This window comes from Leguminivora glycinivorella, chromosome 26 (genome assembly GCF_023078275.1).
Source record: "Leguminivora glycinivorella isolate SPB_JAAS2020 chromosome 26, LegGlyc_1.1, whole genome shotgun sequence".
Classification (NCBI taxonomy): domain Eukaryota; kingdom Metazoa; phylum Arthropoda; class Insecta; order Lepidoptera; family Tortricidae; genus Leguminivora; species Leguminivora glycinivorella.
Genome location: NC_062996.1, coordinates 903,331 through 1,186,712, shown reverse-complemented (window position 1 = coordinate 1,186,712; position 283,382 = coordinate 903,331). Strand labels below are relative to the sequence as shown.

General features: G+C 38.2%; 5 protein-coding genes across 13 annotated transcripts; 3 read left to right on the top strand and 2 right to left on the bottom strand.

Moving 5' to 3' along the window:
* The first annotated feature begins 26,907 nt into the window (after positions 1–26,907).
* LOC125240008 lies at positions 26,908–47,613 on the top strand. Of its 2 annotated transcripts, XM_048147804.1 has the most exons (9): positions 26,908–27,054; positions 37,027–37,160; positions 38,105–38,169; positions 38,387–38,533; positions 41,906–41,990; positions 43,538–43,614; positions 44,857–44,949; positions 45,976–46,078; positions 47,138–47,613. In XM_048147804.1, exons 7-9 carry the CDS (start codon positions 44,914–44,916, stop codon positions 47,317–47,319), a joined length of 321 nt encoding a protein of 106 aa, XP_048003761.1. In that variant the 5' UTR covers positions 26,908–27,054; positions 37,027–37,160; positions 38,105–38,169; positions 38,387–38,533; positions 41,906–41,990; positions 43,538–43,614; positions 44,857–44,913; the 3' UTR covers positions 47,320–47,613. The 2 variants fall into 2 exon arrangements, with proteins under 2 accessions (XP_048003761.1, XP_048003762.1); XM_048147805.1 differs by lacking the exons at positions 26,908–27,054; positions 37,027–37,160; positions 38,105–38,169; positions 38,387–38,533 and adding an exon at positions 39,759–39,853.
* Positions 47,614–61,912: 14,299 nt separating this feature from the next.
* On the bottom strand, positions 61,913–63,444 carry LOC125239920 (U4/U6.U5 small nuclear ribonucleoprotein 27 kDa protein). The gene is made up of 2 exons (XM_048147693.1): positions 63,360–63,444; positions 61,913–63,277 (listed from the first exon to the last, which is right to left on the bottom strand). Exon 2 carries the CDS (start codon positions 63,269–63,271, stop codon positions 62,810–62,812), a length of 462 nt encoding a protein of 153 aa, XP_048003650.1. The 5' UTR covers positions 63,272–63,277; positions 63,360–63,444; the 3' UTR covers positions 61,913–62,809.
* A 4,993-nt stretch (positions 63,445–68,437) lies between these two features.
* On the top strand, positions 68,438–201,356 carry LOC125240053 (protein hu-li tai shao). 7 transcript variants are annotated; one of them, XM_048147887.1, is made up of 21 exons: positions 68,438–68,720; positions 96,240–96,296; positions 161,938–162,034; positions 164,134–164,307; positions 165,405–165,537; positions 166,540–166,710; positions 167,560–167,727; positions 168,639–168,859; positions 171,019–171,156; positions 173,270–173,364; positions 173,605–173,725; positions 177,603–177,626; positions 180,815–180,925; positions 181,928–182,059; positions 182,315–182,474; positions 183,079–183,171; positions 184,786–184,857; positions 186,356–186,409; positions 187,377–187,520; positions 200,400–200,467; positions 201,223–201,356. In XM_048147887.1, the coding sequence occupies exons 3-21, from the start codon at positions 161,942–161,944 to the stop codon at positions 201,352–201,354; spliced, it is 2,304 nt and encodes a 767-aa protein (XP_048003844.1). In that variant the 5' UTR covers positions 68,438–68,720; positions 96,240–96,296; positions 161,938–161,941; the 3' UTR covers positions 201,355–201,356. The 7 variants fall into 7 exon arrangements, with proteins under 7 accessions (XP_048003844.1, XP_048003842.1, XP_048003845.1 ...); XM_048147885.1 differs by having other exon boundaries at positions 187,362–187,520; XM_048147888.1 differs by lacking the exon at positions 177,603–177,626 and having other exon boundaries at positions 187,362–187,520.
* A 6,371-nt stretch (positions 201,357–207,727) lies between these two features.
* LOC125239625 (U4/U6 small nuclear ribonucleoprotein Prp3) lies at positions 207,728–263,885 on the bottom strand. Of its 2 annotated transcripts, XM_048147244.1 has the most exons (15): positions 263,733–263,883; positions 263,537–263,666; positions 260,790–261,141; positions 258,718–258,898; positions 256,530–256,616; positions 254,679–254,800; positions 252,553–252,744; positions 245,397–245,524; positions 241,717–241,895; positions 221,715–221,862; positions 219,215–219,368; positions 217,914–217,969; positions 213,006–213,155; positions 212,053–212,185; positions 207,728–208,602 (listed from the first exon to the last, which is right to left on the bottom strand). In XM_048147244.1, exons 2-15 carry the CDS (start codon positions 263,662–263,664, stop codon positions 208,489–208,491), a joined length of 2,124 nt encoding a protein of 707 aa, XP_048003201.1. In that variant the 5' UTR covers positions 263,665–263,666; positions 263,733–263,883; the 3' UTR covers positions 207,728–208,488. The 2 variants fall into 2 exon arrangements, with proteins under 2 accessions (XP_048003201.1, XP_048003200.1); XM_048147243.1 differs by having other exon boundaries at positions 263,537–263,885.
* A 372-nt stretch (positions 263,886–264,257) lies between these two features.
* LOC125240054 (zinc finger protein 189-like) lies at positions 264,258–276,828 on the top strand. The gene is made up of 4 exons (XM_048147893.1): positions 264,258–264,462; positions 271,139–271,280; positions 273,953–274,018; positions 275,021–276,828. The coding sequence occupies exons 1-4, from the start codon at positions 264,334–264,336 to the stop codon at positions 275,878–275,880; spliced, it is 1,197 nt and encodes a 398-aa protein (XP_048003850.1). The 5' UTR covers positions 264,258–264,333; the 3' UTR covers positions 275,881–276,828.
* The last annotated feature ends 6,554 nt before the right edge of the window (positions 276,829–283,382 follow it).

The following is a 283,382-nucleotide window of genomic DNA, read 5'->3' as shown; positions in this document are numbered from 1 at the left end:
TTAATCGCATATAACATTAGCATTATCCTACTGATTTATTTATTTAATCTTTACTGCAAAAAGAAATACAATTGCACACAAGGCAGACAATGCTAGACATTCTCTGCCAGTCAACCTTCGGGCAAAACAGAGAAATTGGTGTACTGATCATGATTTCTTTATTCATCAATGTCTCTAAGACGCCAGTGTTTTATCTCGCACTGTTATCGAGTTAATTATATGTATACAGAGTGGGGCCTGTAACAAAGGCGAATAATTGAACTCTAGGCTATTCTCCTTATACTGATCAACATTTGTTCGGCGACTTTTAAAAATAACTTGTATTTTGATTTTTATCACCCTTGAAAGTTTTTTCTAAGAGGTAATGTATTGCGAATTCTGTTAAGTCTAAAGTGTGACAGACAACGTCAATGACAACAATAATGGCGTACATTGAAGCTAATATTTATTTTGTATGAAAAAATAAAAATTTAAAGACTTCATAATTTTTAAAAGTCACTGAACGAATGTTGATCAGTATAAGGAGAATAGCCTACAGTTCAATTCTTCGCCTTTGTTACAGGCCCCACTCTGTATAAAAAAACTTTATTTTCTAATGTAACTAGAAGCTATAATACCGTTGATCTATTCCTGTTAAAAAATGTTCCATTATGTTTTTTTTCACACTGAAATTAAGTGTTGAAAGGAAATTACCGTACTGATGTTTTCTAATTCTTAACTCAAAATTGCCCAGGCTTAAGTTTCTTATACACCGTGATTTTTCTGTTTTCCGTTGAATTCGACACTTAGCTAGGTTCATTATCAGGAACCACCCTGTATACCACTTTTAGTTAAATTGCAAAAAAAAAAAATTATTTTCATACAGAGACCCTTAAGAATAGCATTCAAGTTAGTTTCAAGTGATTGACGGCACATGTCAAAACAAATAACATTAGGAAGGGGTAAAGGCTGTCACACACGTATTCAGTAATTATCTTTATTTTTTTAATAAATCGATAACCGTAAGAGTTAAGACGCTAGTTTCTTAGAGAAATTCTAAAGAACCTTCCCTTAAAGTTAACGGAATTCAATAATAACAGGGTGTATATAACTCCTTTACAATGAATTCGCTGACATTGATCTTTATTAAACCTTATTACAATTACGTACAAAACAATATAAATAAAACATATAAAAAACCAGTTGTAATTTTTATAATTTATAAGATTAAAAATATTAAACTCAAGTTCAATCGCACTTAATCTGTAATACCGACATAATATGCAACAATTGCAAGTAACAAGTATCAATCATTGTTCGTCGTCCTATACAGCAGGTCAATATTGTGTCTATGCCAACGCTGCACGTCCCTAAATACAACACACATGTTGTTTTCCAACAAGGGACACGGTGTATACTGTGTCGTTCGTACCAGCACACATCTAACTTTTACATAGAAAAAATATTATACAAAAAGTGATTTAAGTTTATAAAATTAATCGGAACGGAATAATTTATAAATTAATTTTATAAAAAATATTAGAAAATGTATAAAAAATAAAATATAAAAACACGGTGTCTAAAATTGTTGAATTTCGAACGACGCGTAAGTCAAATGCAAACTTAGTTTTACCGTCCGCTCCATTACCTTTAACCCTTATACTAACAATTACAAGGGTGATATTAGATTGTTTTTGAGTTGAAAGATGGCATGTGTATGTTGGCAAGATGGAACACATTCAAATTTTTTATGTGTGCGTGCCGTGTATAAGCTGGAATGTCTTCCATTTTGTTTGTTGGTTTAGTATGGATGCGGTCCTGAAGATCTCGTATTGGCAGTAATCGATACAACAAAAATAAATTATGTAGGTATAATAGTAAGGATTGTTTGATTTCGTTCTCTACTTAAACATACATACATACATACATACAATCACGCCTGTATCCCGTAAAGGGTTAGGCAGAGCACATGAAACTACTAAAGCTTCAGTGCCACTCTTGGCAAAATAAGGGGTTGAAAGAAAACGAAACTGTGGCATTGCAGTGACAGGTTGCCAGTCTCTCGCCTACGCCACAATTTAACCCAAATCCCATAGTCGCCTTCTACGACACCCACGGGAAGAAAGGGGGTGGTGAAATTCTTAACCCGTCAACACACACGCAACGTCTACGTAAACGAATAAATAATTTAGATTTTTTTGAATTTGAATATTTTGGTTCTTTCTCGTTCCTTCAATGATATCTAATATCTAATATTGATAAGGATCGCGACCAGCGACCACAAGGGAATTAGAATATAAAGTCTGACCAGAAATGTATGACTACGCGCCATGTTGCGGAATTTTGTTACAACTATTTTCGTCATATACTATGTATGAAAATGTTTGACAATAGCCATATATTATATTTCTGGCCAGGCTTTACCTTAGTAATATTTGATTTGTGTATGTGTATTTTTGTTGTGTGTATATTTGATGTTTTGATAAAACGGGAGAAATAAAATATTGTAATGCATTTTGCTTTTCAAATTAAAAAGGTTGAGTCCAGATTTGTACTTTAAATCTATTTGCAATAGAATAGTTACAATGAAATGACATTAAAGTAATATTCATAATCCTACGGACTAAATTGACAAATGACTGACAGGTAAAATGATACCAGGAACAGCAAAATTAAAATAGGGAAGGGTATATGTCGATAACAATATATCGACAAGTTGTAAAGTACATACAACAGACAAGTTTACATCAAGAATAAGTATATGAGTTTCAAATAAGAGGTACACATTTTGGTTTGTTCTATGTATCTTCGAGGTAGTGGATGAATACCATGCATTTTTACCCACTAGTTTTAAAACATAAAAAGGTTTCCGAGCCTGTAGGTAAAAAATAAAATACCATGTCCGACGATAATAAATTATCTGTCACGCTATGGCAAGTATATCATAAATATCTATATAATTTTCGAATAATATTATTGCTGCTTCGAAATAAAAAAAATATCTCTAATTAGCGGTCTACAGACCTTTTGATCTGTCGAAATCACAGAAAAAGTTGGTATATTGATTAGCCGATCAAATTGCCAATTTCATTGTCCCGTCTGGGTGCACCTTAAATCTACGATGTAATAATAATTTTAATATCGATAAGAACGACACTGGCCAAACTGTGGCAACATTCCTTCACACTTACTTGTCAATTTGGTCCGTAGGTTTATGGATTTTACTTTAGTTCACACAACTCCGTAAATAAATGATATTAAAAATATACTAAGCATGCCGCCATGCACCTCGCGAAAATAAATGTACCTAAATAATATTAATAAGTTTATAAATTGTATTTATTAACGCTTTACTGATACATTTGTCTTTTTAATAATAAATGAGTAAGTAGTTATTTAATAGCAATTTCTGTTTTCAGTTATTTCTAGAAAATGTTTAAAATGTGCTTATAAACAAAATTTAAAGAGGTAATAATAATAATAACGGCGTATCCATTAAAACTAGCATACAGCACACACACACTTATACAACGTGTGCATGTGTGCGCATAAATGATGGTTGGTCGACGCGGGCTTAGGAAGTGACAGAGATGTTGATTATTAATTGCTGTAAAATAGGTTTTTGCGAAGTTTTAATTATTTATAGATTATTCTAATTAATTTAGCGTAAGAATTTTTAATAGTAGAACTGTAGATGTCGCGAAAACTTAAATGTTTAAGTAAATAATTTTGCATGTCATCTGGTTAAATGACCATATTGTAATGTAGTGCGTCTTAGCAAATAAAAGTTTAAAATTTTTGTTTTATTGTTTTATGAACAATCACTTCAATATATATGACACATTTTTAAATAATTTAATACTTAAGAGAACCTAATTATTAATTAAACACTCGGACCGTGGGGTAAAGGAGCGCGTGGGCTTCTCAGGGAGTTGGGGAAGCGGTTAAGGGAGGCAACAGGTGACCCTCGCGCCGGCAGCTTTCTCGCGCAAAGAATTGCTATTGCAATACAGCGCGGGAATGCTGCCTGCGTGATGGGCACCTTGCCGAGAAGCCAGGGCTTAGACTTTTAGGTATTTTTATTTTTTAGATAGGTTTTGTATATTTAATTATATTTAATAAGAAAACTGTATAAAAGAGACTGAAACGACTCCACAGTCAAACTAATTGTAGTTTTGTGGAGCATTGTATTTAAGTTATGTTTTGTAATTCTGAGTATAATTAATTAAATATCTCAATAATTTTTATTCAAAATAAGTTCATTTTACCAATCGTTTCATATTTTTTAGTTCTATTTTGTGTCAATAGAAATACCCAGAATAAATAAAAATTATACAGTTTTTTTTCTATTATTTGGGTCCAGGCCCCGTAGCCGAATGGCATTTCTCCGACGCCAAACGAAAACGAAACGCTGCGAAAGTTAGTCTGGCTCTGTCGCGCCAATACCTAAGAGCGATAGAGATAGATATCTACTAGCGTTTCGTTTCGTGAGCGTTTCATGAGCGTTTGTGCCATTCGGCTACGCACCCAGATTTATTTTTCTGCTTCAATGAATATGGTCAATTGGTTATTTCTTATTTGCTTCAAGCAAATGAATATTAATATTATTTTGTGTTTTCGTGTCTGTCGGTTCGTTCGTCTGTTGGAGCGCACCGAATGTTAAAAACATGATAATTCACGGCGCAAACACTAAACTGACGATTTTACTGCGCACTCTTATACGAATGCCGGCCGCATGCACTGGGAAATGGATTTTGACAGATTTGTATTATTACTTACCAGCTTTGGCTAATCTGTGGCCAAGAGTAATTCTGTGGAAAGAGACAAAAAGTAGCCTATGTCACTCTCCATCCCTTCAACTATCTCCACTTAAAAAATCACGTTAATTAGTCGCTCCGTTTTGCCGTGAAAGACGGACAAACAAACAGGCACACACACTTTCCCATTTATAATATTAGTATTGATGGTTGAAGAATAAAATACACATATTTAACTTTTTTATCTATTTAATCTTTAAATATTGCACAAAAAAATGTTACATCACAAAAAGCTTTTTTTAAAGCATTCTCTACCAAAAAACCTCGAGGCTAAGCAGAGAGACAAGCAGAAACGTCTACAATCCGTTAATCTTCGAATAAATTTGAAAAATAATATTACTGCCTTTAGTAAGACTTGAACTCACGGTCTGTGGATCAATACTTCAGCCAAGCCATTTTAAATAAATATCGGGGGACACCTTACACATTGAAGACAGTAATTTTCCACAATTAAATTTAAAATACACATATTTTGAAATTTTGCTTTAATAACCTAACCACAACATTAAAAAAAAAAAAACAAAGTAGTGGATCGATTTTCATGAAACATGAGGCTAAGAACACCCGACTAATTCAGCTTTCAGACAGAAAAAAAGTAAATCTAAATCGGTTCATCCGTTCGGGAGCTACGATGCCACAGACAGACACACACACAGACAGACACGTCAAACTTATAACACCCCGTCGTTTTTGTGTCGGGGGTTAAAAATATCATTTATTTCCTTATTTTACTAATTTTTTTAATAACCTCTTCTTTTAAAGTCGGTAAATAACGAACAACGATGCACCTTGGCCACATTCCAATAACTGTCTCTGATAATATGCCAAGTTTAGAAAACAGTATAATATAATATTGTTCTAGTTCGTGGGAAATTAAAATTTTTCATCATTAAATAAATTAACATTGGAAATTATTGTATAGTTGATGGCCTTTGACAGCATTCTAACCTAGTTGAGAGATATTACTGCGAAGTATAAAGCATAAACTAAGTAAAAAAAAAATTGATAAAATTAATAAATAAATTTCACTTTCTTCTTAACTGTCACATTTTTTTGTAAGACGATTAAACATGGCAACAACATTGCAGTAAAAAAATAGTTTTTTTATCTTTTTTTATTTTTTATTTTTCTTTATTTAGGTACATGAGCATATTTACATAATTATATAAGAAACTAAGACTAAACTTAAAAGCTATCTAATATCTAAAATAGGCCTTGAGGCATTGTACCAAGGATACTGGCGACATTTCCTCGCTGTAAAAATAGTTAGGTCCTTTTTTTTCATTTTCCAGAATTTTATTTCTTAATAATACAGACCTGAAAGTCCTAGTTTCAAATCCTGGTAAAAGAAGACAAAATTTGTTGTACTCCCCAAATCATTTGTTTTATTTTTTATTACATATGTCAAAAATGAACAGCTAAAGATTTCATTAAAATCTAAAGTAAAATTACAAGTTCTCACGTATAAATCTAGTAGGTATAATACGAGGTTGACTGGTAGAGACCAGGACTGCTTTAAGTCCGCCTTTTTGTATTGTAAGATTTTTCGTTTATGTAAAGATTAAATAAATATAAATAATGTCCTATAAATAGTTATTTATACAGACATTTGTTCCTGAGTCATGGATGTTATCTATGTATATAAGTATGTATTTATCTATATAAGTATGTATATCGTTGCCTAACACCAATAGAACAAGCTTTGCTTAGTTTAGGGCTAGGTAGGTCTGTGTATTTTTTTTATTATTTATATTTTTATTTATTCAATAATAAACTTGTCCTATTCCTGTCCGTTATCGCTGTATGAAGTGCAGATGAAACAGTTGACAGAATGACAGAAGCACACAGAAGCCTTGGCGTCGGCCTCGGCTCGCGTTTTTTACCTATTAGTATTACTAATTAGTATACAACGTGTACACGTTTTTATAGGAAACCATGGATTAGCTTATAATCTTAGTTTCATTTTTAGTCGTAGCTTCTTGATCTCTGAGTAAGAATGTCTTATAATATTTATTTAATTAGTTTAAAAAAGTTTGTATTAAATATATGAATACTTACATAAAATAATCAAACGATAATATGGTTTGTCTGATCAGTGATCATTACAACAAATGTCTGAGCCATATCATAGATTATAATTATTGTAATAAAATACTGAATAGACTATGAACATTTAATTTTATTAAATTATGTCTACAGATTTTAAGATACTAATGTAAAATATTAATTAATGTATTGAGTTGAGAATTCATTTTGTTTTAGGGTTAATAAAATTAAAATATGTATAAACAAAAAATACTTCGGAAAACTCTTTCTGCTTAGCTTCAAAGTTGACTGATAGAGAATGCATTAAAGCATTAAGACCGCATTCCGTAATGTAAGATTTTTTTGTGCAAGATTAAACAGATATTTTTATAAAATAAAATGATACGCAAGTTCTTATAATACCTTACATATTTAAATGAAAATAACTGAAACTAGAAACTGGAACTAGCAACATAAAGAATTATGTAAACCAAACATATATCTAATTAAAAACAGACTATACGCACAACTTGACATGCTATCATATAAAATCTCAAAAATGATAAAAGGACATAACTCATAGATTAACCATTTGAAAATAAATATTAATAAAATAAAAATAAGGTTGAAAGTTGAATATATTTGCATTGTAAGGTAAATGTGCGCTGTGCCGTTACCTCCGTTCGCCCTTGACTTACGATACGAAAAAACTGGTCCAAAAAAACACGTTTAAACCAGAAATTTGAGAATCCAGATGATTACTTCTGTCGCTTAATTGAATTGACATATTTTTTTTATATTTCATAAGGAAAGAGAAAATTACGAGTGTAAAATAGTACCCAATACTATAAATTTAAATAGATATCATACACGAAAAAAAAAAGCGCGGGTAGTGGTGAGGACGTTAGCCGCGTAAGCTGAAGACCCGGGTTCGATTCCCGGCTCGGCCGCCAGTGGGCCCTGTCGTTTTTTCTTTCGTGTATGATATCTATTTAAATTTATAATTTATATATAGTAGTGTGACTACTTGAAAAAAGAACAAATCGAAAAATATTCAATAAAATAATTTGATTTGTTCCCTAGTTGTAGTACCCAAATACCCAATACGTTAATACTACTGTCAGCACAAGGTTTTAAATAAATTAGTAAACAAAATATTTCAAAACAAAAAGAAAGTAAAAAGGGTAAGTAATTACAAAGTGTTAGAATAGTACAATACGATACAAGTGCGAAAAAAAGGGAGCGACACGAGTGACGAATTTCCTCCCCCCCCCCCCTCATTTTTAGTAAAGTGGGGTGTCAGAAAGAAATACTAGCCTCACTCTCTATCACTTCAACTATCTCGTCTCTAATCGCTCCGGTTTGCAGTGAAAGACGGACAAACAGACACACACTTTCCTATTTATAAAATTAGTATGAATTTATATCATGACATTAATATTTATTATAATCAACAGTAATAATTTCACATTATTAAGTGCTATTTTGTCATTGATAATTTTTTTATCTTAAACAGTAATTAATTAATTATACAAAGACATTATTTTATTACAAAAGGCTAAGATTCTAGCTCAAGTATATTTCTTTTTATTTATACAATTTAAAAACTACAATTAATTACAGCTATAGCACGAAAGAAACTTCTGAGTCTATATTTAACTACCTTTATTTTATAAACTGAAATAGGTACTATACACTAAAGAAAAAGCGATCAAGCCCTCTGGTGGCGAAGCCGGGAATCGAACCCGGGTCTCCACTCTCCAGCTAACGCGGCTGACGTGATAAACCGCTACACCACCGCGACCGCCCTACTACTAGTGTTACTACTTAAAAAAAAAAAAACAAATTAAAAAATATTTAATAAAATAATTTGATTTGTGGGATATACCTTTATTTTGTTTGATTTTATATTTGACGACTGGTCTAGCCTAACACAGGTAGTAATAGTGACCCTGACTGCTAAGCCGCAGTCCTGGGTTCGTATCCCGGTAAGGGCATTTATTTGTGTGATGAACACAGTTATTTCTTCCTGAGTCATGGAAGTTTTTATGTATTATATGTACAGACAACCAATTGGAACCCTAGGCCACTCTACCATAGAGTATATTGAATAGTATGGTATAGAGTTATCAGTCAAGATTTTCGAATGCAGCGCCATCTATTATTAAGTTACCACAACTTTTCATGTGACTTTCCATGCCTAAAGGTTACTTTTAGAACATAAAGCATGTAGACCCTTTAAACCTGGAACGCCACATTATTATGACGGGAATTCTAATTAGGTCATTCATCAATCAGTCACATTAATACATTTTTGAACGCAACCTTTTTGCCAAAAAAGAGGACAATAATAATATTTACAATTTAATACATATAATTAGCCATAGAATGCGGTTCGCTAGTTTGCGGGTGGTACAGCGACATCTAGCGAAAATTTTGGACATCAAAAAATACTTATACATTTTACGAAAACAAGTCATTACCCAGTTTGCGGGCGTAACAGTGACATCTAGCGAACAACTTGCACTACGGCATATAATTGATTTTCACGCCCTCTATCGTTAATTTTCCTAAACATATCGAAAGTACATGGGATTTACTATTTCCTTTGACTGAAAACACCGTGCACTCTACAACCATGTCAAAATGATAAGCAGTAACTACAACCACGTCAAAATGATAAGCAGTAAGAGATTTCTTATAATCTGATTTATAACGTCACTATGACATAAAGTGGCCGTCAATGGAACTTCCAAACAATGTAAACAAACGGCATCACATTGTTTTATCACTGTTTCTCCTTGAATTTTCACACTACCTCATCAAACACCACTGAAACCATACATTACTGAAACGATCCTATTATCGTAATATGCAAAACCTTATATTAATAACTTAATCTGGAGATTTCATTAAAATCATTACAATTACATTGTTTGGAAGTTCCATTGACGGCCACTTTAGTTCTACACTGGCCTAGGTTCCAATTGGTTGACTGTACAGATTGACCAAAAAGAGAAAAAGTAGCAACATTTTAGTGGCATCCCTTTCAAATCAATATACGACACTACGATGTTGTCACTTTTTAATTTTTACTATTTTTAGTCAGACTAAAGTAACACTCATGGAGTGTAAAATTCTTATGAAATGTTGCGTTTTGTTTTTACGAAAATTAAGTAATTTGTTTTTTGCATGATGTTTTAATTCTTAGTCATATAGTTTACATACTTTGTTAGAACCAGGTTTGAAAATGAGTATTTCGATTTCGCATAACCGTATAAGTATCAATGCAGGGTGGAAAAGCCTTCTGACAGCGATTTAGGTATTTTTTTTATTCGTAGGTATTTAGTTTTAAGTAGATTTATTTATTTATTTAAACTTTATTGTACAGTTACAAAAGGCGGACTTAATGCTATATGGTGTTCTCTACCAGTCATCCTTTACGCCAAACAGAGAAACCAAAAAAGGTAATTTATTATTTTCTTTATTCACTTTCTTGTTGATAATGTTGATATTAAACAAAAATAAAAAAAATCTATTAAAAATAAATATTGCTGATATATTGAGCGAGCGCAGTGTGCGCCGAGCCTTACTCTGCTAATAATAATACGAGGTACATACCTCGTGCGCGACTCTGCTACGGCTAGGGATTGACGACTGTCGATAAACTTGTCGATGATTTGTTCAACGTGTTTTTAAACATTTTTAAGGTTTAAATTCCTTTATTTATATGAACATATATATGATAGGACGTTCTTACATATATTGACTGAATCCCACGGTAAGATGTAGGAGACTTGCGTTGTGGGTACTCAGACGACCAGCAAGTGGGCTTTTATTAAAGGAGCGTGATCTAACATAGTGAGAAGATAAACATAATTTTGACATGTAGCAAATTTATAGTGTAATTTTTATCATGAAATAAAGAAATCTAATCTAATCTAATCATACAATTTTAAAAACTTTGTTACTGGATCATATTTTAAAATATTTGTTTCATCGATACTTTTACTTACCCTCGATATTTCTTACCTGATAGAATTGATCTAATGATTGAGAGAATGACAGAAATATTTTTACAAAAGATTATACCTCTAATACTACAAACGACTTTACACATTAATACAAATATCTGGGCGACCGAGCTTCGCTCGGTTCTGTTTCGTATCCTTGACATGTGTCGCCATCTAGTTCAAAAATGAATAGTACCTACATCGAGCGAAAGAATTCTCAGCCTTTACAACACAACTACTCCACACGAGATGGCGCGCATTTCGCCACAAAAACTCAAATAGTGTATTTTTCTATTCGTTTTAGCCTTGACTTGTGTCGCCATCTAGTGTTTGCAATAAATAGTACTTACATCGACCGAAAGAATTCTGTCTTAACAGTACAACTACTGCACACGAGATGGCGCCGGAAGAAAAACGCATGAAAACTCGAAAATTCGCGTTTTCCGGGACCTAAGGATAAGTTAGACCGATTTTTCACCCCCAAAAACCCCCACATAACAAATTTCAGCGAAATCGTTAGAGCGGTTTCCGAGATCGTCAGTGTAAATAAATATATAAATAAATAAATAAATAAATATACAAGAATTGCTCGTTTAAAAGTATAAGATATATTCATATTAGTAAAGTACCTACTAAGTACTATATTTAATTTGAATTTAATTCGAGTATTTAATTTTGTTTTAATTGTAGTTTTGATTTTAAATTAATTATTTAATTTTATAGCTTTAATTTTTAAAAAAGTGTAATTTGTAAATTTTTAAATAATGTAACGTAATGTAACAATATGGATTGTTTGTCTGAAATAAACGAATACAATACAATACAATATATATTAGAAAATATGAACAGCCTTAGTATAATAGTAAAGATAATTTAAATATTTACATGTAAACACTTTTATGTGGTTTAATTAAAGTTTTAATATTGTTATAATATCAACTATATTATTTGAAATTAACGAAACCTACCTCAATCAACACTTACAATGAAATAAATATAAACCAAAATACATTTGTCTTTCTCAAATCGAAATACAATAAATTTATATCTGGAAAACCTAAGATAATTGAGAACAAAGGAATGATCTATCGATAAGTTTATGAACCCTGTCTCCTCCCTAGCTACCGTATCCATTTAGTTTGACAAGCATTCGGTTTCATATATCCGTCACGGCAGAGTGTGCTGTGTGTATACGTGTGTATGTGTGCGTCAGGGCTGTCGATGGGTAAATGTTTTGGTGATATTTTATTAAAATTATTGATTTTTAGTATGTACGTTACTTGTTTACTGACATTGATGTAATTAATAAAGAGTTTAGTACCATTTGATTGATAATTCAAAGAAATGGAGTGTTTGAAAGTAAAAATGAGGTGATTTATTTTATTTATTGATCTTTATTGCACAAAATATATACAATAACATAGAAATGGCGGATTTCAAGAGACATTCTCTACCAGTTAACTTAAGGCGAAGCAGAGATACCTAAAATTCACAAGTTATTATAAAAAAATATGATTTGTGACTAATATTTTTTTTTTAATCTTATTTATTTTATAAGCCATACATCTAGTTTGATTAAGTCGGCTATTTGTGATTAATATTGATGCTTTCAGTTTCCGTTAAAACTAATTTTGAGAAAACTTTACTTGAAGGACCATGTCTTAAAATTTGGAAATGATATTTCAAGAAAAATATATTTTCTGTGATCTAAATGTCAAACAAAAAGTACCTCGACAATCATCATCAATTATTTGAAAAGCAAATGAGGTAAGTATCACCACAAAGTGAAATAAAATAAAAGTGAAATATATGCCTATATTGCCTATAAAGAACACTACACAGCTCTCAATAAACCAGGTAGGCAATACGCCAGATTATTTCATATACCTACACAGATATTTTACTCCATATTCATGTAATATGCTTCTAGATTGCTTAGTAAGTTGTTATGAAAAATGAAAATGAAAATGAAATATTTATTTTTCAAGTAGGCATATTACAATGCGCATATGAACGTCAAATAAAGCTAAAGTTCCCTATAACACGCTTATTAGCGATAAGCAAATGCCCTATATTAAGAAATTTGTATCTGCTAGTGCATCGTAATTTTTACTTTACAATATCGGCAACCGATACTCGAATTACTTATAAATTTCGAATATTCTGTTACAAAGAAAGAGATATATTATTTGCGATGACGGAATTCAATTTTAATCATCATTAAGCATTACTTATTTTTCTCCAATCGGTTAGACACGTGTCAATAGGTACATCACCATATTATGGTAATGTATTATCACGTGTCCTTCCGAAATATTATTTCGTGAAGAGCCACCCCTGAGTGTTTTCAGATCAACTGTGCATGTGTGTGTGCAGACCGCAACGCACACATACGTAGCGGTAATACGATAATTTTTATGAGTAGACAAACTAGTATAGGCGCGCGGCTTTGCTTGCTAAATCTTTGAAATTGAAGTTTTAAGCCTAATAAGTGGTAAATACTTTTGTTTTATTTAATATACAATACATACAATCAAAAACTAAGACTTATTAGGCCGAGCCATATCAAAAGAAAAAAAAAAGTTTTGCCGCTGAATTTTAATTTATAGCTTGTAATTTAAGTACGGGAGCAGAGAATACAGTTTATTTTGTTTGAAATTTGAATGAAACAAAACAAATACAGCTCTGTTGCAATGTACCTAGTGAGTTCAAGTCAAGCCCAAGCCAGATATTTTCCGCTTTTAAATTTATTGAACACTTTTATATGTACAAAACATTAGAAGTGTGTGCCTACTTATACACAGTTAGGTTATAGTTTAGGACATAAGATACTAATATTATATACCCATATGTATTACTAGTTCTTTCCCTCGGCTTCGCCCGCGTACTAATCTAATCTTGGTTTTCCCATACAAACTTTAGACCCCCATTTCATCCCCTTAGGGGGTGAATTTAGAAAAATCCTTTCTTAGTGCTCCTTTACACCTTATAAGGAACCTACGCACCAAATTTGGAATCTCTAGGACCAACAGTTTCGGATGTGCATTGATATGTCAGTCAGTCAGTCAGTTTCTCCTTTTATATCAGTAGATGCTAAACAGTGTATTATCGACTTGGTGTTAAATACAAAGTACCACTGGTTGCAATACATGTTCTTATTTATTTATTTATTTATTTAAACTTTATTGCACATAAAATTAAAAAAAAATGTACAAATGGCGGACTTAATGCCTAATGGCATTCTCTACCAGTCAACCATCAGTCAGTCTTATATTAAGTACCTAATATGTTTATCGACATATTTAACAGTATGCATATAAGCACTGTATAAATAGATACATATGTCGATAGACAATCTTGTCAAAAAAAAAACTACCTATTTTGTTTAATCTCTCGTGCTTTGAAACCCTGGGAACGCTCAAGATATTTTTTTTTTAAGTACTCGCAACGCTCGTGTGAATTTTAGAATATTTCGCTAATTCGATTGTGTACGTCCAAATACGTCCATTAAATATTAAAAGATTTGACTAAAAACCATCTCCCCTTTTCTTTTCATCTTTTTATCTTACATGATTTTTTAGGTTTTTTCCAGACCAGTTTCCTACTAAGTAGTCAAATCAGCTTCTTTTTAAGAACTGTCAATACGATTTGCTAATAGGGAATTACTATAAAATACTGAGGAGTGACGTCACGGTCAATTAATTTACTTCGTATTAGAGATGTACCGACTATTGATTTGGCCGACTAGGCCGACTACCGACTAGTCGGCTCTGGGGTGGCCGATTAGTCGGCCGACTAGTCGGTTAGTCGGCCAAGATAGTTTTTTCGACTAAATTCACATTTTGAATATCATTTCTGGTCCTTCGTTCGCTCTTTTCATGATTTTTTATAGGTCTATGAGATTATTTATATACATTTTCCATTTTTAACCACCAACCAGTTTGGCATAGTAGGTAGTGAATTGATCCTGCCTATGAAATTGATAGTCCTAAGTAAGACATTTATTTCTGTGATGACTGATATTTGTTGTTTTGACTAAGAAAGGCATACCAAATAGTTTTTTAAATAATACAACCACATCAGCTGTTGATTTATTTTTCTAATATCTTTCTATCACTTATGAAGTGCCGACTATTCGGCCGTTTTTGCCGACTAGTCGCCGACTAATCACCGACTACAAAAGTGGCCGGATAGTCGGCTTTCCCGACTAGTCGGCGACTAGTCGGTACATCCCTACTTCGTATCTTTCTCTTTGACTTATTAAATAGAAAATATGTTTAAATATAACTACTGTCCATATATTTCTTCTAATTTTGTGGTGCTTTATTTCGTGCACTGCATAAAATATTTTATTTTAAGTATAGGAAACTAGCCTATTGCCTTTGTTCAAAATGGCAGTTAATAATACTAGAAACGAATGTACCTATCCCTAAAATCAATAATATCTGGGTCGGTTAAGAATGCTTTAGGCACTTGACATAACTCAACAGCTGTTTTTTGTGGAAGATAAAATTCTACGATTACTTATCAGCACAGAGCGATAACTTGTCAAACCGTTCATTTATATATAGAAAAATATATTCGTCTGTGTGTTTGAGTTGAGACGGACTCAGTAAGTGCGTTTTCACACTATCCGATTCCGATTCGATATCGGATGTCGGAAGGATTTCAAAGGTAAAAATCCAAGATGGCGGCTTAAATGTACACGTGTTTTGTCCTTTAATACCAGCGGGTAAAAACGCATTTTATCCACTAGTGGGTAAAGTAATTTGACCTTCAATAACGTCAAACTAACTGCTTTAAAATTGATAAAAGTAGGTTAATCTAGTAATAAAGATGATTTACCACATGTGGAACTAATGGAAGCATTGATAAACGCATTTTTTGCGTTGTAGTTTCCTCGCTATAGTGAGGGGAAAAGTTTTGTGTTATGCAAATGTATTTTACTTCTCGTGTGTTAAAAAACTCGCAAGTTCAGGATTCTATTCTTGACTATATAATCCTTTCACTTGCTCGTTTTTCAATTCCACACTCGGCGTTAAAATACAACTTTGCCCCCTTGTATAACAAATAACTATTAATACTAGCGGGTAAATATGAAATAACACGACCAAAATAAGAAGGTTTAAAACAGGTTTTTTATTTTATTTGGTTAGTTAAACTACCAATGTAATTAGCCGAAAATGTACACATTATTTGTTTGCATTCTTTTAAATAACTAAAATTATGAGTATAGTACAAGTATTCTACAACTTAAATTCGAATGTTGAACACTCGGAGGTATAAAAAAACATAAACGTTCCAAATTCAAAATAAAAAAATTTGATTGATTCTTACGGAGTGATTTCGTTTAAGTTTTTTTTTCAAAATGGCGGAGACTTAGCCCTCCTAAGAGTATTCTAAGTAACATATATCATGATTTTTTCTATGATGTCATGGTGATAACATGCGCGTTGCCTTAAGCTATGTGTTGTGGCCGTGGTGACCGGAACATGAACAATGAGCGAGGAAGCGGGTAAAAATATACGGCCTGGGAGAAAGGGGGTAAGTACGAAATTTACATTTTTAGATATAAAAAAAGATTGTTCCGTAAAAAAAGCATGCGACTGACACTGACTTCAGTTTATTGCAATTAACTGTACAGTATTTTATCCTCTTAGGGTGGGGCAGATTATTCTTAGTAGGTATAGCCTATACCGTATAGGCATATAAATTAAAACATTGCACGATATTTAGTTAGTAGGTAAGTATTAAATAACTAAACTTTAATTTAGTTATTTTATTTTGTTAGTTTAAAATATACTTTAATTAAGATTCGTTTTAATTTATTAATTAACTTGTTTATCGTTATTAAGATATTGTAATAAATTAACCATTATGCAACTCTAATTTGTGGTTTTTGATCTTGATCTTTACTTTAATGGTACACGGATTATTTATTTAAAAGTTACTTGATTACAAGGTAATTGAAGATAAAACAAAAACCCGTTATCATTATATATAAAAAAAACCCTAAAAACAAATACTCAAAAATTACAAAACGTGACATACTACACTGTACCGTGTCGCCGCCTAGAGACTACCCTAATTCGTTACCTGCGCGCGTGTGCGTGAACTGTATGTGTGTGAGTGCTGATAAACGTTAGGGTTGCCACCACCTTCAATATAATATAAATATTATTAAATATGAAATAATAATTTTCCCTGAATATTTATTATGTATTTAGTATTTATTTTTATTTATTTTCAACAGTTTAATTAATTTTCAATATCCGTATCGATTCTCAGAACTCACTAAACGTAAAGCTAAGTGAGGCCCATTTAGCACACATTTGTTTAAGAAGAATTTCTATGTTCTGCCTATATTGTTCTAATAAAGAATTGCCTATCTATCTATCTATTAATTACACAATTCAATCCAATTAATAAGTCTATACCTACTTTCATACAAAAAAGACCGTAAAATATAAAATAATGATTATTAATATACCAATAACAATAGTATCATACTTTCATACAAAAAAAGAAAATAAAATAATAATAATTGTCGAGTGGCAGCCCTGGCCGTTTAGTTTGCATTCCGTTCGCCGGCGCGCCACAATCAAGTGCTACGATAGGACTAATAAGATATGCCCGAAAATGTATTAAAATACCTCCTTTCAAAAAATTTCTAAAGAAAGAAAACTATCGTATTAACAAGCAATAGGGAACTTGCCTGTCCTTAAAATAAAATACTGTATGTTAAAATAATAAGAAAAGCATAGACAGTAAGTAGGTAGTTATAAGTTTATAACTTATAAAACAATAATTCAATTTCTATTTCATCTTCTTGCGCTATGACATGGGGTTCTTCAAGAAGCAGGTATTTAGGGTTCTTAAAGGTCGGCAACGCATAGGTGACTCCCCTGATGTTGCTTATGTCCATGGGCGGCGATGACTGCTTTTCATCAGGCCGCTCGTCTGCTCGTTTGCTGCCTATTTCATTAAAAAAAAAGTCGGAAAATTATGTACAGTAAATAAGTTTGAGGTTCGAATTAGCGTAATACCGATCAAATTCTTTTTTGACATTTCAAATCTCAAAGTCTGATAAGTACTAGATATCAGCAAACACATCAGAAAAATGACCGAGAATTTACTTTCATATAAAACCTAACCACAAAATTAAAATTTTGAAAGAACCCCCGACCACGACATAGTCGACCGATTTTCATGAAACATGGCTAAGAACACTCCCGACTAACTCAGCTTTCAGACAAAAAAAACTAAATCAAAGTCGGTTCATCCCTTCGGGAGTTAAGTAAGACGCCACAGAAAGACACAGACAGACAGACAGACACCCGTCAAACTTATAACATTTTTAACCCCCGTCGTTTTTGCGTAGAGGGTTAAAAATCATGATTTCCAATTTTCTTTTATATTCACTCATTAAAATACATGTTTACAGTTATCAATTTATAAATAGACAAAATTTAAATAAAATCAATAACAAAACAACCTTATCCATACTATTCTCTCTTACACACACATCTCAGTTCCATTATGTAAGCACACACACACACAGAGGCGAGTTTTTAATTTTAAAATCGTACCAACATTAAGTAGCGAGTGATTAGAGCAGTGTTTACCGACTTCAGATAGTAGGGTGTGGTTTTTTAGAATTTGGAAGATTTTGTGTCACAAGGGAGCAAAATAGTACATTACGATACTATGTACTTACATGTATGATTAGATGAGGCAAATCATTTCTTGAAATGAACATATTTGCATAATTATATGTATAAGAATTTAAGAAAGTAAGACTAGCTGTCTAAAATAGGCCCTTGAGGCGCTGTACCAAGGATACTGGCGACATTTCCTCGCTGTGCGAAGACAAATTATTTTTATTCAGAACGGACATATGAACTGCATTATACATATACATATGTGTATGTTTGTTCATATATGTACAATTAAAGTAGTTCGGGTTGTATGTGATGTCTTCGTTGTAGATAGTTCAGGAATATAGGCAGTTGTGAAATGGCTAGAGAGGTAGAGAATAATTCTTTTAAGTTAAAATTATTGTGTTCTACAAGTATTGACGGATCAAATAAAAGAAAGCGGCTGAAAAATGTAGGTCTCATCGACCAATAGGCTAGTTTCCTATACCTAAAATAATAGTACATTTCGTTATAAGTGCGAGAAGTATGTCATTACTTTACGAGTCCCGAGACATTTTGCCACGAGCGGCACGCGAGTGGCAAATCTCGGGACGAGTGAAGAATGACATTCTCGCACGTGTGACGAACGACGTTTTTTAATACAGTTGCGAAAAAACACTACTACTTACTTACAACGAAATAAAACAATACGAACTATGAATTTTCCCATGGACATTGACGGATTATTTGACAATTCAAAGGCGTATTTTTGAAGCTTTTAAACTTGCGTGCATATTTTCGAGTTTGCTATTCATCTAACATAATTTATTTCATTGGGTGCCATAAAAACATAAACATTTACGATTTGGGACGATTGTTTAATGTACAACTACATTTTAATTTAATCGATCCATTTATGCCCCGACGTATTGCAAATAACGTAAAATAATTATGACAAATCGCGTAACATATTGAGGTTTTTTGAACGTGCATTAAGTTAAAACATGGTAGACGCCTCTACTTTGACAGTAGCACGGAAGTATAACTAAAGCATGGAAGCCATGCTAAAATAAGAGCTCGGTAACATGTATCTTACTCACACCACACTATTACCTTTTTTATATGAGCGAATGAGACAATATTCCACAACTTCTTTCGTTTTCTCGAAGGTTGTCCCTAAATGCTGATGTCAAAACGGACCTGGGGTCCATTTATTATACGGCAAAATTAAATATACGTTTGTCATTTCACACTCGGTCTCCATCTTTGACAACTGTACATAGTCGTATTATATTGGTTCGAGTTTTTAGCGCGACTTCAATGGTCGTCTTGACGATATTTATTTATTTTGTGAGGATTTCTGATAGATCGTGGAAAAAGCTCAGTAGCTCAGTGTATATTTGTGATAGTTTCAAGTTTCATTTCTGACTATGGCTTGTGTGATCAAGTGTTGCAAATCACATTCAGGAAGAAAAGAAAACACGCAAGAGGTTATATCATTTCATCGGTAAGTTTCTTGAGTTTTTGATAATATTTATTGATACGACCTGGCAGAAATATAAATGTACATATTAGTAGTTTATACAATTCAAATCTTATTCAATTCTGTATAGATTTTTGCATATTTTTTGGAAGTTTTCTCAAACTCGGAAAGGTTATGTTTTTTAGCATAGTGATGTGATGTGTTTTATCGACCTTGCAATAATAACCTATCAATATTCATACCTTAAAAACGCCATCAATGATTATTGTTCTTTGTTATGATTCTCTTGTTATTTAGCTATTTTACAAATTCAACTTTATATATTTCTTAGATTTCCGAAGAAGAAGACCGGAAACACGAAGTTCAAGGTGCGATGCTCGCGGTTCCTTTACTCCCAAGACTCCACCAAAAAGAAGGCCAAGAAGCTGAAATGGAGCAGGCCCCCAGATGTCTCCCCAGGTGTCTACCTTTGACAATTGTACATAATCATATTATATTAGATCAAATATCTCGGCGGTCGTCTGGCCGATTTTTAATTTAATTGTGTTTATTCCTGATAGATAGTTGATGATCACAGAACTTAATTTAGATAGAAGAAACAAATTCATATATTTGTATAGGGGCCGAGCGTGTCAAATTTTGTACTGAAGTTGATTCTTGCCTGTAATTTTAAATATGTCTCAGGCTCTTGATTGTTCATAATTTTTGTGTTGTTGCAATTGAATATCACGTAACGAGGCATTTTTTATGTTTTGGTTCACTTCAACTTACAAAAATTGACGCCCGAAAGCTGCAAGCTGCGAGTAAAAACGGACAACTCAGTGGATTTCACTGAGTTCATTTGACACGCTAAGTAGATACGTTTGCTTGATCTATGGTATATATGACATCTGTGTTGATGATCCTGCTAAATTCTTATTTGTGATGTGTTCAAGTTCCTTGTGTGATTATGGCTTGTGTGATTAAGGACTGTAATTCACGTACATGGAGAAAAGAAAACTCCCAAGAACCTGTTGTGTTTCATTAGTGAATTTCGGTCAGTTATTGATACTATTATTTGTAGGATCTAAACAAAGCATAAAATACGATCTTTTCATAGTTTAAATAATAACTACTACCATGTTAAATTCTGTTCTGAAGTTTCTCCAAACTGTTTTTAGGTTATGTTTTTGTAGTAGTGATGTGTCATTTTTATCGACGTCCCGACATTAACTCTATTGACATTCTTGCATTGAAAAGGACATAAAAATGATTAATGATGATCAGGTATCACAGACTGGGTAAATGGTAATGTAACATTTCTAGTGAATTAAACTTATAGTATTTTTTAGTTTTCCAGAAATTCTCAAACATTATTAAAAAGAAACTAAAAATAGGTGAAACTATTGAAATAATAAATTTTGGTACCTACACTGCCGTTTTGTTTTATTTTCTATTTGATAGAGAAAATATTATTGAGGTAAGTAAGTATAAGTAGATTTTTGAGTGGTGGACTAGAAATTAATAGAGGGATGCTACACGAATTAAATTACTTAGGTCTTTGCATAAGGAGAAGAGAAAAATGTATTTATTTGTTTTATACTCGTATCTCCCATCTTCTATTTTTTACAAACTATTTAGGCCGATATTACACTATCATAGAAATATAGTCATAGACAACATGCCGTCCTTTTTATTCACGTTACAGAAAAAGGGAGGCATACAGACCTATGATCAGAGATATAGGTATGATAATGTAATATTAGGACTTGGTAAGAGAAGAGAAGTGACCGTTTATGTAGGTAAGTACATAAACAAACCATTTATTTGCAATCAGTAGGTACGGTTAGCCAAGAAGGCAAGAATGTATGAATATATGACTTTCATAGCCAAAAAGCCACATAATAATCCAAATGAAATGTTTATATCAATATTGTATGTTTTCGTTACTTTTATATATATAACGTTTATATTATTTTTAAGGTGAGAACGTAAGTAAGTGCATATTTTATCGATAATTGAATCGACAAAGTAACATCCCTAGCTAACACAAAACCAGGGACCACCTACCAAAAAGAGCAATAACTAGCATATATCCATCCTTTTTCAATACATTATCTAAGTCATAAGGAAGTCAAGGATGAGTATATGCATTTTACACGAATTTTTATTAGGGGGGCTTGGACAGTAGAAGACGCGTTTCGTTCCAATCATGTTCTGTTTACACGACTCATTATGACCGATTTTTCAAAGTATAAACCATTTTATAAATTATGTTTAGTATGACTAAAAGTAAACAATTACATATGAAATATTAACGTTTTAAATATTAATCACTTAATAGTATGTTTATAGTTTTATTCTGTCTTAGTAAACTAGACTAATATGAAAACAGCTCGGTAAGTAGTCGTAAAATGGAACGTATATACTTTTTACGCACTAGTTCGTAAAATACAACTTCTCGCACGCTAAACAGCCAAAAAACGGGCACTTTTTGAGCAACTGTATTAAAAAATATTTTATGCAGTGCACGAAATAAAGCACCACATAATTAAAAGAAAAATATGGACTGTAGTTATGTTTAAACATAACTTCTGTTTAATAAGTCAAAGAGAAAGATATAAAGTAAATGAACTGACCGTGACGTCACTCCTCAGTATTTCATAGTAATTCCATATTAGCAAATCGTTTTGACAGTTCTAAAAAAGAAGCTGATTTGACTAGTAGAAAACTAGCCCATTGGTTGATCGTCTTTAGTTTAGGGATTTTTGTACATTCGTATAAAAAAATATAAAATCTTCAACAAATACCTTTTACTAATCAGAATCTCTTGAGTCTTGACCATTTCTGACTTCTTACGCATAGACACATTAATCATTATTTTTAGTAAGGTTCAGAAAGGTAGGAAGTGTAGGAATCCCGAGTTTATCTTTGACGAATTGGGAATACTAGAGTATGAAACACCTCACTTTTTGCATAGAAGGGTCAAAAAAATAGACAAAGGACTTTAGTCGTTTCTTAAAAAGTCTGAAACGCGGGAAGTGGCTGCGACGGTACGTAATATCCAACAATGAGTACGTAGCTACGAGTAGCTACGTAGATATGCGGGTAGCTACGGAACCGGATTGACCGCGGCTTACATGGCAACGTAGTATTATTATTATTTATTATTTTTCCCTCACTAGCTCGGAAACACGTGTTTTGTCCTTTAATACCAGCGGGTAAAAATGCATTTTATCCACTAGTGGGTAAAGTAATTTGACCTTGAATAAAGTCAAATTAACTGCTTTGAAATTGATAAAAATATGTGAATCTAGTAATAAAGATGATTTACCACCTGTGGAACTACTGGAAGCAGTGATAAACGCATTTTTACAGTCTGTAAAAATTCCTAATCTTAAAAAAAGTTTTGTGTTAAACTCAGGTGCAATAGTGACATTACATCAGAGGACTGACAAGTGGGTATAGGGATTGAACTGTCAATTTGCCAAGTTTTTTTTAAGATTATAGTGCTTTTCTCAAACATACAATGAAATGAAAAAAGACAGTCTAAAACAATATTTTATCTCAAAAAAAAATTGTATGCCTAGGCCTGAAAAATTACAAATCCACTTTACAGATCTCTCGAGTTGTTTGCATAAAGCATTTTTTTAAGAACGTAAAGAATTTTTCATTGCATGTTTGAGATAAACGTATTTTTTCTCGTTGTAGTTTCCTCGCAAGTTCAGGATTCCATTCTCGGGTTCAACTATAGAATCCTTTCACTTGCTCGTTTTTCAATTCCACACTCGGCGTTAAAATACAACTTTGCCCCCTTGTATAACAAATAACTATAACGTAATATTCTGTTTACAATATTAAATATATAATTATCATCCCTTCTTCTTACTGTTAGAAAAATATAGACGGTCAAGCAAATCTTGGCATTAAAAAAAGGAGCGAAATTCAAATTTTCTATCAGAATTTAACCCTCGACCTACATTTTCTTTCAATTTTTAGGGTTCCGTAGTCAACTAGGAACCCTTATAGTTTCGCCATGTCTGTCTGTCCGTCCGTCCGTCCGTCCGCGGATAATCTCAGTAACCGTAAGCACTAGAAAGCTGAAATTTGGTACCAATATGTATATCAATCACGCCAACAAAATGCAAAAATAAAAAATAGAAAAAAATGTTTTATTAGGGTACCCCCCCCCCTACATGTAAAGTTGGGGGCTGATATTTTTTTTCATTCCAACCCCAACGTGTGATATATTGTTGGATAGGTATTTAAAAATGAATAAGGGTTTACTAAGATCGTTTTTTTATAATATTAATATTTTCGGAAATAATCGCTCCTAAAGGAAAAAAAAGTGCGTCCCCCCCCTCTAACTTTTGAACCATATGTTTAAAATATATATATATATATTTATTTATTTCATAAAGATAACATTGATCTCATTCTCATAAAAAATAAGAAAAAAATCACAAAAGTAGAACTTTATAAAAACTTTCTAGGAAAATTATTTTGAACTTGATAGGTTCAGTAGTTTTTGAGAAAACTACGGAACCCTACACTGAGCGTGGCCCGACACGCTCTTGGCCGGTTTTAAGTGTTATTATGGCTCGTCGATGATTCAACGTCAAGTTTAGGAATCCACGGGTTTTATTGAAGACAATTGGCCACTGAGTGCGCTGAGCCATTTTTAACCCCCGGCGCAAAAACGAAGGGGTGTTATAAGTTTGACGTGTCTGTCTGTGTGTATGTCTGTCTGTCTGTCTGTCTGTCTGTCTGTCTGTCTGTCTGTGTGTCTGTCTGTCTGTCTGTCTGTCTGTGTGTCTGTCTGTCTGTTTGTCTGTCTGTGTGTGTGTCTGTCTGTCGCGGTCTTTTTTCAAAATTTTAATTTTGTGGTTAGGTTATTCTTTTAGCAAGACTTGGTTAGCCGTCCATATACTCAATTTTCGATTTTGAAGTGTCTATCAGGGGCGGCTCACTCCGCGATTCTATCGCCGCGCTACAAGTACATGCCGGGGGCCGCGAGTTCGCGGCCCATTCAGCGGCGCAATAGAATTCAATGTCGGCTGCTCGCGCTCGGTCCGTTTGTTTCTGTAGGTAAGAATTTAGAATGGCGGCATTTTGTGAATATCAAAGGAGTGAGCCTTCTGTACTTGTACTATTATATATTCTGTGGTCTATGTTATTCCTACTCAGAATAATTATGAATAGTAGGTATACTTTTTCAGTCCCAAAAGGAGAAACATCTGTCTCAACGAATGGCATTCCATGATGTTACACAACGTCTATAGTACGAGTACCTATGTAGGTATAAAATAAATATAACTTCTAATAAATTGATGCACCCCCAGGGGGCGCGCCCTACAGTTTGAAAAACACTGACAGTTTTTGGTAATATTTAGGAGCATTTTTTTCAAAATTTGTAAGACTTTGTGCTTTTGAGTGGGATTAATGAAATGAAAATTTAGCAAGGGATAAAATATTGCCGTGTAGTGTAAGCATTGTACTTACTTGGCTGCCCCTAGTAACGGCGCCATGTGGTAGCCCTCTCGGAACGAGCCAATACGCAGTTTGTCAAACATTTGAAACGATCTGCTTCCTCGAATTTGGATCAAATCGATAAACAACTACGCTCTGTCGCGTGGCTTCACTTGCTTTTTATAACAATCAGGTATTTGCTTAAAAATCAAGGAAATGTGACCTAATTCCGGTTCTTTCAGATATTTTGTAGACATTTAAGCTTAATTGAGCTATAAAATTAAGTTACCTGATTCTAGACGAAAACGCGTATTTTCCAAACCAAGGATCAGCGCGAACTACTATCGCCATCTATGGACATAATTGAAAAACTATTTAAAAATAGCACAAAATCAAAGACCTTTACAGGGGACAGCTCAATCACATTTTTTGCCATACGAAATTAAACCTTATTACTGAAACAGAAAGTCGATCGTATCAGACTAGCGAAAACGGTCCACATGAGAGGACATTGTTTGGGCTGGTGTCCCTCTCGCACGTGTTGCCAGTGTTAATGAGGTTCCCATATTAGTAGTATTTCTATCTGTATATTACCTGACTTTATAACTTCTTATTTTATTTTAATGTTATATTCAAACCAGGGTTTCGATATATTTCAAAAAATTTGAAAATAATTATAATGTAATTATTTTGATGCCAGTAAATCAAAGATTTGTATAATTAAAAAATACTTTCAATTGGGTGTTAGTAGATTTAGTAGTAACTTTGAAAATTGACTGGTATCCCCAATTTATGACAGTGATGACGTCACTGAATAATGTTGACATTGTCAGTAAGTGCGAGAGGGACACCAGCCCAAACAATTACCTCTCATGTGGACACACTTTTTGACCTTACTAAACAATCTAGTTTAATAATTCTAAATCTATGCTTAAAATCAAGGAAATGTGACATAATTCCGGTTCTTTCAGATATTTTGTAGACGTTTAAGCTTAATTGAGCTATAAAATTAAGCTACCTGATTCTAGACGAAAACGCGTATTTTCCAAACCAAGGATCAGCGCGAACTACTATCGCCATCTATGGACATAATTGAAAAACTATTTAAAAATAGCACAAAATACTTGAAAGCGACATCTATTGTAATACGTACGTATTACTAAAACTAAAAGTAAACTCGTAAAACGTCGACACCTGTGGGCTTTTGTCCGAACTACTAGTATAGACTAGAGCACAACATTGCATCTTAGCTAAGTGAGGGACCAAGTAGGTTTGCATTTTTTAGTAGAGGTCGCTGTAAATCACCCATGTATTATACAATTAAATAGAAAAGTTGTCAAATTACATAAAAATGCGTTTTTGTAACCGGTTTTAGAATTAGGCGGTTAATACTGCATGACAATGTTGCCAGAAATGATAATTATAATCGGCTTATATCACACCGGAATCACCGGATATTCCTGAACGCATCCAGCAGTTTACATTTTCACCGGCCTGACGTTTTATGCCCAAAAATTTGACAATATTGCGAATTTCCACATAAGGATTATTGTTTACATAATAATTGTAGTGTTTTATTAACAAATAGTTAGTTTCATAGTTTTTCAACAGTGTTTCGATTTATTTATTCACCGTGGATCCCGAAGCGTGCGGTAAGTACTTATTTGTTTATTTCACCTCCGTATTGGTACGCAGAATCGGTTTAGGTCCAAATTTAGTGTCCTATATTTATTTTCGTGCCGAAAAATCAATAGATATCGTGTCATTTATTTATAAGTAGCATTTCGAATAGATATTTTATCATGCGGTGTTTATTTTTTTCTAAATACATGCCAATTATGAATCAAAAATATGTTTGCATGTTTTGTAAATTTATATAATTTCTATAAGATTTTTCGAGTTCTAATAATTGAAGTTTCGTTCGCTCGTTTATATTTAGATGTTATTTGCACTTCTCTTTAAAATATTTATGTTGTTCCCAATACCTACTCTGCAAAACATCAATGACAGTTAATCATGTAAAGCTGAGTTTAGACCAGCAAGTTATCACTCTCTATCTGCAATTCTGCATCTCTTTCTTACATATACTTCTATCTCAAAACTTGCAAGTCTAAACTCAGCTTTATGAAAAATATTTTGAATTTTATTACTCATTTAATTTAATTTAATTTTACTATTATGTATTTGTAATTTTTTTTAAATATTTTTTATTACATAGATAGCGTACCTAATACTCATACCAAACTAAGTTGACAATTATTATAACAGCCCCTGGGGTGCAAATGTTATTAATTATCTGTGTAAAATGTCCTATAATATTTATTTTTTTTTTTTTTTTTTTATTATTAAAAATGTCAAACTTTTATAATATTATGACATTTACTCAACCAGTGCGCAGGTGGGACATAAAATAATTTTCACCGCATCGACTGCTAAAGGCTCTCTTGATTCTTCAAAAATGTACAAGAGAATTGCATTTTAATCTGTAAGATTAAAAGTAATTTCATACAAATTTTAACTTGATTTTTGAAGCTGGCTCGCTATGCTTGCGGTTTAGTGTTGTAATCTTTGGTTTCCTCTGGTCCAGAAGTTCTGGTCAAGAATCCAGGTGTTGTGGTTCAGAAACCTATATTAGTAAATCTACATAGACTTGGAATTGTTTGGTGAGCTTGACTAGTTTCTTTATCTCAAAATAAAAGAAATTGTGACTGTTCGAGTGTTTTCATAGTATCCAATCCAATATCAGATGTAAGTTGGAAGGATATCAATTATATCAAAGTAAGTAAGTAAGTAAGTAAGTAAGTAAGTTTATTTGCGAAGAATAAGTAGGTACATTAGTGTCTTAGTTGGTAGGTGACATTTGGTTGCTTATTCTGCTATTTGTACTATACAGGTTGTACTAGCATGCAAAAATCTTAAATTAACTACTATTCTATCTGTATATCTTCAAAGAGGAAATCTTTTACACTGTAATAGCTCTTTTTAGTCAGCAACTGCATCAACTTATTTCTAAATCTATGTACAGGTAGCTCTCTTAAAGATTTTGGTAACTTATTAAAAACTTTCATACCGAAGGACCGAATCAAAGGACCGATATCTGATTGGATGATGTGATAAAACTCTTATTATCTAGTTTAAAGTGATTTATAATAAACGTAAGAATGTTTAAAATATTTTTTTATACAATTGACCAATTTTTTTGAAATACCACTTTGGTGGCAAACGGGCATACGGTCCGCCTGATGGTAAGCGGTCGCCGTAATCTATGGACGTCTGCAACTCAAAGGGTGACACATGCGCGTTGCTGACCCATTAGAAACTTGTACTCTCCTTTCTTGAAGGACCCCATACTGAGAACCTAAACGCCTGGTGGCGTATAGCGATATCTACCTATAATAATGTATCTTAATAGGCACTGGAGTCTCAATTTACATTAAAATTCGCCAATAACAATGTGCTAACCCATATTAAACTTATTTTTCAGTACAGATGGTCGTTTTTTTACGCACTAGTTCGAGAAGTGGTTCATTATAAGCCAGGTCGAAACTTCGGAGGCTCATCTGTACTGAAAAACGTCGTACGATACACGTGCGAAAAGGAAATTCGTAACTCGTGTCGATTTAAAACACTCCCTTAGGTCGTGTTTTAATTTATCGCCACTCGTTCCGAACTGCCTTTTTTACGCACTTGTATCGTAATGTACTATTTTTTAACCCCCGACGCAAAAACGACGGGGTGTTATAAGTTTGACGTGTCTGTCTGTCTGTCTGTCTGTCTGTTTGTCTGTCTGTCTGTCTGTCTGTCTGTCTGTTTGTCTGTGTGTGTGTCTGTCTGTGGCATCGTAGCTCTCGAACGGATGAACCGATTTTGATTTAGTTTTTTTTGTTTGAAAGCTGAATTAGTCGGGAGTGTTCTTAGCCATGTTTGATGGTAATCGGTCCACTATGTCGGAGGTTTTTCAAAATTTTAATTAGTTTTTTTTTAATAAAAAAAATTACAATGGTATGTGGCTGATTCTTAGCGGCCCGAAATGTATTACAAAAACACCTAAATACTATTTTTTTCAGCCTTCTAGCTCAAAAAATAAAGATTTTACATGCGGGTTAGATTTTTTTGAAAAAAAAATTATCCAAATCGGTCCAAAAAAATGTCTATATATACGAAAATATAAAATTCGTGTGGCACAATTGTGCCACCGAAAGCCCAAATCTGAAGTCCATTTTGGTCTATCTCTTATCGTTTCCGAGATATAACGTCTTGAAAGTACGAAATGTACTAAACTTCTACTATTTGTTTGTGAAATCGTTGCTATCACATTCCATCAGGCGCTCATGACTAAATTGTATGGAAGAGTCGAAATTAGAGTTTGCATTATCCGACGGATTTTTAATATTCGAATAATTCGGATAATACAATTTTTATTATTCGAATATTCGAATAATTCGGATAATTTCGGATAATTTATTAAAGGGAACAAAATTAATGTTACAGGTGCGTATAAGCGTGGAATTGATAACGGCTGAGATAGATGAGCGCCATAATGCGAAATTTACCTACATTTTTATTTATTTTTTGCGTAAATCAGCAAACTGTAGAAATTAAAACACGCCTAGCTCTCTATCTTTAGTTCTATGACTAGAATCTTGCAATCAGATAGTGAGCTGTTGATATAAGACAGTTAGTAGTAGTGATTAGTTAGGTGTTAGGTATAACGAGAAGTTTTTCTGACAACACTTTTACCTTGGAAATGGATGGTAGAGAGGATGGCTTCTGTAGAGTGGAACGTGAGACAACATCATTGGATATGATGATGGTTATAGGGTTGTCATATTATCCGATCCGATATCGGATATAGGAAGGATGTCAAAAGGCAAAAATCAAAGATGGCGCCTTGAATAATTTCGAGAATGTATACGTATAGGAGTCGGTCCTTCGCTCGATCGGATCGGATACTCATCTTATCTTAAATCTGCGGGGGCCCTTCCGGATACACTTCGACCCATCGGGATCTTTTGTGCAATTACCCCCTTCGATCTTAAGATCCTTCAGCTATTCAGGACCTTCTCGAGCATCTCCACGTATCGGATGATGAGGCTCATGGGTAGTTGTCTTTTGCCTAGCTTTCCTAGCTTTTTGCTGCATCCAGATTCTACCCTCCGCATAAAGAGCTTTGAATGCTTCAGACCTACCAGGGCATCCCACTCTTTTTGGTGATTAGCCTTTGTATGGTCTTTCATAGCCGTTTTAATGGTTCCTTGTGACGTTGTCTTCAGACCTGGCCTTGGCAAGTTCATCAGCATTTTCATTGCCAATGAAGCCTTCGTGCCCCGGTATCCATACCAGTTGCACCTTGTTTTGCCTTCCAAGCTTGTTAAGAGCTTGGATGCCGTTTAATATCAGTCTAGAGTCAACTCTGGGCGATGTGAAGGCTTTCTGAAGGCTTTAAGAAGACTGTCGCTGAGTATATAGATATTCTTTTCTTGGGTTTGTCGATATTCTTATGTACACAGGTAATTATTGCGTATGTCTCGGCTTGAAAGACAGTGGCATAATTGCCCATGCTGATACTACCACTGTAGTCACTAGTCATTTGCATAAATGCCTACGCCCGTACCAGATGCCATCTTGGACCGGATCGGATACTTAATATAAAAAGTTGAAAACTCTTTTCGTAGGCTCTAAACAAAAGCGTCCTAGTTAGGGTCTTAGAACAGGAATGAGGAAAGATATAGGTACTCGTTCAAAACAGAATAACCAAAAAAAGAGAAGACCAATTAGTCGAAGACACTTCCTATCCAGGTGTGGATCATTTTAGACCTTAGTTGCACAGTGGCTGGTACCAAAGTACTAATGGAAGGGGAGAGGTGATAAATAAGTAAGTAAGTAAATTCTTTATTGTACCACCAACATAAAATATACAAGACATAAAATTTAAAAGAATGAAGAAGGAGGAGGTACAAAGGCGAACTTATTTAAATATTCAAATCCAAAACGCCTCAAATTGCTCGGCAGCGATTTTATGGGTTTTAGTTTCCAAGCTGATCAGTAGATCGACTAAGATTTCAAAGTATAAGTAGTAATTAGACCGATTTTTGTGTATTCATGTAACTAAGGACTTAAAAGAAAAATGCCTTATATTTATTAGTGAAGTGGAGGGAATTCTGGCGTACTAAATTGCCATGGAACTGATAACAGCTAAATTCGGAGTGAGGCGCTAAATTTCAATTTCAAAAAACAAGGGACCAGGAAATCTAGGTATAAATCTCTTATTAAGTACGGTTTTACAGATAACTTCACGTTAGCTATTAGCAGTAATGAAAGTAGGTTGGGGTAACGTTTTCATATTAAAAAATAATACTTGAACGTTTTTCTGTTTTTTTTAATCATCCAATTAATCGAATATTTGATAAGAACTGAGTGCGTGGGGTGAGGCATTCTGCTTACTTCTTGTCCACGAATGCTTTCTTTGTTTTGTAAATATTAGTTTGATTTTGAAGATAAATAGGTGTTAACTTGTTAGCAATAACATTGTCCGTATTAAGAATTGATCAAAATTGGTTTCAGTAACGTCTATCTATTAAATATATTACTTATAAATAAAAAATAATGTTTATAGAAATTATCCGTTTATCCGGATAATTTCACTTGGATTATTCGAATATTTTCGGATAAAAATATTGGCGGATATTCGAATAATTCGGATATTCGAATATCCGGATTGCAAACCCTAGTCGAAATCCGACTCGCACTTGACCAATTATCGTAGAAAGTTGTGTTTCGACGTAAAACGATGAGGTGTTATAAGTTTGACGTGTCTATCTGTCTCTGTGTGTGTGTGTGTGTGTGTGTGTGTGTGTGTGTGTATGTGTGTGTCTGTCTGTGGCATCGCATCGTGTCGTAGCTCCTGAACGGATCTACCGATTTTGATTTATTTTTTTGTTTATAAAAGGTGAATTAGTCGAGTGTTTTTATTTATATTAGCTGTAGGTGAGGGCCTTTCTTCCCGTGGGAGAAGGCGACTGTGGGATGTGGGTTAAATTGTGGCGTAGGCGAGAGGCTGGCAACCTGTCACTGCAATGTCACAGTTTCGTTTTCTTTCAACCCCTTATTTGCCAACAGTGGCACTGAAACCTGAGTAGTTTCATGTGCTCTGCCTACCCCTTCATGGGACACAGGCGTGATTGTATGTATATGTAGCTGTAGGTGATGGCCGCTGGTCCAAGATGGTCGCCGCCACAAAAAAAAATATTTATTTATTATGGATTACAGAGGCAAGCATGATCGCGCGATAAATGATAAAACCAGCAGGGTTAGCACATGATTGCCGCGAGAGTATGTCACCGCGAGATAGACTACCGGTTCTTATGTCATTAATACAATTACGACAAAGACGTGTCATCTCATCTATCTCGCGGCGACATACTCTCGCGGCAATCATGTGCTAGGCCTAAAGGGGCGGCTCATTCTGCGATTCTATCGCCGCGCTACATGTACATGGCGGCGGCCGCGAGTTTCGCGGCCCGTTTACTGGTGACGACCTTCACGCGGCGCAATAGAATTCTATGTCGGCTGCTCGCGTGCGGTCTGTTTGTTAATGTAGGTAAGAATTTAGAATGGCGGCATTTTATGAACATCAAAGGAGTGAGCCTTCAATATTTGTACTGTTATATTCTGTGATATTCGTACTATTAGTAAGTGCGAAAAGGACGGCCTGGCGCGACCATGCTATCGGTGCTGATTTATAACCGCCGCCTCAAATCTCAAAGGAAGGGGTTCTCAATTCGTCTGTATTTTATTTTTTATGTTTGTTCCTCGATATCTCCGTCGCTACTGGACCGATTTTGAATTTTTTTTTTGATAGTATATGAATACAGATTGGTCCCATTTTTCTCAGAACCCAGTTCTGGGTGGCTAGCCGAATGGCACAATCGCTCACGAAACGCTCACGAAACGAAGCGCTAGTAGATATCTATCTCTATCGCGCTTGCGTATTGGCGCGACAGAGCCAGCGGCGTATCGCTTTCGTTTGGCGTCGGAGAAATGCCATTTGGCTACGGGGCCTGATGATGGGATCCTGGAGAAATCGAGAGAACTCCTCAAATCTGAAAGGCATACATATGGTGATTTTTGTGTTTTTAAAGGAATGGCATGCATTTACTTACGGAACAGTGACATTTGGTGCAGTGGAACTGCTGATGATGGTCAGAACGGAACTCCTCAAATCTGAACGGCACGCTTATAGTGACTTTAGTATTTTTATAAAAACAGCATGCACTTACCTCTAGAATATCTTGAACGTAAAAAATGTAGGTAAGTACTTAACATACAATTCGGTACTTGAATTCCAAACCACAAGAAATATGACAAAAGAAAGAGCCCCCTACAAAAAGAAAGAAATAAAAACCTTAAATTATAAATTTAAAAAACCCCGACACAAAAAAAAGGTGAATTAAATTAAAAATTAAATAAAAAAAGGGTGAAAAAAACTAAAAGTGCGAGCTTTCAAAAAGTAATAAAATAACTAAATAAGTAGCTCTAGGAATACCTACCTTCCTTCTTACGAAATACCTACCTTCTTCTTCTTAGGAATATCTACCTACCTTCTACCTTCTTACGAAATACGTAAGATGAAAACCTAACTACGAAATTCTTGAACGTAAAAATTTTGGTACTTAAACATAAAATTACTTGAATTCTTAAACACAAGAAATATGACAAAATAAATTATTAATTATTATTCTCTTTATTGATTTCCATTATTAATTAATGGTAAAGTGTTGTCGCGTCGGGGGACCGCTCTTTGCCTGTCTAACTTGAAACTTAAAAACTAAATATTTACACAGCTAAACTAACTTAATAAATGTTTAACAAAAAATTCACTAGGTACATACATTAAACTAACTACCTGAACATGAACAATGTAACTATACAACCAAAATGTCAAAGGAAGTATTAGAATTACAAGTAACGTATATGTTTACAACCAAACAAACTAGATAAGTGCTGAGCAAAAATTTCAACACCCAATCTTAAAATAAGACTCTAAAGACTGCATCGGAAACACAACCGTCAACGACGTCTGCCCTCGCGCTAATATTGAGAGCGGTCCCCCGACGCGACAACACTTTACCATTAATTAATAATGGAAATCAATAAAGAGAATAATAATTAATAATTTATTTTGTCATATTTTTCAGTACAGATGGATTCGAAACGAGTGGCGATAAATTAAAATACGACCGAAGGGAGTGTTTTAAATCGACACGAGTTACGAATTTCCTTTTCACACGTGTATCGTACGACGTTTTTCAGTACAGATGGCCATCCGAAGTTTCGACCAGTCATATAATGAACTATTTCTCGCACTAGTGCGTAAAAAAACACCATCTCTACTGAAATTGTTATTTGTCATACAAGGGGGCAAAGTTGTATTTTAACGCCGAGTGTGGAATTGAAAAACGAGCAAGTGAAAGGGTTCTATGGTTTAAGTTCTTTATTCAACGTCAAATTGCTTTACCCACTAGTAGATAAAATGCGTTTTTACCCGCTGGTATTAAAGGACAAAACACGTGTTTCCGAGCTAGTGAGGGGAAAAATAAGTTAAGACGCGCGTGTGAATGTAATCAGCTTTATAGTGTTTATAGTTGTGTCAGAATTCTATAGTTATTCTAGTTTTTAGCGGCAGCTCACACAATGCCAGCAAATAACCTATTTCTAGTTATTTTTAAACAAAGCCTGTATTTGGGACAGTGCGGCGCTGACCTCCATTCTTATTGTGTACAAAGTAGGGTGCAGCCAGAAGGTCTTTATTAAAGCTAGTATTCGAAACAATATCTGGGCGACCGAGCTTCGCTCGGTTCTATTTTAATATATCACGTCTTTAGATAAAAAAAAAACTCTTATAAATACAAAAACAAAAAAAAAAGACAAAAAACAAAAACTTAATTTCTGACCGGGATTCGAAACCCTGACACCTACGATCTATCTGCGTACATTAGACCGACCTCGTGCGACTGAGCTAAGCGGAATCGATGCGCGCGCGGCGAAATTAAGGACCATATTTTACGTTTACAAATGCGAAAGAAAAACTCATGAAAACTCGAAAATTCGCGTTTTCCGGGATCTAAGGCTACGCTAGATCGATTTTTCACCCCCGAAAACCCCCACAAAACAAATTTCAGCGAAATCGTTAGAGCGGTTTCCGAGATCGTCGGTATATATAAATAAATAAATAAATAAATAAATAAATAAATAAATATACAAGAATTGCTCGTTTAATAGTATAAGATACAGAGGTATTCGTAAACATATATGACTTTAGTAGAATTTAGTAGTGTGGTGACGGGGATTTCACCACCCCCTTTCTTCCCGTGGGTGTAGAAGTCGACTGGGATATGGGTCAAATTTATGTTAATTTTAATGTTTTTAATGTTAATTTTAGGTTTTTTATTATTTTTATTTCTTATTTCTTGCTACATTGTTTAAGTTTTATCTTTTTTGTTTGTATTTTTTTCTCATGTATTTGTGTTGGTAGTTATGGCAATAATAGTTATTTGTTATACAAGGGGGCAAAGTTGTATTTTAACGTCGAGTGTGGAATTGAAAAACGAGCAAGTGAAAGGATTCTATAGTTGAACCACGAGCGAAGCGAGTGGTTCGAGAATAGAATCCTGAACTTGCGAGTTTTTTAACACACGAGAAGTAAAATACATTTGCACCCGAGTGTAACACAAAACTTTTCCCCTCACTTTAGCGAGGAAACTATACAACGCAAAAAATGCGTTTATCACTGCTTCCAGTAGTTCCACAGGTGGTAAATCATCTTTAAAACTAGATTCACCTACTTTTATCAATTTTAAAGCAGTTAATTTGACTTTATTCAAGGTCAAATTACTTTACCCACTAGTGGATAAAATGCGTTTTTACCCGCTGGTATTAAAGGACAAAACACGTGTTTCCGAGCTAGTGAGGGGAAATAGTTATTTGTTATACAAGGGGGCAAAGTTGTATTTTAACGCCGAGTGTGGAATTGAAAAACGAGCAAGTGAAAGGATTCTATAGTTGAACCACGAGCGAAGCGAGTGGTTCGAGAATAGAATCCTGAACTTGCGAGTTTTTTAACACACGAGAAGTAAAATACATTTGCACCCGAGTGTAACACAATACTTTTCCCCTCACTATAGCGAGGAAACTTCAACGCAAAAAATGCGTTTATCACTGCTTCCAGTAGTTCCACAGGTGGTAAATCATCTTTATTACTAGTTTCACCTACTTTTATCAATTTTAAAGCAGTTAATTTGACTTTATTCAAGGTCAAATCACTTTACCCACTAGTGGATAAAATGCGTTTTTACCCGCTGGTATTAAAGGACAAAATACGTGTTTCCGAGCTAGTGAGGGGAAAATATTTTTGATTGATTGATTGATTGAATGTAAATCGAATTAAAATGTACGTTATTGTTATTGAAACAGGTTACAACTCTCGAAAAACCGTTATTGTCGAATTATTTGTTCATCTGAAAAAAAACCATATTTAGAAAAAAAAAACAATGGTGCTCGGATTTTTATCATGTTTTTTTTTCATAATTCTGAACAAAACAAGTAACATTTCTTGTATTTTCCAGAAGTGGCGGGCGGCGAGAGTTGGCGAGGCGTCGCCCGCTCGCCTTCCCGAGAGTCTGTCACCACGGACCTGTCGCTGTTTAGCGTCTCCAGTGCCGCCAGCGATGCGAGAGCTCTTAGACTACTCGCCTGCAAGGTAATGGTTCTTAGATTATAGTCCCAGAGTCTGTCATTACGGACCTGTCCGCTGACGAAGCTGGATCCGCGATTGCTTACCGTTCTGGGACTACCGTCTAGAACCACCAACGACCGTCTCCGCCTTGGGTGGAGTTCCGCAGGGTTATAATGATTCGACCGCGTGCAAAAGTTTTGACCAATCTCGGGGTTCGAACCAGGCACCTCATGTTTACTATAGGTAGGCTGATAGTATGACCACTATTGTCCCGGATCTGTAAGTTCACATTTTTGACGCATTTGTTTTGAAGTATGTTGCGATGTGGCTAAGACGTATCGTTTGCCAAATCTAACGATTCATTTCGAATTGGTTTAATCGATTAGGCCCTATGTACAAGGAGGCGCTAAAACAAATATACGATTTCTGTCAACTTTCTGAAAAGCCATTTGAATCGAAATGACAGACTCTGCCACAGCACTAGTTTAAAAATAAAAATGACTGATAAATGACATAATAAGTAAATCCTGCGTGATAAATTAATATCATAAAATACTCACTAACGACGATCCGCAAAAATGTAACATGTGTTAGATTATGTTTTAAGTAAGCGAAATATTAAACTGAAATAGATACCATACACTAAAGAAAAAGCGATTAAGCCCACTGGTGGCGAAGCCGGGAATCGAACCCGGGTCTCCAGCTAACGCGGCTGACATGTTCGACCGCTACACCACCCCGACCGCCGACCGGTCGGTCGCTTTTTCTTTAGTGTATGGTATCTATATCTATTTCATTTCAGTTTATAATTTTTTTTTTTACCTACTTTATATTATTTTTATTGGACATAAAACTTAAGTAACAAATAAACAATACATATCTAACTCTTATAATTTATAATAATAATTTTATAATTTATATATAGTAGTGTTACTATGTATTCACTAATATTACATCTGTATTCACAGGCTGGTCAAGGGCCGGATCCGAACCTGCGAGTGGCTAGTCCACATCCAGAGAGCAAGTTACAAAAGTAAGTCATTTTCATTATTTACTCTTTGTTTGTTTTTAAATAAAACTATGGAAACTGACATTTTTTTTTTCCAAAAATGTTGGTGTAAAGTGGTTCGAAACATCAGGATCGGGATGTATTATAACTGTCGGATTGTGAAATATGCCGCAGGAGATATTTTTATTTTTTAAAGACAAGACAGGAAGATGATGTTAATATTTTTATCCCTTTTTTATAGACGGCCGTCATCAGGCCTCCCCCTGCACACAGCGGACGCCTGCAAGTCCCTCCTAGCGGGCTGTGCTGCCCTCTGCGCAGCCCTAGGGCTCCGACGGTCACTTAGCGCCGATGACGTCACAGCTGACAAGCCGCGCCCGCCACGAAGGTATTTAAACTGATTTAGTTGCAGAATCACTTGTTAGATGTCGCTTTACCATGTCTGCAAAATTCTACATCGCGCTGTTAAGATTTTTTCGGGAAACATGACCTGGATTACTAGTCAGGCCCCGTAGCCGAATGGCATTTCTCCGACGCCAAACGAAAGCGATACGCCGTTGGCTCTGTCGCGCCAATACGCAAGCGCGATAGAGATAGATATCTACTAGCGCTTCGTTTCGTGAGCGTTTCGTGAGCCATTCGGCTAGCCACCCTGTAGTTCTAAAGTATTAGGCATGTTCTATGAAACGAATTCGAATCTTGGTATTGGTAATACTTAGCAGTATAATTAATAGGGAAGAATTTATTTGAGTCCTTTTACAATAAGCCTGTCTAGCGGGCTGCGCGGCCCTCGGCGCAGCCCTAGGGCTCCGACGGTCACTTAGCGCCGATGAAGTCACAGCTGACAAGCCGCGCCCGCCACGAAGGTATTTAGACTGATTTAGTTACTGAATCACTTGTTAGATGTCGCTGTACCATGTCTGCAAAATTCTACATCGCGCTGTTAAGATTTTTTCGGGAAACATGACCTCGGGATAGTACTAGTCTACTAGTCAGTAGTAGTAGTAGTTCTAAAGTAATAAGCATGTTCTATGAACATAATTCGAATTTTGGTACTGGTAATAGTTAGCAGTATAATTAATAGGGAAGAACCGGAAGAATTTATTTGAGTCCTTTTACAATAAGCCTGTCTAGCGGGCTGCGCGGCCCTCGGCGCAGCCCTAGGGCTCCGACGGTCACTTAGCGCCGATGACGTCACAGCTGACAAGCCGCGCCCGCCACGAAGGTATACTAAGGTTAGTTACAAAATCACTCGTTAGATGTCGCTGTACCATGTCTGCAAAATTCTACATCGCGCTGTTAAGATTTTTTCGGGAAACATGATCTCTGGATGGTACAGTCAAGTGTAAAATTATGGGTGTACACATCTTACTCAAAAATATGTCTTATAGCATCTTAGTCCGGTGTAATAAGAGCGTAGTACCATATTTATGAGACGATTATTTCGATACGTATTTTTGCACTTGACTGTACTAGTCAGTTATTATTATTAGTTCTAAAGTTTCGTTTAAGAGGCATGTTCTATGAACAGAATTCGAATCTTGGTACTGATAACACTTAGCAGTGTAATTAATAGGGAAGAATTTATTTGAGTCCTTTTACAATAAGCCTGTCTAGCGGGCTGCGCGGCCCTCTGCGCAGCCCTAGGGCTCCGACGGTCACTCCGCGCCGATGACGTCACAGCTGACAAGCCGCGCCCGCCACGAAGGTATTTAGACTGATTTAGTTACTGAATCACTTGTTAGATGTCGCTGTACCATGTGTGCAAAATCCTACATCGCGCTGATGAAGTCACAGCACTCACAGCTGACAAACCGCGCCCTCCGCGCAAGTAGTTACAGAAGTGCTCGTTAGATGTCGCTGTACCATGTGTGCGAAATCCTACATCGCGCTGTTAAGATTTTTTCGGGAAACATGACCTCGGTCGGGTCAAATCATTCAGTGCGCCTCCTTGTCAAGGGTGTTCCCTGCGCCAATGACTTTCGATTTGAATCCACTGATATTATGATAGTTTCTAAAAGCTATCATATTAATAGCATCGTCTTTATACAACATAGTATCTCATATTGTGAAGTACTATTATAAGTGCTTATTGTTTCTGTGATATTTGGCCTCAAAGTTGAACAATTTTAGGGTTATAAAGTGGTTTTTTGGTCATGGCTTTAGTTTGCATTACTTTAAAATTAAAATCTCTCTTGAAGTTTTAGAAAAGTCAAAGGTGAATCCAAACAAGTCGATTTCATGTATGTAACACCCTTTACTAAAATCTAATTTCGATAAAAGTGTTTTTTAGGGATCACCCCCACACATATTTTTTATGAATTTTTTTAAACATGGTCTAAGGGACCGTCCCCACTTAAGAGACGCATGTCTTGAGGTGCGGAACGGACGTCCGCGCCACGCCGCCTGAATGTAATTTAAAAAACACATTTTGTATAGGAAAGACGTAAGACGCGCCCCCAGGCGACGCGTCGCTTGGCGCGCGCCAAGAGACGTCTCTTGCGCGTCCTTCCTATACAAAATGTACTAAGGAGACGTTTTTTTTAAAATTCATAAAAAATAAGTATTTTTTTTTCTAAATATGGCTCTTACGAATAGAGGTAAAAGATTGAAGAACCGATGGCCGTTGGTCTTATAATTCTATGTGTAGTGCATATTTAGGAGTTTCGACTCAAAACTTGTCGAAAATCGATGAAAACCGTGTGCAGCACCTTATAACCTGACCAGAAATATATGACTATTGTCTAGAGGGCGCTGTTATTCTGATATATGGGGTGACAGTTCAGTTTAGTATGAAGAAAATAGTTGTAATGAAATTCCGCAAGATGGCGCGTAATCATACATTTCTGGTGAGGCTTTAATAGTATTTTATACAATCGCGATATAATACAAAGCTTTTCAGTCGACTACCATGTTTAGGCCACGAAGCTTTGCTGAGTGGCCTAATAGTACGGTACGAGAGTGAAAAGCTTAATTATATCACTATTGTATACAATACTTTTTCTACGAGTCATCATCTTCATCATCAATGGACGGAAATATCATCATTCATGCAAGTTTAAATTAATGTTAATAGCGTCGTTCACCGTTGTATCAACAAGAATATTAAAGAATTACCTAGCAACCAATTGTTTGTAATAACCGTCTCTGATTGGCCGATAACGCGACAAATAAAAAAAATGTATTTCAGATGCAGAAAAATTTGCCAGGTATCGCAAATTAGTATAGAAATTGTATGATGTTCTATTTTTTGAAATTATTACAGTTAACTTAAAGTCAACTATAATGAGATTACATTTATTATTATAGTTGAGTCAGAACTGCCATAGAGTATCCAACACTGAAAAGTTAGCACTTATAGTTTAGTCTGTGGTGTCCTAATTGACAGATTACAGTCGACGAGTAGAAAAATAATGTTTGAGTTTTTACAAGCTTTTATTAGTGACATTAGTGTGCGTCAAAACGTAGAAGCTAAATTTTGACCCACTTCCCGGTTTCCGATTGAGCTGAAATTTTGCACACATATGTAAATCACGTGACAATGCAATATTATGGTATCATGGAGTTGATCTGATGATGGAGCAGAAAGGTCATAGGAACTCTGTCATGAAACGTCGTATCCCCATCGAGTAAGGGGTTTTTAGAAACGTCTCGAGCAGTAGATGACTGTTGAAAGAATGGTAAAGTCGGCGATAAAAGCTTGTGCCAAAAATGATATTTTTGCCAAAAACTTATTTATTAAGTAAATTGCTTTTTTCAGCGCAACGTCAGAGGTGGGCTTTGCGCGGCGCTCGAAGCCCTCACGCTGAGTTCTGCCTCCCGTTCTTGCAGCACCTGGGTCGCAGGTTCGAATTCACTAAATTATTAATATCATCTAAATTCGATTTCCGAAATACATTTGGCATAGCAGCTTTCGCAGAAACATTTTTACCCGAATGATACTTTTGCATAATTGTACAAATAGCATAACAGCTGGCATATCATTCATTTGACAGAATTCTGGATAGCAGAATACTAATATTGTCGATTTTAATATAGCAGAAATGTATTTAGTATACATTACATTTCACCGAATTAGTAATAGCATACTGTTAATATCGTCGACTTTAATTTTGCAGCATTTTATGTCGCATAATACTCATAGGATACAGAAATCTTATATGTCACAGTGTCGGTTTAGATGCGAAGACGAGCGAAGCGAGGAGGAACGTGTTTGATTGACAGTGAGTAAACCGAAAACCCTTTTTAATTAATAATATAAAAAATAAATAAAATATAAGTGACATTATTCTGCGTATCAACATTATGCCAATGTATTATTCTGCCAAAGAAATGACAGAATGCCAAGTCAATAGAATGCGACACAATTTTCGACAAAACAATTAATCGATTATACGACTGTTATACAATTTACCATTATGCCATTGTATTACTCTGCTTTAAATAATTCTGCAAAATGACAGTATGCCAACGTATGCAAAAAGTCATTCTGCAAAAAGAGGATTCTGCCAAGCGTTGTTATGCGAAGGTAAAATATGACAAAAAAAATGCAAGATAATGGTAATAAGACGACCGGTCTGCCCTAGTCGGTAGTGACCCTGCCTGCTACGCCGCGGTCCCGGGTTCGAATCCCGGTAAGGCCATTTATTTGTCTGATGAGCACAAATATTTGTTCCTGAGTCATGGATGTTTACTATGTATGTATGTACATATATATTTGTACATTTATTATAATATATATCGTTGTCTGAGTACCCACAACACAAGAATTCGTAAGCTTACCGTGGAACTCGGTCAATCTGTGTAAGAATGTCGTATTAATATTTATTTATTTCTATTTTAAAGTGGAAAAGTATATTAAAGTTTTTGTTTAACTTGCTATATTACTTTATGATCTATAATGTAGTCTAGGTCAAATCATGGAAGCTCCTTCTTTTAGTGATTTTTTTTTTCAATTTTGAAAAAATAAGAGGTTGTTTTTAGTCCTTATTAGGAGGCTCCTAGTCAAATCAGCTTCTTTTTAAGAACTGTCAAAACGAATTTGAACGACTTGCTAATATGGAATTTATATGAAATCGAATTGAGTGACGTCACGGTCAACTCAGTTACTTTATAAATTTCTACCTGAGTTATTAAATAGAAATTGAATTAATGTAGGGAATAAATTGCTCGTCCTTACAGTTGGTCAAAGGCGCCTAGCCTTCAGAGATAACATACAGTAGAGAAATTTCGACGGGTACCTGAGATACCTCGGCGGTCGGGGTGGTGTAGCGGTTTAGCACGTCAGCCGCGATAACTGGAGACCCGGGTTCGATTCCCGGCTTCGCCACCAGTGCTTGATCGCTTTTAGTGTATGGTATCTATTTCAGTTTGTGATATTTTATCATTTTAGTGGGTGGATCTCAGCTACCCTCCCCGCAGCGCGCAAGTGTCCAACCCGCACAGCGACTACTCTCTGACAACAAGAAGGTACGATGTCACCGTTTATCTCTATCCATACTTGAGCATTTCTTTTTTTTTCCCTTTTTTATGAAATGTTATATTCTTGAAAAAAATTATGGTTTCTACTCAGAATCAGCTTCTTCAATCCTAGTAGTTAAAAAAATGTCCCATACGATATCTTCTTATTTTGTTACCATTTTCCATACATGTTGTGTGGGGTAACAAAAGAGGAAAGTAACAAAAATGTATGGAAATTCTGGGACACTTTTTGTCTCCCAGTGAGATTGAAAGTACTCGTGATTTTGAGTACAATAAAATTGACCGAAAATTCCCTAAAAAAATGATAATAAAAAAAATGGCAAAAAAAAGAAAAGCTCACTTAATATTATAAATGGGAAAGTGTGTGTGTGTGTGTCTGTTTGTTTGTCCGCCTTTCACGCCAAAACGGAGCGACGAATTGTCGTGATTTTTTAAGTGGAGATAGTTGAAGGGATGGAGAGTGACATAGGCTACTTTTTGTCTCTTTCTAACAGCGAAGCCGCACGCAAAAGCTAGTACTTTATAAAACAAAGCCGCCCGCCGCGTCTGTCTGTCTGTCTGTCCGGGACATCCCGGCGTCAAGATTTTGTTGTGGATAGGATAGAGTATAAACTCTAAATTCCCAATTACGCATGTCAAAAAAAAACGGTCTGTCTGTGTGTATTAGTTTCCGGAAAAATACGAAGGTAACCCTTTTCGCACGACATCTGGTGCTTAGGTGCTTAGCAGACACAGAAAGGGTTTGTCGACGGTTTTACCGGCCACATTGAGGCACTGGTCCCACCGCGAGCTTATAAACTATGAGCTATCGGCTATAAAAACGAACAAAAGATAATCACTCCCGTGTAAATAAAAGAGACACGGCGATGTTTATAGTTACTCACCCAGCGGTGAGCTATCAAAATCGCCGTGTCTCTTTTATTTGCACGGGAGTGCTTATCTTTTGTTCGTTTTTATATGAAATGAAATGTAATGAAATATTGCGTGTTGAGTTTAGGTTACAATGGTTGCAGGTCTAATAGCTCATAATGTTATCCTTCAAACCCTACCACGCTGGTATACACACATCAGGTCGACATATCTACTAAATTACTCAACTAAAAATGATATACATAGCCGATAGCTCGTAGCTTAGTAGTAGCGTAGTTTGCGGTGGGACCAGTGCCTGACTTACCTACTTGGGCTTGGCTCTTTCAACAATACTAATTTTGAAATGTATTTATTTGTCAGATACGTCAGAACTACATAAAGCGACGGCTGCTGACTACCTACAAGGCTCTGGAAAGGATGTCGCAATCAGAGTTCAATCTGGACAAACTTGAGGTATTCATGATTTTTTATTTCGAAACGGTCAACCAAATCTTGGGTCAAAAAAGCGCGAAATTCAAATTTCCTATTTAAATTGAACCTTCCCCTCAATTTTTGAGTGACTCGGTGATGAATTTAATGAAAAAATTGAAAACATTTGTCCGCTAAGCCCTAAATTTATCATATTTACCGCCTTTTTTAATGTCAAAATTGGATTGATCGTCTTTATTGATATGTTTTAAACCGACTTCAAAAAAGGAGGTTTGCAATGCGTCAGGATCTTTTTGTAGGTACACTTTGCTATAAAACCTGTATCTGCATGTGTTTCCTTGATATATGCTTTTAGAAAACATTAAACTCTATAGGTGGAAAATTATAGTTTATATGAAACATTTTTTCTTTAAAAATGTGATTTTCACATTTTAAGGAAATAAGGGGGCGCTGCCCTCTTTCTTCCTTTTTCCTTGATAATGATAACAATATTGTAGTAATATTATATTAAAACGATGTATTACGTGAGGAAAGTCTTTTCAATATGGGCCAATGAATAAACTATATCTGCCTGATTCCATTCATTTTTAGGGTTTTTTCAAAGGACTTATATGACCCGGGATATAGACCGTGATTACCTTTTTGTTTTTGTCGAGCTCCCGATATTTCGGCGCAGTTACAGTGCGAGAGAAAAATGTAGAGAATTGCGAATGGCGCCATTGAACTCCAATAGGCTATATTTTTATTATACCACCTAAACTATATTGATACTTGCGTTATTACTCATATGTATTAAGACCAAGTTCGGCCCGGCCGGCCACATAAGCGACCAGTTGACTTGTCTTAGTTCACACAAGCACAAGCGTGGTGCGCGTTCGCCTTCGCCTACATGAGCTTAGACTATGTGCTTAGGAACGCGTTTCTTTCATATTATTTGATTGCCAGAGTGTCCGAGGTGTGTCGCTAGCGTCCGAGCCGTCCGAGGTGTGTCGCTAGTGTCCGAGGTGTGGTCGTGTGTCCTGCGGAGTGTAATGTATGTTTGTGCGTCAGGCGGCGGCGGTGGCCTCAGCATTGTCTGGTGGCGGCGGCGCGGGCCCCACCGTGCTGGCCGTGCCCCCGGTGCCCACCATACACACGCGCTTCGTGCATCCCGGTAAGATCCTTACTATAAAACATCACATATTTACTATCATATCACATTTACTACACATCGTATATTAAAAACTAAGGACAACTTAGGCGACAAAACTGCTACTTTGAATTGTCTGATCTCCCGGATTCGGCAGTAGGCTCCGGATATGACACCCTTTCGCCAGAAGTTGGCGCACTTAATAGTCCCTTCAGCAATAATTCTCTATACAAAGTATTATCCACTAACAATTAAATTGCAAACTCAAAACTGTTGAACAATTGTTTGAGCTTATAACGTTTTCTATTCGCTTTATTAGTTCACCTCAACAACCACAGTTGTTTATAAAACCGTAATTTTCAAACCACTAACACCACCAACAATTCTTCATTCCCTTTGATCGGTCATTAAAAAAAAAAATCTGCTTTCTAATTTTCTGCGAGTGCTGCCACTCGTATATTTTCATACAAAATTTTTCGTGACTATTAGACTTATCCTCACAGAAAAATCCTAAATATGTAATCTAAATATATATAAAAAGAAATTGACTGACATATCAACGCACAGCCGAAACCACTGGTCCTAGAGATTCCAAATTTGGCACGTGGGTTCCTTAAAAAGTGTAGAGGAGCACTAAGAAAGGATTTTTCAAAATTCACCTTCACCTCTAGCCAACCAATATTAATGTCTGGGAGAGGTCGCTCTTAAGCGATAAGACCGCCTGTTGTTAATGGGAATAAAGAGTATTTTAACCTTTAGTTTTTATTTATTTAACCTTTATTGCACAACATAAAGTACAAATGGCGAACTTAATGCCTTAAGTTAAGGCATTCTCTAACAGTCAACCATTGGACCAAATAGAAACTTACAATTGGTGCGGAAAATAAAACAAAAATTTAAATAGATTATTACGCATCAATATACATACATAAATAAGTACAATCATATACACACATAAACTAACTAAAAATATATACATACATATACATATATAGTACCCATTTAACCATTACTGAACAACGCCGCGGATAAATTGACGTTTAACCAATATTTGTATGTATGATTTTAATATGAATGTTACAGAAGCGTGCGCGCTCGCGCTTGACGGCGGCGGACCTGGAGCGCGAGCGCGGCCGCCCACTCAGCAAGTACGAGCGCAACATGATGATCTTCAACTGGCTGCACACGCTAGACGACCAGGCACCCTTCTAGACACACTAGTAACTATAACGTTCGATACATTACCTCTAAATTGTACCGAATAGCTGCAAAATGGGTAATTTTTAAGAAAAAAGGAAAAATGGGGCAACGCCCCCTTACCTCCTTCTGCCGTTAAGACCACAGTATCTAAGCAATCTCGCTGCAAAACAGTATTTTTTGAAGAATAAGGTAAATAGGGACAACGCCCTCTAAAATTCTATCGATATGAACACAATTCACAATAGAATGAGTTTCAATTGGCTTTTAAGCGACCATGATCTGAGCTGAGCCCGCGCAGCAAATACCAGCGCAACATGATGATCTTCAACTGGCTGCACACGCTAGACGACCAGGCGCCCTTTTAGACACACTAGTAACTATAATGTTCGATACATTACCTCTAAATTACACCTTTACAATTACAATTACACACTAACCTCCTTAGCATGATATTTAACCGGTTCCACCCCTTTTACGACCAGGCTCCTTTCTAGACTACATAGCCACTGGAAACTATACTAAATACACAAAAATCGGGAATATCACTGCAAAATAAGCCAGCTTCAATGTGAAGCGTGTTAAAATACAAAGTAGGAGGAAACAGGGCGATTCCCTAACCTCCAAGCTTATTAAAGCAAGTACGTGCGCAACAAGATGATCTTCAACTGGCTGCACACGCTAGACGACCAGGCGCCCTTCTAAACTACCCACTATACTGAAAAAACAAGAAAAACTAAGTGAGAAATATCATAAAACATTAAGGAAAAGTAAGGAATAATTGGGGCAACGGCCCCAAACTTCCTTGAGCAAGCATGATTTTTAAATGGCTTCTTAGGCTAGACCACAAGGCTCCCTAGTAACTGGAATATAAGACATTGTGACACTCAAAAACCAAGAAAAGTAAGGTATCTTGCTACAAAATGATCCAATTTCGTTGCAAATCGCGCTTTTTTAAAGTAACTGAAATATAAGTATGTCGACCTAATGTGACTCGCAAAAACCAACAAAAATGAGTAATCTTGCTACTAAATGGCCCAATTTCACTGGGAACTATACTAAAAAGACACAAAAGTAAGGAATATCACTGCATAATAACCCAGCTTCAATGTAAAGCGTGTTAAAATACAAAGAACGAGGAAACAGGGCGATTCCCTAACCTCCTTCTGCAAGTACGAACGCAACATGATGATCTTCATCTGGCTGCACACCTTAGACGACCAGGCGCCTTTCTAGACATCCTACTAACTTGATATATTACCTACCTCTAAGTGGCACTGAATAGCTGCAAAATGGGTACTTTTAAGAAAAAAGGAAAAAGGGGGGCAACGCCCCTAACCTCCTTCTCCCGATAAGAGCACAATCTGGACGACCACGCCCTTTTCTAAACTACAAATTATACAAAAAAATACGAAAAAGCAAACTGAGAAATATCGCAAAACATTTGAAAGGAAAAATTGGGGCAACGCCTCCTAACCTCCTTGAGTAAGCATAATTTTTTAGGTAAGTCAATCGGGCTCCTTTATGGCTCCCTAGTAACGGCTATATAAGTATATCGACCCAATATGACACTCAAAAACCAGGAAAAGTAAGGAATCTTGGTACAGATGTACTGCAAAAGGGTTTCCTTCGTATTTGTCATGCTAGTTCAGTCAATGTCAGTACATCTTGTACTGAGACTGACTGAAATAGCATGACACGTTCGTACGTTTCCGTAACAATACGAAGGTAAATCTTTTCGCACTACATCTGTACATCGTCGTGAAATTACCCGATATCATTTCAAAGTTCGCAAATTGATAGAGATACAGCTGTTTTCAGATGATAGAAAATGAATCATAATGATCAATTTTGTGAGATACCTACGATATGTGACGTCGTACCTGTCTTTTTATGCAAATGAAATGGAAGAATCTCATTTTTATAGACGTACACTTTCGTGAGATATTCAAATATTAAAATATACAGATTTACAGATGTACTCTCGTTATTACACTGTGTTACCAACAAGTGGGCTTTTTTTAAGGAACGTAATCTTACATAGTTACTTAACTTAACCATGTCCTTAATTTAATTAATAATTTTTGAATTCCGAACGCACGAATTCGCCGTTCGAGCGAGAGTCTGTGGAAAACGACGTTATGCTATTTTTGAAAAAGGACGGCTAGTAATTTTAACTAGTGGTAATGACCACTCGTTTTCGATTCTGTTAGTAGAATTTAAATCGCTAGCAGTGGAGATATTATTGAACGAATTTCACGAAATCGAATGGCCGAGATTCAAAAATCGGCCCCCTGCACACACACTTGTCAAGGGCAATGACAGCACATAAGTATGAGCGATGTGAGTAATGACAATAGGCTACTTGCCTCCTAGTCAAGACTTATTAAATAGAAATTTGATTTTCCCCTCACTAGCTCGGAAACACGTGTTTTGTCCTTCAATACCAGCGGGTAAAAACGCATTTTATCCACTAGTGGGTAAAGTAATTTGACCTTGAATAGAGGCAAATTTACTGCTTTAAAATGGATAAGAGTAGGTGAATCTAGCAATAAAGATGATTTACCACCTGTGGAACTACTGGAAGCAGTGATAAACGCATTTTTTGCGTTGTAGTTTCCTCGCTATAGTGAGGGGAAAAGTTTTGTGTTACACTCGGGTGCAAATGTATTTTACTTCTCGTGTGTTAAAAAACTCGCAAGTTCAGGATTCTATTCTTGAACCACTCGCTTCACTCGTGGTTCAACTATAGAATCCTTTCACTTGCTCGTTTTTCAATTCCACACTCGGCGTTAAAATACAACTTTGCCCCCTTGTATAACAAATAACTATTAAAAATAACTTCTATCCATGTATTTTTTATAAATCTGATGCTTTATTTCGTGCATGGTATTTTAATATTTTATTTTAAATACAGTATTAAGAAGTGCACGCGTTACATTGAATGTTGGTATTTCGGAAAATTATTTTTTCAGTTAATTTAAATAACCATGATTTTGCTATTAATGACTGTATTATTATTGGTTTTAATGAAGGTCCGGGAGGTGGTAACACACTGTATATCGCGATTAGTAACATGTTCCTAGTAATATGAAGACTCTTTATGAGTACCAACATCCGTATATTTTACTAGCTTTTGTAGCAATAAGGGGAAAGCCCCTCTTATTCCTTTCCTTAGTAATTAAGATCGCAACATATGTGACACCAAACATGTAGGTATACGTACAAATTGGGGCGCGCCCCTTAGCCTCCTTGGCACTGGTCCCACCAAGAGCTAGTAAGCTATGAGCTATCGGCTATAAAAACGAACAAAATATAGTCGTTCTGTAAATTTAATACACTTGTACCAAAGACATATGTAAAAAATAAATAAAATAAAAATCATTTATTCATGTGCCAAAAATAGCAGTTATAAACAGGCCATAAACTATATTAACACAAAATAGGCTTCAACATGTCCGTGCCTGAACTAGGGAGATCCTGTATCTCAGGCAGAAAAAATAACTTACAAACTAAAACAGGGAAATTATTTGAGATCATGTGTATTCAACTAAAAAAAAAATTACATTACAGATTTATAAATAGAGTAGGTTACCTACTTAAAACTATCATAATTCTAAAAGTACAGCAAAAAAGATGGTAAGCCATATGAAATACTTATTACTTATTTGATGAGTCAACAGTTGTACTTTATCGCATCAGCATAAGGATACATAGGTAGGTGTATTTATTTGTAAACATTAAGTAGCTCTGTCTAGGTTATAAGTATGTAACTCCGTATAGACAGCTACAGTCTAAGAAAAAAACGTACCTCAGAACCATATAGAAAAAGGTACGGTGGCCTAGATGGCGTTACACCTTTGGGGGACGCTCGGCTAGATGGCGCTAATTAATATTTGACATTTTGACACATATCAAGCCATGAATATGGGCCAAATTGTCAAAACTGAGGTTTAAAAGTCTTAAGCTTGTGACGAGAGGTGGCAGTCTAAGCCACCGACGTAGTATTAAAAAAAAGAGACGCGATGATAACGCAAGCGAGTTAGTTCGTCGGTTCGTCGCCGAGCCATTGCAGGGAGCGATCGATTTGTAGTTCATTAACTACAAATCGATCGCTCCCTCTTTTTAACCCCCGGCGCAAAAATGACGGGGTGTTACAAGTTTGACGTGTCTGTGTGTGTGTCTGTCTGTGGCATCGTAATTTAGATTTAGTTTATTATGTTTGAAAGCTGAGTTAGTCGGTAGTGTTCTTAGCTATGTTTCATGAAAATCGGTCCACTATGTCGCGGTCGGGGGTTTTTCAAAATTTTAATTTTGTGGTTATATTTACACGGGAGCGACTGTCTTTTCGTCGTTTTTATAGCCGATAGCTCATAGCTTACCCGCTTCTGGTGGGACCAATGCCTAAAGACAAGCACAAGCACAAAAAGAATTGGTGATATTTTACAAGAACTGACAAGTTTTTACTTTTTGACAGGCAGAAACATCTGCAATCGATACCAATAGGCTTAGAATAAAAAGTGGACATTGCCTTGGTTGAGACTTGAACTCACGGCCTCTGGGTCGATACTCCAGCGATCTGCCAACTGAACCATCAAGACTTGAACCGCGAAACACAATATGACGTTAAGATCGATGTAGGGAACAAATCAAATTATTTTATTAAATATTTTTTGATTTGTTTTTTTTATTAAGTAACACTACTATATAAAAATTATAAACTGAAATAGAAACCATACACTAAAGAAAAAGTGATCAAGCTAAGGTGGCGAAGCCGGGAATCGAACCCGGGTCTCCAGCTAACGCGGCTGACGTGATAAACCGCTACACCACCCCGACCGCCGAGGTACCCGTCGAAATTTCTCTAGTGGGCTTGATCATTTTTTAGTGTATGGTAATTTGTGTAAAAAAACTGCCCAAGTAATATCAATTTTGCGCAATTGGATGTTGTCAGCCGCTTAACAAATATGGTGGAAACTTTCGCTAGGTTGAAGTCTCGGTGGCTCAGTTGGCAGATCACTGGAGTATCAATCCAGACGCCGTGAGTTCAAGTCCCACCCTGTATTTTCCACTTTTAAATTTATTCTAAGCTTAAGAACTGACATAATGCAATAATCAATATGTTTAGAAAGACACCCTCCATAAAGTACAAACCCTAGTAGAATGAACCTACAAGTTATTGGAATATTAATATCATACTAGTATTATAAAAACCTATGTGAAAGTGTCGTGTTTGTTATAGGATATTTGTCCCTGAATACAAAGGTACAGTGAAACTATTAAATATAGATGCAGATAATTTAAGAGAGGGCAGAATTGCTCATGGCAAAAATCAAACGTCAATCGAGTTGGAACGTTAAATTTTATCGACTATCGATTGAACTGAAATTATCAGTAGGTATATTGAGTTGTTTTCGTCGTAAGTAAGACGAGGATACTTCTTTATCCATTTGTTGACTGTTTTTCGTTTTAGATTAACCATTTTTTTTCAAACGTTTTTGCAAGAGGACTAGTGACAAAAATGGTATTCAAATGTTATACAATTTACTTTTAATCTAGTCAAAGAGGTCAAAATCAAATGGTCGAATAGCTAATCAGAGGTCAAATAAAGGCAGAAATTTAAAAGGTGACTGTTTTTATCGATAGCTGAAAATGTCAATAAAATTTAACGTTCCAACTCTATTGACGTTTGATTTTTGCCATGAGCAATTCCGCCCTCTGAATTTAGATTAGCAGTTAAGTTCATAAATGCATGTACGTTTCTTATAAATAAACAGATTTTTTTTTTTATAAAGTGCCAAAAATATGTATACACGACTTTTTTTTTAGCACTGTCGGCATCTATATTTAATAGCTTGACTGTACTTGACTGGTGTAGAGACGAGGCAGGTAAAGGAAAAGTAAAGAAACATTATATTGTCAATATAAAATGTTTTATTTCTCATAAAAAAGATGACCATTGTCACAAAATATATGGTATATTATATACTATGGCGTACTGAACTGTAAGGGACCGGCCACATCAGAGCGTCGCGTGTCTCGGGGTGCGCAACGGACGTCCGCGCCACGTATAAGGCGCGCCGCCAAGCGGCGCGGCGCGCGCCACGCCGCCGCCACGCCACCTGGGGCACGTCTTACGTCCTTCCTATACAAAATGTACTGAGGAGACGTTTTTTGAATTACACTCAGGTGGCGTGGCGCGGACGTCCGTTGCGCGCCCCGAGACACGCGACGCTTAAGTGGGAACGCTGGCTAAAATATCATTTGCACCGGCGAGGATTTTAAAAACGTTGCAAAATTATCTTATTTGTAATAAACCAAGGATTATTGATTTTTAAGGAAAAAAATAAGATACAGGGGGCCAAATTCGACTTTTTTCCATGTTTTAGGTACATTATATATTATATAGGGTGTCCAACTGTCCACTTAATAATACATAGTATATGTATAGTGTAAGACATGGAAAAGATCGATTAGTTGAAATTGCCTTCCTTACACGTTTTTTTCTGAAAATCACTAATCACATTTTTAGCAGAGGCTAGAATCTTAAATACAAAACTAAAGTAAAAAAAGCCACTACGGTTACACTGGCCATTCTTATAGCATTTATTTGTCTGGATTGAATAATTGATCTCATGGATGTAAAAGATATATGTTAATATTTACATACCCCACCTACTATGTGAGTGTTAAGTTAAGCTAGGAACATACTACGCGGACGTCCGCCGTCGAGCGACCGCGACCGATCAGTGTGCACGGTCTTCAGGACGTGGCTTCGGCTGACCACTCCCCGGGATGTCCCTTCGGGACATCCCGGCGTCAAATTTGAGGATATGATAGAGGATTCCTCTAAACTCCCATCACTCATCTCAAAAAAAAAAATCGGCTGACCAAAACATCCAGCGAGCCAGATTTCGATCGGACGTCCATGCGCTCAAGGCCACGTCCACGGCCGTCGACCGATAGTTTGCACGGTTAAGTGTATATTCATTGTCCAGATCCGCGTCCGCGGTCGCTTTAGTCTATGAGGTGTTAAAAATTTAGGGCTTAAAAGGATTTTCATACATTTTTAAAGTTAAATTTCTAATTTAGACTTCCAACTGACAGCGCGTAACACGTCAACGTGTTAAACCACTCACTCAGTGTTACGTTTAACGCGTTAAACGCCAACTCACTCAGTGACATAATGGTTTTGAATGGGATTTTTAAATCGAGTGCAGTATGAGTTTGTTTCTTTTTTCACGCAAAAACGTGTCAGGCACTTGACAGAATATTTTTGAGGTTATATTACAAAGTTTCACTGCTTCACGCAGAGGAACTCCACGGTACGCACGCAAAAACGACGGGGTGTTATAAGTTTGACGTGTCTGTCTGTCTGTGGCATCGTAGCTCCCGAACGGATGAACCGATTTCGATTTAGTTTTTTTTTGTTTGAAAGCTGAGTTAGTCGGGAATGTTCTTAGCCATGTTTTATGAAAATCGATCCACTATGTTGCGGTCGGGGTTTTTATTTTTAATTTTGTGGTTAGGTTTAACCTTTGGACCACCAGTTGGTTTTTGTCGTCATCGGATAGTATTGCCAATGCCAGGCTTTATCTGACATTCTAAGGTTGGCAACAATGTATTTCATACAATATTTTAATTTTCTACGATGAAGTGATTGGTTTGTTAAATTGGTAGCAATGTAGAACTTTAACAGCTATATCGTGCTACTGCTACTAAATATTTTCAGGGTATAGACTTGTCCTGTCATTTTTTTTGTAGGGTTTTAAAGTTCTATGCACGACCTTATAACTCAAGAAAAACAGTACGGGAGTAAAAAATAGTACATTACGATACAAGTGCGTAAAAAAGGATGTTCGAAACGAGTGGCGATAAATTAAAACACGACCGAAGGGAGTGTTTTAAATCGACACGAGTTACGAATTACTATTTTGTAAATGTACTATTTTGAAATGAGTTTTGATATTTGCCAGTCGCTTTTCGGTGAAGGAAAACATCGTGAGGAAACCGGACTAATTCCAATAAGGTCTAGTTCACCCTTCGGGTTGGAAGGTCAGATGGCAGTCGCTTTCGTAAAAACTAGTGCCATCTATGTGCCATCCCAAGTCTTGGGATTAGTTGTCAAAGCGGACCCCAGGCTCCCATGAGCCGTGGCAAATGCCGGGATAACGCAAGGAGGATGTTGATGATGATAGCGCTCTGTAAATAAGCTCTTTTAATGTTTTCTTAAGCCCAAGATTTTTAACATTTCATAAACTTGTTTGATAAGGTTTGATATAGATAAGAAAAATGTATATGTATATAATGTCATTTCAATATTACACTACACTGGCAAACTGCCGAGTAGTTTTTGAAAGCCTAGCTGGCGCGAGGCCGTAAGAGAGCGCTCACACGGGCAACTTTTGTCGGCGACTTTTTTGTCGCTCACATCATCGGTCTATGGGCTAGTATGAAAGTGCGCACACGAAGCGACGCAACTTTTCATACAAATACGTAAGTCGCCGAGCAACTTTGTTGCCCGTGGGCGCGCACCCTAATGTAACACGAGTCAGGCAACCCTAAAGTGTTGTGCTGTATTGTAATTTTAATGAAAAAAATATAAATGAATTGTAATTAATATAATATAACAAAATTAATATCCTTGAGTTGTAATTTAGGAGATATCACGTATGTGCTAATGTTGAATCCTTTTTTTAATGGTTCAAGCTTGCGTGTTACGTCATTGATGTAATGTTTAGATATACATGAAATAACGTACATGTTTATATAATAAATCACTAATTTAAATCATAATTGTATTTTATTTACATTCACTCCAAAAACTATTTAATTGGACTGACAAAGCCCATGCAAAGCGTACCCCTGAAATGTACAGGCCTTTTAGGCTTAAAACTAGATGGCGCTGTTCGCAGCCAGGAAGTGGCCAAAATCATATTTTCCCCAAATTTTTATTTTTTATAAGAACAAATGACATATTATTTCTTTATTTTAAAATCGTGATATCACGTCAATACAAATTTTGAAAAAATAGTTATTTGTTATACAAGGGGCCAAAGTTGTATTTTAACGCCGAGTGTGGAATTGAAAAACGAGCAAGTGAAAGGATTCTATAGTTGAACCACGAGCGAAGCGAGTGGTTCGAGAATGGAATCCTGAACTTGCGAGTTTTTTAGCACACGAGAAGTAAAATACATTTGCACCCGAGTGTAACACAAAACTTTTCCCCTCACTATAGCGAGGAAACTACAACGCAAAAAAATGCGTTTATCACAGTAGTTCTACAGGTGGTAAATCATCTTAATTACTATATTCACCTACTTTTATCAATTTTAAAGCAGTTAATTTGACTTTATTCAAGGTCAAATTACTTTACCCACTAGTGGATAAAATGCGTTTTTACCCGCTGGTATTAAAGGACAAAACACGTGTTTCCGAGCTAGTGAGGGGAAAATAAATTTGTAGGCATCATCAGTGTAGTTATGATAGTATTTAAGTTATAATAGGTGGCGCTAAAAAATCAAGGTATGATTTTTAGTATGAAGTATGTAAATCCTATATAAAAAATCCTTGCTTCACTCTTATTGAATTGGCAACTGATTGGTTTGCATAGATCAGATACGGGTTAGTAGCATAGACTCTAAAACGTATAATTGATGTTATTAACAAAATTCCTATTCGAAAAAAAATATTATTCCCAGTGTAAGCATCTAGCGTCAAGTAGGGGTTTATCAGTACTGCTACTCGTCACTAGATGTCAGGAGCGTCGCAATTGAAGAACACTGTCTCATTGGTCGACGCTACTTCTCTGATTTATATGCATAGGTATTTACAATTCTGGGTGACATCGTCAGGGGCCGTTCAAGTATTACGTACGCACTATAGGGGGCCTTTGCTTATTTTTAATGACATGGAGGCCAAGGGGGTCTAAATTATTTACTTTTTTAAACAAGTTGCAACACATTCTCTACGCTTGAAATGAAACAACAATACATTAATAGCTGGCCATCCTAAACATCGTCGGGCAGATTGGAGGCAGATCTCCGTGAACTCGGCGTCAACGAGGGCTGGCGAGAGGTCGCTCTGGACCGCGAAAAGGGGCGTGCTTTTGTGTTGGAGGCCAAGACTCACTTTGGGTCGTCGCGCCAACAAAGTAAGTACATAGTTACGTAAGCATGGGGGAGGGGGATAAGAGATTTACTTTTGCTGACAAGGGGATGTGGGCTAAATAATTGTAACAAATGTGCTTACGTCATATTTGAACGACCCTCTTTCGAAGATGAAATAAAATGAAATAGTAAATCCAAAATGATTTATTACAGTTTAAACTTGCCCTTGCATTACATAAAAATATATTTTGACTTAAAGCACTCACGAAAAACAAAGATATTACATAACATAACATTAGTTCTTATCATAATTCAGTTCCAAATATGTTTTTGATTATGTCATGTAATATGAGAAATGCTACACATTAAAAACACCCTGTATTTTGTAGACTAGGTATTTGACACATATTTTTAGGTATAAAACTCCCGTGAGACTCAAATATATTTAAAAATATTTTAGCGGGTTACTCACGTGTTAAGTCGATATAACGTTCGACATGTTTCGATCCATTCCGAGGATCTATCGAACGTTATATCGACTAACACGTGAGTAACCCGCTTTAAATATTTTTAGATTTTTAGGTGTTTTCAAGATGTTCATAACACATTTTTACAACTAAATAAATACTAAATTAGGATTTTTTATATATTTTATCTAAACTATACTTAATTCCAAAAATGCCAGGGCAGAAATTTACAAACTTATATTAATTTTTACATTTTTAAACCAAAGATCACTTATTTAAAGATGGTCAAGCAAATCTTGTCACTGAAAAAAGACGCGAAATTTAAATTTTCTATAAGATCTTCACCTCTACATTTTTCATCTATGCCGCCTTTTTTAGGCCGGCAACACAGTCTTAAAATTCATAGTCTTAAAAAAAGACTTGTATGCAATCTGTCAGATCAATCTGAAAATTCATTATCTTAAAAAAACAAGAGTGTGTGTGGACACTCGCGAAACTGTATGGAACTCCGTGCACTCGATCTGATTTTTGTAAGATTATGATTTTTTCAGATTATGAATGATTTTTGTTGCCTTAGTGACAACATTTGCTTGATCGTCTATATTGATTAATGATAAGTATAAATAAATAGTGGTATATACATGTGGGAATGAATCTTCACATATAACTTGATATGTTACTTATAAGTGTTAACCTTTTGATTAACATCGAAACTTAAACATAACGAATTTCAAGGATTTGAAGTATTCATTAATTTGTGTAATAATCAGATTTTTTGGTATACAAAACCTTAAATGATTAAAAAATTGTAGAATTATAACAGATATGACGCGAATACTAAACCGACGTAAATAAAACAAAAACAAAATTAAATTTATGATATGTTGAATTCCAACTTTTTTTTTTTCTTTTAGGAAATGCTCAAGATCTTAACTTTTTACACTTTCTTCAACATGCCAGTAAAAATGTGGCATTCTCGAGCAAAATGTACCAGATATAGTTTACCATAAGGGCGAAATTTGCTCTTAAGTTTATACGAAGTACCTGCTATAGCGTCCTTATGATCAAGCTACAATTTGGAAGTTTTTGCTTGAAACCTGCAGATATTTTTAATCTACAAAAATCTGACAGTTTTAAAGTAATATTTCACAAATACGTCTAGAGATTCAAAATATCCAGGGCTTAAATTAACAATTTTATTTTAATTTATGAAAAATTATGATAGTTGAAGACACCAAATAATGGACAGACTGTATTTTTCACAATCTGGTCTCTCGAAAGGTACAAGTGCGCGAACTGTCAAATCGTATGGGTTGTCAATTACATAATAGAGAGTAGTTGTAATATGTCTTTCAACTTGATATAAAAAACAAGTATTTCACAGTATTTTACTTAAATCATACATTATTCGATAAATGTAAGATGGATTTTTTCTTCCTTTCTGCAGGGTTAGCACGTGATTGTCGCGAGAGTATGTCGCCGCGAGATAGACTACCCGTCCTTATGTCATTAATACAGTTAGAAGAAGATGTGTCGATCTATCTCGCGGCAATCATGTGCTAGGCCTACTGATACTCCATTACAACTTTTACCCTCTAAAACGGTTTACATATTGTTACGAAATTGTGCTGTTGATTATCATTTTAGTGAAAACAATATTTCTGATCAGTTGATCATTTATACACAAAAAAGTATGCTTTTTTTTCTTTATTAAAATCTAAAGTAGAACATCTACTTTAGCTTACATTCTGAAGATATTTTTACAGCATGTGAAACAGCTATTACTTTTCAGACTTTATAATTCGGTAGATTTCAGTGAAATAAACGACTAGTTTTGTCATTTTCAGTGTATTTTTTTTTTTCGATTCATTCAAAAGTGTAGGTGTTGTGACAAGCGTGTCAAAGTCGGTTCAGCCACCAATGTTCATTATATATCATATATATGTTATATAGATTATATGTTGTGCTGGCCGTGCCCCCCGCGCGCCGCGGGTGCTTATCAGTAAAAAATATCAACAATTGTATAAAACTGTATATTATCGGCTATGGGGTCTGTGTTGACAGAGTAAAATATCGTCAGACCATGTTTTGCTTTATTGAGATTTCATTGTTTTTGACCGAAAAGTTAAAAGTTGAATCGGGCACGATGCTTCTACTTGCACTTCCGTTTTGCGTGAAATTTTGTGACAAATGATAAATGTATATCAAAATTTAAAAGTATAAAATATAAACTTAAAAGTATAAAATATAGACTTAGACGCTTAAGGTCACTAAGATAATGACTCAAACGTAATGTTTTACTTCTATGAATCAGAATCTGTATATTTATAGCAAACAATCTATTTTTTAAGATATTTTTATAATAATGAATCTCAATAAAGCACTGCAAAAAATGCCTTAACTAAAAAAAACAGACATTTTCTGGCAATGCCCTGAAGAGTGAAGATACTTTAACTCTAGCAACACAAACAAGACTATTGTACATATGGAGGACAGGGGAATGTGAGTGTGTGTGTAAATAACTCTGTATCTATGGCTATGTGTGTGTGGCGCGGGGCGCGGGAACATAACAGGGCTGGCAGCGTTCAGTCTTATAAACAATCTGGTGTACCTGTGTGGTAAAGGTAATCTACTGGTAGCTAACACACGGCCGCACCGTACAGACGAGTAAGAGCGAGAAAAGAATAACTCTTTCTCGCTTCCACTTATAGTAATTGGATGACTGGTGCGGTACGGGTCTCGTACGGTCCTGTGTTAGCACTATTATGTATGTAACAAAAGTAACAAACGACCGCTTCGTACGGCGATCTTGGAATTTCTTCACGTGAGAGTGAGAAAAGGAAAACTCTCTCACTCCAACTGACAGGGTAGTATATGGATGGCCTTGGTGCAGTACGGTCGTGTGTTAGCACTATTAGCTATGTCGTTCTTGAGAATACTCTTAATATTTTTATAGTAACGTTATGTGTTTCTTTGAATGTTACAACTTCAAATAATGTGTTGTTGATGCTGATGCTTAAGTTAAACTCAAAAATGGAAATATTTACCAATTTGTGAATTTTTTAAAAGGGTACTGTTTTGTTGGTTATCAATAAGGTAGATTTTAAATTGAAGGACATAAAAATAAAGCCTTATTGATTATTGATAACCAGCAATAAGTACCTACCCTTTTCATTGATAATTGCACATTTACTTGTGTTTTATCTTTTAAGAATATAAACACGCATTATCGGTAAATATAACCAAACAGAAATCATCATTTTCCATACCTGATACAAAATAACAGTTCTACTGTCATTTTTGTATCTAAGATATAGAAAATCTTCAAAAATCGAATTTTAAACCAAAAAAGCTATCTCAAGAACTTCTTTTTATAAACAGAAGGTAACCCAGATTAATATTAGTGGCAGATTCGACTTGTGGCGCTTCTTGGTTTGTGCACCCGGGGCACAGTGGCTCAGGGTACACAGTGGACCGGACCAGTGCGGGCGTGAGCTGCGCACTGGGACTGTGTTGCGGGCTTATAACTAGCTTACAATTACGTGTTTTGCCAGGAGCCTTAAAATTTGCTGTCAAAGATCCACTTTAATCCAGAAAAAATAAAGGATCAAAATTTGAACATGTAATTGAGCAGTTTCCATATTTATTCAACTATTAAATGTAGTTTTTTTTTAACATTTTGGTCCACTACATTAAAATCTAAAATATTTCTTGATTATTCCTTCCTTGTTATTTATAAAAAAATTTTTGCACCTGTTTGTTCATTTTATAATTAGAATTCGATACAAAAATGGTACAAAACAAATCCAAATTGTGGTGCAATTCTGTTCATCTATTTCTGTTTTTTAAGGCACTTGGCAAAACAAATGAGGATAAAACCTGTGTCTAGGTTTATTTTTAGCTCATTCATCTTATGTATGAGATAATATTTTGATTGAATGATAATTATGTTTTTTTTTTCAACAATCTTTTAAACATTAACACAGTAAAAAAAATAAATTAAATAATACATATAACACTTAAATGTTATGCAAAAACAACTATTTCCATAAAAAAACAGTAACTACAAAATTGGCAAATTCACCAAATGTAGATAATAAAAATTGCTAGTTTTTGTCTAACCAAAAATTTGCAAGGTTTTTTTTGTTTTATTCTAAGATATGAGAAAGGCTATTCAAAAATCTAGACAAAGGCTTCTCTCAATACAACATGGTAAACATGGTCATAACACTTATGCTAAGTAAAAAATGGAATCAACACATGTTACATGCGAACACACCTTTATGTGGCAGCCATCTTGTTTGATCTGTCACCTACTTGGTAAGTGCAAAAAAAGGACATAAAAACCAAGATAAATAATAAATTGGCAGATATTTGATAGCCCAGCCTGTACAAGTGTTAAGTAATTGTTTTTAAATAACACCAGCTCATCCGGGGCTATCAATATTACTGCCCAATTAACTTGGTCATACTTTAATAAAAAGGATGTTAAACACAAAGAATTTCATACATCACCAACCCATTTAGAAATCATTATTTCTGATGGCATAGAACTATTCCCGATTCACATCTTTTTCAGTAATACTGAGTAATACATTTAATAATGATAAAATGTGGTCGGTAAATCTACAAATTTCTTTGTACTTAGCATCCTTATATTATTAAAAAAAAAATAATTTCCATCTATTATTAAACACTGCTGATCAATCCCCAAATAAATTATTTAACAGTTAAAATACCATATTTCGATGGCTACTTCTAGGCTGTGATAAGCTCATGGTTATACAGATGGGAAGTAGAATCCCATTCATATATTATTAGTTTCAGCCCCATGCTTGAATCAGACTATGAGACAATATGCGCAATCAATATCAGTGTGTTCACAAGCAACAGTAATATCACAACATTCAAAATGTCGTAAAACTTGAGAAAACTGATATTCTACAAAAACTAGATTGTGCGGAACCGTATACGGGTCGGTGCTACGCGACAAAGTCCAACGGCCGATTGAAACCTCCTTTCCTATTCATGTACTGTCGGTATTTCCGTTTTAAAACAACGTGGACCTCGCCTTCAACGTTATCCTCTACTTTCTTACCTTTCGTCGTGTCGAAGCCGCAAAAGCCCATAACTTTCAACATTTCTTGTTCCTCAGGAGATTTTCCCTCCAAATCAGCGGGAGTGACGATCGGCCGCTCCCCGAAAGTCTTCTTTTTAGCTATAAAAGACGAAGAAGGCCCTGGGGATATGGAACGAGAACGGCGTCTTCTAACGGGCGAAGGTGACCGCCTTCGGTCAGGAGAGCGTCGTCTGCGGTCTAAAGAGCGGGACCTGGATCGCGTGCGCTGTCTCCGCCTCTCGCGGTCCCGGTCCCGGTCGTGATCTCTGTTTCTCCGCCGATCTAACCGATCTTCCCGCCGCCTTGGACTTGGCGACCGACCCATATTTCTCTGCGAAAATGCATGATTACAGCTCAAAAACGCTTTGAATATAAAGGTACAGATAAATAGCCATTAATAGCGTTAGACTTACCTTAGTTTTATGTCAACAGTTTTAAAATTTTGAAATTAAACAAAAAGATAACAGTAACGCACAACCTACGCGTACGCCATTTTTGCTAGAATGTGCTGCAGCGTTTTGTTCGTTAGCCTCAGCATTGTCAATTCAAAATGACAACGACAGGTATTGAAACTTGGTTAATGTTCTTTAATCATTAGTATTTTGTACTTTATCACTGTCTTTCATGTTTATTACGCTTCTTTGAATATCACATGAAGATTTAAAAAATGCGATAAATTGTTTAGAGGCAAGAGGTTTAACGAAATATATTTGAAGTTTTATCGAAAGAAGCAAAGCATAAACAAAACGTTACACGTTCCATTCTACGCAATTTAAGTAGCGCAGGTTTGCGTGAAACGAGGTCGTAGTGTTGCAAATGTAGAAAACCAATGGAGTAGTGGGGTAAGAGTAATTTTTAATTAAATTATAATTAATTAATGAGGAGGCACACTCAAAGGTTTTGACAAATGGCGCCACCTTATTAGTCCATTTAAAAAATAAAGAATTTTATATAGAGCGAGAAAATGGTATTTTTTATCTCTTTCACACATATGAATGACAGTGACATGCCCAGGCACTTGCATAGGCCAGGCGACGCCTGGCGGGATAAAATGTCAGTGTGCCTCCTCATTAGATTAGACATTATGCTCGTATGCCAAATAGACATGCGCGAAACAGTGCTTCAAAATGTAATGCCATATCACATCACTTTTCCGAGAAAGTAACATCTCACTGTGATGTCACATCATACATCACTCGAAACGTTACCCGACCTTGAACAGCGCGCGAGATGACACCATCACAGTCATCAACAAGGCTACGCATCTCATATCAGCGCGTAGTTCCATTACATGTTGCTTTTTGTCACCGCTACGTGAATTATGTATATTTTATAAAATTTGCAAATGGTTACTTATACTTATGGATCATACGATACCACTACCACACATGTACGTAATGTCCATCTAGATACATTATTAGCCGCGAAAGTCAACTAAACATTTCACAACAATAATAATAATGTTTTGTTTTCGGCGCGCCCAATTTCACAGACAAAATTACTCTGTTTACCCGCATCCACAAAATGATTATAAGAAATGATAATAATAAAATAAGCTCTATGGGGACGCATTGCAGTTTTAAATCTTTTGGAGTTGCCGGCCTTAAATTTCATAATCTTAAAAAATCATAATCTTATGAAATCAGGTCGAATGCACGGATTTCCATACAATTTCGCAACTGTCCACACACAGTCTTATTTTTTAAGATTATGATTTTTTTCAGATTGATCTGACAGATTGCGAATAATTTGAATTTTAAGAATGTGTGTGGCAAGGCAGTCAATCTTATTTTATAAGATTATAATAATAATAAATAATTTAGTCCATCACTTTCATCAAAATAGACCAGTTCATTTTAGATTCCATTAACTCTCAAATAGTCCTTACACCCTGGCGGGTGTTGCCTCTGCGTGTGTCCCATGATACGGGCAAGGGCAACATCCGCTCGGTGTACCCCTTACATTTCATTAAAGTGTCGAAAGGGCCTCTACGTGTTGGCTTCGGCCCCGCGCACGCCTCCCAAATGTCCGGAATACCATTGTTCCGTGATGGGAAAGACATACAAATAATAAATAATAAATATTAATAAATATTATAGGACATTCTTACACAGATTGACTGAGGCCCACGGTAAGCTCAAGAAGGCTTGTGTTGTGGGTACTCAGACAAAGATATATATAATATATAAATACTTACATACATAGAAAACATCCATGACTCAGGAACAAATATCTGTGCTCATCACAGTGGCGTAGCGAGGGGGGGGCCGGGGGGGCCATGGCCCCGGGCGGCACATGACAGGGGGCGGCAAAATCGGCATTAAAAATTATAACATACATAGAGACAGAGTCGCACCATAAGTGTTCCTTTGTACCTTTTTGTTACGGAACCTAATAAATAAAATTGTTAATTATGAGACCAACATTTTTCAAATCGCGCTGAGAAACGCGCCAATTCTCTGTTTTGTGCTGGCGCCAAATGCACCACGGCTGCGAGCGACGCGGGGCGGGGGCGCGAGCGGCCGCACGCTGCCGAGCAGTCGCCGAGCTTCCACGAACTATAGGCGAATGTTCGAAAAACTATGGCGAAAGAGCTTAAGCGGCAGCTATATTACACGATAAAACACCTTATCGTCATACTGTTAAGCCTTACTTTGTAATGAATGGAGTTTTACATTTTTGTACAACTTACGACAGATGAATACTTGAGTTGAGCAAACAAAATTCATCATTTTGTTCCGAAGTTTCGATTTTAAAAACTGCAATTACTTCTTAGTGCTAAGTTTAATTATAATAGGAAAATATTACATTTGATTTGTGGATTGATATTCAATTCACTTATTGTCAAATTGGCTATTTTAAGTATTTTTGAATTTGAATTGAATGTTGAATAGTTTTGTTCCAAGTTTGAAATATTTCTCGTATGTTATGTGCGTAAGTAAACAATAATACTTTAGCTTTGTGCTAAGGCCACCGAGTAATATTAGACGGTCAACCAAATTTTAGCACTAAAAAAACCGGCCAAGTGCGAGTCGGACTCGCCCACCGAGGGTTCCGTACAAACTTTCAATAGTTGAATCATCAAATGTTATTCATATAACTCTACAAACTTGACTAAACCCCTCAAGACTCAATTCCCACATAAGTAATATTTGAATATACAATTTTATTGTTAGACAACGTCCAAAGAAAATCACAACTCGACTTCAATAGTTTACGACATGTAAGGACGCTCCTGAAGCGACCTCATTATATCAGGATAAATGCGATGTAGGAAATGAGCGTTCAAAACGTACAGCGATATCTTTCGGCAAATTAAGTAAACTAATGTGTGCGAGCTAGTATGGAGGATGATTTTCATGGGATAATTGTTTATTGTGTGAACCGATTTTAACCATTTTTCCTCTCTTTGAAAGCAAAAACTTTCATTTTTATCTGTAAAAAATACAGGTACAATAAACACCCGCAAGAGTGTTCAAATCGAAAATGTAAATCTGGAAGGATTTTTTATAAAGTAAAAAAAAGTTCATTTTTTTTTCAAAAACATTTTCTTTCCACAACAAAAAATTTATGAAAAAAATAGTTTTGATATGTATAGTTTGAGTTTTTTCTAACGATACCATGACGATACCCCACTTGCCCGAGTAAATTTGAAATTTATAGTTTTCCCCCCTTTTATTTTGGCCATTTTCTGTAATTAATATTAATACATTTAAAAAAATATACTTTCAATTTGTAGAGATTAACGATGTTCATAAGTATTGCATATTTCAAAGCGATAGCATAAGTAGTTCTCGAGATATTAAATAGTGTGACAGACAGACAGACAGACGGACAGAGTCGCACCATATAAGGGCCTTTTATTTGTACCTTTTTGGTAAGGAACCCTAAAAAGGCGCGAAATTTTAATTTTCTATGAGAATTTAACCTTCGCCCCTATATTTTCAATATTTTTTTGAAGTGTTAGAATATGGTTCGTCGATGATTCCGCCAACGCCAAGGTTTAGGAAGGCACGCGTTTCAAGAAATTAACTAGCCGCTGAGCCGTCTATTTTTAAATTTACCGGTTTTTTAGTACCAAGATTTGGTTAACCGTCTTCTTTAGTAGGAACAAAAGACAAAAGCTATTGGTTTGGATTACCTCAAAAAGGAAAAACGGATCCCTATAGGATCACTCATGCGTCTGTCTGTCCGTCTGTCACAGCAAATTTTCTCCAAAACTACTGAACCGATTAACTTGAAATTTGGCACACATAATGTCCTGTGACCCAAAGACGGACAAGCAATTTAAATTAAGAAAATTTAATTGTAGGGGTCACTTTTGGTTGTTTTTAAATTAAAAATTAAAGTTTTTTAAACTCTAATGTGTTACGTATCAAATGAAAGAGCTTTTTATAATTATTTCAAAAATATTTTCTCAAATAATTATAAGTCAAGTAATGTTCAAGTAATTTAAGAAAATAGGTAAAAAATTCACAGAAAAAATACACGAGATAGCCTAATCTATGGATTACACAGGAAAGCCTATTATAAATCTACAGTCAAGCGTAAGTCGGACTTAAAAGAAAGAAAACTCAAATTTCACTCTCTGCCGCTGAAAGGAGTTACCAAATCTCTTGAAATCTACCTAAATTAATTTCTGTTTCGTTTTTTTTTAGAAATTGTTCAGAATATCGATTATTCTCAAAAATGATTTAAGTGCCTTCAAAAAACGAGGCGCTTAAGCCCTTCTTGTGGTGTACGGAGCCCTTACAACGATAGCACAACTCGCACTTACGAGTATAATGACCAAATAATCTAGATATGTTGATCATAAGAGGGGCGGCATATCGGCAAACTTGGTGATCGGCCCCGGGCGGCAATCACAGACGCTACGCGGCTGGCTCATCACACAAATAAATGCCCTTACCGGGATTCAACCCGGGACCGCGGCGCAGCAGGCAGGGTCACTACCGACTGCGCCAGACCGGTCGTCAAAATTATGATTTTTTAAGATTATGAAAATTAAGACTGTCTGTTGCCGGCCTAAGTGAGTTAGTAAGTGATTTGGCATTTAACACAACGTAACACTGACTGAGTGTTACGCGCCGTCATCGTCAGTTGGAAGTTGCGTTTCACTTCAATTAAAAGAAGACCATAGGGAGGGTTTTAAATCGACACGAGTTACGAATTTCCTTTTTGCATATGTTTCCTACGACGTTTTTTCAGTGCAGATAGCCCTCTGAAGTTTTAACACTACAAAAATGAACCAGTTCGCGCACTTGGGGCTTTTTGCCCGCACAAGTGGTTAATTTTGGCATGTTTTAATTTATCGCCACTCGTTTCGATTTCCGTTTTTCCACACTAGTATTGAAATGTTGGTACTATTTTTTAGTAACTTTTTTCTTTATTGTGGGGTATTTTAAAATTTCCAATGGCATCCCTATTACTACCGCAGCGCCATCTGGCTTTTCAGGCGGTTGTACTGGAACTAATTGGCGCGACAGCAGCGACGCTGCGACCGTGCGGCAACGAAACGAAACTACGACATCGATCTGGCGGCGGCTGGTTGACGGGCCTGTGCGAGCGAATTACGGAAATAAACGCGTTGACGCGTAATGTCGGTGGTGCTAGTGCATTAAAATATACCGAATAACGTTCTGTGCATCTAGATATTATAATGTTACTTCGTTTATGTGCTTAGTGTAAGAAATATAGCTACTCGCAAAAAGTGAAGTGATTTGGTGTAGTGTTCTCAGGAAAACCTGACTTAACGCCTTTGGAGTCGACTGCCGGTGCGTATTGCATGCGATTAGCATTCATTGAACATGAAAATGTTTCATTTCTAATTGGAACGATATTGTTAATGCAGGAAATGCTTTCTTTTGCGGAAAGTCATTTAGGGTGTGTCTGATGCTTGGTCCGAAATGGCTCATTTATTGTAGGAACGATGGTATTTGCGGGCTAGCCGCTGGTTTATCGGGACGTCCGCCGAGCTTTTTACCTCATTAACATGTTAAAACACCTTTTTTTCTTGATGTTTTTTCTCAGTTTTAAGTGGAAACTACTTAAAATTGGCATTGAAAATGGTTTTTAAATAGAGTAAGAAGGTGTAGGTGATGTATATTTGGGCGTGCCATTTATCAATTGCATGTTATCTACCTCAATAAGACTATGACATCATCGTCGGGTGCGGGCGTATCGCTAACCGGCCGTGTTGGAAACGCACCTATATACTCGTAGGGATATAAAACGCGTAGCTTTTTATTTCCGGTGGGTTATAGAACAGAGAATTTGGTTTGACCCTTGGGTCAACCGATTGAGTTTGGATTGGTCACAGATAGTAGTTTCACGCTTTTAAGTTTATAGAAGTATGAGATTTCGGTGATTTAAACAGGAACCAAATTTTTTTTTATTATAAAATTGCAATAGGTGTGTTTTTCGTGTTAAATGAGCACTTACCACATTTTTGTTTACTATTTTTACCTATTTATTACAACTATTGCAATCTCAAAAAAATATGTTATTGGCAATGTTATCAAATCTTTTACTATTTTGTTGTTAAGAATCTGTTATTTGCTAAAAAAAACAATTTTCTTTCTGTCATGTTTTTCATTTATGTGTTAATAATAAATTATAATTTATGTTCCGATAACGAATAATTAATAATTACTTCTACTGCCAAGCCATTGTGCTAATTGGTAGTAGTGGTTAAGAGAGACAATGATCTCTAATACCAAAACCAAAATATTTCATTAACAAAACTGATTACAGTTGTTACCGACTGATGGCAGTTTCAACCACAAAAAAAAACTGCTATGTTGACTGAACTTGCCAGTAACAGAAAACCTACAGGTGATGTCATTTTAAAGTGACATAATCCTTTATTTTTATGACACTCCAACAACACTTTATTAAATGGTCCTAAATTTAAAAGGCTATAATAAAAATAATACCCATTCTGATTGTCAATCTGAGTGCTATAACATATAGTAGTAAAAATAATTTCTTACTTGCCCAAACAAAAACAGACACCTGTGTTTTACTGATTTCCGTTATTCCTAAATGGGATTTCTCCAAGCCAACCCTTAAGGAAATGGAAAAGGTTCAAAAATGTGAGAGACAACAAAAAATAAGTGTTTCAATTTTGTTAATTGTTGCCATGGTTACAGAATCCATTCCATGTTGCCAAAAGTAACAAATATCAAACTGAGAGTCATAACAATTCCCGTTTAGTTCATTAGACTTGATGTGGATGGGCATTTTCATGAGAAGAATCACAAAAAATATTTTTCCTAGGTAAGATAAATTTTATGTTTTTCCTACTCAGAATCACGAGCCCTTTCGATCTAGGAGAAAAAACAAGAGACAAAATGGTCCCAAAATTTTCTACACCCTGTTGTTATTGAATTCCGTTAACTTTAAGGGATGGCTCTTTAGATCAAATACAATGAATTTCTCTAAGAAACTAGCATCTTAACTCTTATGTCAAGACCAAATGGTAATCCCGGTCTATATCCCGGTCATCTGGTCAATATTAGTCTAATCTAACAATTACTTTTAACATTTAAAAATAATAGCTTGTTAAGTTTAATCCTGAGCACTATAGGGACATTCCACGAGACTGTCGCTCAAAAATCCGTAAAACTTGAGAAAATACTGCCAATTTGGAATGCGCTCCCACCATCTGTGTTCCCAGATAAATACGACCTTGGTCTCTTTAAGACAAGAGTGAATAGGCTATTACTGAATCAAGCTCCATCTTAGACTCTGTCTTCACTTTCCATCAGGTGTGACTAGGTCAATCGCTGATCAGTCTACAATAAAATAAAATAAAGTACAAAATAAGTCCCGTAAATCATTTGCACTATGAGGAAAAATAATTCAATAACACAATACAATAAAACCTATCAGTGCATGTCGCAAATGTTATCAAGTGATATGATAAGAGATTAAATTATGTGCCCAATACGGTTTATTTGTTGATAGTTACAGTTCAGCGGGTTTTATTAACTTTGATATAGATTATTGTTCTAATTTAACCGTTTTTAATTGAACAATTGGACTGTCTAATGTTTTCCATGTGGAAATTTATAAATGTGAGCGTGCACGGGAAAACATCCCACTTTGTTGATTGCTATAAAGCTGCTTTCTCAGTTTATTCATATAAAGATACAAGTAAATCTCGCCTTAATGGTAACAAACAAAGTGGGACGTTTTACTAAACTCACTCACAAAAACATAGTACTTTAGTTTTAATGCAGACGAACATATTTCAAATTTATATTTCAGATTTTGAATTTGGATTTGGAACTTTCTTTGAAAAATGGAGTGTTAACCTGAGGGATATGGAATTTGACAACTGACAGCTCACTAACCCAGAGTTAAGTGGCTGGTGCAAGTGGGCCTTATTTAATTTCTGTGGGTCTAGTGAAAAAGGGTATAACTCAAATTGACTAGGTGAAAAAGGTTACAAGTCCGAGGTGGGACTTGTGCCCTTTTTCACCGAGTCAATTTGAGTTATACCCTTTTTCACTAGATCCACAGATTTATACTTGTACACCAAAACTTACGAGGTTACAATTGCTTTGAGTGGATCATTTACGGCCCACATCTAGTCAGCAATTAATTAGACAAAACGCAGAAAATTAAGATATTACCTATTCCACTATCCCAAGTTGTCATGCCGCGTTAACACGTCTCGTAATTCACGGCAGCCGTCGGACCGTTAACTCGTCCACTATTTATGTAGCATTGTCCAGTTTTTGCGCCACTGTCGTTTTTTCGCCGTTTAAACGAGATCTAGTAATAAAAAAATAAAAAAAACAGTCTATTATTTCCTTACCTTAGGTACCTTCAAACTTTCAAGAATAGAGAGTATTTTTTTATACTACATCAGTGGGAAACAAGTATACGGCCCTGTTATAAGCAGTTTCCGTAGCCTATGGACGCCTGCAACTCCAGAAGTTACATGCGCGTTGCAGACTCTTAAGACTAACTAGGCAGCGGCACCCTTGTTGAGCTCTGAATCTTAAATTTCGGCAACGCACTTACAACGACGTGATTTTTTAAGTGGAGATACTTGAAGGGATGAAGAGTGACATAGGCTACTTTTGTCTCTTTCTAACGCGAGCGAAGCCGCGGGCAAAAGCTAGTGTGTTCATAAAAATAACTGTCATTATTTGCCTCTGTTTCATTAGGCCTAAATATCATTGTAACTATAATCTTAGAACAAATAATCTCGGCTGGTAACTCATTAAATTAATGTTTCTCTTATCTAATCCTAAGATAAATTGTGCTCTGTCAACCAAAAAAAAGATGCCTTGTAACAGTTTTTTCTTTTATTTTTTGCTACTGACTGATAAGTCACTTTCTAAATTTAAATTTATTGTGACAATGTGATAATATTACAGTATAGTGAGTAGATATTGATGAAAATCATGAATAATTTGCACTAACACACAAACACACACACAGTATGGGGATCTTCAAAAAAGAAGTGTACAAGTTTCTAATGTGTCGGCAACGCGCATGTGACACCTTCTGAGTTGTAGGCGTCCATAGGTTACGTTTACCGCTTTCCATCAGGCGGGCCGTATACCTGTTTGCCACTGACGTGGTATAAAAAAAATACCTAGAGATGTTTCTTTTTTTTTATCCCTTATAATAAACTAGCTTTTGCTCGCGGCTTCGCTCGCATTAGAAAGAGACAAAAAGTAGCCTATGTCACTCTCCATCCCTTCAACTATCTCCATTTAAAAAATCACGTCAATTCGTCGCTCCGTTTTGCCGTGAAAGACGGTCAAACAAACAGACACACACACTTTCCCATTTATAATATTAGTATGGATTAATAATCAAGAACCAAGCATTTGTCTATATCTATGGTCAACCTTGTAGTGAGTCATTCCTTAAGTATGTTATTTATGAATAATAAGCCCTATGACTAATCACTTGAACAAATTTATTTGTATACCTATTACAAATATTGGCCATTTAGAATAAATATTATGAGATTTATCCACTACATACCTTGTCCTACTGAGCTACTAAGGCTTATTAAGTGGGTACTGGGTATATTTTTAACTTCTGATTAGCAGAAACGTCTGCAATCGATGCCACTAGGCTTAGAATAAATTTAAAAGTGGAAAAATCCAGAGGCTGTGAGTTCAAGTCTCACCCAAGGCAGACATTTTCCACTTTTAAATTTATTCTAAGCCTAGTGGGTACTGGGTACTCGACGAAGATAAATATACAGGGTGCCCGGTAAATAATGGACAACCTTTTAACCACCGAGAGGGCACCTTATATTGGTCCATAAAATCGACTTTAAGATTTAGTAAAAGTCGCCTGGTTTTCGAGATTTCACAGAGACTTTTACTAAACCTTAATGTATTATGGGATAAATTTTGGGATTAGTTGTCACAGCGGACCCCAGGCTCCCATGAGCTGTGGCAAATGCCAGGATAACGCAAGGAAGATTATAATGTAATGTATAATTAATACATACATGCATACAAGACTACCATAACTCAGGAACAATTTTATTAATTGTAACATATCTCCAGTATCTCCACTCAGGCCCGTACTGGTAAGGCTGATATTCTTAAAAAAAATTGAACACGCTTGATAAAAAGTTGTGTTCAGATATTTATGACCTCATGCTATATATATTTGATCGCGTTTGTATCAGATTTGAACCCAAAGTTCACACTTAAATTTTAATAGGTATTCAATCTACCTATCTATTACAGCCTTTAAAGTACCCGTCTTCGGACATAGGCATCTCCATTCCTCCACGCCCGTCGATCCATTGCCATCTGCATCCAGTTCTCGCCAGCTAGTTGGCAGATGTCATCTCTCCATCTAAGGGGCGGCTTGCCACGACCGCGGGTGTTAGCGGGCTTCCACACCATAGTTCGTCTCGCCCAGCGACTATGGTCCATCCTGGCAATGTGCCTAGCCCATCTCCACTTTCTGTGTTCAAGTTCCTCCACCAAGTCTAAGTTTTGGTACCTGCCTGATCCACTCGTTCCTTTTTCGGTGTATGAGCGTGATTCTAAGCATTGACCGCTCCATAGCTCTTTGTGCGACACGAAAAGTTTCTCAGCCGATATTCGATGGTATTCAATATTCCAAGATATGAATGATATATGAGTGATATGACCCATAGCATAGTAACGAAACAAGATAAAAAAAGTCCGCCATTTTTTTTAAGTACCTTAGTTACGTAACAGTAACAGAGTATAATTCGTATCATCTACAAAGACTCACAGATCTGTCGAATCTAACTTCTAATTATATGATATTATGAGTCTAGGCGTGCGACTTGGTGAATGAAATTATAACACCATCCAGAGTATGGTAATGTCGAGAACCCATGAGTTTTTGTGCGAGTTTTTACAATTCTTTTTATACTAAGTTATTATACTTAAGCGATACAGAGGTTTGTACTCTATAGGTTCTTATGGTGTAGCTAATGTAGTTTTCAAGGTTAATGATTTTTTTTTATCCGAGAGTGGTTCACGCAAGGTAGTGCGGACTTTTTATGATCCGGTTTTTGAGCTTTTGCCAGTTAGTTTTTTTTATGAAACTGGAGGCAAACGAGCAGACAGGTCGCCTGATGGTAAGCGATCACTGCCGTCCATGGGCACCCGAAACACCAGAAGTGTTGGAGGTTGCCGGCCTTTAAGATGGGTGTACGGTCTTTTCTTGAAGGTTTGAAGGTGGTATCGGTCCGGAAATACCGCAGGCGATAATTTATTCCACAGTTTAGCTGTGCGTGGCAGGAAGTTTCTGGAGAAACGCACAGTAGAGGACTGCTAGCCATCTAAATGATGGAGATGGAAATGTTGTCGATTCATCCGAAGAAATTCGTAAACTCACACTTCTTATAAATATCAAATCTGCAACTTTTTCGTTTGTTCTGCTTGCTCTGTTCAATACACACCTTCCAGTGTTTGCATTCCTCATCTTTACGTCACTTACAATTTACAATTCATTTCATAACGTGTTGTGTTTAGGTGTAGTATTTGTTACCGGATCCGGTGATTTTACGCAGATCCGGCCGGATTACCGGACACCGGACCAGATTACAATCCCTAGCAAATCGAGCAGTGAAACGCGAACTCGATTGAAAGTGTTTCTCCTTTTAATTCGCTACTACGTTTGGGCGTGACCACTTTTTATCTCGTACTGCACTAACTAGATACTCGATAGCACGGCATGTAGAGTATATGGACTTCTCTCTTTATCTAGTACCAGCTTTTGCCTGCGGCTTCGTTCTCGTTGGAAAGAGGCTAAAAGTAGCCTATGTCACTCTCCATACCTTCAACTATCTCCACTTAAAAAATCACGTACTCGCTCCGTTTTGCCGTGATTGTGAAAGACTTATTTATTAGTATGGATATTCTTGTGAGAACCAAAAAAAATAACATCCATACTAATATTATAAATGGAAAAGTGTGTGTTTGTATGTTTGTTCGTCTTTCACGGCAAAACGTAGCGACGAATTGACGTGGTTTTTTAAATGGAAATAGTTGAAGAAATGGAAATAGGTAAGCATGCTCTACCGTAGAACGCATCATCACTTACCATCAGTGTGAAAAAAAAAACGGTAAGTACAGATGTACGTACGGCTGATCTGATGTCATCTGGCTCTTTGCCAGATGTGTCATAATATCGGGAAATATCGCTCAGTGCTTTCGAAAACATTTACGATAACCTCTCGTTCTGAACTTTGAACCTAGTCTATATCCTAGTAATATGACCCCCTCCCCCGTGTGGTTTTACCACCCACTTTTCTCCCGGTAGTTGTCTTGTAGTCTGGCAAGAAATCCTGGGGGTCTCATAACTGGCACTGTCGCCCGCGAGTCCATACTTAAGGCACAGTATAATAAAGAGTACTATCGTACAGTATGGCCACTCCCTCTCCCCGCTGAAAGTGTCGCCCACCCCCTCTCGGTTACCTCACAGTTACCGCCTGTCAAAAACGCGAACAGTCGACCTGTCATATCTCACTCACACAAGCATGGTACGCGTTCACCTACACGACCTTATAGAATGTGTGCTAGGAACGCGCCTCTTTCATATATCGTCACTACTTTTAAAAAATCTCGTATCTCACGCTGTTCCTCAAAGTTAAAACGCAGTAAGTCTGTATGCATTCCATACATACTACAATTTTCTTTTCATTGACAGACGAGGATACAAGTTTTTTTAAAAGTAGTGACGATATTTGATCGCCAGTGTCCGTGATGTGCTTGAAGTCGCGCAGGTCACGTTTGATGTATGGACTCGCGCGTTAGAACGCAAGTTGTGCTAAGCCGCCTGAAATACATTTTTTCCTTATAATAAACAACATTCGCACGATCCTATTCGTTATAACTTCCCGAGATACCCTTTGTTGCGGTCACGCTTATTTTTAGCCTCGATAAGGAAGCCACTCGCTAGTATTCGCTACTTTGTGAGAGAATGCTGCATTGTGCCCAGAAATAGCAAGTTTTAAAGTACAATTTTAATTGTTTTAGCACACACTAAACAGACATTATGAAGTGTGTACAATAACCTGTTTTAGACACAGGATAAATAGTTTGTAAATAGAGTTAGACCATTTTAGAGAGCAAAAGGGCTCTCCCTGTACTCCCAAAATGCCCTAACTTTTTTTTTTGTATGAATAAGTAAACGTTTGACCACGATCACACCTGATGGTCAGTGATGATGCGGTCTACGGTGGATCACGCTTACCTATGAGATACTTATTTACCTAACTATCACTACTTTACAGGGCCGTAGACGTGACAACTTTGCGTTCAATTTGCGCTCTTTCTAACGATACCCCACTTGACCTAGTAATTTGAAATTTACAGTTTGCCCTAATTCATTTTGGCCATTTTCTACAATTAAAATTCATAAATTAAAAAAAATATATACTTTCTATTTGTAGAGGTTTACAATGTTCAGAACTATTCCAAATTTCAAGTTGATAGCATTAGTAGTTCTCGAGATATTTAGGAATGTGACAGACGGACAGAGTCGCACCTAAGGGTTCCTGTTTGTACCTTTTTGGTACGGAACCCTAAAAACGTCTCTTCAGTACATTTTGTATAGGAAGGACGTAAGATACGCCCCCAAGGCGACGCGTCGCTTGGAGCGCGCCTCGTTGTCGCCTGTGTGTGGATGGAAGCTGAACGCATCCGTACTCATGAGCATTCTAAGGAGCGATTTATGGTCGGTCTCTTTAACCCCTGGTTACCTCTAAGCAGGCTCTCCCTGTGCTCCCTAAATTTCCTATTAATTTTTAATACTTCTATGAATATAAGTACTTCGAAAGTAAATCGAAATGAAGAAAAAACTTATCTACAATTCTACAGGGAGTGGGATGGCAGGACTGGCAGGGGTAGTGATCTCTGCAGTTACATTCAAAATGTAATAATACCATACTAACTAAAAAAACAGTAACCAAATCACATTCATTGAATGAAACACATTCATTTCTTCACAATCATATTAACTATGTCACCGATTACACCACGTGATACATTCCCGTATCAATACTGATAATTAAGATTTATCGCTCGCTATACAAATAAAGATTTATCGCTCGCTATCACACGATGAATGATAACTCGGGGCGAGGCTTCGTAGAAAGTTAACTTGAGTGCATCGTCTTTGAAATAATCATTCCATTGACTTATTCAGGTTTTTAGGAGAACGCTTTCATAAAGGTTTCGTTCGATTAACCGGTTTAGAACAAAATAAACCGGTTTATTCCGCAGTATGATAGGTAATACTGTTCTAACCAAACAAAAAAAGTTGCTGCGTGAACGTAGGTATTTACGCGGCGCCGGTGCGTCTCGCCGCTCGTCGAATAAACGGGTTTATTTCGGTTAAAATAAAGTTCTCATAACGTTCGCGTTCTTTAGAAAGTTCGGAGTAAAATCTAAATGATAGGTAAAAACCCTCCTTAGAACTGTACGATTAATACAGCAAAAAGGAGTGTACAAGTTTCTAATGGGTTGGCGGTTTTAACCGGTACAAAATAAACCGGTTCCGAGCCTTGGGTGACGGCTTTTTTGTGGTATTATAATATGTCTGCTTATGCTTCACCGACAAAAAAGAATGTCCTATAATTTAAATATTTATAGTATTTAATAGACGGCTAAACCCACTGCTGAGTTACATTGGACATGGATCGACTGTAACCTTGCTAGTAATTTAGTGTTTAAACTTTTAAAGGCAGGTCTAGCCAGACGGTCTAAGTGTTGATGTCATTATGACACAACGCTCAAATAGCTCTATTACGAGAGATATATTTGTGATATGTATATGTATGTGTGTCAATGTCAGTCGTGTAGGTTGTAAACAGCAATTTCCTGCCTAGGTGTGGTGATTTTATTTTTTTTGTCACTCGTTGCTATGGTTTCCCTTCGGGTTGGAAGGTCAGATGTCAGATGGCAGTCGCTTTCGTAAAACTAGTGCCTACGTCAAATCTTGGGATTAGTTATCAAAGCGAACCCTGGGCTCCCAAGGGCTGGGATATAGCGAGGAGGATGTCACTCATGTCACTCGTTGCTACGGTTGCGGTCTCATGGGTCACAAAGTAAAACATATTTTTTTTGCCATATTACTTCATCAAATTATTCCTATTATTATTACGTTTTTTTACTTCTTAGGTTTTGATAATTCTGAGCATAAGAAACTTATAAGACTCAAATCTTCAAGAACAGAGCGTACACCTATCTTAAAGGCCGGCAACGCACCTCCAATACTTCTGGTGTTTCGGGTGTCCATGGGCGGCAGTGAAAGCTTACCTTTAGGCGACCTGTCGGCTCGTTTGCCTCCTATACCATAAAAAAAACTTCCAAGATTTGACCCCAAGAAGAATAAACACAACAAGTAAAATCTTGTAAAACCATTGCCAGACAAATAATTTTCTTTAATTGCATCGAAAGCTCGACGTTCAAAAGTACAAAAAGTATCAAAAATTTACCGCGAATCTAACCGCCAAATATCCATATCATACGAAGGCGCCAAGTCGCCAACCGAAATCTTGCATCCCTCTCACACTAGCACCACGCTTCTCCCGTCTCTTTCTAATCAGGATTTCGAAGGACCGGTCGAGCGAGTCCAGTTTTGGCCAAAAAAACTGTTTGTACCTACGTGAAGTGCCATTGCTATGGGGTTAAAGCTTGGGTTCCGTAGGTTTTAACATTTAGTTACTTTTTTAAACCTCCGACGCAAAAACGACGGGGTGTTATAAGTTTGACGTTTCTGTCTCTCTGTTTATCTGTATTTGCGTGTGCCTGTCTGTGGCATCGTAGCTCCCGAACGGATGAACCGATTTAGACATAGTTTTTTTTTGTTAGAAAGCTGAGCTAGTCGGGAGTGTTCTTAGCCATATTTAATGAAAATCGGTCAGAGATTTTTCAAAATTTTGATTTTGTAGTTAGGTAATATATGTATTGGAAACAGTTAAAGTATTTGACTACAATCTCACCTGATGAAAAGATCTCAATAGTTGTCTAGTTTAACATATATTTCATACATGAGAGCGAGAAGATGATATTTTTTTCTCTTTCACATATATATGAATGACAGCAAAGAGGATCGAGTATTATAGAGAGTTACTGTCGAAGTAAAATGTGTGATCACAGTGCATAGACTGCCATCTCTTGACACAGGCTTAAAACTTTTGAACCTCAGTTTTGACAATTTGGCCCATATTCTTAGCTTGATATGTGTTAAAATGTCAAATATTAATATTAGCGCCATCTAGCTGAGCGTACCCCAAAGGTGTAATGCCATCTAGGTCACCGTAACTTTAGTCAACTAATAAGGGTTTGCTAAGATCGTTTTTTGATAATATTTATATTTTCGGAAATAATCGCTCCTAAAGGAAAAAAAGTGCGTCCCCCCCTCTAACTTTTGAACCATATGTTTAAAAAATATGAAAAAAATCACAAAAGTAGAACTTTATAAAGACTTTCTAGGAAAATTATTTTGAACTTGATAGGTTCAGTAGTTTTTGAGAAAAATACGGAAAACTACGGAACCCTACACTCAGGGATCGGAACCCGTTCCCAAATACCATTTGATATCGTTCTTAAACCGTTACCTATAAATTTTGTTCAATGGGAACAAAATAATTTCGGTTACGGTTCTTATATCGTTCCCTAAACGAACGGTTCATTATAAATTTTGTTCAGTGGGAACAAAATAATTTCGGTTTCGGTTCTTATTTCGTTCCCTCAAAGAACAGTTCCTTACAGTAACGTTTAAATGAACGAACAGAATTTTAGCGTTCCTAAAACCAATATTATTTCGTTCCGAGCCGCGCGGGAGTAGGTATAGCGACTGTAGCGAGCGCCAGAGCCGAACGTTTTCGCCGACGCACGAGCCGCCTTTCGCTGTCTCTTTTTCACACGAAGTTCATGTATATTTCTGTTTCGGTTAGCCGGCCGGCCGCGGCCGGCAATGAAGGTGAAGGTAGGTTGTTTGTTTTGTTTACTTCATTTACTTGAGTTGCAACTTTCGGCGTATAAACAGCGAACGTGCAGTGATAGTGTATGCTTGATATTGAAACTATTAGGATAGGAAGAAACAGCATAGAATATACACCATGTATAAAGGGCGGCAAATTTTAAAATTGTAGGGCTCACCGGCCAATTGTCTTCATAAAACCTGTCTACTTAAAGTTTCACGTTAACGGAATCATTAAAGGATTAAGACGATACAGGAGGCAAGCACGAATTCAGATTTTTAGGTCTTTATCGCCGTCGCGTTGACGGGGGCGGAACCCACAGAGAGGCCCTGTATAGTAAAGTTGTGTGTGCGCGTGGCGCACGCACACAGACGCGTACGCCGGCGGCGCAAGTACTCGCGCTCGAGCCGACCGGCGCCCGCAATCGCTCTCTATAGTCTCTATCTATATTTTTCTAGTTTTGGACTTCTGATTTGCGTATAGTTTTGGACTCCGTGAAGTATACTCGTACTGATTTGAATAGAATGCAAATTTGTCATATTTTAGGTATTCTAAATATTATTCCTTACCTTATACATAATGTAATTATCTTAAAAGGAATCATGATACCGAAATAAAGTTATTCGGTATGTAAAAAACTAAAGCCTTTTCGATGTCAAAAAGAAAGTTTAAAATAATTTTGTGATAAAGTAAATATTTTCTGAAAGGATTGGGTTATACCTAGGGATTGCAATAATATAAAATCCGGATTTTCGGATTATTTTTAGGGCAAAATCCGAACTCCGGATTAAATCCGGATTTTTTTAGTAACTAAAGCCTGACAAGTTTTTATTTGACCCTGGAAGAGTGTCGCTACAAATCGTTTTCATATGGCAATAATGTGCCGACGTCATGTATAATCGGGACAGCGAGTACTGGGTTTCGTTTCGCGTTAATATTTGTAGAAAATTAAAGCATGGTTTTAGAGAATGACAATTTAATAAGCTAGGTTTGAAGACTTGCTACTTCCACACAGCCTAAAATTCATGAAGCTTGTGCCTGTATCGAAGTCGTCGATGTTTATTTTCTTCTTACGTGGGACCTTGTTTTGTACTGGTGGCGATGATGAAACGGCCTCCTTATTTCTTTAAATATTTTTCACGGCAGAGCTAAATACAGACACCATAAATAAGAACAAAAAATATATTAAGCTAAATCGAAACCAACTAATCATTGCATGAGAACATTATTAGGGTGCCCGCCCCCCTACACGTAAAGTGGGGAGAGATTTTTTTTTTCATTTCAACCCTGACGTGTGATATACCTATTGTTGGATAGGTATTAAAAAATGAATAGGGGTTTACTACTAACATTTTTTGATATTGTTAATTTTTTCGGAAATAATCGCTCGGAAATGTATGGGACATTTCAGAGGTAAACTTTTGTATGGGCTTTGTCAGTCCCGGTATCTATCGTCCTTGATATTAGGCAAGTCAATGTGCACCTCTAACGACTCTTACGCAGTGGCCATTGAGGCCAATCAATTAAAGGTGAGGAAACAGTCTCAGCTGTTGCCATTAGATTTGGTGAAAATAACATTGATCGCGTTGGATATGGTAAGTATGGTTAAGAAACTAAAGCCTGACCAGAAATATAAATAACTATTGTCAGGCAGGAGTGCGCTGTTATTCTGATGTATGGAGTGACAGTTCAGTATAGTATGATGACTATGAAGAAAATAGTTTTAATGAAATTCCGCTACATGGCGCGTAGTCATATATTTCTGGTCATGCTTTACATGTGTATAAAATAAAACAAAACTTATGAATCTTATGATATAATCTTTCCAGTAATTGCCTATGGGAAAATAACATTGTAGTTACCACTGGTAACAACTTAGTGGTAACTCTGACTAGTGGAATAACCCTTATTTTATAACGATATTTCACTAACGAATGTACCAAAATATGATTGACTTTTACACTGAAGCTATAATTATGATAGAGTACACATAATCTTGATACACATTTAATAATATTTTTCTATTTTATTTTCGAGATCTTCTAAACAAGCCCGTAAATTCTCTTCGGGAACTTGTTCTAACTTTTTCTTATAACGACTGCAACTATATTACGCTTGCATGAACAAGGGCACATCGCGTCCGGTTCCGGTTCACTATAAATGGATTGCATGGGTTGTGCTCTCTCAAGGACTGCATCTTGGTCCTTAAAAACATTTAAAAACATATCACTATTACAAATTCACACAGATTAAGTAACACACATATTTATACAAATTAGTGCAGATTATATTTTATACAGCTTTCTCACACTATAAGCACTTACATCCAACTCAAGGTCATCAGAATCGCTTGGATATGGGGTAGTTTTTTCTCTATATATATTTTTTTGAAGGCTAGATCTTCATCATCTATGTCAAAGCTTTTATCTGCAATAAAAATATCTTATTTATTTTGCATAATGTACTTACATTTCTAGAAAATTATTACAATAAGTTACAAGCTTTTGAGAATTGGGCCCTTGGTGTATCTACATGGAATACACAACTGTAGTTGGCGAGTGTATTAGTGTCTACACTGTCTACAGACGACCAAACCGACCAAGGTCCAACAAGTACGGGATTGTAAGAGCGGGAGAGCTACGTCAACCGGGGTGGCTTTAGGAAAATTTGGGGTTACTTTGATGGTATTTGAACGGCTTTAAAATTAACATCATTCATTATTTACTGAAACTGTTCATGTAATTAGTAGATAGATAATAGATCAATAAATATTCTTGTAAATCTACCATAGAAAATCGCGAATTTACTTACAGTATGACTTTAAAACTAAATTTTCAAAGTCACCCCTGCGTTTTAAAGCCACCCCGGTTGACCGTATAAGGCTTTCTCATTTTTTAGGGTTCCGTAGCCAACTAGGAACCCTTATAGTTTCGCCATGTCTGTCTGTCCGTCCGTCCGTCCGTCCGTCCGTCCGTCCGTCCGCGGATAATCTCAGTAACCGTAAGCACTAGAAAGCTGAAATTTGGTATCAATATGTATATCAATCACGCCAACAAAGTGCAAAAATAAAAAATGGAAAAAAATGTTTTATTAGGGTACCCCCCCTACATGTAAAGTGGGGGCTGATTTTTTTTTTTTCATTTCAACCCCAACGTGTGATATATTGTTGGATAGGTATTTAAAAATGAATGAAAAGGGTTTACTAAGATCGTTTTTTGATAATATTAATATCTTCGGAAATAATCGCTCCTAAAGGAAAAAAAAGTGCGTCCCCCCCCTCTAACTTTTGAACCATATGTTTAAAAAATATGAAAAAAATCACAAAAGTAGAACTTTATAAAGACTTTCTAGGAAAATTATTTTGAACTTGATAGGTTCAGAAGTTTTTGAGATAAATACGAAAAACTACGGAACCCTACACTGAGCGTGGCCCGACACGCTCTTGGCCAATTTTTACAAATAACTGCGTCCCTAATTGACATATGTCGTTACGGTCGCCTGTAAGTACCTACTTTAGGAGTGACACCGAATAGGGCTTGTATTGTAATCCGGATATATCCGCTGATTTTGAAATTCGGATAATTTGCACGTTAAAATCCGGATAAAACGAATAATTCGAATATTGTGAATGACAGAAATACCATTGCAATTTTTAAGAAGCTCATTTGGAAAACAAATTTTAAAGTAAAATTAACACATTTACGATATTAAAGCGATTTATATCAAAAATTACTCCTTGAGTGGCACTACTACCTTATTTAATAATAGTCATACTAGTTATGAAAAGAAAGCTGCACTTTTGGATGGAAGCAAGTCGCTTTGCATGGTGATAGTAGACATCATAGTAAACGATTTTTTCCGAGGATATCGAAATTTCATCCCTTAAGAAGCCGAGCGTAGCGAGGTGTTTTATGAAAATGAAAAAAATTCTATCTTTTTATTGTATCGTCCGATTTTGACAAAACGTATCTCAAATGAAAGGTATTAATTTGTGTAATTAAAAAAAAATACAAAGAAAAAAAATTTAAAATAAAAGTAAGAAAAAAATAATATTTATATTTCCGTCTCGCACTGAATAACTTCAAAGAATGACAGACAAAATGTACAATGTCGATATACAAGTTTTTTTTAATCGAAGACAGATAAATTTTTAGTTGAAAACTGAAGACCGCATCGAAATCAGATCAGCATTTTTTAAGATACAAGTTGCCAAAGTTGGGAAAGATCGCTTTATATGGCCACTTTGAAATTCCTTTGCCAGAAAGTCAGAAATAATATGTTTTTCGGACACAGAAAAATACATAGTAACAGTACACATCAAAATAAAATTAAAAATTCCGAGGATATTATAATTTCATCCCTTAGAACGACGAGCGTAGCGAGGTCGGTTACGAAAACCGAAAAAAAAATCTCATTTTTTGTACGTCGTCCGATTTTGACAAAACATGTTTCATTTGAAAGGTATTACTTTATGTAACTTAAAAAAAATATTGAAAAAAATTGGAAAAAAGATGTAAGATTTAAAAAAAAAACCTTAATTTTCGTATCACACTGAATAACCGCAAAAAACGGTAGACACGGTGTATAATTTCGATATATGATTTTTTTAAATTAAAGACAAATAAATGTATGATTATAAACTAAAAACCGAATCGAAATCGAATCAGTAGTTTTTAAGATGCAATTTGTCAAAATTGGCTAAGTTTGTTTATATGGTCGCTTATAAATTCCTTAGCCAGAAAGTCAGAAACATTATATTTTTCTCACAGTTAAAAGTATGCATAGGTAATAGACATCATAATAAACAATTTTTTACGAGGATATAAAAAATTCATCCCTTGGAAAGCCGAGCGTAGCGATGTCTGTTACTAAAAACAAAAAAAAGGCAGTTTTTTTTATTGGATCGTCTTTGTAAGGGTTTCTAAGGAATGAAATTTTTATATCCTTGTAAAAAAATGTTTATAATGATGTCTATTACCTATGCATACTTTTAACTGTAAGAAAAATATAATGTTTCTGACTTTCTGGCTAAGGAATTTATATTATAACTATTATAAGCGACCATATAAACAAACTAAGCCAACTTTGACAACTTGCATCTTAAAAACTACTGATTCGATTTCGATTTGGTTTTTAGTTTATAATCATGCATTTATTTTTCTTTAATTTAAAAAAATCATATATCGAAATTTCATCCCTTAAGAAGCCGAGCGTAGCGAGGTGTTTTATGAAAATGAAAAAAATTCTATCTTTTTATTGTATCGTCCGATTTTGACAAAACGTATCTCAAATGAAAGGTATTAATTTGTGTAATTAAAAAAAATACAAAGAAAAAAATTTAAAATAAAAGTAAGAAAAAAATAATATTTATATTTCCGTCTCGCACTGAATAACTTCAAAGAATGACAGACAAAATGTACAATGTCGATATACAAGTTTTTTTTTAATCGAAGACAGATAAATTTTTAGTTGAAAACTGAAGACCGCATCGAAATCAGATCAGCATTTTTTAAGATACAAGTTGCCAAAGTTGGGAAAGATCGCTTTATATGGCCACTTTGAAATTCCTTTGCCAGAAAGTCAGAAATAATATGTTTTTCGGACACAGAAAAATACATAGTAACAGTACACATCAAAATAAAATTAAAAATTCCGAGGATATTATAATTTCATCCCTTAGAACGACGAGCGTAGCGAGGTCGGTTACGAAAACCGAAAAAAAAATCTCATTTTTTGTACGTCGTCCGATTTTGACAAAACATGTTTCATTTGAAAGGTATTACTTTATGTAACTTAAAAAAAATATTGAAAAAAATTGGAAAAAAAATGTAAGATTTAAAAAAAAAACCTTAATTTTCGTATCACACTGAATAACCGCAAAAAACGGTAGACACGGTGTATAATTTCGATATATGATTTTTTTAAATTAAAGACAAATAAATGTATGATTATAAACTAAAAACCGAATCGAAATCGAATCAGTAGTTTTTAAGATGCAATTTGTCAAAGTTGGCTAAGTTTGTTTATATGGTCGCTTATAAATTCCTTAGCCAGAAAGTCAGAAACATTATATTTTTCTTACAGTTAAAAGTATGCATAGGTAATAGACATCATTATAAACATTTTTTTACAAGGATATAAAAATTTCATTCCTTAGAAACCCTTACAAAGACGATCCAATAAAAAAAACTGCCTTTTTTTTGTTTTTAGTAACAGACATCGCTACGCTTCCCAACTTTGGCAACTTGTATCTTAAAAAATGCTGATCTGATTTCGATGCGGTCTTCAGTTTTCAACTAAAAATTTATCTGTCTTCGATTAAAAAAAACTTGTATATCGACATTGTACATTTTGTCTGTCATTCTTTGAAGTTATTCAGTGCGAGACGGAAATTTACTTTTTTTATTTTTTTCTTACTTTTCTTTTAAATTTTTTTTCTTTGTATTTTTTTTAAATTACACAAATTAATACCTTTCATTTGAGATACGTTTTGTCAAAATCGGACGATACAATAAAAAGATAGAATTTTTTTCATTTTCATAAAACACCTCGCTACGCTCGGCTTCCTAAGAGATGAAATTTCGATATCCTCGGAAAAAATCGTTTACTATAATGTCTACTATCACCATGCAAAGCGGCTTGCTTCCATCCAAAAGTGCAGCTTTTGGCCAAAAATTCTCCATAACAAGTATGACTATAAGTAAATAAATAATAAACAAAAATATTGGGGGACATCTTACATAGATCAACCTAGCCCCAAACTAAGCAAAGCTTGTACTATGGGTGCTAGGCGACGATACGAATACATACTTATATAGATAAATACATACTTATATACACAGAAAACATCCAAGACTCAGGAACAAATATCTATGCTCATCACACAAATAAATGCCCTTACCGGGATTCGAATCCGCCGGGACCGCGGCTTAGCAGGCAGGGTTTTTTTCATGAATATTTGTGGATAATCTCATGTAAATGTATATCAATTTAACTCAATCAATCAAGTGACACTGAGTACCGTATCAAACGCTGCACTTTCATTATTGTTAGCATCCGAATACATTATAAATAAATAAATAAATTGCAAACAGAACTAAAACTGTTCAAATTTTCTGACAAAAAGAAGTCTTCTATGTATCCCGCGGCGGAAGACCTGTTTAGTATTGAACTGCAGAACAAGATGAAGTAGTTAAGCAGATACGCTTTTACATTTTATCCTTTCAAAATAGGTTGCAAGTGTTGCAACACCAAAACTTTTTCGCTGTATACGTAACGTAAGGCCCTCTGGCTAAGAACGTCTACCCGAGAGTCCCAAGTGTAACTGGAATGGAGTCACGAAGTCATCAAAGATAAGAGGTGAAAATTATTAGAGAGAAAGATCATTCAGCCTTGTTATTTAACAAAGCTAAATGGTGTTTGTAATATGTCATAGTTCTTTTTGCATTTGAATAAATCGGCAATGAAAACCTCGTAAATGCAATCTGATATTTAAACAAGGAGTAGGTAGGTAATACCTTTTTTAGGTAATATTCGATCTAAACGATCACAACATGACGTTTTGCCTCATATGGCAATCAGATTATGTCTCTAGCATTAAAATTCATTAATATCAAATATTAGTCAAAATTACATAAAAATAAAATCATATATCTTATGGGCAACTGAAGTCATTTCATAAAAACCGGCCAAGAGCGTGTCGGGCCACGCTCAGTGTAGGGTTCCGTAGTTTTCCGTATTTTTCTCAAAAACTACTGAACCTATCAAGTTCAAAACAATTTTCCTAGAAAGTCTTTATAAACTACCTAAGTATTTATCTACTTTTGTGATTTTTTTCATATTTTTTAAATATATGGTTCAAAAGTTAGAGGGGGGGGGGACGCACTTTTTTTTCCTTTAAGAGCGATTATTTCCGAAAATATTAATATTATCAAAAAACGATCTAAGTAAACCCTTATTCATTTTTAAATACCTATCCAACGATGTATCACACGTTGGGGTTGGAATGAAAAAAAAAATCTGCCCCCACTTTACATGTAGGGGTGGTACCCTAATAAAACATTTTTTTCCATTTTTTATTTTTGCACTTTGTTGGCGTGATTGATATACATATTGCTACCAAATTTCAGCTTTCTAGTGCTTACGGTTACTGAGATTATCCGCGGACGGACGGACGGACGGACGGACGGACGGACGGACGGACGGACGGACGGACGGACAAACAGACATGGCGAAGCTATAAGGGTTCCTAGTTGACTACGGAACCCTAAAAAAGGCAAGAATGAAATAACTAAGTAACCTAACCTAACATTAAGGTTACGAACAACAGCTCAAGCCTGATTATAAAATAACAATTTCCTACGACGTGTTTTTCGTATCGTAGTACATAATTATGTTACTAATTATGAGATTTATTAAATAAAATAAAAAATATTCGAAATATCCATTTTATCCGAATATCCGGATTTTCAAATATCGAGTCGAATCATCCGGATTTCGAATTGGACGGATAATTGCAAGCCCTAACACCGAACCACCGGGCAGAGTTTCAGTATTTAGGTTTATGAAGGTTTAGTATAGGTAAGTACTTACTTAGTGGCTCATTCTGTGCATCGATCAAGTCATAAATATCATCATTAGTGCCCCTTTCACTCGCAGCAGTATAAGAACATTGGATGAATTGGGATTCTTCGAGTTCTGGGACACGGGAGTGTTGAATACTAAAAACAATTTATTTTTGTGACTAATTGCACATTTCACATCTTTCATTGTGACGTTTTTAGACTAAGGGCCCGTTGCATCAACCACATTTGACACACACATCATCGTCACGCAGCAGACGCCTATGGAACTGTCCATACAATAAAATTTAACGAATGCTTTAACGGTGACAGACGGTTTGGTGCAACTGACCCTAAAGGTCCATTGTTGATAGTAGCTGATGTAATTTCTATGGTAATTGACTATCTACAGTACCAACGACACAATTAATGGGAAAGTAGTGTATATTGTACACACGCACACGCACACGCACACGCACACGCACACACACACACACACACACACACACACACACACACACACACACACACACACACACACACACACACACACACCTGAGATGACCGTACCAAGGTCAAATAAGGACGCTCGCTCTTGCTAATAGCGGCGTCCCGTCCTTATTTGACCTTGGACTGTACGATTGCCTGTAAATAAATACTTAAGCGTCGTGACATTACTTAAATTTTAAAATCGGTAAAATTGAAAGCACTAAGTTAAAAGAAAAAAACTTACTTCATTGTGGTTGTGGTGCAGAATGTTTTCGACGTATTTGTTTCGTTCGACGCCACGTTTACTCACCGCTAGTCTCAAATCAAACTAAAGTTACTAAAGTGATGGCCGTGGCCGACACCGCTTGCACTGTTCGTTCAAATTCTTGGAAATAGAAAAACCGAAATAATTTCGTTCCTGCGAACTGTTCTTTAAAGAACGTATCATTTAATTCCGTTCCCGCGAACTGTTCTTTAAAGAACGTATCATTTAATTCTGTTCTTCGGAACAGTTCTCACTCATAAACGTTCGTTCACTGAACGAAAAAGAATACCGGTTAATGGAACCAGAAACGCTAAAGTAAAGTTCTCGGGTCAACGTACGGAACCGTTCCGAAAAAAATACCGGTATCCGATCCCTGCCTACACTGAGCGTGGCCCGACACGCTCTTGGCCGGTTTTTCTGTATGGTACTGAGGTATGTTTTTTTCTTAGACTTTATCTGTACATACGGAGTTGTATATGTCTTTGATGACAGTGATATGCCTACTTGCCTAGGCACTTGCACAGGCGCCGCCTGACGGCATAAAATGTCAGTGTGCCTCCTCATTGACTGATCTTAATCGATAATGCAATCATTTATAAACTAAATTATTGTTTTATTCAATAAATTCCCATTATGTACCATTTAATTTGTATCAAAGCACATTTTATCTCATAATATAAAATAATCACTAATTAATGCAAAATACATGATACGGCGGTCTCATAAACAAGATAAAACTTGGATAAAAACTGTTCAACATTTTTCTTTTATTAGTTTATTTTATTACAATCAATAACACAGGAAAAACGAAATATTGTGGTCGCTTAGATGGTGCTACACGCTTGATTCTCGGCTAGATGGCGCTAATATTAATATTTGATAATGTTCACACATATCATATCAAGTTATTTAATATGGGCCAAATTTTCAAAACCGAGGTTCACAAGTTTTAATCCTGTGAATTCCTGTGTCACGTCACGAGATGGCAGTCTAGGCACTGACTCCAGTGACTCCATATTTTAATTTGACAACAATCCATACTAATATTATAAATGGGAAAGTGTGTGTGTCTGTTTGTTTGTCCGTCTTTCACGACAAAACGGAGCGACGAATTGATGTGATTTTTTATGTGGAGATAGTTGAAGAGATGGAGAGTGACATAGGCTACTTTTTGTCTCTTTCTAACTCCCCACTCCCCTAAGATAGGGGGGTGGAGGTTTTGTCGTAAGTTTCGAATTTAACGCGAGCGAAGCCGCGGTCTAAAGCTAGTTCACTATATACTCGATCCTCTCTGTTGTAAGTATATTCTTTTTGTGTGTTTCTTAGACAGTGTATACATTGTATCAAGGAATTCAAGGACCCTAAATATGTAAATGAGTGTTAATCATTGCGTTATATTTTGACAGTGGCTCCGCCGTCGGTCAATGACCTTTACTATCGGCTTGATAAATTTGCCTTTGTCTGATATGAATAAGCATTACCTGCTTCTGTTATTTATCATTTGTTTAAGAACGAAAATTAAATATAGACGTTCAACTTTGTTATTATTATTATTATAAATGGGCTTACTCTTGGCCACAGATTAGCCAAAGGCAAGTACGTGGCCTACGATGGAGTGAGCTTGCCCAGAAGGGCCAGTAGATGCCTGTTCACCCTAGATTAGATTTCGTGAGACATATTTAAATAAAGTCTTATTCACGATTAGTGATGTGCCCGTTCCCGTTCCCAATAATATTATTTGGTAGATATTCCGCGAATTTCTTATGCGCACTGCCAAGGAGTGGAATTCCTTGCCGGCGGCTATATTTCCGAGCTCATATAACCCGGCTACCTTCAAATCAAGAGTGAATCTGTGCATCTTCTGGGCGAGCTCACTCCATCGTAGGTCACGTCTTTGCCTTTGGCTAGTCTGTGGACCTATGCCGGCTCCAAATGAGCCGTCTGTTTTTAAATTTGAGCTTCCATTTATAATAATAAAAAAAACCCTTTTCCAATTTTTTTGTGCGAAAAACCCTTCATCGGGAAAGTTCACAGTCACAGTTAAAAACAGTAAAAACACTAACATAGTATAAAACAACATCGCATCCTGCAGTTCCCGCTGTCTGTCTGTGACCCCTATGTGTGCTTAAATCTTAAAAACTACTCAACGGATTTTGATGCGGTAATTTTAATAGAGTGATTCAAAAAGAAAGTCTATAAATGTATGAGAAGCCGGGACAGATCATATTATACATATATTTTGAATGAAATTTTCATTCAAAATAATATCTTTCTCTAGTAGTAGCATTAGGCCTGATTTAAACGTTGTACTAACTCGCAAGCGATTTTAGGTACATTGCGGGCTGTTGAGGTTACATACAATTTTCCACAGCCATCAAATACCGCAATGTATTCAAACTCGTATGCGAGTTCTCGTACCATCTAAATGGGCCCTTTAGTACCGATGTGCCGACGGAAACTTTCCAAAATTCTGAAATTTTCACATAGGAAAACTTCGGAAACTTTCCATACTTTGTATGGACAACTGTATGGATGGAAACTTTCTATTTCATAAATTTAAATTCCCTTTATTTTTCGTGAAAGTTTCGTGAATTTTTCAAGAAATTTAAGATTTTTTTGGAAAATTTCCGCACATCATTAGCCCTTAGACATTTTTGTAAGAATTCTTTTTCTTTTAATATCACACACGTGTTAAAACAGTCACGCATCCAAGCATTACTATGTTATGGTTCCGCCTGTTCTAGATCAAACATTATGATATCAATATTTATCAAATGTACCATCGTCTGTCAAGCATGACATCACGCCGTAGTACACCTAGTATTAATATTAATCAAAACTGTCTTACGTCTATCTCTGTTTCAATCAGATTAGTAAATAACTTAACCACAAAATTCAAATTTACCTACCCTATGGACCTATTTTCATGAAACATGGCTAAGAACATTCCTGACTAACTCAGCTTTCCGTTCGGGAGCTGCCACAGACAGACAGACACACACACACACACAGACAGACACGTCAAACTTATAACACCCCGTCGTTTGCGTCTCGCTCTTTTTCGCTCAAAACGTGCAAGTTGTGGAATGAGCTATCTTCTGAGGTGTTTCCCTTGCGCTATGACATGGGGTCCTTCAAGAAACAGGTATTTAGGGTTCTCAAAGATCGGCAACGCATAAGTGGCTCCCCTGATGTTGCTTATGTCCATAGCTGGCGATGACTTGTCTTTCCAGTCGGCTCGTCTGCACGTTTGCTTGCCTATACCATAAAAAAGCAATTATATTTCCAATTTGAAAATTGTTTTAAAAAGCTTCATTTAACATTTTGAGAGCTTACAGCGGAAATAGAAATTTCGTTAAGGTACCGCTCTTTCGCAGTATACAGACTTACTATATAGGCAAATAACTACACAATCAAATGAACGAAGTAATTCTCATTACAGCCTCTGACCTAGGTCATTCGTAAAATCATTCTAAAATTACCGACATAGCTCACCGGATTAGCAAATTGAAGTGGCAGTGGGCTGGTCACGTTAGTCGCAGGACAGACGGTCGGTGGAGCCGAAAGGTTCTTGAGTGGAGACCGCGACTCGGTAAACGTGGTGCAGGACGCCCTGTGACAAGATGGAGTGACGACATCCGCAAGTTGGCTGGTATTGGCTGGATGAGATTAGCTGAAGATCGGGAGCAGTGGCGTCCATTAGGAGAGGCCTATGTCCAGCAGTGGACGAGGATAGGCTGATAATGATGATGATGATTCTAAAATAGAAATGATGACACCTAAACTCGTGTCACAAATGGTCGTCCTTGCTACATCCGCGTAGATAATGTCATTCGCGATGTCGCGCAGATTTGTCAAATCTGGCCTTTAATAGCTTTACTATATGTACCAAAACATGCGCCCTCGTGAATGAAACGGTCTATATATAGGTATAATTTGTAGTGACCATTGTATGGAAGCTATCAGAGCATGCAGATTGACAATCTAGAGTCGATAGATGACCTTTAATTGTATAGCTAAATAGATCAAGTTCACAATATAATAGCGAAATTTATGAAGTGTTTTTTTAAAACCATTAATTAATTCTGAATAAGATCCCTCCCAACGAACTCAGCTTTCAAACAAAAAAAAAAAAAAACTAAATCTAAATCGGTTCATCCGTTCGGGAGCTACGATGCCACAGACAGACACACACACAGACAGACACGTCAAACTTCACCCCCCCCTCCTTCGTTTTTGCGTCGGGTCGGGGGTTAAAAAAATAGGACGGCAGAAATCTACGTCAGCTCTTTAGTTTACTACCTCTACTGTTATAGAACTTTTAGTATTAGACCGCAACGGAGATAGATAGATATTTTGGGCATATTTTTAAATAGTTTTTATTAATCGCCATATTCAAATGTTCTATGCAAACATTCAACAAGTAACAGGCTTTATACTAAAAAGTAACAAATAAAAAATCGACCTAAGTCCTCACCGTTAGGTAAGGTGCTTAGAAGGCTGGCTTGAGCGAAATGTTGGCCAGCCCTCTGGCCACCAGGGTACGTAGCCGAATGGCACAAACGCTCACGAAACGAAACGCTCGTAGATATCTGTCTCTATCGCTCTTGCGTATTGGCGCGACAGAGCCAGACTCCCTTTCGCGGCATTTCGTTTTTGTTTCGCGTCGCAGAAATGCCATTCGTCTACGGCGCCAGATACATCTATTAGGCGCTTGGACAGCTCCTCATAAGAAGCGACGCGTACTAGGCACTATTTTAAATTGAACAGTAATAAAACCTATCTTAGTTATTTATTTCCCGACCACCCAAAGACATCGGCATAAACGATCCAATCCAATCGGTTCTAAATTCTAAATATAAACTTAATGGCGCCGGCTGCCATTTCCAGAACTATTGTCAACTATGCTATACAAATATAGCGATGTATTAATAGCTTTTATTGACTGCGATGGGTTAAACTTCTCTCGTATCCTTGGTGAGAAATTGAGTGTAATACTCGTCTTGTACGGTCACGGACTTTTTTTTAATTTATTCATGGGCTTACTCTTGACCACAGACTAGCCAAAGGCCACGTGGCCTACGATGGAGTGAGCTCGCCCAGAAGATGCCTGTTCACCCTTGTTATGAAGGTTGCCGGGTTATATGAGCTCGGAAATGTAGCCGCCGGCAAGGAATTCCACTCCTTGGCAGTTCGCATAAAAAAAGAAGAAGCTTCGCTTGAATTCGCGGAATATCTACCAATAAAGGATGGAAACCGGCCGCTAAGAGTCCGATGGTAAAATGGGAACGGTGGAATACTTTAATTGTTGATCCACTTCTAGCCCATTTTACACTGGATTCGTCCTAGCTCAATTATGAAATAACTGAACTATTGTGGCCTCTAAATGGCTCAACAATTGTGAGTGTGTTTAGTAAAACGTCCCACTTTGTCGGTTACCATTAAGGCGAGATTTACATGTATCTTTATATGAATAAACTGACAAAGCGGTTTTATAGCAATCGACAAAGTGGGACGTGTTCCCGTGCACACTCACAATTATAGTCCGTGAATGTACAAATATGATGACAATGCATTGCGTAGTGTCTGATCCGAAAGAGTTTTAGTTTATTTATTTAAGCTTTATAGCACAATACATAAAAGAGCACAGATGGCGAACTTAATGCTGGTGACATTCTCTTACCATGACCTAAACCTAAAGATCAAGTTGGTGCAGGGTCCTAGATTACGGTACATTGAATAAGTTTGAAAGCGGCATATTTTGTATTGCTCGTTCCTGTTGCTACAGTAGAAACCACAACATTGCTGCAAGATTTGAAATAATTAGCCTCGACGCAACGGGATGAGATTATTTCTCCCGAAATAAACTTCGAGAAATTACTAGCGGAAATAAATGTAAACTCTCATGAAGGGCCTTGCTCATTTGAACCGTATAGTGACCTAACCCTAACCCGCCCAATTCGCCACATGTAACTAGCCTACGCCCATTGACGACCTTGCCAGCTATTTCAGTTTATAACACATCTCCACACACACAACACCACTCTTTGAACCTTAATCCACACACACATAGATCACACTTCCGTACGAACTACGAACCAGTAACATAGTATAATGAAACAATTTAAATGAGACTGTATCACGTAATGATTGGGTTTATTTTCGTTTGACACGATATGGTCGCGTATTATGTACACTTAGCAACGGGTTTAGGTTTTGTGAGTGATCTCATTCGTATTTAGTTAGCATGTGGTTTGATGTAGTTACTGCTAGTAATGTTTATATCCAGTATTTGGATTTATGTCATACTTATGCTCAAACATTACATTACACAAGAGGTTCTTGCCTTAAATAAATTATAATAAAGGGTTGCCATTTGCCAATCATTTTTTTATTTTACAAATAGGCCACAGGGCCACTTTTATCCTTCCCTTTATTTTTTTTTATTACACCCAGTATAATAATTTAAGGTATAATAATTACATCGAATTAAAAATATTATATTTTTCTTTTTCAGGTTGTGCATGGTGCCAAGAAGACATCCGTTGGAGTGACAACAGAGAAAAGCTACAGGGTAAGTTTGTACGCTCTTCCAATTACAATTTTTACATTCTTTAAATCACGAAATATTTCGTTTAGTTCCATTTTTGCATAACCAACCCTGTCGTCCTTTACAGGGTATTTTTTTTATTGGAAACAGGTAAAGCATTTGACTACAATCTCACCTGTTGGAAAGTATCGATGCAGTCTAGGATGAAGCATGTTTAGTGTTTACCCAAAAGATGTCTAGTTTAACTTCAAAACACTGGTACAGCCCGTACAGCCGAGAGATTTGACTAGCTAAATTTTGATCACAAGCACATCTCGGACACACTGGTGATCAAATATATGAAAGAGGCGCGTTCCTAGCACACGTTCTAAGCTCGTGTAGGTGAACGCGTGCCATGCTTGTATGAGTGAGATATGACAGGCGGTAACTGTGAGGTAACCGAGAGGGGGTGGGCGGCATTTTCAGCGGGGAGTGGGAGTGGCCATACTGTACGATAGTACTCTTTATTATACTGTGTCACAAGTTTTATATAGAAAATATGTCGTGCCAAATTTCAAGTTAATCGGTTCAGTCGTTTTGGAGAAAATTGGCTGTGACAGACGGACAGACAAGCGCACGACACCGAGTGATCCTATAAGGGTTCCGTTTCCCCTTTTTGAGGTACGGAATCCTAAAAAAACGTCTAAATACGCGCACCATATTTTTTCCTCTCAAAATATAACTAATCCACTATTTATCTATAAATAAATAATAAATAAATATCATAGGACTGTCTTACACAGATTGACTGAGTCCCACGGTAAGCTCAAGATGGCTTATGTTGCAGGTACTCAGACAACGATATACATAATATACAAATACTTATATACATAGAAAACATCCATGACTCAGGAACAAATATCTGTGCTCATCACACAAATAAATGCCTTTACCGGGATTCGAACCCGGGACCGCGGCTTAGCAAGCAGGGAGCCTAGCGGGTAGTGTAGTGACTACCCGCTAGGCCAGACCGGTCGTCAAAGTCTATAATGTCATAGAAACATGTTTTAAAATAAAATAAAATATTATTATTATTATTATGCCGTAGAAATGAGAGCGTTAAGAAGCATGGCTGGTGTAAAGTTGAGTGATAGGATCAGAAATAGCGTGATAAGAGAGAAGTGTGGAGTGGATGTAGATGTGGTGACAAAGATTGAGATGGGTATGTTAAGGTGGTTTGGGCATGTAGAGAGGATGGATGAGAGGAGATTAACGAAGAAAGTATATGAAAAAGGAGTGGAAGGGTCAGTTGGTAGAGGAAGACCTAGGCGAACTTTTCTTGATCAAATCGGGGAAATATTGCAAAGAGGCCAGGTCAGAAGTACTCGAAACCGACGAGCGTGTATGAGAAATGTTATGAAAGTGTGTGAAGCGAAAGTGGTTTGTCAGGATCGTAGTAAATGGAAATCCGTGATCTCTGCCTACCCCTCTGGGAAACAGGCGTGATTGTATGTATGTATGTATGTATAAAATATTATCAACGTAGCTGGAATTCCTTGCCGGCGGCTATATTTCCGAGCTCTATAACCTAACCAGGCAACCTTCAAATCAAGAGTGAACAGGCATCTTCTGGGCGAGCTCACTCCATCGTAGGCCACGTCTTTGCCTTTGGCTAGTCTGTGGCCAAGAGTAAGCCCATTTATAATTATAATAATAAAAACAGAGTTTAAACTAATTATACCATGTGTGAGAACTCATTGTTTAACTAACGACAACTATACCGCTATAACACGCTATTATGTAAACGTTATTGTATTATGAATTAGAATTAAAAAGATTTGATAAGTTATGCTATCTTCTGTAAGATCACAGGTTGAGTTTATTATTAGGTAGAGGTCATAGACTCATAGCAGTCATAGCAGAGTTTAGGTTTATATTTATTTATTACTAGCTTCTTCCCGCGGCTTCGCTCGCGTTAGAAAGAGACAAAAAGTAGCCTATGTCACTATCCATCCCTTCGACTATCTTCACTTAAAAAATCACGTCACTCCGTCGTTCCGTTTTGCCGTGAAACATGGACAAACAAACAGACACACACACTTTCCCATTTATAATATTAGTATGGATTTATTATGATCCCAATGTGTCCCACTGCTGGGCAAAGGCCCTCCCCCTTCTTCCATTCTTCTTGATCCTGAGCTATAACTGGCCAGTCTGTCAAAAAGGACTCCTAGTTATCCCTCTATCGCCGGTGAGGTCTGCCGGATCCTCGGTTTGACTCATGGAGCTCCGACTCCGTGGTTATCTTGACTCATAGGTCATAGCATTTTTTTAATTGTATTATTCTGGCTGTCGATGTGACAGTCACTCCGAGTATTTTTTGTGACTTTGAAACATATTAAATATGCATTATTTTCTTTCCACTAAGCTAAGTAAAGTTTAGAGTCCGTACGTTTCCCGTGTCGTTATCCATTTTCAGCAACACTGTTCGCCAAAATAATGTCTTTCAAATACACGTCCGCTCACTTCCGCATCTCTAATTCAAATACCTCAATTCCAAATTCAAATCGCAATCGAAGTTCGAATTTTGAATTAGGAACGTTACCCGCCATCTTGCGAGTTCCGCCGGCCCCAATTGGACGCGTCCTGCGGAACGCCGCATCCGGAACCCACCTGTGCACTGGAACGTTTAGTGTTCAAATGACAAACCTGATGATAACTTTACTGTTTTTTTTTATTGTAAGTATTGTAACGCAGCCAATTCCGTGGTATATGGCTCCCTCTCGAAGCCGATGTGAAGATGTATGTATGATGGCGATATTTCGCACATTGTGCAAGGTTTTTGTAAACTGTCATAAACTCATAAAGCTTGCAGTCTTGCACAATGTGATTTAAATCGTTGGTAAGTTACGGGAAGGCCTAGAGTTATGTTATACCAACTTATAGAGTTATGCCAACTTAGGGCCAGTAGCACAGTTAACGGACACATATTAAAAGACATTTTGTACACATATTTAAAGTCACTTGTAAACCTCGAAAGCGATGAAATATGTTTTTTTTTCCGATGTTTCGGTCATTGGTTGGCCGTGGTCACGGAAGACTGATGCCCCAGAAGTGTCAATGGACATGATGTAAACAATATGAAACTACCAGATGTTAGTTTATACAAAGAGGATCGAGTATTATAGAGAGTTACTGTCAAAGTAAATTGTGTAATCAGAGTGCATAGACTGCCATCTCTCGACACAAACTTAAAACTTTTGAACCTCAGTTTTGACAATTTAGCCAATATTCTTAGCTTGATATGTGTTAAAATGTCAAATATTAATATTAGAGCCATCTAGCCGAGCGTTCCCCAAAGGTGTGTCGCCATCTAGGTCACCGACACCGTACCTTTTTTTGTATGGTTTTGAGGTAAGATTTTTTCTTAGACTGTCTGTCTATACGGAGTTACATATGTCTTTGGTTTATATAAATATCAGGTAGATATGACCACGCGCCTTGTTGCGGAATTTGATTAGAATTATTTTCTTCATACTACATCTAAGGGACCGGCCACATCAGAGCGTCGCGTGTCTCGGGGCGCGCGGGACGTCTCCTCAGTACATTTTGTATAGAAAGGACGTAAGACGCGCCCCAGGTGGCGTGGCGGCGCGTCTTACGTCCTTCCTATACAAAATGTACTGAGGAGACGTTTTTTGAATTACACTCAGGTGGCGTGGCGCGGACGTCCGTTGCGCGCCCCGAGACACGCGACGCTTAAGTGGGAACGCTGGCTAAACCTGGCTTAAAATGTCTATCGAAACAAAATTGCGCGTCGCCTTTATCAGGAACTGTCCAAGCGCCTCATGGAAGCGTCTGGTGACCAGAGGGCTAGCCAATATTTCGCTCAGCGCCTTACCTGTCAGCGAGGAAGTAATTTTTTTTATTTATAAGTATTTACAAACAAAATAAAACATCTTCGATTCCACCATAATCAAACAAAAGCCAATCTTCGATTCACACTTGAACAGGTCTAGCATCGAACCTACGCACCGTGAGTCACGGGTCGTTGACCCGCGGGGGCGGCCGGCCCTAGGCCTAGGTTACACTAGGTCCCATTCAGATGTAAATGAGCCGTAATAATGGGCGGTCCGGTTTATTTCTGAACACGTACGTACTATCTTCTTTCTTTCTTTCTTCTTTCTTTTGCTGGGACGTCAGTCTTCCGCGACGCGACCACGGCCAGTGCAACCTGGCTGAAACGTTGGGAAAAAAGGTAAAAATAATGTTAATTAATCGCGTTCGACCTGTGTGTGACTTTAACGTGACCTGTATATTACTGACTCTGTAACTATGTCTCTTTTGTTTCCTTTATGTACAATTAAGCTTATACATACATACATACATACATAAATATGTGTACAAAGCGCGAGAACTTAAAGTGTTATATCTTCTTGAGATCAATCGAATTGGGATACCATGTACGAAATGCTTTTGTACACCAAGTGCCCCGTTTTCAAAGATTTTGTACTGAACAATACTTGTAAATAGGTGATCGTCCATAAGAAAAGGGCCCTTATGGTAGTTTCTAGTTACAGAGACATTGGCGTTTTTGTAAAATCCTTCAAAGTTAATATTCCATAACCAAAGACATAATTATGTAACTCCGTATAGACGGATAGAGTCTAAGAAAAAACGTACCTCAAAGCCCTAGAGAAAAAGGTTTGGTGGCCTAGATGGCGTTACACCTTTGGGGAAATATTAATATTTGATATTTTAACACATATGCACTGTGATTATACATTTTACTTCGACAGTAACTCTCTATAATACTCGATCCTCCTTACCATAACATAAAATTGCTTCAAGCTTTAGTTTATATCTTTATATTTCAGCATTTGATTGATATCTGCAAAAATAAAATACCATTAGAGTTTTACATGCAATCATGCAAATAAATTGCTTTTTACCCCATCCATTATAATGGCTTGCGGCAAGCAATACCAAGAATACATGAAACCTGCAAGGTCATAAACCCCAATCCGTACTAATATTATAAACTAGCTTTTGCCCGCGGCTTCGCTCGCGTTAGAAAGAGACAAAAAGTAGCCTATATCACTCTCCATCCCTTCAACTATCTCCATTTAATCGCGTCAATTCATCGCTCCGTTTTGACGAACAAACAAATAGACACACATTCTTTCCCATTTATAATATTAGTATGGATGAAAAAGTGTGTTTCTGTTTGTTTGTCCGTCGTTCACGGCAAAACGGAGCGAAACATTGACGTGCTTTTTTAAGTGGAATAATTGAAGGGATGGAGAGTGACATAGGCTACTTTCTATCTCTTTCTAACCCCCCACTTTCCTTAAATGGGGGTGGAAGTTTGTATGGAGCATTCCGAATTTAACGCGATCTAAGCCACGGGCAAAAGCTAGTACGAAATAATCGCCAGAGAGTCTAGACCTAGCGGCGACAAACTATAATTACTGGGTATGCTTTGACCTGTGTGGCGTGCAGTTTTGGGTTTTTTCCCGCGGCGTTGACAAACGGTTTTTTTTTTTTATAAATGGGCTTACTCTTGACCACAGACTAGCCAAAGGCAAAGACGTGGCCTACGATGGAGTGAGCTCGCCCAGAAGATGCCTGTTCACTCTTGATTTGAAGGTTGCCGGGTTATACGAGCTTGGAAATATAGCCGCCGGCAAGGAATTCCATTCCTTGGCAGTGCGCATAAGAAAAGAAGAAGCAAAGCGCTTCGTGCGGATTCGTGGAATATCCACCAAGTAAGGATGGAGACCGGCCGTGCGTCTAAGAGTCCGATGGTAGAATGGGGACGGTGGAATAAGCTCGTGTAGCTCTTGAGCACACTCCCCGAAGTGCAACCTGTAAAACACCGACAGACTAGCGACTTTATTACCTACATTACAATACAAGATTTATACAAGTGCGGAAAAGAGGAAGCTCGAAACGGAAGAGTGTTTTAAATCGGCACGAATTACGAATTTCCTTTTCCTACGATGTTTTTCCGTACAGATGGCCCTCCGAAGTTTCGACCTGACAAAAATGACCTACTTCTCGCACTAGTGCGATGTGCGATAAAAAAGCACCATCTGCAGGGTTAGCACAGCAGTATGTCGCCGCGATCTATCCGTCCTTATGTCATTGATAAAGAAGAAGACATCAGACACATTTAGTATGTGAAAAATCAACGTATGAACGTGATGAGATCTTTCTAATATATCGCTAGTGTAGTAACCACTTAGGGACCGGCCACATCTAAGAGACGCATGTCCTGAGGTGCGGAACGGACGTCCGCGCCACGCCGCCTGAATGCAATTCAAAAAACGTCTCCTCAGTACATTTTGTATACATTTTGGATGTAATACGTTCCCCAGGTGGCAGCGGCGTGTTGCGCGCCGCGCCACTTGGGGTGGGGGCGCGTCTTACGTCCTTCCTATACAAAATGTACTGAGAAGACGTTTTTTTGAATTACATTCAGGCGGCGTGGCGCGCCCCGCGCCACGGGGGCGCGTCTTACGTCCTTCCTATACAAAATGTACTGAGGAGACGTTTTTTGAATTACATTCAGGCGGCGTGGCGGAGACGTCCGTTGCGCGCCCCGAGACACGCGACGCTTAAGTTGGAACGCTACCTTACAATCTTACTAAATGCTTTTACATAAAGTTATAACTTATAACATTAATAAAATCCACTTTAAACGACATTAAAAAATGAATCTTCAAGCTACCGGGTTCTTTTATCAAGAGTTTTTAACCACCATGCCCATAACACCACCCCCTTTCTTCCCGTGGGTGTCGTAGAAGGCGACTATGGGATATGGGTTAAATTGTGGCGTAGGCGAGAGGCTGGCAACCTGTCACTGCAATGTCACAGTTTCGTTTCCTTTCAACCCCTTATTTGCCAAGAGTGGCACTGAAGCTTTAGTAGTTTCATGTGTTCTGCCTACCCCTTTATGGGATACAGGCGTGATTGTATGTATGATTGTATGTATGTATGCCCATAACACCAAAATAAATCAACACATAACATAAGCCTGAGTCATCGAGGCCTCTCGAAAATTAGCCTTATTATACCAATTATGTTTATCAATGGTCGACTATACTCACAACTAGTGTTGGGCAAGACTCGTGTTTGAGTACTCAAAGACTCCAATCGAGTATAATTCGAAACTCGAGTTCTTTTCAACTTGTTAGAAAATGATTTTTCAAACGCTTACAATGCAATGCAGGTGTGCGACTAAAATGGAAATAAATGTTCAAATGGTTTACGAGACCCAAGTCTGTTGCAGAAACTTCAGCCTTTCACTTTTTTAAAAAAAAACATTTAACCCTTTAACGGGCATAACACAACTCAAAAATTATCGTGAATTCAAACCTCATCCAACTAGATGGCCAACTAAGCCCTAAAAATTCTGCAAAAAAAATACCAAAAGATAATTTTACACGATGATCTTTTTTGAAGCGCTGGGACTTTCAATCCGGAGGTCGCGGGTTCGAACCCCGGCTCGTACCAATGAGTTTTTCAGAACTTATGTGCGAAATGTCATTTGATATTTGCCAGTCGCTTTTCGGTGCAGGAAAACATCGTGAGAAAACCGGACTAATTCCAATAAGGCCTAATTAGATTGGAAGGTCAGATGTTAGTCGCTTTTGTAAAACTAGTGCCTACGCCAAATTTTGGGATTAGTTGTCAAAGCGGACCCCAGGCTCCCATGAGCCGTGGCAAATGCCGGGATAACGCAAGGAGGATGATGGTCTTTTTTGACACCAGTGACCTATAAAGGGTTAAATAGTTTTAAGACCTTATGTACTTAATGGTTAAAGAACACATACCTACAGTAACGTTTATCATCATTACGACTACTAGTGAGTAGATCATTGAATAGTCTCTGAGCTGGATTCTTTTAGTAGCGCTCTGCGTTTGAAAAATATTTAGCGAAAAACACTATTTTGCCTCAGATTTAAGTGCAAAAGACTCGAGTTCTACACTTCTTACCAACACTATTACTACAGCTCATAACCGGTAGACCTTATGTGTTAGTACCACGGTTTATATTGCAGTACCTGAGGTCAGTGACCGCAGAGGGCTTTCTTTTGAAATGACGTCGCGCTTGCAGATTCGCGGAACGACGTCGTGTTTGGGACAAGACAGTGGTTGTACTCGGGGGCAATGCAAGTGGGTCATTGTGTATGGGAATTTGAGACTCAATTCTTCGTTTTACACGTAGTTGATGCACCAAACGGTCTGTCACCGAATTTAAAGTTTGGCAATTTTTTTGTGGGGGAATTTCAATAGACTTCTTAAAACTGTGGAATGAACTGTCGTCTGCGGCATATCCGTAGAGGCGTACACCCATCTTAAAGGCCGCCAACGCACTTCCTACCCTTCTTTGTTTCGGGTGTTTGCTTACCATCAGGCGACCTGCCTGCTCGTTTGCTTCCTATAGCATAAATAAACCTTTAGTGCTGCAAAGTTACGGCACCATAAGCATAAGTGGTGTAATCTTAACTTTGTCAACAACAATGCATGTCTTTGACAAACTTATTACATACGGCTTACCCAGACTATAAATAAATAAATATTGGGGACACCTTACACAGATCAACTCAGACCCAAACTAAGCAAAGCTTGTACTATGTACGATATACATACTTAAATAGATAAATACATACTTATATACATAGAAAACATCCATGACTCAGGAACAAATATCTGTGCTCATCACACAAATATGCCCTTACCAAGATTCGAACCCAGGACCGACTGGGACAGGCAGGGTCACTACCGCCTGGGCCAGACCGGTCGTCAGACTATGATTTTTTTTTTGTAAAAGATACCGCCAAAGCTATTGTTTCACCGCTAACGGCCATAGAGATAAAGCAATTTGTAAGTGGGGCCAGAATCTCGGCGATTACGGCAATTATCGCTCGGTCGATAGGTCAACGCACTCGAAACGGTGTGACTACGTATTTCTATAATAATCTACGTATAGTACGAATCCGCACTGTGGGCTATGTGCGAACGTCTCGCCTACCTGGCCACTGTAGTAACATCTACACACTTCCGCCACAGAATATATAAAAGTACAAGTACAGAAGGCTTACTCTCAACAACCTGTCAAACTTTATGGGTCGCGAACTCGCGGCCGTCGAAATGTATGGAAGAAACGCGGAGTGAACCGCCCCTGCTTCCGAGAACAAAAATTGGCTGAACACGGCTCACTCTTGGCCAAAGAGGATCGAGTATTGTAGAGTTACTGTCAAAGTAAAATGTGTAATCACAGTGCATACACTGCCATCTCTCGACACAGGCTTCGGAGTTACAGTCATGTCTTTGCTCTTGGCTTATGGGGCTTATAAGAAAACGAAATTGTGATATCTTAACCCATCTCCACACGGGGTCATTATACTTTGATTTTATTTGACGACCGCTCTGACCTAGCGCGTAGTGACAGTACCCCAGTACCAGTGGAGGGCCATCGTAAAAGAGCCGGATTACCCACGCGCTGGTTCAGCACAATCATGAAGGTCACACGCGTTGGGCTCCAGGGATCCTTTTGGAAGGCAAAAGCAACACAAGCCTTCTTGAGCTCAACGCGGGATTCAGTTCACTCCGTCAATCTGTGTAAGAATGTCCTATAATATTTATTTCAAGGCTGTTCTCTTAATTGCTTAGTCATTTTACGTCTCAATTAGTTTTCCGTTAGAATACCTAATAAAATAAAAAATACACCACTTGAGACACCCTTCCATGTTTTGAGAATAAACCACCCACGCTGTCACAGCAAATTGACATTTATTCATTTCGCATTAAGGTTTATATTAAAATGGAAGATAGAGAAAAACTTAATAGGGGAGAGGTTTTTATAGCGGCATGTTCGGGGGACATTTATTATTGACGGGGGAGGGTTGGGAAAGATGGAATTCAGGGACATACCGGTACACAATGCTATTCGTGTAATGTTAGAGTTGCATTTTTTATCAATCGACTAGTGAGGTTTTTGACTTTAATGTTTGAGTAATGGTGTAGAATTACTGACTTATTTGTGGAAGATTCTACAGCTTGCTCGGCATTTCGAATGAAAACGTGGAAATGTCATTTTTATTTTCAATTTTCTATGAAACTATGACATTTAAAATTAGTCAATAAATCCGATGTCAGAAGATTTCAATGGAAAAAATCCAAGATGGCGCCTGTAATGTATGGGATATCGGTCCTCCATCCGATATCCGATATCGGATCGGATAATTTGAAAACGCACTTATTCTGATGTATGCGATGACAGTTCAGTATAGTATGAAGAAAAATAGTTCTAATCTTTAATGAAATTCCACAACATGGCGCGTCATATATTTCTGTTATAGTCAGTTATCACAAACTCTTATGTGTCTTTCCATTACCTACATAAGAATTATGTCATGTTATTCCAAAACAAATCCTTTTGATGAAGTTAATTCTTCGCCTTGTAGTACAGTTGTGGGTAGTTCATCATTTATGTACAAAACTACCCTCAACTGAGCGAAATGCAATTACAGCTAATACCGACAGGGACAGAGTTCGTCAACAAGTTGAACCATGACACGGAACCCGCAATGCATACTAATAGGAAACGCGTCGAATCGATAACTTTGGCGCCCAACGTGGTACTCAACTGTAACGACAAATATGTATAATATAACTAAAGGATATCCATACTAATATTATAAATGGCAAAGTGTGTGTCTGTTTGTTTGACCGTCTCAACTCTCAACCTCAACAACGTGACCGGCAAAACGGAGCGATGAATAGAGTTGATGTTTTAAGTTGAGATAGTTGAAGGGATAGAAAGTGACATAAGCTACTTTTGTCTCTTTCTAACCTCCCACTTCCATTCCACAAAATTCGGGCCGCGGAAAAGTTTAGTAGAAAAAGGAGAGAAAGAAGTACATTTATTTAACGAAACGACACAATAGTACATTACATCAGAGGCCGGGAAAATGAGGATTTCCGGCCAAGTGCAAAGCCGAGCGGCGCAAAAGCTCCGTTTTCAGAAGATCTTTTCTCAAACATACAATGAAATAAAAAAAATGCTCTAAAGGACAATATTTTATAAAAAAAAGTTACTTTGCAGGCCTAGGCCTAAAAAGAAATCCCTTTACATCCTCTCGAGTTTAAAAAAGCGATACTTCCCAGCCCATTTTAAGGAACGTAAAGACAATATTTCATTGCATATTTGAGAAAAGTTAATAAACAAAGCAATTAGGTACACATAAATAAATAACGCTAAAGTTGAACTCCCAGGATGGATCGAGAGGCCGTAAGTATAAGTCGCAGTCGTTTTATATATTTAAATTTACTGTATGCTAACTTCAAGCACAATATGGTTTGGTCACTCAGTTGAAAAGCTTATTCTACGCCAATGCGTCACAACTCAAGCCAACACTAACCTGCTTTCTGATTCAACAGGCTTTGTTGACCTAAATATATTCTCAACTACATAACAGACTGTTGAATGTTTTTTTTATAAGAAAGATCCTCTCATATTAATAATAAATCACCGGCCTAGTGCGAGTCGGACTTTCCCGCCGAGGGTTTCGTACAAATATAAATTAGTTTCCTATGATATCTTGAGGTATCGGATATCGGAGTAAGAAGTGTAAGGACCTCAGAGTTCATTCGCGGACACGCCGCCGTCGGACGTGTCGCAGTTGTTAGCTCTTTGAGCATACAGTTTTCGTTGTATGCGTGCGTAATGATGATGACACGACTTGCTGGTCGTTCGCATGGACATAGAAATGATGCGCGTGTATTGCGCAATTGGAGCGTCCATCTCCAAGGTGTGTAAAGACGTTTTGATAGCGTAGCGTTAGCGAAAGGGAATGCGAGCGCATACAGGACTAGCCCCGTAGCCGAATGGCATTTTTGCGACGCGAAACGAAATCGGAACGCCGCAGAAAGGTGGTCTGGTTCTGTCGCGCCAATACGCAAGAGCGATAGAGATAGATAGCTACGAAAGAGATATTATTGTGAGCGTTTGTGCATTCGGCCACGCACACTGGTCTGAATATGGATTAAATGTTAACCATAGGTTTTTTCAATAAATTATTCTATTCTATTCTATTTAGCTAATTGTTTTATTCCAAAATGTTGTTTTGATTTCTTATGTGTCATTCAATACTTAGGTATTAGAAAACAGTTGCAAATTATAGGCTTAGAAGTTACCATGTGCAGCATGCGCCGCCGATCCGCTTTGAAAACGCTCGCAATCTGCGCCGTCCGGCACACCGCTAACGCTGCGCTTTCAAAACGCACTTGTGTGGCAGAGCTCAAGTTCAAGAACTTGCACAGGCATCCAAATAGCCCGTCATGTCCGATCTCCTTCCTTCCTATATCCGTGGTAAAGACTAGGGTTGACAAAAAAACGGGTTTTTTTTCTGGCTTGAAAAAAAAACATGAAAAAAAAAACCGTGAAAAAAAAACAGTTTTTTTCTGAAGTATGTTTTTTTTCTAAAGTACTAAATCTCAAAATTTGCAAAGTAGTTAATACTTTTATACGGTTTTTCGGACTTTATGTTAACTATTAAACGAATTTCATTTAATAATTTTAATTTCTGGTTTTAACAAACTTAACATTTACGAAATCTGTAGTTAGCAGTTGCCGCTATTTACTGTTGGCAACACCACGGCCTCTCCACGCTCCACGCTGCATCGGGGATTCCCCAATAAACGTTTGTATACTGAATGTTTATCGAATTAATGTACGTTATTGTTATTGAAACGTTAAAAATCACGAAAAACCATTATAGTGGTATTATTTGTTCAAAAAACAATGATGCTCGGTTTTTTTTTCATGTTCTTTTTTCACATTTCTGAAAAAAAAAAAACATTTGGTTTTTTTCTATTTGCGACCCTAGTAAAGACCCTTTCTTCCAAGAATGCTACACATGCCATAGAAATGCGGTGTAGTTGAGAAGGGAAGGGAAAGTATTGATTAATGATGATTGAACAATAATTATGTTTCTCACGTAGAACGTTTTGAAGAAGGTTTCGTTTGTAATCTAACAGCTATTGTGTTGTTAACAAAAGCGGAAGCTAATACGAAATTGACTCACTTTATTATATTATGTTCCTTAGAGCAATGGTTCCTTTCCTTCGTGAACATGTTTGTGAAATGTTACGTACTTACGTACTCATCGTTCAACCGTACTCGAAACTTTGTTGCGTACAGTTAATGATAACGATAAAATAAGAAAAGCTGCCCGGTTATTATGCTTCCAATTTTATCACTCATATACGTGGATAAAGCATCCGTCACGCTCTGGCAAAGGATGTCAGTGTGAGAGTGACAGATGTCATCCATCCACATGGATAAGACAAGTAATACAATTAGAAGCATAATAGCCGGGATGTAGTCTTGTTACAAATGATTTAGTATCTCTTCTGTATTGCAGATTATAGACAGCAATAAAGGATCAAATCAAAAAACACTGACTAGCTATCTTTTCAAGATTTAATTATAACATAATTGTCCAGTGCACTTAGACTTATATTGACCGGGATATAGACCGTGATTACCTTTTTGATTTTTGTCGAGCTCCCGATCCCGATATTTCGACGCAGTTGCATGCATCATGATGAGTTTTCCGTGATCATGATGCATGCAACTGCGTCGAAATATCGGGAGCTCGACAAAAATCAAAAAGGTAATCACGGTCTATATCCCGGTCAATATAAGTCTAATGAAAATAACCGTGAATCATTCAAAACTCAGTGCACTTAGATATCTTTCTTTTATTTTGTTGGCATTATAATACCGCTAGGTTGGTGGCAAGACTGGCAAGCATGTTTTTAATAAACATTGAGACGCTTGTTTACGACAGTGATACTGAACTACTAGTTATAAAAGTAGAATTTAGAGCTATTTGTTTTATACATATCATACTTTTATCTCAACAAAATGAGTCGGCGTGGCAGACAAAGAAGCCACATCTAGGTCAGCGCGCAGTAACCCGAAAGGACGGCCCACGTTTGGGCGCCAAAATTATCGATCGCCCTTAGGGATGTGTTTACTTTACCCGCATTTCTTCCTTTCATGCCGTGGGATAGCAGTCCTGTTCAATAAAAGAAGTACTAGTTTGAAATATCTCACATTATGTGATAATAGTGGCAGACAAAGAAGAAAAATGTAGGTCAACAACGTTTGGGGCCAGAATTCTAGGTCGGTAGGCGTGTTTGGGATATGTTTACACTACCTCTACTGCACTTAGTAGTCTGAACATTCTTTTATGTATTAGGAAAGTGGTTCAGTTCGAAGACTATTGTATGTAAAATTTTGATGTAAAAACGATTGTATTACAGTGTAGAAGAAAATAAAGGATCCAGATTTGGGTCACCGGGAAATAACACGTTTGGGCGCCAAAATAATCGAGCGGTAGGCTTAAGGTGTGTTTACATTGACTCTGCCGCCTCCGCCTTGTTTAAACATGCCAATATTGCCAGAGAATAAAGTGGCTAGGTTCGAAAATTCTTGTACTTTACTTTGCGTAACAGTTGTACTTTATCTAAGTAAATAGAAAGTAATTGGTTAGCAGTAAGTAAACGACCAGGGCTCGAATAGAGGGTTAGTAAATATTTATATTTACTATTTGAGTTATAGCTATAATAGAAATTAAGGCACCTAAAAAAGAAAGATTTTGTATTACCAGAATTGGCTTTAAATTATTATTTTTCTTGGACCAGCATTTCCCAAATTATAGGTCGCGACGCGACACTAGCGAGGCCATGACCCATTTTATGGCTAAGAGGTCGCAAATTTAGCCGATTGCGTTACACGGGTTAGAGTCCAGGCAATTTAAGGAACCATTTTGGACTGTAAAAATGCTTTTGGAATGTACTCGGAACTCTATTTACTCGTAACACCTCGAATTGTGATTCACTGAGTAAAGTCGCTAATGCGAAAATATTGAAAATTTATTTTGAGATCGGGTTGATTCACTCGCTCTACTTTTTGATGTATTGTTTAGTGAGGTTTTTGTGAATAGTAGGTTCTTATTGCTTCTTATTCGAGGGACATGTGTTGCCGTTTCATATCATATCAGCTCTTTATCGCCCACTGTTGAGCTTAGGCTTCTCTTTTACTATATCATCCGTTCCGGTTTCAAGCCAGTCTTATCCAGTTGTGACCAGTAATTTTCCGTATGTCGTCTACTCAACCAGCCAACGGATGTCCAGCGCTTCTTACAACTGGAAGCGGTCACCATTATGTTAACAAAATAGGTATATAAGTAGAAGTACCACACCAGTGCTATCTGCTAGTGAAATTGGCTTCAATAGGCCATCGCTCTGTTCCCGCGAATGCTGACAATCAGCTGTTTATACTAGACCATTAAGCAGCCAGTGCCTTTACTGGCTTCGTCTAAACCTAGCTTAATTTTAAGTAAGTCGCGGAGTGGCCAAGGTGATGAAAGATATCTGACTATTGTCCGTGATTCGATTTAACCACTATGTATTGGATGATCAAGCATCGATGTCAAAATTCCATAACGCTGAATTTAAAACTATTCTAATAGGGGATTCGAACCTAGGACCACCAGCTTCCCAAGCTCTGTCAACTAGGCGGGATCTGACAATATAATACACTATTATATACTCTCAAAAACGTAATTGGGCTACCAATTATTTTGGCATTAATATCATAAAGTTGTAGACAGTTATTCCCATAATTTTAGCTACTAGGTACTCGTGTAATTAACGTGGCATGTCTTTCACCTGTTTTAAAATGGCTATAAATGGTGTAAATCGGTGGCAAGGAATTCCTTTGTTCTCGTGAAAGGTCTACGGTTCAAGTTACAAGTGATTTTGCCTGTAATGTACAACGTGTTCTTATAGTCGATTATGCAACTAGAGCTTAAAGCGATATATCTGAGGCAAATCAGAGAGGACTGACACACGTCATAACACAAGGATGACATGGAACATTTATGTTATTTTACGGGATTCAAGACAAAAAAATCCTCGGAGCAACTTAAAAAGTTGTCTTTAATTGTCATTTTTTAGGAGCCTGAGAAGAGAAGTATACATTTTTAAATACCTTCTAAATCTAATTACGATACCTAGCTGAATATTATCACCAGGGCAAGCACGGTAGTATATAGCTTATTGCGTAGCTGCGTCTTTTTGCACTTTCTATAAGTGCTTATTACTAAAGGATGATGGAGTCAGGCAGGAGATGTTCAACAGAACTGCTATTCTACTTATCATAACTCCACCATGTTTGGGCTCATTAGATTTGGGCTGATGAGCACCATCGATCTAGATGAGGTCCAAGGTCTCATGATGGAGTCAGGAGGTGGTCAACAGAACTGCTATTCTCCTCATCATAACCCCATCATCTTTGGGCTCATTAGATTTGGGCTGACGAGCACCATCGAACTAGATGAGGTCCAAGGTCTCATGACGGGGTCAGGAGGTGGCCAACAGAACTGCTATTCTCCTCATCATAACCCCATCATGTTCGGGCTCATTAGATTTGGGCTGACGAGCACCATCGAACTAGATGAGGTCCAAGGTCTCATGATGGAGTCAGGAGGTGGTCAACAGAACTGCTATTCTCCTCATCATAACCCCATCATGTTTGGGCTCATTAGATTTGGGCTGACGAGCACCATCGAACTAGATGAGGTCCAGGGTCTCATGATGGAGTCAGGAGGTGGTCAACAGAACTGCTATTCTCCTCATCATAACCCCATCATGTTTGGGCTCATTAGATTTGGGCTGACGAGCACCATCGAACTAGATGAGGTCCAAGGTCTCATGACGGGGTCAGGAGGTGGCCAACAGAACTGCTATTCTCCTCATCATAACCCCATCATGTTTGGGCTCATTAGATTTGGGCTGACGAGCACCATCGAACTAGATGAGGTCCAGGGTCTCATGATGGAGTCAGGAGGTGGCCAACAGAACTGCTATTCTCCTCATCATAACCCCATCATGTTCGGGCTCATTAGATTTAGGCTGACGAGCACCATCGAACTAGATGAGGTTCAGGGTCTCATGATGGAGTCAGGAGGTGGCCAACAGAACTGCTATTCTCCTCATCATAACCCCATCATGTTCGGGCTCATTAGATTTGGGCTGACGAGCACCATCGAACTAGACGAGGTCCAAGTTCTCATGATGGAGTCAGGAGGTGGTCAACAGAACTGCTATTCTCCTCATCATAACCCCATCATGTTTGGGCTCATTATAAATATGTGGAAGGTCGTTAATAATAATAAATGTTTTATTAGGGTACCCCTACATGTAAAGAGGGGGCAGATATTTTTTTCATTTCAACCCCAACGTGTGATATATTTTTAGATAGGTATTTAAAAATGAATTAGGTTTTACTAAGATCGATTTTTGATAATTTTCATATTTTCGGAAATAATCGCTATAACTTTTGAACCATATGTTTAAAAATATGAAAAAAATCACAAAAGTAGAACTTTACAAAGACTTTATTTGAAAATTTGTTTTGAACTTTATAGGTTAGTTTTTGAGAAAAATACGGAAAACTACGGAACCCTACACTGAGCGTGGCCCGACACGCTTTTGGCCGGTTTTAATTTTATTTTAATACTTTTCTGTGCTATTCATACATAGCCAGCCACCCTAGGGGATTCAGTATTGACAGCTTCTTTTTTTCTTTCTGCATATATTTCTTTCCGCTTTTACATATTTTGATTTTCACCCTTTAAAATGTTTCTAAGACGCAATGTTTTGCAAATTTGGTCACGTCATGCACAGTTAAACTGTGGAATGAATTGTCGCCAGCGGTATTTCCGGACCAATGCGACCTTCAAACCTTCAAGAAAAGAGCGTACATCCATCTTAAAGGCCGGCAACGCACCTCCAACACTTCTGGTGCTTCTGGTGTCCATGGGCGGCAGTGATCGCTTACCATCAGGCAGCCTATCTGCTCGTTTGCCTCCTATCCCATAAAAAAACGTTTAATATTTTTTAAGAAAAAAAAAAAACCGCCGCCTTTCGGGTTGTGGTGAAAGCTACTTGCGAATGTTGGATTATGTAGAAATGTGTAGGTATTTTTTAAAACTGCTTTTAATGCTTTAATTTTTTGATGGCAACACAAATCAATATACGTATAACGCTAAGGTTTGAGGAGTTTCTCAATTCCTCATGAATCCGATTATAAGAAATCGAAGCTTGACAAACTTTGACTTGAAAACTCAATAATTATGCTTAACAAACATAACTAAATACCTAAATGTCACTGTTCTGAACTTAAATGCATGCTTTTCTTACAAAAATACCAAAGTCACTATGAGTGTGCCGTTCAGATTTGAGGAGTTCGGTTCTGACCATCATCAGCAGTTCCACTGCACCAAATGTCACTGTTCTGGACGAAAGTGCATGCTGTTCTTATAAAAATACCAAAGTCACTATAAGCGTGCCGTTCAGATTTGAGAAGTTCCGTTCTGGCCATCATCAGCAGTTCCACTGCACCAAATGTCACTGTTCCGTACCTAAATGCATGCTGTTCCTTTAAAAACACAAAAATCACCATACGTATGCCTTTCAGATTCGAGAAGTTCCCTCGATTACTCCAGGATCCCATCATCAGAACTGGGTTCTGAGAAAAATGGGACCAATCTGTATTCATATACATTCAATAATTTTTTTTTAATCGGTCCAGTAACAACGGAGATATCGACAAACAAACATAAAAAAATGAAAAAAATAAATAAACATACATACGAATTGAGAACCTCGCCTCAAATCTCTCAGATTTGAGGCGACGGTTAAAAAGTGACACATCATGAGCAGTTCCAATGCACCAAATGTCACTGTTCTGGACGTAAGTGCATGCTGTTCTTATAAAAATATGAAAGTCACTATAACTGTGATAATTTCCGAAAATATTAATATTATCAAAAAACGATCTTAGTAAACCCTTATTCATTTTTAAATACCTATCCAAAAATATATCACACGTTGGGGTTGGAATGAAAAAAAAAATCAGCCCTCACTTTACATGTAGGGGGGGGGGTACCCTAATAAAACATTTTTTTCCATTTTTTATTTTTGCACTTTGTTGACGTGATTGATATACATATTGTTACTAAATTTCAGCTTTCTAGTGCTTACGGTTATTGAGATTATCCGCGGACGGACGGACGGACGGACGGACGGACGGATGGACAGACAGACATGGCGAAACTATAAGAGTTCCTAGTTGACTACGGAACCCTAAAAAACAGAAATCACTATTAAACTATTCTCTAATTTCAAGTTCCTAACTAAAACTTTCCTAATAAAAAAAAACAAATTGATCCCGCTACAAACTTTCACCCCTTTTTCCCTCTACTAGGGGTGTAAATTTTCATAATCGATTCTTATCTCTTCGAAATTTTGTTAATGCAATCTATACAAATTTCGACTTTCTAGCTTTCGTAGTTTCGGCTCAGCGGTGTTGGTTGTCAATCAATCAATTAGGAAACCTGAATTTATATATGTACATGTAGACTAATACTATACTTTTACTACATTCATATACCTTATTTACTACTACCATACCATGAATATGAAATTAAATAAAGAGTCCCCATATAGAATTGAAAATTATGTTATTAGCAATTTAATTCAAAACTATCAAGATTATTCGTGTCTGCGTTGAAACGCGCGTTGAGTTGCCGGTGCTCGCGTACCGAGCGCCAACGCCATCTATCGATGGCCGTTTCGTGAAATTGATGAGCGCTCTAAGGAATAAGGGGTCTTAAGGGACGCACTGACGCGTTAAGCTATACCACGCTACCGTGCTTGTCCGCCTGGATTTTATCTCTTATTTCTAGTGGCAAACTATTTCTACCATTTGTCATAACTTGGTGTCCGATAATAACCCATTTAAATAAATAAATAAAATAACACACCAGGCATCTCACAGACGTTCTTACACAGATTGACTAAGTCCCACGGTAAGCTCAAGAAGGCTTGTGTTGTGGATACTCAGACAACGATATATATAATCAACAAATATACATCCATGACTCAGGAACAAATATCTGTGCTCATCTCACAAATAAATGCCCTTACCGGGATTCGAACCCGCGACCGCGGCTTAGCAGGCAGGGTCACTACGCGCTAGGCCAGACTTGTCGCGTTAGGCCAGAGCATAATAGTTGCATAATGAAATGGCATATACAACACGCCGAATTTAAAATGGAAGTCTGAAAGCATTCTCCTCCCGTTGTGGGTAAAAACGAAATGCATTTCAACAAAGAAAAACAAATAAAGGCAGACTAATTGAAAGTTTTACGGTTTCGCTTTGTGATTGTAAATGGGGACGTGGGTTTGCATTATCCTAGTCTTTTGAACAGTAAGATGACAGTTGCAGTCTTGCTAGCGGTCGTCTGTCTACTATGTCATAGTCATAACGAACATGACATAGTTAAACGCCGTATTTATTTCTTCTCAGTTAAAATCGACACGTCGTTAGGTTCATTATCAGGAACCGCCTAGTATATCACTTCAGTTAAATTCGGAATAAAATTTTCAAGAATCCCTTTGAGAATAACATAAAAGTTAGTGTCAAAACTGTCAAATCCCAGTCACTTGGGGTCGGAGTAGCAGGTCTTGCTCCTCCATGCATCTCTATGACCCTTCATCTCATCAATTAACTTGCTTTCGTTCATATCATGTCTCACACGTCCATCCACATCTTCCTCGATTTTCCCCTTCCGTTACTTCCTTCCACATTCAACCTTTCTCGTCACACTCATCCCTTCGCAGCTATAATACGGACTGCTAATAGGTGAGACGACAAAAAAAATCTAATTAGTCCGTCAGTTAGATTATCAAAGAATTTTAGACACGTATTTTTTCTTTTTTCTCGTAAACGAAAAATGACGAGTGACGGTACAGTGCGTTGAAGTTTCGCGTGACGTCACACCTAGGTACAATTTTTACTTAGCTTAGAAGTGACGTCACAAGCCCCCACCCCGAACTTTGATGCTCTATATCTTTGTATTTTTTCATTAATTAGAAAAAGCGAAAAATATGTGTTCAGTGTTTTTGGATGATCTAACTGACGGACTAAACAGAATGCTATTTTTTTATGTTGTCGTCAGCCCTATTCCAAGCGTGTCATCATAGATCCAATGTCAATGGCCCTATCTATATATACTACAGAGTTACAGACGATTCGGGTACGATTTGAGTTACGCGGTGGCACGGCGCCAAAAAGTTTACATGCCGTCTGAGAGATTCGCCGGGCTTTGAATGCATACCCATTAGGAGATTGTCTGCTATTGTGATTAAATAAGCTAACAAAATTTTCATTGTTTATGGAAATTTAAATTTGAAATCGCATACTGATGAAAAATGATGGGTATGGTCCTAGCACGGATTTTAAGTGTTCTCGCGCGGAGTCCGTGCGATTATCGCATTTCTATGGACTCGCGCGAAAAGCACAAGGTGTGCTACTGCTAAACCGCCAGAGTTGACGATGACGCGTACGTAACACGGGATTTTCTTAATTTATGTTAGGTTATTCCCACTACTTGCTCCCAAGTGTACTATCTACAGGAAAAATCCCAGTAGAAACCACCAACTGCAATATCACAAAGGACTTGAATATTGTAAATAATTTGCTACCAAGTTTTTACACCGTGTAACTAGAAATTGACTGTTGCCAGCAGTGTGGTTTTTGCTTTCGTGTATCTTGTAATAAACATTGTTTACTACACTTGTTCACCGCAGAATCTCCCCCAAGCCCAAGGCATTCTTTAAACCTGTTGAACATGTGGTTAGGTGTGTCGGCTCCTGTATTACTTTGTACTTACATAAATGTTATTCTGTACAACGTTTCTGTTCTTTTATTTTGACTCCGTTTTAAATATTGAAGTAGACTAGGTATAGTTAGTACCTACCTAGTAATAGTAACTTAATGGTTTCTAAAGGATATTTTTTCCAAAGTTTGGAAAGAATAAATAAATTTAAAAACAAAGATAGTTTGCTCAAAAGAAATTTCGGGCAAACACACTTTTAAAAATGATCTTCATCGTGCAAGTAATACCTGCTACGATATCATCAACATCAGAATTCTTAAAGGTGATGGTAATTATTGCGTAGTACGGCCATTTACTAAAAATCCTCAAAACCGGTTAATAACCGGTTAACCGGTTTTGAAAGTTGAGATGTTTATGGGTCTTTGTAGTGTAGGGCATTAACTTATATAATTACTTCTTAAAGAGTACCAAGAATGGGTTACATTAGTGAATGAATACACAAGTGCGGGCCCATGCAGGAAAACGCAACCACAACTAATCATGCGCCTCAATAGAACTCGGCCACCGATCGTGTCGTATCATTCCACCGGGAAAGATTATCCTATGTTATGTTACACTGATCGGTGATTGATCCTAGTCACACCTGATGGAAAGTGAAGACAGAGTCTAAGATGGAGCTCACTTATCCAGTGATTGCCTATCCACTCTTGCTAAAGGAGACCAAGGTCGCATAGTGAAAGGACCTATCTTTACTTTTGAAATATATGTTGTATATAATATCCGCCTCAACTTATAAATTACGCAGTCCCACGTTGGGCGCCACTGCGACTGAGCGCCGAATCGATACGCCACTCACGCACCTTACAGTTTTATATCTACGCTATTTATACCTCTAAGGACAGTATTGTTTGTACTGCAATTAAATTACAATTTTCGTGAGGACGCTAGCTGTTGTTTAATATAACTATTGATGTTATGGACATTATGGTGTAATCGACAAATTCCCTTGTCAACTATGTGGAAAAGTATGTCGCTCTCATAGGTTTAGCCACCAAAAGTGATGTTTCTCGGACATTGCACCATAAATCGTCTGAAATGGACGCTAAGGCCAGTATATGGTATATCCGGGAAAGGATCATTCCCAGCTATTTGTTGTCTGAGTACCCACAACACAAGTTGTATCCCTTCATCACAAATACAAGTCAATAGACAAAACGTATATTAGGTAATTGACTTTTATATTTGCATTGTTTGCCACCCGCACCACTGTCAGGCCATAAAATGAATCAACACGTTAATGAAGTAAGACTGAAAACCTACTGTGATAAACCTAGGTCGTTGACCGCCATTAGCACTTGTACATACGCGATTACACGCGACTGGTAGACGCCCGTAAACCATAAACCTGTAAACTGGGTCGAACTAATTTCAATGTGACTTTATAAACTTTACATCAAAGAGAGGGCCTTCAACAAGGATATTTCCAAAATTCTGACAGAAATTCAGATAAAAACCTGAGACATAAAGTATGAGCTCCCTTTTCTAATGATAAGCCACAAACAGAATGGAGATAGGTACTTCAGTATATTTATTTTCAACATAAATGATTTTGAAAGCAAACAAGAATATATTTCATTTAATTTTATTCATAACAATAAAATTGTGTTATCCGTGTCAGATTTTCGTTTTTATGTCTCAACGATTTTAAAATACTTGAATCAAAAGTATTTATCACTCCTCTATTGTTTATGATATAAAAATTGTACAAGTCAAACGTCGTGGGGGTATAGCTTGATTAAAACATAAAATTATTTAATCGTTATTCTTGAAAAGTTATTTAATCGTTATTCTTGACACCAAAGTAAGTCACCAAAAATGGCGCCTCTCGAATTTTACTCCATAAACCGTCTGCAATAGACGTAAAGGCCAATGATGATGATGATACCCGAGGAAACGAAAGATTCCGATATTGAATCGCGATCACAGCCATTGGTTCGAAAAGAGATCTTGAGCGTTGTGAGTAATTTGAAAAATCATAGGAGCTTTTTTACTATGCAGGGATAAAAATTAAATGGAGAAAGATCACGTTCCCTTTATTTTTAAACCATGTCGCTGTTTCATCATAAACACTTGCAAAATCGTGCCATCCGTTTGTTTCTCCTAGTATCCCGAATTAGCCACTATAAAACACCAATAACTTGGCAACCCTAACCGCCAGTAAGATCAAAACGCTTAAATATGCACTGCAAATGAAATGTAGTCCTATAAGCCGGTGTTTTATGGCTCAATGTGGATTGAAATCGTATCTAGGTTTATGCTTGCGCTGTCTTGCGAGATGAAACTGTCAATATGTGCATTATGTGACGGAGTCTAAAGGGGCTCACAATTACATAATACAGTCGCGGTCAATTACATCTACATCTACATCTACACACATTACACGAACAAAATATCTGACCAATATTTTGCAGACGATTTACGCATTGTTGTCTAGACAACACAACGGGTTTGGTGACTGTGGAGAGTGTGGTAATTGGAGATCGATGCGTTAGCGGCAAGACCTGCCCGATTGTTGGCAGAGAAAACTCGTGCCATCTGAGGTTCCAGTCTCGGTTTGCTTCACTGAGAGAAAAAACAACCAATTTTCATGTTCGTTCAACAAGTTTTTTGGTTAAAATAGCGCCTACGTGCTCTTTGGTTCAAACAACAAGTTAGATTTTGTTAAGTGTAACATTATTTAAATCAACAAGTCGATTTTATAAAAGCAACATGACTCATATTGTTTTAAACATATGTTTGGCTGATTCAATCAAATATCTTTTAACAAGTTTGACCTTGTTGTTCGAACAAATTCGACTTGTATCATCAACATTGTGATTTATTCCGTTTACTAAAATTCTTTTGTTTCAAACGGATAAACCCGCAACAAGTCAAACTTAAATTCACAATGCAAATTTCTCTCAGTGTTTTTGCGACACATTTTACTATCTAGCATTAAACCAGGCTTCATCGCGTAGCCTTCTCCCCTCCACAACATGCTTTCGCCATCCATCCCGGTCTTCGTCTAAGGTTTCCCGGGTTTTGTTTGAAGGTCGATTTTAAATGCTGACATGGCTCGCTAAACAGTCTTTGAAACGCATGTTTATTATTCGTTGAAATATCTGAATCACCACAAAAGTGGTCTTAAACTTATTCATAATGGATTCTTTAAAATGTGGTAATTATTAATATTAACAACTTTTTTCATATACTCCATTCTCGTTGAGATAAACGTTCTTGATTACATGTAATTTAAGGCCATTGCGCCCACAAATAAATAAAAATTTCTTTTTGGAAACCGGTCCTTTTGGTCATCGCAGGTGACGTCAGATTTAGATCATACCCTCGTCATGAGAGAAAATAACAACTGACAAATCTCCGAATGAATCTTTAAGCCCGAAAATATAGGTGATTTAAAGCTACTTATTTTTATAATTGTTTTGAGGAGATTAGTTACCTATATTTTTTCTTTAGTAGTGTCAAAGAGGATCGAGTATTATAGAGCGTTACTGTCGAAATAAAATGTGTAATCACAGCGCATAGACTGCCATCTCTTGACACAGGCTTAAAACTTTTGAACCTCGGTTTTGACAATTTGGCCCATATTCTTAGCTTGATATGTCTTAAAATGTCAAATATTGATATTAGCGCCATCTAACTGAGCGTACCCCAAAGGTGTAAGGCAATCTAGGCCGCCGTTCCTTTTCCTGTATGGTACTCAGGTACGTTTTTTTCTTAGACTTTATCTGTCTATACGGAGTGTTTAAAAGGTTTTAACCTTATAAAGTATTCCTAAATTCCTAATACGGAATGTTCAGAATCAGGCACTTGTCCCATCAAAAGCGAAAAGCGTTGAGCTATCGGCGATAGAAATGAACAAAAGATAGTCGCTTCTGTTTAAATAAAAGAAAAGCTATGATGTTTTGTGTAAGGCAGCGTCCCTACTGAGGTGTCTCGCGGCGCGGAACGGACGTCTCCGCCACGCCACCTGAATGTAATTCAAAAAGCGTCTCCTCTTAATTCAAAAACGTCCTTCCTATACAAAATGTACTGAGGAGACGTTTTTTGAATTACATTCAGGCGCAAGACATGAGTCTTATGAGTGTGGACGGTCCCTAAATAAAAACCGTGCAACAATGCCATCTAATATTTAATATCTAAACGACCGAGCTTCGCTCGGTTCTATTTTATATTATATCACGTCTTTAGATAAAATAGTACATTACGATATAAGTGCGTAAAAAAGGAAGTTCGAAACGAGTGACGATAAATTAAAACACGACCGAAGGGAGTGTTTTAAATCGACACGAGTTACGAATTTCCTTTTCACACGTGTATCGTACGATGTTTTTCAGTACAGATGGCCCTCCGAAGTTTTGACCTGGCATATAATGAACCACTTCTCGCACTAGTGCGTAAAAAAACACCATCTGTACTGAAAAACACTTCACTCCCTTCGGTCGTGTTTTAATTTATCGCCCCTCGTTTCGAACTTCCTTTTTTTCGCACTAGTATCGTAATGTACTATTATAAATATAAAAAAATAATAATTTCTATCTGGGATTCGAATCCCTGACGATCTGCCTGCGAACATTAGACCGACCTCATACGACTGATCTACGCGGAGCCGACGCGCGGTCGGCGAAATTAACGACCATATTTTACGTTTACTAACGCGAAAGAAAAACGCATGAAAACTCGAAAATTCGCGGATTTAGATCCCGGAAAACAGGAATTTTAGAGTTTTCATACTTACGCTAGATCGATTTTTCACCCCCGAAAACCCCCACATAACAAATTTCAGCGAAATCGTTAGAGCTGTTTCCGAGATCGTCGGTTTATATATAAATATACAAGAATTTCTCGTTTAAAGGTATAAGATATCCTAAAATAAAACGTCCAAAGCTCATGGTCGATCCGTGCAAGGAATACGCGGCTGCGCGCGCGCCGCTCCGTTTAGGAATAAAATTAAAAAGTGTGTGAAATTTTATATTTGGAGCGGCGGAAGCGCATTCCGGCGCGCGCTAATTCGGTCACAGGGCAAGCTCTATAAACCGCTAGAGATGCGCAGGGCAATAGAAAAACCTTGTTTTTACAATAAAATAAATATTGACATAGATTTTGATAAATTCCAGCGTGCGCTAATTCAGTCATGTCATGAGGCAAGTTATTAACCCCCGACGCAAAATCGACGGGGTGTTATAAGTTTGACGTGTCTGTCTGTTTGTCTGTCTGTCTGTCTGTGGCATCGTAGCTCCCGAACGGATGAAGCGATTTAGATTTAGTGTTTTTTTTTGTGAAAGCTGAGTTATTCGGGAGTGTTCTTAGGCATGTTTCATGATAATCGGTCTACTATTGTATTAGTCGCGGTCGGGAGTTTTTTCAAAATTTTGATTTTGTGGTAAGGTTATACCTTGGTATAAATGTTGATTATTACTTTTCTAATAATATGTATATTTTGTTACAGGTACGTGAATTAAATCTGCAATCTACAATTACGCAACTGGTAAATGTTTTTATTACGTCAATCTGATGTAGTAGGGAAAGGAGACCTTGTTTGATGCCACTAGTTTTTATTGGGCAGTCAAATATTTTCCCACGATTGTTCATTAGTCCCTTAATGTTCAGTAAGGCCTTCACTACACAGAGTACCTAGTTACCTACCTATGCTTGGTAAAAATAATATCATACTTCATAAACTTACTGAATTAGCTGTGCCTGTAGGCAGAACGTGTTGCAACTAAGAGATATGGCCTGTTATGCCTATACGCGTATCTCAGACACACCTTACACGGCCAATGATTAATTATCTAATGATTCACGCATGCGTTATCTGGTAAACAGGGCTATGTCAACACGCTTTATAGCGTTACCTTGACTTATTTGTACCTTTTATTTGCCCTGGACGTAATGGCTTAATGAGTATACAGTTTGGGTACGCAGGGTATACAGGTAATACAGCGTGTGGATTCCATACGGGCGAATACTTAATGTATCCAGTTATAGTATCTGATCATATGAAACGTATAGGATAATCATTTTGTTAAAAAGTGTTTTTAATTAAGAATAATATTTTTTTTAAATCTGGTTAAGCAGCAATGTACGCCGTCAAACTTAATTTGGCTATTTTTATAATGACGTTTAGGTAGGTACGCTAACTGATGTGGACATAATACATTGCGTGCTAAATTATAATGTGTAAAAAAAAACTACATACATCACTTTTTAATGGTAGTTAACAATATAGCCGATTTCAAGACTGACTGACAAATCTTTATTCCCATTTTAACCCCCGACGCAAAAACGACGGGGTGTTATAAGTTTGAGGTGTCTGTCTGTGTGTGTGTGCGTGTGTCTGTCTGTCTGTTTGTCTGTATGTCTGTGGCATCGTAGCTCCCGAACGGATGAACCGATTTAGATTTAGTTTTTTTTTTGTTTGAAAGCTGAGTTAATCGGTAGTGTTCTTAGCCACGTTTCATGAAAATCGGTCTACTATGTCGCGGTCGGGGGTTTTTTCAAAATTTTAATTTTGTTAGGTTATATTTTAACTGTTTCTGTAATTTAACATAAAATGGAAATCTAAAAAGCTTTTAAACCGTTACCGCGAATAATCATCTCGTAATGAGTTTACAACTGTTTGAATAAGCAAATGTAACTGACAGAAGTTATGACCACGAAACCAGCTTGACTTGTACTTTTACTGCTAATAATAGGCTACTTGCCTTACAGGGTGCAGTCAACCAATCAGAAACCTAGGCCACAGAACCCTGTCGTATTGAAACCGTGCTTTATTTGCTATTTTTTTTTTTATACTACGTCGGTGGCAAACAAGTATACGGTCCGCCTGATGGAAAGCGGTCACCGTAACCTATGGACGCCTGCAACTCAAACAGTGTCACATGCGCGTTGCCACCCCATTAGAAACTTGTACACTCCCTTTTGCTGTGTTAAGTACACAGCAAAAATGAGTGTACAAGTTCCAAGGAGGGTTCGGGTTGCCGACGACTCAAAGGACAATAGACGGAACAAGTTAGTTCCGTAAGTCCTCCCGTCATCAGCACACCGCACCCTCGTTGAGCTCTGGCAGCCTTACTCACCGGCAGGAACACAACACTATGAGTAGGGTCTAGTGCTATTTGGCTGCGGTCTTCTGTAAGGCGGAGGTACTTTATAAATGGGCTTACTCTTGACCACAGACTAGCCAAAGGCAAAGACGTGGCCTACGATGGAGTGAGCTCGCCCAGAAGATGCCTGTTCACTCTTGATTTAAAGGTTGCCGTTGCTATAGCATAGCAATCACTTTGACTTTAAGATACAGCGGGCAAATCTCGACTTGGGGGCCAAATATAACTGGTCCATTTTTTGTCATGTTTTACAATGTTTGCATTATTAACCCTTAAATGCATGATTTTTTCTTTTAACGAGATATTAACATTATGTGATAGACAATAGTTTTTTGACTCAGGGAAATATAATAATAAAAATATTTAAGATCGATTTTTATACTAAATCAGTGTTAGAAGTTAAATAGGCCAAATCTTATTGATATAAATATATCGTAATTAGTAAGTTTTAATTTAAAAAAAATACTACTATTAAAAAGGTACACTATTTGTGAAACCTTTATGATAAAATGTTTTTATTAAACATAAACTGTTTACTAAACATTTTTATATTAAAGGAAAAAATGGAAAAATTTACGCTTCCGGCGGGACTTGAACCCGCATCATTTGCAATCCGTGCAAGATGTAATAGTCTGTCGGTAGATGGCGCTAGACGTCACCCCAAGATGTGTGTACATAAGGAAAGGCATGGAAAGATTTGCGATGTCCGGCGTGGCTTCCGTAGCTCAATTGGTTAAGAGCCTTGCACGGATTGCAAATGATGCGGGTTCAAGTCCCGCCGGAAGCGTAAATTTTTCCATTTTTTCCTTTAATATAAAAATGTTTAGAATCGTTAGCAGACGTTTCTGCAACTATTTACTAACTCCGAAAAAAAAACCTAAATCACATACTAAAAATCGCCATCGTCGTGTTTTTTCACACTTTTCCGCCATTTCATCTTAATCCTTAAATAATAAATAGTAAATCATTATATTATTTAATTTATTTAATTGTATATTAAATAATAATAAATAATGAATAATAATTAAGCAATAAATGTGATTTTGGATAGCTATTAGCTACATATCGAGCCACGGGCCATCGAATATATATGATGCATATATGTATACATCACCATGCATTTAAGGGTTAAATAGAGTGTCCACCGGTTACATATGGTAGGTGTTCTGTGGATTGGATACATGTAGAACTCAATAATGGAAAAGATGGACTAGTTACAATTGCCCCCCCGTCGAAATTTGCCCCGCTGTACCTTACTTATTCTGTAGAATCTGTCAGACTGCGTTCCGATCGGCGTCTAGCGTCAACGATTGGCAGGTCTAATAGACTAAGTATGTCTAAACGAATCTCTAGTAACAAGATTGTTATGTAATATATAGCAATGATATCTTAATGTTGATTGGTTGTAATAGTACATTACGACACAGGCACGGAACAGAGGTAATTCGAAACAAATTTAATAGCAAATAAATGAAGACACGACCAAACTGAGTGTTTTTAAATTGACACGAGTTGCGAATTAATTCTTTTTACGTGTATTTCATATTAAAACATTTTACTATAAATTATGGCTTCGTTTCAACTTCAACATAATTATATGCGTAAAGTACTAATTGTAAACCAACAAATTTCGTTTCAACATAATTATATGCGTAAAGTGCTAATTGTAAACCAACAAATTTCGTTTCAACATAATTATATGCGTAAAATACTAATTAAAGAAAAAAATATGTAATTAACCAATTAATATTTCACCAATAAAATAAGCTGTTTCGCACAAGTTATTATCATAAAATAAATGCTTTTATTTTATATTGTATATGTCATGCAACATAAAACACCAGGTATTTTGCACATCAATTAAGAAGAAAGTAAAACACCCACCTACATCTTTTTTTCTTATTTTTACACTCCATTGTAGAGTCTGTAAGTAGCTTTTTTAAGTTGTCGCGTGGGGCGCGCACGGACTGCTGGAGTGTAATTCAAAACCGTCTCCTCTTCATCGTGTAGCGTGAGCGCCCCAGGTTGGCTCCCGCGCGCCGCGACTTCTCCCAAGTATGAAGTGTTTAAAACAAAAATCTGCTGGTTTTCTGTGCGTTTAACTTAACTTTTTTTAATACGATATCCGCGGAACCTTTCTTAAAAACGTCTCACGCTTGGCACTTCTCTATTCGCTATAAATATAGACACCACAAATTCCATCTATAGCTCTTTCTTACATTTTAAACTTCACATCCTTGCAATAAAGCTCAGAATTGCTTATAAGTTTCTCGGTTACCATCAGAAATATTGGAGCGGGCGAGGTGTTCATAAATAGCTAAACAAGTACGTTCATTCCTTTACAATAAAAGGGTGTTTAGATGTTTGTGACCACTACAGTTGTTCCGATATATCTGAAAGTCACATATCAGTATTCAGTACTAGTATAGTAAGTGAGACGTGTTATTATCGTATCTCTTATATTCTTACGGATATGGTTGAAAGTTTAATGCATATTTTAATTTTGATTCAATAGTTGAACGATGTTTGTTTTGACAGAAGCGAAGAGCATTGAGATAATGGTCTGTCTTGTTATATTTGAGATTTTTAGCACTATTGGGATAATTTCGAGTGATGTGTGCTCTAGTTTCGTCATGTTGTTTAATGGCTTCCACATCGGTCCCGTTTTGGTTTGATCGACTACAGCTCGGATTGACTTTTTATGTCAGTAAGAGTTATACTTCCTGAGACATACGATATCACTCCTTTAGATAAAAAGCAAAAGTCAATAGGCTCTAAGAACAAATTAAATTATTTTCATAGAAAATTTCGACCCTTGCCTTCGTGTGCCGATGGCCGAGTGGTTCAGGCATTCGCCCGGAAAGCGGAGTACGCTGGTTCGATTCCAGCTCGGAACACTGGAGGCCTTGGTCACTTTTTCTTTGTATGACATTAATTTAATGTTTAGTCAACAGACTGAACTTCACCTTAGGATCTGTTTTCAATTTTCATAAAATGTGATTAGGCCCAAGGGCCGGTCGCGTGATAGCATGTGTGAAGAGAACGGTGTTTCATATATAAATACCGTTTCCCGCGCGATCTACTTCAGCAGCCAGAGGGGTTGCAGTTTTCTGGAGCATATATTCTTTTCTTGACATCGACAAAGATCGTGTCTCTTCAGAAATATCCGGCTATTTCAACACCATCGTTTAATTATCAGAAAACTGGCTTGCTCGCTTTAAATTCAAAAATTGCGTAATGCTTAATACAAACTTCCGCCTCCAGCCTTCCAGTGCACCTTCCAGTGTTAGAAAGAGACAAAGTAGCCAGCCATATCACTCTCCATCTCAATAAGTCCACTTGAAAAAATCACGTCAATTCGTCGCACAGTCGTTCGGAACAGGCACACTTTCCCATTTATAAGTATGGATTTAAACTTTGACGTGAACTAAACTAACTGTTGTGTATGACTTGTATGAATAACCTAATTACCACAGGTGAGATAGATAAGCGCTTTTTATACCCCATTTGTTTACCCATTCTTATCTCCCGTAGGTCAAGGCACGAGTTTCACGGGCGTGTCAACTGTCAACGTATGACGCGACTGTGACGGTTAAGGAAACGGTGTTAAATATAGACAGAAGTTGACGGTGATCGGTATTAGGTCAGGTGATTTAGGTGGTGTCCATTTTGGTTCGGATGTCTTTTATTTTTCTTTTTGTATCTTCTGGCCGTGAAATTTCAAGCCGTCATTCTTCCCATCGACCTACAATAGGGACTGAGCTCACACTTTTTTTGCCATACTAAATTGAACCTTATCACCTGCGCATAAAGGCGTTCTTGACGGACTAGCAAAAGTGTGTCCACATGAGAGGGTCAAAGTTGGGGCTGGTGTCCCTCTCGCACGTGTGACCAGTGTTAAAAAATTACTATAGTAGTAGTATTTTTACCTGTATGATAACTAAGTTTATAAACTTCTTAAATTATTTTCGTATTATATCGAGGCAAGGGTATTAATACCTTTTAACGAATTGGTAATATTATGGAGCCATAAAACCAAAAAATTGCGCAATTATAAAAAAACCTTTAATTGGGTATTAGTAGATTTGGTAGTAACTTTGAATATTGACTGGTATCCCCAAATGATGACAGTGATGACGTCATTCAAATGATTTTGATAGTGGTAATAAGTGCGAGAGGGACACCAGCCCCAACTTTAACCTCTCATGTGGACACACTTTTTGGCCTAGCAACTCAGAATGAGTTGGTTTAATTATAATTCTGTGATTCTTCCGATCTAGTGCGGAAACTATCATACGATTCGGACCGGACTTAGTGCGAAACCGCTCTTTACAGACAACAGCTAATGTCAACATTTACTCGCAAAACGACACTTATGTGTTAAAATTCTCGACTGCCTTATTGCTACGAGGGTCGTATATCGTCACTAACTTTGAAAAAATCTCGTATCTCACGCTGCTTCTCAAAGTTAAAACGCAGTAAGTCTATATGCATTCCATACATACTTACTACAATTTTCTTATCATTGACAGACGAAGATACAAGTTTTTTTTAAAGTAGTGACGATATAATATAAATAAGCCGGTATTTTCAAACGGGTTTATTAACCCCCGACGCAAAAACAACGGGGTGTTATTAGTTTGAGTGTCTGTCTGTCTGTCTGTGTGTGTGTCTGTCTGTCTGTGGCATCGTAGCACCTCGTTTTTTTTCGTCTGAAAGCTGAGTTAGTCGGGAGTGTTCTTAGCCATGTTTCATGAAAATCGGTCTACTATGTCGCGGCCGGGGGTTTTTCAAAATTTCAATTTTGTGGTTAGGTTATTCTATGAAATACGTGTCAAAATAAACCCTTTTGAAAATACATTCCTCACATGTGCAAAGTAAAGTTGACCTTTACAACGACGTGGAAAGGTCACGTAGCCGTATTCCCGCATGCTTGCGCAAAGCGGGTCACGCGCACGGCACGTAGCCAAATGCACAAAAGCTCACGATAATATCGTTATCGTAGCTATTACCTATCTCTATCGCTCTTCGGTATTAGCGCGACAGAGCCAGACCGCGTCTAGCGTTAACGATTGTATTTCGGCTGGGCCGGCAGGATCGTTCATGTTCGTAGCTTAACCAAATATTAAGAAGTTGCCATTAGGTACAAAGCCTGAATGAAAAAATTACACTCGCATTTTTAAAATAGTTACTGAACTGATTAATTAAAGGGTGCTTGGTCCCTTTCTCACATATATATAAGTCAACCAACATGACAGATAGGGACAGCGATTTTTTGGCTAATTCAGGTTTTTAAAGCGTTAATGAAAAGCGCCATTAGTAATTGATAAGATATTATTATCTATTAACACTCACTAGAATAAGTCTTTTAATATAATTTAAGGTACTAACTTTGAAAATAAATGAGTGCTTCATTTCGCCGTTAAACGTAAGTTTGGCGAAAAAACTAGAAACTGTATAACTGTAATCTTTGTTTTCAATAAAAAAAAAAAACCTCGTAAGGCCCAATGTACATTATAATATTATTTGTACTTCGCATCTCAATGTATGTTATTTTCATTGAGTAATTATTACTTCGTATAGAGGAGCTATAGCAAACAACGAACGTGTCACAGCCTGTAAGCTGAAGGCGGGGCGAGGGGGCGGGGTGTGAACCAATGGCCTGCTTCCGTAACGTCGCAAGCGCTACGATTTTACTCGGCGCTTACGACCTTTCGGTCGCGATGATGAGCCCTGCATAGAGTGCATAGATTAGAAGTCGTAGTATAGAAGTGACATGGGTTTACATGGGCATTTTTTAATTTATGACTTTCAATTAGCGTGAGTTGTTAACAAAAAACATAAATCGCTGTTAGTTTTGTAATGATAATCAACCTTGAAATCTGTATTTAAAACTAAACTTTTTTCACGTTCTGAATTTAGATTATAGCTTAGTATAATTCACGATGTTTTTATTGAAATTCCATGCTTAATTATCGTTGCAAAACCGACAGCGATTTAACTTTTTTTTAACAACTCTGTGAGTTCCAATTTTTTCAAATGCCCACATTTTTTAAAGCTGTATACGGACTGAGCGTACATGTGTACACGTAGCCGCAACTGGATATTAGTTATTTATGTGACATTTGCATAATGGTAGGCATTAAAAGATGAGTGTTGTTTTTGTTGTGTTAATAAGATAACATGAGTGTTTTAATGCCTAATTATCCACATATAACTTTATCTACATCCATGTATGTATGGGCGCGGGTTTATCGTCCCATAGAAAATTTGAATTTCGCGCGTTTTTATACTCTCATAATTTGCTTGACCGTCTACCTACCCAAATTCATTCAGGCAGGTTAGGTACTGCACTTACATTTACATACTCACATGAAATTCGACACGCGTACTTATCACAGTATAAAGCAGTAATAACTCTTCTAACAAACTTCACTCCGCGCGTTGTGTCGAAAACTACTCTCCATATGCACCGAATACATGCGAAACTGGTAAGTATTGGGCTGGACAGTCGGGGCCGCGTTTGCGCGCTGTGTTGACGTGTTGAGTTCGGGAGAAAATGACGTCAGCACCGAAGACATATTTTCGTTACTGTAGTGTTTATGGGTGTATGGAGAACAGTTCTCAAAATTCGGAAATGTCAGAATGTTCTTTAGAATTCCTAGACACACAGAAAAGTAAGTGGTTGTTATATTTTTGCAGTGTTAGGTACATTATTGCTTACGTTAATGGCGTAAAAGTGAGATTTAAAGCTAGAATGACACATTAAAAATTTAAAATCAATAAGGATTTATCTGTAACGACATTTAGGTAGATGCTGCGATCTATCTAGCTCGAAAGTTTGGTACCTACTTAAATATTGTGCAAACATCTATTCAAACATTTTATGTAAATACGATTTCGTCAGTATTTAAGAAACAAACACGTACTTGAATCTTTATTAGATAAAAAGGTAGAAAGAGCGTTGGTACTAGCATAGCGCCATACACAGTTACTACGAGTAGGACAGTAGCACAGGTACAACCCTGCGTGACCTTGCGCAGTAGTAACGACCGCGTCGCCGCTGCCGGAGATTAACTACTGATTTATCCTTATACTGTGTACTTATTGAGAATCTGTTATAGACCGACATGTCGGAAAACTGTGCAATTCTGACAATAATAATTAAATAACCTTTTTTGTGTCGATAAATATATATAATTTAATGTATGATAGGAAACTTGAACTAACTTGCGATATTGTCACGTCTGCTTTTGTTGCATTTTTTACTCTTTGGTTTCAACGAAACATGGCCGCCGCAACATGGCGCTTCGGCATGAGTTTATATTGATACATTTTTTTTAAAGTAAGCGTGTTTAAACAAAAATGCAGTAAACCTACGTATGAAAAGTCACTCCTTAGCTTTTGTTAGATTTTCCTGAGCAGTCTGTGCAGTACCTCACTACACATGACGGCATTATTTAGACGAAATATTTTTCATTGCGATACGTCAATCTACCACAGCCGTTCGGCACAGACTAAGCGCGTGTGTGCTGATCAGCTCTAAGTGTTGTTACACAAAATCAAGTTGAGGTGCCCTCTCTAGTTAACATAATTACTCAAAGGTTATTTTTAATGTGTTTTTGTACAATAAAGAGTTACTACTACTACTACTACTACTAATATTTATAACTAGCTTTTGCCCACGGCTTCGCTCGCGTGAAATTCGAAAATTGCGGAATGCTCCATACAAACTTCCACCCCCCATTTTAGGGAAGCGGGGGGTTAGAAAGAGACAAAAAGCCTATGTCACTCTCCATCGCACAAATAAATGCCCTGACCGGGATTAGAACCCAGGACCATCGGCTTAGCAGGCAAGGTCACTACCGACTGAGCCAGACCGGTCGTCTAAATAGGCATATAACGATGCCGAAGTGCCATGAACTCCTAATTACGAAAACCTAAGTAGTTGGGAGTTCATGGTATAGTATGAATTTTCTGAGATGAACTTTTCGGTTTTGCCCTAATCTGTTAAACAAAGGCCTTTGTTTCTATTATTCGCCGCGGTTAGCTCCCGTTTCCACAGCACGTGCCAAAGTGTCATATTACAGCCGGTTCAACGTGCTTCATCTGTTGTGTAGTATATCTACCTCCACGGATTTTAGACTCCAGTAGCATTACCATGAGTTGCTATCGAAAACATACATTACGTTACTACGCTCGCTAGCGTCTAAACGCGGTTCGAATAGATTTCTATACAACTGGTACCATGAGTCAATCACTCGCTTACTATACTCGCTAACGTAAGCTCGATCCATCGTGTAGTTAACGTTTCGATAGGGATTGGCCTTGGAGTGGCGCGCCTAACTTCACATTAGAACCCTATCTCTTTTTCACTACACTGAAACAACGGAATAGGATGATATTTAAAAATGTAAACATAACCCTGCTAATTTAAAACGTCATGAAACAGTATTATTATGTAAAGTGTTAGCGGGTTCTTGCAGTATTAGTATTGGTTAGTTTGCCAATCAAGTAAAAATATTATTTATTGAAGTAAGCTTATAATGATACAATGAACAATATTGTTTTTTAAAAACTACTTACATTAAATTAATAAAATAATGTCAATCAATGTTCAACAGTTCTCAACTTAAGTTTATTTTGAGTGAGTGTTTGAGTGCTGAAGTATCCGATGCGTCCTCCGGCTGCTTACTGCTGTTCTGTGATCTTGTGTTTCTTATCGTGAACTAAAATGCGTACCAGTATTTCACAGTTTCGACTACTAGTCGACTTTATGCAAAAGTAAGTACATATCTACTTTAAATAGGCATTTCAATTATGTCTATAATTACTTTCAACTGTAGGTACTAAGTACAGTCGCCCTAGTTTATTATGATGAAATATTTTAGTTTCAAGTGGCTAACAAAGTATTCTATATGTTTATTCTATTCTATTCTATTATATTTTAAGTACCCTTTGCCTTTGTATTAACAGGCACAATGATGACCTCTGCAAGTCAAGTGACCTTAGCTTCTCATATTCGGCTTATTTTTTTGTTTACGTCATATACCTAGGCAGCCTTCGCTAGCATATCCCAAATAATGCCTTTTCGACATTATTTCCATAAATAATGATAAGAAAATACACTTTAACGCGAGTTCTAATAAGATTTCACGCTCCAAAATGCCAGTGAAATAGATTACTACAGTCGATAACGTATTGCTCGATAGCGTATGTCAAAAATGTGACTCATGGTACCGATTTCTATAGGCAGCCGTTACAAACGTAGTCGCTAGCGAGCTAAGTAAAATACCTATCGAAAAGTAATCGCTAGCGTTGAACTCATACTGCCGATTTTTAGTTCCACGAGTGACCGCCGACGGCGCTGTACTATTCTCCATAGAAATCTTTACGCAGACGCTAGCGAGTATCGACTGCGTAAACTCATGGTAATGATACAGGTATCACTCTATATTCCAATGCTTAGAAAGAATTATAAACGCATATTCTTTACCAATAATTATATTAGGTGACTTTAATTTATATTCGACAAATACTTCAGTACGCAAAGATTATGAAATGTTTATTTCTGCATGCAACTTATCTCAAGCAAATTATATTGTCAACGGGAATCAGCGTATACTCGATCTAGTGCTTGCAACCCCGGCGGTCGCGAAAATCTCGGTATCAGAGAGTGGGAGTGGCCTAGTGTCCGAGGAGGTACATCACAACCCTCTTGATATATCTATACAACTAAAATCACGCTTTGATAAGCAAATAAAGCATACCTTAGAAACCAATGATTCGGAAGCCATAAGAAATTTTCGTAAAGCTGACTATCCACTTCTTTATACTCTTCTTTCACAAATAGACTGGTCAAAGCTGTATCTTATAGATAATTTAGAAGTAGCGGACTAGCGGTAGAATTTCTGTACCAAAAGATCAATGAGACAATTGAGTCTGCGGTTCCACTTAAGAGAAAAGGTACCAAACGTACAAACTACCCAAAGTGGTTCAATGCTGACTTAATTTACTACAACAATATGAAAAATAATTACCATAAACTATACAAAATTACTGAAAACCAATTATTTTACGCATTTTTCTATTATTACAGAAAACTTGTTAAAACAAAATCTGAGGAAGCTATGAGTAATTATCTGAACACCATACAATCAAACATCACACGCGACCCAAAGTCCTTCTGGTCGTATATAAAGTCGAAGCGCGAAGGTCAGGAACCGGCGGTCTTCGGTGACTTGTCACCGCGTCAAATAGCGGATTCATTCGCTCAGTTTTTTCAGAGCGTCTTTCTTGACAAAACACCTGTTTTGGATCCCAATGATGCGATTAGATCATCCAATAAATCTACAGTGGGCTCAACCCATGTGCACATTGAGCATATTCATAAAAGCGAAATTCGCACCGTTCTGAAGAAACTCGCGCCTAAATTCACACAGGGACCAGACGGTGTCCCGCAGGTTATTGTCAAGGACTGCCACGAGATCTTTACAGCACCCTTGCATTACATTTTTAATCTTTCAATTAAACAAGGTAAATACCCTTCACATTGGAAATCCTCAAAAGTAATACCAATACATAAGACTGGGTCTAAATCCGAAATACATAACTATAGGCCAGTGGCAGTCTTGTGTGTATTTGGTAAGGTATTTGAAGCCGTAATATATGCAAGGCTATTCAATCAGCTGAAAGGAGATTTCTGTGATGAACAACACGGTTTTTTGCCGCAAAAGTCAACCACAACCAACCTGATGAATATCACTACGTTTATTTCAAATAGTCTGGAATCGCATAAACAGGTCGACGTAGCATACTTTGATTTTCAAAAGGCGTTTGACCGGGTGGATAATCAGATATTATTGCAAAAGCTAGCTCAATGTGGTCTGACATTGAATCTTCTTTCATTCATGGCTGACTATTTGTCAAAAAGGGTACAGTTCGTGCAATATCAAGGGTGCAAGTCTAATTATTATCAGGTAACATCGGGCATAGGTCAAGGAAGTAATCTTGGTCCTTTGTTATTCTTAATATTAATAAATGACCTCCCAGCACAGATATCGCATTCCTTTTGTTTAATTTTTGCAGATGACGTAAAACTAGCTTACCCTGTTAATGATTACCGTGACACAACCAGGCTCCAAGCTGATATAAATCAAGTACATCAATGGGGTCTAAATAATAGTCTCGCACTAAACATTTCTAAGTGTTCAATTGTATCCTATACACGCTCAAAACATCCATGTCATAATGATTATGTTATAGCGGGTGAGAAAATAAGGCGAGCTACCTTAGTGAAAGACTTGGGCACTTGGTTTGATTCCCAGATGTCGTTTCATCACCAGGTCCTTGAAACTTGCAAAGAAGCTCATAAACGGATGGGATTTGTTAAGCGTCAGAGCAAGCACTTTACAAATAGACGAGCTCTTGACCTGCTTTATATTTCATATATCAGAAGTAAAGTTGACTGTAATGCCATTGTATGGAATCCGTATGAGGATAAACATATTTTAAATGTCGAAAAAATACAAAAATCTTTCGCAAGATACTTATTTAAGAAAATGTATTTTTACTATCCGTATTTGTATCCAACTCCGTACGTGTTGGGTATGGTGGGATACCAGACGCTCGAAGCTCGTAGGAGTATCACCTTGGTTCGTTTCTTTGTTGGTTTAATACGAGGCCAGACGAATAGCAGTTTCCTCTTAGCGCAAGTATTCTTAAATGTTCCACCTGTTTCAAGACACAATCTCCGTCCTCGTAAACTCCCCTTACTCAACATTCCGAACACCTGTACTAAGTCCAATTCCCTCTCGCCTCTTTACCGAGCTCTAATGCTCATTAATAGTATATTGGACCAGGACGACTCATTAGACTTATTTTCAACTCCTGAACCGAGATTTTTAGCCACAGCCGGGCGTTACCTCGAGGCCATAGTCGCCCCGAGCACGATTAGTACTGCTTAATAGCCAATATTATTCAAATTGAATTATTAATGTTTTATTTAAATTATGACTGTTTTGTTAATTAACTATTTTTATTCGTATGTTCCTATGTGTCATGATTGGTGTATACTGTAAGTGACATTGTATTAATAAATAAATGAAATAAATAAAAAGTCTCAGTGTAGTTAAAAAGCAACTATCATGATAGCAATAAGGTTCAAATTTATTAAACAATTTGCAGTGTGCAGGTAACTTTTTTTGAAGATGACAAAACGTGTTATCTCCGAAAGGGCTTTTTATGGATTTGAACCTTATTGCTATCATGATAGTTGCTTTTAAACTACACTGAGACTTTGGCACTATCAAACAGAAACAAAGCCTTTGTTTAACAGATTAGGGCAAAAGCGAAAAGTGCATCTCAGAAAATTCATACTATACTTCACCGTCGATAAATAGACTTGTTGCCCTGTCAACATAGCTTGTCCCCCGCGGTATTCACCCCAGCAGGGGCGGAATAGAAACGCGATAGGGGATAATCCTTTAAGACTTTACTTGCTAGGAACGGGTCACCGCTATCCACTGTGAAATCAAGAAACACTAGTATTACACACATGGTTGATATTTAGAGATATACACGGTGTAATCTAATATTGTACACCCTAGCATGGTAATAATGTACCTGTACCTACCTGACCAAATGTAAGACCAAACTGTACAAATCAACATGATTTACAATGGAATAAAATTAATATGAATATGAACATAAGGAAACCAAATAACTTTAAAAGCGTATACCTCCTGTGTGACACTTTACGATTCGCTCACGATTCGTGAGCCTTTCGTGCAGCGTTTGTGCATTCGGCAACGCACACGAAGAAAAAAAATCCTATTTCATAACCCAGTTAGCTAAGAAGAATTATTTTTCCTCATACAAAACCAGTTATCAAACTTGGTTATCTACGAGGAACAAGGGACTATTTCAGTACAGATGGTGCTTTTTTATCCCACTACTGCGAAAAGCGGATCATTTTTTGTCAGGTCGAAACTTCCGAGGGCCATCTGTAAAATGTCGTACGTTACACGTGCGAAAAATAAATTCGCAACTCGTCACAAAATCGCCACTCGTATCATATATACATACATACATACAATCGCCTGTTTCCCAGAGGGGTGGGCAGAGATCACGGATTTCCATTTACTACGATCCTGACAAACCACTTTCGCTTCACTTTCATAACGTTTCTCATACACGCTCGTCGGTTTCGAGTACTTCTGACCTGGCCTTTTTGCAATATTTCCCCGATTTGAAAAGTCTGAAAGAAAAGTCGTAGACCACTCGTTTCGTACTTCCTTTATTCCACACTTGTATCGCAATGTACAATATTATTTCATTTATCAATTCTCAGATGAGCATTTCTTTTTTTTTTGCCACTTTTATGAAGTGTGATATTTTTGAAAAAAAAAATGCTATTTCTACTCAGAATCACTAGCTTTTTCAATCCTAGTAGTTAAAAAAATTGTCCCATACGATTTTTTCTTATTTTGTTACCATTTTCCGTACATGTTGTATGGGGTAACAAAAGAGGAAAGTAACAAAAATGTATGGAAAATCTGGGACACTTTTTGTCTCCCAGTGAGATCTCGTGATTCTGAGCACAATTTACCTAAAATTCCTTAAAACAATCAATTTTTTTTATTGGCAACAAAAAAAAAGAAATGCTTTGATCACAACGTAAATAATAATTGTTATCACTCAAACTTCACGTTACAATGTAACACAATAACTTCATTGATTGAAACAGACAGTCTGTCAATTGTACTAAACGCAACAAATAAAGATAACTGGCATTCATATGCACCATGTCTGAGAGTAATTTGTGGCAATCAGGGCAACGGACGGTCGTTGTCTAGCCACAATATACTTATTTGCAAGTATTTTGACGTGTTACGCTTACGAACTATTGATTTTTAGGGTTCCGTAGTCAACTAGGAACCCTTATAGTTTCGCCATGTCTGTCTGTCCGTCCGTCCGTCCGTCCGTCCGTCTGCGGATAATCTCAGTAACCGTTAGCACGAGAAAGCTGAAATTTGGTACCGATATGTATATTAATTACGCCAACAAAGTGCAAAAATAAAAAATGGAACGAATGTTTTATTAGAGTACCCCCCTAAATGTAAAGTGGGGGCTGATATTTTTTTCATTCCAACCCCAACGTGTGATATATTGTTGGATAGGTATTTAAAAATGAATAAGGATTTACAAAGATCGTTTTTTGATAATATTAATATTTTCGGAAATAATCGCTCCTAAAGGAAAAAAAGCGCGTCGTCCCCCTCTAACTTTTGAACCATTTATGTTTAAAAAATATGAAAAAAATCACAAAAGTAGAACTTTATAAAGACTTTCTAGCAAAATTATTTTGAACTTGATAGGTTCAGTAGTTTTTGAGAAAAATACGGAAAACTACGGAACCCTACACTGAGCGTGGCCCGACACGCTCTTGGCCGGTTTTTTGTTTAGAAAAGAACAAATTAAGTAAAAGCTTTTAAAGCAGGTCAAACATTTTTGTAACTGGTGTTGACAAGCTATTTTTAAGCAGAAATCCAGATTGTTATACCAAAGACTTACAACTCTTGACATTAAAATACGTAATAAACTTAGGAACAATAAAATGGTAGGCCATTGGCTCCCAATAGAAAGTTGAACTATTTTTTGCTACCCCAACAAATGGCTCTAAAAGCATTTCGAAATTCGATAAAACTTATTTTTAAAGACTTACCTGGCAGGAAAGAATGGTCACGTGATAAACTATAATTATAACGTCAGTCCGTTCTTTTCGCACTACTTAGTAAGTGAAATAGGGACGCACAGACGCGATAAGGTTTATCACACTAGTGTGCTACGCCCGCCGATTTGGTCTTATTATATCGATTACACGAGACTTGTATTTAGAATTCAAAGTCAAACTGGTTGCGGTTATTTTAAAACGGCGTGCTAAGTACCTATTGTAAATGGCTTTCCTGGTTTCAATGGGCCAATATTTCCTACTACCACTTATTAGGAAACAATGCGAGTCTAAGTCTACTTACTAGTACATACTAATATTACGTATTGTTTACATTCAAATTCATTCAATAAAGACGATTAGTAGTTCTGAAATATTAATGACCCATTGTGCTACGAACAGTAGTAGCCCGCAAAACAGCCATATTGTTTGTTTGGTTGTTAACATTCTACTCTAAATAGTAAAATAATAGATAGGTAAGATAGGTATAATATGCTTCCATTCGTTTCGGTTTATATCATATAAAATTTTGAAAAAAAAAACCCGACCGCGACGCGACATAGTAGACCGATTTTCATGAAACATGGCTAAGAACACTCCCGACTAACTCAGCTTTCAGACAAAAAAAATAATCTAAATCGGTTCATCCGTTCGGGAGCTACGATGCCACAGACAGACACACACACAGACAGACAAACACACACACAGACAGACAGACAGACAAACACACAGACACGTCAAACTTATAACACCCCTTCGTTTTTGCGTCGGGGGTTAAAAAGTAGCCTATGTCGCTCTCCATCCCTTAAACTATCTCCACTTAAAAAATCACGTCAATTCGTCGCTCCGTTTGGCCGTGAAAGACGGACAAACAAACACACACTTTCCCATTTATAATATTAGTATGGATAGTACAATATGCTTAAATTACGTAACGGATTATTCACGAATGCATGTTACATTGACTCATCAAGATATTTTTTTTATTGTTTATGCTATACAGAATTTTGCGTAACATTAATCATTGGATTGGATTGGTGAGACATGGTCCTACTTACTTGCCTTTAATAACATCTATTATAGCAACACTAATAGAGTCAATAATATTTGAAGAAAACCTCATTTATAGAGCTATTAAGTAACTGTTGCAAATGCAGGCGTTGTTGGCATGCTTATTACAAAAACATATTTAACTTAGTATAGATAGATAAAATTAAGAAAAAACGTGTGTAAGAATCATCAAGGAAAAGTGGTATGATTATCTAGATGGCGCGTTGCTTATTATAGTCGATGAGATCAAAGATATATATAACTCCGTATAGACAGATAAAGTCTAAGAAGAAAACTTACCTTAGTACCATACAGAAAATAAATAAATATTACAAGACATTCTTACACATATTGACTGAGGCCCACGGTAAGCTCAAGAAGGCTTGTGTTGTGGGTACTCAAACAACGATATATATAATATATAAATAATACTTATAATATAAACATAGAAAACATCCATGACTCAAAAACAAATGTCTGTGCTCATCACACAAATAAATGCCCTTACCGGGATTTGAACCCGGGACCGCGGCGCAGCAGGCAGGGTCACTACCGACTGCGCCAGACCGGTCGTCAAAGGTACGGTGGCCTAGATGGCATTACACCTTTGGGGTACGCTCAGCTAGATGGCGCTAATATTAATATTTGACATTTTAAAACATATCAAGCTGAGAATATGGACCAAATTGTCAAAACTGAGGTTCAAAAGTTTTAAGCCCCTGTCAAGAGATGGCAGTCTATGCACTGTGACTACACATTTTACTTCGACCGTAACTCTCTATAATACTCGATCCTCTTTGATGAGATAATATCGACTGTCGAGTTAATATACTGGCTGAACAAATCGTACTATACGGGTTAAAGGGTCTAAGATATGCCTGAGATATTTTAAATGATAGTTATTTGAACCTTGCCCTCGAGCGTAGGTGTTATTTAAAGGCGCCAGGACGAAACAGTATACTAAACTAAATTTAGTATGGAGAGAGAACATGTTTAAATAGTAAATTGAACAATTAGAAATAATTAAAAAAATATCAATTAATATCATACAAAGAATGTATCAATTAAAAAATAACGTCAATTCGTCGCTCCGTTTTGCCACAGTATAAAGCAGTAATAACTCTTCTAACAAACTTCACTCCGCGCGTTGTGTCGAAAACTACTCTCCATATGCACCGAATACATGCGAAACTGGTAAGTATTGGGCTGGACAGTCGGGGCCGCGTTTGCGCGCTGTGTTGACGTGTTGAGTTCGGGAGAAAATGACGTCAGCACCGAAGACATATTTTCGTTACTGTAGTGTTTATGGGTGTATGGAGAACAGTTCTCAAAATTCGGAAATGTCAGAATGTTCTTTAGAATTCCTAGACACACAGAAAAGTAAGTGGTTGTTATATTTTTGCAGTGTTAGGTACATTATTGCTTACGTTAATGGCGTAAAAGTGAGATTTAAAGCTAGAATGACACATTAAAAATTTAAAATCAATAAGGATTTATCTGTAACGACATTTAGGTAGATGCTGCGATCTATCTAGCTCGAAAGTTTGGTACCTACTTAAATATTGTGCAAACATCTATTCAAACATTTTATGTAAATACGATTTCGTCAGTATTTAAGAAACAAACACGTACTTGAATCTTTATTAGATAAAAAGGTAGAAAGAGCGTTGGTACTAGCATAGCGCCATACACAGTTACTACGAGTAGGACAGTAGCACAGGTACAACCCTGCGTGACCTTGCGCAGTAGTAACGACCGCGTCGCCGCTGCCGGAGATTAACTACTGATTTATCCTTATACTGTGGTTTTGCCGTGAAAGACGGACAAACAGACACACCCACTTTCCCATTTATAATATTAGTATGGATGACTAAGATTGACTGTGGCATTTAGTGGTAGGGCGTCATCCATATATTACGTCACAGTGTAAGGGGGAAGGGGGGGTCATACTAAATGTGACAATCCCTGTTAAAGGGATACAAAAAAGCGTGACATAGAGGGGGGGGGGGTCTAAAAACCTGAAATTTGGTGTGACGTAATATGTGGATGATCCCAGGAAGTAGGATCTTTGGATTCTTATAAACTACACAGTCGTTTATTTTAACTTATAGTATTTATAAGCTTATTTTACATAATTCGATGATTCATGTAATCAGTATGTAAGACGGCCCTAAAGCAGTCATAATGCATCGGGTTTTATAATCGAGTAGCTAATTTGAATGCAACATGCATTCACAGGTTTTTACAGTTCATTTAACAATAGTTTGGTGCGAGGGTCCTATCAGAGTTGAGGAGAAATTATTTACTCTTTGAGAAATGTTTTTATAAGAATGCCTTTCGACTTATTCACCAGCAGGCCTACTTATGATGCTTCCAATTTATCATCATATCAACGCACAGCCGAAACTGTTGGTTCTAGAGATTCCAAATTTGGCACGTAGGAACAATCCTCCACACCTTATAAGGAATTATAAGGTGTGGTGGAGCACTAAGAAAGAATTTTTCAAAATTTACTTCCTACTTAAGAAGGTGAAATGGGGGTCCAAAGTTTGTAAGGGAAAACAAGATTAGATTAGTAGTAGAAGGGAAAAAGCTAGTTTATCCATATAGATAAAGCATCCGTCACATTCTGGAAAGTATGTCAGTGTGATGGTAAAATACCCAGAATGGACGCGTCGTAAGACGCTGAACGGACGCCCGCGCCGCGCCGCCTGAGTGTAACTTTAAAAACGTCTCCTCAGCGCATTTTGTATAGGATTAGGATTAGGAAAGACTTAAGATGCTAGGCCACCACAACTTTACCACTTTGACGAACGGTCTGGCGCAGTCGGTAGTGACCCTGCCTGCTGCGCCGCGGTCCCAGGTTCGAATCCCGGTAAGGGCATTTATTTGTGTGATGATCACAGACGTTTGTTCCTGAGTCATGGATGTTTTCTATGTATATAAATATTTATATATTATATATATATCGTTGTTTGAGTACCCACAACACAAGCCTTCTTGAGCTTACCGTGGGCCTCAGTCAATCTGTGTAAGAATGTCCTATAATATTTATTTATAACTTGTTAACTATTGATTTTTTTATTTAGTTTTCCATCTTTGAAACGCGATACAGTTAAGTAGGTGAACCTACTCCCCTACTGTCCACCCCTTTGATTTGTGGCCCTGACTGCGAAGCCATACATTACTATGAGTACTATGACACCTTCTTTCCGATCTATTGTAATCAACACCGGTCTATTTCCTTTGAGTTTGTCTATTTCTGTACCCTATATGAATGGTTATAAACTTATGAATTTTACCACAACCTTTCTTCCCGTGGGTGTCATAGATGTCGACTGTGTGATATCTTATCTTATCTTAAATCTGCGGGGGCGCTTACGGATATACTTTTCCCCACCGGGATATTTTGTGCAATTACCCCCTACGATCCTAAGATCCTTCAGCTATTCAGGAGCTTCTCGACCATCTCCACGTATCGGATGATGAGGCTCATGGGTAGCTCTCTGAAGTCCTTTGGTACCAGGTAGCCTGCTCCAAAGTTCTTCATTCTTTATCTGGCGAGGGCGTGACATTCACACATTAGATGTCTGACGGCCTCTTCCTGTGGGATGTGGTTTCAATTGTGGTATCGGCTTTGGGCTGGTAACTTTTCACTATTACCTATATCACAATTTCGTTTTCTTTCTACCCCTTAATTGCTAAAAGTGGCACTGAAACATGAGCAATTACATGTACTCGGCCTACCCCTTTTGAGAATACAGGCGTGATTTTATGTATGTATTAATTTATGTAAACTTGTTTAAAATTACGCTGTTTTGGAAAAACTTAACGCTGTTAACTTTAAGGTACAGCGGGACAAATCTCGACGGGGGGCAAATTTAACTGGTCCACTTTTTCCATGTTTTACAATGTTATTAGTATAATTAAATAGAGTGTCCACCGGTTATATATGCTGGGCGTGTTCAGTGGATACAATCATGTAGAACTCAACATCATAGTGTAATAATGGAAAAAACTGGATAAGTTACAAATGCCCCCCAGTCGAGATTTGTCCCGCTGTACCTTAAGTTTTTTCTTGTCATTTTCACATCGTTTGTGTGGGGAGGGCAATGTGAGTGTGAGGCAAAGAGGATCGAGTATTATAGAGAATGACTGTCAAAGTAAAATGTGTAATCACAGTGCATAGACTGCCATCTCTCGACACAAGCTTAAAACTTTTGAACCTCAGTTGTGACAATTTGGCCCATATTCTTAGCTTAATATGTTTTAAAATGTCAAATATTAATATTAGCGCCATCTAGCCGAGCGTACCCCAAAGGTGTATCGCCATCTAGCTCACCGTACCTTTTTCTGTATGGTTTTGGGGTACGTTTTTTTCTTAGACTTTATCGGTCTTTACGAAGTTATATAGGTCTTTGGTGTGAGGCGAATGTAAGAACTTCAGTTGGCTGCGTTTGCTCGTTTCATAAGAGTGATAGCATCTCCTGTTAGTAATTTTCTTCCCGTCCTTAATTATATCCATCTTTCATATTGCAATAACTGGTAACAAACGCAAAAAACACAGCATTGTCAACATGTCACCGAACACGAGTCGAAATTCGACTCCGGCGTGCCAGTCGTCTGTGTAAACATAACTGACATTGCTATTGCTAAGTAGCTTGGGCAGCACCGGTGAATCATGATTCATGACGAGTCTTAATATTTATATTAAATTAACTATGAGGCAAATGCGCAACGACTTATGGTAAGCGTTTATCGCCGGCCGTGGACACCTTAGGGTTGCAAATAGAAAAAAAATATTTTATTTTTCAGAATTATGAAGAAAAAACAAAATAATTTTTAAGAAAAAAAACCGTCGCCTTTCGGGTTCTGGTGAAAGTTACTTGCGAATGTTGGATTATGTAGAAATGTGTAGGTATTTTTTAAAACTGCTTTTAATGCTTTAATTATTAGATGGCAACATAAATGAATATACGTATAACGTTAAGGTTTGAGGAGTTTCCTCAATTCCTCATGAATCCGATATTATATTATAAGAAATCGAAGCTTGACAAACTTTGACTTGAAAACTCAATATGCTTAACAAACATAACTAAATACATAAATGTCACTGTTCTGAACTTAAATGCATGCTTTTCTTGCAAAAATACCAAAGTCACTTATGAGTGTGCCGTTCAGATTTGAGGAGTACGGTTCTGACTATCATCAGCAGTTCCACTGCACCAAATGTCACTGTTCTGGACGCAAGTGCATGCTGTTCTTATAAAAATACCAAAGTCACTATAAGCGTGCCGTTCAGATTTGAGGAGTTCGGTTCTGACCATCAGCAGTTCCACTGTACCAAATGTCACTGTTCTAGACGTAAGCGCATGCTGTTCTTATAAAAATGGCAAAGTCACTATAAGCGTGCCGTTCAGATTTGAGGAGTTCGGTTCTGACCATCATCAGCAATTCCGCTGCACCAAATGTCACTGTTCTGGATGAAAGTGCATGCTGTTCTTATAAAAATACCAAAGTCACTATAAGCGTGCCGTTCAGATTTGAAGAGTTCTATTCTGGCCATCATCAGCAGTTCCACTGCACCAAATGTCACTGTTCCGTACCTAAATGCATGCTGTTCCTTTAAAAACACAAAAATCACTATATGTATGCCTTTCAGATTCGAGGAGTTCCCTCGATTTCTCCAGGATCCCATCATCAGAACTGGGTTCTGAGAAAAATGGGACCAATCTGTATGCATATACATTCAATTAAAAAAAAATTTCAAAATCGGTCCAGTAACGACGGAGATATCGAGGAACAAACATTAAAAAAAAAAAAAAAAAAAAAAACATACAGACGACTTGATAACCGTCCTTCTTGAGATATGAGGCGACGGTTAAAAAGCAAGCACCATGGTTTTTTTTTAAATATGTTTTTTTTTTCAGATGATCAAATAATACGACAATAACGGTTTTTCGTGATTTGTAACGTTTTAATAACAATAAAGTGTATTTTAATTCGATAAACATTCAGTATGCAACGTTTATTGGGGAATCCCCGATGCGGCATGGAGCGTGGAGAGGCGGTGGTGTTGCTAACAGTAAATAGCGACAACTACTAACTACAGATTGTGTATATTATGTTAGTTTTATAAAATCAGAAATTAACGTTATTAAATTAAATTCGTTTAATAGTTAACATAAAGTCTAAAAAACCGTATAAAAGTATTAACTGTTTTGCAAATTTTGAGACTTCGTCCTTTAGAAAAAAAACATACTCCATAAAAAAAACTGTTTTTTTTCATGGTTTTTTTTTCCAGTTAGAAAAAAAACCGTTTTTTTTGCAACCCTAGGACACCTGCAACACCAAAGTTGGAAGCACGTTTAAGATGGGTTCTTTTTAGCCAGCCCTAGTGTCCCACAGCTGGGCAAAAGCCTCCCCTCTTTTCTTCTATTCAACCCTGTCACTTACACTAATAGTTGCACTTTCCTATACCGGCAGTTTACCCCACAATTATTGCAAATCTATGGTAAACAGGCATCTTCTGGGCGAGCTCACTCCATCGTAGGCCACGTCTTTGCCTTTGGCTAGTCTGTGGCCAAGAGTAAGCCCATTTATAATAATAATAATCTGCCTCGATTAACACTGTATTACAATGTTATGGTAGGTGTCCCGAACTCTTAGCAATAGCAATAGCCCAGTCTTATTTCCATCCAAATCTAAACCATAGAACAGGTATCTTTCCATTTTCTACAGTAGTCCAATGCATGTTCAAACCGGTTCACGGGTATCTTTTCATGTACCCATGAATGGGTTCCAGCAGGCGTTCTACATGACATCAAAGCTCTCCAAATGGCATCTACGTGTTGGATCTAGGCAGGGTTGCCAACCGTAAAGCAAAACTTCCTCGTACGTTTCAGCTAAAATTCTCGTATTTAGACTTTCAAACCTCGTACATATAAAAAATATTATTATTATGCATCGAAAACGTGTTTAAGAAAATTAAGCATATTATACTATCGGGACCACTCCGTAAAGCACCTAAGAAATGATCGCACCGCACCGCGTCTGTGGATTTTTTTTCACGTAAGTGATAGCGATAAAAAAATAACACTTTCTCGCTCTCACTTTCGTGAAAACATTCCAAGGTGCGGTGCGATGTGGTTGTTGAAGCGATAGCTGCCATAGACAATCATCGCGTAAATGGTGTAAAATATGCAAAATGCTAATAATATATATCCAATTGGCCATATTATCAAAATCTCGTACATATTTGTACGAGGTTAATAGTATCCTCGTACCTCGTACGTAAGACCATAAATCTCGTATTTGTACGAGGAACCTCGTACCACAGTATAAAGCAGTAATAACTCTTCTAACAAACTTCACTCCGCGCGTTGTGTCGAAAACTACTCTCCATATGCACCGAATACATGCGAAACTGGTAAGTATTGGGCTGGACAGTCGGGGCCGCGTTTGCGCGCTGTGTTGACGTGTTGAGTTCGGGAGAAAATGACGTCAGCACCGAAGACATATTTTCGTTACTGTAGTGTTTATGGGTGTATGGAGAACAGTTCTCAAAATTCGGAAATGTCAGAATGTTCTTTAGAATTCCTAGACACACAGAAAAGTAAGTGGTTGTTATATTTTTGCAGTGTTAGGTACATTATTGCTTACGTTAATGGCGTAAAAGTGAGATTTAAAGCTAGAATGACACATTAAAAATTTAAAATCAATAAGGATTTATCTGTAACGACATTTAGGTAGATGCTGCGATCTATCTAGCTCGAAAGTTTGGTACCTACTTAAATATTGTGCAAACATCTATTCAAACATTTTATGTAAATACGATTTCGTCAGTATTTAAGAAACAAACACGTACTTGAATCTTTATTAGATAAAAAGGTAGAAAGAGCGTTGGTACTAGCATAGCGCCATACACAGTTACTACGAGTAGGACAGTAGCACAGGTACAACCCTGCGTGACCTTGCGCAGTAGTAACGACCGCGTCGCCGCTGCCGGAGATTAACTACTGATTTATCCTTATACTGTGCTCGTACGGTTGGCAACCCTGGATCTAGGTATATCCCCACGCACGCCTTATAAATGACCGGGCTCGGAAGACCCGAGAGTTTTAAACGGAGATACAAATAATAATAAAAGAAGAATTTGCGATCGATTTAAATATTTGCTAAAATTTGTGTATGTACAGACAGACAGATTGCCTTTCTATTTTATGTTGTTACCTCGGAATTTAAAAAAACCGGCCAAGAGCGTGTCGGGCCACGCTCAGTGTAGGGTTCCGTAGTTTTCTGTATTTTTCTCAAAAGCTACTGAACCTATCAAGTTCAAAATAATTTTCCTAGAAAGTCTTTATAAAGTTCTACTTTTGTGATTTTTTTAAATATATGGTTCAAAAGTTAGAGGGGGGGGGGGGGACGCACTTTTTTTCCCTTTAGGAGCGATTATTTCCGAAAATATGAATATTATCAAAAAACGATCTTAGGGACCGGCCACATCAGACCGTCGCATGTCTCGGGGCGCGCAACGGACGTCTGCGCCACGCCACCTCAGTGTAATTCAAAAAACGTCTCCTCAGTACATTTTGTATAGGAAGGACGTAAGACGCGCCGCCAAGCGGCGCGGCGCGCGCCACGCCGCCGCCACGCCACCTGGGGCGCGTCTTACGTCCTTCCTATAAAAATGTACTGAGGAGACGTTTTTTGAATTACACTGAGGCGGCGTGGCGCGGACGTCCGTTGCGCGCCCCGAGACACGCGACGCTCTGGTGTGGCCGGTCACTTAGTAAACCCTTATTCATTTTTAAATACCTATCCAACAATATATCACACGTTGGGGTTGGGATGAAACTGATCGGTCGCGGTCGCGGTCGTTTTACGACGGACGTCCGCGTAGTATCAGCCCCTATCCACTTTACATGTAGTGGGGGGGGTACCCTAATAAAACATTTATTTCCATTTTTTATTTTTGCACTTTGTTGGCGTGATTGATATACATATTGGTACCAAATTTCAGCTTTCTAGTGCTAACGGTTACTGAGATTATCCGCGGACGGACGGACGGACGGACGGACGGACAGACAGACAGACAGACATGGCGAAACTATAAGGGTTCCTAGTTGACTACGGAACCCTAAAAACGGAAAACTGACATGAAAAACAACATCATTGTCACCGAACAAGAGCTGTAATTCGACTCGTGCCGTGTCGTCTGTGTAAACAATACTGTCATTTCTGTTGACTGACGAGCACGGGCGAGCGATAATAACCACACACCCGTTATAATTATTATATTATACCCGTTATATTATCTTTAAAAAAACCGGCCAAGAGCGTGTCGGGCCACGCTCAGTGTAGGGTTCCGTAGTTTTCCGTATTTTTCTCAAAAACTACTAAACCTATCAAGTTCAAAACAATTTTCCTAGAAAGTCTTTCTAAAGTTCTACTTATGTGATTTTTTCATATTTTTTAAACATATGGTTCAAAAGTTAGAGGGGGGACACACTTTTTTTTTCCTTTAGGAGCGATTGTTTCCGAAAATATTAATATTATCAAAAAACCATGTTAGTAAACCCATATTCATTTTTAAATACCGATTCAACAATATATCACATGTGGGGGTTGGAATGAAAAAAAAAAATCTGTCCCCACTTTACATGTAGGGGGGGTACCCTAAAAAAACACTTTTTTCCACTTTTTATTTTACCACTTTGTCGGCGTGATTGATATACATATTAGTACCAAATTTCAGCTTTCTAGTGCTAACGGTCACTGAGATTATCCGCGGACGGACGGACGGACGGACGGACAGACAGACATGGCGAAACTATAAGGGTTCCTAGTTGACTACGGAACCCTAACAAAGGGAATCTCTTTTTTAACCCCCGACGCAAAAACGACGGGGTGTTATAAGTTCTGTCTGTCTGTTTGTCTGTCTGTCTGTCTGTCTGTCTGTGTGTGTGTTTGTCTGTGCCAGATTGACTTAAAAGTTAGACTAGTTACAATAAAGAATAACAGTGGCCGTATCCCATATTTTTAAGAGTTTAAAGTGTATTTATTCGATAGATTTGTTTGGGACTAGGTCGATCTTTGACCAATGTCACTATCAGTTTCAAATGCTTCGCAGAGTTTGGCTGACTCTTAAGTAAATAGTATGATTATCAACTCAAAAACCTAACAACAAAATTAAAATTTTGTAAAAGCCCCAGACATAGTGGACCGATTATAATGAGACACGGCTAAGGACACTCCCGCCTAATTCAGTTTTCAAACAAAAAACAAAACGAAATCTAAAGCGGTTCATCCGTTTGGGCGCTACGATGCCAGTAGACAGACAGACAGACAAATGTACAGACAGACACGTCAAACTTATAACACCCCGTCGTTTTTGCGTCGGATGTTAAAAACGCGATATCACGATCTCAAATATCTATAAGATACCGGATTACTACATAAACATTACGGTATAGTCAGCAAATATCCCCGGGGTCACTGACCGCCGCCATCTTGAATTTCACTGCCCATTGTATTGTCTACTTGATTTGTTTCGACTTTCGGCTCTAGTGGGCCACATGCGTAATGTCTCATCGATATGAAAATGAGGTTCTTAGTCTTTATTGCATAATATAATACCTATTATACAATTTATACAACCAAAACATGATATAGACGACCGGTCTGGCTCAGTCGGTAGTGACCCTGCCTGCTGAGCCGCGGTCCTGGGTTCGAATCCCGGTAAGGGCATTTATTTGTGTGACGAGCACAGATATTTGTTCCCGAGTCATGGATGTTTTCTATGTATATAAGTATGTATTTATCTATTTAAGTATGTATATCGTCGCTTAGCACCCATAGTACAAGCTTTGCTTAGTTTGGGGCTAAGTTGATCTGTGTAAGGTGTCCCCCAATATTTATATTTATTTATTTATATATATAAATAATATCGGCGATCTCAGAAACAGCTCTAACGATTTCGGTGAAATTTGTTATGTGGGGGTTTTTGGTTGTGAAAAATCGATCTAGCTTAGTCTTAGGTCCGTGGTATAGGGATACGTGAATTTTCGAGTTTTCATGCGTTTTCTTTTATAATAAAAGATAACTCCTTGACCTTGCTTCGCTCGGTTACCCAGGTGCTAGACAGATATCTTAAGAAAAAAAAGTACATTGGCAGAAAAACACCTACAAATGTCACATGTAGATGGCGATGGCGCTGCGCCTTTGGCTGAATATCAGCTAGATGTCGCTACTATTAATATTTGTAAATTTTAACACATATCAATAAAAATGAGGTTCAAATTAAATTAAATTGTTAATAAGGGTTCGATAGATGGGACTGACTACACACTTTGACAGTCATTCTCTAACTATATATACCTACTCGATCCTCTTTGCTCTAATGTATTATTGACATAATTAATAGCTATTATTCTACGAACATCAACAAACTCTGTCTCGACGCATAAACATCCTTCGCAACGTCGGCCATGTTCTTGGAACCGCGTGTTGCTGATCTGACAATACTTTGTTAGCGATTACTGTACGTTGTGATGAATGGAACGTCTGTATGTTATTTCTTTCCGTATCCTACACTAGTGTAGTGTTTGACAACCTTATTCATAATAAAAACCTAACCACAAAATTAAAATTTTGAAAAACCCCCGACCGCGACATAGACCGATTTTCATAAAACATGGCTAAGAACACTCCCGACTTACTCAGCTGTCAGACAAAAAAAAAATCCGAATCGGTTCATCCGTTCAGGAGCTACGAAACCACAGACAGACACACACAGATAATATTATACATTTTTACTCATCACTTTTTGTTGAAAAGCCGTTAAGTACCAATAACGTTCCCCTCCTGTTGCATAATTGTATCGTAATGTAAACTTTTGAGTGCGCTCAGAGCGCTGAGTCAGCGCAGTTGATGAGTAGATGAGTACTTGTTTCTCAATATTGACTCATGGTACAAGTCACAGGCGTTAGGGTCGAGACTAGAGACCAAGACTTGACTGTTTTTTTGTTGAAAACTGCGCCTATTGGAGCATAATTATATGATAATGTAAACTTTGAGTGCGCTCAGAGCGCTGAGTCAGCGTAGTTGATGAGTAGATGAGTGCTTGTTTCTCAATATTGACTGTGATCAGACTGGTGAGACTTGACTCCATCAGTCCTCTGTTGTGAGTCGAGTCAGTTGAGTCTTGACTTAGGTAATGTGTGTCCGCGATCGGCGAATCTTCCCACTTCGCTTGCCATAAGAATGAGATTTGCTTGGGTCTTTATACCATTTACCAATAACCTAGTCAGTGCGTATTTATGGCAAGTGAGAAAGTGTTATGTTTTGTCGACCGGGGAATTTTTAACCCTTCACCACACAGGCTAAAAAATCAGATTAAATTCGATCCATGTTTTGTTAGTAACATTAAACAGTGAGCATGAAAGATTCAACCGGACAAGTTGAGTATCCCGCTAGTCGCTAGCGACTTGCGCCTCGCGACCTCTCCAAACTAGCGCTTCGCAACTAAAATGGCGGATTTGCGCAACCTCGTGGGACGCCTGCGCAAGCACTATTACACACTTCACACAGATTTAATCGAGATCTCTGTATTACCACGTTGCAAATACAGTGCGAATGCTCTTTACATATCGTCCTAGTTATTCACTAATCTAATCAAGTCTTTGGAGCGCACAGTCGGCAGAAAATCCAGCAATATTTAATTTAATTTAATTTAATTTAATTTATTTATTAAATCAGGTAACAAAAGACCCATTTGGTTAACATTAAAATCACATACACAAACACTTTTAAAAGTAAAAATCACAGAGACAAATATGAATAAGAATGACACAAACACAAAATGAAATAAAATAAACACAAAATAAATATTACATTATTAAATATACACATGTAGACTGCTCCAGTGTCTAGCTATCGGGGAGTCTAGACTGCCAGCAATTACACTCAGAATGCCGTTGTTACTCCCACGCACTCGCTGCATGATGGAGGCGACACGCTTCCGAATAATGGCATGGAAGCCATCTACTCGCACTCCCGCAAACATGCCTGAAGCGCTGCAGTGCCTGGGCAGTCCCAACAACATCCTGAGCGTATTGTTATATTGCACCCTGAGGGCACTGACTGAACGCTGAGTATAGTTCACCCACAGGCAGCACGAATAAAATGATTGGCAGTATGCTTTAAATAAAGTAATCTTTACATCCTTACTGCATCGTGCAAACCTGCGAGCCAACATATTTCCCCGAACAGCCAGCGCCCTGCGCTCCCTCTCTATGTCCATATCATCAGAGAGGCACTCCGTGACCCAGTGACCCAAGTACTTAAAACTAGTAGCTCTTTTTAAGGGTACTCCATTTAACATAATACTCGGGACCCTGTCCACTTTAAAACCACGAGACTGGAATACGAGCACCTCGCTCTTCGTCGTGTTGTACTTAAGTCCATGAGCCACTGCGTACCTCTCACACTTTCCAAGCAGCCTACCAACTGCGCAAGCAGAAGGCCCCAGCAGCACCATATCATCGGCGTAGCTAATGTTGTTTATCATTCTACCAGCTATACAACAGCCAACCCTGGTACCGCTGAGGTCCTCTATCAAGGCGTTAATATACAGATTGAAGAGCCGAGGAGATGACAAACCCCCCTGCCTCACTCCACTCTTCAATCTGTACTCCCCTGATAGTGTGTCTGCCCACCTCACGATGTTTACCTGATGTTTGTACCAATAATCAAAAATACCAACCACTTCCTCTGGCACATTAGTTTCTGTTCTCAGCTTATGCCATAAAAGGTCATAGGACACCATATCAAAAGCCTTGGACAAATCCAAGAAACACGCGTAAACGGGCGTTTTTCGGTCTGTGTAGTACCGGACAGTATGCTTGAGACTTAAAATAGCTGCATCAGTTGACAGTCCAGGCTGAAACCCAAACTGCGCATCATGCAGTTTAATGTACTTGCTAAGCTGTCGATCAAGCATACTGTCCAGGACCTTGGCAATAGTCGTCGCTAAAGATATGGGCCTATAGTTGGCACTATCCGAGAAATCACCGGTTTTATTTTTGACTATTGGCACCACCACCGTCCTCATACATTCATCTGGTAAGTAAGAGTGCCTAATACACAACGTATAAAACATGGACAATACGCGCGGCAAATGGACACCTGCATGTTTAAGGTGCTCAATACTTATGCTGTCGTGACCTGGTGATTTTCCCTTAGTCATACTGCGTATCACAGAGGTGACCTCACTGGCCGTAAAGCTAATGAGTGGATCTGACGAACGTCCCAACCTAGTCTGGACGGTAGGTGAAACGACATGCAGCGGCTCAACTTTAAAGCTATTTTTAAACATATTAGCTATTTCAACTGGCTCACTGATACCATTAACACTAAGAGGGGCACTAGGCTTTGGGTTGAGATTGTTAGTCTGTTTCCAAAAATTGCGGAAATCCTTTTTAGCATGTTTCTCTGCCAGGATATCCATTCTTATCTGTTCGGCATTATCCTGGCACCACTTCAGTCTCGATTTAAATATACGCCTCGACTCTACCATACGAGCGTACCAAGGCCCTGACAACGGTTTCCCATACATTAACCAACACTGAAAATGGTGCCTAGCATCCTTATGTGCCAGGTAAACATGTCTATTCCACCCAACCACACCACGTTTCCGTCTAGGTATCATCACGCAACTACTCTCCGCCGCCGCACCCTCAACGACTTCACTATATCTACATAAAGACGATCGATTACGGCTCTGTGACTAACATCACTACACAACCTATCGCAGCAGTTAGACAGATCATGTGGGAAGTCAATCTCACGAAGCTTCTCATTACAAATACTCCTATACATTTCGATTTGTGACGCATTTCTAAACCCCCACCGTACTCTATCACAGACCGGTACTCTAGGGGCATGATGAGGTCTAAGAACATTTATGTCACACTCAACTTGTAATGCTAGGTGATCAGACCACGCTGTCCCATAGTGCACCTCTACGCTAGTAACAGACTGCACAGCGGCCTGTGTCACCAGACAGTGGTCGAGCCAACGTGTACTACCATGGGCATCACTGATAAACGTAAAAGTATCTGAATTAGCTCCCAGTATGTCCATATCCGCACAAGTCCACATTTGATCGTCGCAAAATTTTAACATTTCACGGCCAAATAAACTATCGGGGTGTGCATTATAATCTCCCAACATAAATACAGATGAAACCTGACTATTTTCCACTATGGCATTCATCTCACTTAAGCAATCAGTAAATTCTATTAAATTGTCAGCCAAATTAACCGGCATATAAACAGAAAGGACTAAGAACGACCTGTCCTTCACCTTCACCTTAATAGCCGCCAGACGATTACTCGCACAGTGGATCGCCGAAACCGAGTCAAACGCACTTTTTCTCCATAAAAGTGCCACCCCACCATACGTCCTCCCTTGTAATAGGCCAGCTGAGGTATCCATGGCAGACGAACCTATATACCCAAACTCACTGTCAATGCTTCCCAAAAATGGTAAACTGTGTAAATAAAGCCACGTCTCCTGTAATGCCAAAATATCCGCCTTCTGACATAACACTCTAATGTAATCCACCGAGCGAGTAACCGACTTGCAATTATAACTAACTAGTTTACATTTAGAATTGTTCATAATTGGATCTAATCTCAAATTTCAATTTCAATTAAATTTACTACTGAAATATCAAACAAAATAAAATATATTAATCAATTTTTTTTTTTTTTTTTGATAACTACAACTTTTTATATTTATTTATTTTACTATTTACTTATTTTTATATTTAAAATCTATAAAACGTCTGTAAGTCACACCCGTCGGCCACACCGCACTATCCATAAAGGCCGCAAACAAATGTCTAGGCACAAACACTTTATAAGCATCATACGATCTTTCATATTTTCTAACAATCTTTTCTAAACGGACTGTCACCCGCAACCGGTTCTCTATATGCTCCACTATATCACGCTCAGAAACGTTCTTATCTACAAAGTTTATAAATAAAGGAATCGTCAGGTCAACTCCTTTGAATCTAGATCCAGTGTTAGACACCGCGGTGCCCGAATTTCCGATAAAACGATTTCTATATCTCCTACGTTGTTCTTCAATAAAAGCTGCATCCTGTACATTTTGTTTTGGTACGACCTCCGTTCGCGCAACATCCGAAAAGCTCCTAGCCAACGTTCCCGTATTAGCGCGCGGTGACGTCAACCGATCTATTACTTCAGTTATCTCCTTATTACACAATAATCATCCTCCTTGCGTTATCCCAGCATTCGCCACGGCTCATGGGAGTCTGGGGTCCGCTTTGACAACTAATGCCAAGATTTGGCGAAAGCGACTGCCATCTGCCTTAGTCCGGTTTCCTCACGATGTTTTCCTTCACCGAAAAGCGACTGGCAAATATCAAATAACAGCGGGGCTCATTGGTAGCGGGGTTCGAGCCCTCGACCTCCGGATTGAAAGTCGCTCGCTCTTACCACTACGTTATCAAATCCAGCAATAATATGTCACAAAATGAACGCAGCAATAACATCTGTCAGCCTTGATTATATTTTGTAGAGCTACACGAGCGTGTCACATATTTTTTTCTACTCGTCGAAGTCGTCGACTTTAAAATGTCAATTAGGACACCACAGACTAAACTATAAGTGTTAATCTTTGACACTTGACAACTGTAATATTTCATTACAGTTCACTTTAAGTCAACTATAATAATTTCAAAAATAGAACTTCATACAAGTTCTATACTAATTTGCGATACCTGGCAAATTTGTCTGCATCTGAAACACATTTTTTTATCTGTTATTACAAATGCTTGGCTGTCATGGTATCCGACTGAAAAGCTCTCTATTAGGTATTCATATCTCGATTGTATAAAATACTCGTTCCTTTCGATGAGTAAAATACATAATATTATTACAGGGGCCCATTTCTCGAAAGGTACAAGCCTTGTATTACAAGTGTGTTTCCATGACAACCCATACGATTTGACAGTTCGCGCACTTGTAATACAAGGCTTGTACCTTTCGAGAAACGGGCCACTGGTGACTACCTCTCGGGTTCGGGGATATGAACTCATGTCCTAAACATTTAAGACGGCTGCGCCATCTTGAGCGGCAATGTTCATTTAGGCCATGACTGTCATGAATTTATTACACCGATTTAATCGACAGTACTGGCAACTGCAGTAATTAGCGCTAATGTATAATTAGATCATGACTATCTCATATGTTAATTAAGCCGATTTAATCGGGATATATGCATTAACACGTTGCAGTGCAGTATCTCTTGCGCCATTTTTATTTTCAAAGTTGTCCACCCCACTTTTTTGTAACATGGATATTTTTTACGCGAGAATCGCGAGGTCTTTTGTCCTAATAGGAGAAAAATGTCCCAAGACTTCCATACATTTTTCAAACCTTCCATTCCGTTACCGCCATACAACATAATCATGAAGAAATGGTAACAAATGGGAAAACAAACCTTGGGACACTTTTTTCTCCTATTAGGATTGAAAGAGCTCGCGATTCTGAGTGCAAACCACATAAAAAATCAAAATCCAGGCAAAAAGTGGGGTGGACAACTTTGAAAAAAATGGCCAAGAAGATGTTGTTTAACCGCTCGTGCTAATATTGATACCCGAGCAAACGGAGAGAATTCAATGTACAATATCCAATATAGAATCTTAAGCGTTGCGAGGGTTCCAAGGCACGAAGGTTAAACAAATTTTGCTACCGAAGGAAACACTACATTTTTCACCACACTAACTTATTCAAATCTATTCAGGCAATTTTGTTTTATCTAAAATCCAACTATAGTAGTTATCATATACAGTGAAAACTGGATAAGTGGAATCGCAAGGGACCGGCTGTTTAGTTCCGCTTATCCAGGTTTTCCATTTATCCAGTTTTCCACTCAACCAGGTTCAAATAAAACGTTTTTTCACTTACAGAGGCTCTCGCTAACAGAGGTCGTGGATGCTTGTAATTTCGCTCGCTTATAGAGGTCGCAAATAAAGGATCAAGTTTTAAATAATCAACTTTTATTTAATATGCATGTTATGTACATACAAACATGTAACTATGTAGATATGAATTAACAAAAAATAGGAATATAATCTTGACTTCAAAAACTAATAGGTACCTACTGTAAATAATCTACAGTACTCGTATACAAAAATAATATATTTCCTATGTTATGAAGGTTACTTCATAACATAGGAGGATTTAAGTTATTAAATTGAAACAAAATCAAATCAACAACATTTATTTACGCAAGAGTATGGTTAAATAAATCAACGTACTGATTGTACTTTAATGAAAATAATCTGTCATTTTGGTTTGTAGACCTGAGTCACATTTTACAATATTTCTTTCAATATCAAGAATATTGTCGAACACAGTTTTGGCACGGCACCACACTACCGCTAAAATAACCAAACTGGACGTAATGTCATACAAAATACATAGTGTTAACGAAACAAACTACCCTCCTTGCGCGGGTTTATTAAAAATATGTACAAATGTTATTACGCCAAGTTATTCCACTCATAGAGGTTTCGGAGACGGCTGTTTCCAGTTACAGAGGTAAAAATAAGAAAATTACGAAAAAATGGATTCCGCTTATAGAGGTCTCAAAATTCCACTTATAGAGGTAATTCGTTGCTAAGGGACCGGGACCGAGAACTTTTGTCCACTTAAAGAGGTTTTCCACTTACCCAGGTTCCACTTATCCAGTTTTCACTGTATTTAAATATGTCGTTCCATTCACCGCATCAAATCGCGTGGCCACTGTGCGAATCGCCTCACTGACTATAAAAACCCATCCGGTTGCAATTTTATAATTAGCGTCCATGTCATTTGCATGTCATTTTACACACAGGTATAATGTATTCGTAAAGTGTCAGCTTTAAGCGGACTTTAGATTGGAGTTACTTTGTGCTTTGTGAATAATGCGTCTCTTGTGTGGGGATCATCCCTTACGTCTTTCCTATACAAAGACGTTTTTTAAATTACATTCAGGAGGCGTGGCGCGGACGTCCGTTCCGCACCTCAAGACATGCGTCTCTTGTGTGAGGACGGTCCCTTACACTTTGTGTGCATATCTAGATCTCGAATATGCTTCAAAATGCCGTTAATCTTGATATAACATATGTATTTGTTACATGTACTTAATGTTCTAGCTTCGATAACACCATAACGTGTAATTACCGCCCACTCGTTTCATACTCAACCAGGTCATTGAACCCTGAATCGTTCTATAGAAATACTCACCTACTTTACCTTTTGAATTACCTGATATGTTAACACAAAGGGAATAATTTGTTTTATTGGTATAATAAATCGTTCTTGTTAGTTGGAATTACATTTAACCCTTTGAACGCCACATTTAACTGTATAAGTAGGTACAGTCAACCAATTGGAACCCTAGGCCACTCTACAACCATGGTTAAATGACAAGCAGGAAGAGATTTCTTACAATCTGATTTATAACGTCACTATGACATAGTTCTACAGTGGCCTAGGGTTCCAATTGGTTGACTGTACAGTCGCCATCAGATATATAAGAGCGCCCGAGGTACTCAAAAATATCTGAACACGCCTCTATTGCCTAGGCGTTAGAGGCGTGTTCAGATATTTTTGAGTACCTCGGGCGCTCTTATATATCTGATGGCGACTGTACCTGGGTGCGTAGCCAAATGCACAAATTGTCATTTCGGCACTGGTCCCACCAAAAGGAGTAAGCTATGAGTTATCGGTGATAGAAAAAAAAAACCGGCCCACGCTCAGTGTAGGGTTCCGTAGTTTTCCGTATTTTTCTCAAAAACTACTGAACCTATCAAGTTCAAAACAATTTTCCTAGAAAGTCTTTATAAAGTTCTACTTTTGTGATTTTTTTCATATTTTTTAAATATATGGTTCAAAAGTTAGAGGGGAGGACGCACTTTTTTTTCCTTTAGGAGCGATTATTTCCGAAAATATTAATATTATCAAAAAACGATCTTAGTAAACCCTTATTCATTTTTAAATACCTTTCCAACAATATATCACACGTTGGGTTTGGAATGAAAAAAAATATCAGCCCCCACTTTACGTGTAGGGGGGGTACCCTAATAAAACATTTTTTTCCATTTTTTATTATTGCACTTTATTGGCGTGATTGATATACATATTGGTACCAAATTTCAGCTTTCTAGTGCTAACGGTTACTGAGATTATCCGCGGACGGACGGACGGACAGACAGACATGGCGAAACTATAAGGGTTCCTAGTTGACTACGGAACCCTAAAAAGGTAGTCGATGCCGTGTAAACAAAAGAGACGGGATGATAGCGCGAGCGAGCTATATAGTTCGTCGCCGAGCGATGAACTATAACTCGCTCGCTCTCTCTTTTATTTACACGGGAGCGATTTCGTGTTACAATACAATATAATACAATACAAATACTCTTTTGCACACCTCAATACAGAAAACAACATAGTAAGTATAAACAACAACTTAAGAGGTAAAACAAGAGGCGGTCTTATCGCTAAAGAACGATCTCTTCCAGACAACCTGGGTAGTGCAGAATAATAAATTTAACCTTGTAAGTAGGTGTACTAAATGTAGACTTAGAGGAAATCTAGCACAAACTATACTACGCAAAACAATATACTACACATAAAAATAAAATACAATACATAAACATACAAATACATACGAGTATATATATATAACAAATTACATGCCAGCTATAGAGGACATGAGTCTATCAAGGTATCATTGAACCGATAAAAAGTGAAGCTTGAGAAGTGTCTTAAAAGAAGTAGGAGATTGAGCGCGTCTAATATTTAGAGGTAGGGAGGGGTGTTAAATCTATGTAAACTTGTTTGTTTTTGTGGTGCAGTAACGAATATTAAATATTTGTTTCCTTTTTTCAGAGCTATGGCGGACACTGCCACAGAGCCGCTGCCGAACGGCAACGCGGCGGCCGAGGAGGAGGAAAGATTGAAGCAGCGTCCAGCAGACATTGACGCTGTAAGTATACTTAAAGCTCGGCCACACATGCGCGTTTTGATAGCGTAGGCGGAGCGGTAGCGGAGCGGCACCGGAGCGCAACGATGGCGGTGCGCCGGACGAACGCTGGCGTTGCGAACTAACGAGCGCGGATTGCGAGCGGAATGCGGGCGCACCGCTATCGTTGCGCTCCGCTAACGCTACGCTATCAAAACGCTTTATGTGTGGCGGAGGCTTTAATTCACATATGGTGCCACATAATCATGATATTTTTAACGGGATTCATAACTTTTTTTTGTGTACTGCGTCGGTGGCAAACAATCATACGGTCCGCCTGATGGAAAGCGGTCACCGTAACCTATGGCCGCCGTCCAACTCACGGGAGTGTCACAGGTGCGCGCTGCCAACCACCGATTGGAACTTGTACAGTGTTTGCTTATTTGCTTCGTAAATACCTAAATATTATAAGACATTCTTACACGGATTGACTGAGTCCCACGGCAAGCTCAAGAAGGCTTGTTTTGTGGGTACTCGGACATAAAAATATACAAATACTTAACATTCCTTCGCACGGCGCTCAAGTGCCAACAAATATTATCGCACACTTAGCCCCTCGTTGTCAACTCGCCGATAAACCGGCGATAAGAGGGTGCCAATGAAGACGTTAATGTGGTGATGATTGAGCGTTGAGGCGTTAGTGCTTGCACTTACTTTTTTTTTTTATACAACGTCGGTGGCAAACAAGTATACGGCCCGCCTGATGTAAAGCGGTCACCGTAACCTATGGACGCCTGCAACTCAAACAGTGTCACATGCGCGTTGCCACCCCATTAGAAACTTGTACACTCCCTTTTGCTGTGTTAAGTACAATGTGTGTTGTGTTAAGTACACAGCAAAAAGGAGTGTACAAGTTCCAAGGAGGGTTCGGGTTGCCGACGACTCAAAGGACAATAGACGAAACAAGTTAGTTCCGTAAGTCCTCCCGTCATCAGCACACCGCACCCTCGTTGAGCTCTGGCAGCCTTACTCACCGGCAGGAACACAACTTATATTGATATTGATATTGATTTGTGAGCGAATCTGTTTACTATAAAACGATAGTAAAGTTATAGGAATTTTTTGAAACGAACGTTTCTAAACAAAGGTATTGTTCCTTTTGTGTTGAGCGAGAGCTTCTGTATTCCCACGCGCTAAGACAACAAGAAGCAACTGTATCCTGATAATTGTAAGGTTCAAATCTGACGTTGTACTTGACGACCGGTAGTGACCCTACCTGCTAAGCCGCGGTCCTGGGTTCGAATTCCGGTAAGGGCATTTGTTTGTGTGATGAGCACAAATATTTGTTCCTGAGTCATGGATGTTTTCTATGTATATAAATATGTATTTATCTAAATAAGTATGTATATCGTCGCCTAGCACCCATAGTACAAGCTTTGCATAGTTTGGGGCTGGGTTGATTTGTGTAAGGTGTCCCTCAATATTTATTTATTTACTTAAGTTGTGTGGCCGGTCACTAAGGTGTCCCCCAATATTTATTTATTTACTTAAATTGTATGTCTGTTACCTTTTCATACATACATCGCAGCGTACGAGTAAGATGAGGGAGGGGTACAGTCAACCAATTGGAAACCTAGGCCAGTAGAACTATGTCATAGTGACGTTATAAATCAGATTGTAAGAAAATCTCTTACTGCTTGTCATTTTGACACGGTTAGAGTGGCCTAGGGTTCCAATTGGTTGACTGTACACCTGGCGTAGCGTATCACAGCTTGCTCTTTCTATCGTTCTTCCGTACAGAGCCAAATGCGTTGTTGCTAAGTTTTGGCGTATACTGAACTCTAAGGATGCTGCTCGACGCAACGCCACCACAACTACCTGAAAAATTAGGGTCCCCCCACATCTAGCGTCTCGCGAGCGTAGCGTCGGGCCAACTGTATGGAAAAAGACGATGCGTCGACGCGACGTCAGGCTTTGCCCATACAGTTGGCCCGACGCGACGCTCGCGAGACGCTAGATGTGGGGGGACCCTTATATCCGGACTGCACCATAGATCCAATATCCCTATAAACACCCTAAGATCTCAAAATGTTCCAATAATCAACCCCTCTTCTTGTCCCCAGGATGTCCGCGAAATGGAGCGCCGCAAGCGCGTGGAAGCGCTCATGTCCTCCAAGCTGTTCCGCGAGGAGCTGGAGCGCGTGCTCGACCAGCAGATGCACGAGGGTGGCGACGCGCCGCTGCTGCAGCGCATCCGCGAGATGGTGGGCGGCAGGCTGCACACCGGCACCTTCAGGGTAAGGAGACCTGCTGCTCTGTGGGGAGATGGAGCGCCGCAAGCGCGTGGAGGCGCTCATGTCTTCCAAGCTGTTCCGCGAGGAGCTGGAGCGCGTGCTCGACCAGCAGATGCACGAGGGCGGCGACGCGCCGCTGCTGCAGCGCATCCGCGAGATGGTGGGCGGCAGGCTGCACACCGGCACCTTCAGGGTAAGGAGACCTGCTGCTCTGTGGGGAGATGGAGCGCCGCAAGCGCGTGGAGGCGCTCATGTCCTCCAAGCTGTTCCGCGAGGAGCTGGAGCGCGTGCTCGACCAGCAGATGCACGAGGGCGGCGACGCACCGCTGCTGCAGCGCATCCGCGAGATGGTGGGCGGCAGGCTGCACACCGGCACCTTCAGGGTAAGGAGACCTGCTGCTCTGTGGGGAGATGGAGCGTCGAAAGCGTATGAAGGCGCTCATATCCTCTAAACTGTTAGTAAAAGGGGCGGAGAGTCTTGGGCAAAAGAGTACGCGCCTGTAGCATACGGAAGATGGTCGGCTATTAAGCTGCCGGGTAAGGAAACAGCTTGAACTTAAATTGTCAAAATCCTGAGATCCGAGGCATGGCAACCAGCTCTAAGGACAGAGCTGGCCAAGTTTAAATGTCGTTTAAATCTACGTTAAAATACATCGTTAATAAACTTAACCTGAATGTACAAAAAAATAAAAATGTACAACTCCAAAACACCCTGCAAGTCACCACCAACAGGCAGCATGCCCAAAAGGCTGACCGCATGTCCTCGCTGGATGGCGATGCTTATTCATTCCCTGAGAAAAAACTGGCCATGGCTTTCTCATTAGATTTATTGAAAATTTGATCATCTAACGACAAGACAAGTGACGTAAACTGGTATTCGATGGACGTCAAATCCATGACGACGCTTGGTTTAAGGCACGCGCCAAGCGTCATCGGCGCGATACCCGTTCGCCACGAGCACACTACACCTGTCAGAGTTGTGGTTGTTTTTGCCGCTCCTGTAGCTTACACAGCCACGAAAACGTTGTCGCCCCGCCTGACACTGCTTGAATAGTTTGCTGAAAGACTTGAAGGGCTAATTTTGTTTTCAAATGTTTCAGAGTCCCAGCTGCGTGCTTCCCATCAACGACATCCGCGGCATCGAGGGTTTCGGCTATGAGAAGGGCGAAAAGATCCTCCGCTGTAAGCTCGCCGCTTGCTACCGCCTGGTCGACCTGTTCGGTTGGACCCAGAGTAAGTAGTTTCTTTCCTTTGTTCCTATCAACAATGTGGTGAGGGATTCGGCTGCAGGGTGGCGACTTGTTAAGGCTGCTCGTTGAGCCGCGTCACATCTCGGACACTGGCGATCAAATCCATGAAAGAGGAGCGTTCTAACACACATTCTAAGCTCGTGTAGGTGAACGCGTACCATGCTTGTATGAGTGAGATATGACAGGTCGACTGTTCGCGTTTTTGACAGGCGGTAACTGTGAGGTAACCGAGAGGTGGGCGGCGCTTTCTGCGGGGAGCGGGAGTGGCCCTACTGTACGATAGTACTCTTATTTATACTGTGGCCGTGTCGAGTCGAATGCCATTAATGCCAATAATTCGCCTCGAGTATTTTCAATGAAATTGCATCCATTGACGAGGAGTCGATACTTACTTATTATTCTGTGTATTCCACATCAACATTTTCGAGGGATTCAGCTACGAAAGAGCGAACAATGCGGCTGCGAGTTAGTCGCTTAAGGTTACAAAGAGACAAAAAGTAGCCTATGTCACTCTCCATCCCTCCAACAATCTCCATTAAAAGAAATCACGTCAATGTCACTCCGTTTTGCGGTGGAAAACGGAAAACAAACAGACACACACATATATATATGATTAGTATGGATGAGAGATTACACCATCGTTAAAATTTCTTCTTTGAATCTTTAGGCGTAAAACACACGGGCGGCGAGGGACGTGGGGCGTGGAGCGGACGCTTGCGCCGCGTCGCTTGAGTGTAATCTAAAAAAATATACATTTTGTATAGGAAAGACGTAAGACGCGCCGCCTAGAGGCGCGGTGGCGGCGGCGGCTTGAGGCGCGTCTTACGTCTTTCCTATACAAAATGTACTGAGGAGACGTTTTTTAAATTACACTCGGGCGGCGCGGCGCTGGCGTCCGTTCCGCGTCTTACGACGTGCGTTGCCTGTGTGTGGATTGCCCCTTACCCATTTTCGCATAATCTAATTCATACCGTTTGTATTCCAGCCGGCATCAACGGTCAAATCACCGCCCGTCTCAACACCGCCGTGGAACAGGTCCTGACCACCCCTCGGGGTCTTCTTCCTCATGAGGTCACCGCCTCCTCGCTCGTGAAGGTGGACATGCAGGGCGTGGTGCAAGACCAGGGGACCACCAACTTCCCCGTCAACGTTGAAGGTAGATTATAGTCATAGATATAGGTAATGGGACGTGGGTGACGTCATTTCCAAACTCAAATGGAATTGGGCGGGGCATGTTGCCAGGCAGAGTGATGGAAGGTGGACCAAAATGTTGACCGAATGGTGGCCGCTATCGGATGTAAGAAGCGCCTGGCATCCGTTGGCTCGTTGGGTGGACGACATTCGAAAAACTGCGGGGCACTTCTGGATGAGATTAGCCCAGGACCGGGATAAGTGGCGTACACGAAGGGAGGCCTATGCTCAGCAGTGGGCTATTAATGGCTGAAATGATGATGATGATGATGAAATATACCAATCCTGAATGCTACGCTTCACGCCACGTTTCATTGCTGGCAGGGGCATGAAACGACTCAAGTTTTAGTGCAATTCTACTGAGATAGCTAAGGGGTTGAAAGGAAACGAAATTATTACATGAAGGCAAATCACTGCCATAGTTTTTGATCAGATTCTCTTTAGGCAAATCTCCAACAGTCACATCTTGCATTACGGCAAGATGTGATTTTTGGAAATTTGCCTTACAAACTCATTCCTTGTTTTTTTTATTTATTATTATTATAAATGGGCTTACTCTTGGCCACAGACGAGCCAAAGGCAAAGACGTGGCCTACGATGGAGTGAGCTCGGCCAGAAGATGCCTGTTCACTCTTGATTGCCGGGTTATATGAGCTCGGAAATATAGCCGCCGGCAAGGAATTCCAATTCTTGGCAGTGCGCATAAGAAAATGTTTGTTACTTAGTATTCGAGAACAAAGTTGTCAGAATCAATACAACAACAATAGATAAGCAAAATAAAAGTCTGAGTTACAAAATTTCCCTTGTGTTCCAGGATTCTCCCTCCACGCATCAGTGCACGCGGCGCGGCCGGACCTTCGCTGCGTGCTGCACCTGCGCTCGCCCGGCGCGCTCGCTGTCTCCAGCACCCGGCGCGGCCTGCTGCCCATCTCCCACGAGGCAGCCCTGCTGGGACCGCTGGCCTACCACAGCGTGCCTCCCGGTAAGCGACTTACAGACCCACCTGTAGCAGCATACACCAGAGTCATGCAGTTGACAGCAGTAGCCAATGTCCTGACTGCGCCAGTTATAAGGCTGCTCCTGCGCTCTCCTGACGCTAGCTGTCTCCAGCACCCGGCGCGGCCTGCTGCCCATCTCCCACGAGGCAGCCCTGCTGGGACCGCTGGCCTACCACAGCGTGCCTCCCGGTAAGCGACTTACAGACCCACCTGTAGCAGCATACACCAGAGTCATGCAGTTGACAGCAGTAGCCAATGTCCTGACTGCGCCAGTTATAAGGCTGCTCCTGCGCTCTCCTGACGCTAGCTGTCTCCAGCACCCGGCGCGGCCTGCTGCCCATCTCCCACAAGGCAGCCCTGCTGGGACCGCTGGCTTACCACAGCGTGCCTCCCGGTGAGTGTGTCTTAGACTTACCCGTACCATCCATCGCACACCAGAGCCGCAGAGCTGACAGCAGTGGTGTCATGATTTGTGTCCTATCGACTGCGCCAGTTATTGCAGGTTGATCTGCGCCTTACCTACGCACCCGGCACGGGACAGCCTTGTTGGGACCGCTCGCCTGCCACAGTGTGCCTTTATAAACCCGTCCCAGCACACATTAGAACCACAGAGTTGACAGCAGTGGAGTTGTTTGTTATCCTACCGACTGCGCCAGTTATCATAGGTTGACCTGTGCTTTCCCGGCGCACCCAGCACGGTTTGTTGTCCATTTACTACGAGGCAGCCGCGCTGGTCCCGTTGTGTTATTTTCTCTACATTCCGTTGAACGCAACGCGATCCTTTGAACAACATGTGTGCTTCAGTGCAGTGAATTTGCCCAATAATGTATAACAGACTGATTCAGATCGTTTAAATATCTTACTCTACTGAATCGAACTGTGCTCTGTTCCCCAGGCCTCCTGGACAACGAGGAGCACGAGAAGATGGTCCGCGCACTCGGGCCCTCCGCCAAGGTGCTGATGCTGAGCAGCGCCGGCGCGCTCTGCTGCGGCGCCTCGCTCGAGGAGGCCTTCCACCACGCGCGCCAGCTCACAGCTGCCTGCGAGGTGCAGCTGCGTCTGGCCGCCGTGCCGCAGGACGACCTGCATCTGCTGGACGAGGAGACCAGGCACAAGGTGAGAGGCTCGAGGAGGCTCCACCACGCGCGCCAGCTGACAGCTGCATGCGAGGTGCAGCTGCGTCTGGCCGCCGTGCCGCAGGACGACCTGCATCTGCTGGACGAGGAGACCAGGCACAAGGTGAGAGGCTCGAGGAGGCTCCACCACGCGCGCCAGCTGACAGCTGCATGCGAGGTGCAGCTGCGTCTGGCCGCCGTGCCGCAGGACGACCTGCATCTGCTGGACGAGGAGACCAGGCACAAGGTGAGAGGCTCGAGGAGGCTCCACCACGCGCGCCAGCTGACAGCTGCATGCGAGGTGCAGCTGCGTCTGGCCGCCGTGCCGCAGGACGACCTGCATCTGCTGGACGAGGAGACCAGGCACAAGGTGAGAGGCTCGAGGAGGCTCCACCACGCGCGCCAGCTGACAGCTGCATGCGAGGTGCAGCTGCGTCTGGCCGCCGTGCCGCAGGACGACCTGCATCTGCTGGACGAGGAGACCAGGCACAAGGTGAGAGGCTCGAGGAGGCTCCACCACGCGCGCCAGCTGACAGCTGCATGCGAGGTGCAGCTGCGTCTGGCCGCCGTGCCGCAGGACGACCTGCATCTGCTGGACGAGGAGACCAGGCACAAGGTGAGAGGCTCGAGGAGGCTCCACCACGCGCGCCAGCTGACAGCTGCATGCGAGGTGCAGCTGCGTCTGGCCGCCGTGCCGCAGGACGACCTGCATCTGCTGGACGAGGAGACCAGGCACAAGGTGAGAGGCTCGAGGAGGCTCCACCACGCGCGCCAGCTGACAGCTGCATGCGAGGTGCAGCTGCGTCTGGCCGCCGTGCCGCAGGACGACCTGCATCTGCTGGACGAGGAGACCAGGCACAAGGTGAGAGGCTCGAGGAGGCTCCACCACGCGCGCCAGCTGACAGCTGCATGCGAGGTGCAGCTGCGTCTGGCCGCCGTGCCGCAGGACGACCTGCATCTGCTGGACGAGGAGACCAGGCACAAGGTGAGAGGCTCGAGGAGGCTCCACCACGCGCGCCAGCTGACAGCTGCATGCGAGGTGCAGCTGCGTCTGGCCGCCGTGCCGCAGGACGACCTGCATCTGCTGGACGAGGAGACCAGGCACAAGGTGAGAGGCTCGAGGAGGCTCCACCACGCGCGCCAGCTGACAGCTGCATGCGAGGTGCAGCTGCGTCTGGCCGCCGTGCCGCAGGACGACCTGCATCTGCTGGACGAGGAGACCAGGCACAAGGTGAGAGGCTCGAGGAGGCTCCACCACGCGCGCCAGCTGACAGCTGCATGCGAGGTGCAGCTGCGTCTGGCCGCCGTGCCGCAGGACGACCTGCATCTGCTGGACGAGGAGACCAGGCACAAGGTGAGAGGCTCGAGGAGGCTCCACCACGCGCGCCAGCTGACAGCTGCATGCGAGGTGCAGCTGCGTCTGGCCGCCGTGCCGCAGGACGACCTGCATCTGCTGGACGAGGAGACCAGGCACAAGGTGAGAGGCTCGAGGAGGCTCCACCACGCGCGCCAGCTGACAGCTGCTTGCCATACCATAGATCGGTTCTGCTACGTCTATCTAAATATAAAAGATTGTAATATGCCTACTTGAAAAATAAATATTTCATTAAAAAAAAAAGACTGACTGACTGACATATCAACACACAGCCGAAACCGCTGGTCCTAGAGATTCCAAATGTGGCACGTAGGTTCCTTATAAGTCGTAGAGGAGGACTAAGAAAGAATTTTTAAAATTCACCTCCTAACGGGGTAAAATGGGGGTTCAAAGTTTGTATGGGAAAACAAGATTAGATTAGTACGCGAGCGAAGCCGCGGGAAAAAGCTAGTAGTGTTCATATGAATTTGTGAAAGTATGATTGACGAGTTCCCTTCTCTCATGGAAATCTAAGTCCAACCTTCCCCCAGCAACCTCCACTCCAAATCTAGTGTGAACAGGCATCTTCTGGGCGAGCTCGCTCCTGCTATTTGGCTAGTCTTGCCACGTCTTTGCTATTTGGCTAGTCAAATGAATCTCCTGCTGAAATCAATTTTCTCTCAACGTTATTTCTTATTTCGTAAAACTCGAGCAGATTAAATTTGGACCAAACACTCCCAATCTTTAGAACGGACGGAATTTATAACTATTTAACATTTCATTTTAATTATCGGTTTATGTTTCAGATCTACGAACAGTCGCGCTCCGCGCCGACCGGCGACGCGAAATGGCGCGTCGGCGGCGAAGAGTTCGAGGCTCTCATGAGGATGTTGGACAACGCTGGCTTCCGCACTGGCTACATCTACCGCCATCCGCTCATCAAGGTACAGAATACCAGACTTTAGCAACAATTCGTTTTAGTACAAAATCGCGTTCGTACACATCTGCAAAATATGCAACGAAAGATTTCAAAGAGGATCGAGTATTATAGAGAGTTACTGTCAAAGTAAAATGTGTAATCACAGTGCATAGACTGCCATCCACAGAGAACCTCCTATAGAGTGCCAATATTGTAAATTTTGTGCGTGCTACAAATCACCAGTGCTTGGGGCGCGAGGAGCGGGAGGGGAATGTGTTTAGCGCGCTGCGATTGGTCGTTTCAAGGACGGCGGGCAGTCGCGCCAGATGAAAAGGGACAGAAGTATGACTGTCCCTCTACTGTGTAAGTTGACCTATGCTGGCTCTGAATAAATTATAAAAATGACTTATTTGTGGAATGTAATACCGTCCGTTTTTATATTTGAACTTCTTGTTACCTTTCCACACCATTTCACACTACAGGTGGACATCTTTAAGGCATCAAAATACCCTTTTTCAATTTTTTTATTGCGAAAAACACGCGCTGCTTTCGGGTCGGTTACTTGGTCGTTACTGATCGGGCACGGCGAGCGCCCGCGCTTATATCATGGCAAATACAAGTAAGGCTGGTGACCGCGAGTCGTCTTGTAATGGATGTCTATAGGGGTTGGTCTGTGCTGCCATCTCTCGACACAGGCTTAATTAAAGGTCCATATTCGTAGCTCGATATGTGTTAAAATGTCAAATATTAATATTAGCGCCATCTAGCCGAGCGTCCCACAAAGGTGTATCGCCATCTAGGTCAACGTACCTTTTTCTGTATGGTTTTGAGGTACGTTTTTAGGGTTCCGTAGTCAACTAGGAACCCTTATAGTTTCGCCATGTCTGTCTGTCCGTCCGTCCGTCCGTCCGTCCGTCCGCGGATAATCTCAGTAACCGTTAGCACTAGAAAGCTGAAATTTGGTACCAATATGTATATCAATCACGCCGACAAAGTGCAAAAATAAAAAATGGAAAAAAATGTTTTATTAGGGTACCCCCCCTACATGTAAAGTGGGGGCTGATGTTTTTTTTCATTCCAACCCCAACGTGTGATATATTGTTGGATAGGTATTTAAAAATGAATAAGGGTTTACTAAGATCGTTTTTTGATAATATTAATATTTTCGGAAATAATCGCTCCTAAAGGAAAAAAAAGTGCGTCCCCCCCCTCTAACTTTTGAACCATATGTTTAAAAAATATGAAAAAAATCAGAAAAGTAGAACTTTATAAAGACTTTCTAGGAAAATTGTTTTGAACTTGATAGGTTCAGTAGTTTTTGAGAAAAATACGGAAAACTACGGAACCCTACACTGAGCGTGGCTCGACACGCTCTTGGCCGGTTTTTTTCTTAGACTTTATCTGTCTATACGGAGTTACATATGTCTTTGAAGATGGTTTTCGTGCTAGTACGGCGTGTAAGTCTTACGAAATAAAAAAAATAATGAATTAGAGTGGCATAGCCTTAATTTTCAGGCGATTTGCTAACAACCTGTTACTGCAATATTATGATTTCGTTCTCTTTTAGCCCCTTATTTGCTCTGTGTGGCACTGAATCTTGACCAGTTTCATGTAGTCTGCCTACCCCGTTTGGGAATATAGGCACATCTAAATTAAGTAGAAATTCTAAACAAGAAACGCTTTATCATCATTCCCTTGCCCTTTTCCCATTATTTGGGGTCGGCGCAGCAGATCATCTTCCTCCATTTCTCTCTATCAGCCGTCATTTCCATACTAATACCTTTCACTCTCATATCGTTGTTCACACATTCCATCCATCTTTTCTTAGGCCTTCCACTACCATTGTATCCATCCACTTTCATATTTACCACTCGTTTTATAACATTGCTTTCATCCCTCCGCATTACATGCCCATACCATGCTAATCTACTTCCTCTCAATTTCTCTGTCACTGGCGCTACTTTCAGGCTTCCTCTTATATACTCATTCCGAATCCTATCCAGTATTGTCACACCACACATCCATCGCAACAAGAAACGCTTTATGTTTACTTTAATGTGAAACTCAAGAATATCCTTCTTAGTCGACATCGATAGAGTGGAGTAAGTACGTAAGATGAAACGATTTCGATTTTTCAGAACGAGGTGCCGAAACCCAAGAACGACGTGGAAGTGCCGCCAGCTGTCTCTTCTCTGGGATACCTGCTTGAAGAGGAGGAGCTCTACCGACAAGGGTAAGTTTTCTCTCTCAAAAAGAACTTGTAATATGTATAAGAAAACTGAAACGAATAAAAAACTTAATACCTAACTTATATATCCAAAATAAGCTCTCGAGGTATTGTACCCAACATGTTAGCGACATTTCCTCGCTGTGCCGATACGTTGTGCGAGGAAGTCGTCAGCTCTTCGGTCACCAGTTACGTCAACCAGTCGCGCAGTGAAATTGAATATAATAATTGAATATTTGTTGACAGCATCTGGAAGAAGGGCAGCGGCAAGGTGGGAGAGCGCACGCGCTGGCTCAACTCCCCCAACGTCTACCAGAAGGTGGAAGTGCTGGAGACGGGCACCACCGACCCCAAGAAGATCACCAAGGTAGAATACCTCCGTCTCGAGGCCGAGTAGACACTGCCTCACACTTCTGTCGCCCTGGTACATCAGCGGGTCTATAAACTGTAATAAACTTGATAAAAAAACATCTTCAAGGCTGAGTAGGCTCACTGCTGCATATTTCTGAGGCCCTGGTACGTCAGTGGCCTGATAAACTGTAACAAACTTGATATAAAAACATATGCATAGCGATCTTCTAGGGAATCTAGGGCTAAGTACACTCAATACTGCGTTACTTCTCCACACAAAACTAATTTTTTGAACAAAAAAAAATATCAGTTCAATAACATCAATAAGTGTAAGTCTCTCAACTCCCCCAACGTGTACCAGAAGGTGGAAGCGCTGGAGACGGGCACCACCGACCCCAAGAAGATCACCAAGGTAGAATACCTCCGTCTCGAGGCCGAGTAGACACTGCCTCACACTTCTGAGGCCCTGGTACCGGAGCGGGCCTATGAACTGTGACAAACTTGATAAAAAACATCTTCAAGGCTGAGTAGGCTCACTGCTGCATATTTCTGAGGCCCTGGTACGTCAGTGGCCTGATAAACTGTAACAAACTTGATAAAAACATATGCATAGCGATCTTCTAGGGAATCTAGGGCTAAGTACACTCACTACTGCGTTACTTCTCCACACAAAACTAATTTTTTGAACAAAAAAAAATATCAGTTCAATAACATCAATAAGTGTAAGTCTCTCAACTCCCCCAACGTGTACCAGAAGGTGGAAGTGCTGGAGACGGGCACCACCGACCCCAAGAAGATCACCAAGGTAGAATACCTCCGTCTCGAGGCCGAGTAGACACTGCCTAACACTTCTGAGGCCCTGGTACCGGAGCGGGCCTATAAACTAAACAACCTTGATAAAAAAAACATCTTCAAGGCTGAGTAGGCTCACTGCTGCATATTTCTGAGGCCCTGGTACGTCAGTGGCCTGATAAACTGTAACAAACTTGATAAAAAAACATCTTCAAGGCTGAGTAGGCTCACTGCTGCACATTTCCGAGGCCCTGGTACAGTCAGCAGCAGAAGTTCCGTAGCGGGCAAGGTGTTCACAATGATCGTAACACGCTCTTATTGTCTTAAAAATAAGATCGTGTCAAGTTCATTTTGAACACCTTGCCCGCTACGGAACTTCTGCTGCTGACTGTACGTCAGTGGCCTGATAAACTGTAACAAACTTGATAAAAAAAATATGCATAGCGATCTTCTAGAGAATCTAGGGCTAAGTAGACTCACTACTGTACTTTTTTCCACACAAAACTAATTTTTTGAACAAAAAAAATATCAGTTCAATAACTTCAATAAGTGTAAGTCTATCAACTCCCCCAACGTGTACCAGAAGGTGGAAGTGCTGGAGACGGGCACCACCGACCCTAAGAAGATCACCAAGGTAGAATACCTCCGTCTCGAGGCCGAGTAGACACTGCCTCACACTTCTTCGGCCCTGGTACCGGAGCGGGCCTAGAAACTGTAACAAACTTGATAAAAAAACATCTTCAAGGCTGAGTAGGCTCACTGCTGCACATTTCTGTGACCTTGGTACACCAGAGGACTGATAAACTGTAACAAACTTGATAAAAAAAACATGCATGGCGACCTTGTCGGCTGAGTAGGCTCGCTACTGCATTACTTTTCTCCACACAAAACTAATTTTATGACTAAAATATTAGTTCAATAAGTGTCTCTCAACTCCCCCAACGTGTATCAGAAGGTCAAGTGCTGGAGACTCTTACGATTTGCTAACCCTTTATCAAAATTAACTTTTGGTGACCATTCTAATATTGTGAAATGTAGTAGGCTCTGTACAAAATGTAGCCATATGTCACTTGAATTTAAAGAATATTGGGTCCACCCAGAATATTTGTGATCAAATCAGACGGCGGCAGTGAGTCGAAATGCTGTATTAAATGATACCATCCCATCCTCTTTAAAATCTAACAACACAAATTGCTGTATTTTTTCCTTTCTTTGAGACATGACTTTTTGGAATTTCAGAAGTTTAGAAACTGATGAATTACAACGTCAAATCGTTATTAGATTGATATCATTGTGAGTAATTAAAACTGAATGAGACAAGAATGTCGACAAAAAAAAACATCTGAAACTAGTATTGTGTGTGGGCAAGCTCCATCGACAAAAAATACTCGTCAACATATTTTAGAATAGACACTAGTTGTCTATTAGTTACGCTTTAGGTATAGTCTCGGTCTATATAGAATTTTGGTCACCCTGGGTTTTCCCAAACCTATCGACGCGGAAATTCGGAGGTTTGGGGATACCTTAATAGTCAAGGGTCGTTTGAGATATTTTATATTTTTGGCAAAGATTATTTTGTAAATTTTGAATTTGTATCGCTTTTGTGTGGTGAGTAAAATAATGATATTGTTGGATATTAAAAAAATATTTATGTCTGGTTTGAGAATATAACTCCAAAAATCATCACAATTCATGTTTGTTTTAAGATGTTTAGAATTACGTACTTTTATTACTTCTATGGTCACAGTCACAACTACGGTGACAATTATTATTATTATTCTAGGACATTCCACGAGTTTTCTTTTTTACTATTTTTATTATTTTTTATACTATTTTCTTTACGAGGCTGGGGTTGTGCTTTTCTTTTTAAATGTAGTTGTTTTGTGCCTATTTCTACATTTTTATATTATTTAAATGGTTGTCATATTAATAGGCAATAGAGAGAAATGTTATCCTTATTGATATTCTACATTCCCTGTATTACAGTAATTGGTTAAATAAATAATTCCACAATAACAGCAGGTTCGCTCAAAATGGCTCAAAAATCTTTACTAAAAAGTTTTTTGACGTTTGCAATTTTTAATCAATAATTGAGCATCGAAACGATTTTAGTTTAGTAGAGAGATATTTTAATCAGATATTAATATATTTAACGTGTTTTATTATAATCATTATAATGCTTATTGCTATTGTGTGTATGATTTGAGGTTTAAAAAAAAGGATATCCCGTTTTTATGCAACGCTTTTGGTCACCCTATTTATTATGATAGGGTTGTCACAAAAACAACAATTTTTCAAACTTATGTAGAAAATCGTTGTCAGTCGGCATCATATACAGTATGTAAACTAACGAAAACCATTTACTGTAACCCGTAAATGTCCAGGTGATACTGAGAAACTTTTACTATGGGATCAACCCCGAAATCACGAAAATATCTTCTGACAGTTTCATAGGTAGTTTTATTTTATAGTAAGTAAGTATTTCCTATGGGAGAGTAAATTTTTATTCGCGTTTTGGGTGTTGGTCCCATAGCAAAAGTTTCTCAGTATCACCTGGACATTTACGGGTTACAGTAAATAGTTTTCGTTAGTTTACATACTGTATATCCGAGCGGCCGCAAAAATATCTGAACACACCTTATCGCCTTGACAATGGAGGTTATTTCAACATGTTTAGATATTTGTGATTACCACTCTGACGCAGTATGACCAGTCGACCTGTCACTCACTCGTATACAAGCGTGGTACGCGTTCACCTGACACGAGCTAAGACTGTGTGCGTAGGAACGCTCCTCTTACATATATTTGGTCGCTATTGTCCTAGGTGTGGCTCGGATATGACTATATGACTGTACAACTTATGTCCAAATAAAATCTGTTGTTTTGTGTAAACCGGGATATACCTTCGCTTCACATATAATTGTGCTTATAGAGTTATATATGTTTACAAATCAATAAAATATACGAGAAAATAATCTTTCACTGGCTTCTCACACTCGTGAAATGCTTTTGACATGTTTTTTATAACTAAATGTGTTATTTTAATGTTTTTTTTTAAATAATAATAATGTTTTTGTGACTAATGTAATAATGTTTTGCAGTGGGTCGACGCTAACAACGAAGAGGTAATACTTTTGAGTCCGATTTTTATTTTTAAACACTTTTTTTTTTCTAAATACTTTTCCGCACGTAACGCAAATAAGGAAGCTTGGTTATGGGGCTTGTTAAAGCACTATTTTTTGCAGGGTAAAGTTAAAGTTACTATTATTAAGTTAATTATAAGCTTTCTGGGTAATATAAGGGGAAATTCAATCATTTCTATACTTTTTAGCTACATTGGTGAGGTACAGAATCAGACTAAATTTATTTAATTGATTTACTTATTTGTGTCGAAAATGGTTCAAAAAATTTTGTTTCTCAACGGGCTCTCCCAGCTCTTCTTTTGTGTAAAAATCTAGTGATTTTAAATCTTAACGTGATTGATCCGGTTCAAGACGAAATTATAGTACCCATTTATACAATAATACTAGGGCTTAGAATTCGATTTTAATGTCTTCTATGTGTGGTATTTTCAATGTGCAGCGACCCCTAACGGCCTAGCCACGACAATGGTCTAAGCGCGACAGCGGTGAGCGGCAGCCCTACGTGCGAGTGAAAAGTCCCATCGCTGTGTCTCGCTCCAATGTATGGCCGCCGCTCCCCGCTGTCGCGCTTAGACCGATGTCGTGGCTGAGCCGTAAAACGTAACGGAAAATTCTGAAAAAAAAAAATACAAACGTTTTTTAGTACCACAGAACTTAGGGGGGTGAGACATATAACGTTATAACTTTTATAAAATAAGCAACGCCCCAATATGTATACACATTTGGGATAATTTAATCTGATAGATCCATTTTAGTTTTTTTATGATTTTTAAAGCTTATTTCAACATATTTTTACATTTTTTAACCATTTTTTTTACAATAAGCAATTTTTAACTATCCAAAATAACTGCATTATTCCGTCTGTTTTTAATTATAAATTTTACCCTAATATCGTTATAAAAATGGATTATATATCTACTATCATATTTTAGTTAAAAACTTGTAAAATGTTTAAAAAAATCTTGAAAGTGCGTGTTAAAAGTATTTAGAAAAAAAAAACCTTACTATTATTTTCCGGGTACTTTCTTTCTCTTTCTATCACTTGGTTTATTTTCTTCATCTCGCTTCCTCTAACAAGTTGGTCGTCGATTCTGGGCAACGTATGGTTTATCTACATATATTTGTATGTGTGTCTGTCTGGTTCTGTCTTTAGGGATTTTTCAGTTCTCTGTCGACTCCTAATGGCAGGGGCCATTGAAAGTTAACCCAAAGAAATGAAATGATTTGCGACAGTCTGAGTGCGTTTTCACATTTTCCGATATCGGATGCCGGAAGGATTGCAGAGGCAAAAATCGAAGATGGCGGCTTAAATGTATGGGATATCGGTCCTACATCCGATATCGGATCGGATAGTGTGAAAACGCACTAACGCGGCTTCCTTAGCTCAATTGGTTAGGAGCGGCCGCCCGGTCTGCGGTTGATGCGGGTTCAAGTCCTGCCGGAAGCAGATTTTTTCAAATTATAGTTCCACGTTTTTATTATATTATTATAGGACATAGGACATTCTTACACAGATTTACCGAGGCCCACGGTAAGCTCAAGAAGGCTTGTGTTGTGGGTACTCAGACAACGATATATATAATATGTAAATACTTATATACATAGAAAAACATCCATGACTCAGGAACAAATATCTGTGCTCATCACACAAATAAATGCCCTTACCGGGATTCGAACCCGGGACCGCGGCGCAGCAGGCAGGGTCACTACCGACTGCGCCAGACCGATCGTCAACGAACTATAATACCGGTCGGTATTATAGTTCATGTTCCAAGGCTTTTTAGACAGGTTGGAAAATATTTAGATGTATAGTCAACCAATTGGAACCACTGAGGCCACTCTACAACCATGTCAAAATGACAATCAGGAAGAGATTTCTTATAGTATGATTTATAACGTCACTATGACATAGTTCTACAGTGGCCTAGGGTTCCAATTGGTTGACTGTACTTGTAATACTTATGAATAGAAGAACCAGATTAGACTAATAAGACTATACGATATACATCCTAACATTATTATATATAACGCTTGTACTAAGTTATCAAAAATATATCAACAGCATTTCATATTTACCCTGGTATCATATCGAGTTTGTACAGTGTAGGGAATAAAAAAAGGTTACATTGGTAAAAGTGTTGCCGCATTTCCTCTCCTTGCACCCCCTTTTCCTCTTTTGAGATTTTTCGTTTTTGCACGTTTTAATTTAGCACCTAAATTGTTTTACCCACTTTAGGGAGATAACCGGTAATACAGAACCGGTTAAAAAGTAACCGGTTTAACACTTTTACACATCGCATGTTAGCAGCAAAAATAATAATAATGCGATTTGCAAGGTTCCATATTGAAAATCAAATTTGCTTATTAAAACTACATGGAAACAGTCAATGTTGTTAAAAAAAACGGAATTTTTCTCTTTCTTGATTTAGTTTTTTTCGAGGTTAGATATGATCACAAAAATCTTATAATATGCTTAAATAACATTTAAAATACATTTTCCCCTCACTAGCTCGGAAACACGTGTTTTGTCCTTTAATACCAGCGGGTAAAAACGCATTTTATCCACTAGTGGGTAAAGTAATTTGACCTTGAATAAAGTCAAATTAACTGCTTTAAAATTGATAAAAGTAGGTGAATCTAGTAATAAAGATGATTTACCACCTGTGGAACTACTGGAAGCAGTGATAAACGCATTTTTTGCATTGTAGTTTCCTCGCTATAGTGAGGGGAAAAGTTTTGTGTTACACTCGGGTGCAAATGTATTTTACTTCTCGTGTGTTAAAAAACTCGCAAGTTCAGGATTCTATTCTCGAACCACTCGCTTCGCTCGTGGTTCAACTATAGAATCCTTTCACTTGCTCGTTTTTCAATTCCACACTCGGCGTTAAAATACAACTTTGCCCCCTTGTATAACAAATAACTATTTTTTTCCGCTTATGATTTTTCCAAGCATGATTGCATGATATCTGGCGATTTTTATTTAAAAAAAATACTGTACATGCTCGATGTAACCAGGTAAAAAAAGCCATTATTTTATTCACCACACAATTTATATTTGCACACTTTTATTTATTACATCCTGTCCTTAACCTGTTTTCTGGCAACATTTTTACATATGACTTTTTTCTTTTCCCCCCACTCGCGTTACGACCTGAATTGGACTATGGCAGTGGGTGCAAGATGGTTCGCCCGCGCATTCGAGCACGCCGGTCAAAATTGACACGCTACAGTTTGTGCCTAAGAATACCAATCCTAAGGAGTTCAAGGCATTACAACAGCAGGTATGTAGCATTTGAATTATTAATATATATGGTATTTAAGAAAGTACTTAACCGGTTCAACAAAAATTGAATTGTAACCGATTTAACTTGAAATTAACCGGTTGTTTTGCAAAAAAAAATGTGGTTTTTTTAAATTAGGTATCGACTTATTTACTGATTGTATGATGGTTTCACAATCATTGCATATTTTTGACCTTGTTCGTTAATAAATCATCTTAAGTATTGGTTTAGTACTTATTCGAGCTGTATTTCAGTAATAAATTAATAAGTAGTGCTTTATTAAATGTGTCGTTCCACCACAGATGGACCTTAATTTTCCATTATATTACTTTATTGAAAGATAAAATATGAAAAAAGTTTTTTTGGTTGATATAATTTGATTTGTTCCCATAGTATTGTCTTTGGTTACCGCAATAGTTACTCATGAAATAAAAAGCTATGAAACGGATTAAATCGCGACACGAACGCTGTAAAGAGTTCGAAATGTCGATTCATTATACGCGATTTAATCCGTTTCCATAGTTTTATTTCATGTTGTTTCCATAGTTTCGTAATAGGAGTTAGACATAGAGGTCGGGATTTTCTTTTAAGCAAAATTTTGCTTGTGACTAACTACGGTCACTAACAGAATTAGAATGTGGATAATATTTATTTACAAAAAGATAGTTACAAATATTACAAATACGTATCAAAGCATCAACAAAACAGGGAAATTTATGAAGTGGAGGAAGGATTGGGTAGGGCTGCGCCATCATTTAAGCCAAAGAAGTTTTTGAACGTGTTAAATTTGTATCGCGTACCCCGGATACACATGCTTGTAGCACGGATTATTGAAATTGTAATTACTAACAGAATACACTCTTAGAATTTCTGTTAGAGTTTCATATTAAAAGGTCCCTACTACACAGAAAGCATAAAGGCCGTCTGATGGAAAGTCACACAAAAGTAATGCAATATATCAAATTTAACCTAAATAACTGATAACTGTACTGACATCGCCAGATCAAGGATAACCGCCGCGCGGATAAGATCAGCGCCGGCCCGCAGTCGCACATCCTAGAGGGAGTCACTTGGGATGAAGCCAGCAAACTTGTAGGCGAGGATGCTGTGAACACACACACCGGGGATCATGTGGTGAGTTTGTATGCCCTAAGTAAACACATCATTAATTGACTGGCAATTGACCGTAGTACACCAAATGGAAATTCAAGACAGAGCCTAAGGAACTCGTCAGTCAGTCATTCAGTTTACTATTGCATTGCACAAAGTGTTGCGTAATATTCCCTATTAGAATTACTCTGTTTTGCATCGATTTTTAACTAATCCAACACATTTTTCAGTCAAATTTAGGCAATTTGGCCATTTTTAACAACATGATGTTTCTCTCAGGTCCTAATGGGCGCAGCGTCCAAGGGCATCATCCAACGCGGCCACCAGCACAACGCGACCGTGTACAGCGCCCCCTACGCGCGCAACCCGTTCGAACACGTCACCGACGGCGACATAGAGGAGTACCGGCGCCAGGTGGAGCGCCGCGCCCGCCCCGACTGTGAGTAACACGTCACAACATGTCCCGTACAGGACACGTCCGTGTACAGAGTTGAGAGCAGTCACCGACGCAGACATAGAGAAGCACCCGCCAGGTTCTTGGAGATTAAGGATCAGTTGCATCAAACCGTCTATCACTCTTAAAGCGTATTGTCTAAATTTTATTCTAAGGCAGTTATATGATCTAGCTGCGTCAGGAGAGACACGGCGACGTTCATAGTTACTCGCCCGGCGGTGAGCTATCAATATCGCCGTGTCTCTTTTATTTACACGGGAGTGATTATCCCTTGTTCGTTTTTATAGCCGATAGCTCATAGTTTACTAGCTCGCGGTGGGGCCAGTGCGTCATGTTCATCAGTGGTTGGTGCAACTGGCCATAAAGCCTCCTCCACACATAAAGCGTTTTGATAGCGTACTCGCAATCCGCGCTCGTTAGTTCCCGCCGGCGTCCGCTGGGCGCACCGCTATCGTTGCGCTTGGTTACCGCTCCGCCTACGCCATCAAAACGCGCATGTGTAGCCGAGCTTTAACCCTCAATATAAAGACTCCTCCGAAACAAACGCAACCTCAATATGTGCTGTAATGTGTGCATTTGAATATTTCAGACGACACGGACCTGTCCGAATCCGAAGCCATCAGCGCCGCGCAGATCACCTCGCCGGCCAGCGCCACCGAAACCGAGGAGGAGTCGCGAGACGGTACTATATTTATTACTAGCTTTTGCCCGCGGCTTCGCTCGCGTTAGAAAGAGACAGAAAGTAGCCTATGTCACTCTCCATCCCTTCAACTATCTTCACTTAAAAAATCACGATCATCGTCGCTCCCTTTTGCCGTGACAGACGGACAAACAAACAGACACACACTTTCCCATTTATAATATTAGTATGGATATTTGACGACCGGTTTGGCTCAGTCGTTAGTGACCCTGCCTGCTAAGCCGCGGTCTTGGGTTCGAATCCCGGTAAGGGTATTTATGTGAGTGATGAGCACAGATATTTGTGCTTGAGTCATGGATGTTTTCTATGTATATAAGTATGTATTTATTTATTTAAGTATGTATATATCGTCGCTCAGCACCCATAGTACAAGCTTTGCTTAGTTTGGGGCTAAGTTGATCTGTGTAAGGTGTCTCCAATATTTGTTTGTTGTTGTTGTTGTTGTTATTTAGTGCTTACATGCCTTAGCTTTTTTATTTTCTTTTTTTTTTCAAAATCAGAGAGAAAAAAATTTGAGAAAACCAGTGTGACCTGATCAATCAACCATTCTAATCCATACTAATAAATGGGAAAGTGTGTGTCTGTTTGTTTGGCCGTCTTTCACGGCAAAACGGAGCGACGAATTGACGTGATTTTTTTAAGTGGAGACAGGCTACTTTTGGTCTTTTTCTATGCCCCTCTTCCCTTAAATGGGGGGTGGATTATTGTATGGAGTATTCCGCTTTTTTCCAATTTAACGCGAGCGAAACCGCGAGCAAAAACTAGTTTTCTTATAAAACATAACACTTAAAAATCTTGACACCCGCCCTGCTTCGCACGGTCGTCATATAAAACGATTGGTCAGTACCATCAGATTTTAAATTACTAGACACGTTCTTTTTTCAAAAATAGCATTACGTCGTTTTCCACATGGCCCCTGTACACACATGGCCAACGGTTCCACCAGCCCTTTGTGAAACCCCTTGGCCAAGATAAGAGCCGCTGTTTACACATTGGCGAACCAATCACTTGGCATTGGCTCTTCATGAAAGATGGACGTGTAATGAAAAAATCTAGGAAATTCTTGGTCATAGACGTTGTCAGAAAAAAAATATTAAAAAATAATAACCCCGTAGTAAAATTAAATTATTTGCAATATTAACAATTTTTTGAATATTCTGATAAGAACATTTATCTTTTTTAGGAAATACATTAAACATTTGCAAGGTTATTTTATTTCCTAAAATCTACACTATTATTGGCATAGATAAACTTATTATTTTCGTAAATATATCACTACTGTCCTCTCTGACGGCTGACGTCCAACTGAATGAAGCGCCAACGTGTAAACGCAGTTGGCCATTGGCGCCAAGATCCTTTGATGTGTGGACAAAAAACCGACACGAATCGGTTGGCCGGCAAGCGCAAGCGCCAACTGCCAACTTACGGCCAAGTAGCCCTCTACACACATGGCCAAGGGGGTTGGTGGAACTGTTGGCCATGTGTGTACAGCGGCCAACAGACATTCGAACGGCGAGTTAGAGCGTTCGAAATTCAAAAATCAGTCGCACGGTCTAAAAAGTTATACTTAATTATTAAATTCGTTTTTTTTTTCAGAGCACCGCGTCCTCAGAATAGAGACGAAGCAAGTGCCGGTGAGAAGTCAGCCAGAGGTCGTGTTGAGCGATGGTGAGTTATTACCCAATTTACCTAAAAAAAAAATATTTTCACTCCAAATTATCACTTAGTTATTTTTTTAACTACATGCAAGATTTAGTAGCTTTTTACAAATTTTATTCACAGGCAAAATGACAGTTGTTTCTGTATAGAAATGTATATATGTATTTATAAATACTTAATAATAGGAAAATAATGGTACAGTCACCGGCAGTAATATGGTACAGAAAGAAGGCTCCATAAATATCTGACACACCCTTATCGCTGTAGATATAAAACTTTACAAAAGCGATTAACATATTCACTATCAGATAAAAAAATGGCCCTTATATGGCGGTAACCCGCCTAGCGGGTTCTCTCTCTGAACAAAGTTCACGAGTGCCTACCAGGCGGGATCTTGGTTGCGAAAGACGTGTGTCTTATTGCGAGTAGATATAAAACTGTTTCAGATTTTTTTGCGGCCTTCTTTTTATGCGATATTATTGCCGGTCTCTGTATTACATCTAAATTGTATTAAACTTATTGGATCGAAAAACGACTTGACGTTTTGCCATATTAAAATTACGATTTTTTTCAAATTTATTAAGCACGATCTTTTTTAAAGTGCATGATTTTTTTTCCTTTTTTTTTAGTGGAGGGATGAGTTACTGTTACCAAAAAGATTTTATTTTGTACATGCTGTTTTGAAATTACATTTATTTATTTAAATATTTATTATAAAAAAAGACTATTCTTATATGGTTATTTGATATGTTATATTTTATATCTTATATATGTATGTGTTATATTTATGTATGTATTTTATATATTTATTTATGACAACATAGGTATAGAAAACCTCAAAAACCGTTGCACGTACTTGGTAAACAAGGCGAAAGGCACCCTCCACCGAAGGCCCAGCAAAAAGACGGCCAAAGCTTTTAACCGGTTTAATAACGGTAAGTAAAATTAGTAAAAACCGGTTTTGCCACTTGCCGGATTTTGTGGATTTGTCAAAATTATACCTAAATTGATTTTGGCTTTTCTACAACTCTTTTCTCTAAATTTCATAGAAAAATAAACCGGTTTTGAAAGCTACCGGAAGTTTGGTTTTCCATTTTTTTTTATTTGATTTAAAATCATGTTCCATTTTCATTAATTTTTACCGTTTTAGTACAGCCCTTTAGTAACATAGGAGTACATTTAGAAATATATCTATATATATTTATTTGTTTTTTTATACTATGTATTACTAACCCTTTTCATGTATTCTTAATATTTAATAACTTTACTATATTTTTCATCAACGTGTACATTCTAATATCTTATTGGTAACATTTTCATCCGTTGCGAGTTTACAAAAGCGATTAACATGTGCACTATCGGATAAAAAAATTACGCTTATATGGCGGCAACCCGCCTAGCGGGTTCTCTCTCTGAGCAAAGTTCATATTGCGAGTCCTCTGTAAGCTCGGATCGGTTTTTATTTTATTTTTTCAATGCATGTGTTTGACGTAAAATGTCTTCGTAGTGGACACGACAGACTTTCTGCATGCCGAGCGGTCACATGCCGATCGGACCCGAGGTTAGTACGGATTTTAGTTTCATTTCTAAGGTTTAACAAACACATGTGGTTTTTCATCAGTCCTTATATGTAATAAGATCAATTTTGGCATAATTTATTTTTGTAAGAAGCGCAATACTTTAAGGACAAGCACCCTTAACACATTCACGACCAGACATAAAATTGCGCACTTTACAACCGCCCCCTTGTATAACGACAACCCGCCCAGCGGGTTGTCCGATCTGAGCAAAGTTCACGAGTGCCCACTAGGCGCGTTCTTGGTTGTGAAAGAGTTAAGTGATGGAAAATCACGAGGCGTTTTTAAATATAAAGGTACTAGTGTTTCAGTTGAGTTGTTATTCGTGGAATTTGCGTCAGTCAGTAGCGCTTATTGATTTTATTTGAATATATAGTACCTTTTTATTTTTAAAACATGTGTGACTTTTCCGCACTATTTTATTTACTGTGGAATGGGAAAGATTTATAACAGACCTGGAATTTTTGAAAAGAAAAAGAAGCACAATGTCATTTAGTTTCAGTAATTGGTTGAATATTGTAAAAATCTTTCCCAGAGCCATCGCACTAATTCTTACTAATTTCTGGGTGGTTTTTATTTAACTTCCCTTCTTATTCTTCATTTCAATTTGTTCTTGATTGGGGTCTTATTTTTTCTCCTTTTAAAATGTATGGATTTTCCCAATTATTGCCATCAATTTTCCACATTAGTCGGAGCAATATCCAGGACATAATACCAGAGCAATATACAGATGGTGCTTTTTTGCGCACTAGTGCGAGAAGTGGTTCATTTCATGTGAGGTCGAAACTTCGGCCATCTTTACTGATAAACGTCGTACGATACACGTGCGAAAAGGAAATTCGTACCTCGTGTCGATTGAAAACTCGGCAGTTGTTTCGAACTTCCTTTTTTCCACACGAATCGTAATGTACTATTATGGGTCCAACCTAAACGCAGGCTCAATTCCCAAAGAGCCGCGGGACCCGAACCTCCTGTCTGACGACGAAGTGTTCCTTGACTCGCCAGTCGGGTCCACCGCATCCTCGGCCGTGATGTCACCCGCGCCGCCCGTCACTCCCGTGACCGTCGTGCGAGTGCATGCGGGGGTCGTTAGAGGTAAAGAGAAGGGCAATAGGGGGAAAAGAAGTGTAGGTTATGAAGTAACAGGGAGAATAAAAGTGACTAGGAGGTCGTTAGAGGTAAACATGGGACTAGAGAGACAAGGGTGGAAGGTTAGCGCGTGAATGGTGACGGTAAAGAGAAAAGCAATAGGGGTAAAAGGTGTGGGGAAATTAAGTAAAAGGGAGAATAAAAGTAAGTCGTAAAGGATTTGAAGTGAGCTCTGAGCAAGCGGCGTGAACTCACGTCTATCAGCATCGAGACGCGTTTTGTGTATGAGAAGTCGCTCGTTAGCATGAAGACACGCATCGGAAAGCTAAAAGCATTCTCGCATTGAGGTGAGCCTCCAGCACATAGCTGAGACTGTCCACTTGTCACTTATACCTAGATTGTAAGTTAAATTTCCTTGTAAATGTTGTATAGGTTACATATAACTTTAAGTTACAATGCAGGTCTCTTTAAAGGAGTAAATAGGTATCTCACAGGTAAGCGTGCTCCACCGTAGACCGCATCATCACTTACCATCAGGTGTGATCGTGGTCAAACGTCTACTTATTCATGCTAAAAAAAAAACTATAAGGTACAGATTGTAGCGACCATGTTGTGGCAATAAATCATTTATCTATCTATCACTGCATGTTCAAACTAACGAGCGATTTCTTACACAAAATGCGGCTCGATGTTGATAGATGTGATTCCACCTTAAAGAGGCAATAGGGGTGAAAGAGTGGCGTGTGAATCGGTAACAAGAAAAACGATAGGGAAATGGGGTTAAAGATTAGCACGTGAAAGAATATGAAGTGCGGAACCGGTTTTTTATGTCCATAGAAATATAATACTCTACTATTGGATTGGTTGACGGGGTGTACTAAGAAGGGGTTAAAAAGGGAATATACTACTGTGACTGACGAGTGGGTTTGAAGTGCGGAAGTGGTTTTTACATTTTAGAAAGTCTTTAAAAGAAGCTGCTGTGTGGATAATTGTTATCACATCCACTACCAGACAAAAAATTGCTCACCACGTCAGAAACTGGTCGTAGTTTATAACCGCCGGCTTGTGTGGGGAGAACCCGCCTAGCGGGTTCTGCGGCATCTGAGCAAAGTTCACCAGGTGTTGGGGGTAGAAGGGAGAAACTGAATAGCGAGTGAAAGAATTTGAAGTGTGAAACCAGTTTCTAACCGACTACTTTGGAAGGAGAAGTTTATTAAATGAATGCTAATAATCAGCGGTTGAATATAAAAACGTTTATGCAGAAGAACGAAACGAAGAGAAGGAAGAAGAAAAAAGAAGGAAGCGCTGGTAGCCTAGCGGTAAGTACGTGCGAGTTGCGTTACGGAGGTCGCGGGTTCGAACCCGGCTCGCACCAATGAGTTTCTCGGAATTTATGTGCGAAATGTCATTTGATATTTGCCAGTCGCTTTTCGGTGAAGGAAAACATCGTGAGGAAACCGGACTAATACCAATAAGGTCTAGTTTACCCTTCGGGTTGGAAGGTCAGATGGCAGTTGCTTTCATAAAAAACTAGTGCCTACGCCAAATATTGGGATTAGTTGTCGTGGCAAATGCCGGGATAACGCAAGGAGGATGATCGAAAGAACGAAACCGGTTTTAATATGTGAGTGTGTTTAGTAAAACGTCCCACTTTGTCGGTTGCCACTTACCATTAAGACGAGATTTACATGTATATTTATATTACAAAGCGGGTTTTTAGCAATTGACAAAGTGGGACGTTTTCCCGTGCACACTCACATATTTTGTTTGAAAATTGGCATGACTTGAAAGAATGTAATAGAATGACTGAAGTGAATAGTAGAAGAGCGTAGAACGACGAGCGTGATTGAATTTGTTTTAAAAATCTTTAAACTGTCTCTGGGGACCCTGTGGTGTCTTAGGCTTGTGAAATGTGAACTGTCTTAGGCCTACCGCTTACTTGGGTACCTAATCGAATTTGTATGTCTTTCATTCCATCTTTGGTAAAGGTATATGTTTCATATGTACCGCTACAAATGTGGTGACTTGATGTACTCTTCTGTATTTTCATCATCAGCTAATTCTGATCGTCTGTTGTTTCAACATTGTCTGTGTTTGGGTATTATTTTTGTACTTGTTTGAGGCACTGGTCGAAAACGAAAAGCTGTCGGCGGTAGAAAAGATTGTAAATGGGCTCCCGTGTAAATGGACCATTTTTTTTTTCAAAGTTGTCCACCCCACTTTTTTTGTAACATGGGTATTTTTTTACGCGATTAATACTCAGAATCGCGAGCTCTTTCGATCCTGATAGGAGAAAAAAATGTCCCAAGATTTCAATTTTTTTCGAACCTTCCATTCCGTTACCGCCATACAAAATGTATGAAAAAGTGGTAACGGAATGGAAAAAGTTTTTTTTTGTCTGAAAGCTGAGTTAGTCGGAACACTTTTTTGAAAATCTCCAAAACTATTAGAATAGAAAGAGCTCGCGATTCCGAGTGGAAACCACATAAAAAATTCCAAATCCATAAAAAAGTGCGGTGGACAACTTTGAGAAAAATGGCCAAAGTAAAAGAGAGAGCGAGCGATTTATAGTTCATCTCTCGGAGAACTATAACTCGCTCGCGCTATCATGGCGTCTCTTTTATTTACACGGGAGAGACTATCTTCTGTTCGTCTCTATCGTCGATAGCTCGCATTTGGTGGGACCAGTGCCTCGGTAGTGACGTCATATCATCTTGTGTACGTCGTTTTATTTTCAACCTGCCAGCGTATCATGCTTCCAATTTTATCACTTATCCACGGGGATAAGACATCTGTCAGTCTCGTACTTGCCAAAGCGTGACGGATGCTTTATCTACATGGATATGTGATAAAATTGGAAGCATAACGCCGTATGAATCGTCTTCGTGTGTCATATGACATATGACATTAACATGTGGTTGTTTTTACCGTCTCGTTCGTTAGCGTTATCCTTGTATGTTCTCCTTGTATCGGTGTCATAGAATCGTCTATCATTCGAACTGAGCTATCAATATCTGTTACGTACTTTATCTATAAACTGACTGTTTACAAATAAAAAATATGATAAATAAATAAATATTATAGGACATTGTTACACAGATTGACTGAGTCCCACGGTAAGCTCAAGAAGGCTTGTGTTGCAGGTACTCAGACAACGATATATATAATATATAAATACTTATATACATAGAAAACATCCATGACTCAGGAACAAATATCTGTGCTCATCACACAAATAAATGCCCTTACCGGGATTCGAACCCGGGACCGCGGCGTAGCAGGCAAGGTCACTACCGACTGCGCCAGACCGGTCGTCAAATATATGTAATGATAAAGCTAAGAATCCAGCTACCTGGGGCCAAGTGCGCGAACTCGAAATCGTATGGGTTGTCATGGAAACACACTTGTAATACAAGGCTTGTACATTTCGAGAAACGGGCCTCAGGGGCCCATTTCTCAAAACTGAAAGTTACAAGTTACAAGCGGAAGTCTCTTTCCAACTTGTCATATTAGACATTGACAATCACTTGTGAATTGTGACGTAGCTTCGAGAAATGGTCTCCGTTATTCTATAATTTCCCTTATTGTTTCCGTGTTCTGTTTTAACTTTTCATTTAATTTGCTGGCTTGCGGTTCGGAATAAGTCAGTTCAATTTGGCTTATTCTGAACTTAACACTTAACAAAGAATCAGTTCTAAAAATCGCTGAGTTATAAAGTCTGAACAGAAATATATGACTACACGCCATGTTCCGGAATTTCAACGGACTATATTTTCATACTCATATATGAGATAAACAGCGTCCTCTTGACGCTTATACACCCTGTTTTTATTGAATTCCGTTAACTTTAAGGGATGGTTCTTTAGATCAAATACAGTTAATTTGTCTAAGAAACTAGCGTCTTAACTCTTACGGTTATCGAGTTATTAAAAAAAAAAAAAAATTACTGAACACGTGTTATACAGCTTTTACCACTTCCCAATGATATTTGTTTTGACATGTGCCGTCAATCACTTGACACTAACTTGAATATTACTTTAAAGGGTCTCTCATACTAATTAATTCATTTATTATGTATGAAAACGATGAAAACAATTTTTTCGCGAATTAAACTAAAAATGATATTCAGGGTGGTTCCTGATTAATGGACTTAACGACATGTCGAATTTAACGGAAAACAATAAAAACACGGTGTATATAATTACGCTCGGTGAAATAAAAAGAACCGTTCAAACTTTGCATAGTGACTTTTCAGGTCATTATGAACAACTTTTATTATGGGGCCAAAGCTGAAATCGCAAAAAAAATGGCCGTTCTATACATTCCGACTGTCATGATGCCGCTAATTTCTAGGGAACTGTTATTATTATTTCACCCTCTATCCCTTTAGCACAACTTGCTTGCGACAATGCAAGTTGTGCTAGAGTTGTGCTAGAGTCCTTAAAACGGTCCTTTTGATTTCACCCTGTATTCCTGGTCAAGTTTTATATTTCACCTAGCTTTAGCGCTACTTAGAACGGCCCCTGCACGCTTTTAATCTCATTCCAGGTACTAAACTAACACCGGAAGCTAGCGAAGCACTTTCCACTAACAAACGATCCTTGCATGACTATTCCCGAAACAGCAACGTCGGTAGGATCATTCAGAAATATGACGATGACAAAATACATCCTAAGTGCAAAGTTAGTCTGAACCATAGGCTAGGTAATGAGGTTAGGGCTAATGTAGACGACAATGATCACAAGGGATCTGATATGGCTTTAAATTTAGTTACAACTGACGTCAACGAAGTTAAAGACAACGATCTTGATAGAAGGAGTATACAAGGCGATCTAAGCAGTAGGTCCAGCTTATATTCCATCCCTTCCATAGAATGGGACGGAAGATTCAGGTCTGATTACGCCCTTCGCACCCATTCCTTGCCCAGGAAAAAGGCCAAGCCCACCACCAATTTGTTCAGAACGCGATCCCATAGTGGATTCCTAAATTCCTACATGAGAGACCCGGAACCGAACCATTTCCATATCCCGAAATGCAGATCTTGCGGATCCAGCACTAACTCCTTCGTCTGGGAGCTTAACAAAGAAAAGAAACGCCAAAAACCACATTCCGTATATTTCTCGGTGGATAACATACACCACGAATGTCAGAAGGAAGAGTTTCCTGACATAGTGAAGGTCAAAGAGACGATAGTGCCCGTGTTCAAAGTAGCTGAAGTTCAGGATGAGTTTGTTGAAAGCCAAGAGTTTAATGAAGATAACTACTTGGCTGATGTGAATAGTTTTTCATCACAAAATCAAACGGTTATTGAAACCGCTGATCAGAATGATGTCACTATCACGGAATCCAAGGTTGTTGAAAACACTGTCCAAGTACAAAGAAACGACAGCAATGCAAAAGCTGAGATTGTTCAAGTTGAGCCAGAGAGCACACACGATAATTCGGATACTAATGAAGGCGAATACCATAGCTTTTCAGATGATATGGACTTTGAAGACGTGTACGAAAGTCCTGTCAAAGATCTGGTTGAGAAGGATATTAGAGATTATTCAGTGCCTATCAATTTTTATTGCGAAGACTACACGAAGAGAGAAAGTCCTAAAAAGTCACCAAAAAAAATAATTGCGGTGATCAAAGATAATTTAATTCTTGAACCAATCCTCGAAGAATCAAAAAGCTCTTATGATGAATCTGGTAGTTTTAATAATGATACTACTGTTAAAAAATATTCGGATGAGGAAAAAGTATCTACCGAGGCAAACAATGCAATTAGCGGTGATGATCAAAGCAATCAATGCAAAGAAATTGTGGAAAGAAACATGGAACCCTCTTGTGTAGAAATAGATGACTCCAGTAAACATGAAAGTATTGATGCTGATGTTGAAATGTCACACGCTAGTATACCTGTGCAGCCAGAAGGGGAAATAACAAAGCATGAAAATGAATCACCATCCCAAGATGTGGTACAAAACGAAGGATTTTCAATGGCTGACACAACAAATTACCATGTTTTCAAAATACCTACTGTCATTCCACCACGAACTGTAAAAAATGAAAATGTTGATGATATAAAACTTAGAAAGTCCGATGACTATAGTATTGCGTCTAGTACCGAACTAGCCAGCTTCGATTCCACTGCAGAATTCGAGAAATATGAAGTGATTGCTGATATCTTAGGCAAGATCTTAAATCGTATCGATGTACTAACACAAAATGACGATCTGGTCGATATTCATGATTGTGTTAAAGAACGTGATGATCTTCATTTTGACTATACAAATCCGATTGAAGAAGAACAGAAACATCCAACTGATGTATCTGACCTTTCCGACTGTGTCCAAGTAGAGACTTTCTCTATAACCAAAATAATCCAAGAAATAGAAGGTACTGTAAATTTTAATGAATCAGTATCAACTGAAATAAGTGAAGTGGATAGCCAGCCCCACAAAATAGCCGAAGCTATCGTTTACTTTGTGTTAGAACGTGCATGCTCCGTTTGGGAAAATAAAGAAAAGACTAAAGCGAGGACTGTTAAAAGAGTTGTAACTATTGTTGACTGTGAGGATATATTGTTTACAGCCGCAAGCCTGTGGACCGAAACGATTAACTCAAATAAAGAGTCGAGGGAAATTCATGACAAACCTGGAGTCGCTAAAGATGCCATTCAAGAGCCTTCGTATAGGCTCGACAACATGAGACCGCTCACGTTTGATAATGATAATTTTCACGAGTCCAATTTAGGATCAGAAATGATTAATGAATTACTTGACAAAATTGTATTTGAGCCTGACCTTCATGTCCTAAATAATGACATGTTACACACAAAACCGCTTACATCTAGAATTCCAAATAAAGCGGAACATAATGAAGATACTAGTGAAACAGAAAAACAAATAAGCCTAGAAGAAGATGCTATCGACAATCTTTTTCGCTATTTGACCGAAGAAACACAGTTGAACTCTAATGAAAGCTTGAAGAATACAACCGAAAGTAAAGAGACGAACGTGGACGAATTAATAGAAACTAATTCAGAAATGTTACATGTTAATAATGACATCGAACTGCTAGAAGAAAACGACGATGACTATACAGGATCCGTCTATGACAATATTAATAATAACATGGAGATTATCGAGCACGAACCTGAAGACATATCACTTGATTACGAACCTGAAAATATCAAAGATAGTGAAGAACAATCTATTCCCACGCATTACAACACCATTAACAATGAAGATGCCGAATACACCCAGCAATTGCATGCTGATGATGATAATACATCTGCAATATCATCAAATCTGGATAAATTTAATGATAATATTGACATTGATACGAAAATACTTGATGAAATAGAAAATAATGATGAGTCCCATGATGTTGATGTACAACTTTTGAATCAAATGTATGACGATGGTGATAGTGAAGTAGTTTATGCAGTACCATCCGATTATAAAATACCATTTGCTGAATCAGAGGAATGTGGATCTGACGCTGTTGTTTTTAATCAGAAAGCAGAAATAATGCATGATATTACTTCTCAGGATGATTTTACTAAAACCGAAGAAAGTACAGAACCACTAAATGAAACTTTCGTGATCGCTCCCGACGAATGCTGCAGTGCTTTAGGAAGCGATATGAACACAGCGTTCGTGCAAGACGATTATTTCAACAGCATATCCTCTTCACCTAATACACAGAAAACTAATTTCGAATCGTGCACAGAATCTCCAATAGTCAACACCAGTAGTAGTGCACTTTATGAAAAAGACGATTCCATTCTTGGCTCGCCATTTGTCAAAAGAGCACCCGTCATTTCCATGTCACAGACAGAACATAGGGGCGGCGTCAAATACTGGCTGTCATTCGACGAAAGCTTAACAGAAATAGACAGACATAAAGAATCACACAGACCCGTCAAAAAGTTTGATGAAAACAAAATACCGAGCTTTTCAAAGTTGATTTCGATAGCGACCTTCACGACAGCTACGAAAGTAGTTTTAAAAGGTCTAGTGTACTTCTAGACGATTATAATAATGAAGAAAATGTAACAATGGAGGAAAGCTTCATGTCAAATAAACCTGACTCGAACTACGACACATGTGATTCTGATCTATTGGAAAATATGCCTCAAAAAAGGCTTCTTTACAAAAATAAAAATAATTCTAGGTCAGAATTAGATGAGACCAATAAACGTCTTTATTCAGTTGGCCTCCGTTTGAAGACACGTTGTTTTATAGAATCATTTCTAAGTTTAGGATGTCTGAGAGTTTTGATCCAAGCGACTTGGAGAATGTGGAGAGAATTGATATTACTCTGTAGCTGCTAAGATTATTAGAAGTACATGTTGCATGCAATTTTAATACGTTGAGAAACATTCTACGTGCGAGCATACCTTGCGTTTATTCATCAGCCCTTTATCGCCCACTGCTGAGCATAGGCCTCCCTTCTAGTACGCCACTTGTCCCGGTCCTGAGATCTCATCCAGTTATGCATCTATTTCTGGTATTAATGAAGGGAACGCTGTTAATAGTAGGGTAATAATAGTTTTAGGCGCTGGTCCCATCAAAAGCTAGTAAGCTATCGACAATAGAAACAAAAATATTCGCTCTCGTGTACAGTCGACTACAAAGAGATGTATCCATCCATTTTTTCACCTTATTTTTTATTGTAATAAGGTGAAGAAGTGTATACATCTCTTTGTAGTCGACTGTACATAACAGAGCCGCGATTAGCGCGAGGGAGTTATTAGGGGCGTTAGCGGAGCGCAATGACAGCGGTGTTCCGGAGGAACGCTGGCGTTCACGCGCAATAGTCGCAATCCGCGCTCGTTAGTTTCCGCCGGCGTCCGCTATGCGCAACGCCAGCGTTCGTCCGGCGCACCGCTATCACTGCGCTCCGCCTACGCTCTCAAAACGCGCATGTATGTCCGAGCTTTAAATCGCTCGCTCTCTTTTATTTATTTACACGGGAGAGACTATCCTTTGCACTTTGTTCGTTTTTGTAGCCGATAGCTCATAGCTTACTAATAATAATAGTTGTAACAGGCATGTTTTATACAATATTAATAGGTAATGCAATTGCATTTGAATGAATTTATTCGTCCTATTCATTGATCCGACTACAAATTTAAATTATGTGATTTTCGCGTAGGTTTCGGGAATAGTCAAGTTTTTTAACGTTTATAATTTACAATGCATGCTTTTTGTTCGATGTTTTCATGGTTTCTGTGTTTTTTGGCTTATTTGTGTGAATTGTTAATAAATAAAATTATTTCAACAACAGCAGTTCTCGAAAAGTTTGTACAAAAATTAAGGAAAAAGTTAAATTTGTTTTTATTAATTCCTATTTTGTTACCAAGATTTTGTTGATGAATTGAGATTTTATTAAGTTTTATTTCGTCATTAAGGTTCTCTAATATCTATATTTTCTTAATTATAACAATTAATCTGTATATATCTTACGAAAGTCGACTTATATTACTAAATGTTGGTAACAAAATAGGATCAATTAAAATTTGCTGACGTGGCTATGTACAAAGTTGCCGGGAACTGCTCACAAAATAAGCATGCGCGGATCCAGGCGGGGGGGTCATGACATGAGACACCACCCCCTCGCCTGGAGCCTAGGTTGGCCATACCCCCCCCCCCCCCCCCCCCCGGGCACGAAGCTGGATCCGCGCTTGAAAATAAGTGACTGTAAGATCATTGCCGATCTTAATTATACGATTTTGAACAAAAGTGATGAAATAATTTTATTTAGTACTATTTTGTTTTCGATGTCATGTGTATGGAGAACTAAATGTTTTGTTATTTTTCTTTTACTGATTTAAGCCCAGCTTACAAATATTCAAAAATATTGAACTAAGAGCTCTGATATGTTTGGATTTTGTACTACGTTTATTATAAGTTTATTAAGTTCTGCTAAGTAATTGTTTTGTTGTAAATATGTCCCACTTTTATTAAAGTACTTTTAATGCTTACGTGTTTGTTTTTACACTATTTTTTAAAGAAATTTTGATTTGAAACGAAGACCCTGAAGTGTATTTAAAAAAATCTTTTAGTCAACTGTACTCCTAACGAAGTTTCTTTTATCAATAGTTCAATTGGCATAATGCTTTTTAAACTACATTTTGACTTAAGAAAATACCCCAGGGTTTCTTTCAAGTACAAAAATTTATCTTTTTTTATTTCACTGGTTTTAATGCTTCAACTTTTTATTTTAATATTGTAAGACTGTTGAGATTACTTTTCATACAATACGGGTGAAAATAACATCCATCTAAGTTCTGCGGTAATTTTTTTCTTATAAATAAAATTCCTACTATGCAGTAACATTTTGTGTTAAAAATGTTTAATTTAGTAACACTTTTCGCCGCTTAAATAACCGGTTTCATCGTTTAGTTAACCGGTTACTATGAAATTTTTAGCGGTAAACTTTAAATAGGTTACGTGAAACTTTTACACACCGGTAAAAACATCTAAATTCTAAATAAATGGTATGAAAGCGTTTCAACAGTCTTATGAGTGCACATTTTATGCATGAAGCGATCGGATGGTTTGGGTCATTCCGAGAGCGGCGCTTCATACTAACGTCGTTCCGAGGTGAGTGGCGCTTGCTTATTTTATTTGTCGTTTTTACTAATATATTAATCTTTACGCTGGTTATAGTGTCATAGGGAGCGATCCGTGCGACCAACTTATATGAAGTTGATGTTGTCCGCGCGAACCCATCCGCTTTATTCTAAAACACTCCCTGAATTCGATACAGTCATATTATATTGGGTTGGTAAGAAAGTAATGAGCGATCGATTGAATTCCACATAAAATTTTTGAGCGAGTTCTAGAATCTTCTATGGTCGAAAGTATATAAAGGGCTAGTCGCACAGTTTCTCGTCAGTCATTCACTAGCTGTCGCCGAGCTAATATAAGGAAGAAAATGGACGAATTAAAAGTGCATGTAAGGCATTGTTTACTATATGAATTTCAGTCTGGCCATTCAGCCGCCGAAGCAGTGCGTAATATATGTCAGCGTGTTGCTCCTGAAGTTGTGTCTGAGGCCACGGCGAAACGATGGTTCCAGCGGTTTCGTAGTGGCGACTTTTCATTATCGGATCAACCTAAGTCTGGTCGACCGGTGAAGATTGATGTAGCCAAATTAAAAACCTTAATTGAAGGAGATCCGAGGCTAACGAGTCGTACTCTTGCTACCGAGTTAGGCTGCTCTCATGTCACCATAGAAACACATTTACACGAGTTGGGAAAAAACTACAAATACAGTGTTTGGATACCGCACGAACTTGATAGAGATCAACTAAACCGCCGTGCCGATATCTGTATACAACTTCTGTCTTTTCGCCGCACATTCAACTGGTTGGACCATCTTATCACTGGAGATGAAAAATGGGTCTTATATATAAATCACACACGCAAACGTCAGTGACTAGCTCCAAACGAAAAAGGAATAGAGGCACCAAAAACAGAGCCTCACCCGAAAAAAGTTATGCTGTCCGTTTGGTGGGATATTCATGGTATTATTCACTGGGAACTCCTACCAAATGGAATGACTGTTACCGCATCAGTATACTGTAATCAGCTTGAAAATTTAAACCAAAAAATCTGTCAGAATCGTCCACAGCATGCTAAAGTTTTTTTCTTACACCACAATGCTCGCCCACACATTGCAAAAGTGACTCGGCTAAAGCTATTGGAGCTAGGTTGGAAAGTGATACCTCATCCACCGTACTCTCCAGACTTGGCACCTACGGATTACGCATTGTTCAGATGGCTAAGCAATGCCTTGAATGAAAAAAGTTCGATGATCAAGCCCATCTACGACAGTACATAGATAGCTGAGTTTTTTGAATCTAAACCTAAGAACTTCTTCGCCGATGCTATTCATTCTTTACCAGAACGATGGAGACAAATAGTAGATAACGAAGGCCGTTATATTTTTGATAAATGATTAAAATAATAAATTAAATAAAAATTACAATATTGGTTATGATTCGCTCATTACTTTCTTACCAACCCAATAGTATGAATTGTCTGAGATGATTTTTTGGCTTTTGCCGTAATCTGTCAAACAAAAGCCTTTGTTTCTATTATTCACGGCGACTAGCTCCCGTTTAAACGGCACGCGCTAAAGTCTCACTGTAGTTAAAAAGCAACTATCATGACAGTAATAAGGTTCAAATCCACAAAAAGCCGTTTCGGAGATAACACGTTTTGTCATCTTCGAAAAGGGTTACTTGCATACTGCGAATTGTTTCATAAATTTCAACCTTATTGCTATCATGATAGTTGCTTTTTAACTACACTGAGACTTAAGCGCGTGCCGTTTAAACGGGAGCTAGCCGCCGTGAATAATAGAAACAAAGGCGTTTGTTTAACAGATTACGGCAAAAACCAAAAAACCATCTCAGAAAATTCATACTATAGTCCGGTGCGGATCGCTTCGCGCGGTCGGTCCGCGTGATACTAAAGCCAGCCTAAGGCCTGACAGACGGCGTGAAAACTCGCATGCGATTTTAGTTACATTGCGGGCTGTTGAGATTACATACAATTTTGCACAGCCATCAAATACCGGAATGTAACAAAACTCGTATGCGAGTTCTCGTACCGTCTAAATGGGCCCTTAATGTAAGCTTTGGATACCAGACTGCGTGAACTTCTAACATATTTTAAATCGCTTTCTACATAACTTGGTCGGGTGTTACCATATCAATTTGTACTAAACTCATTTTTTATGTCGTTCAAGTGTAACTAACTGTACTTATTGTACCTGTAAACGCCATGTCCGTTAAAAGTACCTTTGACGTCCTACATGAAATCTGAATTAGCTGAGTCTTTAAAGAGAAATGTATTAAGATGTTAATGACGGTTTCAGGCGAGCACACCGTCAACGGTGACCACTCCGACGCCCACCAGAGCACTTTCTCTCACAGCAGTAAAGAGGTCAGTAGAAACACCTTGCAGTTTGCGTTTTCATTTTGATATTTTTAGGTCAGTTATACTTAGAATCACTAGCAATTTCTAACTCAATAGAAGACTAAGGCACTAGCCCCATCACGAGCTAGTAAGCTATGAGCTATCGGCTATAAAAACGAACAAACGATAAGCACTCCCGTGCAAATAAAAGAGACACGGCGATGTTTATAGTTACTCGCCCAGCGGTGAGCTATCAATATCGCCGTGTCAATTTTTTGCTCGTAAAAGTGATATACAGGATAGTTCCTGATAATGAACCTTTAACGGAATCGAATCGAAATCAATCGAAATCATTGTCAAAAATGACGCAATGATACCCTGCCATAGATAGTAGACAAGATGGCGTTGATCGCTTCAATAAGGATGCGTTCGAATTGCGATGGGGCTGTGTCGTGCGGCTGCGTTCGTGGTCTCACAAATGGTCTCGTCGGAAGATCAGCGCTGACCTCCGGGTCAACATTATGCTGAGACGGGCCCATTTCGTGATAAACTTATCAATCTTATTGTACGTTTGTAGTTTTAGTATACTGTTTTTTTTTGCATATTGTGTAGTTTTAAGTTTATTACGAATAAATATTTTGATTGATTGATTGATTGAATCGAACTAAACGGAAAACAAAAAGAAACACGGTGTATGTTTCACTATTATATGTTTTCTGAATAAATTTCTATTCTATGCTCCAAGCATAACCTCAAATGTAACTGTTGATTGAACGTTCCAGGGCTCTCCATCCAAGGAGGTGTCGACAGAGGAGTCTCCCAAGAAGGACAAGAAGAAGAAGAAGGGCCTGCGGACGCCGTCCTTCCTCAAGAAGAAGAAGGAGAAGAAGAAGGACAAGGCGCAGCCCGCCTAGAGGTAACCACTCTTCTTTCAATCAAAGAGGATTGAGTATACTCCCACGGTGCTTCCAATCCAAGGAAATAGTAAATCCGATGTCACTGTTACCCCCGTAAACTGGCTAACGACGTAACGACTTGTTGTTGTAAAATGTATAAGTATTTTTTGATGTAAATGTTGTGTGTTGAGGGATGACAACTTTTATTGGCTTACTGTATTGCATTTTAACATAAGCATTTGTTTTTCTTGTATTGCTGTTGATGCCAAATAAATAAAAAAAAATGTCAAAATATTTCGCTAGATGTCGCTGTACCACCTGCAAACTAGACCATAACCATACCCATGTCCCATGTCGTTCGCTCTCTGTGCGAAATTTTTACTCTTAAACCAACTAATTAAAATATATTTTCTTTGTTTCAGATAAAATTACTACAAATCACTGCCATCTCGCTTTCAGAATACTTGTAATTTTTAAAGTAAGTCGCGAGCTGCCGGCATCGTGAGTGGCTTCCGCTTCCGTGGGTTCCCACACACTCCCGAACTCATATTTACAATGTTCCTTAAAAATTTCGAAACAACCCCTGTCATAGTGGACCGATTTTCATCAAACACGGCTAAGAACATCAGATTAAGTCATGCTTTCAAACAAAGAAAAAAATCTAAATCGGTTCATTTGTTTGAAAGCTGTGCTACAGACAGACACGTCAAACTTATAACACGCCGTCGTTTTTGCGTCTGGGGTTAAAAAATCCATGTTAGGAAAGTTTTGAAAACATGGCATTTTTTAAATACCTTTTGGGCCGAATTTCATTTTAATGCTCAAATAAAACAGTGTCAGACTTTCTAAGGCCCCGCGCACACGGAGGCAACAGTTGCTCGGCGACTTTCGTATTTGTATGAAAAGTTGCGTCGACTAGCCCATAGACCGAGCGACGGAGACAAAACAGTTTTGTCTCCCGTCTGTGGGGGCCCTAATAGTACCTATTGCTGTTAATGTGCATAGCAATGCATGCTTTGAACTCGCTGTCAAAAGTGTCAAAAGTGGGTACATGTTTTATGAACTTTTTGTTTTATTGACATTATTACATAATTGTAAATGTTGTGTTCGGGAATTGTGTGACAGTTTTGACATGTAATAGTATGAACAATTTGACAATCAAATGATAATTGTTATGAGCGTAGAGTTCAACGTACTTTGTAAAAAATGGGAATGCATCACTGCCTAAACTACTGATAAATGTCAAATTGTTTTGTCTAGACGCATAACTTGTGTAAATATACTTGTCGTTTGACAGTGAATATATTGACAGTACTGTCACCATGCAACAGTTGTATGAGGGATGACACTCGCAACTTTTGCAAACAGGCTTGACGTATGTCAAAATGAAAAACCGGTAGCAGAAAACCGGTTGAAAAAACCGGTTACTCATAGCGACATCTATGTTTACAGAGGTGAACTAATGCCCGATGTTTTATTTATTTGGACAATTTTCATTTGACTAAATTTCACTTGCCAACTTATGGTCCTTTTTTGATTTGGTTTGAAGAACAATAAATAATATATTTTGTCTTTTATATAACTTACAGCCATGTTAAAATTAGAGAATGAAAACCGGTAAAAATATATAAATTACTGATAAATCGCGAAATTCTCTAGTTTTAAAATATCTCACTTATCTAAATATGTATGCATCTTCCCGATATCTTAGAATTATATACATATTATATATATTCGGGAATGATGAGATATTTGCACGTTTAGATATTTTTGTGGCTGTTAAGAAATACAGTAATTTATTTATTATGACATGACTTCGGCCATCGTCTTTGTAACCCACCGTTATGACTAAAGTGCAATAAACTATATGTAAAATGTATTTTTAAAGATATATTTTTATTATAATTGATACTTTAAATATGTTTCTCATATAGTATATTTTCAGGCATAAAAAATGTATTATGATTGTGCCTTGACTTTGACATTATATAACTTTCGCGACAAAGACATTGTCTGACCTGTGGTCTGTTTCATCACACTGGAAATTGTGACACTTCGTCATTCGTTGAGGTCCCTTCGTACTTTTTTGACGTAAATAACCTTTATTTTTTTATAATTATTGTTCTTCAAACCGATCGTATTGGTGCGTATCGGGCATGTAATGCTTTTCGTGTTAGGGGGCCACCTTTCTTCATTTCGGCCCTACGCCACTTGTGCTTTTAAAAATAATTATGAATATTTTATGTATAACTATGTGGGTAGACTCGAAGAAATATATCTTGGTAAAGAACAATATTCACGTAACACTAAAAAAGCTTTCAATTGAGTTTCAATTATTTATGACCTTATAGTTGAGATTGAATATTACCGAAAAATAATTTAACTCAAAAAAAAAAGTACTTAGCGGAAAAACGCCATCAGATATACAGGTAGGCTCATTCAAATACTTAGGTCAGTTTGGGAAAGTCTGAAACTATAAGTCATACGAAGATCTGGTCTTAGGAACCATGTCATCGATTTTAATAAAATTTGAAAAAAAAAATCTGTACCCAGGTGAGGAATCGAACCCGGTTTTGAAAAAAAAAAACTTACACTTTTCTAATCAAATATTATCCATTGTGTAGGTCTTAAGCAGTAAATGTCTCTATGAAACATTATGTCTAAAATGAATAAAATGCATTATTTTCACATAATTTATATTATTTTAGTAGATATTTAAAGTGTTATTTATAATAAAGGGTGAACAGGCATCTTCTGGGCGAGCTCACTCCATCGTAGGCCACGTCTTTGCCTTTGGCTAGTCTGTGGTCAAGAGTAAGCCCATTTATAATAATAAAAAAAATATTCAACAAGTTGGTTCAGTTTTTTTTTTTCAAATGTCAATGTGTCAATGTGTGTGCAGTTTTTCTTTTTCTTTTTATTAAAATCAATGACATGACAGATCTTCGTATTTTTTGAACGTCTCTACCGTTCCGATATAACTGATGGCGATTGTCGCTGAGCCTTTCATTTAAAATTGTTTAGTTATTGTTTATTATGGATGGCGTTACTGGTTTTTAAATTTAATAGAGAGGCTTTTAGGATCGTGTCTTTGGTATGGAGAAGGTAATAAAATTCTAGCAGTATTTTCCTTGATATTGTATACGTAAATTTAAGATAAATAATGTAACTATAGTTTCAGAGAGGAGCCTTTAAAAATATTTGTTATGGGTAGAAAAACTGTGTGCGATTTTCAATGTTAAATTACTAATTGTTATATTTTAACTGCCCACATAGTTATAAATATACATTATTATTAGGTAATCAAACAAAATATTATAATGTATGTTAGCTACTTATGTAAAGTATACTCGCCTACACCTTTTTTTAAATTATTTCCAGTAAATTGGGACGTAACTATTATTTTGACAGTTTTTAGGGTTCCATAATGTCACAAATAATGTGAAGGCTTGACTAAGGTAAAAGTCGCTTTAAATTACTGATTCTGATTTCCATGTTGTTTTGTGGCATTGAACATCCTTTAATATCGTTGGTTGTGATATAATAACTAAAAAACTACAATACACTCTTACTACCAATAGTTTAGAGAATATTGTGTGATACTATACAGCACGACCACGGATGATTTTATTAATTCTGTTGCGGTTCAAATTCACGAATAAAAATGTACTTTTTTGTACTTACGTTTTAAAAAAATGTACCCTTATGGTTTCGGAGTTTCGACATAGGGGCCGTGGTCGTGCTAGGTAGGTACTCCCTGGCACGACCACACTATATTTAATGATTTTTTAAATTTCTGTTGTGGTACAAATTCACGAAAAAAAATGTACTTTTCTGTACGTACCTTTTTATAAAAAGTACCCTCATGGTTTCGGAGTTTCGACATGGGTTGTGGTCGTGCTAGATAGGTACTCCTTGGCACGACCGCACTAAGTTTTTGAAGTAATTTACATAGTACAATTTCAAAACACTTGTTTAGTATTCATTTGACCATCAAATTAAACATAAATATAGTGTGGTCGTGCCAGGAAGTACCACCTATCTAGCACGACCACACCCCATGTCAAAACTCCAAAACCATGAGGGTATTTTTTTAAAAGGTAAGTACAAAAAGTACATTTTTTTTCGTGAATTTGTACTGCAACAGAAATTTAAAATCTCATTAAATATAGTGTGGTCGTGCCAGGGAGTACCTACCTAGCACGACCACGGGCCCTATGTCGAAACTCCAAAATCATAAGGGTACATTTTTTTTAAACGTCAGTACAAAAAAGTACATTTTTTTTCGTGAATTTGTACCGCATCAGAATTAATAAAATCATCCGTGGTCGTGCTGTATAGTATCACACAGAATATTCTGTATTTGGTGTCGTCTCAAAGTAAAGGTACCTCATGACGGTCGGTACTTACGCTGCTATTAATGACTTATGCTGTGCGTCAATCGCTATAAGGTAACTTTACCTGTAGTAAGTCCCATCTTTGCCACAAAATTAACATGAGTTCCAACGCGCTTTGGTTTACCCTTTCTGAACGTAACTCGTCTAAATTTATACATTCACTGTCAAACAAAAAACGGTGCACTATGTCAGAAACCGGATGTTATAACCGCCAGCTTGTTTGGCGACAACCCGCCCCGCGGGCAGTCTCTAGGTAATCTGAGTTCATGATCCTACCTGGCGGGTTGAGGTTGTGAATGTATTATCAAACTGCAAAGTAAGGGTTAACATTATATTATCAGTCCAGCCTTCACCCACTCAGGTGCAGAACCCTAAAACGTTTGCTTGCTATAAGTACATCCACAAGAGATTGTACATTTTGTTGTAAGGAGATCATTTAAAGCTATATTTTTTATTATTTTTTATGTTTAAGGGCAGTATGAATATTTGAATACAGACACACGGCATTTACAGCTAAATCGTATATTAAGATTTATTTTTGTATTACTTTTTAAGTTAATATTATGGAAAATCAATTTTGTTAGTACATTTTAGTGCATGCGTCGTCAAATATTTTTTTTTTCTAAAACCGGTTTATTTAAAAATAACCGGTTACAATTTTGCATGAAAACCGGTTTTTAACGTTTAAAATATTAATAGGGTTTTGTGTAATCGTGATATATTGAAATATTTTTTGGAGTTCTTGAGATTTTGTGGCTAACATTACATAAATAAAAAAAATGTGAAAAATTGCAAATGATCAAGTTGATTTGAAAATAGTACATTAGTGATTATAAAAATAAATTATGAGAGAAAATCGTTGTTAATTTAAGACCAGTTCAGATATTCATACTGTCAGATCAATTTGACATTACCTAGAATGGTCTAGAGTTTGTAAAATGACAAGTTGATTGACGTTCAGGTGCTACGTGCACCTAGGTATGTGTAAAGTTGACTTGAGCGACGCCATTTTTATATTTCAGTATTTTTTACCGGTTTAACATATAAAAATCGGTTTTTGCTGTTGAAATATAAAAAAAACCGGTTTTACCGGTTAAATGTTAAGTACTGCGGTTTTTACACTGGATGTTTAAATTATATAAAAAAATACGTATTTCTTCTTTTGTTATATTATTTACTAGTGTAAGATGTACCTTTAGTTCTTTATGTTGTATTTACATCTTTTTGCTATGACAATTTAAAAATGGCGTCATCGACGATACTGTAGTTTAAAAATCGACACCGGCATTGCAATTTTATTGTACTTTTAATGAAATAAATTATTAGTTTAAATTTTGGTCTTTTCTTTATATTGAGTGAGATTTAACATACCAAAACTGTGAAAAAATGTGATTTAGAAAAATAATATTTGGTCAAGGACCCTATCATAAGCAGTTTGAAATATATAAAAAAAACTAGCTTTTGCCCGCGGCTTCGCTCGCGTTAAATTCGAAAATTGTGGAATGCTTCATACAAACTTCCATCCCCATTTTAGGGAAGTGGGGGGGTTAGAAAGAGACAAAGTAGCCTATGTCACTCTCCATCCCTTCAGCTATCTCTACTTAAAAAATCAGGTGAATTCATCGCTCCATTTTGCCGTGAAAGACGGATACACAAACACACTTTCCATTTATACTATTAAGTATGTATGGTGGAATTCTGTCTATCTTTAAAGGATACCTTATTGTAACCATTTTTGTGATTTACTAGCTTTTGCCCGCGGCTTCACTCGCGTTAGAAAGACACAAAAAGTAGCCTATGTCACTCTCCATCCCTTCAACTATCTCCACTTAAAATATCACGTCAATTCGTCACTCCGTTTTGCCGTGAAAGACGGACAAACAAACAGACACACACACTTTCCCATTTATTGTATTAGTATGGATTCTCCGTGCGAAGTGGGTCGCTAAACTCGCTAATAATGTATAAGTAACCAAATAAATGAAACCAAAAACGTGGCTTTCGAAACATATTTATTCCAACACAGTTGCAATGGGTGACATAACTATCAACAAAGTTACATACGACTTTACAATCTAAATACTTCATAAAATAATATATATTTTGTATGCTTACTGCAGCTATTTTATACACCAAATATTAACTTTAGACTTTTAGAATCTGTCTAATCTATTATTGGAAAATTAATTGAAATGTCAATTACATTCTATAGAACTCATATAGAACATAAGGATCTTAAGAGTGAAAGGTGTCACAGCAAATCATATATTGGTGGTAGGTATTTACTTTTAAGGGCCCCAAGGATTGCTAGAGTAATCCTTAGATAGGTCTTTTCTGTTTCCAAAAATTGAATTTAGTTATGTTCTTAAACAAAGGTGAACTCTTTTGGTCAGATGTTACGGCCCCAGCCAGGCAACTAAGTGCATTTTGACATTATCGGATCCAATATCGGACCTATCCCATACATTACAGGCGCCATCTTAGATTTGTTTGTATTGAAATCCTTCCGACATCCGATAAAGGTCTAAAGGTAGCTTTCCTTGACTCAATAACGTTTGATGACTGAAATAACTTATAGTCCAAAGGTATAGTATTTAGTCTTTAGAGCTCCGAGGGCAGCTAGGGGAACTCTAAGTAGACCCTAGCCGTTTCGAGTACGACATCGATGTAAGCGAGGTGAAGTGTTCAACTCCATATTTTGATGACATTTTGTTAGATAAGTGTAGGTAGGGCTCCTAGGGCAGCTAGGGGAGCCCTAGGCCTCCTCCTCGGCCGTGCCCAGCACGGCGCCGCTGTAGGCGAGGTCCCAGTAGTGCTCCACGCCATGTTTCTGGAACAGCTCGCGAGCTTGCTTCTCCGTTGGCAACACCTGATAACAAATAATAATTTTATAAATTAAGGTAAGGGAAGAGTTGTAGCTCCAACATTAGTAAATGCGAGTTATTTGTACAGGCATAGTTATAGTGACATCTAGCGACAATCACGCGTCCAATAGCGTGAATTATAATAGGCTACTTGCCTCCTAGTCAAATCAGCTTCTTTTTCAGAACTGTCAAAACGAATTTGAACGACTTGCTAATATGGAATTTATATGAAATCAAATTGATTGACGTCACGGTCAACTCAGTTACTTAATATATTTCTACCTGACTTATTCAATAGAAATTGGATTTAAAAATAAATTTTGTCCGTGTTTTTCTTATATTTATCTGATGTTTTATTTCGTGCATGGTATAAAATATTTTTCATCACACCCGCACTTTAAATGTGCTATTGCACGCAGGCGGAGCGTGAGTTATAGAAAATCGTTATCGTTCTCCCAAGGGAATAATGAAATTTCTTGTACTGTACTTAACTTTTTTACATCTATTCACATATTTTTTACACTGGGAGTGTGATGAAAAACATTGTGTGTAACTCGGGGAGTATGAATATTACTAACTCGAGTCTTTAAATCGCTCCGGCTACTCTCGTTATTTAGCTATTGTATTTATTTTAACTACAGTCAAGTTATAAATTGAAATAGATATCATACACGAAAGAAAAAACGGCAAGGCCCACTGGTGGCCGAGCCGGGAATCGCTGGCTGTAGTTGTACAGTCGAGGTCAAAAATACCTTTACAGTTGAGTGTTACAAAAATACCTTTACATTTAAATAGTTTTACACACTGCATGACAAAAACATGCTTCCAACACACATGACAGATTCATCTTTTCACTTATCGCACCAAAGTTCAGTTTACAATCTGTCTTCCATAGAAACATTGTCACAAATTGTGACATAATAGGTTTACATTGCATGTTACAGAATAAGATTTCCTGTGAATGTGCCGTAAATATGTTTACATTTGCAGTAGCATTATAAACTTTACGTTCTAGCTTACTTTTCGTCTACTTACACCTATTGCTACATAAACATCTTTACAGATTTGATTGGTCTGTTTATAATTTGAATAATGACATCATATCGTCATAAATATCAATATCGGCTTTATAATCGACTCCAAAAAAGGTCTTATTCTTATAGGTTTAACGTGTTTATGGTATTTGCCCCTTCGGCCGCTTTCTAATCAAGAAAAAATATTTTGTTTTGTAAACTGGTTTCCAATGCAGAATAGTGTTTATTTTGAACTAATTCATATGGATATAAAAGATATCAATTAAAATATTTGTTACTAGCTGTCACCCGCGGCTTTGCTCGCGTGGTAATTATCATTTTCCCCGCGGTAAAAAGTAGCCTATATGTTATTCTAGGTCATATTATTTATGTATACCAAGTTTCATCAAAATCTGTCAAGCCGTTTAAGCGTGAAAGAGCAACAAACAAACAAATTTACATCCTCACAAACTTTCACGTTTATAATATTAGTAGGATAGTTTTGACATTCAAGGTCACCTCACATACGTCAGATAGCTAACAAGTGTGCGTGGTATTATTAAATCCTGGATCTTAGAAATTTCCCCGACCTTACAGTGCGATTAAAATCAGTTAACTATTCGGCTTTCCCCCTTTCTCGCACGCTCTTATCGAGATCGCATAAGTGCGAGCAAGATAGATGTACAATCCAAATCGTTAACTGATATTAATCGTACTGTACTACCTTACTTAACTATTGTAGATAACCAATAGGTATGGAAAACGTAAATCCATTGAAGAGAGCAATACCTAGTAGAACAAAATAAATATACAAAATAAATGTCCCTTTAACGGGTGCTATGAAGTGAATCTCTATCGGCCGTCAGATTTCCATAAGGCGATGTTGCTGTGCAAATTTAATTTGTATTTACCCCCTCACACGAAATTGTGCCTCCGTCACATGGACACTGAAGAATGGAGTGATATGGGAGTGACGATATTACAACTGCTGCAATTCCTACAGAATGTATGTAATGTGAAATACCTTCTCACTCCATCACACCATCCGCATCCCTACCCAACCGATTCATGACTATGTTTTCCTCGCAATCCCTACTCACTCCATTTCACGGTACTTATTAGTTATTAATCATTGTAAGTTGTGTTGTAATCTGTAAGTAATAAAAAATGGTACAGTCAGCGTCATAACCTGGGTAGCATTCAAAGTAGTCAACAAGTTCGTTACTCCATAGAATTTATTCATATAACGAACGTATTTACTATTTCCAATGCTACCAAGGTTATGACGCTGACTGTACATTTTTTTATTGCAAACTGTACTTTTTTGCACAATTATCAATAACTCATCGAGAGGATAATAACTAGGCCAAACACGACGAATGAAAGAGATAGGTTATTTGACAGTATGGTACTGTTTTCGGTGATTGTCATTATTCAAATTAAGAATCAAATCCCAATGAAATCTGTAAAGATGTTTATGTAGCAATAGGTGTAAGTAAACGAAAAGTAAGCTAGAACGTAAAGTTTATAATGCTACTGCAAATGTAAACATATTTACGGCACATTCACAGGAAATCTTATTCTGTAACATGCAATGTAAACCTATATGTCACAATTTGTGACAATGTTTCTATGGAAGACAGATTGTAAACTGAACTTTGGTGCGATAAGTGAAAAGATGAATCTGTCATGTGTGTTGGAAGCATGTTTTTGTCATGCAGTGTGTAAAACTATTTAAATGTAAAGGTATTTTTGTAACACTCAACTGTAAAGGTATTTTTGACCTCGACTGTACAGTCAAGTTCCCTATTAGAATATGGAGCAGACGATTGAGAATCACCGTTACTGTCGTAAATAGCCCCAAAATTGTAAATAAATAATATACAACGATCACGTAGGTTAGATATAGGATTACATAGATTTAAGACAATAAGTAATAAAAAGAAATGTTGATTTATTGTTTGTTTTATTCCCCATTAAGCCTAGCACTTCATAAAGACGACTGAACTATACTTAGCAGATTCTTACTTATCCTTAAACCCAAAATGGTTCAGTCGTATATACATATAAGCATAACATGGCAATCAATATAAATAAACAAGTAAGGAACCGGCACTGGTACTTACACAACGAATCTAATTAGAATATACATGTAATTACTTATAAGAATGTAAAGAAAATTATTATTGTTTATCCCATAAGAATTTTAATTGAACAATAAAGAAAATTGCTGTTACACAATAGACACACACAGTACCAAAACACACTCGACGAATGGTACACAAGCTTCGCGGCCGGGAAATGATATAAATACCCGCCCCGACGCTTGGAGCGTCACTTGAACACAGACGGCGAGAGAGCGCGCACGCGCTGCTCCCCATACACACCACCGCAGCAAGGGAAAACAAGAACTGGTGTTTTTATTTCTTAGTCAACAGTTACCTTAAACTTGATGTCCCCGAAGGCGCGTTGCTTGGTGGCGCCCTCCCACACGAGGGTGCACGTGTTCGGGACCTCCGCCCCCTCTGCGTCCTTTACCAAGTCGTCCTCCCATTTAATACGGTTTAGCATCAGGCTGGAAGCAAAAAACAAACAATTCAACAATCTTGCTTTTAATATGAATCTTTCCCATCACGGAACAATGGTATTCCGGACCTTTGGGAGGCGTGCGCGGGGCCGAAGCCAACGCGTAGAGGCCCTTTCGACACTTTAATGAAATGTAAGGGGTACACCGAGCGGATGTTGCCCTTGCCCATATCATGGGACACACGCAGAGGCAACACCCGCCAGGGTGTAAGGACTATTTGAGAGTTGATGGAATCTAAAATGAACTGGTCTATTTTGATGAAAGTGATGGACTAAATACTGGGCTATGGATAAAAAACCGGACGCCTGTCTAATAAAACGGTATCCAATTTTATGAAACATGTTTCGTGAAACATGGCTAAGAACGCTCCCGACTAACTCAGCTTTCAGGCAAAAAAAAAACTAAATCGGTTCATCCGTTCGGGAGCTACGATGCCACAGACAGACAGACGTCAAACGTATAACACCCCGACGCAAAAACGAAGGGGTGTTATAAGTTTGACGTGTCTGTCTGTCTGTCTGTCCGTCTGTCTGTCTGTCCGTCTGTCTGTCTGTCTGTCTGTGTCTGTTTGTCTGTCTGTCTGTGTGTGTCTGTTTGTCTGTCTGTCTGTGTGTGTCTGTCTGTCTGTGGCATCGTAGCTCCCGAACGGATGAACCGATTTAGATTTAGTTTTTTTTGTCTGAAAGCCGAGTTATATTTACACGGGAGCGACTATACTATGTTCCTTTCTATCGACGATAGCTCATAGCTAAATCGCTTTTGGTGGGACCAGTGTCTTACACGAGGGAAATCTGAACTGTATACGTACCGTTTGTACTTGGCATGTTGTTTAGGCCCCCCCTCCACCACCACTACACAGCAGCCCCTGTGCAACACCACGCAGCCTGTCATGTGTAGTTGTTGCGCGTTCACTTCGACTTTGAACTTCGCTGAAGCGCACTCGAAGAGGTCTCGTACTCTGGAATTACATGATAATATAAGCAAAGACATATATAACTCCGTATAGACAGATAAAGTCTAAGAAAAAAACGTACCGCAGTACAATACAGAAAAAGGTACGGTGACCAAGATGGCGTTACACCTTTGGAGGACGCTTGGCTAGATGGCGCTAATATTAATATTTGACATTTTATTTATAAGCCTGTGTCAAGAGATGGCAGTATATGCACTGTGATTAGTTGATTACACATTTTACTTTGACAGTAACTCTCTATAATACCAAAGAGGATCGAGTATTATAGAGAGTTACTGTCAAAGTAAAATGTGTAATCACAGTGCATAGACTGCCATCTCTCGACACAGGCTTAACACATTGGACACCGCGTACCCGACAATCGGGTACTCGTAAACTTTACTCAGATGCTGGCATACCCGATAGTCGAGCAAGAGCTATAAACCTTCACGCGACGCCAACGTACCCGATAGTCGGGCAAGCTTTGCATCTTCGCTACCTCAGGGCTGCCACTGACTGTCTTCTGATTATAATGTACTTATGTGGTCGAAAAGTTGGTACAGTCGATTATTATATTTATTAATTCACTTTGTATTTTTATTTACTTTACCTAATGCGATTACAAAATAATAATTCTTATTAGTTGGTTACGTTAAATCGCATACACGGGTATGTATCAATAGGAGTTAGAATTTTCGTAAATCGTACAACCTAATTTGTGTTTACGAATATTTAAGAGTGATAGAGTAGGTACTCATAGGATGATTTTAGTGAAACAAAATTCGGAGAAAAATAAACTAAGAAATTCAACTAATAAGAACCTAACAACATTCTAATTTCTAAGCGGCAGTTCTCAGAAAAAGACAATAGGTCAGTCATAAAACAGCACTGCACTGCAACTGCGTGGAAGCAAAACGTAACAAGTAGCTTTGAATAGTTACGATAATTAGTACGCTAGTACACATACCATAAGGACGCAATTTCTTTGACAAAAGAATGTAGTTACTGTGATCATACACTTAACCCTGGAGATGTTGTTTACCATCCCTTATCTATTTGAAGTTTGCGACTCGGGTTTTTCACACCGGTCACGGTGTAAAATTTGCAATCCGAGCCATTCCGTAATGGTTTGTGATGTGCTTTGGACGTTGTTGTGTTGTGTTAATTTTTATTTTGACGACTATCGGCTTGTTTCTGGACAACTGTGACTTCTGCTTTCTTACTGGACTTTGTGGTTTTGCCTCTGATTGGAATTGATAATTAATTTGGTTGTTTCTACTACGACGATGGCGAATGCTCGTGGTCCTGTAGGCCTAGCATATGATGGCCGCGAGAGTATGTCGCCGCGAGATAGACTACCCGTCCTTATGTCATTAATACAATTAGAAAAAGACATATGATCTATCTCGCGGCGACATACTCTCGCGGCCATCATGTGCTAGGCCTGCTGATGACATTGAGCGAGACTTAATAAATATATTCGGCGAGGATGCAGTAGTTGATGAGCACAACTCTCAGCCACAATTACGCGAAGAGGAGTTAACTTCACTGTTGAATTTAGGAATTTCGTACATTAGCAATTTTGATTTTCGATGTCATGTCTTTCGAAATTTCGTACTTAGAACATTTGATTTTCGACATTGTGCTACGCACTCTTTCATTATATGCACGTATACGAAAGTTACTTGGCACAGCCCTGAGCGTCCGCCGCTTGCCCGACTATCGGGTTCGCGGCGTCCGGCATTGAGTTGCCAAGACAAGACAAGACAAGAGACGCCACACCCAGCCAGGACATGCCTGCTCCGGACTAGCCGGCGTACCAGGGGACGTAATTTTTTAGGGAGTGACACGCTCAGGGATGGGGTTAGGAAGTTGTAATCAGCCGGCTATGCAGCCTCGAGCCAATATTGGAATGTAGGAGGGGTAGGTTACGTCGTCGAAGGAGAGCGTTGATGATATGCTACAGTGCTACTCGTCGCTTTAGTTTCCGTCTTCGCAATATGTATCTTGTATCCAGCAGGATCAATATCATCTTGAGATGTTGTTTGCTCGAAGATTACTCGCTGACTCGCTGTGAGTTGATTTTCTTCTTGTTTATATATTGCTACTGTTGCTTTGATGAATACGCTTTTGTCGTCGGCCATGAGGAGCCACTCAGAAGGATGTAATATTCCATGTCTTGTATCAGTGAGTTTTCCCACGCCTGCCAAGGTGCTCGTTCCCTTCATGTGCGGCTTCGATGATTACGGTGTCTTATGTTTTTTTTCAGATAACAAGGTCGAAGATATGTTATCATTTTGGTTATTGTTTTACCGGTTTTTACCATTTTATGGTTCTGTCTATCACCGGTCCATTTCCGTAATAAATTTTGACCAAAAAGACTCGTTATTGTATACCTCTCTCTTTACGAGTAGTATATGGTCACGCTGCTATTTTGTAGTTGAAGACAATAGTTCCGATGGGCAAAAAACAATCCTTGCATCAAAAGGGTCTTACGTAATGAGCCTATCTTTGTTAGTGACCCCAGTTTGCAGAAACACTACAGCTTGATGCCAGATGTGACTTTTTTTATTATGCCTATGCGTTGGGATCCGTAAAGTTACCATAAGATACTTTCTGTATTTCCATGTCTGCTATTATTTTTTATATGGAGTAATAGTTTTATGGTGCACAATACATTTACGTTGCCTTAACTGGGAAGTTCCAGAGAGGAACTCTTTTGTTCGGGCCAAATCCAAATCTGTCTTTCATGTTATGTAATAATTTACCTTTACTATGTGATTATTAGTCTTATTTGCCTAATAAAATATAACCGTGCCAAGATCCAACACTAGTTCGGGCGTTACTGTATCGGCTAGATATTATATAGCTAAATAGAACTGAGAAAATAAAAGGCTATTTACTATACAAAAATTGATAAAACTAGAAATGTATTGAGTTCGAAGTAAGCTAGGTATGTGATCTGCCTTATTTGCCTAATACGATGACAGTGCTAAGAACCTGCATCGGCTAGATACGTAGCATATACCAATTAATGCCTAATAGCTTTTTTGTAATCTTGTCCTAAAATGATGATGAGGTATATAATTGAAATAAATTATGTATTTAATCAGCCTCGTTACCTAATTCAACTTATCCGTGCTAAAAGCCAACGCTGTCTCTCAGGTGGCTGTATGTAGGCTGTAGATTAAAGCTGGCTAAATTAAAGTCTCACTACTAGAACTAATGATTTGAATTGTCGTACTAAGAACCAACTCTGGCTAGATATAAAAATGAAGCGAACAGGAAAAGCGTCGTTACAGGATCACGCGTCACGCGTAATACATCCTAATCAATCGCTTAAATACTAGGTATACCTATATAGAGTCCCGGGGCCCTGGGCATGGGCCCTGGGACACTGGTTTTAGTGCACCTAGGATGTTGATGCCTGTAACACAGATGGAACGAGCTCACCAATTTGGCCATTGTAGAGGCGGAGCTGACCGCAGTCACTGCGCATCGGCGTTGGATCGCAGGCGCCGCGGCGCCGCCGCGCTAGCGCAGGATGATGATGGAGACGAAAACCACACGCACTTGATTTAATTCGTTACTAGTAACATATTGCACTATTACGGGTATTCTTTATCACTATCCCGAGAAAATACAAACACTAATTATTACAAAACGTTAAGGAACTTGGACCGTCGGTCGGTCAGTTTGCCTGCGGCGTTATCGCGGGCTCTCTTTTGTTCTGGCGGCCGGGATTTTACAGCCTTTAAGGGACAAGGATGCGTCCGTCCTCGACGGCGTGTCGAACGGAACTCCCGACGCAAAAAGAACGGGGTGTTATAAGTTTGACGTGTCTGTCTGTCTGTCTGTGGCATCGTAGCTCCCGAACGGATGAACCGATTTAGATTTAGTTTTTTTGGCTGAAAGCTGAGTTAGTCGGGAGTGTTCTTAGCTATGTTTCATGAAAATCGGTCTACTATGTCGCAGTCGGGGGTTTTTTTTCAAAATTTTAATTTTGTGGTTAGGTTATAACCATATACATATAGAGGAATAAGTATGGGAAGAGTTGTAACTCCATACATTAGTAAATGCGAGTTATTTGTATAGGCAGTTATAGTGACATCTAGCGACAATCACGCGTCAACTAGCGTACATTATCAGTACTGCCACTTGTCAATAGATGTCGCGACGAACGAAGAGTCTAATGCTCACCAATTTTTATTAGCTAATATTACATAGTTACCTTGCATTTGTTCAGTTTATGCTATCCTGTCCGAAATGGCGTTAATGTTTTTACTGTTAGTTATTAGTTAGCTAGCTATAAATCTGGTGGTGGCAGAATAACAGCGTCCGTTGCTGGCAGTCCTTGTGGCCGCTGCGCCTCGAGGCCCTCTGGCACAGACATTAGCTGAGCTACCTACCTTTTCAATTAGTTTGTAAGCATGCCTGTGTACTTTTATAATGTACCTGTGTTCAAACTTTTGAATAAACGTCTTTATTATTATTATTATTATAGTATTAATCAGGATTCTGTTTTCAATTCCTTCTGTTTGTAATATAAGTTGTAAACTGTTCTAACATTAAATTTTGGTAGACGAGAGACTGTTGCCACCTAGTGTCGAGTAGTGGTACTGATAATTCACGCTAGTTGACGCGTGATTGTCGCTAGATGTCACTATGACTATGCCTATACAAATAACTTGCATTTACTGATGTATGGAGTTTCTCTTCCCTTGCTTATTTCTCTATGGTCTATAAGGAGTTACATGACTTTACCTATACACAGCAACGTTGACGCCCATACTCGTGTCTTCTCTAATTTTCCGATCGATCTGTAAATGAAAAACAACTGTTATGATTTAGTTTTACAAGATTAAATCCCGTTTGTTAAATGTATGTGTAAAAATCGTGAAAGTTTATATCGAGATAGATACGTTACCGCATTTGAGCATTTCTTCTTTTTATATTTTTGGAAAAAAAAAATGCTATTTCTACTCAGAATTACTAGCTTTTTCAATCCTAGTAGTAAAAAAAATGTCCCATACGATTTTTCCTTATTTTGTTACCATTTTTCATACATGTTGTATGGGGTAACAAAAGAGGAAAGTAACAAAAATGTATAGAAAATCTGGGACACTTTTTGTCTCCCAGCGAGATTGAAAGTACTCGTGATTCTGAGTACAATTGACCTAAAATTCCCTAAAACAATCAAAATTTTTTTAATGGCAAAAAAAAAGAAATGCTCATTTGCACCAGTAGGCCTAGCACATGACTGCCGCGAGAGTATGTCGCCGCGAGATAGATGACACGTCTTCTTCTAACTGTAATGACATAAGGACGGGTAAAAGAAAGAAGAAACATTTATTACGACCAAGAAGGTACTTATATACTAGAGTACATAAACACAACATGTAAATACATAATGTTTGATATAGTGGTCGCAAAAGGACACCACTCAGCATATGCTCAGGCACAGATGGTGCCACAGCGCTGGTCTTCCGTGGGGCCCAGGGTCGCTCGAGAGTGCAACACAATAAGTAAGGGTACAGTAAGATAACATTTAGAGATACAATTCACACTAAAACCATAACAAGAAGTTAATAGAAAAAATATATTTGTACTATTAAAACGAGACAAAAAAAATAGTATCTGAATATAATATCTAAAAATATAGGTAGTCTATCTGGCGGCGACATAATCACGTGCTAACCCTGCTGAGATTTTCAAAAATAGTGACATCTTTGTGTGACTTATCAGTCTACGTAACATTGTTTACCAGTACTCGCCGATAGATGGCGCTAAGAACGTTGTCAGTGCGGTAAACTCTTATTTGTGCACCATCGCCTATGTGATAAAACACCATACTAATATCAAATGGGAAAGTGTCTGTGTCTGTTTGTTTGTCCGTCTGCGGCAAAACGGAACAACGAATTGACGTGATCTTTTAAATGGAGATAGTTGAAGAGATGGAGAGTGACATAGACTACTTTTTGTCTCTTTCTAACTCGAGCGAAGCCGCGAGCAAAAGCTAGTTTATTATAAACTAAAGATATATTTCTTTATAATTAATTCATTACCTTTTCTCTCTTCTGGTCCTTGGTGAGCGCGCGCGCCTTGTTGGCATCGAGATGCGTCTTCTGCCGCTTGGCGATCTGCTCGCGGACTTTCGCCTCTATCGCCGTGGGGTCTTGCACCGCCTCCGTGCCTAGGGCTCGCATTAGGTTCGATATCCTGAAAAAAAAAATGTTATTTTTACTTATTATATTCTATTCTATTGAGATGGGTATGTTAAGGTGGTTCGGGCATGTAGAGAGGATAGATGCTCAGGAGAGTAACGAAGAAAGTATATGAAAAAAGAGTGGAAGGGTCAGTTGGAAGTGGAAGACCTAGGCGAACTTTTCTTGTTCAAATCGGGGAAATATTGCAAAAAGGCCAGGGGCCCGTTTCTCGAAAGATACAAGCCTTGTATTACAAGTGCGCGAACTGTCAAATCGTATGGGTTGTCATGGAAACACACTTGTAATACAAGGCTTATACCTTTCGAGAAACAGGACAGGAAACTGTTAAGAATTCTGATATCCATAATCATAACACTAGAAACAAAAATAAGCTTGCCATAAAGAAGTTTCGTGTCCGTAAAGTACAGAAGTCATTTGTTGAGCAATGCATTCATTTTTATAATAAGTTACCTGACACTGCTTTGAGATTACCCCTCCCAGCTCTTAAGAACTACTTAAAAAAATCATTGATGTTAAGGCTTATTACAGAGTCGAGGACTATTTAACAGACAAACATGCATGGCCCGAACCAGAAACTACAAAAAACGTATAGCAATGAAAATATGTAATTGTATTATGTGTAGAGGACACAGTTCAGATAAGAAAGCACATCAAATATTTTATGTTGTGTAAATTACATATTTAATGACATTGAGATTCATATTATCTTTTTCTTCTGTGACAATTTGATATGTTTTCTCTGAAGAAGAACGACGTATTATTAAGCAATAATATAATTTATTGAAATTAATTTCCATAGAGTACCTAGTCTGTTCATATTCTTTGATGAATACTTTTGCATGTTAAATTGTATCTTGTTATTTAATGCATGTTAATTATAAGATGTAATGTTTTGAAAAGAAGTTGCCCGCCGAGTTTCTTGCCGGTCCCATAGTGGATACCCCCCTCCCAACTGAGGGGGGACTGAAATCGAGGCTGGGGCGTAGGGTTAGAGCCGGCGTAGCTTTATTTGACGTTCATATGCGCATTGTAATATGCCTACTTGAAAAATAAATATTTCATTTTCATTTTCATTCACGCCCCAGGTCAGAAGTACTCGAAACCGACGAGCGTGTATGAGAAACGTTATGAAAGTGTGTGAATCGAAAGTGATTTGTCAGGATCTTAGTAAATGGAAATCCGGGATCTCTGCCTACCCCTCTGGGAAACAGGCGTGATTGTAACTATAAAACAAAATAATAAAATAATAATAAATTAATATTTTTAAATATGTAGGCGTGATTGTATGTATGTATGTAAATAAATAAAATAAATATAAATAAATATTACAGGACATTCTTACACAGATTGACTGAGGCCCACGGTAAGCTCAAGAAGGCTTGTGTTGTGGGTACTCAGACAACGATATATACAATATATAAATACTTATATATATAGAAAACATCCATGACTCAGGAACAAATATCTGCGCTCATCACACAAATAAATGCCCTTACCGGGATTCGAACCCGGGACCGCGGCGTAGCAGGCAGGGTCACTACCGACTACGCCAGACCGGTCGTCGATGTATTCTATTACAATACTGTCGTATTACAAAGAGGAAGAGTGTCAGACACCGTGACCCGGACCTTACCTAATTAGGTTGATATCCAGAGTCCCTGAAGACGAACCCGCTCGTCAGCTATTAGTCAACTTAAGGTTATGACTGTACCTTCACTTTTCTAATTTGAGATTGGTAAATACGTAAGAAAAAACCCTGGTGAATTTCCTATAATATAAGCAAATCCCACTCAGCTAGAAGAAGACCTGCGCTGTTGGTACCCGCGCACAGACTTAGACATAGTCAGGGAAGTCACTAAGGGTAATAAGCACCCATAGTACAAGCTTTGCTTAGTTTGGGGCTAGGTTGATCTGTGTACGGTGTCCCCCCAATATTTATTATTTATTTATAATATGCACTTATCTGACCTTAATAAGCGCTGTGCCTAGCGGTAAGAGCGTGCGACTTTCGATCCGGAGGTCACGGATTCGAACCCCGGCTCGTACCAATGAGTTCTTCGGAACGTATGTGCAAAATGTCATTTGATATTTGCCAGTCGCTTTTCGGTGAAGGAAAATATCGTGAGGAAACCGGACTAATTCCAATAAGGCCTCGCTGTCGTAAAACTAGTGCCTACGCCAAATCTTGGGATTAGTTGTCAAAGCGGACCCTCGGGCTCCCATGACCCGTGGTAAATGCCGGGATAACGCGAGGAAGATGATGATAATGATGCACTTACCTGACCTTTGTAGTGAGTAGTATGTAATTACCTGACCTTGGTAGTGAGTAGTATTTTACCTGAGTTTGGGCTCTGGTGGGGCTTCAAGTCCCAGCCTGACGCGTTCCTGTTCCTCCTTCCATGCTTCCCTGCGGGATTGTCTGCGTAGCTTCTTGCGTTCCTTCTTCGTCAGGAACACGGGCATATATGTAGGCTTTAGGGGCTCCGCTGTGGACAAATAAATATACATTAATTTATAGTCTTCAAGTGTAAACTACATTGAAATGGGGCATACAGTGATAGAAAAAGTGCAATATTCGAAAACCAGAGGCGAGTGTATCTCGACGCGAAACGCGACGAGTTAATGGGCTCCACGCGGTTTTCAGCGATTTTTGACGAGTTACTGAGTTGAAATTCCTAAATTTGCACTACAGATAGAATTATAACTCTAACGGCCATCGGTTCTTTAATATTTTATCTCTATTCGTAAGAGCCATATTTAAAAAAAGTTAATATTTATATTTTTATTAATTATTTAAACATGGTCTAAAAAACACTTTTATCGAAATTTGATTTTAGTGAAGGGTGTCACATACATAAAATCGACATGTTTGGATTTACCTTTGACTTTTCTTAAAATTCAAGAGAGATTTTAATATTTTAAAGTCATTTAAACAAAAGTTGTGACCAAAAAACCAGTTTTTGACCCTATAATTGTTCAACTTTGATGCCAAATATCACAGAAACAATGAGCTGTGAAGGAATTATGAGAAATTATTTCGTCTAAAGACGATGCTGTTAATATGATAGGTTTTAGAAACTATCATAATATCAATGGATTCAAATCGAAGGTCACTGGGGCAGGGAACGCCCTTAAAGGCCCGACCACCTGCTTACATTAGGCTTACAAATAGGTAATGTAGATAGCATTATCCTGAGGCTAAAACCACTTTATTGGAAAGTACCTTATAAGTTTAATAGTTATTTGTTATACAAGAGTGCAAAGTTGCATTTTAATAGTTGAACCACGAGCGAAGCGAGTGGTTCGAGAATAGAATCCTGAGCTTGCGAGTTTTTCAATACACGAGAAGTAAAATACATTTGCACTCGTGTGTAACACAAAACTTTTCCCCTCACTATAGCAAGGAAAGTACAACGCAAAAAAACGCGTTTATCACTGCTTCCAGCAGTTCCACAGGTGGTAAAACATCTTTATCGCTAGATTACCCCACTTTTATCAATTTTAAAGCAGAAAATTTGCCTCTATTCAAGGTCAAATTACTTTACCCACTAGTGGATAAAATGCGTTTTTACTCGCTGGTATTAAAGGACAAAACACGTGTTTCCGAGCTAGTGAGGGGAAAATATGTTTTTGTTTCCTCATATAGTTTTTTATATGAAATGTAAATTAGTTTGCCACGAATAAAGGACTTTTGAATAATAGTAATGAGTTTTTATTTTAAGAAAAATAATAACACTTGTTTATAAATATAAAATGAAAACAAATTGTTTTGTGCTCTATAACTCTAACACATACCTAGTTCCTATAATAAGCACAAGGTCGAATTATGATAAATAATCCATAAATACATTTATTACAAAAGTGTGTACAAATATTTTAATGTATTTACATACTGCTATCTTGCTCACACATCGTGTTGTGTTTGGACCATGTAAAAATCTGTTCTTTAGAAATATAAAGTTTTACCTTGTACCTACCGGAAATGGTCACAACAAATAAATGATTTTCCTTAGTTTATACTTTAAACTCTAAGAAATCCTGGATTTCAATTAATACTTAATTAGGTGTTTTCTGATAAATGGATGGCTAACATAGTAAACCTATATAAAAAAAACAAGTAGTAAATATACAGAATATTTTTTTACGGAATGGCTCAAAACTTTTCCATAGCTATACTTGTTTAGTAAGTATAATTTATACGGCCAATCGCTGATATTACGAGATAAAAATACCATGTATGATGGTGTAAATTAATTTTCCCCTTACTATCTCGGAAACACGTGTTTTGTCCTTTAATACCAGCGGGTAAAAACGCATTTTATCCACTAGTGGGTAAAGTAATTTGACCTTGAATAAAGTCAAATTAACTGCTTTAAAATTGATAAAAGTAGGTGAATCTAGTAATTAAGATGATTTACCACCTGTGGAATTACTGGAAGCAGTGATAAACGCATTTTTTTGCGTTGTAGCTTCCTCGCTATAGTGAGGGGAAAAGTTTTGTGTTACACTCGGGTGCAAATGTATTTTACTTCTCGTGTGTTAAAAAACTCGCAAGTTCAGGATTCTATTTTCGAACCACTCGCTTCGCTCGTGGTTCAACTATTGAATCCTTTCACTTGCTCGTTTTTCAATTCCTCACTCGGCGTTAAAATACAACTTTGCCCCCTTGTATAACAAATAACTATTGTAGAAAATCAAAAATGCTAACTTATTAATATCTTTAATTTATTAGTTACTTTAATAATACAAAGTACATATCTACTTGGGCGACCAAGCTCGAAATTTCGCTTGTCTCGGAACCTAAGATCAGTGAGGCGATTATTGAATGTCGACCATTCGTATTCGTGAATTTCGTTCATTAATATCTCCACTACTAACGATTTAAATTCTACTGACAGAATCGAAAACGAGTGGTCATTACCAATAGATTTAAAATTATTAACCGTCCTATTTCGAAAATAGCAATTCATAGTTTTAGAAAGACGTTCGAACGGCGAATTCGTGCTACTTAATTCGTGAAATCTAGATCGATTTTTCACCCCCACATAATAAATTTCAGCAGCAATAATTAGAGCGGTTTCTCAATAGGAAATCATCTGTAGGTATATAAATTTCTAAATACATAAAAATCGCTCGTTTAAAGGTATTAGGTTAGTGCTGGGAACGGGTTACAAAACGGACCCTGAAGGAGCCGACACTTCGGTAAACCAAATGCTTAAAATAAAGAAAACGCTATGACTTTTACTAATGATGCAGCTATTTTATATTAAAAGTAAAAAGGAATTTATTATCAATTATCATCATTAGGCCTTATGCATATTTACAGATGATTTAAGGAGCATCTCTGATCGAGCGACAGCGCCGCTTGTGGAATTTATAGCCTAAACAATCCATACTAATATTATAAATACGAAAGTAACTCTGTCTGTCTGTCTGTTACGCTTCCCCTCTAAAACCACGCAACCGATTTTGATGAAATTTGGAACAGACAATCTTTAGACCCTGAGACAGAACATAGGCTACTTTTTATTTCGAAAAAAAGGGATGAAGGGGTTGAAAAAGAGGTTGAAAGTTTGTATGGGATTTCTTAATTTTAAAAGATAAAACCATGAAACTTTATATTTTAGCACTTGGTAAGAAATCATTGAACATCTTGATAACGGATAGGGATAGTGATAGGGATTGGGATAGGGATAGCGATAGCGATACGGATAATCGGTCGGCGGTCTCTTACAATCAATGTGCTCTAAGACGATCGTTGTTTGCTTGCTTGAAGATTACGTTTGCGATAAGTATAAGCACAATGTAAAAATTTTTAAGGGATAATAGAAAAAAGTACTTTTTACCCACCGATCATAGTGTCGAAATACGGGCTATGTGGGATGTTTATAAAGGTTTCCCCAGCGTATAAGAATTACCTACGCTGTGGTCGATGTGTAATATTTCTACAATCATTGCAAGCAAAAGTATTATGTGCAATCGAAATAATCGCAGATAAATATACCTACAGAGAAACCTAAGGATCCAAATGAAAATCTTAAAATCGTAAATCGTAAAAGCTAGTATTACATATTTAAAGTCACATACAGGTCGAACGCGATTAATTAACATTATTTTACCTTTTTTCCCAACGTTTCGGCCAGGTTGCACTGGCCGTGGTCGCGGAAGACTAAACATTTATATAAATTAATATCGGGTAGTTTTGTGGTGTTTACATCTCTGGTGACACTTTGTTGGGACGTCAGTCTTCCGCGACCACGGCCAGTGCAACCTGGCCGAAACGTTGGGAAAAAAGGTAAAATAATGTTAATTAATCGCGTTCGACCTGTATGTGACCTTAAATATGTGTACAAAGCGCGAAAACTTAAAGTGTAATATTACATATTGCCTAAATTTTAGACTATTTAGATACACTCAATGACAAAATTGTAAAACTAGGAAACATGCGTAAACAAGAATGTTCCTAGTATTGAATTACAATTAACATTAAAAACCACACTGCAGCGGCAGTGCATGTATTATGGACAGTATAATAACTGGTTTGGTACGGTCAGATAAAATACAAACACGTAACGTACGTACGTAACTTACGTAAGTGACGGCCTATTTTGGTCCAATCCAAGACATGTCATTGGCGTAAATTAATATTATATTGACCTGTTTACAATTTTTGCATACAAGATTTATTTATTAATTTATGTTTGCTTTCCTAAACCATGTTTGTACCTATATTTATAGTTTTAAAGCATTATTTCAGAGTATTGTAATTGTTTTATTTTAGACCTTTTTCTATGAAATAAATTTTATCTTATCTTATGTCCTGGTTATCACAGAAAGTTGTCAGACATAGGAATCGTGTGAATAACGCAAGAAAAATGATATCACTACAGATAACAGATGTATCGATATTTTCCATATACTTTTAGGGCCCATACGGTACGAGAACTCGCATACGAGTTTTATTACATTCCGGTATTTGATGGCTGCCCAAAATTGTATGTAACCTCAACAGCCCGAAATGTAACTAAAATCGCATGCGAGTTCACACGCCGTCTAAATCAGGCCTTAATGTCTAATTCCTGTAAGAGATTTAAAAGAAAACTTCCAGCAAAACCTATAAGTGCGTTTTCACATCATCCGATCCGATGTCGGAAGGATTTCAATGGAAAAAATCCAAGATGGCGCCTATAATGTATGGGATATCCGTCCTACATCCGATATTGGATCGGATAATGTGAAAACGCATTAACATTCACTTTTTGCTCAAACACAGAAAAGTTTACCTTGTTTTTTTTTATATTCGAACTTTCGAAGACAATGGTTTGTTCTTTTTATAACACTTTATGTCATAAACACAAGCATCAATTTAACGCTAAATTAGGTTTTATTTGCATTTAAAATGTTCTTGCATAAAGAGTGCTTTTGGCTCTGGGATTTTTTTAAATTAAAAAGTCTTATTAATTTAAATAATTTTGACACAAATCCAGAAAGATCTTTATAAAGTCACAGTACTGGCAGTAACTGTACTGCGCCGCAGCTTCACAATGAATCACTGATAACTGAAGTCAAAACAATTCATTTGCGTACAGCACGCGAAATGCTTCGCACCTGCATATACATATTACTTGCAAGAAAATAGTGCCAAATATACTTCTGAAAAGACAATTATTGAACAAGAAAATATTGCTACAACCTCATTATAAAAGAGAACAAGACTTTGACGACACTGTGAAAAGGTGCAAGAAAAAAAAAAGAAATAACCGCAAAGACATTTAAAATTACAGATATTTCAGTAACTGAGTTACTTTGTGATGTGTGTGATGGTGTAGAACTAAACTATAAAAAAAAAAATCAAAAATAAAAAGTGAAATTGGAAACTAGAATACGAATTAAGACGCTTTTGTGACATAAAAAAAGTGATTTTATTTTATGGATACTGTTAAAAATATGGATTAGACGTGAATATCAATGATTCAGATAAAATTGATCAAGACAGTAAAAATATAAGTGCAAACTCAGTGCAAAAACTTCAAAATACGGAGCTGAATTATCAAAGGTTAAAAGTCAAGAAGCATTGATGAGATAAATACTCTTTAAACGAACTTGAAATCTATCTACCGTATAAATTTGAGGCTAGATTTAAAGGCATTGAAAATAATTTAAAATAAGAAGAAATCCACATTAAAAACGCTGGAATTAAACTAACATGAGAAGAACTAAAACGCGAAAAAACATCAATAGTGAATAAACAGCAAGCAAACATACTGCAAATGGCAAGAAACATCAAATTGATAGAACGAGACAACAATCAGACGAAGAAACGCGGATGAGAAAAGGGAAAACCTCTAACAGAAAATAAGGAAGACGTATAATAAAATTACTCAGATACTTGACTAAGAAAAAAGGATGTTTGAATAAAAATTGATATATCATATTGAGGAAATAATAAGTATAGTCATATGAACAGTCAATCTTCAGGAACTAGTAACGAAGAAATGACTAGGCGCTGATTAAACTGTAGCAGTCAGAGATCCAAAAGTACTAAGAAACGAAAGCTCGTCAAGAGAAGAAGAAATACGGAGATTGGTAACAATATCTTCTACAAAAGACAATATACAGCGTATTAAAGAATTGTACGTATAACTTAGTTAAAAATGTACACATACCAGTGTATTTGCTTGTAGGACTAATAAACTTATTTGCCAAAAAGCATAATTATAACATAAAAATGGACGACGATCCTGATTTCCAAATTAGAGTTAAAAGAGATATAGAATCTCCGATAGGTGATATACATGATAGAGTACATGTTATAAACATGTTGAAAAAAGACCGAATAGAAAGAATGAAGAGGGAATCAGCTAAATATAATTTTGATCAATTAAATATGCCATATACTAATGGTAAATCACAAATAGCAAATAACACTCATGAAAGTAAAGATTTTAATCCGTACGCAACTGATCATATTTATGATAATACTGCCAGCCCAATAGTTAAAAGGAGTAATCAATATTCTTATAATAAGCCAACTACACATTTTGACCCGTATTACAATGTAAAAAAAAATGGAAACGTCAACCCTAATACCTATAACAACAATCATTTGAATACTGGAATTCAAAATAATTATAATGCCAATAGTGATAATTCTTATCAAAATAACAATGGCTATACAAATAATTATCTAACCAATGACTACAATAATAAGAACCCAAACAATTATAATGAAAATAATGGCTTTTATAATGTTCCAAATAAAAACGGACAATATAACAGCAATATCCAGCTTTCCTATCCGAATAGCTATACTACAAATTATAACGCTAATAATGCAAATTATAACAGCAATAATGGACATTATAACAGCAATAATTATTACAACACACAAAAGATTGTATCAAATATCCAGAAAATTGAGCCGAAAAATCGTAATACTGGTAACAAAGACAATATAATAGTAGAAATACCAGAAACGTCTACTATTACGATTTTAGAAAGTTATATATTTGGATTTGGTGGTAAGTGTCCTGTGGGCACGGTGAAAATAGGCAGGCGGTGCGTGAGGTCGGACGATTATGAGTAGAATATTATAAAAAAAACACAATAATATTTTTTTTAAATTTAAGACTATTTCAAAGACAGCTGAACCACCTTTCATAAATCACTAGCTTTTGCCTGCGGCTTTGCTCGCGTTAAAAAGAGACAATAAGTAGCCTATATCACTCTCCATTCCTTCAACTATCTCCGCATAAAAAATCACGCCAATTCGTCGCTCCGTTTTGCCGTAAAAGACGGATAAACAAACAGACAGACACTTTCCCATTTATAATATTAGTATGGATGCATTAAAACCACCATAGGAAAACCTGTATTAAAATAAAAACAACATCAAAATTGTTTACCCGTTTAAGTGCCAAGCCACATAAAGTCAAATTTATGACAAATTATGGGTAGATGATTAAAAATAAACAAACCCTACTGTTAAGGAGGATAAGCTCGCCTTTGTACATAACCATTATAATTATTCACTGTACTTCATGTAATTTGTTCTGTGCAATAGTGTTTACTACTACTACTACTGTTTTAAGGGATCTGTAGATTCTGTAGCCTAAAGTAGCAATAACACTTCTTGTTATATCGTTATGTACAGTTAACCAATTGGAACCCTAGGCCACTCTACAACCATGGCAAAATGACAAGCAGTAAGAGATTTCTTACAATCTGATTTATAACGTCACTATGACATAGTTCTACAGTGGCCTAGGGTTCCAATTGGTTGACTGAATATTTCTCTATTCGTTATGTTATGTTCGAATCGTATGTACATTACGATACAAGTGCGTAAAAAAAGGAAGTTCGAAACGAGTTGCGATAAATTAAAACACGACTGAAGGGAGTGTTTCAAATCGACACGAGTTACGACGTTCCTTCTTGTATCGTACGACGTTTTTCAGTACGATGAGCCTCCAAAGTTTCGACCTACCATATAATGAACCACTTCTCGCACTAGTGCGTAAAAAAACACCATCTGTATGTAAAATAATTGTATTGTGTGTGTTAGTTTATAGGGTAACATACCAAAAAGGTACTTTACAAAATGAACCCTTATGGTGCAACTCTGTCCGTCTATCTGTCAGTTTCTAATGTCGTATCAAGCAAACCTTAGCAAATAAAGTGTGTAATGTCATCATCAATGTATTTTAATAATACATATGAGGTTATAGGTATATGAGGTAATTGCCTGGATGGACATTGAGACTTTGACATTAGATCGAATTCCTCGGAAGGAAATATGAGTAATTTTATGTAGGTAGCATTATATATAAAATAAACGCAGCTACTTTTAAGTTCAATGTTTAGTTGCTTACTTTAAACAATGAGAGAAAACATGCTTCTGTAGAGGTCTTTCCGGGGTTATAAAAAAAGGTATATTCAAGTAACATTGGATATTCAATAATTCCGAACCTAAAAACGGTTATATTTTATTTGTCTCTATATAAACAGCTGTAAATATAATTTTAAGATTCATAGACATAAGTATTTATAAATGTACGAAATTAAAAGTAGTCCCTAGAAACTTGTATTCTTTTAAAGAAACAATTATTTTGTTAAACACTCGACTAGAGAGTGTAGGAAAACATTTGGAATCACGACTTCACTTGTAAATTTTATATGTTTACAACATACATACATACAATCATGTATCCCATTTAAGGGGTAGGCAGAAAAAACTACTCAAATTTCAGTGCCACTTTTTCAAATAAAAGGGTTGAAAAAATAATTGCAGTCATTGCGTCTATACGCCACAATTTAACCCATATCCCATAGTCGCCTTCTTTTGAAATTCTAACCCGTCACCACACGGAACAACTTTTATAAGTTTACCTAATTTATGTAGATTTAATATATAAACAACTATGTCATATACTTTTTCAATAAATGAATCGTTATATATCTCTCTAGAGCATCTTGGTCAAAAATGGAGTTTACAGATTTCTAAAGGGTCGGCAACGCGCAGGTAACACTAACACCTCTGAAGTTGCATGCTGCGGTGATTGCTTACAATGCTTAACATCAGGCAGGAGGGTCGTATGCTTGTTGGCCACCATGTGGTATATAAATAAAGAAGTGTCAAAGGAAGATGCGATAGTCTTAGCTATGTTACTAACATGTTTACCTAGTTATGTACAGTAGGTACTACTTATGTCTTATCTTGTGACCTATGCTCTCATAGTCATACTATCTCGATTTTTGTCCTTTTCTAGCTTAATTTAAGCTGCTACCGCTCCGGCATTGCAATAAAAATAATCTTGAGCACAGCTAGAAACATAAATGATAAAATGCTTTAAACGTAGAGTTATATCTTTCTATTGCACGTCCATATTACCACAAATATATAACTACGTATATATACACAGATAAATGTAAGAAAAAAACGTAACTTAGAACATTACAACCAAAGGTGTGTGTAGTTCCATCTAGATGGCGCTACACCTTTGGTTTATTCTCGGCTAAATGGCGCTAATATTAATATTTAACAATTTAAACACATATCAAGTTAAGAATAGGGGTCAAATTGTCAAAACTGAGGTTCAAAATTTTTAATCCTGTGTCGAGATGTGGCAGTCTATGCACTGTGACTACACATTTTACTTTGACAGTAATTCTCTATTATACTTTATCCTCTTTCATATTACTGTTACGCTGTGACCGTGACAGAGACATAAAGGTTTCGTTCATTACGTAGCGTAAAAACAGACATCTTGGCTAAAAGATCAGTCAAAAGGCTACAGGCGTTTTTGTGTATAATTTTGAAATCTACGCTCGATACTTCTGTCATATATAGCACACTAAAATAAGATAAAACAATTATTTACGACGCAGCCCATGCGATAACCAGTTTTATACATAACTAACCAGCGCATATCACTATTGTAAACTTTAGGTAGTTGCAATAATGTTTATTTATTATAGACTATTACAGCCAGAACCCGTTCTGCAAATCGTAAATCGTTTTTCCTCTATTTAATAGTCAATTATAAGTTGGACTCGATATTAAGAGCAAACATATGTATTCATAGCTTTTAGTTACCCTGGCCATTTGGAATTAATCTCAGAAAATGTAACCATTTTGTATTAACTTCAAATATGTACCTTTGTTATGGATCACAAGATCAAACTAATAATAGTTAGTATGACTTTAAAACTTCATCAACGCTTGAGAATATAGCAGATAAATTCAGATTTAAAAAATAGTATATTGACTTGATATGTATTAACTTTACCCCCTCCCTCTCACACTATGCTACACATTACTAAAGCGCGAGCGAAATATTAAAATGAGATTGATAACAAATTTTAAGATTCTGAATACATCCAATATAAACAGGCTTATCTATTTTTAAACCATTTATAATATAATCGTTACCAAGCACACATGTATTGGTAATATTATCTGTTTAAGTATTATATTAACAATAATTAGATCATTAACGAGCTTTGCAATTTGTGAATTAAAACAGTAAAATAAGTGATATAACTACTGTATACAGAAAAACTAAAAGTGATTTTAATACGAACTGTTGTTGAAGAAACGTAACTTTTGGATTTCAACTCGAGTGTTATATTTTGCGTGTAAAAATATTATAATAAGAAAAAGGCACTACAGTAGCAAAAAGAAGAAAGAATTTCAATTACGTCGCAGAAGTAAACGGGCTTATAAAATTTAAAAAAGGAACGAGAAATCAAAAGAAAATGTTATTCGTCATGTTATTATTAATGGGTGTTATAAATGTGCTAGGAGAGCCATATAATGAAGAAAATTAAATAATGACAAGTCTATAACAAATATACACGGAAAATTCTTATATCGCCAAGAACGAGACACTATTATATACGCAATAGACGAAAAAGGGTTGGATTCTAACAAAAATAATATGAATTATGTAAATAATAATGCCGGATACAACACGTACGATTTGAATTCTGAAGATAATAATAAAATTATTCACGCAATAATAGGTATTCTAGAATGAATCCGATTAAAAGAACTTATAGAAACGCTGAACCAGAAACTACAACTACAATTGAAAGTTCTATTTTGTCAGGAATAAAGAAATGTCCCAAAGGAAGAGTAAGGGTGGGCCTTCAGTGCTACAGGCCAGAAGAGGTAGAAGAATAAATTTATCAATAATAATGCGTGAAATAAGTATTTGTATAATGTATAATTGTATAATTATGTAAAGTACAATAAATTTTTCTATATCGTCGTAAATATTGAGTTAGACTTATGTCAAAGAGGATCGAGTATTAAAGAGCGTTACTGTCAAAGCAAAATGTGTAATCACAGTGCATAGACTGCCATCTCTCCACACAGGCTTAAAACTTTTGAACCTCAGTTTTGACAATTTGACCCATATTCTGAGCTTGATATGTTTTAAAATGTCAAATTTTAATATTAGCGCCATCTAGCTGAGCCTACCCCAAAGGTGTAACGCCATCTAGGTCACCACTGCTTTATCTATATGGTACTGAGGTACGTTTTTTTCTTAGACTTTATCCGTCTAGATGGAGTTATATAGGTCTTTGCTTATGTTCATCCCTCCATTTAATAAACCGTATTTAGTGTGGATTTGAGACGAAGTCTAGTCAAAAGTTCTACTTATTATAACTATGATAAGACCCTTAAGTTCTCGCGCTTTGTACACATATTTAAAGTCACACACCCCGAACATTTATATAAATTAATATCGGGTAGTTTTGGGGTGTTTACATCTCCGGTGACACTTTGCTGGGACGTCAGTCTTCCGTGACCACGGCCAGTGCAACCTGGCCGAAACGTTCGCGAAATCGCGTTCGACGTATGTGACTTTAAATATATTATACGGCCGATATTTGCTATAATCTGTACACTAATAACCAGTCAACGGTTGTGTCCTTACGGAAAGCTCAAAGTGGGACTTTTTGCTTGGAAACGCCATCTTCCCAAGACCAGAGTCATTATTTATTTCGTTGCATTTGGAACATTTTTTGATAAAATTTAGCTAAACATTTGATATTATTAAAGAACTTGGGACTTAGGAGGTTGATTGTGTGCTAAATATAGCGCTAAATAATCAACCAAACAATTCAAGGTGCCAACTTGCCAAGGTATATAAGATCCAATACTTTTATTGACTTCTATTTTTGATTCAGACTCGCACTCAGCTAAGCCGGTTTGCTACATTAAAATCTCTGTAATTATCGACTCTTTACATTGTTCACAAAACCAGTTCATTGATTCTCAAAGCACTTTATCTCGTAAGGGTTTCTAGTATAACTTAAACTCGCCATACAGATAGTCATCACAATGAAAGATCACATTTACATCGGCCCGTCTGTCGCTCGGCAAGCTTTCTGCATGACGGTTACTGAGGGGCAACTGCGAACCCCGTTAAAAGTTTTGCCTCTCTGTTACTCTTGCATTGGAGCGATAAAGAGGGAAAAAAGGCTTTCGAATGGCTAATCGACACAACGACCAGTAATATTGATCTTTTAGTACAAGCAATTATAACCAAATTCGAGGCCATAACTATACTGGTTAGCTGGCAAATGTTTAGTATGAAAATATAGGGAATATTGTGTTTCTTAAGTCGATGAACCATTCTCGAGCCATACGTTAGCAAATGTACACTTGTTAGTATGATAGTATCTATTTACGTCGCTCTGTTCATAAAATACGTACAGTTGATAGACAGTAGACTTATGTTTCAAAACATTCTGTATGAAAAGTTATAATATCTTATAAGTTTAAATAAAAGCTGGAGTAAACTTTAAACAACTGTTTAAAAGTGTGACATATAGTGGAATATTGTGTTGTGTGCACAATCCAGGTGACTATTAAAAACTGTCTTTTCTGCCAAATTCATACTTTAAGGACTGCAACTTGTGAAGTTTATTGAAGAAAAGTGAACACTATAAAAATAACAGAGGTAAATAGAAATGAGAGTTCGAGATTAATGATTTCAAGTGTATAATAGATCTGAACGTGACGTAAACTGGAGTTTATTGAAAATAAAAGAACCTTATAAAAGAGTGAAAATGATGGCATTACTACCAGTCCTATTTTATGTTATATGTATACTTGGACAGCACTGTTATGGAGAACAAATAGACGTAACGAACGACTATCAGTCAAACAATAATAATGGTATGTCAATAATGCAAATGCTAAAAAATTCGTCGATCTTCAAAGAAAAGATGTTATTATTTTCAAAATAAACGACTACATATCAGATTCTAGTAAACATAATTTTAATTATGAAAATAATAATGCCGGATATAACACCTACAAATCGAATTCTGAAGATAATAATGACAATTATGCACACAATAATGACAATATGAAGCCAATAATAAGACATAGTAGAAACGTTGAAACTGAGACTACAACGAAAGTGGATTTAAGCACAATAATGGGAGGCGCGTTGTCAAAATGTCCTAAAGGCAAAGTGAGAATTAATTGAAAAACTTGTGGATACCCCGATGATTATTATATAGAAGACTATTAACATCGCTTTTAAGTTCGGCAAAACGGAGCGACGAATTGACGTGATTTTTATATGGAGATAGTTGAGGGGATGGAAAGTGACATAGGCTACTTTTTTTTTTTTTTTTTTAATACTACGTCGGTGGCAAATAAGCATACAGTCCGCCTGATGGAAAGCGGTCACCGTAACCTATGAACGCATGCAACGCAAACAGTGTCACATGCGCGTTGCCACCCCATTACAAACTTGTACATTCCCTTTTGCTGTGTTAAGTACACAGCAAAAAGGAGTGTACAAGTTCCAAGGAGGGTTCGGGTTGCCGACGACTCTAAAGGACAATATACGGAACAAGTTAGTTCCGTAAGTCCTCCCGGCATCAGCACCGCACCCTCGTTGAGCTCTGGCAGCCTTACTCACCGGCAGGAACACAACACTATGAGTAGGGTCTAGTGCTATTTGGCTGCGGTCTTCTGTAAGGCGGAGGTACTTCCCCAGTTGGGCTCTGCTCTAGATTCGAGCGAGACGATGTCCGCTGTGCTGTGCCCTACCACACAAAGCGGAATATCATTCGCTATGCCCTACCTCCTACACCCTACCTCCTACAAACGTCTCTTTTTGACTCCCCCACTTCCCTAAAATGTTTATGTGGAGCATCCCGCAATTTCAAAATTTAACGCGAGCGAAGCCGCGAGCAACAGCTAGTACTTCATAAGTAGGTCTTAGTTTTTAGTTTAGGGTTAATTTGTGAATTAGTATAATAATCGAATTAAAATATATGTAATTCTTATTAGCATGGTATTATTTATTCCATTTACATCCGATAAATGAAATCTTACGAATCACCATAAATTAAATATAACAAGATCATACCATCCCATACATTAAAATGCGACCGCCTACGAACGCGCATACACTCCACCATAGATGGCGCCACAAAAAATGCCTTGTTGCCACCGATTATTTGTAGATTGGCATTAAGTGTCAATTCCGAGCCGTAAATCTATGTCAAAAGTGACACTTAACGCCATCTACAAGTATAATCGAAAGCTACAAGACTTTTTTTTGTGGCGCCATCTGTGGTGGAGTGTAAGCGCGGTCTTAGGCGGTCGCATTTTAATGTATGGGATGGTATGATCTTGTTATATTTAATCTATGGAATCACGGACGAATAAGGCAAGGAGAATATCCTACAATATTAAGCGCCATCTATTCAATCGATGTTTAAGTTTTTTCTTAGAAATTTATTTATTTATAAAATATATAAACTGATAAAGGCACATCAGGGTACGTAACATAGCCAAATGCACAAACGCTTACGTTAATATCGTTAGCGTAGCTAGTTGTCTCTATCACTCTTCCGTATTTTTCTACAAGCTTTTATTCAACTTGCCTTGTTAGTATGTTAGTGTGCGTCAAAACGTAAAGCTAAATTTGACCCACTTTCCGGTTTCCGATTGAGCTGAAATTTTGCACACATATGTAAATCACGTGACAATGCAATATTATAGTATCATGGAGATGATTTTATGATGGAGCAGAAAGGTGGTCATAGGAACTCTGTCATGAAACGTCGTATCTCCATCGAATAAGGGTTTTTTAGAAACGTCTAGGAGGTAGATGACTGTTGAAAGAAAGGTATAGTCAGCGATAAAAACTTGTGCCAAAAATGACATTTTTGCAAAAAACTTATTTTTATACTACGGCGGTGGCAAACAGGCATACGGTCCGCCCGATTGGTCGGTATTGGCGCGACAGAGCCAGAGTGCGTTTTTATCAGCGTCTAGCGTCAACGATTTTTTCAGATATGCCGGCAGACTTTCTGACCCAGCTGAACCAGACACATTTTATCTTTTCTATATTTTAATATGCTGATAAGTAAGGTGAGTATGGGTCAATAGATAACAACATAAGCATGAAAATAGCAGTTATTATCAAGCCATTCTTCTACAAGTACACATTTATTAACAAACATATCATTTATAAGCAAATACGTGAATAAATAACAAGTGACATTAACAAAAGGCAAAATGTTTCGTATAATAATACTTGTCACCTTTAGTGTGTGTGTCTTAGCAGAAGAAACAAATATACAAAATTATAAGAGAAATAATGCCAAGGAAATAACAATAATTGATATTCTGAAGCCTTTCGAAGATGCAAAGGATTATGGTGTTAATAATCAGAATTATGCACGCAATAATGACTGTTATAATAAAATTATGAAGCCAATAATAAGGAATTATAGGAGCACGGATGTTACAACTGAAACAGATACAGCAGTCGTGTTTGGATCTGTGTCTAAATGTCCAAAAGGCAAAGTGAGAATTGGCTTACAGTGTTACAAAATAGGTGAGGTGCCAGAATAAAATAAAAGTACAAAACATATCCAAAATTAACTACATCCATCTATCTATTGACTAAGAATAACATACTAAAACCCATACTAAGACTCAGCAAGATAATATATGAATATGAAGATATTACACTTCCACAACCAAGAACTCGCCCGGTGGGTACAGTCAAGTGCAAAAATACGTATTGATTTTATCCGCTCAAAAATATGTACCGAGACCTTATTCCGCCGACATAAAGTGCTATGGGACATATTTTTGATAAGTTGTACGCACCCATATTTTTACACTTGACTGTACTTATGAACTTTGCTCAGATGCCGGAGAACCCTCTAGGCGGGTTCTCGCCATACACGTTGGCGGTTGTGAAACTTATGAATTACAACTGGTTTCTGACGTAGTGCGTTATTTTTTGTTCAGTAATTAATATGTTAAGTGAGCACTACAAGATAAACTTAACAAATGGGATATAAAAGGGACGGATGGACAGATAGACACACGAGTGATCCTATAGGTTTGCGTTTGTCCTTTTGCCGAGCCCTAAAAATATGACCAATGAGCAATTTTCAGTGGAAAATATACACATTCGTCGAATTCACAGCATCTTAAACAACGATAACTGGAAAGAAGAAGATACATAGCCTATGGACGTTTGGAATACCGGAAATCACTACGGACAGTACGGACAGTATGGGAAAATGGCGCCGTCTTCAAATATTGTAGTTATAATAATATAAGATTGAAATAAATTAATCAATATTAAATGCGTGTATTTATAAATACCAACAACACACAGCTTAACAACAAAATTAAAATTTTGAAAAAACCCCCGACCGCGACATAGCAGATCGATTTTCATGAAACATGGCTAAGAACACTCCCGACTAACTCAGCTTTCAGACAGAAAAAAAACTCCAAATCGGTTCATCCGTTCGGGAGCTACGATGCCACAGACAGACAGACACACAGACAGACACGTCAAACTTATAACACCCCGTCGTTTTTGCGTCGGGGGTTAACTAGTAGAAATGAAAGTGGCAACACGGTCGTCTCATACCTTTTTCATTTTTTACACTTTTTTAGCGAAACGAAGAACGATTGTTTAAAAAAAAAAAACAGTGCGTGGATTCCCTCTTCCTTAACTTTGTAACATAACACAGAGAACCTCCTATAGAGTGGCAGTCTTGTATATTTGGTTCGCGATACGAGTCACCAGTGTTTGGGGTGCGAGGAGCGGGCGGGGAATGTGTTAAGCGCGCTGTGATTGGCCGTTTCAAGGACGGCGGGCAGTCGCGCCAGATGAAAAGGGACAGAAGTATGACTGTCCCTCTACTGACGCGTAAGTGGCCAATGTAAGTTGACCTATGCCGGCTCTGAATAAATTATAAATATGACTTATTTGTGGAATGTAATGCCGTCTGTTTTTAAATTTGAGCTTCTTGTTACCTTTCCACACCATTTCACACTACAGGTGGACATCTTTAAGGCATCAAAATACCCTTTTCCAATTTTTTTGTGCGAAAAACACGCGCTGCTTTCGGGTCTGTTACTTGGTCGATACTGATCGGGCACGGCGAGCGCCCGCGCTTATATCAGTGCAAATACTAGGAAGGCTGGCGACCGCGAGTCGTCTTGTAATAGATGTCTATAGGGGTTGGTCTGTGTAACATAACCTCAAATATCACCACCACGCCCACGCTAGCCCGAGCTGCCGGTCGCCTTCACTGCGGCCCCGAACCTGGCCCCGCTCAAACGGTATCACCAGGGTAGGGGTCGCGGGGTTGGATAACGGCCGGTACCGGTAGGGCTAGCAATCACCGGATCGCCAAGCCGTCCACAAATAGACGGCGTCAGACTGCCCCACATGGATGGGGCGCGCCCCGACACAACCCAGCGCGGAAGGGGCCACTCACACCCCAGCAGGGGCACAGTATAATAAAGAGTACTATCGTACAGTATGGCCACTCCCGCTCCCCGCTGAAAGTGCCACCCACCCCCTCTCGGTTACCTCAAAGTTACCGCCTGTCAAAAACGCGAATAGTCGACCTGTCATATCTCACTCGTACAAGCATGGTACGCGTTCACCTACACGAGTTTAGAATGTGTGCTAGGAACGCACCTCTTTCATATATTTGATCGCCAGTGTCCGAGATGAAGCAAGGGTGTCGAAAGAAAATTCACCACCTAACCTCAAAAACATTTTGTCGAGTGACCATCACGTTTTTGCATTTGGTTACGTTCTTTTTACTGTTTTAAATATTTTACACTAGCTTTTGCCTGCGGCTTCGCCCGCAAAAAGAGACAAAAAGTAGCCTATGTCACTCTCCACCCCTTCAACTATATTCACTTAAAAAATCACGTCAATTCGTAGCTGAGCAATTCCCGTTTAGTTTGTACATTTGGATCACGTCTCCGATTTGGATAAAAATTGGTAGGCTGATAGAGTCCGTGATGCTGAGCAAGATCCACTAGGTTTCCCAAAATGTCCTATGTAGTTTGTATGAAACCTTCCTTTTTTGTTACCAGATTTCTATACATTTTCGGTAACAAAAAGGAAAGTTTCATACAATCAACCTAGGACATTTTGGGAAACCTAGTGGATCTTGCTCAGCATCATGGACTCTATCAGCCTACCAATTTTTATCCAAATCGGAGACGTGATCCAAATGTACAAACTAAACGGGAATTGCTGAGCTCCGTTTTGCCGTGAAGGACGGACAAACAAACAGACACACACACTTTCCCATTTATAATATTAGTATGGATTTGTTAATCAAGTCGGACAAAATCAAGCTAGCTGAGCGTTTTAATTGAAAACGCTGCCCAAACCGTTGCTGTCTGTCTGTCTATGTGTGTGTGTGTCTGTCTGTGGCATCGTAGATCCCGAAAGGATGAACCGATTTAGATTAGTTTTCTTTTCGTTTAACAGCTGAATTAGTCTAAAGTGTTTTTAGCCATAGAGAAGTCCACTAACCGTCGGGTTTTTTTTTCAAAAATTTAAATTTTTGGGCTAGTTTAAAACAATGTATGGCGAAATTGTGTAACTCTTATAGATCTACAAAAAAGTCCTTGATAGCATTATGTCTATCTTTTAAGGAAAACTTATTATACTACAAAAAGGAGTTTTGAATGATTCACGGTTATTTTCATTAGACTTATTTTGACCAGGATATAAATCGTGATTTTTTTTAGATTTTTACTGAGCTCACGATATTTCGACGCAGTTGCATGCATCACGATCACGGGAAACCGAAAAAGGCGGGTTGATATCAAAGTTGTGTAGACAACGCACGATATATTATACTATATATATATATATGTATACACACATACATACAATCACGCCTTTTTCCCAGAGGGGTAGGCAGAGTTCACGGATTTCCATTTACTACGATCCTGACAAACCACTTTCGCTTCACACACTTTCATAACGTTTCTCATACACGCTCGTCGGTTTCGAGTACTTCTGACCTGGCCTTTTTGCAATATTTCCCCGATTTGATCAAGAAAAGTTCGCCTAGGTCTTCCACTTCCAACTGACCCTTCCACTCTGACGAAGAAAGTATATGTATGTATGTATTATCATAAATTAAATATAACAAGATAATACCAGCCCATACATTAAAAATGCGACCGCCTAAGACCGCGCTTACACTCCACCACACATAGATGGCGCCACAAAAAAAATGTCTTGTAGCTTTCGATTATACTTGTAGATGGCGTTAAGTGTCACTTTTGACAAAGATTTACGGCTCGGAATTGACACTTAATGCCAATCTACAAATAATCGGTGGCAACAAGGCATTTTTTGTGGCGCCATCTATGTGTGGTGGAGTGTAAGCGCGTTCGTAGGCGGTCGCATTTTAATGTATGGGATGGTATGATCTTGGTATTATACTAGTACATAGATTTAATTTATGGTATTATACTAGTTTTCAAAATAAAAAAATAGTCTTACTTGGCGGTTTAAGCCTCTGCGGGTGCTCGACGAGGTTAGTAACAGCGTGTATATTCAGATTCCTCACGATGTCGTCCTCGCCTGTGTTACATTCTGCCACACGGTGTATACTCTGCTCTGCGGATGTCGAGCATTGGGCCTCGCGCTCTTCCGGTGTCATTAGAATCACGCTGTCCCACCTGGCAAAAATAATATATCGTGTCACCACAGTATAATAGGCTATTAGACTGTTATCGAATTTGGCACAAGAAATGATTGTTTCCTGTAGTATTTGACATAAGAAACCAATTTTTATAGATTTTGGGTATTAAAAGTGTATGGTGGCAACGTATTTTCGATTAAAAATGTGTGTAATATTTATTTTAACTTTGGCCACCGAAAACGCTGTCAGACGTGTAGTGACGTCATAGAACCTAACTTAACTTAATGCCGAGTCAATCACTGACATGATGAACTTTATGCCTCATAACTTAAATGTCAGAAAATTTTGTGCTCAATTCGATTTACGTCATGAATGTTTTTTTTGTGGTTTTCAAGTCGTAATAAAATATGGCAGTATTTTGTTCGGTTAATTGGTCAGTAATAAATAATATAAAATAGACTTTGAAAAAAGGATCAAATAGCCTATAAAGAGTACTGTCGTATAGTATGGCCACACCCGCTCCCCGCTGAAAGTGCCGCCCACCTCTCGGTTACCTCACAGTTACCGCCTGTCAAATACGCGAACAGTCGACCTGTCATATCTCACTCATACAAGCATGGTACGCGTTCACCTACACGAGCTTAGACTGTGTGCTAGGAACGCGCCTCTTTCATATATTTGATCGCCAGTGTCCGAGATGTGGTATCACTCTAATAAGAACAAATTACATTATTTGCATAGAATTTGAGCACAAATATTTGTTCCTAGTCATGGATGTATTCGACACGCAGCTAGGTTCATTATCAAGAACCACCCTGTATATCACTTTTAGTTAAATTCGCAAAAAAAATTTTTTTTATCATTTTCATCCATACTAATATTATCCATACTAATATTATAAATGCGAAAGTAACTCTGTCTGTCTGTCTGTCTGTCTGTCTGTCTGTTACGCTTTCCCGCTTAAACCACGCAGCCGATTTTGATGAAATTTGGAACAGACAATCTTTAGACCCTGAGACAGAACATAGGCTACTTTTTATTTCGAAAAAAAGGAATGAAGGGGTTGAAAAAGAGGTTGAAAGTTTGTATGGGATTTCTTAATTTTAAAAGATAAAACCATGAAACTTTATATTTTAGCACTTGATAAGAAATCATTAAACATATATTTAAAGTCACATACAGGTCGAACGCGATTAATTAACATTATTTTTACCTTTAAAATAAACATGGTGGGAAATAAAAATTAACTAAAAGCGGGTAGATTATATTTATTTGTCTACCCCGAACATTTATATAAATTAATATCGGGTAGTTTTGTGTTGTTTACATCTCCGGTGACATTTTGCTGGGACGTCAGTCTTCCGCGACTACGGCCAGTGCAACCTGGCCGAAACGTTGGGAAAAAAGGTAAAAATAATATTAATTAATCGCGTTCGACCTGTATGTGACTTTAAATATGTGTACAAAGCGCGAGAACTTAAAGTGTTATATCATTAAACATCTTGATAAGGGATAAGGATAGGGATAGGGACAGGGATAGGGATAGCGATAGGGATAGCGATAGCGATAGCGATAGGGATAGCGATAGGGATACCGATAGGGATAGCGATAGCGTTAGCGTTAGCGTTAGCGATAGCGATAGGGATAGGGATACGGATACGGATACGGATACGGATACGGATACGGATAATATGGGTATCGTTAGAGGGATACGGATAATCGGTCGGCGGTCTCTTACAATCAATGTGCTCTAAGACGATCGTTGTTTGCTTGCTTGAAGATTACGTTTGCGATAAGTATAAGCAAAATGTAAAAAATTGTAAGGGATAATAGAAAAAAGTACTTTTTACCCACCGATCGTAGTGTCGAAATACGGGCTATGTGGGATGTTTATAAAGGTTTCCCCAGCGTATATAGAATTACCTACGCTGTGGTCGATGTGTAATATTTCTACAATCATTGCAAGCAAAAGTATTATGTGCAATCGAAATAAACGCAGATAAACCTAAGGATCCAAATGAAAATCTTAATGAATACTTTTATTACGCGGGCGAAGCCGCGGGTAAAAGCTAGTACATAATAAATGAATTTATTAGTGTGAGAGACCCTTAAGAATAAGATTCAAGCTAGTGTCAAATGATTGACGGCACATGTCAAAACAAATAACATTAGGAATTGGTAAAGGCTGTCACACACGTGTTCAATAATTATCTTTATTTTTTTAATAACTCGATAACCGTAAGAGTAAAGACACTAGTTTCTTAGAGAAATTAATTGTATTTGATCTAAAACCTCCCCTTAAGGGGCTGACAACACCCAATTGCGTAAAATTGATGTTACTTGCGCAGTTTTTTAAGACAAACTATTAGTCTTAGTAAGGCAAGTAAATTATATGTTATTATTCATTATATTTCAACGAACATAGCCGTACTCGATACACGATTTAATGAAATCGGCTCGATAGAAAAAAAAATTGCAAAGATTGGTCTCGAGTTCGTCATTAAACGGTTGTGTGTCGTTCAATTATTCACTTAGTTGTCTTTAGTAAATATTATAATAACACATATATACATATCTAAAACACTAATGAAACATTTTGCATTTTTCGTACCTAGCCGCTCTCTTTTAGTGACATCGCGCTCTCACTTACTCCCATACGATTAGACAGTGTACGCTAGCGTCAAGGCCATTGGGTGCTGTCAGCGTCTTAAAGTTAACGGAATTCAATAAAAACGGGGTGCAGAGAGTTACTATCAAAGTAAAATGTGTAATCACAGTGCATAGACTGCCATCTCTCGACACAGGCATAAAACTTTTGAACCTCAGTTTTGTCAATTTGATCCATATTCTTAGCTTGATATGAAAATAAAAAAAATGAAAATGAAATATTTATTTTTCAAGTAGGCATATTACAATGCGCATATGAACGTCAAATAAAGCTACGCCGGCTCTAACCCTACGACTCAGCCTCGAGAAGATTTCAGTCCCCCCTCAGTTGGGAGGGGGGTATCCACTATGGGACCGGCAAGAAACTCGGCGGGCCACTTCTTTTCAAAACATTACATCTTATAATTAACATGCATTAAATAACAATATAAAATGTAACATGCAAAAGTATTAATAAAAAAAAATATTAACAGACTAGGTAGGTACTCTATGGAAATTAATTTCAATAAATTATATGTGTTAAAATGTCAAGTATTAATATTAGAGCCATCTAGCCAAGTGTCTCCCAAAGGCGTAACGCCATCTAGGTCAACGTACCTTTTTCTTTATGGTTCTGAGGTACGTTTCTTTCTTAGACTTTATCTGTCTATACGGAGTTATATATCTTTGGCTGATATACACAAACGATTGCTATTGGATATTACTATAGGTTTTAATAATGTACGGGCATTATTAAACAGTGAAATAAAATTCTGCAACATAATATAGCGCAGTCATACATTTCTGGTTAGGCATTATTTGTGTAATTGTCATCGCCTATCTCAACCGTATGGTTTGCAAACCATACCACCGCGAAGCATGTAGATCTTACCATTCTATGTCCGGTACAGAATCGCTATCAGTCTTGTCAGACGCTAGAAGCGCTAGTTTAGTGGCCGATGAGATGCCGGTCTTGCGCGCGATTTGGGATATCTCGTTCTGTAGTTTCTCAAGTTGGGCCTAGAACAAAAAAAAAGCTGTTATCGCAGATATAGGAATAATCTAACCACAAAATTAAATTTTGTCAAAACCACCGACATGAAAGATGGCTAAGAACACTCCCGACTAATTCAGCTATCAAACAAATAACTTAAGAGGGCATTCAACGAAAACGTCGTAATAATGTAAAATTGATAGTTTTAGTCGGCAAAATGCTATACTTTCCGTCATCTAAAAGACTTATTAAGTTCAGGATTCGATTAGGACATCTTCTTAACTTACATGTTGTGAGACTGGATTTTTAAAAACTAACTCACTTAATTAATTATGATTTTTTTTCTGGTGCATGTTTAGGAAAACCCGCGAAAAGTGCTGACTTAGTCCGTCTAATTTGTAAAATTTGGATAGTTTTGAATGCTTCAAGTGGTAAATTTGTATTATGTGTATCCTGTACTACAATCTTCTGAGACTACTTCTTTGTGATAAGGCTTTAGAAGAGAGTAAATGAGGATATGATGAATCCAATTTGTTTCAGAAATCACCTCAGAACAAGTGTCAATTTCTTCGAAAACTTACGTGTTTTTGAAGTAGTTTTAATATAAAAATAATCTGCAACGCTTACTCAAACAGATTTTATGCAAAGTTTTCTATTAATTGCAATTTAATATTTTTGACGATTTTTTAAAAATGCCTCCTTATTACCGGTTACGCGCGCTTGCGATGTCAGTACCGCGGCAGAGCTTGTAGAGGCAGGACGTATGTTAGTCCGCTCCGCACGCGGCTCGACGATCGCGAAGTTATTTTGTCATTGTGTGCGGCACCCGCCGTGTCCAAAACCGCACTTGTGTGCGTGTTTGGCTCATCGACCTACAATAGGGACTGAGCTCACACTTTTTTTGCCATACTAAATTGAACCTTATCACCTGCGCATAAAGGCGTTCTTGACAGACTAGCAAAAGTGTGTCCACATGAGAGGGTCAAAGTTGGGGCTGGTGTCCCTCTCGCACGTGTGACCAGTGTTAAAAAATTACTATAGTAGTAGTATTTTTACCTGTATGATAACTAAGTTTATAAACTTCTTAAATTATTTTCGTATTATATCGAGGCAAGGGTATTAATACCTTGTAACGAATTGGTAAGTCATTATTATGAAGCCATAAAACCAAAAAATTGTGCAATTATTAAAAACCTTTAATTGGGTATTAGTAGATTTGGTAGTAACTTTGAATATTGACTGGTATCCCCAAATGATGACAGTGATGACGTCATTCAAATGATTTTGATAGTGGTAATAAGTGCGAGAGGGACACCAGCCCCAACTTTAACCTCTCATGTGGACACACTTTTTGGCCTAACAACTCATTCTGGTTTAATTATAATTCTGTGGTTTGGCTGTACTGTTGCATGTATACTGCGACCGAAAACTTTGATCCTTGGGTTGACGACTTTGGTAACTAACTAATTAACTTGACTTGAAGAAGAAGAAGAATATTTTTAGTAAGTATTATTTATTATTGAATATCATTTTAGGTTACTGACTCGTCTCAACAAAATCTTTGACAATAGATGGTACTCAGGATCTGATGATGAAGTCAGATGGTAGTCATGAGTTCTCATCAACCAGGTCTTGAAACCATTTCGTGTTTGGGCTCGTTTGATTCGCCTCAACAAGATCTTTGACAAGAGGTGATGGTACCCAGGATCTGATGATGAAGCCGGAAGGTAGTCATGAGTTCTCATCAACCAGGTCTTGAAACCATTTCGTGTTTGGGCTCGTTTGATTTGCCTCAACAAGATCTTTGACAAGAGGTGATGGTACCCAGGATCTGATGATGAAGCCGGAAGGTAGTCATGAGTTCTCATCAACCAGGTCTTGAAACCATTTCGTGTTTGGGCTCGTTTGGTTCGTCTCAACAAGATCTTTGACAAGAGATGGTACCCAGGATCTGATGATGAAGCTGGAAGGTAGTCAAGAGAATTCATCAACCAGGTCTTGAAACCACTCCGTGTTTGGGCTCGTTTGGTTCGTCTCAACAAGATCTTTGACAAGAGATGGTACCCAGGATCTGATGGTGAAGCCGGAAGGTAGTCAAGAGTATTCAACAACCAGGTCTTGAAACTCTTCTGTGTTTGGGCTCGTTTGATTCGTCTCAACAAGATCTTTGACAAGAGATGGTACTCAGGATCTGATGATGAAGCTGGAAGGTAGTCAAGAGTATTCCACGACCAGGTCTTGAAACCACTTCGTGTTTGGGTTCGTTTGATTCGTCTCAACAGGATCTTTGACAAGAGATGGTAATCATAATCACTCTTTTATACTCTGGCGCATCCACTGTCTCAGTGTGTCAACAGTCAACTAAAGCAGGTAGGCGTAGCGTAGAGTTGTATTTCCTTACAAAAAACTAATACATAGATGTGGACCTTCCTGTGCTCCATGCAATTGAAACAACATACTATTTAAAAACCGGCCGAGAGCGTGTCGGGTCACGCTCAGTGTAGGCAACTGAGCGTGACCCGACACGCTCTCGGCCGGTTTTTAAAGCCGCGTTGGTAAATAGCCGCTCGGCTCTTCCGTAGTTTTCCATATTTTTCAAAAACTACAGAACCTATCAAGTTCAAAACAGTTTTCCTAGAAAGTTTATAAAGTTCTACTTTTGTGATTTTTAAATATATGGTTAAAAAGTTAGAGGGGGGGGGACACTTTTTTTTCCTTTAGGAGCGATTATTCCCGAAAATATTAATATTATCAAAAAACGATTTCAGTAATTCATTTTTAAATACCTATCCAACAATAAATCATACGTTAGGGTGGAAATGAAAAAAAAAATCACTCCCTACTTTATGTGTAGGGGGGGGTACCCGGCGTGACTGATATACATATTGGTATCAAATTTCAGCTCTCTAGTTCTAACGGTCACTGAGATTATCCGCGGACGGCCGGACGGACGGAGGGATAGAGAGACAGACATGGCGAAACTATAAGGGTTCCTAGTTGACTACGAAACCCTAAAAACACATTTTAAATATAAAAAAAAAACTACTTAAAATTAAAGAAAACCGATCTTAGTTCCATTATATACAGAGTGGGGCCTGTAACAAAGGCGAAGAATTGAACTGTAGGCTATTCTCCTTATACTGATCAACATTTATTCAGTGACTTTTAAAAATTATGAAGTCTTTAAATTTTTAATTTTTCATACAAAATAAATATTAGCTTCAATGTACGCCATTATTGTTGTCATTGACGTTGTCTGTCACACTTTAGACTTAACAGAATTCGCAATACATTACCTCTTAGAAAAAACTTTCAAGGGTGATAAAAATCAAAATACAAGTTATTTTTAAAAGTCGCCGAACAAATGTTGATCTTAAGGAGTCCTAGAGTTCAATTCTTCGCCTTTGTTACAGGCCCCACTCTGTATATGTACCTAGAAAACATCATCATCTTCCTTGCGTTATCCCGGCATTTGCCACGGCTCATGGGAGCCTGCGGTCCACTTTGACAACTAATCCCAAGATTTGGCGTAGGCACTAGTTTTCACGAAAGCGACTGCCATCTGACCTTTCAACCCAAAGGGTAAACTAGACCTTATTGGAATAAGTCCGGTTTCCTCACGATGTTTTCCTTCACCGAAAAGAACCTAGAAAACATATCATATACAAAATGAAATAAAACTAAGAAAACGGATTATATTCATTATACGCGATATAATCTGATTCCATAAATTTATTTCATGAGTAACTATCGCGGTGACAGAAGACAATATTATATACACAATTTATTATATTATAAAAGTTTTTTAATTTATTTCTTCCAAGGCTACACACGTTTTAATTAAAAAAACTGTGATAAGTTTAATAATTAAACTAAAAGGTCAAGTATTTATGCACGAAATCATGTATGTAAATATGTAATATATATGGTGGTGTTTTTAGGCAAGTATCAATAATGGTTAGTCCGCAACGCTACTGACGGCGTGGCGGTACCGACCATGAATGCTATCCCTTTCGCTCTAGCCGCACGTAAGGTTGGTTCGAAGAGGATCGCACGCTATGTCTGTACCGCAGGCTACAATCGTTATGCTTCTGGTTATAGTGTGCGTCTGCACACAGGCGCACGCCAGCGCCGCCGGCGTCGAAATGCGAGCAAGCAGATTTTTTGAAAGCGCTCTTAACCACAAAATTAAAGCGACTATTTAATCAAATTATTTTATTGAATATTTTCGATTCCCGGCTCGGCCACCAGTGGGCCTTGTCGTTTTTTCTTTCGTGTATATCTATTTCAATTTATAATTTATATATAGTTGTGTCACTACTTGGAAAAAGAACAAATCAAAAATATTCAATAAAATAATTTGATTTGTTCCCTAGTCGTATAGATGGCAGCACCATCTCTCTCGCTATATCGTAATCCTGCAATGGATTCGTATAGGAGGTGCAAGCACTAATTGCTCGCCCTTAGAAGGTCAAAAGGCGTCTAGCCTTATCAGAGATAACATACACTAGAGAAATTTCGTCGGGTACCACGGCGGCGGGTGGTCTAGTGGTGAAGACGTTAGCCGCGTAAGCTGAAGACCCGGGTTCGATTCCCGGCTCGGCCACCAGTGGGCCTTGTCGTTTTTTCTTTCGTGTAATGTATTTCAATTCACAAAATTAAAGTTTTGAAAAAACCCCCGACCGCGACATAGTAGACCGATTTTCATGAAACATGACTAAGAACACTCCCGACTAACTCAGCTTTCAGACAATAAAAACATTAAAAACTAAATTTAAATCAGTTCATCCGTTCGGGAGCTACGATGCCACAGACAGACACACACAAAAAGGAACAAAAGGAACCTTTATGGTGCGACCATCTGTCTGTCCGTCTGTCATATTGCTAATATACCTTCATTCCGTACTTTTGACCCCTTTAGACGCTTTTTCTACACTTTTGTCCTTTTTCCCGAGCCCTACCTGCCTAAGGCATTTATTTGTGTGATGAGCACAGATATTTGTTCCTGTTTGATGTTTTCTATGTATATAAGCATGTATTTATCTATTTAAGTACTAGCTATGATACCCGGCTTCGCTCGGGAGTTGATATGAGATTACGTGGTAGTTTAAATAAAAAAATAAACTATGACGTAAACGGTAAAAAAATTTATTGAAAACATTTTCTCATCATTTACACTACTTGTTTATAAACAACATTTTTTATTTTATTATCCGGGGTATATATATATATAAATTTTTCGAATTTCCTACTCTTGAGCAAGCTACATATAGCTGACCGTGTGAAAAGCAGGATTCTTTGAGGTTGATGCCACAATATTTTAAAGTTTGCCCTTGCGCTTTGTTAATCGTGAAACTGAAGGCTAATTTAATTGGAAACTGCAATCTTTTAAATTGAAATGGCAATTCAGAAGAGATCAGTGGTATTCTAGGTATAAATACTGTGTGTCCTTTGCACTTTCCAGAAATAAGTTCAGCTTCAATGATATTATTCGATAACTGTTTTACGATCATCCTCGTTCCATTACATAGTTTTGGGGAGTTTAGATTTCTGAGTAGTATGATTGGAGATCCAACTTTCAGACGAAGGCAGTGTAATGGCATTCCTGGTGATTGTAAAGAGTTTAGAAATTCAGTAGGGAAGTTGACAATTTCTTCAATGGATACCATCGTGTCGATTGATTTATATATTTTCTCTTCACCAGGTATATTCTTTAGCATATTAAAATTGATATATATCGTCAACAATATTATTTTTAGTGGCCAAAATCGCTCTTTGAAATAACCACTCTACATTGGTATAGTTCTGAATAATATTTGGATAAATTTTGTCGATTAGTTCGTTTTCAGTGGTGGCTACGTTACAGAAATCACTATTGAGTTCTATGAGGCCGCTCGTTTGATCAGTAGGATATGTACCTTCGCCTATTTGTAAAAGTATTTTAGCAAAACATGCTGTTGTTTCATCTTTTGATAATTCAACTCTCATGTTTTTTGTTAATTGCAGTATTTGTACTTGTGGCCAGAGATGTGACTTTTTTAAGCATGCATTGATCTCGTCTGCTGGTGTTGACTTGGGAATAACTGGAAGTGTTTGTCGAAAGTCTCCTGAGAGTATGAGTAGAGCTCCTCCCATTATTTCAGAGTTTTTTCGCAATTCTTGTAATGTTCTGTCCATGGCTTCTAGAGATTTTTTATGGGCCATGGTGCATTCATCCCAGATGATAATTTTAGCTTGTTTTAGAAGTTGACCTCGTCCAGATTTTCCTGAGATTTTACATACCGGGAATTGTTGTTCGGCTATATTGGAAAATTATTATACACACTATTAAAAATACTCACACGTGATACTTCAAAATAAAGGCTCACAGATAACTTCTTTCCTTCTCGTTTCGAAATCGCTTGTTTCACTGTTCAAATCGAACTGACTCTGGCGGGCGACACCGGGCTCTTATATATTCAGAGAGCTAGGCTCTAGAATATTCGAGAAAGTTTTAGAATATTTTCCTTCTCATATCTTCTAGAATGTTCTCGATATTATCGTCTGCCGTGACAATAGGTTCTGCTGCTGTAGAATACTTTCAATGAAGTTCAACTACTCGACAACAGATGGCGCCACTATACTTAAGGTTGAAAAAGCCCTTATATCTTTAAAAACACGCCCTTTAGGTTAAAATGGGAACTTTCTTGTTCGAGGGGGGATAAAGGGCTATCACACTATTTAAGTCCCTTTATCGTGCCGGGACTCCTTTTTAAGTTTTATCGGCACGCACACTTTTATCGACTTAGTTTTATTATATATAATGATGTATATCGTCCCTTTAGCACACATAGTACAAGCTTTGCTTAGTTTGGGGCTATGTTGATCTGTGTAAGATGTCCCCCAATACTAATTTATTTTATTTTTAGGGTATGGTACCAAAAACTTCTATGATGCGACCGTCTATCTGTCTGTTCGTCTACCCGTCTGTCATATTGCTACTATACCTTTATTCCGTACTTTTGACCCCTTTAGACGCTTTTTCTAGACTTTTCTCCTTTTTCCGGATCCTCACCTTCATCCGGAGCCGCTCGGCCTGCTGCCGGAACTTGCCGGGCTCGTGGAAGCGCAGCGCGCGGCGCGTGCGCGTCGGAGGCTTGACTGTGACGCGCGGGTCCACCCACGCCGCGTCCCCTATAGGCTCAGACGTCGCCGCGCCGGAGAGCTGCGCTTTGAACTCTTCGCGTCGCTTCGCTCGGATGTTAGCCTGAAAAATATAAATAAAATAAATAAATATTTTAGGACATTCTTACACAGATTGACTGAGGCCCACGGTAAGCTCGAGAAGGCTTGTGTTGTGGGTACTCAGACAACGATATATATAATATATAAATACTTATATACATAGAAAACATCCATGACTCGGGAACAAATATCTGTGCTCATCACACAAATAAATTCCCTTACCGGGATTCGAACCCGGGACCGCGGCGTAGCAGGCAGGGTCACTACCGACTGCGCCAGACCGGTCGTCAAATATAATAAGTTATAAATTGTAATATAGACTAATATTGTCTTCGGTTACCGCGACAGTTACGCGTGGAATAAAACTATGGAAATGGATTAAATCGCGTATAATGAATTAAAAATTCATCCCGACGTTTCGAACACTTTACAGCGTTCGTGGTCAACGGGTGACTGAGGAAAAATTACAATGTGCAAAAGCTACCCACAAACAAGAAATATTAACGAACCATGACCACAAATAATATGCCTGCCTTAAAAATCTATATTATTTTGTGGTCATGGTTCGTTAATATTTCTTGTATACTATGTGGGTAGTTTTTGCACAATGAAATTTCTCCTCAGTCGTTGTAAGTGTTCGAAACGTCGGGATGAATTGTAAATTCATTATAGACATAGACATCATTTATTGGTAATAACATATTACAGGTCACAATTGGTACTTATTTCTACATATACGCGATTTAATCCATTTCCATAGTTTTATTTCATGTGTGTATAGACTGTCAACCAAATCTTGGCACTGAAAAGGCGGGTTTGAAAAATGTAGAGCTCACTGGCCAATGCTAGTTTCCTGCTAGTCAAATCAGCTTCTTTTTAAGAACTGTCATAACGATTTGCTAATATGGAATTACTATGAAATACCTCAGTATTTCATACAGACGTCACGGTCAATTCATTTACTTTATATCTTTCTCTTTGACTTATTAAATAGAAATTATGTTTAAACATAACTGCTGTCCATATATTTCTTCTAATTATGCGGTGCTTTATTTCGTGCTCTGCATAAAATATTTGATTTCAATTATAGGAAACTAGCCTATTATCACGTTTAGCCTATTATCATGGCAAAAAAAACGATCTCATGTGCTCTGCCTACCCCTTTATAGGATACAGGCGTGATTGTATGTACGGTGTATGTATGTATGTTATATTGTGACTTGTGCCTTACCTTAGTTAGTTTGAAACTTGGGTAGTTTCATGTGCTCTGTCTACCCCTTTATGGGATACAGGCGTGGTTGTATGTACGGTGTATGTATGTATGTTAAATTGTGAGTTGTACCTTACCTTAGTTAGTTTGAAACTTAGGTAGTTTCACATGCTCTGCCTACCCCTTTATAGGATACCTCCAGGCGTGGTTGTATGTATGTTGTATGTATGTATGTGATATTGTGAGTTGTACCTTACCTTAGTTTGAAATGGGTAGTTTCATGTGCTCTGCCCACCCCTCTATGTGACACAGGCGTGGTTGCATGTATGTGATATAGCGAGTGGTGGAGATAAATAATGCCTGGTTTAACGGGTGGCATTCCAATCAGGTGCCGAGAGACTTTTTCGAACTAAGCCCCCGCACAAAACCACCAGGCTTCACTACCCAACGACGTGTCTGGTGCCTGCTGAACCGTTTTAGAACTGACGTAGGCAATTCCGCATACCATAGGAACAAATGGGGATGGTGCGAGTCGGCAGCATGCGAATGTGGCATACCAAATCAGACAATCCGCCATATGGTGCTGGAATGCCCTAACACCAAATTCAATGGCAGCTTTGAAGAGCCCAAAACCTTAAATGGGAAAGCCGTGGACTATTTTAAGACTTCTAGGTTTAATTTTTAAATGTGTAATGCAGTGACATGTAGATATAAAATGCCATACGATAAATAAATAATTGTGGTACCTTGAGCGTGGGCGCCACGTGCGTGAGCTGCACGCGCTTGCCCGTGGTGTCGACGGTGCGGCCCTCGCGGTCCAGGATGAGCGGCGCGGGGCCCGAGCTGCCCGCCGCCGCTAACGCTCCTCCTAAATACAAAAATACTTATAATTATTTTTTCACCACACCAACTGGTTAAGATCAATTTTGCTATTCAAAAACGGATAGCAAAATTGCATTTTATCCACAAGAGTGCAAAGTATTTTCATACAAATTTTAATTTTAATTTGATATCTCGAGCTAGCTGGTAGATTTTACGTACAATTAATTAGATTTGATGTAGTTTGATGTTTTATAGTCAGTATTTTGTTCGTGTTGGTGTGGTGAAAAATTTTGTGTTTCACTCGGCGGCAAAGTTTGTTTAACCTTCGTGCCTTGAAACCCTAGCAACGCTCAAGATTCCACTTTTTGAACCACTCGCTACGCTCGCGGTTCAATATTGGAATCTTTCGCTTGCTCGGGTATCAATATTGACACGAGCGGTTAAACAACTACTTTGCCCCCTTGTAAAACAAATAACTATTAAAATCAGGACTTAATCGCGTATGACTACATATTAAACTGACCGCCAACGTTTCAGGGACGGCGTTGTCCCCGTGGTCTCGGAGAAGAATGACCGACTGACTGACTGTCTTCTCCGAGACCACGGGGACAACGCCGTCCCTGGAACGTTGGAGGTCAGTTTAATATGTAGTCATACGCGATTAAGTCCCGATTTTAAAAATAATTATGTGTAATAATCGCGAAACTTGATTTCAGTGAGAAAAATAGTTATTTGTTATACAAGGGGGCAAAGTTGTATTTTAACGCCGAGTGCGAAATTGAAAAACGAGCAAGTAAAAGGATTCTATAGTTGAACCACGTGCGAAGCGAGTGGTTCAAAAATAAAATCCTGAACTTGCGACTTTTTTAACACACGAGAAGTAAAATACATTTGCACCCGTGTGTAACACAAACTTTTCCCCTCACTATAGCGAGGAAACTACAACGCAAAAAACGCGTTTATCACTGCTTCCAGTAGTTCCACAGGTGGTAAATCATCTTTATTACTAGATTCACCTACTTTCATCAATTTTAAAACAGTTAATTTGACTATATTCAAGATCAAATTACTTTACCCACTAGTGGATAAAATGCGTTTTTACCCACTGCTGTTAAAGGACAAAACACGTGTTTCCGAGCTAGTGAGGGGAAAAGAATATTATCCGGAATCCGGCCTATTCGGCCCTTATTCTTAATCCGGCCGGATGCCGGATGGTAACGTACTATCCGGCCGGATACTGGAGATGCTATTTTTGATGAAAGATCACTGGGTACACAAATTAAATGTAAAATAACCTAACTACGCAATTAAAATTTTGAAAAAACCCCCGACCACGACATAGTTGACCGATTTTCATGAAACATGGCTAAGAACACTGCCGACTAACTCGGCTTTCAGACAAAAAAAAACTAAATCTAAATCGGTTCATCCGTTCGGGAGCTACGATGCCACAGACAGACACACACACAGACAGACAAGACACGTCAAACTTATAACACCCCGTCGTTTTTGCGTCGGGGGTTAAAAAAATTACTTTTTAATTTTAGTTGCATCTATGGAATAACAATTGCAGTTATTATTAAAAAAACTTATAATTTTGTGGTTAGGTTAGTTAACCTCTTGAGTCCCCGCGTACTTGTACAAGTACAAATTAAATTCGAGTTTTGAACTCTTAAACAAATAAAAGAAAGTTCCAAATTCAAAATCGGAAAAATTGGCCCGGGACTCAGGAGGTTAAATAATTTGCATACTATATAAATTGAATAGCCACTCACCGGCCAGTTTTCTCTGTATACGGGCCTGCAGCTCGGCTATCTTTCTCTGCTTTTCCAATTCTTCGGCGCTCTGGGCCGCCGAGGCATCTGAAACAGAACACATCTTATGTACATGGTGAAAAGATTTATTATTAGAAATAAATACATACTACAAATTACACTATTAAAATTATACTAGACAGAAAACTAAAACTAAACCTATCTAAAAAATATAAATACCTAAAAGTCTAAACCCTGGCTTCTCGGCAAAGGCAGCATTCCCGCGCTGTACATCTTATGTACATAGTTTTAATCAGGGCCCGTAACTTTCATGCCGATGGCATCAATTTGACGTCACGCTGCATACAGAGTGTAACAAAAATGGTGGTGATCCGTTTAAGGGCGTACTCAGTATCGTATTCTTATCAGGAAAAAGTAGAAGAAAATTTTTTTTTCGCTAAAAAAATTTTCACTTTTGTATGAGCCGGGCCGCGCGAATCGGTCGAATCTCCATACAAAGATAAAAAAATTTTTTGCGAAAAAAAATTTTTATCCTACTTTTTCCTGATGAGAATACGATACTGAATACGCCCTTAAACGGATCACCACCATTTTTGTTACACCCTGTATAGGATAATTCAAATAGTTCTATTGTAATAATTAATCATTATTCATTAATCAATTTAAAGCGCTGGTAGCCTAGCGGTAAGACTTTCGTCCCGGGAGGTCGCGGGTTCGAACCCCGGCTCGCACCAATGAGTTTTTCGGAACGTATGTGCGAAATGTCATTTGATATTTGCCAGTCGCTTTTCGGTGCAGGAAAACATCGTGAGGAAACCAGATTAATTCCAATAAGGTCCAGTTACCCTTCGGGTTGAAAGGTCAGATGGCAGTCGCTTTCGTAAAAACTAGTGCCTACGCCAAATCTTGGGATTCGTTGTCAAAGCGGACCCCAGGCTCCCATGAGCCGTAGCAAATGCAGGGATAACGTGTTCAATATTGGAATCTTTCGCTTGCTCGGGTATCAATATTGGCACGTGCGGTTAAACAACAACTTTGCCCCCTTGTAAAACAAATAACTATTACTCATGGCGATTAGCGCATTTCTTTTGAAATATTTGTCCTTACCTGGCTTGGAGTACAGCACGGGTTTAATGACAGCGGGCGGCGGCATGGCTTCATGGCGCTTACCACTAACTGTACAAACTACTAACTAAACTGTTTCTGGGAGACACTCAAACGGACCCAGAGCTCATTTAAATGATTCTAAAAAATACAGAACCTAGTGTTTAGACTATTTCTTGAGATTAGACACCCAAGCGGACTCTGATCACGTTATCAAGAGACTAATAAATACAAAAACTAGCGCCCGAATTAATTTTCTTAGGATTGGACAGCTAATCAGACCCCAAGCTCATTTCGGTAACAAAAACTAGTGCCTACCCCTACACTATTGTTTTATATACACCGTTTAAAAAAAAACCTGCCTACAGTGTCTACCGAACGATTCTAATAAGCAAGCACCATCGCCTGTGGACACCCACAAAACAGGGTTTTATAGTGCGTTGTCGTTTAAGATGTAGTAGTAGCCAATGGACGCCCTCACTGGCGCTTTTCATTGCGATTGCGCGTCTAGCCCCTCGTATCTGCGCAATTTCACGAAGTGAGATAAAAAGCGCTTAAAATGTAATTTCTCCACTTCGTTACCATTTTTCAAATACTTTATATATAAGAGCGCCCGAGGTACTCAAAAATATCTGAACACGCCTCTAACGCCTAGGCAATAGAGGCGTGTTCAGAAAACATATATCTGATGGCGACATAAAGTGGAAAACATCCAGCATAATAGTAAGGTACAGCGGAGCAAATCTCGACTGGGGGGCAAATGTAACTGGTCCATTTTTTCCATGTTTTACAATGTTTGCATTATTAAATAGAGTGTCCACCGGTTATATATGGTAGGCGCGTTCAGTAGATACATGTAGAACTCAACATCATAGTGTAATAATGGACAAAAATGCATTAATTACAATTGCCCCCCAGTCGAGATTTGTCCCGCTGTATGTACCTTACATTCTGGGACCATTTTTTCGTCCCTTTCTTTTGTGATTCTGAGTAGGAAAAACATAAAATTTACCTACATTAGAGACAATTTTTTTTCTCTTCTCGCGAAAATGCCCATCTCCCTTTAGAATGTCTGCGTCCTTACCTGGCTTGGAGTACAGCACTGGTTTGATGACAGCGGGCGGCGGCATGGCCTTGGCGGGCAAACTCGCCTTTATTTGCTGCGCCGTGGCCGCGGCGGCGCTCACTGGCGCCTTCTCGCCTTTCATGGCAGTCAGCGCGCGTTTGCGCTCCTCTATCTCCTTTTGAGCATTTGCCATCATCACCTGTAATCAAAGATCGAATATTATAGAGTTACTGTCGAAGTAAAATGTGTAATCACAGTGCAGACTGCCATCTCTTGACACGCTTAAAACTTTTGAACCTTAGTTTTGACAATTTGGCCCATATTCTCAGCTTCATATGTGTTACATACATACATACAATCACGCCTGTATCCCATAAAGGGGTAGGCAGAACACATGAAACTACTAAAGCTTCAGTGCCACTCTTGGCAAATAAGGGGTTGAAAGAAAACGAAACTGTGACATTGCAGTGACAGGTTGCCAGCCTCTCGCCTACGCCACAATTTAATCCATATGTGTTAAAATGTCAAATATTAATATTAGCGCCATCTAGCTGAGCGTACCCCAAAGGTGTAATGCCATCTAGGCCACCGTACCTTTTTCTGTATGGTACTGAGGTATGTTTTTTTCTTAGACTTTATCTGTCTATACGGAGTTAAATATAATGTGTGTGTATTGTAATGTGTGTGTTAACAGCTGCGTTCGTGACCAACAAAATGGTCCCGACGGAAGACCAGCGCTGACCCTTGGGTTAGCATCTTATGCTGAGTCGGGACCATTTCGTGGTAACTTATATGTTTAATTTCTTTTATTTGCTGTTTCTGTTTTCTTACTTGTGTATTTTGTAGTTATCACGAATAAATAATTGATTGATTGATTGATTGTTCCCTATATACATTTCTGAGGCTGTGCAATAAAGTGGATTTGTATTGTATTGTATATGTCTTTGCCAGTAATCAATGTATTTGTATTAAGTTTCTCACAAGAAATTCTCACATCAAAGGCACTGGTCCCACCGCGAGCTAGTAAGCTATGAGCTATCGGCTATAAAAACGAACAAAAGATAAGCACTCCCGTGTAAATAAAAGAGACACGGCGATTTTGATAGCTCACCGCTGGGCGAGTAACTATAAACATCACCGTGTCTCTTTTATTTACGCGGGAGTGATTATCTTTTGTTCGTTTTTATAGCCGATAGCTCATAGCTTACTAGCTCGCGGTGGGACCAATGCCTAAGGATGCCGAAAACTGAATAGAACTGGCTTAAAACTAAATATATTACTCGTAAAAATCAAATTAAGTGTCTTGATACTGTATAGGGGTGCCACTCATTAAAAAAGATAAAAGATATTTTATTGAGTCAATAGAGGTGCTTAATTCTACTTACAATTTTAACATTTTACTATCATGGTACAAAACCAAAAGATAAGTGTCATCTGATCCCCGTACTAGTGTGAACTGTATTACGGTGGGTCAGGATTCACCGTCCTTACGACCGTATGTATTTATATAATTATAAACCATGTACCAATCACTTGTAGGATTATCTAAACTAACCCTTAATGACATAACACTTAGATCCAAACTAGTGTGCATACAAAATCGTTTAGTGTGCATACAAAATCATTTAAAATTAAAATCTTATACCTTTAAAGGAGGAAATCTTGTTATTCTTGTATATTTATTTATTTATTTATAAATATATACCGACGATATCGGAAACCGCTCTAACGATTTCCCTGAAATTTGTTATGTGGGGGTTTGCGGAAATGAAAAATCGATCTAGCTTAGTCTTAGATCCCGGAAAACGCGAATTTTCGAGTTTTCATGCGTTTTTCTTTCGAGTTAGTAAACGCAAAATATGGTCGCTAATTACGTCGTCCGCGCATCGGCTAGGCGTAGCTCAGTCGTAAGAGGGTCGGTCTAATGTTCGCGAACACATCGCAGGTGTCAGGGTTTCGGATCCCGGCCAGAAATGTATTTTTTTTTTGTATTTTAAGAGTTTTTTTAATCTAAAGACGTGATATAATAAAATCGAAGCGACCGAAGCTCGGTCGCCCATTTATCATATAAATAACTGAAATTTTCTCACCTTAATTCGATCAGCACTCAGCCCAGTAATTTTCGAGCCTATAGTCTCCGAACTAGTCACAGGCAACGGCATAGCCTCCACCCCGTTTCCGTTCTTGTTCTCCTTTACTCTATCATCCTTCTCCTTCACTCTATCGTCCCTCTCTTTATCATCTTTCTCTTTTTTATCCTCATGCCGGGACCGCTTGCTGTCCTTTTCTTTCCTGTCATCTCGCTCCTCATGTTTACGCTTGGAGGATTTGGAAGAAGATACCAGTTCGGACGCCAACGCTAGAATTTTATCCGCTAGCTTGCTTGCTTTTTTTGAGTCTATGTGGGATGATATTTTGTCTATGATTTTTCGGCGTTCGTATCTGAAATGTTACGAAAAATATTATTAAGGAGAATTAGATCAGTGTATTTTATAATAGTATTGACTTGTATCGAATCATTCTGCACTGCACTGATAGAGAATGCATTTTGGCGTTAAGTTCGCCATTTGTACTTTTTATTGTTAATTTGTGCAATAAAGTTCATATAAATAAGTAGATTTATTAGATAAATTTGGTTTAACACCAGTTACATATCCAATTTGGGCATGAAATGAATTTCATTTATGCTGAGACAGAACCACTTCATGGTAAACCCAACATACTTTTCTTTTTCTTGGCTTATTTTTTTTGTAATTATGAATTACTTATGTAAATAGTTTATGTGGTTACCATGAATAAACTATTGAATCTGAATCTGAATGTTATAGACATCACAAATTTATTGTTTGGTTTGATAATTTTTTAGACACATCCTCAAATCGGGAAGTGGTAACCTAGTAGCACAGGAAACTGAAATTTTACTTTTATGGTCAGACCCCAGGCTCCCATGAGCCGTGGCGAATGCCGGGATAACACAAGGAGGATGATGATGGTCGGAGGACAGAGAACACAACAGCAACACAGGTAGTTGCTACGAGGCAATCCCGCAGGGAATAATATTTTTTTATTATTATTATAAATGGGCTTACTCTTGGCCACAGACCAGCCAATGGCAAAGACGTGGCCTAAGATGGAGTGAGCATGCCCAGAAGAATCAACATAGACTTGCTTTGGCGGATGGCCTTTTTACTTAGTAAAACGCAATATATTAAATAAATTGGAAGATTTTTATTTGGGTTTTTTTCAGTGGCGGCTGGTGAAAATTTCTGCTAGGCAACATCAAAGCAAACAGAAACCTACCTTAACATTAGGTACTTTACTAGTAATCAATTTTAGGCAAGCCGGTGGGATCGGCTTGTATGGACCAGCCGCTGCTGGTATTTATATCACTATAGCTTAAGGCTCAGTCCAGCAACAAAGATAAAATAAAAAACTGAAATGCAACAATTTATACCTAAGGAAGGAACATGTGCATTAGGGTGTTGCATATTTTATCAAAGTTAAAAAGTGCTATGTCTCACCCCCTCAAATTGTTCTCTGGTACTAAAAAGTTATTGTAATTTTTTTTTAGAATTTTTCGATAAATTTTAGAGGTCGCTACTACACAATGAAATTTTTTATTTTTCATACAAAATGATTTTTTTAATATATTTTTTTTTCGTTTTTTCTGTCTAAAACAATGTTTTAAGGTATTTAAAGCAATTTTTAAGGATATTTCATATTAAGAATAATTTCGTTTGATTTTTAATAATTTTTATTCCTGTACTGTTAGTACAAGTCAATAAAATCCACTAAAATAAGTGTTTAAAACACCTGAAACACGAATTTTATGCATAAAAAAAAATTAAGCTGTAATGTTATATCAAATTTTAGGTACATGAATACAATGATTCGTCATAAGTATCATAAAAAAAGGAAAAAAAAATAATAAAAAAATCATTTTGTATGAAGAATCAAAAATTTCAACGTGTGGTAGCGACCCCTAAAATGTAACGAAAAATTCTGAAAAAAAATTACAATGATTTTTTTGTACCAGAGAACAATTTGAGGGGGTGAGACATATAACATTTCAACTTTGATAAAATATGCAACACCCTAATGTGCATGTTACTATTAGCTGCAAAAGTGCATGGCTTATTCATAATTCATAATTTCTCCATACAATTTTGCAGCTAAAGCAAGCAAAGCTAAAAGCAATATTAACACATTAAATCAGTGGTGGGTAAGTACGGGCTCGAGATTGATAGGTGAAAACTTCGAGGTAACCAAGAAAGGGTGGGCGGCACTTTCAGTGGGGAGCGGGAGTGGTACGAGAGTACTCTTTATTATACCGTGACAGCATTAACAAGTACTAGGGCTAAAGAATCAGAACCAAAGATAATTGATGTTAAAGTATGAGTGATAGTTACAAAATATGAACATTATCTCACATAGACCAAATAAAACTTGTGGCAAATTCACTAAATAGTTACTGTGTTTTATAGCTTCATAACAAGGATAAATAATAATATCATATCATTTACTTCAAAAATACTTCAAAAATTAGGATTTTCAAAGAAATGCAATATTATAGTTACTATTAGTGATTCTTTAGACTTGCATTTTGTATGTAAGGCTAAGTGGACGTCTGTGACCTGTGTTTTTCTATAATAAGAGACGCCAAGATCGCTAACCTTACTATATAAAACGTATATAAGTTTAAGCAATTGGAGGCCTAAGTTACAGACTGAATGGTTGAATCATGGAGTATTTTGCCCCATTTTCGAGAGTTAAGACATTGGCTGAGAAATGCAGCAGTTTAAACATTTCAAACTAAGAATATTGAGACGTCACTCACCCGCTAGTGAGGCAGTACGATACGGTGGAAAGCAGCGAGCTATCCGACTTCCCGATGGTCCTGTAAATGGCGCGGTCGAGCGACGACCGGAGCTCCTCCACCTCGCGCCGGGACAGTTGCGTCGCCATCTCTGACAACACAAAATCACCAATACACCGAACTCAAGACGAAACCAATTTTGAGGTTATGTTAGTACCTTCGGTTCAAGAACGGTGCCATCTGTAACTGATGCCGAAATAAGCGTGACGGACGCTGTTTTGCTTGTTTGTGAATGGATTTATTGGATTTTAAAAGGAAATGTGACCGACGCAATTGCAAATAACAGCTAAATATACTATACGTTTATCGACACTGACGTAAACCGTAAACAAGAATTGTTTTTTTTTCTATGGCGTGGACTGAATACAAGTTCGAAAGTTCGAAACCAAACCCATAAACAAATTAGGCCAAAATGTACGGATAATTCATATATATTATACTACTCTCTTACCTGATATTGAAAGCGATGGAGATGGCTGAACAAGCTTTGACGGTTCGGTGAGAACTGTAGTGATTATATTGATTATATATCCTTTGGTGTGAACCGGCTAGGCTTTAGAATTATATTTTTACGACGGACCAAAAAGTCCAGTACGCCCGTCTGTTAAGCTTTATTAAAATTCCGACATAGATCTATAGACAACAGCCCAATTTCACTGTCAAAAAGCAACTGACGCGAAATATACGCGAAATTCTACTAAGGAAACTCTTGCGCGTCTTTGTAAATTTGTGTTATGATATATGAAATATAAATCGTGATGAAACCGATAAACCAGTGTCACTGCTGCCTCCAGCGCCCTTCGGCGAAAGAATTAACAACACCGAATACTCATCTCGGCATAACGGAAATATATTCAGCCATGATTGAAGAATGTTTTGTCATTAAAGTAAGTAATACTACACGCCTTTTGTAGACTAATTATGGTATTTATGGTGCTGTAGCCTGTCATCTCATCTGAAACGAGTTGTAACTATTATTTTACCGCGGATCCAGGGTGGGGCGCATGGGGGTCATGACCCCCCCCCCTGGAGCCAGCCTAGGTTGGCCATACAAATAGACCACGTGCCCCCCCCCCCCCCCCCCCCCCCCCCCCCTGGGCACGAAGCTGGATCCGCGCTTGTATCTTACTGAGTACAGACACAAAATAAATAAACTAAAAATCAAAATTAAATAGTAGTACATAAGTAGGTAATATAGATATTTTTTACCCATACAGGGATCCATATAAAATGACACCAAGAAGAACCACAAATAGAACATATTTAAATATTTGAAGAACACGATGTAAAAAAAGCTTAAATAAGTAGGTAATAGGTAACTTTTCTGACAGAAAAGCGCTCACTACTTCTGTTGAGGTACGTCTACATTGATCATTTGTTGGGCGAAAGAATTGTTATGTAATCACATTCAACCTGTAAGCAACTTTAAGAGCCCATTTAGACGGTAAAATCGCCGTCAATAGAAATTGTCAACAATGTAAACAAACCATTCTATAAAATATCAATATTCTCTAACATAATTTTATTATTTTAAAGGTTGAGGATCATAATGTGATATGAATTGATTAAATAACACATGGATTTAGCCAGTATCTGATGAGAAGGGAAATTAAAGACATTTTGACTACAAGGTTTGTTTACATTGTTCACAAGTTCTATTGATGGCGACTTTACGAGAACTCGCATACGAGTTTTATTACTTTGCGGTATTTGATGGCTGTGCAAGTTGTATGTAACCTCTACAGACCGCAATGTAACTAAAATCGCTTGCGAGTTCGCACGCCGTCTAAATCAGGCATAAATATGGCTACAACTTGTTATAACTTAACAGAGCATGAAATAGAGATGGGCGGGTCACATGGCAAGGTTAAACGATGACAGGTGGACAGGAAAGGTTACCGGTGGAAAGGGCCACAGGGCTCAAGAAAGAGGACATCCACTATCCAGGTGGCAGAATGACATTGAGGCTACTGCAGGCAAGGAATGGCAAAACATGGCAAAAGATAAAGAAAAATGGAAAAAACTGTAGGAGCCTTTTACCTAGAAGGTCTACAGAAGAAAATCAATATGGGTGAATCAACTTTTCTTTGCCAGCAAAATTTCGCATACTTCGACTACATGTGGATAGAAAATTTCATTGGGATTTAGTCTAATTAATGTATACTTAGTATATTAAAGACAAATATACTAGCTACGCAATACAACATGTAATTATAGGATTTCCTATTTTATAACTTTGTTTCGAGCAGTGACCCAGTGGACATAGCTGTCCCTCACTTTTGTATGAAAAAAGTGTCTCTTCCACTGGGTCACATATTGTTTTAATTAAAAATGAATCGTTTTTAAATTTTTCCCTAATTGGTATACGTGAAATAAGGATCTTTATTCACGATGGTAAGGTTAAAAATCACAAAAGTAGACCTAATAATAAGTAAGGGTAATTCTTGCAAAAAGCAAGAAAAAGTTGATTCACCCATTAATAATAAAAACAAACAAATGAAAAGAAAATCTTTTTATGTAGAATTATTATTTATTATTATTATTTAAGCTTTATTTTTCCATATAAACTCTATTTGATACATTATATTTATAATTTCTGCTTTTCCTTCATGTTCTTTAAATGTTTAAGTATGTTCTATTTGTGGTTCATCTTGGTGTCATTTTATATGGATCCCTGAATGGGTAAAAGCCTCCTCTAACCCGTGCCATTTATTTCGATTGGTGGCCAGCTCCATCCAGCTTGGCCCTGCAGCCTTAATAATGTCTTCTGTCCATCGCTGTTTCGGTTTTCCTCTTTTTCTTTTGCCTTGCACTTTTGGCCCTGTCCATGTAGTTGCTTTAAGGGTCCATCTTTTGTCTGTAAATCTTGCAATGTGGCCGGCCCATTTTCACTTGAGACGAAGTGCATGTTGGAGGGCATCCGTTAGTTTTGTTCTTTTCCTTAATTCTTCATTTTTTGTCTTGTGTATCCTCCTCAAATGTAATGGGCTCCTTTCCATCGATCGCTGACATGTTTGTATCTTATGTTTTATATTGTTGGTATATGTCCAGGTTTGACTGCCATAAGTTAGGCGGGGTAGAATGCATGTATCCATTTTTTTTTTTTTAATTTTAGGTGATAGTCTCCTTTCAGAATCTCTTTTTGCATCCAGAACTTTTTCCAGCTACTGTTGATTCTTCTATCTATTTCCTCCTCGTTACTGTTCTTGTGAAAAAATATTTGTTTACCCAGGTATATGTATTCATTGACATATTCAATAGGAACTCCTGATACGCATATTTGTTTTGTTTGACGATAATTTGCCATTATCTTAGTTTTATTTGTGTTCATTTGCAGACCTACTAAACTTGGAAGGACTATGTTGTACTGGGAATTTACTTCTCTCCCAACCGCACTTTGCCAGAATTTGAGCTCTTTTTGGACTCTCTTAGGACAGTTGTCGGCAGATGGTCCTCAAAGCCCATGTTGATTCTTGGCGATTTTAATGCGAGGTCTCATGCGTGGGGTGATACCGTCACAAACTCACGCGGCAGAGCACTTGAAACATGGGCCCTTCATGCAAATATGGCCTTGTTAAACCAGGGGACATCTCAGACCTGCGAGCGGTATCAGGGAGGATCCGTAGTAGATATCTCATTTGCTACACCTGCCGTTGCGAGAAGAGTACAGGGATGGAAAGTGGAAGAAGAAGTAGAGACCCTATCGGACCATCTTTATATTCGATTCGCTATCTCCCCTCCTCTTGTTACGAGGGCGCCGATCAGAGAGCAAAGTCGATTTGTGCGCTGGGCATGTACAAAAATGGATCGGGAATTTGCCCGAGAAGCGGCTCTCGTACAACGATGGGCGACCCCTAATACAATGATGGAACGTTCCTCGGTGGACGAATTGGCTGATCACTTACGCGACTCTCTGGTGAAGGTGTGTGACGCCGCCATGCCTCGGATTCGACGGCAACCGCCGAGACAACACGTTTATTGGTGGTCATCAGAGATCGAAGACCTGCGAACCGAGTGCAACACTGCTCGTAGAGCATACGTGCGCTATCGGAGGCGCTACGGCACGGACCCTGCAATTGAAGAACATCTGCGAAGCATCTACAGGGACAAACGGAAAGAATTGCGCGGGGCAATTAGCCAGTCGAAGACTAGGGCGAGGGAGGAAATTCTAGCCAGCTTAAGTCGGGATCCGTGGGGGCGCCCTTACAAAGCCGCGCGCAAAAAACTCATAGCGCACGGTGCCCCTGCAACTGAGACTCTATCACGAGATGCCTTAGAAAGCGTCATGGAAGTTTTATTCCCGGTCTCACAGGGACACCAACCTCCTAGGATGGCACCCCCGGCTCTAGAAGTGAACGAGACAGATATCCCGCCAATAAGAGACGAAGAAATGACGAAAGCCTTACATCGGCTTCGGAAGAGACGCACAGCCCCAGGACCAGATGGAGTGCCCGGCCGACTCCTTTTTATAATTGCAGAGTCGTGGGTGGACTGGATCCAGGACTTTTTCAATAAGTGCATTCATGCTGGAAAATTTCCGAAGCGATGGAAAACGGGTAGGGTCTGCTTGATTCCCAAAGAGGGTCGTCCTAGTGGTCAACCATCCGGATACAGACCAATAGTCTTGCTGGATGAGGTAGGTAAGTTGCTGGAGAAAATCCTAGCTGACCGTCTCACCCGACACCTGGAAGAGGAGGGCCCTAATCTCTCAAATAGGCAGTTTGGTTTCCGGGCGGGTCGATCGACAGTCGACGCAGTAGACCATCTAAAAGCGCTCTCAAGAGAGGCTACACATAGCGGGAATGTAATGCTGGCAGTCTCCTTGGATGTCAAGAACGCTTTTAATAGTCTCCCATTCGAAACACTTAGGGAGGCACTTCGCTCCTTTAAGGTACCTACCTACCTGCAGCGACTGCTGAAAAATTATCTGGAAGATCGCTACGTGACGTGGGAAGACGGAAGCGGTGAGCTTCTTCGGCGACCGGTTGAGCTAGGAGTCCCTCAGGGATCTGTCCTTGGACCTACCCTATGGAACGTTGGGTTCGACTGGCTATTACGAGGCCCAGTTCTGCCTGGCATGAATGTGTTGGCCTATGCAGATGACACTCTCATTACGTGTCGGGGTTCCTCTTATGAAGATGCAGCAAGGAAGGTGACTATTGGAACCTCACTTGTGGTGGAACGAATCCATCAGCTAGGTCTTCAGGTGTCCCTTCCAAAGACGGAAGTTATGCTCTTCCATGGCCCGAGAAGAGGACCCCCTCGTAATGCCAATATTATAGTAAACGGGGAGGTCGTCGCGGTTAAGGCCCAAATGAAATACCTTGGCCTCATTGTGGACGGCCGTTGGCAATTTAAAGCGCACTTTGCCAGCTTAGGCCCTAGGCTTATATCTACAGCTGCAGCTCTCGGGCGGCTGCTTCCCAACGTGGGTGAGCCAAATGCTACGTGTAGACTCCTATACTCTCGTGTTCTGCGAAGTATGGCCTTATATGGCGCTCCCATATGGGTAGATGCCCTTTCTGCTGAAAATAGAGCGCTGCTTCGCAGACCACAGAGGGCAATATCCATAAGAGCCATACGGGGGTATCGTACGGTTTCTTTTGCGGCGGCGACGGTCTTGGCTGCAGACCCCCTGGGATCTTCAGGCACAGATTCTCGCGAATGTTCACCGCTACAGAGCTGAAAGAAGGGCAGTAGCAGAATTCCTGGACGAAGATGAAGTAAGGAACATCCGGGCATTAGCCCAGACGGAAACACTTCGCCAATGGAGAGCAGAGCTCGACGCCGCAAAATATGGGCGGAACACAATTGACGCCGTATTGCCGCACCTGGAACGCTGGGTAGGAAGGAAGCAAGGCACGCTAACTTTCCACATGGTGCAGATACTTACTGGCCATGGGTCTTTTGGTAAATACCTGCACCGAATAGAGAGGGAAGAATCCCCCATGTGTCATGAGTGTGGCGCATTAGTAGATGCGCCCCGTCATGTTCTCGAAGAGTGCCCTGCATGGGGGCCCCAGCGGGCCAGCCTCCAGGCAAATAATAGGTACAGACCTCTCACTGCAGAGCATTGTGAAGTCTATGCTTGACAGCGAGGAGGCATGGACGGCGATGGTCTCCTTCAGCCATTATGTTATGTCGCAGAAGGAGACAGCGGAACGTGCGCGCGAGAACGACCCTGACGCGCACCCACTCCGCCGTCGACGGGCTGGCGGCAGAGCCAGGCGCTACGCGCACCTGATGCCTCCGCCGTAATGGGCTGCGCGGTGCTCCGGGGGAGTACCCGTGCCTAAACGCCCACGCGAATGGGGGTGCCTGCCCAACTGGCGCCCAAACTGCATGCGGCCAGTAGGCCGCCCGCCGGGGTGTACGTGGTGGAATGCTTATAGTGACCCTGCGACACTCCACCCAAGGCGGAGACGGAATTCGTTGGTGGTTTTAGACGGTAGTCCTACATTGGTTAGTCCGTCATCGCCACTGGTCCCCCGGACAAGGTGGCATGCGTAAATGCATTTCCCCAACGTTAAAAAAGACCTACTAAACTACTTTGATCTGCTAATGTCTGTAGCATATTTTCCAGGTCTGTCTGCAGCAAAGATAACGATGTCGTCAGTGAATCTGAGATGGCTTAAATTTTGATTTTGAATTCTAATGCCTTTGTTTGCCCAGTTGATTTTTTCGAATATACCTTGTAGTACAGCGATAAATAGTTTAGGTGACAGAGAGTCTCCTTGACGGACCCCACGTTCTATGTGTATCTCTTTTCCTATGGTTTCAAGTCTTACTCTGCTAGTACTTTGTGTTGTGAATATATGTTCTTTATAATGTTAATATAGGTTTTATTTACTTTGCATGTAAGAAGTGCTTTCCAAATTGCACTGTGAGTTATACTATCAAATGCCTTTGTGTAGTCCACAAATCCTATATATAGTGGGTGGTTGAACTCTTTGCATTTTTCAAGTACCTGTTCCAGTGTGTGGATGTGGTCTATCGTGGAGAAACCAGAACGGAAGCCAGCTTGTTCAATTGGTTGGTTATTTTCAATAAATGGTGTTAGACGTCTCAATAGTATTGAAGTAAACAACTTGTAGATGCTGGACAGTAAACTTATTGGCCGGTAATTTCCGATATCTGCAGGGTCCCCTTTTTGTAAAGAAGTATTATCTCCGAGGAACACCACTGCTTAGGAGTTCTTCCAGTTACCAAAGTAGAATTATGTAGAATAATAAAGCTTAAATAAAATAAAATTAAATTTCATTATTAAAATTTTTTACATTAATTTTTATTTAATTATGCTGGTGCAGACCCTTTTTGGGCGAAGGCCTCCTCCATTGATTTCCACATGTCCCTATCTCTGACAATTTGGATCCAGTTTGGGCCAACAGATTTTTTTATATCTCCGTCCCATCTTGCGTATGGTCTGCCGCTGCGACGTTTGCCTGGGGGGGCCATACCATCTTGTGACTTCTGCTGTTCACCTGCCATCCTTGAGTCGCGCCACATGGCCAGCCCATCTCTTATAGCTTAAATAAATAAATAAAATAAAATAACTTGTTGCAGCTAACATCGACCGCCCATGGCGAGAGTGGTATCTGTGAAGTGTGCCTGGAGCGGCTGCGGGAGGCCTGTCTCTTCAAGATGCAGGTCCAGAACTGCCAGGCCGAGCTGCAGGATAGGTTAGATGGAGGACTAAGTCTGGAAGGTAAATATCTTTTTCATCACATCCGCACTTAAAATGTGCTATTGCGTGCATTCGGAGCGTACCCAAGGGAAAAATGAAATTTCTTGCACCATACTTAATTTTTTTACAAATTTTTTACATTGCGAGTGTGATGAAAAAATCTCGGGGAGTATGAATATTACAAAGTCGAGTCTTTAAACCGCTCCAAGCCAATTTAACTTGCTCCCCTTGTTGCACAATGTACTATTATCATTTGAGCATTTGTGTGATGAGTACAGATATTTTTTACTGAGTTATGGGAGTTTTCTATGTATATAGGTATTTGTATATGTATTTTGTTGTCTGAGTACCCACAACACACCATTACTCTTCTTATGCTTAGCATGAGACTCGGTATAATATACCGAGTATATATTATTACATACATACATACATACAATCACGCCTGTGTCCCATGAAGGGGTAGGCAGAGCACATGAAACTACTCGTTTCAGCGCCACTCTTGGCAAATAAGGGGTTGAAAGAAACCGAAACTGACATTGCAGTGACAGGTTGCCAGCCTCTCGCCTACGCCACAATTTAACCCATATCCCATAGTCGCCTTCTACGACACCCAAGGGAAGAAAGGGGGTGGTGAAATTCTTAACCCGTCACCACACAGGCAATATATTATTAATTCATTTAAATACCATTCATTCATTCATTTTATATTTTAATCTGTGTAAGAATGTCCTATGATATTTATTATTATTTATTTATTTAAATACAAGCAACACACAGGATATCCCATAATATTTTCTTACTTACTTGGCTGGCGCGATAACCCAAAATGAGTTTAGGCCTCCAACACAAGAGCACACCACTTTGCTCGAACTCTCGGTATCGCGCCAGCCTTCGCCGACGCCGAGCTCACGGAGGCCTACCTCCACTCTATCCGCCCAACGATATTTTGGGTGACCAGCAGGACAGCATCCATTCGGTCTTCCCAAGTAGGCTCTTTTGACTGCCCGATCTTCACTCATCCTTTCAAGGTGACCAAGCCAACGGAGACGATACGCTTTGGTTTCACCTATTATATTTGGCTCGGCTACTAGTTCCACAATTTCGGCATTCTTTCGGATCCTCCAACTGCCATCGTGTCTTTTAACAAGTCCCAGAATCTTCCTTAATACCCTACGTTCTGTGACTAAAAGCACACCTCGGACACTGGCGATCAAATATATTGAAAGAGGCGCATTCCTAGCACACAGTCTTAGCTCGTTTAGGTGAACGCGTACTATGCTTGTATGAGTGAGATATGACAGGGAGACTGTTCGTGTTTTTGACAGGCGGTAACTGTGAGGTAACCGAGAGGGGGGCGGCGCTTTCAGCGGGGAGCGGGAGTGGCCATACTGCCCTCTTTAATGTCACCTACAAGCTTAATGTCGTGTTTCACTGTGTCGATTTTTCTTTTGTCAATTTGCTGTTAGCTTGAACATGTCATGCTCGCTTAAAAGTCTGCTTACGGTGGCGTGTTGATCGGGTCGCCACCTTCCCGAATGGAGGTTGAGGGAGGCGATGGCTGAGATACGCGTCATACTCGTGAACGGGTGCTGTTTGTGGAGACTGGTCTGTTCAAGCTTACCTGGGCCACATGTTTTGTTAGATTATTTAACTTTACTTTTGAGCGGATTGCGAGACACTACATTCGGTTCTTGTAAGAATTAAACTTAAGTAAGTAATGTCTTAAGGATGACACTAGAGACCATCACGTTGTCGTTTAATTTAGTTAATTTTAGCTTTTGGACACTTAGAGACTTTATACATCTCTGAGATTTTGATTATATTTTATTTTAAAATAGACTCCTTACATTAATGACCTTGTTGTCGTTTGATTAAGTTAATGTTAGTTTTTTGGACACTTAGAGACCTTATACATCTCTGAGATTTTGATTATATTTTTAAACTTAATTTGTAACCTTGATTGGCCCTTATTTGTAAACTTGATTTGTTCTTTAATGATTGACAACTAGAGACTTGTACATCTCTTGAAATGTGTAATTTAGCTGTTCATTTTCTGTATTTTTTATTTTTTTTTGTATTATTTGACAAAGGTTTTTACTTTTAAATATTTTAATTTTATAAAATTTGACTCTTGGAGACGCTATACATCTCCATGGATTATTTGATTAAGTATAATATTTTTACTTGTAATATTCAGTCTTTTACAACTATTGAAGTATTATAGATTTCTTTTATCTTTGTATCTGTTTGCACTTTCTTTATGTATTGATTATAGTTAGTAATAATATGACATTTAGAGACTTTATACATCTCTAATTCTATATCAGTGTATAGCTACTTTGCTTATGATTAATATTTTTAGTTAATATTTCTATTAATTTCATTTGTTTAACTTTAATGAATACTCTGTAATGTTGACATGTAAAAGTGCCCCCGTGGCCTATTTGCTGAATAAATGATTTTGTATTTTGTACGATAGTACTCTTTATTATACTGTGCTAAAAGGCTGTTCTTCTCCTTAAGTGTCCAGGGCTCACACCCATACATTAAGATGAGGCAGATCACGGTCTTGTAGATCCGTAATGTGTTTACTAAGAAGCTTGCTTGCTTGATAATGTGTGCACCTATCAATATGACCATGTAAATTCCATGTTTTTAGCAAAGAAATTACTGAAACATTACAATTTCAGACGAGGATTGTATAGAGCTACCTGAAGATCTACCTGAAGATGATGTTTGCAGCGAGTCTTCTGTATGTAAGTATCTTAAGTAAGCAATTGCTTACAAATTATATGTTTATTTATTCTATTCTATAAAAGGTTTCATCTCCAGCAGTAAACTCTTTGCCTATTTTGAATCTATACTAATATTATAAATGGAAAAGTGTGTGTGTATGTTCGTTTGTCCGTCCTTCACGGCAAAACGGAGCGACGAATTGACGTGATTTTTTAAGTGGAGATAGTTGAAGGGATGGAGAGTGTCATAGGCTACTGTTTGTCTTTTTCTAACGCGAGCGAAGCCGCGGCAAAAGCTAGTAATAATATAAAAACTAAGGTAGCGTCCCCACTTAGCCGTCGCGTGTCTCGGGGCGCGCAACGGACGTCTCCGCCACGCCGCCTGAATGTAATTCAAAAAACGTCTCCTCAGTACATTTTGTATAGGAAGGACGTAAGACGCGCCCCGAGACGTGCGCCTTATGAGTGTGGATGGTATTTAGGATTTGAGTGGATCGGTATTTCACCGACTGTTTATGAAAAAGCCCAAATTCGACATTTAGGCTATTCTTGTTGTTTCTCCAAAGATAATACACCCCACCCCCTAGCACGCAGCCGCAGTATAATAATGAGTACTATCGTACAGTATGGCCACTCCCGCTCCCCGCTGAAAGTGATGCCCACCCCCTCTCGGTTACGTCACAGTTACTGCCTGTTAAAGACGCGAACAGTCGACCTGTCATATTTCTCTCATACAAGCATGGTACGCGTTTACCTACAAGAGCTGAGACTGTGTGCTAGGAACGCGCCTCTTTCATATATTTGATCTCCAGTGTCCGAGGTGTGACGCAGCGCTAGATCTAATCTTTTTTCTAGGGGCAGAATAAAAAAAATTGGCGCCCCTGGACTTAACGAAGTTTGAATTTGGCGGCCTCTTAACTTGATGCTCGGGGCATGGGCCCCTCCTTTCCTACATCCAGCCCTGCTTGGCAATGTAAAGCAATGATGACGTGGCTTGTGTATGACAACTGTATGTTGTTCCAGCGTCCTCGGCTAGCGCGGCGCCCCTGTCCCTGCGCGCCAGGCAGCAGATCGCGTTCGGGTGCTCCGTGCGGCTCGAGCGCCTCCGCATCCCGACGGCACACCGCGAGAGCCAGCCGTGCCCCGTGACGTCACACCGCGCGACCCAGCCGTGCCGTGTGACGTCACACCGCGAGAGCCAGCCGTGCCGTGTGACGTCAGACCGCAAGAGTCAGCCGTGCCCCGTGACGTCACACCGCGAGAGCCAACCGTCCCCAGTGACGTCACACCGCGAGAGCCAGCCGCGCCCCGTGACGTCACACCGCGAGAGCCACGCTCACACACTCGAAGAACAAGCCTACACACACGATACCCGCCCCACACTCCTCACAAACGACTCTAGTTTAAACACACATAAACAGGAAACTATCACACGCACACCAGTAACGAATGTCGATGTTTACTGCTGCGACATGTGCAGTCGGGGATTCACGTCAAAAGTTACTCTAATCCGCCATCTTTTATTACATACTCGTACACAACCGCCGGTGCCGGTACATACGTGTAATGTTTGTAAAGAATCTTTTGTTAGTAGCTCATTATTGAAGAAGCATTCAAGATTTCACTCCGAAGACAGACCGCACGTGTGTGCAAAATGCAACAAGCGGTTTCGAACAAAAGACGGTTTACTTGTACATAGCGAATCACACACTGAAGATAAACCGTACACTTACAATGGAGTGAAACCGCATAAATGTACAGAATGTGACGCGGAGTTCGCATATAAACCAACGTTGGATACACATATGAGGAGACACTTTGGAAGGAAATATGAATGCGATGTTTGTGAAAAGAAATATTCGCATCAAAGCGCATCTTTATAATCATCTTAGAATCCACACTGGAAAGACATTCGTCTGCGACCAATGTAAGAAGCAATTCATAAGTAAACCACACCTATTCAGACATATAAAATTCATGGCCCTAAGCATCAACGAGAGAGCCATACGCGTGTCAAAAATGTCCCAAGAAGTATACCCGTAAAGATGTTTTAGATGTCCATTATAAAGTAAAGCATACTGACTTGAAACCATTTAGGTGTACTTTGTGTGACAAGCGATTTGCTCTTGAATATTCTTTAGAGCTTCATGCAATATCCCATGCTCAAGACAAACCATACAACTGTAAAGAATGCAACAAGCAATTCAAACGAAAAGCTAGCTTAAAGTATCACAAACGAGCCCATAGAGGAGAGAAACCATACAAGTGTAAAACCTGTAACAAATGTTTTACATCAAAATGAACTTTACTTAAACACGATATGATTCACACCGGAGAAAAACCATATGGCTGTAGTGAATGTGATAAACGCTTCAGAAATAGACATAATTTCTATTTTCATGTGAAAACTGACCATGGCAAGATGAAAGTCAGACCACAACTTTTACAAAACATTGTTGCTTATGAACAGGTGAGAGAAATCGCAAGCAATGACCAGGAATTAAGTGGACGAGATAGTTTAGAAACACATACGGTTGAGAAACCATTCAACTGCGAAGAATGTAACAACAAGTTTACATCGAATGCTGAGTTAGAGAGACATAAAAGATTACATACTGATGAACAATCATATGAATGTGAAATATGTGAAGCAATATTTTTCGATGAAATCAATTTGATGAAACATCTTGAAAAACATAGAACGAGGTTTTAGAGCAGAGCCCAACTGGGGTAGTACCTCCGCCTTACAGAAGACCTCAGCCAAATAGCACTAGACCCTACTCATAGTGTTGTGTTCCTGCCGGTGAGTAAGGCTGCCAGAGCTCAACGAGGGTTCGGTGTGCTGATGACGGGAGGAGTTACGGAACTAACTTGTTCCGTCTATTGTCCTTTGAGTCATCGGCAACCCGAACCCTCCTTGGAACTTGTACACTCCTTTTTGCTATGTACTTAACACAGCAAAAGGGAGTGTATAAGTTTCTAATGGGGTGGCAACGCGCATGTGGCACTGTTTGAGTTGCAGGCGTCCATAGGTCACGATGACCGCTTTACATCAGGCGGACCGTATACTTGTTTGCCACCGACGTAGTATTAAAAAAAAAAAGGAAAATATAACTTTATAAATTGTTTCATATAAGGATAATTAAATAAGTTTCTTGCAAAATTTCCATTTTTGGCACAAGCTTTTATCGCCGACTATACCTTTCTTTCAACAGTCTCCGAGACGTTTTTAAAAACTCCTTACTCGATGGGGATACGACGTTTCATGGCAGAGTTCCTATGACTACCTTTCTGCTCCATCATCAGATCAGTTCCATGACAACATAATATATTTTTCCCCTCACTAGCTCGGAAACACGTGTTTTGTCCTTTAATACCAGCGGGTAAAAACGCATTTTATCCACTAGAGGGTAAAGTAATTTGACCTTGAATAAAGTCAAATTAACTGCTTTAAAATTTATAAAAGTAGGTGAATCTAGTAATAAAGATGATTTACCACCTGTGGAACTGGAAGTAGTGATAAACACATTTTTTGCGTTGTAATTTCCTCGCTATAGTGAGGGGAAATTTATTTATTTATTTATTCGAAGAAAAAATTTCACAGCATTACAGCTTATATTTATAGGCCAATGCGGTGTAAAATTGAAATATTATGTTATCATCATTCGCCTGCCCTTATCCCATTCATTTGGGGTCGGCGCAGCATGTCTTCCGCTTCCATACCTCCCTATCATCCGTCATTTCATCATTCACTTGCTTTCGCTTCATATCATCTCTCACGCAATCCATCCACCTTTTCCTCGGTTTTCCTCTCCCGTTACTTCCTTCCACACTCATTCGCAATGCCTTTCTCGTCACATGACTTTCATCCCTTCGCATCACATGCCCATACCATGCCAGACGATTAGCTCTTACTTTTTCTACTATTGGTGCAACTTTCAGGCTTCCTCTTATATACTCATTTTTTATCTTATCCATCCTTGTCACGCCACACATCCATCTTAACATTCTCATCTCTGTTACATGCAATCTCTTTTCATCCATCACCTTTAGGGCCCAGCACTCTGATCCATACATGACGACAGGTCTGATGATGGATTTATAAATTTTACCCTTTAATCGAAGAGGCATCCGGGCGTCGCAAATAGTTCCCGTAACCTGTCGCCATTTCATCCACCCTGTGCTAATCCGGTTTTTCACGTCCCGATCGATATCGCCATCGCACTGTACGAGCGAGCCAAGGTACTTGAAGTCGGAGTATTATGTTAAAATAAGCAAAAAGTATAAACACATACACAAATAAAACAAGCATTATTAAATAGCTCACAGAAGCGTATAAAATAGGAGCGAAGTTGTCTAAATCTATCATTAAACAAATCGCATTCTGGTGCAATATTTAAAATATTATTTTATACAATCGTGATATAATACAAAGCTTTTCAGTCGAGTACCATGTTTATATTTAATTTAGTTAATTTATTATGTTAATATTAGTAATAATCTATGGAAACTATTTCCGGCAATAAATAACTTCATTTCATTTTAGGCCACGAAGCTTGCTGAGTGGCCTAATAGTACGGTACGAGAGTGAAAAGCTTAATTATATCACTATTGTATACAATACTTTTTCTACGAGTCATCATCTTCATCATCAATGGACGGAAATATCATCATTCATGCAAGTTAAAATTAATGTTAATATAGTCGTTCACCGTTGTATCAACATCGAATTACCTAGCAACCAATTGTTTGTAATAACTGTCTCTGATTGGCCGATAACGCGACAGATTAAAAAAATGTGTTTCAGATGCAGGAAAATTTGCCAGGTATCGCAAATTAGTATAGAAATTGTATGAAGTTCTATTTTTGAAATTATTACAGTTAACGAAAAGTGAACTGTAATGAAATAGTGTCAAAGACTATCTAACACTGAAAAGTCAACTCTTATACTTTAGTCTGTGGTGTCCTAATTGACAGATTAAAGTTGACAAGTAGGAAAATTGTATTTTTGGTTTCTGAAATGAGAATACATTACTCAGCCTGGGCTCGAGATTTGATCCTTACTGTTAACAACTTAAGACTCATATTAGGTTTACAGTATGTCTTGCCTCTCCTGCGACTTACCAATCGACGTCAACAGGGATCTAAAATGTGTTGGGTGCGGAAAGAATTATCACTGTACGTGCTTAAGTTTATCAATAGCCCAATGTACAGATCAATTTAAACAAAATTGGCTGTGTTCATTTTGCACATCAGTGAATACTCGCCGTCGCAGAAATGACGACACGCCGGTCGCTTCGACCGCCGAGATGTCCTTCAACGACTCAGTGATGTCGTGCGACGAAGCGATGGATAGTAACAAGGACACAACTGGCATTAATTGCACAAGAGTATCTATCAACAGCACATTCCAAACGACGCCTCCAAACACGTACCAGCTCCCTCCTCGTGCCTTTGTCGCACCGGCTCCTACAGATTTATTAAACGACATTCTGTCAAAAGTAACAGCATTACAGGCGCAGTTCTCCGCAATTCAAACTATTCAATCGGATTTATCTCAAGTCAGAACAGACATAGCAGAAATGAAGAATTCTATCGATTCTAAATTGGATGACTTAGGTGGGAGAATGACCGATATAGAGTCACGTGTCAGCGCGCTGGAAGACTGCAAGACGGAACTCGATGACGTCAAAAAAACAATCAATGACATTATGATTGACTCTAGAAATAATGAGCAATGGGTCCGGCGCTCAAATATACAGATTAACGGAGTTCCTGAAATAAAAGGAGAAAATCTCTTCAATATCATAAACAGATTAGCTGAAGCGAGCGGCTTCTCGTTAAACACAAATACTGATATTGACTTCGTTACCAGGGTCGCCGTGAGGAATGATACAGACAACTCCAAGCCAAAGCCTATTATTGTGAAGATGCAGGCTCGATACAAAAAGGATGACTTTATGGCCTGTCTGCGTAAACTGAAAAACTTAAAAGCCGCTGACCTTGGTTACAGTGGTAGTCAGAACAAAATTTATATAAACGATCACCTATCTAGCTACAACAAATACCTTCTGAAGGAAGCGAAGCAGCGGGCCACTAAGAAAGAATATAAGTTTTGCTGGGTTCGCAATTGCACCGTGATGGTTCGCCGCAACGAGACCTCGCCAATACTTTATATTACATCTGAAAACGCTTTAAACAAAATTGTATAAGTGCTATTTTTTTGGTATTTATAGGTTTAGGTACAAATTTAGGCTATTTAAAAAAAACAATTGTTATTGATGCTCTAATTAATGGATATAATTTGAAAAATTGCAGAAACAATGTTTACTATAAAAAAAAATATAATATTCATTCACACTATGCTCTTCGAATACACACAGAAAATTTATTATTTATGATTATTAATACAAAAATGTTCTTTTTGACACCCTTGCCCAAAATAATAACCGCTATCATTTTAATGCTTAAAGCTCTCAAAACGATACATTTATACGCATTTATTGGTCTTTTTATATTTGTTAAAAGATAGATATTTCTATTTATTATCAAAACGCTCGTGGGTTGCGTTCAAAAACAACTGAATTTTTGCGTAACGTATTGCGATATAATTATGACCTGATTTGCATCACTGAAACTTGGCTCCTACCAGGTATTTTCGATGGCGAACTATTTGACTCTCGCTATAACGTTTATCGCACGGACCGCGACTACGCAAGGCGTGGGTTGACGCGCGGCGGCGGCACACTCGTGGCCGTGCGGAGTCAGCTAAACGTAGAACCTCGAGACTTTCGCTCTTTTACTGATTTACCTGATGCCGAAATTACCTGGATAGACATTCACATACTGCAGGGCCCTATAGCTAAAAAATTTAGACTATTTGTATGTTACTTCCCCCAAATCAAGTCTCAGGCAGAATCTCAACTTTCGTTCTTTGAACACGTGTCAGACTTATACACAGATTTCCCGGATGACATTTTTGTGGTCATGGGAGATTTTAATATCACGGATGCTGTCTGGAAATCTGCACATAATGATAAAAATAGTATGATAATGATGAATCCCAGTTGCAATTCTTTAACATCACAACTCTCAGCATTCATTAGCTTTACTGGTTGGCATCAATTTAATAATATCCCAAATAAAAATAATAGACACTTAGATTTAGTTATTTCAAACAATTTGTGTAAATTATCTTCTGTAGAACCTTTAGTGCCTATAGATGGTCATCACCCGGTATTTTGTGTAAATACTGATATAAGGTTGGTAGACCACTCTTTGAAACCTGCCCCTCGTACAATCCGTCGTTTTTTTGCGGCAGATTACGACTTGGTGAACGCTGAGCTACAGAAAATAGATTGGGACCACTATCTTTTATCGGAAAACGTAGAAACATCTGTTAACAATTTTTACATAATTTTAAATGACATAATAGATACACTTATACCAACCAAAACCATTAATTCCAATAAACGTAAATATCCTATTTGGTATTCATATAAGCTAATAAAAATGATAAATAAAAAAAATAAAATACACAAAAAATGGAAAAACTACAAAAGACAGTCAGATTACATTACTTTTTCAGGGATACGTGCTGAAATTAAGAAGTTAGAAGTTTCCTGTTATAATCTGTACATATCTAGGACTGAAAAGAATATTCGCCACAATTCAAAATCATTTTGGAGTTTTATAAAATCAAAAACTAAAAATAGCGGCATACCTGACTCCCTCTTCTTAGATCATGTAACGGGCTCTGATGGCCAACAAATTTCAGAGTTATTTAATTCATTTTTTCAGTCGGTCTTTGTGGGAGATGTAGATTTGACTGTCAACACTATTAATAATAATAATAACAGTCCATGTAATCATATTTTAAACAATGTTGAGATTACTTCAACCATTGTTGAAAAGTACTTAAAATCATTAAAGGTTTCCAAAGGTAGTGGGCCTGATGGTATTCATCCAGTTTTTCTTCATAGGTGTCGTACAACTCTAGCAGCGCCAATTAGCTATTTGTTTAACCTTTCTTTGGAAACCGGCGTGATGCCTGGCATTTGGAAAAAATCGATCGTTGTTCCTATTTTTAAAAGTGGGGATAAAAGAAACATAAAAAATTACCGTGGTATTTCAAAACTATCCGTACTACCGAAGCTTTTTGAAAAAATAATATATGATACGCTTTATCGTGTAATTAGACCAATGCTTACTCCTCATCAACATGGTTTCGTTAACAAAAGATCCATAGAAACCAACCTTTGCCAATTACTTGATTATTCATTGGTTGCAATGGACAAAGGTGCACAAGTAGACGCTATTTACACAGATTTTTCCAAAGCGTTCGATAGAATTCCCCATTCCTTGCTTATAAACAAAATAGAAACATTTGGAATCCACGGAAACCTTTTGAGATGGCTCACATCTTATCTTCGCAACAGAACGCAGGCGGTGGCAGTTAAAGGTCATACTTCTAGTTTTGTACCTGTCTCGTCAGGGGTCCCTCAAGGCTCCCATCTAGGTCCGTTGTTATTCAACGTTTTTATTAATGATGTCACTGACTGTTTTAATAATTCTGAAGTTTTGTTGTATGCAGATGACATGAAGATATTCAGTGTGATCACATCGCATAACGACAGTCTCAATCTACAACGCGATCTGGATAGATTAAATGACTACTGCCAAAACAATAAACTAAGCCTTAACATCGAAAAATGTTGCTCTATCACATTTTCTCGCAAAAGTACTCCCATAGTTTATGACTACACTATAAATGGCAACCCCTTAAAAAGATGACGGAAATAAAAGACCTTGGAGTAAATCTTGATCATGAGTTGCGGTTAATCACCCATGTTGATAAAATTGTTCGAAAGGCCTACAGCATGCTCGGGTTTATATTTAGACAGACTAAAGATTTTAAAGATCCCAGGACATTGATTCTTTTATATAATGCTTATGTAAGATCTCACTTAGAATATGCCTCCACTGTATGGAGTCCTCATTTTTTAACACATATAAATTCTATAGAAAATATACAAAAAAAGTTTATAAGGCGGATGAAGTATAAATTCAATGAATTTAATTCTAATAATATAATTCCCCTTAAAATAAGGCGTGAATACAGAGATCAAATCCTACTATATAAAATTTTAAACGGACTGATGGACTCCCCCGCGCTGCTCGGCCGCGCCGCCCTGCGATGCCCGAACCACCGCACGCGCTCCTCTAAATTATTTGCTATTCCTTCTCATAGAACAACATACGCACGGAACAGATTTATCGTAAGAGCGTGTAGAAATTACAATGATAAATACTGTCATATTGACATGTTTCACATTTCATCAGTACCAAAATTTGTTTCTGCAATTAAGAGCAAATAAATAAAATA

Bases quoted from the DNA above. Each gene is read 5' to 3' on its own strand.
- LOC125240008 (XM_048147804.1), top strand. From the start codon at position 44,914: ATGTCGCAATCAGAGTTCAATCTGGACAAACTTGAG. The intron at 44,950-45,975 runs GTATTCATGATT...TTTGTGCGTCAG, and splicing joins TCAATCTGGACAAACTTGAG to GCGGCGGCGGTGGCCTCAGC. The intron at 46,079-47,137 runs GTAAGATCCTTA...TGAATGTTACAG, and splicing joins CACGCGCTTCGTGCATCCCG to AAGCGTGCGCGCTCGCGCTT.
- LOC125240053 (XM_048147885.1), top strand. From the start codon at position 161,942: ATGGCGGACACTGCCACAGAGCCGCTGCCGAACGGCAACGCGGCGGCC. The intron at 164,308-165,404 runs GTAAGGAGACCT...CAAATGTTTCAG, and splicing joins TGCACACCGGCACCTTCAGG to AGTCCCAGCTGCGTGCTTCC. The intron at 173,365-173,604 runs GTAAGTTTTCTC...ATTTGTTGACAG, and splicing joins GAGGAGCTCTACCGACAAGG to CATCTGGAAGAAGGGCAGCG.
- LOC125240054 (XM_048147893.1), top strand. From the start codon at position 264,334: ATGAAACCGATAAACCAGTGTCACTGCTGCCTCCAGCGCCCTTCGGCG. The intron at 271,281-273,952 runs GTAAATATCTTT...TTACAATTTCAG, and splicing joins TGGAGGACTAAGTCTGGAAG to ACGAGGATTGTATAGAGCTA. The intron at 274,019-275,020 runs GTAAGTATCTTA...ATGTTGTTCCAG, and splicing joins TTGCAGCGAGTCTTCTGTAT to CGTCCTCGGCTAGCGCGGCG.
- LOC125239625 (XM_048147243.1), bottom strand. From the start codon at position 263,664: ATGGCGACGCAACTGTCCCGGCGCGAGGTGGAGGAGCTCCGGTCGTCG. The intron at 252,745-254,678 runs GTACCACAATTA...TATATTTTTCAG, and splicing joins ACGTGGCGCCCACGCTCAAG to GCTAACATCCGAGCGAAGCG. The intron at 208,603-212,052 runs GTAACTGTTGAC...ATTTGTTATCAG, and splicing joins TCGGGGACATCAAGTTTAAG to GTGTTGCCAACGGAGAAGCA.
- LOC125239920 (XM_048147693.1), bottom strand. From the start codon at position 63,271: ATGGGTCGGTCGCCAAGTCCAAGGCGGCGGGAAGATCGGTTAGATCGG.